This window comes from Pezoporus wallicus, unplaced genomic scaffold (assembly GCF_028554395.1).
Source record: "Pezoporus wallicus isolate ANWC-B61680 ecotype Strahan unplaced genomic scaffold, APGP_CSIRO_Pwel_v1 contig_7073, whole genome shotgun sequence".
Taxonomy (NCBI): Eukaryota; Metazoa; Chordata; class Aves; order Psittaciformes; family Psittacidae; genus Pezoporus; species Pezoporus wallicus.
The window spans coordinates 3,908,697-4,197,054 of record NW_026641326.1 but is presented as its reverse complement, the minus strand read 5'-3'; the positions used below and the strand labels follow the sequence as shown (position 1 = coordinate 4,197,054).

The 288,358-nt window shown below is 39.8% G+C and overlaps 1 protein-coding gene and 1 long non-coding RNA gene across 3 annotated transcripts; one reads left to right on the top strand and one right to left on the bottom strand.

Annotated features, from left to right (window-relative positions):
- Nucleotides 1-136,622: 136,622 nt before the first annotated feature.
- On the top strand, nucleotides 136,623-238,825 carry LOC130606504 (contactin-3-like). Its single transcript, XM_057422914.1, has 21 exons — nucleotides 136,623-136,743; nucleotides 162,006-162,140; nucleotides 190,874-190,969; nucleotides 202,779-202,982; nucleotides 203,290-203,392; nucleotides 204,358-204,542; nucleotides 212,621-212,757; nucleotides 214,941-215,070; nucleotides 216,329-216,479; nucleotides 222,486-222,613; nucleotides 224,042-224,217; nucleotides 228,295-228,412; nucleotides 229,465-229,623; nucleotides 229,723-229,872; nucleotides 230,603-230,673; nucleotides 231,545-231,779; nucleotides 231,960-232,075; nucleotides 232,666-232,852; nucleotides 236,181-236,293; nucleotides 237,894-238,062; nucleotides 238,660-238,825. The coding sequence occupies exons 2-21, from the start codon at nucleotides 162,086-162,088 to the stop codon at nucleotides 238,758-238,760; spliced, it is 2,784 nt and encodes a 927-aa protein (XP_057278897.1). The 5' UTR covers nucleotides 136,623-136,743; nucleotides 162,006-162,085; the 3' UTR covers nucleotides 238,761-238,825.
- LOC130606505 (uncharacterized) lies at nucleotides 225,732-246,112 on the bottom strand. Of its 2 annotated transcripts, none has more exons than XR_008973990.1 (5): nucleotides 245,603-246,112; nucleotides 245,058-245,190; nucleotides 244,268-244,388; nucleotides 238,642-238,777; nucleotides 225,732-225,939 (listed from the first exon to the last, which is right to left on the bottom strand). It is a non-coding gene; the product is annotated as an uncharacterized LOC130606505 (long non-coding RNA). The 2 variants fall into 2 exon arrangements; XR_008973989.1 differs by lacking the exon at nucleotides 225,732-225,939 and adding an exon at nucleotides 237,908-238,248 and having other exon boundaries at nucleotides 245,603-246,109.
- Nucleotides 246,113-288,358: the final 42,246 nt, after the last annotated feature.

The following is a 288,358-nucleotide window of genomic DNA, read 5'->3' as shown; positions in this document are numbered from 1 at the left end:
AGGGATGGAGCATTCACAACCTCCCTGGGCAACCCATTCCAGTGCCTCACCACCCTTACAGGACAGAACTTCCTCCTTATATCCAATCTAAACTTCCCCTGTTGAAGTTTTAACCCATTACCCCTTGTCCTATCACTACAGTCTCTAATGAAGAGTCCCTCCCCAGTATCCCTATAGGCCCCCTTCAGATACTGGAAGGCTGCTATGAGGTCTCCACGCAGCCTTCTCTTCTCCAGGCTGAACAGCCCCAACTTCCTCAGCCTGTCTTCACACGGGAGGTGCTCCAGCCCCTGATCATCCTCGTGGCCTCCTCTGGACTTGTTCCAACAGTTCCATGCTCTTTTTATGTTGAGGACACCAGAACTGCACACAATACTCCATGTGAGGTCTCACAAGAGCAGAGTAGAGGGGCAGGATCACCTCCTTGGACCTGCTGGTCACGCTCCTTTTGATGCAGCCCAGGATACGGTTGGCTTTCTGGGCTGCAAGCACACACTGAAGCCAGCTCATGTTCATTTTCTCATTGACCAACACCCCCAAGTCCTTCTCCACAGGGCTGCTCTGAATCTCTTCTCTGCCCAACCTGTAGCTGTGCCTGGGATTGCTCCGACCCAGGTGTAGGACCTTGCACTTGGCATGGTTAAACTTCATGAGGTGGGCATCAGCCCACCTCACAAGCATGTCAAGGTTCCTCTGGATGGCATTCCTTCCCTCCAGTCTTTTTTATGTTGAGGACACCAGAACTATAGAAGTTTATTATGGTGACTAGCTTTGGCAAAAAAGTTTTCAATTACTGTGAAGAAAATCATCTAGGGAGAGCCCTATGTGCCATGTTCCACGCCAGAGCAGATTTTTGCAGCTAAGTAGATCTAACTTACAAATAAATCTATTAAAGATAGAATTTGTATTGGAAACAGTGACAAGCTCATCAGCTATAAGTGAGCTAGTGTTCACAGCTGTTACAATGTGATGACGTTAATTTAGAAAGAGGATATTGCCTCAGATCTAAAGCGTGATGAATAGTGTCCTCTGTAATGCAGCATCTCCTTATGATGCCAGTGCTGAGCATGTATTCAGCACTTAGAATGTTTTTTTTTCCTAGAAGATATTATTTTATTAACTTTGGTTAGTTGAAATTGTAATAATGTTATTCCAGCATGACAGCTGCATTTGATGCTTGCATATTACATACTCTGAGTGTTTCAGACCCCAACTTTAATATCCGTTAGGCAGAAACCTGGCATTCAGACCCTGCCCCTTCTTCTCCCCATTCTCTTATGGTGAGCATGCAGCTTATCTCCTCTGACCTTCTCCCTCCAGACCCACGCTTTCTTCTCTGTGAACCAACAATAAAAAACCACTTGTCATTTCCACCCAGCTTAGCTCCTCTATTTATTTCTGGAAATCTCCTTCCATGTAAGTCTAGGTCCATGTAAGTCTGAGAACTGCCATCACTGGTAGAAAATACAGACCTAAATTTTTTGCCTCATTTGGCAATTCTTGAACTCTAAAATTCAAACAGATTTTGAGATTACTCTTTGGTATAACTGCCCCTCATCAGAAAAAGCATATGCAAGACCATGTGCCCCTTTCTGGTGGGACTGAAAATCAGTTTCAGTTTAGCTGGAAAATATCCATGTTATTATCTATCCTCATTAAGGTTTATTTGAAAAGTTCTCACTCAGCCATTTATAAAGCTTTTTTTACTTTAATATGCATATGTTTCCTTTCATCCATTTAAGAATGTAGCAAACAAGTTATGCTTCTCACTGATGAAGAACTGAACACTGGTTTGGAACATCAGTTATTTGAAATTCATAAATTACCTTTACCATAACTTATTCTTCCCTTCCAACCTCACTCCTACCTCCCCTGTCAGTCAGAAAGCGGCAACCAGCCAGCAGTGTACCAAGTGGCACTTTGTGCTCATTCATGTATTGGCCCATAAAAGTTTTCATAGCTGACTTTTGTTAGTCAAAATAGCTTCTCCCAATAATGGAGGATGTTAGACATGCAGATCAAGCTTCATATTTAGTATAACTGCTAATTTCTTATTTAATAATTGACAATCTGAACACGAGCGTGTTCTCAAAGTATGTAATAAACTTGTTTCCTGATTCTATTGCATATGTTTAAAAGAACGATGATTCTTCACCTCTATGTTTATACGTAAAGGGGAACAGGAACAAGACAAGGAACTGTGCCTTTCTCTATCACCAAAACAGTTACATCAGTTATATAACATTTGGATTCATTTCACATTAAGCAGACTAGTATTTTTGAGACTCTAGCCCCCAGATCCATATCACATTTCAAATCCAGGTCCTCTGCCTAGACCAGGCAGACACACAATGGGTCCAGTGCACCTCTGACTCCTTTCCTTCATCCATCTAGATAGTTTTGTGGTTCAGTTTTCCATGGCATAAATCTTGACAATAACATGCACATACAGACTTGGCAGCAAAGCCAGTATCTAATCCTACATCAAACCAAATGTTATCAGAAAAATCTTACACTAAGCCACATGTATCACTAACCTGGAGCTTTTGGCTCGAGGATCTCATGGTGCTTATTCCAGACAAACACTTCCAGTTCCTGAAGTTTGCTCTAGTTCAGACAATACGAAACATGTTCAGCTTCTCCTGACTATCTACTTAAAAGAAGTAGCACACTTACTTGCATAGAACACAATTAAAGCCAATGTTCCCAGGTCACTTTCCATATGCCAGCTAGCAGTACACTGCTGCTGTGGAGACATCTTGCTGTTTGTAGCCTCTGACACAGAACTAATCATTTCACCTACAGATGAAGCCACAGCTTGGCTGGGAGCAGAACAATGCTCAGAAGACAAATCTCATATAAAATAGATCTAAAACAAAACAGCTGCAGCTGATCCAGACAAAATCCTTCAGAGTCCTTTATACGTGCACAGTACAGCTTTTAACTTCAACATGTACTTTCATGGAAAAGCTTTCAGACCCATTTCTAAAGCAGACCTGGAATCATGACAGCAATCAAAACTGAATTACAATAAATTCATCATTTACAGACTGAATAACAACATGTGACGTATTTGGCATCAGTCTATCTTTTTCCACCCTAACTTTTTCCCCAATCCACTCATAATCCAAATACAAGGAAGAATTAACTTATTTCACGCTAACATGAAGCAGATTGTCTCAGTCAATGTTGCTTTGGGAAGTCTGTCTCAAAGTTCTGCATTTATTTCCATATACAGAAGGTTTTCTGAGGCACCATGCTTCTCCCACAAGCCTTCAAAATAAAAACCAAAACCATACCCCCACCCAAACCAGAATAAGTACAACTAAGACACTATTTCTCTATCTGGTCTCCTATTTATTCTGGTCAATCCATTAAATAGTTTTAAGTGACTCCTTCATGGCTACTCCCAAAGGAGTCAACCACAATACTATCCCTAACCTTAACCCTTTCTACGCAGAGAAGCCATGAAATAGATGCAGATACGTCAAGACAATGCTTGTAAACACACATACCTCCTTGTGTAATGCACTCTTGAAAATACTCATCACTTCTATTGCTAGAAAAGCTCCTGCTGTACAACCAAGAGTCTGACATCAGATTTTGATCTGCTTTATGCTGGGGCCTTCTGGGCACTAATAGGGCTTAATTACCCTGACCAGATTCACCTGGGACCTCCATCATCACGTTTCATCTCAGGTCTGGGTCCTTGGCTTGAGTTATACCACAGGAGCACCCACCTGTGCCTGGCCATGGACCTTGTTGGTCTAGACTTCAATGCAGGGCCCTGATTTCCCAACCTGAACATCCTTTTGTTATTATAGACCTGCTAGGTGATCTGGCCCTTATTTGAATCCCTTCTGATCTGCCCCATAGCTATGGACCTGCTTAACCATCAGTCTTTTGATTGCCTTGTACTGCTGCCCTGCATGAGTGCCATGGGGCTGAGCCATGGTACCACAGATCTCAGCGTGCAGCTCCTGCTGCCTCAGGAGCAGCCAGCCCTCCCTGCTCCCTCATGCTTCAGCTATAAATTTTCATTTGCTTTCAAGCTACCAGAAATAAGAACAAACACAAACCTTGGAGGAGCTGTACAAAAATACATGTCTAGATGCACATCTCCTTTTCAATGCTTCTACCTGCTGTGGCAGTGTAATATATGGCTCTCACTGACTTCTTTGCTGTATCACCATGTACAAGTAAATGAATTCTCTGCTAGTCTTATGTCAATGTTTCCTAATGAGAGCTTTGTTTGAGTTTCTCTCTTCAAGTATGTGTAGAATAATGGATAGACAACAGTGAAATATGTCCCTTGTGCTCTTTGATGGAAATCATAAACTCTTGACTACATAGCTCCAATGATTTACAGCTCTTCCAAAATGCAAAGCAGAATTCATTCTGTGCAAGTCTGTTGCAGCTCTCATTTGTTTTTTCCTTTAAAATGCAATATATAGATTCATGCACATTTTATATAAATGAAATATATATATAAACATTTCACTTGGCCATGAAATTATGCAAAAGGCAATGTTAATAATTTATCTGTGGCATTCATACTAGCTTAACGAAAGCTCTATTCCCTTAAGTAGGAGAATTAATAATTTTGGATCTGAAAAGCAGATTGCTTTAAGTCTTTTACAGGATTTATTTCTTATAACGTAATGAAAGTTTGTTCATCTAAACTAACCATGGACAAAAGCTAAGCTTCATGAATAATGTTTATGTTTTTTGACAAACATCTAATGAACATACATAAATTAGTTTCCCCAAGTTACTGAGTAGGATCATGATTTGCGGTGAAGTAGACACAGAAAACTACTGTAGAAGGATTCACATTATTACAACTGGACACTCTAGAACAGAAGATACTCAAAAGAGATATTAGCAACTGAAAGTTTAGGAGTTTTTCAATACTGTCAGCATACCCAAACTTCCTAAGTTCACATTTCATATAAAAATTGGTTCCTAGGTAATTGTTGTATAATTTATCTTGCAAAACAACCAGGACAGGTGTAGGCATCAGGTGTCTGTGACAGCATACCATCAAAAATCAAGCCTGTATAATGTGTTCTTACATTTACTTATGCTTATTTATCTTGCTCTATCAAGCACACTCTATGGAATTTACAGACAGATGAGGGCACCTCTCATCCCTAAATATTTTTTATTCTAATTTCACACTAGGTTCAAGAGGCAGGGAGCTGAATAATTAAGAGGGGTAGGTGGAGAAGCCAAAGAGCATATAGGGAAACAGAAGGAGGAAGTAATAAGCTCACTAAATGAAACAAATTTGAAGACACGTCAACTCTGGAAATCAAGGATAGATTTCTGATTTTGGTAAGTCTGTGAGCAGGCTCTTACTCACCAAATGTGCACTAATGTGCAGGTTTCATCAGAACACAGTCTTTTGCTGACATTTTAGTAGCTAAGACAACTAGATATTATTTGGAAGTATTGTATGCTTTCAACAAGAAAAGGCCTTACACAGGATATGAATCAGAAACAGTGATACTGAGAAACACTTTTACATCAATACATATAACATTAACAAATTGCTTTTCAGACTTAAACAATATTTAGGCAATAATAAAGTCCAAGCACACTATAAAGTGGGAAGTCATGCAATGTCATGCTTGACCTCTAAATACACCATTTTATGCTAAATATGCAGTGTGAAGTCACATTTTACACAGTGACTTTAAGCCTATGCGCCATACCCAGACTCAGGTTTGTGTATATAAATATGTAACTATGCAAGAAAAAATATCAGGTGTGAAAGTAATGGAAATTAAATAAACCAAATGAGATAAAATTGTATTCCTAATCTCTTCACTCTCAGTTTGTTATTGCATTTGATAAAGTGTCTCTGCATTTATTTACCTAAAGCCCTAATAACGTGGGTTTGAGACATTCAGTGCCTCAAATTTATTATAGTGCTATACGTGTACATGCAGAGAAGATGAATCTTAATTGCCACCCTTTTTTAACTATAAAAGGGAATGGAAAACTTGGATAGTTATATTTTATTCCAAGCGTTCTTGGAAGCTTACATCAACCATATGTCCAATGTCATTAGGAGGATAGAAAACATCAAGAAACACATTGGTATTCAAACATAAAAATACAAATTCAAACATATACTTCCTCTAAAAAGATGTTTATTAAACGTAGAAGAGAGAGCTCAGTGGTTTATCCTTTACTACAGAACAATTTTTCTCCCTATCCAAACACTTCTAAAGAAATCTTCCAAGCAGTTTATCACATCCCCTTACTAGTTACACTCTACTCTGCTGTTATGCAGATCTAACACAGTGTTTTCCTGAAACCTATAGCTGTCAAAGACTGCAGAGAAACACCCTTACTTTTGCTTCCTCTCTGACAATTTATATCTCAATTCAAAGTTTACGACTCACAAAGTTTGTCAACCTTCTTTTATTCTTGACACGTCATACAGTATTTTGTCTTCATGCATAGATCACCCAGTGACCTGCTTGTGCTGTGGTAATTGATAACTGTCATACAAATAATAATAAATATGTAGAAAATAGGGGTTTCTGCTTTAAATTCAGCAAGTCAGTTCTTAGGATCAATGCTACTCTACTTACTTGCTCTACTTTTTATTTCTTTTTATAAATAAAATAAATATTTACTGGGTTCACAGTATTTTACACACATCTCCCCAAAATTATATGGCAGGACTTTTAAATATTAGATGCTACAAATATTCGGAGTATATTTTGTTTTATGTATGGTATTTTTGACTGTGAAACAGCAGGATTTGATAGAAAGTGACTTATGACTCAGATATGATTCCTCTATTTGTATTTCTTCTTGGTTTTCTCCAAAAGAAACAGATCATTTATGTCTATTAACAAAGGGTGGATAATACAGTCAACCATATTTGAGCCTTCAGGCTTTTTAGAATTGTTTAGTTTTACAGTTGGAATGCAGACAGCTGCTTTTGTTGATCTGTTGAGAAACCATAGGAGCTGAAAAAAAATGAGACCCAACACTGAAAATGAGATCCGATTTTGGTTATCGTTTTACTAAATTAATGTTGCTTGTGGCATTTCTGTCTCTTCTACACTTTATAGATTTATGAAATCTTGTTTCTTATGGCAACCACAGCTGATGACTGTTGAATCATTATTCACACTTCAGTGGAATCCAATGGGGGCTTTAGTTTATTTTTAAATGGATTATAATATACTTGATTTTATGCAGAACAACGGTTCAGACAGCATGGGGTAAATTTTCAAGGTGGTGAGTAGGAGGTACAGTGCAAGCACAAATCCAGTTATTTATTAATAGGATTTGTCTGCATCCCTCTGTTTGTTGCTTTGAAAATGCATCACTGTGGCTCATTTACAGAGTAATCCTATTGGCAACGCCATTGACTCCAAACAGACCTAGTCATATGTATGGCTCCATTTATGGCACCATGATGTAAAAGCTCCTGAGCGGGATATGACCTCGGGATTAAAGTTCCAAGCAATTAGCAGATTCCCTGACTCCCTTTTCACTCTGATCACCCTACTCTTATTGCTTTTTAACAGTGGATTTATTAGTATTAGTGGCAAAGAGATGGCTAAAAAGCCCCCTCTAGAGGATAGTTTTCTACTATTATTATTCTAATCATGTTCTTACTTGTTTGGGTGTATGTGAAACTATGTTAAATGCTACAGTAATACAAATATTTTCCACAGTAGATCATCTAACCAAATGACAAAGAAAACACCTCAAAACATACATATAGAAAGAGCATACATAAACTGCCCTTTTCTCCCACTATCTGCATTTCCATTGACCACGACACCTCAGTAAGTTCTTTTTTTTACCATATTCATCCCCATCAACAGTTCTTACAGATGCTGAACTGGAAGGAAATATCAATGTTCTGGATGAGGTTAAGTAGTACTCTACCATGAAACAAGTGTCCTAGAAATAATAAGGGATTAGGTACCTGGAAGCTCTTTTATTTTTGCTATTGATTAATTTTTGAACCAGTTAGGAATGGAAAAGTAAGGAAAACAAGAAGAGATTTTTAATATTTTCTAATATAATCTTTAGTCGCTTGTCAGCTTGGCTAAACTCACTTTGCTATAGCAGCAATGGAAGTAGTGTTGCACAGAGGAGTATACGATACCCTAAGAATCAAGACTGTCACTTTACCAGTTTCCTTCAAATAATCTTGGATATATCTGCATAAAAGTGTTCATACACCTACAAAGTAGAGTAGAGCCCTGGAGATCTGTGTGCGCTAATGTGAAGGACCTGATGTCTTGTCTGCAAACACCAATTACTTCTTTTTTTTTCTCTTTCAACAATGTGATCTTATTTTTCCTAAGACCACCACAGTCCTTAAATCAAGATGGTAGTTCTGTAAATTGGAGATGTCTGTGGTGTGGTCTGTGAGAGGGAACCATGCAGTATTATTTCTTTTTGGCTAGCTCTGAATTCTTCAGATTCAGAGTAAATGACCTTTCTTCTGTCTTTCTTATATTTTCCTATAACTAAATATTATAGAACAAGAGCAAGTCCTTTCTCCTCAAAAGTCATAAAAAAGAGTGAATTTATGTTAAACTAAGATTCCCAGACCTATGTTTTCTGATGTTTTTTTTTCTGACCAGTAGGGCATTGAGAATTTTTCTAATTAAATATATATATATCTTTTCAAGGTTTAGTTCTGATTCTGCTCATCTTGCTGCAGTTGTGAAAAAAGGAAATCATATCAGACCTTCGTGCCTTACTCCAAAAGAGAAAAAAATCAGATTTAAATCAAGCTAATGACTCATTCTTCTCATTTCATGCATTTTCTTCCATTACTCTTGGTCCATTGGTTCATCCATTTTTAAAAGGTTTAATTTCCTGTTGGATCATTGACTGAATTTGTAACAGGTTCTCTTTCCATTGTGAGCTTATGAGGCAAATAGCATTATGTTTGGAAGCACAGATGAGTGTGTTCACTAAAGGCAAGCATTTTTTTGTTGAATATTTGCTAGTAAACCATTTTTACATAAAAGTAAAATAAAATAACTATTACTCTGCATGTTGAAGTTATATCAAAGTTTTTCATAACACCTCTCCTCCCTCCTGATATATTGATGCTGTGGTACCACAGTATTTCTGATGGAGCATGTAATACAGAAAGTAAGGCTAATTTAATATGTAAAGTCCTGGAAGTGTTTCTTGTAATGTATCATGCCTCATACTACTTTTTAGTGACTAATTTAAGACTGCTACCACGGTATGAATCTGGCCTTCAAGGGAAATTGGTGTAAATTTCTCCTTTCAATTCTATGTTGTCACAGACTTTCCCTCTATTTCATCTCAAGTTGAATTATGTATTTCAGAGATGATGTTATAGCTAAGCTTTTTTGGTTTGAAACACAGATTAAAAACTTCAATATTCTGGGGGACAAGATCTGATTTTCAAGGCCACTGAAATAAAAGTCAGAAGAGATTATGAGACATTCTTTATAATGCCTATTGATAGCAGAGTATCAAGTAACTCAGAAAGCAACATGGCAACTGAAGAAAAGGTAATGAAGAATTGCTCTAGTCCACAGATATAATCTGAACCATGATTCTTACTTATGGGAAATAAGGCCAGAGCTTCTGCTGAGGATGTGTGAAGACTTACCAACTGCATTTTAGAAGCAGGTCTAAGCCTGCAATGGACTGCCATTTCTCTGCACGGACTGGTGCAAGTTAAGCAGGATTCATGTAAAGTATCCATACCACATCTTGCAAAGATCACTGTGGAACTTACTACAACAGCATATTCTACCTGTTTTATAGTGACTTACTTGAGACAACAAATTGGAAATGATCTAAGGACTCTTTTTACTAAAAGCACAAGCAAATGATGGAACATCCTTTGCTAAAAGAAGACAAGGGCTTCTAGTAGAAAAAGGACATTTTCATGGCAGTGTTTCCAGGTGCTGAATTTTGAAAAGAGAGCAATCATGAGAAGGTGAGGTAGGCACGTCAGAGTTTTAAATGCATATTACTGGTTCGCTACTTTTGGAAGGCAGTGGGAACTACTTTCACAAGAGCATTGGCAGAAAGCTCACAAGAGAGTTAAGAATCACACATTATACCCCAATAAAGGGGTATATAGAAATATATAAACTAGGTTAACACACCACCAGTATCTGTGGGGTTTATACACATTAAAAAGTCTAGATCTTTTAGGCAGCTCACAGGCTGTTCTTGGCCAATGTAACTCTGGAAAGCAGGAAATCCAGATGACATTATCTGCAATGTTCCAGATCATCATTTAATGCAAGAATATACACACAGAAAGATTTATAAAATACTTCTTTCTTCAACAATAATCAGAAATATGATTTTGGTAATAACAACAATCACCACAGAATTGCAGCACGTGTCAGACACTGTTTTTTGGCTTTGAGAAGAATGAGGTAAATGACACGTGGATGCTTAATAACATCTCACAGAAGTCACATTCACAGTCACATTCAGCAGATTAACACTTTCACAAGAAGCTGTTCCCAGTGGGATCACCTCCTCCTGATGACTGAGAAAGCACTTTAATCTGTGACAAGGAGGAGGAAAATGAAGAACAGAAAAGTTTGTATCACAGAGCTTTTAACATCGAAGTCCATTGGACTTTATCTGTCAGTGGCATGGAAAAGATGCAACCCCCGCAGAAGTGTAAGGTTTACATAAGCACAAAAACAAATCCTGCTACCATTTGGCTCTTTGGGATAACCTCTTGGAAACCTATGGATTTGAAGCCCATTAGCACGTGTCTTCTGCAAGAGCTCAGATATGACTATTTCACACAGCTCTTATGCTATTCAGAAGGATAAAGCAGCTGAGGCTGCTGAACATTCAGAATCCTTATGTGGCAGAAGACAAGCCAACTAAATGCTGCTGCTAACATTAACAGGTTGACCTGAAAGCCACCTCTAGACCCTGCTGATTTCATAACACTGACAGAATAATGCTGTCATTTCTCACAGCCTGTCCTGAGCTCCCTTCCTGGTAGCCCAATAAGTGTCTCCTGGCTCCATCACTATGAAGGTTTAGGATTTTGGAAAAGGAGATTGTGTACCTCAACAGCATTCAGAGTATTCCAGGCACCACTGCCTGCATCTAGTCCCCTGAGCAAAGGCCTCTGCCTTCCATAGCAGAAGTAGCAATCTAACAGGAATGTCTGCATTTCTGCATTGACAACTGCCCTTATTTTAAGGCCAAACTGAATCATGCAAAATGATAATAATTATTTGTAATTCAGATGCAAAAAGTAAGAAGAAGAGGTAGGTTCTACTGTTGGATCACTTTATCATAGTGGGATTTAAAATGAAGAAGACACCAGGATTACAGGCAGGCTGTATTTCTTTCCTCAATGGCTAAAATCACAAGCATCAGAACTGCAAGCACTAAAAAAGATTCATATTTATGCATGTATTTGCATAATATTTTCCATACTCTTATTCCTGATAGGATAAGCTCTCTTGAAATCTGAATTATTTCCATTGCAATTGGGAAAAGAAAGGGAATTCATTACAAAGACTCTTACAAATATTTTTTTAATTTAACATTGGATCAAATATCCATTCATTTAGCTGAACAGTGACCACAAAATGGTGATAAAGGCATTTGTTTAAAGTCTAATATCCCTACAGTGCAAGAATCTTGACTCCATGCTCTTTACTAGATGACTTTAAATAAATCACTGAGCAATTGCAGAGAAAAGATACTTTGAGGAAAAGCAGGGTACAACATAGAACACATTCTGAAAACATACTTTTAACATATATCTTTTACACTGGGGATAAAAAAAGTGACAGGTACTCCCTGTATTAATCACAAATTCTTAAGGCTACTCAGAGTTATGCGCACAAAAGGCAAAAATCATATGAGTGTGACTGATGTATATGAAAAATGAAAGTGCAGAGACTAATATTTTTTTTAAAAACTGACAATATTTTAAGGATTCTGATAATTTAACATACTAATGCCAAAGTCCAGCTACAAACACATCATTTTAATGTAAAATCCCTTCTGCTCTAGAATTATAAATTATCTGCTTTCTCTCATAAGTCATGTTTGGCTTTCAAAGAGCTGGAATCAGCATTCGCATGGGGTCTTCCTTCTGGCTTCTAAAGTATTAGTTTAAAATCTGACTAGTTTTAAAAATGCTTTTGCCACCAACAGGTTCTTTTATCATGTTACGAACACAAAAGCTGATTTAAGAATTGCTTCGATTGTTCTTTTGCACTCTATGTCAGATTTCTTTTAGGGTTTGTTTGGATTTGACTTACATCCACCATAATTTCCTTGAAATTGGAATTCAATATATGCAACCATAATGAGCATCTTGACAAAGATCTGGGGGTTTATCCAACTTTAGTCAGCAAATATATGGGAAATTTACTGCTTTTTAAGAAAATATTAAGATTTGCTCTGCTGTCACTATGCACTCTATGTTGAATTTTGTTGTTACATACAATTAACATCAGCCTCCGTCCTTATTTGAAGCTTCAAGGCATGAGCTGTACAATGTTCAAAATGTTAGTTAACATTTGCAATATACATGCACTGCAATTAGAGTAAGTTATGCATTTACCTGTTATGCTCCAGAGAGGGTTGTCAGTGGAGTATGAGCTCAATCAAGGAGAACCAGGACCACCTATGCCCTCTTTCCATCAGCTGCCACATTCTTGAGACCTGCAAAGCATGAGGATCGCCATCAAATGCCAGTAGCGTTTCACCCTCTCTTTTCTGTCAATTCTGCATTTCCTCCCTCTCCCTCAGGCTGACCTCCTGCCTACCCTGTGTTCAGCTTTGGGAAGCTTTTCCCCCACACTGCAGCCTACCTGGCAGTGTGGGATTCCGCAGGCCTGGAATGAGGGTCTCCACAGCTCTCTCCTGGCTCCTAATCCACCAGGGCAAATCACATACACCTACAGCACCTAGACACTACACAGCGATAAGCTGTTTTTTTAAACACTGCAAACATTAATATTGCTCCAGCTGTTGGTGGTGGCTGTCTTTAGAGGATAGCCCCACCACAAGGCTCGGCTCTGTCCTTGTGTTGTGGCTGGGTTAAAACCACCCACCCTCTAGGTACCTGTCCTTTTTTTTGTTGTGGTGTCCCCAAAACCAGGACATTTTTCTTGGCTGATGGTGAACCGACCATTCATTCATCTCATCGTTTTTCTCAGGCAGCATTGCTCTTCAGGGTTTATACTAAATCCTTCTCCACACTGATAGTTATAGTTGAGAAACGTAGGTTCCCACAGCTGGTGAAATTCACTTTTCTTTAGGAGCTGTATAAACTTTATGTGTCAAGTCCCACTATACCTACATTCAGAGGACTTTAAATGGATTGAAGACAGGGGATATTTCTTGCACTTCTTTACATAGGCTTGAATTTAACCTTAGGTGCATACTTAATCTTTTTTATCCTTATTTTCAGAACTCTGAGAGTTCCTAAACTAGGAGTTCTGCAGACAGAGCATATGGTGCTGTCTTTCCCCTCAAGGACAAAAAAAAAATATTGCAGTCAAATCTGAGCTCTTTAAGTTAAATGAAATGTGTGGGGCCTCCCTTTACAATAGCACACCAGAACTGCTCACTGACTAGCTGTCGGATATGCATTTGGTTTTGAATTCTGATGATAATGAAGAATTATAGTGCTTACTCTTGCAGCTCACTGGAAGTAAAAAAAACCTGAGCATATTAGAGAAAAAACATTATATCACCTTCAGTACAAAGAAGGGGAAGACAGGTGCAAAAAAGATTTCTGAAAGGGAAGGAAAGGCATGAAATTCTTAATTTGCAGACAAGTTAAAACTGGTGTGCAAAACCCATAGTAGTCTAAAAATAGAAGGAAATGTATACTAAAAATGGATTAAATAAACATAACTCAGTAGATTTACCTGCATGTATGAATGGGTGCCTATTGAGATTAATACGGGAATCAGGGCTCGTGTATTATTAGACTGCTGCAGTGAAGTTATGTGATTGATAGCTGTCTTTTTGGTTTCCAGAAATCAAAGACAAGGGGTTTTAACAATAGATATTTTTCTAAAGTTCTAAGCAGTTTTGGCACAAAGGATTGCATTTAAATCCAACTGGTCATCATAAATTTGGCCCCAATACCATTATATGGAATAAGGATTACAGAATTGGTAACTTTCCATTATCAGCATTCATGTTAGTGGATATTTAGAGGAATGGATATCTTAATAAATAACTCAGTCTGAGTTAATATGTCTTTAGGCAGCATTAAACCCCTGATGATTCACTGTATGCACTTGTCTCATTGATTTGTGCTTACTATGCCTCAATGAAAAGCATACAACTTTGGGGGAAAAAAATACAGAGCTACACACTTATGTAAAGAGAGGAAAAATATTTACTTCAAGATCTTAAAATAAATTATCTTTTTTGCTTGAAAAATAAAATACTATAAATATAAATAAGCATTCAAGAAATTAAAGGGATTTTTTTCAGATATAAGATTGTGTCAAAAGTTTTGTAATTGCCCACCTGCAAAAATTACAGACAAGTTACAGGAAGCAGATCTTTCATAATTGATAAGATTTTAATGAGAAATCAGATTTAAACACATTGTACCATTATGTGCCTCAATTTGAAACATTTACTGTAGATTTTGAGCTTTGTAAAAATAGTAGAAATTATAGGAATGGCCTGGAAAAATTAAATCTAAGCCCAGCTCTGGATATTTTTATGATTCATTCATTCATCTCATCCTCAGAAAAGGACTACTTGAACAGTTTTCAGTTCTTTGTTATTGAATCGCAAAATACTAATAATAGCGTAGAAGTAAAGCTCTACAAGCTTAATCCAAATTTTAAATAAATCAAAGATCTCTACAGACTTTTAACTAACAGTGAAGCAAAAGAAATTTGAAGATATTTGCTAGATTTTCCAGATTAAGTTCAAAAACTTCATGGGATTTCTCATGAATAATAAATTATGCTCCTAATGAAGTAATTAAATTTTTGCTGCTTGTATCAGTGAGTGCAGAATACAACTCCACTGCTGGAAAAGTTAACCAATGAAGATGAACATTCTAACAAATGCAAGTTAAAAATATACAGAATGCACTTCAGTATGTTTCAGTTTGTTTCAGTGATAACTATTTCACATGATCTGACCTGTGACATTACTGAAGGAGACTCAGTTTCATTCCAACAATTAAGAAAAGAAGATAGCGTAGGATGTAACCCTTTTTGTAGATGTGTCTCTGCACATATCTGCTCGAAGGCTCAGAAAGCTTTCAAGTATCACAAAGTATGCCGAGGCTGGCTGATATGTTTCTTAAATTTGAAAGGAAGAATAATATCTGCTTTCATGAGGAAAGAGCAAGTGCTTTTTTTTTTTTTTACCCTGAGTCTTGTTGAAATCATAGGAAAAGGGGAAGCACTTTTTGAAGTATGTGCTGTCTTGAAGAGAAGTTTGCCTAGTTTTCCTTCTTGTTAGGAGAGCCTATTGAATCACATTGTCAGCAGTGTCTGAGCTGGGCATTGAGAGATGAGATACAAATTTAGAAAAGGAAGAATTCCTGCTCTAATCCTTTCAAATTGTTAGTGGTAGAATGAAAAGTGTGCAGCACAGTTCAAATGAAAGCCTAGAAGAATGAACAAGAGCATTGAGCGTAATAAATAAAAAGCCTTTATTCAGGAGTCAAGAATGAGAATATCTTTCAGCCCAAAACTTTCATAACATTTTATCTAAAGGATTTTTGTAAGATTAAATACTGATGCACTATTTTACCAATGCTACCTGATCAAATTAGTTTACATTGCAATCTTTTAAAAGTTTTGTTTCCTATATTATCATAAACCATTCAGCATGATCCATGTTATGTACTCTAAATTAGAGGATATTCTGTTCCTTTCAGAAACTCACAGACTGGGTCAAGAGTTTCCCAGGTGAGCAATAATTCTCTTTTTCGTCTAATATCAGCCAAAATCTCTGCAGATGCCAAACATGACAGAGCTGCTGATGGTTTCCCTTTGCATAATTCCTGAGTCCTGCATAATTTCCCCAAAATTACCTTTTGCTGGGGACCAACAACTCTTGAAAGGAAACCAGGTGAGTGAAAGTGGGAGCAGTAATCTAAGAAGTTTGTGACAGGCAATTGAGAAAAACACATCTATTGTCTGTAGGTTTACATTCTCTCTACAGAAATGTCTGCATCAATTTGAAAACTAGTAAGTAATTGTAACATTTTAATGGCTTAGATGAAAGATGGATTTTTTTTTCAGAATAACATTTACACCAGACTTAAAATCATCAGTGGAGAAGAATGCCAGAGATTTGGGCCCATATATTTTCACCCTCTGGTTAGGACTGTGTCCGATTCCTGTGAAGTCAGCATCTGCCAAACTACACAAGAAACTCCAGAGTTATAAATAATCCCACTGAGATTCTTGACATGTGTACAGTTCCTTATAGTTGTGCAGTACCCATGACAGGGGGACTGTGGTTTTGATTAAGGCTGCTGATGCTGCTGTAATACAAAACTGAACTACAACTGTATGCACTTTTTGTGCATGTATTCACAAATGACAGATTATCACGTAGAGCTTTCCAAGACATTAGAGCTCTATGAATATCTCACAAATTGACAATATTAAGTCAGCTTCCTGAAACTTGGTAACCGACCTTTCCTCCAGCTCTGCTTTTGACTTTTTGGTGGGCTTGGAGGGTTTTTTGTTTCTTTGTAATGCAAAATTTTGAATTTGAAATTTAATTTTAAAATAGGAGTTATCTCCAACTATTTTTTTAATTGAAAACTATATCTCTGCAATTAAATATTCGAACCATACTAAAAAAAAACCACCTTTCAGTTCTGCATCAGATTTATATTTGCTTTCAATCTACCTCTTTGCTTAGCGTGTGAGCTGTTCAGCTGTTCACCAGCAGTCACATTCCTCAGCATCAGTTTAGCCCTTGGATGTTTCACAGTATCAGCTGAGTTTCCCCTTTCAGCCTCCTCCCTAAAGACACAGAAAGGCTTCAGATCCCAAATGACAAGAGTCCCTTGAGGTCCAAGGGGGCCTTGCAGTATCTGCAGAAGGTCTTCTTCTTCTGTGACTTTTCCTTACAGGTGGGGAGCTTGCCTGGACGACAGGGGCTGCAATGGTGCTTTCACCTGAATTTCATCATCAGGAATGGCAGGAAAGAGCCGAGCTATGCAAGGCACAAGGTCCCTAGGAGCTTATTGATTCTACCTCTTCCTAATAGCTTCCTGAGTTTGAGTGTCTTCCATACCACCCAACACTGATCTGTGCCGGTTTTCACCTTCCCTCCTTGCTAAATTTGAGGACAGCAGATGGGCTATGTTTATTTTAGGGATAACCTCATCTGCTGTTTATACTGGGGGAAGAAAAAAAGTGCTCACTGATGACTTCCTCCTGACACCTCCAGCTGAGGCTGACATTTGTTTTCTAGCTCTTATTGGTTTCTAATTATGCCCGGATATTCAGAGGATCAGCTAATTTGCTCCATAATTTTTGGAGGTAATTTTTAATTCCCTTTCCTCCCTTTTAAACTCTATGCTAATTTCATGGAATTATTAAATATGCAAATATGGTGGGACTAAAGACTTTGGGACTCCCTGGTGATGCAGCTCAGGCACCTCTGTGGAACTGCCCCCCCATGCATCACAAATACAGACTACCAAGCATGCAGGGAGTTAGGTGGCATGTTCAGGAAACACAAGGAGCTTTTGCTTCCTTTGTGTTGTCTCACTCACTGCAGTGAATATCAGCATGGGTTCATTCTTGCTCGTGGGCAAAGGCAGAGCAGTGTGGAGCCTTGAGCAGAATGTAGACATTGTAAACTGGAACATGTGGAGAAATGGAGACTCTTTAGAACTAATGAGATCATGTGAAACACTGATGTTATCAGCATGGAAGGAATAGGGGTACAAAGCTCCAAATTGTTTTATCTTCCTTTGCATTCTATTCCAAGAGCTTAGCCTAGAGCGGAAGTCTTATCATTAAAACCCAAAATTTATTGGTGTATCAGGTATGATTTCAAAAGAGCAGAGAAAAAGTGATTTTGCATTGCTTTCTGAAAGCACCTCCAAAGTTGTTTCCAGAATATTTGAAATAAACACGTTCAGAAGTATCCCACAGGGGTATCACTGCATTGAAACATTCCAGTTATAGATTTTCAGTTGTTATTGCATGCACCAGCAAGAATTCCGGAACATTTCAAGTTCTTTGTAGCATTTAATCTTCTATATATTCCTGGTGTGTAAAGCTGTCCCATTTTAAACATTCAGACATGTCTGAAATTATTGAGGCTCTTGAACAAAGTGGAGTTAAGACCTATGAACATTAACTAAGGCACTATCATCTGCTTTGAAACTTTCCTTACAGCAACGTAAAATATGTACACATATTCAAGTAACACAGAAATCACTTGATTCACAGTTTCAGACCATGTGTATTGCATTCATTCATCTCTCTCTCCCTAACATGTTTAAAGGGTGGTATTATCTTTCATTGTTTGCAACAAAAGACAGTCTTTTCCTGACCACCCTCATCATCACAAGAGCCTGCAGTGAAAAATAAGTCAAAATAGATTGTTTACTGTTAAGAAAAAGAAGAAAATAACTTTTTGACATTCATGGAATTTAAACCAAATGACTGCAACTGAGACTCTGAATCCATCACCCCAATTATTTCCTCTGTTTCCTCCAACCCTTCACTAACAATCTACCCTCATTAGATAGGTTGGCTTTATATGGAGATTTTCACTTTTCATTCACATTTGGTGCAATATCATTTGCATTTGGATCAGAAATATTTGCTTTAAGGAGTATGGAATGTCATATCAGAACATTGAAAAAAAAATTGAAATAAAAGCCAACCTGGTTCCAGCTGAGCTTCCCCCTCCCTCTTTTCAAATCACAATGTTATTCTGACTCTAGCCCACATTTAGGAGTTAACATATCCTTCTGCCTGGCCTTGTGGTGAGTATATTCCAGACTGCTAAGGTAACTGTTAGGTTTGCATTACACAAATATTTGCATTTTAATCCTCTTGTCATTGCTGCAGTCATAGAACTTCAAAAGCACCAGAAGCTTCTACAGAAATATATCCACAGTCCCAAATTAAAAAATAACCAGTTAAAATGAAGCTGAGTTGTCCATGAGTGACAACATCAGTCTAAGTATAAAGAAATGTCAGACATTTGACAAGAATAATTTGAATAATTATTTGGGTAAAATACAAAAGTGGAATAGGACCTTTCCACTTGGGTTATACCTGTGAGAAGTTACCTGTACTCTCACAAAACCCATGAGATCATTACCTAAACCTTAAAAACTTACGGATATACTAGGGAAGTCACTAGTAAATATGTATAACACAACCTCGTCTGAACCATAGGCAACAGAAAACTCTTTAAGATTCACCAGCTTAGGTGCGTAGAAATTCATCATTTTAGATCTGTGGTGGCTAGCAGCCCTTTGAAACCCCAGCTGCACCAGGTGGTCTGCACAAAAGCAGTGGCTACAGGCTGTTCTAAGACTTTAGAGTTTACACTGAAAAAGCAAAGTACAGGAGTTGCAGAAGTCTGACAGCCTTGCTGAGACTTAGAAGAAATAATCATTGAAGTTTTTGTAATGCAGATTCTTTTCTGGAGCTGTAGCAATAAAGTTTGTTTCTCCCCCATCCTAAGCTCCGTCATTGGTGCTCAGCTCTTAATGTATACACAGAATCATAGAATCATAGAATACTTAGGGTTGGAAAGGACCTTAAGATCATCTAGTTCCAACCCCCCTGCCTTGGGCAGAGACACCTTACGCTAAATCATATCACCCAAGGCCTCATCCAACCTAGCCTTGAACACTGCCAGGGATGGAGCATTCACAACCTCCCTGGGCAACCCATTCCAGTGCCTCACCACCCTTACAGGAAAGAATTTCCTCCTTATATCCAATCTAAACTTCCCCTGCTGAAGTTTTAACCTGTTACCCCTCGTCCTATCACTACAGTCCCTAATGAAGAGTCCCTCCCCAGCATCCCTATAGGCCCCCTTCAGATACTGGAAGGCTGCTAGGAGGTCTCCACGCAGCCTTCTCTTCTCCAGGCTGAACAGCCCCGACTTCCTCAGCCTGTCTTCATACCGGAGGTGCTCCAGTCCCCTGATCATCCTCGTGGCCCTTCTCTGGACTTGTTCCAACAGTTCCATGTTCTTTTTATGTTGAGGACACCAGAATTGCACACAATGCTCCAGGTGAGGTCTCACGAGAGCAGAGGAGAGGGCAGGATCACCTCCTTCAACCTGCTGGTCATGCTCTTTTTGATGCAGCCCAGGATACGGTTGGCTTTCTGGGCTGTGAGCACACACTGAAGCTGGCTCATGTTCATTTTCTCATCAACCAACACCCCCAAGTCCTTCTCCTCAGGGCTGCTGTGAATCTCTTCTCTGCCCAACCTGTAGCTGTGCCTGGGATTGCTCCGACCCAGGTGTAGGACCTTGCACTTGGCATGGTTAAACTTCATAGGGTTGGCATCAGCCCACCTCACAAGCGTGTCGAGGTCCCTCTGGATGGCATTCCTTCCCTCCAGGGTATCAACCGAACCACACAGCTTGGTGTCATCGGCAAACTTGCTGAGGGCGCACTCAATCCCACTGTCCATGTCAGCGACAAAGATGTTGAACAAGACCGGTCCCAACACCGATCCCTGAGGAACACCACTCGTTACTGGTCTCCAGCCGGACATTGAGCCATTGACCACAACTCTGTGTGTGGCCATCCAGCCAGTTCTTTATCCACCGGGTGGTCCATCCATCAAATTGATGTCTCTCCAATTTAGAGACAAGGATGTCGTGTGGGACAGTGTCAAATGCTTTGCACAAGCCCAGGTAGATGACATCAACTGCTCTACCCCTGTCCATCAGTTCTGTAGCCCCATCATAGAAGGCCAAAAGCCCCATCATAGAAGGCCAAATGATACTTGTTTTTAGCAGATTGCTGTGAGAATGCCTCAATTTAACTTACAGCATCCCTCCCATAGCTGATAATTATTTGTAAAGCAGGCAGGATATGATAGCGATACAGGATATGGCTGTTTCCACCTCCCTTCAAGAAAACAGAAACCCTAGATTTTATTTTTTTTCTTATTCCCATTTACCAAATGATGAAGACAGACACAGAAAGTAACTTGCCCCAGATCAAGTCTCTACAGCCTGAAGTGATCTGAAATGTTGGGGCTTTAGGTGAAATTAAGTATGCTTTAGAAAGAATTTGCTGGATTATAGCTGTAGCTAAAGTCAAACAAACAAAGCCCCTACGCCCAAAACCAGCAAGTTGTTTAATTGTGAATATCTATCTCTTGTTGGCTTACTAAAGAAAAGGCTCCAGGGTCTCTTAAGATTTTGAACCTGTCACTTTAAAGTATACCTAGCTCCCATAAGAGAAAATACTTTTTTTTTCCCTCCTCCACAGGGACAGCTCAGGAGAGTCTCAGTATCACAACGATGATAGGTGATACCAGAGCACTCAGAAGTCAGATTTCATTTCAAGTCAAAAACTTCCCTCTCTGGCAATGCTGGAATGCACATAATGGATACCAGACAGCAGGTGTGATTGAAGTAATAGTATAATTAAAAAGATCTAGATGTGAGCATAAGAAGTGATAACTTTTTCAGACTGGTTTGACTCACTCATGAACAGCTTGCTGCAGATCCTCTTTTGCTGCTTCCGTGACAGAGTCATTTCTGTTTTCTTCAGCTGTCTTTTTTTTTTAAGGGGATTTTCATCATGAAAGAGAAAATTTTATTGTCATTGACAACACAGGAGATATTCAGCAGGTAACAGAACTCTGTCCTGTGTCCCTACGACATGTGGAGAATGAGTGTTAGTCTTTGAAACCAGAGGAGTGAAGCCAGACCCGGCTGACTTCAGAAACTGTTTCCACTTACCTTTAAGCACTGTAAGAATAATACATGACCTGTTCTGCAGGACTTCAATACTTGAAATACAGACAGAAAAATGGGTTAAGCCTCTGCATTAAATTTGTTGAGAAATGTTTTCAAATTATACATTTTTAACTATTAAATGAACCACTGATAATGACAAGTTTTAAAGTCATAGACTACTTCATGAGATTTCTACCATAAACAGTATTTTACAACCATAATCTGATTTCTAAGAAGTGTGCCTGAATAGGCATAAACCTCCTTCTGAGATCCAATACCAAGTCCATGCAAGGAATTTACTGTAGAATATTTTTATTTCCTTCTTCTTATTACTTTTTTGCAAGTATTCTGATTTTGGACATTGCCTTAATGCATTCCTTTATGCCTAGCAGAGGGGCTATCTCTTTGTGCCTAGATGGTGCATTTTGTTCAAGTAATGGCAGTAGCTATTTTTATGTGGGGACTTTTTGTTGATAAACAGTACATTAGATGGTTTTCTTGTGAGATCCCCCCTCCTGCCCCTTTGAGAATCTCGATATTAATCTTACAGTTTAAGGCTAGTTATATCTTTGCCTACCAGCTCCTTGTTTTTAAATGGATTGCTTTAGATGTCATGCCTTGCGGCCAGACTACTCCACATCTACTCCAGCACACTGCTAATCTCTGCATGTGGTGCCTTTATAGGTAGGTCTGACAGAAATCAATAACTGATGTATTCCTCTTTTGAGTCTGTGACCACTGGGAAATATAATAGCTAAAATATCACCTTTAAAACCAGCGTTACTTGTTTCTACAAGGGGAATAAAGCATTTAAATGACAATTATTTTAAAACTAAAGGACGTCTACCTGCATTACTGTCTCAATTTATACCCTTCCATTCTGCGATGGCTTCCTAAGCAGGGACAGTATTCTCAGATACCCCAACATGCAGAAGCTGCTCAACTGTCATTTCATTTAGAAATATTAAAAAAAAGCAGGCATAAAGATATTTCTGCAGTGCCCTACCTTGAATGATGCATTTTTCTTTTTCATCGCTGTTAACTTTGTGATTTAAAAAACCACCCAGTATGCTCATACAGGAAGCATTCACATCGTCAGATCACTGTACATCACCATAAATTGCCCCTTATATTGACAAAGAGACTGCATTCTGTCACATGCAGCTTAACTGAAGAAAACTAAACTCATTCCTGAGTACAATATGACATGATTGAAGATCTACGCCTCTGATAACCATGTGTAACAGCCACAGCATCCTCAGCAAGCTTCTTGAAAGATCAGAATTGTCTTTCTTTTTGAGCTTAAAGGCTATTTAGAAAGAAACAATGGAGATTATCTTGCTTCCTGTACCAAGTTGTAATGATATTTTACAAATTTATAAGTTAAAAACCTTTACTAGAAATAGAAAAATCATAAAAGGAAAGGACAGAAGCAAACAGCAATTGGAGGAGCATGAGACCCAGTGCTGCACAAAATCAAACAAACAATTGGTGGGGGACACCAGTAACACTGCAGATAGATATGTGCACTAAAATGAACCCAGCATTATCTTTCCTATAGTTCTGATTTCCCTTCCACGCCCCCAGACAAAAGTAGTTCTGTTCAGAAAGTCAGTTTGTTGAGATAATTAGGTTACTTGCAAAGAAAGATCATTAGAATGGTATCACCATTTTCTACTGACAGAAAACAAACACTAAATAGAAATACCTCACATTGGTTCAGTGTCTTTGAATCTTCCTGCTTAATGCATAGAGACTATTTGCTGTTAAATATTTATGTAACCAGAGTATTATTGCAAGTGATACAAATGATGGTGTATGTAGAATAACAAGGAAAGCATATATCTCAGTAGTTACATTCTCTAGTACGTCATTCTCTAGTACATCAAATTTGGTGTGCAAAATACAACCAAAATATTTACATCCAGTCAGAAGAGCAGAAACTGGAAGCCATATTCAAACGTAAATTCTACTGGACTTAATTCCAGAACTCATCGCTCCAACAGTCAATGCAAGGAGATGGCACTTCCTCACAGTTTTAATTTGAAAATCTAAACCAACACAAGCTCCCTCCCTTTCCTAGTGTTGGTGGGGAATCGCATCCCTGAGTTTGCACATTTAACTGGGCTGAAGAGAGAATGGCAGTGCTGCAGTGATATTCTTTCCCAGCTTCAGAAAAGCTCATTGCCAAGCAACTCACAGCCAAAGCCAAAAGCAAACCGGGAAGCTGATATATTTTTTTGCTTCATTGTTTGCTTTCAGCAAACTCATTTTTTTCCAGAATCTGGGTATCATTGTAAACTTTTGCAATCACTGCACTGAATAGGAACACACTGTTTGTAACAACACTGTACAAAGCACCAGACAAACCTGGAAGCATGCAGCAGGACTGAGGAACAAATAGAATTACCTCCCATTCTCACATTCAAGAGCATTACAGAGAAAAACCCAGCAATGAAAAACAAACTTGGAAGCTTGTTGCAGAGCTGATGAGCAAGTAGTACATAATCTTCCCATACAGAAGGCCTATAGAACCTTGCCAGTCTTTCAGGATGGCGAACAGATGGCAAGAAGAATGCAGTGACAGCTTGAGAAGGCTGTTCAGCTATCTATAGATAGAGTTCTGGTGTTAACATTAACCCAAAGGTTGCTCGGAAGACAAGCAACAGTGATCTCTTTTGCAGACTCTGAAAAACATCAGAAAAGCAAAATGCACACATATGTGTATGATTTGAAAGAGGCAGTGTTACTTCTTACCTACTAAGGGCAGATTTGATTCTATTCTGCAGAAGATACTAGAAGAAATGTGATACAAAAAACCCTCAGACTTTGCCTAGGAACTTCATTATTTGCTCTTTTATTTTACTTAAGCTGTTGTAAATTGGACCAAAGGAAAGTAATTACTTTTGCCTTATCCAGTGTATTTCTCCATTACTAATAGTTTTGACAGATGGTACTGTTAAACTCAAAGATAGAAAGGAAAGCAAATATTGTAGTAAATACTGTATTAAGTACAATAAAGTACCATTTGCAGGATCTCTAACCACTTTTCCAAAATAAAAGAATTTAGATACCTTTATTGATAAAGCCTTTGGAAAATACCCTATTCATTCAGTTTCTTTTCTCTTTCACCTTGCAAAAAGTCACTGCATAACTACATGCATGGAGGTGAACTGCTGCAAATTTAGGGCTTAGTCTTTCCCCTCCTTCCTCCCACCCCCCCCCAGACAACCAGGAACTTTATTAGAGTTCCTCAGGAGTAGGATATTGCCTAACTCAGAAAAAGTAAGGGTTACTGTTTCAGTGTGGATCCCTTGGTCTTCACGTAGAAAAGGGATTTTTAAGCATGAGTTGACAATATTACAAAGCCTGCATTTCAGCAGGATATAAGCTAAGTCATAGCAACTTGAATATGTTTAATCTCAGCAAAAGAGCAGTCTAGAGCCTGTTTAGGTCTCAAATAGGAAACCTGGTACCTGAGTGATAAAGACTAGAAAAATGATAGACCTTGAATATCAACCGTGCCAAGAGACTGTATTTTCTTAGTTTTGATGGGCGGCAGAAGAGCCCTACTATTATGGCATTATATTCTCGCAGGCAATGGTGTTGGTTCTTGCATTACTGCTAAGCGTAGGGAGAAATTTGCTACAATCCATCCAGTGTTCCCTCGAAGTCACATTGACAAAGGTAACCATGTTTTCCATGGGCAAATGTGGCTTGAATGTATTTTGTTTATTTGGAGAGTAAAGATAAGAGGATCGCTAAGAGTTCAGAGCACGTGTATTTCCCTCTGTGCAAACAACAGGGAAGAAAGATGAAATGAAAGTGAGACCGAAAAGAAACATCAAGGATCGAGTCTTGAATACAAGACGGAGCAAAGGACACTGCTTTTAGCCATTTCATATAGGAGGGAAGGCAAAAGATGTAACACACCTTTTTCTAGGCAGGTAGGTAGGAGCTGACAGTGGGGCATAGCTCAGAAATATAATTACAGTAATGAAGATATGATCAGAAGAGAGAGAAAAGATTTAGATGCTTTTCACTGCGGCTGTAAGCCACGTGGTTAATGCAGCTTTCAGGGCTAAGCTGAAGCTGCCACAGAAGGTGATGAGGAATCTACACCAAAAATTCTGCAGAACTTTGCTTATTACCATACAGAGCTCTAACACACATCTTGCAACAAAAGTGGAATCATAGGCAAATAGAGTTAACTTGGTGCCAGCTCAACTCTGGGCTACTTTGCTAGCCAGCATAAACTCAGTGGAAACCTGCATGGAAATATCGACCTAAAACAATCAGAAAGCAGGCTGCCTGCGGCCTCAATGCCAGTTCTAATGCCATTTGTACCTAATATTTGAAGACAAACAAAAAGGATGCAATACTGGGTTTGAACGGCCCAATTAAGGTGCGGGATACACCACTCCATATACAAACGTGCAGCGCTCCAGGAGCGTCTGCCTCTTGTTTCTCTTTACATAAAACAGACTGATGAAAGCTGCTATGAGATTGTTTGCCCCAGTCAACATTTCCTGCTGCATACACTTTATTAGTTTTCCTTACCCTTAACTGCCTAGGGCTCCTCATATGCTTTCATTGCTTTCTACCCTCAACTCAAGTTTTAACATAAGTTGTTGGAGTCAAAACACCGATAGGAGCCTATGATCAAGTCAGGGAGGTATAAGTAGACTGTGAGGTTATGGGATGTCAGAGATGTTCCTATGCCTGCATGCCGCACTTACGGATATAGCCATCTTATTATCCATGATGCAAAATAACTATATTATTTCACCTCTGAATTTAGACTCGCAGCTACAAGTAGCCTAGCACTGGGTTGGACATAATGTCCAAACACTAGCCTTGGACATTACTATTTCCAAACACCTCACTGATGAGCTGAGGAAGTACAAGAACCTTGGACAACAGATAAGATGAACAGAAATTCAGGAATACATAACAGGATAATTAATCACCTGGAATGACTGATATTAAATAATTTCCTATGAAAACCATTTTCATAAAAAGGTATCTATTGAAGAAGTAACCTGTTACTTAAATGAAAACCCATCTCAGCAGCAGAAGGTTCTTTGTCAGAACAGACAAGGAAACCCCACTCTTCCTGAAAACAAGCTTTGGGATAAGAAAAAAATATTTTGAATATAGTCCATTCAAGGCAACATCTTTACAGTGTTCATGGGTTCCTTATTAGATTTGCCTTAGTTCAATTCTTTAGTTGCAAGAAGGAGAATTAAAACTACCTGCTTGTTTGGACATACTCTTCCCAACTGTATTAGCTCTTTTTTAACTAACACATAATCAGAAATTAAGATCTCACTTCCAGCTGTAGAAATGCAGCTCAGGGAAAATTGAAAAGTTTTAATTTCCCAGTGCCCCATTATGCTGCAGCTGTAACAGCTCCGTGTTTTTGTCAGGATCCACAGTTTTCTTGTACTTTCTTTTCACATTCGATTCCAGGATGTTGTCACAGCAGTGTATCCAGGAGAACTCAGAGACAACCACTGCAAGGAATACTTATTCTTCTGGGTCTTCTAAAATCTTTGCAAAGGAAAAGAAAAACATATATACTTATTTATATGTATATGGGCTTCTCTTTATGCTAATATCATGTGTTACTCAAATTACAAAAAAAATAACAAAACCCATTTTATGTACACTCAAAATAGTTTCAATAAACATAAAAAATAAAGCCATTTAAAATGACAGCAGTTTTAAAAATCCATAATTTATGAAGGTATCTTTATAATTTTCATATCGGCAGGAAAAGCTGTTTGGGCAGTTTTAAAAGCTCACTGTTACTGCAATTGTAAACATCCAGTTGAAAAGCATAAAGATAAGTTGTTCATTTGCATTTTTATCTGTGTTGTCTTACAACCATTAATTGTGGAAATGAAAGAGAAATGTGTATTAAACCCCAGGCTATTGGAAATTAATATACATGGAGAATAGAAATATCTGGAAGTTAGAGATGACCTCTACATTTCAGAGGAAGATTAATCAAAGCACAAGTTATGGTTTCCAATTTACTGCAAAACAACAGATCCTATTTCATAATAACTATAGAAAACAATATAGAATCATAGAATAGTTAGGGTTGGAAAGGACCTTAAGATCATCTAGTTCCAACCCCCCTGCCATGGGCAGGGACACCTCACACTAAACCATATCACCCAAGGCCTCATCCAACCTAGCCTTGAACACTGCCAGGGATGGAGCATTCACAACCTCCCTGGGCAACCCATTCCAGTGCCTCACCACCCTTACAGGAAAGAATTTCCTCCTTATATCCAATCTAAACTTCCCCTGCTGAAGTTTTAACCCATTACCCCTCGTCCTATCACTACAGTCCCTAATGAAGAGTTCGTCTCCAGCATCCCTATAGGCCCCCTTCAGATACTGGAAGGCTGCTATGAGGTCTCCACGCAGCCTTCTCTTCTCCAGGCTGAACAGCCCCGACTTTCTCAGCCTGTCTTCATACGGGAGGTGCTCCAGTCCCCTGATCATCCTCGTGGCCCTTCTCTGGACTTGTTCCAACAGTTCCATGTTCTTTTTATGTTGAGGACACCAGAACTGCACACAATGCTCCAGGTGAGGTCTCACAAGAGCAGAGTAGAGGGGCAGGATCACCTCCTTCAACCTGCTGGTCACGCTCCTTTTGATGCGGCCCAGGATATGGTTGGCTTTCAAGCTGTGAGCGCACACTGAAGCCGGCTCATGTTCATTTTCTCATCAACCAACACCCCCAAGTCCTTCTCCTCAGGGCTGCTCTGAATCTCTTCTCTGCCCAGCCTGCAGCTGTGCTTGGGATTGCTCCGACCCAGGTGTAGGACCTTGCACTTGGCATGGTTAAACTTCATGAGGTTGGCATCAGCCCACCTCACAAGTGTGTCGAGGCCCCTCTGGATGGCATTCCTTCCCTCCAGGGTATCAACCGAACCACACAGCTTGGTGTCATCGGCAAACTTGCTGAGGGCGCACTCAATCCCACTGTCCATGTCAGCGACAAAGATGTTGAACAAGACTGGTCCCAACACCAATCCCTGAGGGACACCACTCTTTACTGGTCTCCAGCCGGACATGGAGCCATTGACCACAACTCTTTGCGTGCGGCCAGCCAGCCAGTTCTTTATCCACCGAGTGGTCCATCCATCAAATTGATGTCTCTCCAATTTAGAGACAAGGATGTCGTGTGGGACAGTGTCAAACACTTTGCACAATTCCAGGTAGATGACATCAACTGCTCTACCCCGTCCATCAGTTCTGTAGCCCCGTCATAGAAGGCCACCACATTGGTCAGGCAGGATTTCCCCTTAGTGAAGCCATGCTGGCTGTCACCAAGCACCTTGTTGATTTTCATGTGCCTTAGCATGCCTTCCAGGAGAATCTGCTCCAAGATTTTGCCAGGCACAGAGGTGAGACTGACTGCTCTGTAATTCCCCGGGTCACCGATTTTCCCCTTCTTGAAAATGGGGGTTATATTTCCCTTTTTCCAGTCATCAGGAACTTCACCTGACTGCCGTGATTTCTCAAATATGATGGCCAGTGGCTTCGCAACTTCATTCGCCAGCTCCTTCAGGACCCGCAGATGGACTTCATCAGGTCCCATGGACTTGTGCACGTTCAGATTTTTAAGATGGTCTCGAACCAGTTCCTCTCCTACAGTGGGCGCAAGGTCTTCATTCTCACAGTCCCTGCATCTGCCTTCCAGGACTTGGATGGTGTGGACAGAGCCGTGGCCAGTGAAGACCGAGGCAAAGAAGTCATTCAGAACCTCAGCCTTCTCCAAATCCAGGGTAGCCAGTTCTCCTGAGGGGGCCTACATTTTCACTTGTCTGTTTTTTATTTGCTATGTACCTGTAGAATCCCTTCCTGTTATCTTTAATACCTCTAGCCAAGTTTAATTCTAACTGGGCCTTAGCTTTCCTAACCTGGTCCCTAGCTTCCTGGACAACATCCCTGTACTCTTCCGAGGCCACCTGTTCTTGCTTCCGCTTATTATAAGCCTCTTTTTTCAATTGCATTTTCCTCAGGAGCTCCTTATCCATCCAAGGAGGTCTCCTGGCCCTCCTGCTGCACTTCCTTCTGGTTGGGATGCAACACTCCTGATCTTGCAGCAGGTGATCCTTGAATATCAACCCACAGTCTTGGGCCCCTCTGCCCTCTAGGGCTGTATCCCATGGAACCTTCTGAAGCAGGTTCCTGAAGAGGCCAAAGTCTGCTCTTTTGAAGTCCAGGGCAGTGAGCTTGCTGCATGCTCTTCTCACTGTCCTGAGGACCTCAAATTCGACCATCTCATGATCGCTGCATCCAAGGCTGCCCTGGAGTGTCACATTTCCAACGAGCCCTTCCCTGTTGGTGAGCACAAGGTCAAGCATGGCACCTCTCCTTGTCGGCTCCTCTATTACTTGCAGAAGGAAGTTGTCTTCTACACAATTGAGGAACCTCCTGGATTGCTTGTGCTGGGCCATACCATCCTTCCAACAGATGTCAGGGTGGTTGAAGTCCCCCATGAGAACAAGGGCCTGTGAGCGTGAGGCTGTTCCTATCTGTCTATGGAGTGCTTCATCTGCAGGTTCTCCTTGATCAGGCGGTCTGTAACAGATCCCCACAGCAATGTCTCCCATAGCTATATTCCCTTTAACCCTGACCCACAAACTCTCTGTTTTAAGAAGAACTCTTAGATTATCTGATGGTAAGAAGTAACTAACAGCCAGTTCTCCAGTTTTGGGGACATGAATCACTGCATGTGAACCTAGGAGTATGTATGTTTAATTGCAATGAGTTTTAATCATAGGGTATTGAGCGGCATGTATACGTTTAAATACCCACCTTCAGCAAAGCTGTCATTTGCATTCATTTTCAATCCATTCAGGACTCAATGGGGCAGATCCAAACTGAAGTAAATTGTCATAGCAGCATGAAAGGCAATGAGGCCAATGCAAATTCACACCAGCTGAGGATGGGTCTGAGTCTCTGGCTATTTAAAGAACCAGCCATAGAAAGCTTTCTCAGGCAATTTCTCTCGTTTACAGCCAATGAGGGTTAGATATGTTTGCAAGGGCTAGGAAGAACTCTGAGGAGCCATGTCAGAGCATAATTTGACTCCTTATTTTGTCACACAGTGGTACTCTGCAAAGAATGTGCTAACTGTAAATGTAATCAGCTTAAACTCAATGAATAAGCGAGTCAATTCTCCCAAGTCATTCAAAGCTACAATCCCCATGGAACATAATTTTAATTTAATGTTCTTATGTTAATACCTAGGAAATGTCATGGCATTTAAACTGCAGAATTGCATTGTAGCCAACTTCTTTATCAAATTTAAGGCTGCTCCCTATCACCATCTGAGTGAAGTACCTCAGGTGGAGCAAGCAGAAGGTAGAGGGCCAGATGTTCTTTACAATTAAATTTACAGGGTACACTTCTGTGCTAACATGGGAACCCAGGGCAACGCTTTGACTGTGGGCAGCCGTCACATTGGAAAAACTAACAATTGGAAAAAATATACAACATGCAGAATACCTATCTAGATTAATGTGATGAAGTCTTATATAAATCAAAACAGTCTTCAAGTGAAGAGCTAGGGTATCTTTTAACAGACCTGACATTTTACCTATCAATTTTGAGTGCAAAAATGCTTCCCCATCTCCCACACAGCAGTCCAACAACTGCCAAAATGCAGAATTAGGAGCACAGTGATCTGTAAGCAAATAGAGCTGCTCATTTGAGCGTCCTCATCACTTGTTAACTCCACTGAGGACTCATCAACAATTTTTGTATTAGTCATGCAATTACTGTTATACTACTTATACTTGTGTAGCAGGTGTGTTCTGCCTTCTGCATTTCAGGACATAGGAAAGTTTCCATTACAGCAAATTTACATTCATTAAGAATGTGTAGAAGAAAGGGCAAAATAATCTCCTTTTTGCTACTCAAGAGGCAGACCAAGGAAATTAACAAATTTGCCCAGTAAACCCATTTCCAGTAATTTCTCAATCCCCTCCAGATTACATCTCTTCAATCTAGTCTCACAGGTGGCCTGACTGGGCTGTATATGTGAAGGCACAAAGTCAATGAAATAGTCAAAACCCAAGCTTTACAGATCAGTCTTCCCTTTGAATTTCATTCATACATTTTGAGAGCAGAGGGCTTCACCTCCTTTTTTTGCTTCTAATCAGACTAACTGAGATAAATTGATAACCAAATTCCTAATTTCCATCAACTTTCAGTGAGGTTTATCTTTCACATTCCTAATACAGTTTATTAGAAGTTTTCTTGCATCTCCATTTTCATCTCTGTCCTCTCTAAAAATATTGATTACCAGCTTCCTGCAGATAATTCAAAGCCTCTCACATGGTAAGGTCACTTGCAATGACTTCTTCTGCCCTAGATTTCAATTTCAGAATGGTCAAAACTGTTCAACATGGTTTTAATTAAATTTATCCATTCTAAAACATAAAGCACTACTACAGTTGCAGTGAAACTTTGCAAGTGTTAAAAAGAAATAATTTGTTCACGTTTCATTACCTGACCAGCTGTAATTTCTCTATTCCTTTTTCCATCAGGACTGGAGTTCCCAAGTCACCTGGACATATCTGAAAGAACTGCCCTCCTCTGCATATGTTACCATATAAGCAAAAATCAGTGAACTGTGCTCTCCAGCACAAGTTAACCAAGTCTTCACATAGGGGCATACCATGGCTGGAAACAAAACACACATGCTTTTCTTTATATGAAAGACCTAGGGCTACATGCCAGTTTAACTTGCATAGTATTTCACACAGATGTTGAACAAGGTGAAGACGACAGCTTTGTGAGAATGTGCAGTATGGTCCTTTCCTGAGGCTAACTGCCCTTTCTGTGGAAGCTTCTGGAAAGGAAAGATCAGAGCCTTGTGAGGGGGTTGTATTTAGTGAGCACTTTTCCTGCATTAAAAAGCATTTAGTTCAGTGCATGTTCAAAGCCTAGCACAGCATCTATTTAGTCTAAAACTGGAACACCTGTGTGATACTGCAGAGGAAAGTAGTAATAAACATATTAATGACACCATCTTTAACCAATTAATTAGTTCCTGCATTCTGCAATTGAGTCCCTGCACTTCCCTTGTGTAAAGAGCAAAATAGTCAAAATACTACTTCTGCCCCTGCTCATAGCACAGATCAATGTTTAGCTTTATTTGTCAGCAAGGTGCTCTTTGTTTGGAAATCCTTTTGATCAGATACTTGGTTTTATCTGTTGGCTCTTCTAGACTTTTTCCCCCTGTTTTTTTCCCTTCAGAGGAACACTTAAAGCAAAACACTGGTCAGATTGAGCTGTGTGCATCTCTGAGCCTGCCTTCCATATAAATACAGTCCTCCTTTCCACTCCTATAGATTGCTCACAACAGAGATGAAATGTACAAAAAGGACTATGTCATGATTGATGACATGCACAGATGAATGGCGTGTTCTTTTCATGTAATTGTAACTCTCAAAGCAGTAGCATTAGGACAGAATCTGCCTTCAGAAACAAACTGTCAACTGTAGGATGCCACATTAGCAACATCATTAGCCAATTCACTGTTGGATAAAAACCTTCTCATCTTAAACACTTCTACTTATATTGAACTTCACCCACCCATGTTAGTCATTTAATTTTAATGTTTCATTTCACACGATGTATTTATCTAACTCTTTTTTTACTTCAGAATTTTAATCTAAGTCTCATTTTCCTTTTCAGTGCAAAAGCCAAGTTTAACATTGCTGTACTTCTGCTCCTTGACACAATACAACAGTTAAAGCCATTTTCTGTTGAGCTTCAGAAACATGAAAAAAATATAATGTTGATGAGGACTGTACTGAATAGCTGACACCTCATTATACCAGAGAAGTTTCATTATAATAGAGTACAGAGATTACTTTTCAGCTAATAAGAGGAATGAAAAAGGATCTAAAGCTGGACTCTTGTTCGCATTATAAAGATTACATTTACTTTACATTTACTGCATGTTTCACCTCAGGCTCTCTGCTCTTGTTTACCAAAATTTAAATATTATAAGCCCCCACGAGAAGACTAAGGCACAAGGAAATTAAATAACATTTAACTTTTTAAACATTTAATAACATTGTTTAGAAATACCAGTTTCCTGATCAAACAGATGTTTCTCTAAGCCAAGCCTGGAAGAAGGAACTGGAATTTTACACACTGTCACTTCACAGGACAAGGCTGTAAAGTTGCACTTTTCCCTTTTTCTACCTCCTTCCATCTTAGATCAGACCTGCATTCGCTATCATCGTCCCCTCCTACAGCATCAGAATTTTCTAACCAAAATTCTCAGACAAGAATGCAGGCGAAAGCATGGACTGTGTTATCATCAGTGTCCCTCAGCAAATATTTGCTGTTAATGCGTATTACCTACATTGGGATAAACAAGCTAACCCCAGCCAAAAGCCAGAATCCTATTGTGCTGGACACATTAAAGGCATAGGATGATAAAAGTCACCTCTCTGAAGATGTGATATTCTTGGTTCCAGTAGAATTTCCTGCACAAAGCACCGTAGTGAATTTTGTGGTGCTTCAGCAGTAACTTGTCATCACTGTGCTTTTGACAATTTGGGATAAAAGCTCCTCTTAAGTCTGTAATTTCTATAGCTCCATATAAAAAGTGGAGCTAAAGGAACAATGTTGCCACCTGAAAAAATAAGCACTGCAAGGCCTGGTGCCTTACATCCTTCTCTTTCAGTGACCTCTAAGATATGAAGGAAAAGGTAAAGATCCAGGACTAGGAGTAAGAAACCAATGTGACCTTTTTGCTAAGCCAGACAATAAACAGTAAAGGGTATTGTTAATGCAGTGCACAGGCATTTAGCCACATGTCTCATTAACTTTAATGGGAGTCTCACCTAAATATCTGAACATCACTCTGAAACTATACCCTAAAGCGTGATGTCTGGGGGAAAAAAAACATTGCCCAGAGAAAACCTAGGAAAAAAGAGAAATATGAAAGAGCAAGGCAGATACAAAAGTACATGTGTGGGTGGGAATACATAAGGGTCATTTGCTGTGAAAAGAGGTAGCTAACCTCGCAACCAGACAGGAAGCTTCGAAGGAGCCAATAGAGAGGTAGAATGTAAGTAGAAGGGAAAAGGTATCAAAAGACTGATTCCATTAGCAGCAGCAGGGATAGCTATAGAAAAACATAAGGGGAATCCATAGGGAATATCAATTTACAAACCCCAGTGTGACAGTTTTATGTTCACCATAATTTAATATAATAGAGAGATGTAGGCACTAAAGCATTCAGGTTAAAGTATTCATGAATAATAAAATCATATTCATTTTATCTGGTCACATTCTATTCAAAATTATTTTACAACCTTCCAAAGGGTAAATCTGGCAAGGTTTCTGAACATGTTAAGATAATTTAAAAAGTTGTTTAAACCTTTAATGGCTTCTTCCATTTCAGTCTTTGTGAAAGCTATGAATTGAAGAGGGAGGACAGGAAAAATATAATGTGGGTATAGAACAGAAGGGGACAGGTTTTACACAACAGGACTTGAAAAATAAATTTGCCTGCAAAGAACTTCACATGTAAACACTGAAGTGCTTTGTTCAAAATTAGCTTTGAAGCTAAAAATGGCACTGTCAATAAGGCCGATCTTTCACATGTACAAAGTTATCACAGCTGGTTTTACCCATGAAAGTGCTCAGTAATCCCTACTGATAAAGGCATTTAGAATAATGGTCCCAAACATTTTATTGTTCTTTCTGAACCTTTTCAGTAAACCAGCAGTATGCTGATGGCACGGTCCTGCCATTTGAACACATTCTCCTCTCTCCACTGGGACTGCTGCTCCAGGTAACTCAGAGACGCTGTTACTTCTTTATCCCATCACAAGGCCTCTGCTGCTCCATCCCACTGCCCTAGCTGCTGGCTTTGATGCTATTAACTCTGCAGCCCCACTGACGAAGGCAGCAGCCAGGACAGCACAGCATCATGCCCTTCAACACCTCCAGTTCTCAGTACACAGAGCAGAAACACTTGCTCTCAGGCTGGTACAGGTTTGCAAAAAAAGAACTTGCAAGTTCATTTAGAGGTGCAAGTCACAGCACTAAGCACAGCACAGAGACTGCATTTCAATCTCCAGAGATTGCTGACATCCAGCAGTGGCAGAGGCTCCATCAGCCTGGAAGGAGCAGCAGTCCTGCGTCCACAACCTAGCACCAGCTTGTGTCACGGCCATGCACCCTAGCTGCTTTTAATCTTTTGAGCCCTGTAAATCAGCTAATATGAATAAGAGATGTTTTTGTTCCTAATTTTCATGAGCTTTATTCCCCTGCAAGCTTCAGGCGTGATCCAGAAGAGCTTTTGGGCACATGCTGAAAACACATGAATAAACCAAGGACTTCAAGCTGCTTGGTTACTCCCTTTCACCCTGGGATTTGGCATGCTTTTCCTAGAGCCAGGCAGAGGAAACTGCAAATCATTAACTAAATAATCTTTGTGCATGACAAAGACATTAATCAAAATGTCGGTATTCATGTTCCAGAGGGGCATTTAAAACATCATCTATTCATTCGCTCCAGTATAACCAAATGTCACTTCTACTGAGCAGCATTCAGATTTCCTTCCAAAAGTATGACACTATCTAAACTAATTTTAGCTTTATGCAACAACTTCCATTAAAAAAAAAAACATGCAGTATTTATGGAATAAAGCAAAAGGAAAAAAATCAGTTGTGAAAGTCAGCATTGTGTCAAGCGAGCAGAAGGAAATATTCAGCATTTGAACACACGAGCCTGCCGACTGGACCTTTGTAATAAAAAAACAGCCAGTCTTTACTTCTCAACAGTGCAAACCCGACTGTTAAAATTCCATGTGCCCTCCTACCCCCCTCCCTCATTTCTCAACAATTCAAATACCTCAATTTCCAATCCTTCAAGAGCAAATCTTCAACTGTGCACAAAATGTAAATTTAGCAAGCAGAAAAAGCCCCCAAACAGCCCGCATCCCTTTCAAGTCTCTATCACTATGCATTTATTTCTCCTCACAACAAAATGGTTTTTGTCATGAGCTAAACAAAACGCAAGATGATAAATCTAGAAATCCTGTTACATTACACAAATTATCCCACAACTGGAAACAAGGCTGGTTTGCATCTCCAGAGAAAAATAAATGCTAAAAAATACCTTTCCAGGAAATATTTGATTTCCTGGTGGTTTTCTTGTTTATTGGGAAACTAAGGAGAAGCAAATAGAGGTGATGCTTTAATGTGAACCCCTGCTACAGAGCATAATTGTGGTACTGAACATGCCTTTCTTATTAGAAAAGATAATAATCAGTAATTCTGAAGAGACAGTACAAGATCTTGGAAAAGTACAGCAGTAAAAGTAGTTTACGTAGTAAATGATCTAATTACCATAGTTTTTCATGCAAGTCCTATTGGCTTTGGACGAAGCTTTTCATCATCTTGAAGTATGCCTGCAGAAAGTAAAATGACAGCAGGTCCTGACAGGGACTTGTGAGCAGCATATGTCAAACCATCTTAATACAGTGATTCAGCCAACAAGAAAAGGCTTCCTGAAAGAAAAAGTCACAAATCCATATGTAACAATTCTCCTCCTTTAAGTAAAAGCCTTATAATTATGCCACAAATCTAATGTAATATAACCAACTTTGTTTTCTGTCACTCAGGATAGGAACCTGGAGGTGCTGTGAGCAAGGACACAGACCTGCTTGTCTCCAGTGGATCAGCTTCTTGTACTGCAAGTCTTCTGCAATCTTCCTATTACTTATGTAGGTGATAAATTCTAATGGTTTTGTGTCTTCATTAGCAAGAATACTGTGTGTGTGGGGGGGAGTATTTACATAAATGGTGGTATCATGTAAATATAAAGAATTTTAAATACCTTTTTAGTTAAAAAATTGCTGCATTGCTATCATATGAAATACATCCAGGCAATTTATTCTCATCCAAGTTTCTTCACTCCTAATAAAGACTTTTGCTTACCTAGCTGTTAATTACACAACACTCATAATAGAGGGTAATCAAGGCTTTTGTGTTTTACAGAAGCAAATCAGCAAAACAAGCAAAGTACTTTGTTCTTCATTTATGGGCTAATGGAAGATAAAAAAATATAGAGAAGAAAACCTTCTAGATATCCAGGCTGACATTTAGACTGCATGCTACATCATAAAGCCTCTGAAAACTCCCAGGTCTATGCAAGCTCTCCCAAAATTGAGAGAAATTAACCTGCTTCTCAGAAAAGGTCATTGGCCTGGACCCTGCACTACCCTCCCATGGCTACATTGACTGCTTCCTGGTCCAGAGCTCATTTCTGGATCTGGAATTAGCATATGAAGCTGTTTGTATTCCCACATGTCATCATTCATAACCTAAAGCCCCTGACTCCTGCACCAATGCTTCTTCTCCAGCCCAATCCACATCCTGCATCAACCAGATGGAATAAATGCAGCTAGGTAGGTGCATGAGAAAATGAATTTCTGGAGACCCCAGTTTGGGGGTGCTGTAAAATGAAGCGCAGAAGCAGTGAGCATGGGAAGAGCAGCTCCCTAACTCTTGTGAAAGTAGGCACAGAGGGAACGTCCAAGAGGGTCGATACATTTCTTTCCATACACTGCTGTCAGCTTGACTAAAATCACCTGTCACCAGCTATGGTTTTTTCTCGCAACAGGTTCATGCACTCCACCAGGGGTCTGGTCTGTTGTCTGGTCCAGGGACCAGAACAGAACATGGATCATCCTTAGGGCCTGAAGACCCAATTCTGTAAGTGATTTAAATCTTCTATGCCATGTACTATAGTCACAATAGCAGATTGCAGAAGTTTAGCTAGCATCTGCCTTACAAATTACTTTTACTGTTTATTTCACCCACTAGCTCCCACATACAGATATACTCAGAGCCTGAACATCTACACCATGTAGGGCACCCAGTTTCTGTGCTGCTCTCCATATGAATCCAAACTTCAGCAAAAAAAAAAAATCCAAAAATCCTTGAAAAGACCAGATGGTAAGTAACATCTTTTCATACCACTCTGTTTTCTTAGTGACTTAACCTTTGTCACTTGAATTAATGTGATAAAGTGCTGATTGCAGACTTTGATAGTTAACATCTGTGCACAGTTCCTTGTTTTAGAATAGAATTCTGTAATTTGAAGTACAAAAAGAATGCAGATATACTATAGAGTTCTGTACCAGGTAACTGCAGTCTCAACCATGCTCAATAAATAGAGAGTGAAATACAACAGTGAGAGGGAAGATGGAAAACGAGGAACAAAAAGAGATGTTAACCTTTTTTATTTCACCAATGAGGTTTGAAGTGCAGTGTTGTGAACGGACCAGAACAATTGACAATGCAGTGAACAGTACAAGTAGGAGGGAAAAGCCAGACAGTAATGGGATCTCTCAGACTGATTAGTTGACTGGTACAAGGTACATGAATCTCCACCCTGAAGACTAAGAAATGTTAGTTCTTTTTCACACAGAGTTAGGTGCTACAGTTTCAGACATGGAGAAGGCTGTGGGATTTTGGAGTGTTTTGTGGTTTGGGGGGTTTTCTTAGCTGAAGAGCTCAAGTACTGAAAAACACGGTTTGGGGGAACAAAACCTTGAAGTATTTGTCAGGTGGGTCATGTCTGACTAACACTCATTTAACAAAAATGGAAAAGAACATGAAAGTTTTATCCTGAGTTTCTTAGTTTGTGATATTCCCAGAACTCTTACTGCGGAGTTTTGAAAGATGTTAGAAGCTGGAAAATGAAGTGCTCATGTTGACAAAAAAAATGTCTTCACTGTGGGCAGAAAACCAATAAATCATTACTGCATTCAATTCTAATTTCTCTGTCAACTTCTCTTTGGTTATACATGCAGAAGCATGATGAGGGCTAAGCTTATAGGCTACCTCAGCTGCAGTGCATGGTAATTCTCTGCCAGAGATGTTCATTATGTTTACAGGCACTAGTCCAGTGGAACAAGTCCACTAGATATCTACTGATAGGTTTTAAACAAAAACATTCATATATATTCACAGTGATCATAGCCACCTAAGCTCTACCATAACAGCGACAAGAATAATGAGGTCTGTCTGGGTGAGGGCAGCCTGGCTGGGTCACTGCTGGTGAGGGTGCAAAGCCAGGGGTTTGTAAATTGAGCTCAGAGTTCAGGGAATTTTCTGGATGCTCTGTTGGCAGCAAAACCAGAGAGAAGGCTTTCGTACGTGTTTGCTGGGCCAGGCAGTTTTGGATGAGAAACATGGTATAATTCCTCCTCTAACTGCCACTTCAGAATACGCAGCAAGCCGCATTCAAGGCTGCCCTTGGAGGCCATTTGGAAGGCAAGACAGTGGCCACCTGCCTGGTAGGCAGAACTTTTTGTTCTGAGCGTGTCCCATTGCTGCTCAGCCAGATGATCTGGCTGCCTTTGCACTTTGGGGTGGAACTCACACTGTTGTTGACCTTTGAAGCTTTTCATGGTAGACTTCATTCTTGCCAGAGAGACTATTTGCTTTCATCCCTCCTGCCACCCTGCAGCAGTTAATACCAAAGAAATTCAGCTGTGAAGTCCCCGAGTGCACATGGCTGAAGTGAGGGCACAACAAGGACCTTGGAATGAGCACACCCAGATGCAGACATGGTAGAGAATAGAGAAGAGGGGTAAAAAGTCAGGTCCTCAACCTCACTGTGCTGTGGAGCAACCTTCCAACTGCTTCACCATATCCCCAGTAAGTTTTTTTCTGGAATGTGTACCTTTGCTACCACCTATTTTTACTTGTCATAATGTGAGAACATCACTGACATTACTGCAGAATAAACTGGGATCCCAACTATTGGATCTTAAATTCTTACTTTCAGACCTCTTTGACTTTTATGGGAAGGTTACATATGCTTCTCTTTTAGCTTCCTTCCCACCCCCACAACCTCCCAGCCCCAGATCAGGTTCGTCATGCACAGTACTGGGAAAAATGAAGTTGGGTTTATGTTAGGACAAGGGTGTTCTACTTCAGTTATTTATTGCAGTAATCACCCCATGGAACTGTGCTTTCCTCAAATTGCACATATAAATTATCAGCTATCACTCCCTCCTGCAAAGGTTAATGCAACCTCTTGTATTACAGGTATAGTGAAATTTAGAGGTTAAAACATGCTTATGACTTGATTTTTCTCCCTGCTTCACCAGCTGCAAGGGAACAGCAAAGGAAGCCACATATTACCATATGAGCAGCTTATATGCTAACTGGAATTACATATGAGCTTTGTGAAGCATTTTGAAACACTATACATGAGCTTTGAGAGATCTAGCTTCTCACTGCTGTTCGTTTTTTAATTTTCAGCTTCAAAGATCTTGGACATTCTCCTCTAGACTCATCTACAAGCAGGAATCCAAGGTCTAGTCATACTGGGTGATTTCTCAAACACAGGATTTGTTGCAGCAGTTTTGAGACAAGCCAACAGGAGAAAAAAGGAAGTTTATGCAATATTAAGAGTTGCTTTGATTTTCCCCATATGCCATGACAGTCCTATTGTCCTTCAGAGATTAAAGCAAATTTACCTTGTGGAACACAACTAAGATTTTTATGGGTTTTGTACTTGATAATCTGCTTTTCACCAAGTCTTTTGTGCACTTTCATGCAAAACTGTGTTTGACATGGTTCCATGTTAGCTATTGTTGGAGATACAAAAGCCCCACTGACTGCTAACAAAAAAAGCACTAATAGACTGAGGTTACATACCAAGAAGGGATTTAGTGAGACAAGCACAGGAGATGCCATGTCACCCAGAAAAGCCGTTCACAGGTCGAATAAGGAAACACCAGGGAAAGCTAATGTCAAATGCTGTCTCTCAAGAGAAAAAGGCTTTCAGAGATGATGAGGAAGACAAATAGCAGATAGCCATGATCTGAGCAACCTTCAGGTATTAGAGAGTCTCTAAAAGCTCTGATGTACTAGTGAAGAAAGGTATGAACAATCAGTAGTGCCCATGTTATTATCTTTTAAGATATAGATACAAGACTTATAAAATAAAATGTAGGTACCCCAGGGAGTTGGGCACTTGGCCATGGGCTGCAAACACTGTTCTGTAAAAAATGGTCCCTATTTCTTTCCATTGCTCAGAGCAGTGCTTCTCAAGCTTTCTTTTCTCTCCATAGGATACATAATGTGTCCTCTGAAGTTGGTGTTTCTCGGGCTTGCAATGAGCCTTTTCCTTACAGTCCTAAAAGCAATGTACATATACATCAGCAAGAAAGAAGGGCTGTCAAACCTGCCAGTAGCCAAGATCTCATTTTTCCCAAGTTCCACCTCACCTTTTCTTTTTCAATGAATGCTGATCTATGTATGTCCCCTTCCTCCACTCAGTACTCACAGGGATTTTACTCAAGCCTGTGCTACAGCTAGTGTGGCCTCCAGTAGTCCACAGGGTGGGATGGACAGAAGGGACACAAGCTTTCCCTACTAAAGATATTTCTGTCTCAGAGCAAGTCTCTTCACCCTGCAAGAGGCCATTCAGAGTCTATTGATGCATAGCTCCTTCACAAAATCCCATAAACCTTAAGAGGACTTTCTAATGCACCTCTGGCTTTTTCCCCACACAGTGGTTGTGGGAACACCTGCCAGGGAACCCAGTACAGGCTGGTGGCCAGCACCCAGAATGCAGCCCCACCATACCTGAGCACAATGAGCAGAGCAGGTCCAGGAGCAGCTACAGCTTCAACCAAGAGCACGGATAATAAAAAAGATAAATGTAGTGACAATGAGTGTCCAGTTTGCAATCAGGAAGGCCAACCTCACGTCAGGGTCCTGATGAATGAGAACTGCAGCCAAACTAGAGACAAAGACTCTTTCAGCACAGATCAAACCAGATTAAGGACCCAGGTCTGAGTTTAAATAGAGACCCATGGATGGGGTAAATGGAAGCCTCAGGTGAAGCTGGTCAAGGCCATCAATGCATCTGAGTGCCCTTGGGGCCTCATCACTTCCTTACTATCTCCTGTTTCCTATTCATTGTATTCAGACTCAATAACCAATATTTAAAAATCATTTAGTAAGGACACACTATTGAGATATAAAGGTATTTTTTCATACCTTTGTATTCAATTCAGAAAGGCTGTGGGGCCAGGCCCTCAGCCGCTGTGTATCACCAGGAGCTGTATCAGTTAACAACAGTGGAGGATTTAGCACATGATTTTGTTCATGTAGCCCATCACATTGACCAGTTCTTTTATTAATCTGAGCATTTAAATGAGAGGAAAAAAAAAGTAACTAGAGCTGCAAAAAAGGAAGAAGGTAAGGCAAGGACAAATACATAATTATCTTGAATGTGAAAAAAACCTGGTGTAGCAGAAGTTCATGTTCCTTTGTGTGGAACACAGCCCCGTTAATGTACAATTTAGATGCAATAGTTTTCTCTCACTGGGAAAACACTTTGATTTTTTTTCTTTCCTTCAGCTTATGCTTTTAACGTTTTCTTGGAAAATAGAGTAACGATAGAACTGAACTGCTGCAGCAGGCTGTACAGATTCATTAATGACATTAGCAAAATAATGATTTCAAACGTGTGTCAACACAGGCAGCAGCATTACACTTTTATTGAGGGTCTTCCAGCATTCCACTTCTGCCAAAATATGAACACAGGCTTTGTCATCCCCACTGCAAGAAGTATAAGGTCCTAAAAAAGCTATATTTGCCATGCTCCTGCAAATCTCTCCTCATAATTTCAGGTCAAGGTCTGAGTTCACAATCTACCAATTTCCATTGCCCTCTAGATCAAGTTTTAAACAGGAACAATCTTCTCTGGTTACTTATTAGTCCTTCTTTCAGAAATTGGCTATGGAGATGAGCAAGTCAGATGTTCTTTTCTCCCCAGCTAATTATGTACCCTGAGTCAGACCCACAGCTCCTCCAAAGCACAGTGTAGGGTGACAGAAGAAAGCCTCTGTGCCACTTGTGCTTCCCTGCTGGTATCTGGTGTGTCTGCTGCACAGTGTGGTCCAGCACATGCTGCTGCCTTCCTCCTTACTGTCCGGGAGACCTGCTGGCCTGTCCGAAGCGTTACCATGACTCTTCTGGAGCCCTAAAGCAGCAAAATGGGTGTTTCTGAGCACATAACTCTTGCCCTGCATGTGGAATTTGAATAGGAAATGCTGTCTGGGTCTAAAATTGAATGTTTATTGCCCACCGACAGCCTACCATTTGGAACATCTTTAAAAAGATGAGGAAAGGAACTGCTAAATTGAATCAGGAGAAGGCAAACTAAAACAGTGAAGGGTGTCAGTGTAGCTGGGTGGGCAAGCAGTATCAGGAAGCAATTTAAAGCAATGCTGCTGCCCTTGGGGCATGAGTTATTTATCAAATTGGACCTATCTAAAAATCTGTGCAGCCTTTAGATTGAATATTTTTTCACCCAAGCTGGCTGACTGCTTGCAACAATCCTCCTCTCCTTTGTTCATTTAGCATTGCAAGTGGTTAAATCCTGCTTGAGTAATGCCCTGCTACCCACTGAAAGGACTGAAATGACAAACAAAACACCAGGAATAAGGGGTTGTCTGCAGGATCACACGGCTCCCTCCGTATGTCTTTCCCTGTCCCACCCTTGACATGGTCTGTCTGGTTCATATTTAGACCTTTCTGCCACCACTTCTTCTTGGCATGTTGCTCTTTTTCACAGCTTTACAGTCCCTAACACAACCAGTTCTATTCTCAGCCAGCACTACTATTATATACATGATTTATTTGTTATAATGAAGTTAGTGATGCAGGATTACACTGGAGGAGGTATCGGGAGAGTCCAGCGAAGGAACCAAACCGTATGATGATATCAACCTGCCCACTAACCTTTCAGACAAGACCTTGAAATGAGACTTCCAGGGTGGTGGAGCTAACAGAATAACAGATAACACCAAACCACTGGATATATAAATAACAATAATAATAATGAATAAACCTTTGGGGTTTAGAGCTTTCATCACAAGTTCTGCTGATGCATTTAGAAAGTTTACAAAGCTCAATGGGAAATTTTAATAGCAGGTAATAACAGCAGCCTCATCTACTAAAAGAACCTGGTTCTGACCTATTTTATAATAGGGTTATTCAAAACAAATCCACTGACATCACAACATAATGGGGCAAGAAAAAATAGAATCAGTCCCCTGGTATTCATAAAATAACCTGCCTGGGTAGCACAAAAGCATCATGAGGGGAAACCTGAATAAGTATCCATATAATTGAAAAAAATGCTGGAGAAAGGTTTGTTTATTTTTAACTGGAGCTGTTTTGATAACATACAAAAAGTTCATAATTGAAAGATCTGCAGCAGCTAAAATGCAGCTGTAGACTGAAGATGCAACAACAATCTCCATGTTTGATTGTAAAATTTATTGCCTAAATAGAGGAAGAAATAGTGGTGATAATAAACAGCCCTATTTTCTCTTGTGGAAGTACATGTTCCCATAGGCTTGAGGGATTAGCCAGGACTGTTGCTATTTGGGACAAAAGCATCCAGAAACTGGGCACAGCTGTTATCAGCTGAAAGCAGGATTTTTGTTACAGGGTCATACTGTCACAAGTCACACCATGGTAAAGGATTTAAGGATGGAAGGAAAGAATTCGTAAGTAGAAGATGGGATGTAGTGGGAGGTTTACTTCTGTTCTACAAGATCACCTTATCAGGGCTTCACTAGTTTGCTGACTTTAGGTTTTGGGTGTCCCCATTTAAGTAGTGTAAGAGCTATCAGGTTGCTGTAGCTAAGCACAACTGAAAAATGCTGAGGGAGACCATGGGATGCTTCATAGATATGAAGAAGTGGGTACTGGGCTTGGATGTTATCTATCTCATGTATTACTTACAGAGTTAAAGCTCCTTTTTCTTCTATTGAACACATAGGCTCTGCTCACTCTACATACATCAGAGTCCCAAGGGGGAAAAAAAAACCCAACCCTGTTTTCTCTGTTCTCTGAAAAATAACTAGGTACAAAAAGGGGAAATAAAACTGCTGTCTTGTGGCAAGGCAACTACATCCTTTGGGTGGGTGAGAAAAAAGAGATGAATGAGGCCTGCAGGCTACCAGGGCATTGGCAATACAAAGCCATAAAACAGTTGAGAATGTTTGCACTTAATTCACTTCATCTTTTCTGGGTACTTGTGCTTACAGGAGGATGGGAGCAGAGGCATAGACATCTAATACTGCTGTTGAGGAATCTTAAATTAGACCTGAGATTAAAGGTGGAACAGCTGATATATAGGTACCTCTGAGCTAAGTTTAGCCAAAACACGTGAAAACGAAGGGCAAAGGCATTAAATCCTTTCTTTTCTATGTCCTGTCTTTGCTGCTGTTGGCTGTAGATAGACAAGCCTTGCTGTGGTAGACTTGTATCTTCTGCTTGTAGCAGGGTACTGTGCAGAGGTTAACTTTAAAGTACCAAAATGAGGTGAATCATTAGCTAGAAATTCAGTCTTCTATGGAGAAACGGGTTTGAGGCGGTTGTGTTATTGCCTCTCAGGAGGCAAGTCCTAATACTAAGAATCTCTCTCGTCTTTCTTCTTCACACGTACCACTACACATTACTATGGTGAGGTGGCTGACACCTCTTTTCCTTCAAACCTTTCTTCTCCCTTGGAGCTGTCAAAGTGCTTTTGTCAACAAACATGAATAGATCCATCCATTGCTTTCTTTTAAAAAGCAAAACAAAAATTCACTTCAAGCTTATATGAAAGGAAAGGAAGGGAAAAAAAACATCTTTTAAAATAAAAGTCTTACTTTTTTATTACTGCTTGAATTACCTTAACTCTCTTTGATGCATTAATCTTCTGACTTTCTTAATTTGTGAGTCCCACTTAATGTAAAAGTCTTTAAATCCTTAGTTATTAAAGTTGTTGTCTTTTCTTTTGTTATTTTAAGAAGAATTCTTCTTATATGTTCCCTGTTCTGGCTATAGCAATTTCATGAAAAGAAGAGAAGAATGATCCTACTTCTGATGCTTATACCAAACAATTGTATTAGCTGATCTAAAAATAAAATATAAAAAAAACCTAAAAAAATAAAACCACCCTTTAAGGCATGTTTCAGCAGGTGCTCGGGCACAGACTGATCTAATAAAGGTTTAAATTGAGGTTTGAAGTTGTAAGAGGTGGTAAAAATGAATGACCTGTCTACAAGGATTTACCTCTGCTCTGTCCTCTGGAAGGAATTTGCTTAAAATTCCCCTCTTGCAACTGTGTCTGTGAGGATCCCACTCCCTGACCTCTGCATTATTAGTTATCCACCTTTTTTGCTGTTTCAGTGCCTTCAACCTTTTCAACCCCTCTCCTTTCTGACGCATCTTAGAGGTTGTGGGGTCTTTATTCTCCTCTTCGCACCACTATTCTTCTCTCTTTATATGCAAATGTGCTGGATGATTTCCCCAAACACTACAGGCAAATCTTCCTGTGGGTTGACCTCCCAGTTTGGGGAGTAAAGCTGTAATATGTCTTTGTCAGCTCATACCTGAGCATATGGTGGTATTTTAGTTGTGAATAATTTCCCCAGTCTCTGTAAGGAGGTAGGGAAGGTATGCATAGAGTGCTTTATTTATCCTTGGTACACAATCCAAAGCTCCTTGGAGTTGTTTGGTGTTTCATAAATGACTACGAGTGAAGCATCTTCAAGAAGACACATCTGTACTCCTCATTCATTGCAGACATCTTTTGCTGCATGTCATGTTGTGGGTTTTTTCCCGTCTTGGTGTAGAAGCTGAGGGTCCAGATACCCTCTTGCCAATCTGCGTGGCCCTGTGACTCCTGGTTTGTGTGTCTTTCACTATGCAATAGAGATCTGCTTTGCAAAACCAGTGCTATAAGTCACTGCATTTTCCATGTTTTCTCCAGACCACTTTTTCAGTGGAACTGCAGTCATCTACAGTTATGCAGGTATGATCCAATGGAGGGGAAAGAGAGAAGGTGCAATAATGCAGGGGAATTCCTTTATGCTTAAGACTTGCATAGACTTATGCTTAATATGTATGGATGTTTTTAGTATTTAAAATTGATTTTTTTTTTGAGAATGGAAAGAACACACAATCATTCCATTATGCATCTCTTTTGCATCATGCTATTTCATGTCCTTTATTAAAGAAAGTTATACAGAAACTAGATGCAACCTAGGAAAACCTATAGAATAGGGTTTCCCTATAAAATCATAAAAAATGCCATAAAACCCATAAAACCATAAAAAATGGTTTTTGTCAAATAAAGAGAAATCTCAAAGTGTTTCCTGTTCTGCTTTACAGTTGTAAAGTAGAAGTTACAAGAAGGACATTAAGTTTCTCTGGTATAAAGGGAATGAAAACCAAATCAGAAACATTTTCTTCCACTGTTTTTGTGTCATTTAATGCTTGTTCTAAGAAAACAGCCCCCAAAAGAACTCCTGCAGAAGGTAACAGATGTTTTCCTCTGATTAACCTGGAATGGAGTGGGTTTTACGTGTGACAAATCCCAAAGTCCTTACGCAGGCAAAACTGCCAGAACCTACATTAATAAAGCCAGAAGGATATGATATAAGTATAAAAATGCAAAATAAAATCCATTCAGTAGTATAGTGTAAAACAACTCAAGCTTAAAAAGGTGTGTTGGCTTCAGAACTGATGTGTTTTACCAAAGCGGTGGTCTGCTCCAAAAGAGGAGACGATAAGGGAGGGTAGGGCATGGGCTCTGAAGTACTGGATGAATGATAGGAAAAGAAAGAATCCTAGTCCTCAGAGCATCTCTGTTTCATCCTAAGCAAATTAGACATCAGGAAATACACTGAATGAAAACTTTCTTTCCAATAAACACTTCAAAAATATATCTGAAAAGATGATTTAAGAGGACAATGGCACAGAAGTGTATAATGAATCTGGACCTGTGCTGCTGCATTTATAGAGGCTTTCCTGCAATAAAGTAGGTTAAAAGACAAATTAATTGTATGCTTCCTCTTCAAGAGAAAGAGACCAATGGTAGTTACTATGGCAACTACTTGCAATTCATCCTATTAACTTTCTTATTGCAGGAACAATCAATAATGATACACATCGCTTTAGGATAAAATATACATGAAGGCTTTAAAAAAAATATATTGTTTGCTCTACTTTCAAATAAAACCTGATATGCTCTTGAAAAAGCAGAGACAGTGTTAGACAGAAGCAAAATGTGGATTTGCCAGAAGGGGAAAAAAATGTGAGTCAAATTGTACCAAAATACATCTTCTCTTAGCAACTTAGCAAAATGTTCAGATTAATTTCTTCTGAAATGTTTTGACACTTGTGTTCACTCTGATTGTAAAGGTTATACCTTATTTAAAGGCATAATACTGTGCGCTGAGATCTCTGCACAAGCTAGTCAGATGTACTCACACTCCTTAGAAGGGCTAAGTTACTCCTTCAAAAACCTTTTGGAAATGCTGTACTATCAACAAGTCTGATGCCTCACTTTCTCAAAGAGCTACCACAGATCTTGTAATCTCTATTTCAAGTTAATTTTCAGACATGGAACAGAAAGAGGGACCCAGACAGATATCTCCTGATTCCTGTGACCCAGGCAGTTATGACAGCCAGTCTTAGTCTCCCTACTACTGACTTTGTACTTCTCAGTGTGGTCTTCAGAATACTGTAAATTCTCAATCTTCCCCTATTTGATTTGAGAAATGGTGATTTCTCAACTCAGCTGAGACATTCCTGTGAGGTTTCACATAACAACTTACCTTGTGTCTTTTTCTTTATTTCACATGTGGATGATCCTGTGCTCCCTTGCAAATATTGAGAAAATGGAGTAGTGACTTCTAAGGTCAGATTGATGCAGCCACATAACCTGAAAGTTTTGCTTTCTCAAAGATATCACAGAGCATTGCAAATATCAGCCTCTGATTGCTTTAAGCATTTTTTCTCTAAGTTTGGGAAGCTTTTCCATTTCTTTCAGTGCTATTTGCATCAGACTAACTGCCTGCAAACTGTATGAACACAGAAGATCTATGCCAGATGCCAATACTTTTGCATCCAAGTAACTGTTCCAAGTCTCTTATTATTGAATATGGCCCTGCTATATCAATTCATGACTCAAGCTCTGTTTATGTGCATATGATTGTAAATATGTAAGACACTAACATTTTCCAGTTTACACCACTTGAAAAGCCAGGTATGGTTTACTGCTATTTCACTTACAGGTGTGAATTGTAATATATTATAGCAAATTTAATGCAGTATCACTGTGTAGAATGTGGAGGCCATTGTCTCATGAATGTGTCAGTCTTCTAACACTGCAGGATTTTCTGAAGATGCATTTTGCTAGACCGAGTGTTTAAATCTGAACTCCCTGGGAAAGGGAAATGTTGGAACAGGAACATTTCTCTGTGTTAGAGAGAAGTTTGCACATCCTAACTTTACACATCTGTTGACATTTCGCAAGCCATAATTCTCTGTGTTTCTTCTATCTTACAGAAGTTGGTCCTTTCTATAGAAATTCTAAATTCAGATCATCTTCAAAGGAAGATTGCAAAATACTTTTAAATAGAAAAGTGGAAGATATTGCACAAGTTAATTTACCTCAAACTGAAGCTTTTGATCTGCTGTTCTTAGATCACTTAATTAACATAAACTTGACCGAAACAGTAACATCTTAAACTTCTTTTCCAAATCAGCCCTACTAGTAATTTAATTTTTTCCATGTCACTTGAATTCTTGATCTACAAATCACCTTTACCTCTTCTCTCTATTGCCTCAAACTATGCATATATTACACACTTCTCTCTTACCAAAACTCCTGAAACACCTTTCCCTTGCAGATGCCCATGTAGCCATAACAAAACAAAACTAAATCTCTCCCCATCTCTCATGCATACTTTTTTCTTGCCTTTCTGTATTCTTTCTGCAGGCCATACGAAAGGTATTTCTGGGTCACGGAGCTTCTCAAAGCGTCATCTCATTTGAGGCTGCAGATATAAAGATGTCTCACCATACTTGCTGTATATCTTTGCTGTATATTCTTTTGCTTATTGCTCTTTATCAGGCCCAGAAAAGTTAAGATCTACATAAACGTATCTATTTTCCCCTCTGCTCCACCCCTTGTTTTGTAAATGTATAAAATCACCAAATATCAGTGTCATTAACCAGCTTCAAATTTTGCCTCCATTTAAATAAAGTGTTAGGGAGAAGAGAGTGTGGCTTACTATCCTTACCAAAAAAATGCAAAAAGTTACTTCTGGCTGTTCTTGTATCAGCCCAATAAAAGGAAACCTGACAATCAATCTGTCACTTTGGAGCTTTTATAGAAAAAAATGAGCAGCAATTCCCAGAGAATGCATTTAGAAGCTCTACACAAACAATATCTATTTGGAGACTCAGTTTCTCCTGCCCTTTTAGTTTTCTTCCCTACACTTAACTTCTAAGAATCTTAAGAGGAAATTGTCACAGTGTATTTCTAAAGTGAAATATGAGGGCTCTTCCAATGCCAATAATGCTGTGCGTACTGGGAGTCTTAATCCAAACAGTTCAGTTGTATAATGCACCAGATCAAGATGTTGTGAATCAAAATAGTATCACAATAAATTGGATGTAGGGACTGCTTGGAGTCTGAAAGCAATAACTGAGACTTCAGAAGGAGGATTTCTCTGTTGTTAGAGAAACCTGTACCATATAACTGGGAAACGGTTCAGTGGGGATCCTTGTAGCTGGCAGCATTCAGAATTGAGAATGCAGTGCCAGCAGAGATTAAAAAAGAAAACAAGACCTGGTAAGAAAAGCCAAAGGAACATGATAGGGATGTTGGGGAGGGACTCTTCATTAGGGGCTATAGTGACAGGATGAGGGTTAACAGGTTAAAACTTAAACAGGGGAAGTTTAGATTGGATATAAGGAGGAAATTCTTTCCTGTTAGGGTGGTGAGGCACTGGAATGGGTTGCCCAGGGAGGTTGTGAATGCTCCATCCCTGGCGGTGTTCAGAACCAGGTCGGACGAAGCTTTGGGTGAGATGTTTTAGTGTGTGGTGTCCCTGCCCATGGCAGGGGGGTTGGAACTAGATGATCTTAAGGTCCTTTCCAACCCTAACTATTCTATGATTCTATGATTCTATGATGACATCAATTTAGGTTCTTGCTGCCTCAGCTGCCATAGCCTGGGCTCCTGGCTGAGAATTGTGACAGAATGACATGAAAGAAAGGAGAGGAGATTGACCAGTCACTTGGAAAATAACTGAACATGCTTCAATATTTGTTGCAAATAGATTTATTTTTTTTAAGAACTTAGTCTTGAACTCCTAAATGTCTGAGGAACAGCGCAAGGTTTGATAAACTTGTGCTATTTAAGATCACTAACAGAGAGAATTTCACTTAAAATACATGCGTAGATATTTTACCTGGCAAGAATCACTGTTTGCATTTGTTATCTTTGTATGAAATAGTATGAATTAGTGCAACACAAGCAGCGCATATTCATGAGAAAGGCTTTTGCAATGCAGGAGTTAGAGCTATTAGTCTGTCCCTCTGCGGCACTCCCTGGTGCTGGCAGCTCTTCCCTGAGCATGCTGGCTCTTGGAGATATTATCTGCGAACATGCAATTCTCACCATGCTGTAAAGGTGAGGTGCTGAATTTAAGATTATCTGTTCCTTTTTGGGAGCCAGGACCCTGAAATCTAGAGTTTACATGTGGAGGGACAAATCCATAGTCCCAGTGTTGCTCTTCAGCATTTCAGCATCCTAAACATATTCCTTGTCTGTACCATTCGCATGAGATAAGAAACCACATGAATATAGAGAAGAGAAAATACTTTTAATGCATGGTTATTCACCTTCCAGTAATCAGTGAATATCAAAATCGGAGATATCTAAAGCCAATACTTAATTGTAATATCCTGTTACTACAACACATGCAGTAAAGATTTCAAATGACTGTGCTAATTTAGGGCACTTAGAAGGCTTTCTCTTCAGTGATCACTGTGCAAATACTCTATAGTTTCTAAAGTCTGGATAAATGAGAAGGTTTTCACCTGTATTCTTTTGCATATGTATTTCCATAACTTTATTAAGATTAAAAAAAATCAAAACTAAGTGCAGCTGAAAGCTGCATACATACATTGATCATATTTTGTAACAGGGTTCCATTAATCAATAGGCCTGAGATAAATAAAAGTTAACAGAAGCTTCTAGAAAGAAGTTTGCCTACTTACTATGAGCTGTAACTGGACCCACTAGTTAGACTTCTTATAGGTAGTTAGAGGTTCTGAATGATAGGGCATAAAGCTAGCTTTAACAATTTCAAATTTGAATAGTATATATTACTCAGTAAGCATTTCTTACGGCTTAGAAAAGTTACTATTCAGTATTAGTAGGAACCTGGCACTTGTAATGATGGCAAAGGGGTCAAAGCTGGGATAGTAAAAGATGCATCACTTGAGACCAGTTGTATGGGATTTCTCATTATAAGATATACACACACATGGTGAAGGATGATGGAGTGAAACCAGGCTTAAAGAACAAAACTATAACAGCAAGCAGAAAATAATATACCTTCTCCCTTCTATTTGAGTTTCGGATTTTTTTCCCTCTTGAAGTATGGCTGCTATCTCTCTGTAAGTCTGATGACCTCTGACCATAAGAAATGAAGTTCAACAATTTTCTAATATCTTGTGGGTATTAGACTCATAGGGAATAGAATGTCATATAAGGCTGCAATATTTTGAATAATCAGTTTCACCTTCTCAAAACAGGTGGATCTCCACATGAACATGTCTTAAACTATTTTTGTAAAAGCATTATACAGCCAACAAATTAAATGAGAGTTCAAACTTTTACTGAAGTTCCTTTTACTGAACTTCAGCAAATGCCTTGCCTGTTATTTATTCCGCTGGCATATTTATTTTGCCTTTAGATCAATAGTTGCTGTACAAATCCCCCTGTTATCTTGAATTCTGTGTCAGCATTTTTTTCAGTAAAAACTGTGAAGAATGTTAAAAAATGTCAAATTGGATATCCATGTGCTGATTCAAGCTCTGCAATGTCAGTGAAAATACAGCTCATGATTTCAGTAGGCACTGAGTTAGACCCACACTTTGTTACAGTATCTGTTTCAGTATTATGCATCTTCTATTTTTTGCTTCATCTGAATTGAGGTCTGATGCCCTTCTTGCTTCTCCTACAGAAAATTTCCGTGGCCACTGATATCTGAGATGACCTCAATCTCTCCTTTATTTCCTTGAAGTTCCGTGTTTAAATAATGTCAGCTTTAATTGTGTTTGAGATGAAGGTAGAGGAAAACTGAGAGATTGACTCTCTGGTCTCATGGTTAATGTACTCTGATTTGGGATGAGGAGAGGTGCCAAGTTCAATTCTCTGCTTCAAATAAGGAAGATGGATTTGAACCTAAATCTCTAGTATTCCTGTGATTAATCCTGGGAGCCTGAACACAGGGCTTTATTTCTCCCTTCTCCCTTCTCCCTTCTGGTTCTGCTTTGATCTGGTCAGGAAAACCTTCAGATCTGTATGTTATGAATGGCATAAGGACCCCTTCTGTCAGGGGATAAGCACATCAGCCCCAGAGAGGAAGACTGAGGCCATAATGTATTCTTCAGTGTTTCCTTCTGGCAGATGTAGATAGCGTCATTTTAAGCAGGCTTGCTTTTATTTGGGACTGCATGCTCACTGTATCCACTAAGGGCATGGTGGACCTTAGTCCACCAAGTATAGCAACAAAAGGCTGGTTCCAGAGCTGCAAAAGCAGAGTCAAGCTGGCATCCATTTTGTGGATCTAAACCGATATCCCTTAGCTGAGTTACCTGAGATGGGAATTATTTCATTCCCTATTACACTGCAGACATATGTCTCCATTGGAGTGTTAGATGTAAAGCATACCAAAAACTTCAAAGGAACACGATATTAAAAGTCTGTAGTTTTCTCTTTCTTGGTGATAACAAGAGCAGGACTCCCACCGATATCAGTTAGTAGCATCCAGCCTGCTGCCAACGCAATAAGTGTGCCTTTTTAAGTGCCTGACAACTGTGTAGGAAGGTTGGAGGGTACCTCACTATGAGAGCAGTCAGCATCCGCCAAGAGCACGCCACAGATTCTGCAGGTGGTGTAGCTTGCATGCTCAAGTACTAGCCAGTGTCTGTTCCAGAAACATGTGGCCTTAATTTGCTATGACTTATTTTCTAGGGGAGCTTGACTACATTCCAGCTAAACATTGTGTCAAGAGGAAGAAAACAAAACACACAAGGGTTAAAAATGAGGTGGGATAAATAAAGTATGTTTGGTAAGATAATGATCTTGGATGAGCTGTTGCTGAGCAAACATTTACTATTATGAATCATCAGAGGCTTAATAAAATCGAGACTTGCCAGAACAATACCAAACGCTTATGTGATAATTAAATATGCAAAATTCACAGCTTCCTGAAAAATTCATTCTTTCAGGGACAGGTCCAATGCTATTTTATTTGCATGCAAATCACTCACAGACAGCACTGCATAAAATCCTATGTCTTTGCTAAGGTTTATTTAATAATTTAAAGCATGAATTGTGTTGAGACAATGAAGACATAATTGTAAAATACCCCTGGTTATAGCATAGCAATGGTAGAGGATTCCAAATAAATACTCATGTTCTGGACTTCTTTCTACCAGGGGAAAAAGTGGGACATATTAAAAATGCTAGACATGACAAGCTGTACTAACAGATCCTTGCATAAACATAAGAGTTCCTTCCATGATTTTTTTCTACCAGTTAATATGTCAGTACTGCTGGAATCGAGCACAAAATAGCCAAATTTGGAAGAAGACAAGAACCTACACAGAAGGAACAACTCTGGCTAGGAAGCTGGGCAATAAGGAAAGGGCAGATGCTGTTAAATATCTTCCATATTGAAGTGTGTGAACATGTGTGCTCATGTGCGGTATCAGAGAAGAGCTGAGTTCTGTTTTTTGCAGAGCTATAACCAGAGTGTGTTAGCTCTCCTGGTGTGAGATCCTAAGACTGTAAGCCATAAACAGGTCTTGCAATGTTAAATAATATCAATGCATTCAAACAAAAAAAAAGAGCAAAACCAAACGCACAGATGAAAGCAATCTTTAGGTGGTGACAACAGTTGAAGAAGCTGAGAGTGATGGTGAAATCACTAACACTTCAGCCTTCCCAGAACAGACACCTGAGCTTTCCCACTGAAAGTTCATTTGTTGCAATGCAAATGGCAGCATTTCACTTTTTCAGCTCCCAGTTATTCTAAATGAAACAGAAGCTGCTTTGACCTCATTCTTTTAAACCCGAGCCTGAATGAAATAGCAAATATTTAAAGACACTGAAAGCTGAAGGGCAACAGAGTTGTGAGCAGTAAAACAGTGCTGGTGTGGCTCAGGGAGTGGGAATGTTTGCTTGTACATGTTACACACCATCACTTGTATTTACATTATCTTCCATCTCTTTCCTTGAAATCTCTCCTGAGTGCCTGCACAGATAAGACTGCCTGAGCACTCTCAGCCTGTCAACACTCTGTGGCACTGCAGTGCCACTCCCCAAAGGGATGCTTTTCCAAGACATGACTTTTGACAATGGCATCCAAAATGACAACCCCGGTTCTGCTTGGGAGTTTTAGCAGCCTTTTGGTATCTCTTCCTGGCACTTTGTGTACTCACCATCTGTGTTGGATGGAAAGCAGTGAATGCTGTCGAGATGCAGAGTAAAATAGTAATTTCCCTTTATTTGGTGACAAGATCTTCAACTGGCATGGGGTTAAGCTGAGCAGGTAATGAGTGGCTTTAGAAAAGGAGTTGAAGATACCACAGATTCACAAAATGACATTTAATCAAGACTTGAGCAATTTGCTAATTATGTTCAACTGCTCTTAAAGGAAAAAACAGGAGTTGTCAAGATTCTGTGGAGACAAGCAGAAAATTGGTTTGGGTACATCACTGATTATGAATACCTCAGTGTCATATTATCCAGGAAAGACTCAGTGGCAAATCCTAGCAGAAGTCACATTTGCAATTTTCTTTCCAACTTCACTTTGGGGTAAATTTGACCACCGGTTTATTCTTTATTTTTTTTCCTTGCAGTATGTCTTTTCTATATTTAAGTATGTATAATAGATTTGCTACAAACATCAGAGACCATTAAGCCAGAGAAGCATGAAATCAAGTAGAAATTATTATTTTAATTCTGTGCACTTGGGCATAACAGTATGAACATGATGCCAAATAAACATTCATCAGAACTCCAGCTAGTACTCAAGACAGTAATCTGGTTTTCAGTTCGGAAGCAGGAAATACATGCCTGAACACATTTCAAGAGAAATTAAGCTGCAAAAAAAAGAGCTTGTATATATTCTGACAGGCAAAAGAAAATGTCAATTACTCATTAGTAATTTTATTGTTAAAAAGCTCTTCAAATGGCAGCACTGGGGCTTGACAGAGAAGTACCAATCTGCATAAACTTTGTTAATCATTTGTGCAATATAGAAATGTAAGATCAGTGTTCATTAACTTTGCATGATCCTGCCACGTCATGAGTAGGTTTAGAGTCTCAATCTCATGTAATTTCTAATGGGAATCTCCCATCTGACGTGCTCTAATTTATGGCAGTGTGCTACTGGTTCAGGAAAATAAATGCCCTGATACGCACGGTGTTCTGCCTTGCATTGAACCTGCAGGCATGGCAAAGGTAGGATAGAGTACAAGACAGTTTGAAAGTCTATTTAACCAGTGATGGACAACTGTCCAAAGAGGAAGATTCTTTTGCGCTGCTGCAATCAAAACTTGGTATTTATGGGTTGAGATAACACACATGTTAAGAGACATGGATGTTACCTAACTAGGACCTACAATGCTTTTCCTCTGTACCAGAACTAATTCTAAACTGCTGTATTAAACTTGCTCTAAATGCATGTTGTTGCAGAGTTTAGTCAAAAATTTTGAATAACTTTTGTAATCACAGTTCTGAATTGTTATCCTCTGATTTCCCTGTTAATTTAAGTATCATGCTCAGGGCTTAGGCACAAAATGAAGTGAGCCTGTATCATCTACCTTTCCAGCAGTGCTGGTGGGCAGGCTGTAAGCCCTGACACAGTGCAAAGTAATACAAGTTCATGTAACCTTTCTGTAGAAAAGGCTAAGCTAATTTGCAATACCTCATTTGCCAGAAGCTAAGAGAAAATGTAGATACGTGCTGCAGGTCAGCTGTGCTTTCTTATTTGTGCATTTTGATCTTAAGAAAGGTGTTTCTCTGATATGTCCACACTTCTGAAGAATTCACAATTTGGATTCACTTGCTTTATAATGTAGCCAGTGAAGCCATTGGCTGCTGTAAATCACACAAACACCAGATAGCCCTATTTTGTGAGCAATATGTAGACACACTATCAGGGCACATCCTGCCTATAGGCTTTGTAGTCTGCCAACATAGTAACAGGCACTGATATGTTGAAGATTCAGAAATATATCTAACCTTGCACAATGTGCATCCAGTTCAACCCCAGTGATTTTGTTCTGTGTGTAAAGTGAAGTGTGTTCATAAATATGGAGAGACCGATGTTTATAGCAGTGATTATATGATGGGGTAGAAGCAAAACGTGCTTGACTCTATAATGATGTAAAGACTTGAGGTGTTGTCTTCAGTGTCATAGGGAGACAGGAATTGAAACCTGTTAAATATTCTCCCAGTTCCTTAACCATAAAACTGGTCTCCTAACTTGGCAATACTGAGCAACTTCTCAGCCAATACTCATGAAACTTATACCAAAGTAAGAAGTGAAGTGTTTTCTCCTTTCTGCTTCACAAAGTACCCAGGAATAGCAGTTTGCTTACAGTAAGAACATTCAAGTGATTTTCAAGCTACAGCAGTTTTTTACCAGCAGCTGCCTCAATTATTCTAAAAAATGTTCAAATGTAAACGAGTCCTTGCCTCCAAACAGAAACTTTTTGTGCACTGAGCTAAGAATAGGTGAATGTGCCTGTATGCTTTCTTAGCCCTGTCACATTGTGTTTGCAAGACATTTTCACGAATAATAATTCTCACAGTAGAAATGGAATATATTAATCACAATTAGTCTTTTTTAAGTACTGCGTCCTTGTCTCCAAGACCCACTCTGCCACTCTCGCTTTGCTTTATGGAATAGCTTACAGAGCAAGATAAGTTTCATTGGGAAAACTCCTGGACTGTAAACGCAGCTGCTTTTAGCACTTGGGTTGCACTGAGGCTGAAGTGCTGATGAGGCTGGATGTGCCAGGCTGTGACTGTATGGCTCATGCTGCTTCATATGGCTACCCAGAAAAGGAATTCCCTCTGAAAGTTTTAAGGGAGATGACCTCCAGTATTAATGGATGCAGGGATGGTGCTATGTAGCTTATTGTCAATTAATTCATTTTAAAGAAAAACCTCTTTTACAGGAAGAGAACTGGTACTTTTAGAAAGATATGTAATGCGTTATTACAAGCTAATACAGCTATTTTCTATATGTTAGAGCGTTTGAATACCATCACTGCAATGCAGCTGAGAGAGAAATAAAGGGGCCCAAGTTGCTGCATAGGGATTGAAATCCATGGGAACAGGGCATTCCCAAGGGTCTTGAGGTAACCTTCTGAGGAGGGTCTATTCTGGCCTCCTTGAATTCTAGCTTGGTATTTGAGGCCCTTAACAATCTTTCTTCACTAATCTTACTGCATATTAAAAGGGTTCTGAGCACATGGGTATTTTCTGGATATATCAGGAACCCACTTGCAGATATTAATAAATTCAGAAGACATAAGTTGGGGGAAGGTGGCAAAACAGTAGGCCATCAAAACTCTGCTTTATAGAATAAGAAAATAAATAGTGGAAGCAATTGAAAAAGAGAAAGTCCTCTCAAGTATTTTATGTCTCTTAAGTATGATCTTGATGAGCACCTACTAAGAGCAGAAACTCATCTTATAGGGGAAAAACGGCAGCCCCTTCTTTCCCAAATAAATAATATGATGTAGTAGGTGACACATTATATTTGAAAGCTGACTATTTAAACAGCTCTTCTCCACACTTTCCAGTGGTATATTGGTTTAATGGCCATGATTTAATACCACCAGACTAGAACTGCACTGGGCTGTTCCCCTTCAGTGATAAGTGGTGAACAGTTCCTGTAGTTTCAGTGTAAAACACAAAGTAAAGCATCTCAGCCCACATGCTGCCTTTCAGCATGGAAATAAGTGGCTGTAAGAATAGGATGAAACAATATTTCTATGCTTTCCTTGCTTTTCTGGCTTCTTGATGTTTTCTGTGCTGCCCTTTGCTCTGTCATCTCTCTCCCTGGCTCTCAGGAGGGTACTGTGGCATACTAAAGAGCTGAAGGCAGTTAATGAATAACAAAACGGAGAGTGCACTTTCACAGACTGTAATTGCAAAAAATGCCTTACAGAAGGGTAAGACAGATGAAATCCCCCAAAACTGCTGGGGAGAAAAGAGGCATACCTCTTGTCAGTTTGCAGTGTGAGAGGGAGCTGTGAAATCAGGAAGGTCTCTTGCTGGCCTTATAGTGGTGATGTGCTCCGTAGCCCTCAGAGTAACAGCTTTCACCCCTGCTCTTTCACCTTTTAGGGCGCTTGAGTCCTCTGGGACAGTTCCAGCCTTGACCCTGCAATCATTATAATTTGGGTTCCTGACTCTGAGAGGGAGGCATAGCCCAGACATCTGCATCCAAACTCTTCACACGAAACATGGGAAGGCCAAAATATCTCAGCAAAGTAAGCCAGAATATCACATCTGCGTGGAAAATCACCTGGAGTGGCTTCCTAGAGCTTCAAATCCCAAAATCACTCAGGCCCTTCCTGTGTCTCAATTCCTGATGCCTGCTCTGCTGTGACTGCTAATGCCAATAGAGCAGCCAACCTCCCACCTCACCTCCTGCTAGATTAGCTGACATACAAGAACCCTGGTCTCTAAACTAATAAACAGGAACATTATAAATATATCCTATCCTGTTGCCTTCGCTGCACAGATTTGCTGATCCTGTATCTGTTTAGGTGATTGCCATCAATCAAATTTGCTTCAGAACAGTTAATCTGCAAAATACACAACCCAAACTCATAGTCTAAGTTAAATGCAAGTCATACAAGATTTAATCCTCTATGTGACTGTCATCCAAAACACTGTTAGGAAATTGAATAGGGACTGCTAGTGATATCTTTAAAAATGCTGCATAATTTAAAGGATAATAAGGAAGAACTAAGTAGAAAGCTTATTTAGAACAAGATAAGAAATGTACAATATTGCCTTATATTCATTTCTGGTAAGACTGGATCTTTTTGCTGTGCCATTCTCCTAAATAACAGGTTATATCACTCATTTGATGTTTATTGTACTTTCAGTGCTGTGTTGAAATCTTTTCACTAAGACAGACAAGGCTTGATGCTGCAGATGCTCTTTAAGATCCCCTTGTCCCTGTTCATGGACTGTGGTGTTTTTGCTCACCAGTAGCTCAACCTAATAGAGGCACATTCTAACAGAAGGAGCATTTAACTGATCAGGTGAGACCACAAAAATATCAAAAGGACCGTACGCAAGCCAGAGCAGCACATTTCCAAAGATAAACCTGAAAGACAGAAGAAAGCAACTGTATGGATTCATTTAATATCTTTTATGTGGGAGAAGACATCTCCCTGTGGCTTTGGTTGACAGCTCTCCAGTTAAACCACCTGCAAGTTAATCCTCGCAGAGGACATGCAGCAAGACTATAGCCCCCATGGTGTTGCTTTAATATGGAAGTGAAAAAGAATATTCTGCAGTTGTGTAAGCCTCTTCACTAGCAGAGGTACAGCTGGGGAGCCCACCACTCTCAGCTTCACTGTTTCTTCTCTTGCAACATATTAGCCACTCAAATACCCTGCAATAGATACCTTGGCCTGCATACCTCACACACGTGCACCCCTTGCACCTCTGCATACCTTGCCCATCTGCGCACGTTACAGAATTTTCACTTTATCTACTAGATGCGGAGCTTTGGGTTGATCATAGGACAGAAAAGCAGCTAACCATTCTGTCCTTTAACACCAGCAGCTTTTTCCATGCAATATTAGCACAGGTTTAGAAATCAACTGACTGTGCAAGAATTAGTGTCTCTGTATTCATGTGCCTGGAATGTATTATCCTCCCAGCATGGTTTGCTGCCTCTTACAGAAGAGGACAGCAGAGAAGAGGGGAAAAGTAAAGCAATTGAGAATTTCAAAGTGTCTAATTTACTTGGAGCATTTCTGACAGTTTCAAACAATAGCAAGTAGCCTCTAGTTTCTCTCAGGTTGTCATGAATTACAAGTGTTATAGGGCTACCTCCTTTACCCTGGTACATATTAACACCTAGCTGGCCAGGGAAAAAACAATGGAAGAGATGTTTCTGGGGCATGTAAATGCAATACTAGGCAGGCTGGAAAACCCAGTTTCAAGGTAAATCTCTGACTATTTTTCACAGCAAACAAGACATTCCTGACAGCATGCTGCCTCCTGTCAAAGAGCTGGTGACATACCCAACCTCTGCTGCAGAAACCTTGTGGGCTGGCAGCAGTGGGAGAACTGATGGCAGCCAGGGGCTTGGCTGCATGCTGTCTGTGGAGTGTTATCAGCTTAATTACCGTAAATGTTTGTGATTATGAGACTTTTTTTGCTTTCTTCTGCTTTTCTCTTCCACATCACTGGCACCACCTCACTTCTAAATGTCTTTCCCCTGGATAATTCAGATTGCAAACTCTTTTACCAGTTGTTCTTGTTGTGACCTCTTAATTTCCTGAATTTCTACACATTATTTTTTCTTGTTGACATGCTGGAGGGAATAAAGTAACAGAGAAAACAACAGAGAATGACACTGAGACTACATTTTCTGTTGGTTTTCCTTTTCAGTCCCTAGTGCTCTTTGCAAAGGAGAACAGTATTATTCCCACTTGATGTCTTTCCCACACCCCAGTTTCTTTATTTGTATTTTCTTCTGTAACCTTGGAATTACTCAGCAGGCAGTACTGAGAACAATAGCTAGAGTAACAAAACCCTCTTCTGCCTAACAATCTATTAGAAGAAGGCAAAAAAACCTCTGCAAAATAACATTGTCTCTTTGAGGGATTTAACAGGCTTTAACAGTTTTTTTAATCGTTCATTTTATATTGAAATGCAGGGGCGGGGGAGCAGAGAGGTCATGAAGTTTTCCTTCAGGAAAAAAGAAGGAATCTTCAATTTCTTCTTTCTTGAACAAAAGCTAGTTTTATTTTTTCTAAGCACAGAAGGAGTAATTTGTGTGACTCTCCAGTGGGGAGTCAGGCGCTGAAGTGATGAATTCCACCGTGGTCCTTTGAAAACCCCAGCTGTGGTGCTCAGCTCAGCACTGTGTGATTTGTCTTCACTAGGGCTTTTGAATAGATATACTCTTAAGACATATGAGTAGATAAGAAGGATGATTGATTGCAGTGTTATTGCTAATAATAATTTATGTTGAATTGAACTTTTTTTCTTTTTATCTGCCCCATGTCATTGTATGCTCCTGTTCATAAATTTTAAATCCATCTTTACGTTTCATGGAGAATTTTGAATAGTTTGGTCCAGTAGTAAAATCTATTGAACAAAATTTAATCTATTTTGATCTTTCAGGTATAACACACTAAAAAATTGTTTAATATGATAACAAAACTGTGCTGCAGGAAAACTTCTTTAGAATATACAGAAACAGCACAATCTCTGTGAATACTGGCTACTTTAATATCTAATTAAATTAGTTCATTTCAAATTTAAACATATTTCTCTCTTTACTTTCTTCCTTACTGATGTTATAAACACACCACTCTTATCTTACCTAGTTTTTCTAATTTAATATGGATTTATTCTTAAGCAGTTTTAACATGATAACTGATCAACAAATTTCAAATTCTACTCGAGAAAGGCACATAAACAGACATTGAAAACCACAGATAACATTGTGAGATGACAGTGAGAATTCTAATGGTGGAAACATAAATTCAGCCTAATATGATTGTAATTCTACAGGAATACTTCTTTCAAAACATTGCATCAATTTCCAAATCCATTTGTTATTCATTATATCAGAGGGTAATGAAACCATTTCATACACTACAGCCTGTCATATGTACTTCTCTTGGTGTTTCATTTTAATTTAGCTGTACTTAGTAGACACATAACTGATTGTCATTCTTAAACTTAATAGGCAAAAATCTATTTTTATCTTGTTCTTTTCTATAGATTAACATTAATCTTATTCTAAGATAAATTTCTACCATTAAAACAAAAGGATTTCTTGAAAAAAAATCTTGTTTAGCAGAATTATCTAGACTAAGTCCTTGCTTGTTGGAAGAAGGTTGAAAATTTAATAAATCTTCCAGCTTTCTGGAATGGCATAGCTTTTTAGAAGACAAAATGAGATGGACAGAATTAACCCAAAGAAATGTAGCTATCCAGACCACCCTAAGACTGAATTGAGAGAATAACTGATGGAAAAGAGTCGGAAAAGGGTCAGAAAAGAGTCAGAAAAGAGAAAAGGGTCAGAAAAGAGAAAAGGGTCAGAGAAGGATGGAATAAAATTGGTGGGTTGGGCACCAGAACTCGTTAGATGACAATATTGATGTTTCCACTCATTGTTTCCTTGGAGCTTCGTTAGCAGTAGGGCTTTGGCTGAGTGTTAGCAAGGTGAACTGAAAGAAAAAAAGATGCATTTAAGAGGAGACTTGGAGATCACTAAGTTCTGGGCTTGCTGTCAAACATCAAGGGGGTCCAGAGGCTGACTTCTGCAGCTCATGGGAGGTGCAGGGCCCTGAGCAGCCACAGCTGGCCACGAGGACACACCGGCTGCAGAACTGTACTTTAAAACCAGTTTCCTGTCTGGGTTGTTTCTGTTCATACAGAGTTTGTAGGCCCTTTACTCTGGGTCCCAATTTGTTTTAACTAGCGAAAAGCAGCTTCATGTTTAGGAGCCTGGTATTAATCGCTCAATATCAGAGAGAGAGCTTTGGCCAGAGGATAATGTGCAAACAGGGAAAAGGCCACCATTGCTGCTGCCCTATCTCACCTCTTTACTATGGAAGAGGAGCCATCCAGAACTACATTTTGAAGACATCAGCATCTTCAAGGTATTTTTAAAAGCTTCAAGGAAGTCAACTGAAGATTTGCATAGAACAAGGTGCTTCCAGCCTCTGAGGTGAGAGGAGAGGCGGCCCTGAGGTGTGAGGGGAGGGGAGGGGCGGCCATGAGGTGTGAGGGGAGGGGCGGGGAGGGGAGAGGCGGCCATGAGGTGTGAGGGGAGGGGAGGGGAGAGGCGGCCATGAGGTGTGAGGGGAGGGGAGGGGCGGCCATGAGGTGTGAGGGGAGGGGCGGGGAGGGGAGGGGCGGCCAGGAGGTGTGAGGGGAGGGGAGGGGCGGCCATGAGGTGTGAGGGGAGGGGCGGGGAGGGGAGAGGCGGCCATGAGGTGTGAGGGGAGGGGAGGGGCGGCCATGAGGTGTGAGGGGAGGGGAGAGGTGGCCATGAGGTGTGAGGGGAGGGGAGGGGAGGGGAGAGGCGGCCATGAGGTGTGAGGGGAGGGGAGGGGAGGGGCGGCCATGAGGTGTGAGGGGAGGGGTGAGGCGGCCATGAGGTGTGAGGGGAGGGGCGGCCATGAGGTGGGAGGGGAGGGGAGGGGCGGCCATGAGGTGTGAGGGGAGGGGAGGGGAGGGGGGAGGTAGCCATAAAGGGAGATCTTGAGGGGAGATCATTTTACCATCGGTGACATGGTTTAGTGGTGGGCTTGGCAGTGCTGGGGAACATTTGGGCGTGATGATCTGAAAGGCTTTTCCAATTCTATGATTCTGTGATTGTCGAGATTAAAGCAGGGCAAGAGCTGAGGTGAAACTCTCGACCCTTCTTCAGCAAGATTTGGGGATGGCAGGACAGAAACCAGGAATGAGAGGGTTGTCCCCAGGCCTTGGCGTAGCCATATTGTTCCTCACCTGGGCTGGAAAGGGGACCTTCAGAGGCATCTCAAACACCTTCTGCAGGGCACGCACTGTGAAACGTGGGGTTTGCTGTCAATCCCGCTTCTTTGCCTTATTTCTCCTTTCTCCTTTCTTATTTCTTTCTCTTCACCATCTGTTTATCAAGAGTCTGGCTTAATAACTCAAACTGCATCTTCTGCAGCACTGCTGTGAGCCTGTGGCCAATAAGACAGCTAAAAGCAATGCCCTGAAGAGCCTGGTGCTACCTCAAGTTTGCCACTTCTTGCAGTGGTTGATAAGAGTGTTGTGCTGAGCTTGAGTGCCTCCAGCTGCTATTGTGGATCTCTAAATGAGCTTAGGAATGGTGGGGGAGTTCCAGGAGGCTGGGAAAAGCAAATGTTGTTCCAGTATTTAAAAGAGTAAAATGAGCTGACCCTGGTAATTATAGGTTTGTCAGATTGATACTGGTTCTGGAATGGCTGATGTAGAATTTGATTAATAAAGGATTAACGGTGGAAACCTAATTAATGCCAATCAACATGGGCTTAGGGAAAGTAGATCCTGTCAAAATTACTTTTTTGTGAATGAGATTACCAATTTTGTTGATAACCATAATAACGTTCGTGTAATAGCCTTCTATAAAACATTTGACTTGGTACTGCGTGACACTGATTAAAAAATAGGGAGATCCAAAATAAACAGTTCATATAAAATGGATTAGAAATTGGCTGACAGAGCTTAAAGTAACTCTAAGAAGTTATATTTACTAGCCATGTATTTCTTTTTCTGATGGAATCCATGATTTTCTTATTTTTTTGTTATTTCAGGTATTTCATTTATGATTTAAAAGGAAATATAGTTGCTACCAAACAAGTCTGCAGGTGACTCTGGAAGAGTGCTTAAAAAGAGAAGGACAAATCAATGATTCAAAACTATATGGACCATCTGTTTGCATCCAGATTGAAATGCAGGCATTTTAGAACAACAATATAAAATCATACCTAGGAACAATGAATCTTCACTAATGTGGTGCTTGGCTCTGGAAAAAAGGTATTCTAAGAAAACCCCTAGAGGTCATGGTAGCTAACCATGCTGAACATAAGCTTCTAACACAGTAATGGGGAAGATTATGCTCTATGCATTTCTTTTTTTAAGATAATATAGATGGTCACACAATGTTACTAACATAAATTACATTAATATATTAGCAAATCCCATCAGCATTGCATTCCACACTCGCTTATAAATGTCAGACCTCTGACAAGGCTCCAGCTTGGGTTACACTTTATAGTACTCTTGTTCTGATCTAACCTGGGGCTCTGTCTCCATCTCTGAACCATTCACATGGTTCTGTTAAATCCCTTGTATCAGAAGTAATGATTGCTCAACCACTGGGAAAGTGGTATGAGATAATATTCTGGGGAGAAGAGACAATTTGTGCTATGAGGTTAGTAATGTATGAACCAGGAAAACTGAAATGGGAATTAGGGGATAGTCTGTCCTAAGGGGCACTAAAGCAGCTAATAGTATCATGTGTAGTTCTTGAGTTCACAGATAGAAAGGATGGGAGTAGTGAAAGGACCTCAAGGATGACTTTTTTAAAAAGATTTGGGATAACTTCTATTAATTATATTGATCTCCTACAATCTCAGAATAGAAGAGGTTAAGATGTTAGCTGAATTCCAGCATGTCCATCAGTCCCATCTTGTCTATGATTTATTGTGGCTGTAAATCCCTTTGTCTATTCTGCCAGTTGATGCCGTCTGTTATAGAAGAGTAGGTTTTGAGCATTTTGACTTCATATTTGACCAGTGAAAGCTCCATTAAAAGAAATATGTAGTCTTTAAAATGGAAAAGATTAGGCCATCATGCAAGAAATCATTAAAGTTTCCATCACTCACTGTGAGCAGGGAATGCAGATATAAGAAGTACATTTTTCTAGTTTAGTAGTGGTTAGGAGTTTAAATCACTCTAGAAATATCATCAGTGCTTGTAGTTAAGGTGATTAACTGTTGGAAAATAAGACGTGGCTGATTCTCTGTCAAACTTGAGACTGCAAGTTTTGCCATGATCTGCTCTAGTTCTCTCAAGAATTAATTCAGGAGTCTCATGCTTTGTTTTAGGCAAAGCACTGCAAATGCCCTCCAGCCTTTCAATCTGGGTCTGAAGTCAGGTTGCAGAAGAAAATCTATATCAGTTAGAGAAGATATATTCGTGATGTGTCTTGTTTATTGGCTTCAGTAGGACTTTTAAGATATGGGGATTGTATTTGCTATGTTTATATTTACTGTTCTCATCTGTAGCCTTGAATTCTTTTATCTCCAAGATTTAAGTTCAGTAGCAAACAGTTCCAGATCATCTTAACTATCTTCTTATTTCCTCAAAAAATAATGAATTATTGGCTTTTATTAATTGGAAAAGAAAAGAAAAGAAAAGAAAAGAAAAGAAAAGAAAAGAAAAGAAAAGAAAAGAAAAGAAAAGAAAAGAAAAGAAAAGAAAAGAAAAGAAAAGAAAAGAAAAGAAAAGAAAAGAAAAGAAAAGAAAAGAAAAGAAAAGAAAAGAAAAAAGAAAAGAAAAGAAAAAGGCACCACACAGAGAACTGTATCTATAAATATCTCTTGAGCCTGAGATAAAGGAAATAAGGTTGTTAGGACACCTGATGTGTAGATCCATTAACAAATACTTTTATGTTCATATGTTCTAATACAACATTTCTTCAGGATTTTAACAATCCTTAGGCATATGTTTGAGGTCATTATTGCAATGAGATTAAGGCTGAGGTACTTGAAACCCCCAATGATCTTTTATTTTTTATTAGTCAGTATTGTGTTCTAATAATGTTAAAACTTTTTAATTCAGTGAAATAAATTTACTCAGAAATTAATACAGCAGAACTGTCACTTATCCTTTACCTGCAAGAGAGGAAATTAAAGCTGAATTTCCAGAGGAACTTAGAGTAATGCAGGAGCAATTTTGAAACTTTTGTCAAGAATATCATAGAGGCAGCTTAAATTTCTCTCAAGATTTTAAATCTCAGATTGTATTGGATTATTCCCTAGCAAAATATAAATAATTGAACATATAGGATGAAAATCTGCCCTTGTTACCATAAACCTGTTCAGATGTATTTTACTGTCCATCTAGCTGGGGAGCATTTATGAGGTGCACTTAAAAAGCCTTGAAGCTTGCAGAGGTGTTAAATGTCTAGTTTTTGCAGAAATCCTACAGCTGCTGATTTCCTTCAACAATGTCTCACGGCTACATAACATTTAGCTCTCAAGCAGGACTCTTCATTAACAGGTGGGCCTAAGGATTCTTGATAAAAGAATTGATTACAAAGTACTTTATATTAAAATCCCAATTAAAATGTAGCAGAGCAGAAGTATTACACTAAAAAGGCAACTTTTTGTTTATTTAGGAGTTTGAAGGATCAAGTAGAAAAGCTCTAGTATAAGGTCAGAGAGACATTATATAGGAAATGGAAGTTTGGGCATGGCACAATGACTTTGGAAACATTGTATCTCTCCTGAGAGTGGCTGATATTGAAGGAAAAGAATTTTAAAGATAGCAGTTCAAGTGATAAAATCCACATACCAAACTACAAATTATTGCCTGTTTTTATTATTCACATTATGATTCCCAAAACACTATTTTTCTTGGTGCTTTAATTATTTTCTCCATGAACTCTTCTAAAGGTTCATTTGAGGCTTGTGAACCTAAGAAACATTTTTAATAAAAAAAAGTAATCAGAGAGCAAGATTGTTTTGCAGGACAGATTCTCTCAGGTATTTCAAATCCAGTGATAAACTCCACAAGTCCATCTGCAGTAAATGTGAATTTCGCCTGAGTCCAGGATAAGCACTAAGCCCATCTGGAATTTGCCATAAAAAAAGAGAGTTGACTGAAACTAAGGTTCAACTCACCTTTCTAAATCTCCTGTGTGATAATCCACATATATCCCATCCACCTTCGAATGGGGGTGTTGGATGGGAGACAAACCATGCTTCCTACTGCAAGAGCTGTGTTTGGAACTTGACAACACTTCTATAGCTGCATATGAGAGAAGTGGCCATCATCCTTTCCTGTGAATACATTAAGATTGCATTGGAGCAGAGTTGTGCAATGCCCCTTGATTTCAATACAAGTTGTGTGTCTGAAATTAATGTCAATAGGGAATATGCACAAGCACCAAGGGGAGAATAGACTTCATAGTGTGCTAATTAAAAAATATTCCCCTCTTGTACCTTTTCCTAGAACCCCACTTTTATAACCAATTTACTCTGCAGAACTGATTACCATACTAATAGCATTCCCACCAGTTCACAAATAGGACTCCAGTTGAGAATATCCATTAAATGTAAAGTTATATAACCTGTAAGGAGCAACACGGGAAGTAAAACTTGTTAAAGGCTTCCTTTATTATGAGTTTACTTTGTTACATCTTTCTGGTTTTCAGTTTTAATTTTGAATGCTCACATAATACCAACTTCCAGCTTTAGAGTGCTCAATTCAGTGACTGAGGAGGCGTGCCAAAGCTGTCTTCCATCCTGCACTTCCTTCCTAAATTAACTTTTAAGATTCTTTTCAACTTCTTTTCTTGCTTTTGTTTTCAAGTCTTCCCCTTCCCTTCTCTCTATGTTGTTATTTTTCCGATTATCTCAAGATGTAGAAGGGTCCTCACTTTCAAGCAGCCATGCTCTTTTGATCCAGTGTGTTTCAGCACAGACTCAGTCCTGAACATAAATATGAGTAGGGCTATGGGAAATTCACTCTCAATGCTGCTTCACAAGAACTGTGTTTTCTAATTGTTTTACAAACAAAACAAGTATCCTTCATGAGACATAAACTTCCATTTAAAAGAAACCAAACAAAAAAAAAAAAAAAAAAAAAAAGAGAAATGCCATTAACAGAACTGTGACATAATTTGGTTACAAACAATAGATATTTTGATATAGATGTTCCTCAATAACTTTCAATCTACAGTCTTGAGGAAACATCATAATATCTGAGAGCAAAACAGAATGAGACCATGTGAATAATGTCTTTTTGTTATAAGCTTCTAAAAGCCTTGCTGGAGAACTATCTGATCTTGTTTCATTATCTACTGTGGTAGCTCTCCCTAGGAAAGCCACAGATGTGAAAGTGGTTAAAGGGGAGCTGCACGCGAGGTGGTAAGGCTCATCAAGAAAGCCACTTTGTTTTTTCACATATAAGCTACCTAGATAAGATAGGACTGTCCCAGGAAGCATAACATGTGAAGGGATTATTTTCAGGCCAAGTCATGAAAAATAAATCAGGGTTGTTAAAAAGCCTAAAGTTCGGAAAGTAAGACATTTCCTTCCTTTAGGCATAAAGGTAAAGGAAATCTATATTTAAAAATAGTTATGTAAAAAGATATTTTGATTAAATGGGTTTAAATTGTTCTAACTGATGTAAGGGCCACAGCTTCCTTTGTCAAGGACAGGGGAGACATGTCAGACTAAGGCAGAAATGTTCATAGGGACCATCTAATAACCAGCTCACTCATGTGATGGCAGTGTCTTATTAATTGTAGTGGGGAACACTACAAAATACCTGCTTGCTGAGTAACACAAATAGCATGGACTTAAAAAATTCAAAACAGATTCAAGTTTGAAAATCCCTTTTTACTGCCAAGGTCCAAACCCTTATAATCCCTTTCTCTTGGTGCAGCACTGCTTTGCAAAACCTATGTGGCATTGTCTTTTGCCATGGGGGCTAATAAAGAAGTAATCTACCTGTAATTAAAAAAGATAGATATCTTCCAGCTCAAAGATTACAGCTCATTACTTTCCTCAGTCTCCTGTGAAAAGTGGTCTCATCTATCTTGTCAAAAATGTAATCCAGGAGTCTTGCCCATTTGAAAAGCATAAGGGTTTTACAGAAGGACGCTCAATAGAAAAAAGAGCTTGTGTTTGATACAGAGAGAGGAAGAGAAAGCCCTGGCCTTCAATACATGGTAACATTATGAGCAACTGACCATGGTTCACGGTGATTTACAATCAGATGTAAGCAGATGACTATGATTGCTTTGTCATTAGTTCAATCCAAGTTGCTCTCCAGAATATTTTAATAGCTGTTATGATTTGTTATGAAAAGCAAGAACAGCCACTGAACAGAGTAAAGGATTATGTGTTTGAAAGTCTGCTGTGTCCTTTGCTATCCTAACTCCTTGATCGAAGAAGCCATGTTGAAAGCAAGGGACAGGGAAGATATTTCTCCACAGAAAATGGGTGGCACAACAGCACTTTTTTAATATGCTGTAAATGGAGAGTAGCAACAACATGTTGTCTTGCCGAGATAGCCTGGAAAAGCTTACTATGTTCATTTTGCATTTAACAGATGTTATGGTGAGTAACCCAAATTGCTATATTATCTCATGAAATTGCATCTTGTTGCAATTGCTCGCAAGAAATGCAGACAGTTTGTTCTGAAAGTTACCTAATGCTTCCAGTTAGTTACCTAATACTTCCCAAAAGTGTATAACTGTCATTGATGGATTATTCAGAAGTCCAAAACATGAAATTCCAAGCCAGAGATGACTAATGAACATTTCAGTGCACACTATATTTTACGATCTTGTGGGTTAACTGTGGTTTCTAAACCAAACATCCACAAACTATTTGACATAGGCTTCAACCGTTGTGCATAGCCCCACTTAAGAAAAAACAACGAACCACACACATGAAATGCTAGATAAAAAAGCAGTCACAGGGGGAAAACTCATCTTCATCTGGCCCTTATGAAACAGTTCATATACTGGCAGTCTATAATAAGTATACACACACTGAAAGTTACTATAGAGCAGGGCAATAAAGGCAAATCTTATGACATCTAAGGACTGGAATCAAGTCCTCAAAATAGTGATGATAAAGTAAATGAGTCAAATAAAATAACAGTCAGACCTCTGCTGATCAGTTGATGGGAAAGACATGTCCCTGAGGAAATCTGGGGAGTGGAAATAAGAGTCTGTTACAAGAATACAACAGGAGAGAGTGAAAAAATTAAGAAAACTTGTCTATTCTTTTATACATTGAAGCAACTGTACATTTTTCTTTTGTTAGCTTGTAAAACTCTGACCTGTTACTCATATGTGCCAGTCTTCCGCTTGCCCTTGCTGTGCTATACTGACATGTCACATTGTGCTTTGCATAATTGGAGCTATTTTAGCCTATTTTGAGCATCTTTAGCAAAGCAGAATATATGGTAAAATAAAGCAAGTAGTACTGAGGGGAGAACAGTTTCACAAGGGATGCTCAAAAATTATATCTCTGTTAAGGTCTTGTGTAAGCTAGGGCAAAAGGTTGCAGTAGAATATGTGAAGCAAACCTAGTGGAAACGTCTCCTGGGCACAAGGTACTTCAATATGAGCAACTTAACACACATAAAAAGCTGTGTGCTCCTTAAACTGTTACCAGTCTTTAAATCTTGGGCTAGATAGTGCCCGAGTGATCAATTCTTCAGCATATGGCTTGCTAGGCTCTAATGTGGGAGCACAAAATATGTGTTAAAATGCAGATCCCCCCGCTTTCAGTGAAGGCTGTGGCAAGGTGTCTTTTAACTTCCTATGTCAGCAGCATCTGTTCTCCATTTGACAGAACACTTAGGGATGTTATTTAGAAGAAATTATAAAAAATGAAAGACTTATTAGGGAAACAGACTTGTTATTAAGTAATTAATATTAAGTAATGAAAAAGGATAAAATAACCAGACACTGAATGAGCAGCATAGCTAAACTAAGGATCTTAAACAGATTTCCACAAAAATCTTGGTGAATCCCCTTGAAACACACCATATTTAAGTGTATTTCACTTACATAAGTAACTGTTACTTATTAAACTTACAAAGAAAAGTTCTAAAAGAAGAAATAAAAAAGTAATTTATTTAAATCTCCCAAATTTTAGCCCATTTGCTTGCATCTACCACAATTATGGTATTTTTACTTGGCTTTCCTACTATGATGAAGTTGCAAACATGTCAAAAACATTATTTGTGGTAGAAAATATGAACACAAACTGTATAATTAAAGGCAACATACAAAATGTGGGTAAAATCATAAAAACTGAAGCTGGTACATGATGGCAAACGAGAGTATGAACTCTTACTGTCGTTTCAGCTAATGATAAAATCCTTGCTGTGAAGCTGTAAAGTCATATTGAGATCAGTGTTTTGAACATCTTAATTCTTAACCAACTACCTGATCCAAAATATTTTAATTCAGTAAAAGGATTTCTATTTGTATCAACTTTCAATCTAGAATGAAAAGACCCAAGATGCAAATTTACAATGCAGACAGTTAGACTTCCTAATTTGTTCTCATGCCAAGTTGAGACTTCTTTTAGGGGAGAAAAAAAGCTCAAATGCTGTTTTCAAATCCATTTTACCCTTTATAATTCAAAAAGTTCAATTACATGCCCATTATGGGAACAAACAATGCACCATTTTATCTTTTGAGAAGCTGACATATGTTAACTTCTGACAATAATAAAAAAAATCCTATGTATTTATCGGTTACTTAATTTTATTTTTTTTTAATTACCATAAAATAATTAGTACTGCTCCTTCATACCAAGTAAAACATTTTATGTGCCAAGGTATATTAATTTGTACTTTAATTAGGGAAATTTTAACTTGAACTAGAAGATAAGCAATCAATGTACTAAGTAGAGGAGCAGCTGTTATCAGTATCCTGTTTTAAAATAAATGGGGAAGCAGAAACTACCAGTGAGGTGATTACAGTAAATGGTTGCAAAAGTGCATAATCTTTTGAGTTTGTTTGGTAGTGTAGTGAAAGGTGAACTTTCTGCAAGATTCAATGCAATTTTGTGGGTATTTATACACAGATCCTTTCAGACTTGACAAAGATCCCTGGAGAGGATATGTGATGTTGGCTGGGAAACACAGTGCCTTGGCAACTGCTCATTTCCCTAGTCCTTGTTTATGAATTAGCAGTGGAGTCTTTTGGGGGGAAGAAGGATTGTGAAGTAATGATTCAAAATAATGTGAAAGAACCCTTACTGTTGCATAAAACGTTTGTATTAAGTTTGGAATATGTGTGACTTGCTTGGCAGCAAGCACAGCAATGCAGGACGTGGTTCTTTCCAGCTCTGTTGGTTACTCTCAGCTGTGGGTAGGATATTAAATGATGTCTTAAAGTATTCTAAGTAAAAGCAATTTTTTTCTACTTATTACAAATATACTGCCTTAAAGCATATGTTATGAATCTTGTGTAGCGGTACACGTAAATTCTTTAAACGTTGGTAGTCGTGAATCTATGGAAATAATGAATAATTTTGCAGAGATTCTTGCCTACTTTCCATAAAAGCAGGGATAGCTGTGCTCTGGAAGATACTGTGGCTGAGCAAAGCTTGTTCATAGACAGTGTCTTCTAAGCCAGGGTTTACCCAGTAAAAAATGGTAAATAATTTAAAATAAACTAATTTGCTAATTCACACTAAGAGTTTCTACACCTCTCATAACAGTCAAACAAACCAAAGGAGAACTTAAATTGTCCTAATTATGTCTTTGAAGATATTTAAAGTTTTTGATTAAGCACAAAATGAAATAACTCAGCCAGACTGCTACATTCGTGAAGGTTACTTCTTGCTCCCACAGAGTATAGTCACTTGTCTGCCCTATGACAAACTCTCTTCCTTATTTTCTTTTTCTAGTGATACTTTTTCACCATTCAGAATCCCAGCCAGTTAATTTGCTTTCTCACCTTAACATTGGAAAATAGGATTTATGCGTATTTGAATGAACTAATTTTTAGTTTCCTTAGTGTATCCCATCTTCCCTCTGTCTTCTTCTAGTGTAAATTTGATTATAACTGATCAGATAGGTACAACACAGATGGAGAAATAAGGGTTTGGTTTTGTTTTTTTTTTTTCTTATCGAGTATGCCTTTAGAAAGATTACAGTATTTGAAATGTATTTGTTACTTTTAAGGGGAAAAAGGAGTTATCTGTGTGTCTGGTATCAATGTGTCTTGTTTCTATTTTTTTCTACTTTTAGAACGAGCTAACTATTTCTGAAATATATGAAAGTGAGAGGAAGTGGTGATTATTTCAGTAGTGCACTGAATCCACACTTTATTAAATAATAAAATTTATTATATAGTCACACCCATGACTATAATCACACAGATCTGAACTTTTGCAAGGAAATACTCCATGTAGTCTATTCTGTTGATCATATTTTCAGATTATATTCAAGTTGGACAAGTTAGTGTATTAACCTGTTTAAATACATAAACTAGCCTGTACTAATGCATACTTTTACATAATTGTAGATAAAAAGAATTATTTTTGTCCTAAAAGATCACTAGAGTATGCTAGCACAGGTACATGGCACTCCTTGCAGGATATTAGGTATGAAAGACAAAATTTCACCAACTGAAAAATGTAAAAATTCTATTAACATCTGACATCAATATGATTGATGCCATCATCTCTAGTAGACCAGATGGCATTATTTTTCAAGATGCAATTAATATTTCCCTATTTGTTTTGTATAGGCATAAAAGAGAAGGCTGTATTCTCTCTGTAAGATTTACTCAATTTCATTTTTCTCCTGTGTCTGCTTTTCTTGGATTTGGCTGCTTTCATATTTCAGTGCACAATTTTGAGGCAAACAAAGTTTATAACCTGCATATGGAAGTAGTGATAAAAAATAAGCATGCTGTTTGCAGAGAATAATTCCTGCTGAATTATCACTCTATACCTTTGATTAGAAAAGCAGGCTCTGCTGAGATGAAATATGTGGAAAGCACTGTGATGTTGTATAGAGAGATGGGGATACGTGTGACACTTTTCAGACTTCTCTCCCAGTTAAATATGCTTATGTGCAAGATTATATCACTGCACCTGAAAATAGCAAGTCTTTATATGAAGAACATAAAGTCAGCAATTACTGATTATTTTGGACCATGCTGCTGATGGGTGAAAAAGCAGCAACGACTTAAGCACTTTCTGCTCCTCCCTACACCCTCCTCCTCCCACTCCTGACTCCTGTTTGATTCTATTCCTAACTGTCAATAAGAATAATTAACAACTCCTGTACTTTTTAAACTAGTCAAGCAATTTGCAAGGTGTTTGTTTGGGGTTGGCTTGATTCTTTTTCGGTATGGCAGCCAAAATGGAGGGAGGGAAGAAGGAAGGGAAGGTCACTCTGCTTACTGGCAGTTGGAGAGTTGAGTCAAACCCAGGCACCACTTCATAAAAGGCGAGAAGGATTATATATACACATATATGTGTGTGTTTATATTTAATTCATGAATCTTCTCTCCCACTGCATAAACACTGAATACAAATTTGTTTTATTGGCCATTTTACAGCTGTTGATTAAAATAGTTCGTTACAAAACTGCAAACATGCTTATTTGGAGGAGCTGCATTCAAAAGAACAGTCCAGTTCTCCCCTAAGTGAAATCCTGACAATAAATAGGGAATTAAATGACTCAGTGGTCAATTAAAATAATACATATGCAAAGTTTTTTCCATGTAAAGATGGGTAAAGGAAGCAAATGAAAAGAGTGAAAAGGTTAATCAAAGGTCAAGTCATGTCTCGTAAAACATCAGACACACAAAAAAAAAGCAACAAAAATCTTACAGAATGAAATAAGAGATGATGAAAAGTAGAAAAAGAAAGCAAGCTTGCAGTAGATATTAATATGAATAATAAAACATGTTTCAAATACATGTGAAAAAAGAATCTCATAAAGTAGAAAGCCAGACCTCCAGGAGACAGCAAAACAAATTTATTGACTGAGGAAGCAGCCCTTGATAAATAATTAAAGAAATTATTTGCTTCATTGTTCTCTGGGGAGCTCAAGGGACAGATGCTGGCAGCTGCTATATATCTTCATGGATGCTGAAGGCAGTGTGTCACAGAGGGCTTACAGTATCCGTAGGGTGGAAGGGACAGACTTGCAGCCAGGCATAACTCTTTTCACTACTTGTGCAGGAATGGAAAGACATAGACAGAGAAAAAAAGGGAATGGGAGATAGATATGTACATAAACTGAGGACATTTTTCCAGACTTTTGCTGCGGCGCTCAAACATGGACATCTTCTAAGTAATACAGTCCAAGCCATTAAGTTAGACAAGTCAATTGAAACTTACGTCTTGGAGAAAAAAATTCCTTTCTTCATTTGTGTGAGCTAACAAGCAGAAAAATGGAAAATAAAATCCTTGAGGACTGAAGCAGCTAGTAGTTTTTATCTGAATTAATAGCTTGGGGTAAATGTGAGGAGACTTCATAGCCCTTCTTGACCTGCTAACTTTGAATTAAACTACATTTTGCTGTCACTGTGATTTAACTTTCTGTTCATTGCCTCATGATTTAAGAATACACCTTTTCCCTGCTGAAAATACATCTCATTGGGTTTTAGCTCAGTTTCTTAACATGTTGATAGCAAAGTCTACACTATACTGACTTTTCTTACTTTATGGGGAGTACTTGTTAAAAGATAATCTATTATATCCTAGTCTAAAAAGCCTTTGAAAGACAGGAAATAATGTACTGCTCGCAGACCTGGGTTTTCGAGATGTATTGAATTTGCTGTGTAAATGCACAGCCTTATTAGCTTCAAAAGAGAACTAGGAGAGAGATTTTCATTGACAAATGATATCTTGGGTCATGAGTCAAGGATGCCTTTAAGAACATATCTAACTTGAAGCACATGAGTCGTTTTGGGGAAGAAATATTATACTTTCCTGAGAAGAAACCTCATTATTGTCTGCATGTCAGTCTGCAGAGAGACACAGAACTGGCACAGGAGGAAGAGATAAATGTAAGAAATGGTAAAGATTTTATTCTGCACTTGTATGAAAATGTTAGACTCTCCCTTTGCTATTCAACCCTGTCTCCTCCTGGATCTCATTTCTCTCAAAATCCATTTGCATTACTGTGGTTATGCCTGACGGGGAAAACTGTGGTATTAGATCAGATAGTCAAGATTAGCCATGCTAAAACATTACTGAGAGGACATATGATGGTTTGTGTGTCTTCTAGTATCTCACCTTGTCTGTCCAGGCTTGTACACAGGTGGAATGCATATACTATATGTGGACCAAATAGCTTTCACTACTGAAGGGTGAGCATGCAACTCATGAGTGGTGGAGCAAGGCACTGAGTCAGGCATGTGTGATCATCTTCAGCAGTGGAAAATAAATTGATTCTGAACCTTTCACTGTGTCTGCTGTATTTTCTGCTTTGTCTATTTGACTGTTTCTATTTCACCTAACAATGGGGACACTCACCTCTCTGGGACCATGCAACAGGTCTCGAGCTCTGGGTCATGTAAAAATAAAGTCTCCCATAAGCAAACTCATCTGCTGCCTCAGATATTCCCATTAAATCCCCCAGAGGCTTTTGTTTTCCACTTCACCTGCAAAGTCTGCACTTTGTGTTAAGTCTTCTGGCTTGTGTCACAGTCACCAGTCTAAGGGGGAAGCTGGTGATCCAGGGCTGGGAAGCATGAGTGAAAAAGGGAGCTAGCATCATCCAAAGTGTGATGAGCTAACATGGGAGATGTTAATGGCTAGTAACATAATTTGCAACCCTGGCAGTCTACTGGGTTAGGTCACCAGTTATACTGGGAGTAGAATATGTAAAAGGGCCTTCTTGGACTGTCCTCTAATCTCAGTGATACTGAAAATACACTGTAAATCTCGCTGAAGACCAACTAAAACACAAGCTATTGTTTCATTTTTCAAAGATGCGATGTTTCACTGTTCACTTTCATTTCTTTCAGAGGTGAAAGACAAATTCTGTTTCCTTGGAAATGCCCTTTGTCACGGGAAGCTGAAGATGCCAGAGGGGAGAGTCAAGTCCTGGATGTTTCGCCTCAAGCAAACAAGATTGAACAGGACAAGACTCCATCAGGGACACGCAAACAAAATGGCTTGAGATGATAAATAAATGAAATAAACCCAGTGTTTTTCTTTTGGGTGAAATAGCAACCTGTGAGGCAGAAAAGCTCCCATTCCACTTCCACATCTTGCTTAACAACCCCCTGTAATCGAGGGAACAGGAATCATCCAGGAGCCTAATGATCCCTGAGGAGCCTTTCTCCTTCTCACTGACTTCTTGCCAATGAGGCCGGGTGAGTTAAACATCCCTCCTCCCTATGCCGTTCCATTTCATTTTCTTCTCTCTCACGCCTAATCCAACTCAATATCTACTATTTAATGTTAACAAGATTATATATAAAGTTTCCTTTCAAAAAATGTCAGTTTCTTCCATAGCATTTCATTATGAGATCTGAATTGCTCAATCCTTTCCTTTTGTCTCTTTTGCTTGTTTCAGCCTCTTCTCTCCTCTCCTCTGCTATGTTGATTCTGGACAATAAAAACCATAAAAACATACAAATACTTAAAAAAAAACCTAAACAAACAAAAAACCACTTTTCCCATTTGTGCCTCACCCAGGTACTGAAGATTTTCACTTCTACTCCTTTGAAGTGTCCAGACGTCACCTGAAGAATTTGTACAGCTATGTTTGAGGCATGTTAAAACTGATGAGCTGTGGGCCCAGAAAAGCTAAACATTCTGTACTGAAATTTGTAATTCTGCTATTGCTGTCTTTGCTTTCAAAAATTTAGAGTGGAGGATTTTTTCCCTTTTTTTTTCCCCCATGTACATATTTGGGAGAAATTTCTACTCTGTCACTGAGCTATTCAGCTCCTCCAGTGACAAAGCTCAGTAGGGAAAAAGCTTTGCAGCTAGATAGATGAGATGGAAATGTTGGCATCATTGCACTGTATTAAACAAGATCTATGATTACACTTGCTACAGTTCTTCTTTGAATTTAATGGAAAACTTTATATTGATGGAATGCTTGATTAATGGGGATTTATAAGAGAAGCTCTGTTAATGTGAATGCATATAAATCTCATTTATCTGTATCTATTTCCTGTCTTTACTAGATTATTTTCACTTGCTTCAGAATTTAACTCTAGTAGAAAACAACTTCTGTGAACAAAAATGTCCAATGGCCATACCAAGATTGCAGCACTACAATTCACAACTTTGTTAAAGTCACTTAAACAGCCCTTCAGATTAATTGCAGCTGCATGAAAAAAAAAATATCAGAATAAAACACATGCTTATTCTCAGCTTTGTAAGGCTTCAGATTTACCTGCTTTTCTGCTAGGTTATGGTGATAAAGGGTTTCTTCCTGACATTAATGCAGTATCCTGTCTCAATCCGAGTCTCTAAAGCCAGCTCACGATGTGACACAGTGTAAGTTGTTTGAATTTGTCTTTTTCACACTTGCTTTTTCCCCCAGAGATTTTACTATTGTAGAGCCATCCACAGGTTTACACGGGCATAAAACTGCTGCAAGAGGGTAGAGAAAATCAGGCTGCTGTTTTGTCTGGACTCCTCCAGTTTTTGCTTTTCCTTGGCTCCTTCTGGCTCTGTGAGCAGTGCTGGGACAGACCTGGAAGCAGTTTGGATGGCTCCTGCTGTGGGGAGACCTCATGAGGTCTCATAACTTCCAAGGAAGTCATGGTTATATGGTACCATCACTTTTCTACTTGGAATAGATGGTTGTTATAGGCTCCAATTTAATTAACAGGCTAACTTAGTACTTGCACAGACGCAGTTGGTATATATAAAGTAAATTCACCAGCCGGTATACATGAGCTATTTCATTTTCCAGCCATTTCTGCCTTCTGGATCTTAGATTCAATCTGATTTTATAAGACTTACTAGAGCTTCCCTGCTTCATGCTAGATGAGGGCCAGATCCATGCATAACTGAAAATATGGCTGATTGATAGAATTTGAATGAAAAAAAAAAATCAAACCAAATTAATAAAGTTTTCAAATTTCAATTAATTACATATTTTATTGATAGAAACAGAAGGAATCCACATTTCTATTAAAGCTTTTTGGTCTGGCATATTGGGGTATCGATCAAAGTTGCTAAGAGAAATGTTTGCCTTTGTGGGAGATTGCCCGAATAAAGATTTCAGTACTGGGCTCTCCAGCACTTAAAATGTTTCATTACTCAAGATCCTGGAGTATGAAGATTCTTGCAGTGGATGTGTTTTGCACTGAAATGTAATTGAAACATATATCCTGGGCTAGAGATGCCTTAGACTATGCTGAAATAAATACATTACATGGTAGATAGAGTTCGTATTGAAATAGGTAAATGGCTTGCCTATTAAAACATGACATATTAAATCAGGTACATCACTGTGAAGCCTGAGTTCTAGGCAGTGGATTGCCATAAATTTCTTTTTAAAAGACAATTTTGCACTGCAAAAGTTAAAGCTTAAGTCTTACTTACATCAGACATGACATTTGAGGCATAGTAAGACAGCTTTGCCAAAGTAGAACTTTTCTAAATGAACATATTCCTTGATTAGGCTTTGGTTCTATGTCACTTGTTTAGTCAGACTGTGTAAAGCACATAAACACTGTTGCAGCATAAGAGGAAAAATGTGTGACATGGAAAAGAATGAGAGAAGGAAACTAATTTTTGGCTGTGAACTTTATGAACTGCATTTTGGCATTTAGGTAATTCTTAGAAACTTGTTTCTTCTACAATTATTTTTTTTTCCCTGCAGGTTTATGTATAGCAGAAAAGAAAAACCTCTGGGGCAATTATTCCAAATAAAAAATGCTTTTGCAATTAGTGTAGGCACAAAAGAGAAGGTCCTATTTTAAATTTTCATGTCTCAAAGTTATCTCAAAAGCTGATGTCTCAAATTCCAGTAGAAATCCACAGTCACTTTGCTTGCTCTGGTTTTAAAGAGTATATGTATGTGTCTAAATTAATACCCGTTATTTTTGGAGTTCTACTTAAGCAAGGCTGAGGGCAGTCTGAAGAAAACATGAGTAAAATTGGTGTCTCCATGTCACTCAAAGTTAGTGTTTAGCAAAGAGATGAAGCAGCATGCTGATTTATTCATATATATATCACAGCAATCTTTTTTCTTCTTTTCTTTTTCTATTACTAGATAGTGGCACAGTACAATATTTTGTGTGTCAAAAGACGAAAATGTTCTATCCACATTCCCTTCCCATGGGTTCGAGTGCGCCTGTCAACCAACCACAAGACAGAGAGGATAATGGTAAAGATGTTACAAAATTCCCTTCCCTGAAAATAACTGCATATGCATTCTTCATAGGAATATCCCTCAAAATACCAACAGGCTGGGGCGCCCCAGTCCAGCACAGTAGTGTGACTTTGTCCAGCATGTTTGACTTAAAGTTCCACCTTCATTTCACTAGTCTCACCCATTTAAAAGAACAAGAAGTAGTATTCTTTCCTTTCTAAAATGCATTGAAATGCAGCTTCTGAAATTTCAAGCACAGATGATTTTTATCTGTGCTGCTAGAGAAAAAAAAAAAGGTGTTGTTTTTCTTCATAGCATTTCTTTTTTCCCCTCCTCTTTGGCTTTGGAACACAAATGATGTCCCAGCTGGATGAACAAGCCAGCAGGGTCAGTTGGGCCACTGATCCCTGCTCACCCTGGCTGAGACTTCTGCATCACCACCTCGGTTTCTTCCTTTCATGCCTTCTTCACAGTAAGACTTTTTGCCACAGCACTAGTATTACTGCTCTGCAAACACACACAAGAACATTTTGTTTTAATTTAAGACTTTATTTGAAATAGAGTATTAAAGATTCCTTGGCTTGAACAATAGCAAAACCACCATAAATCCTGAGACAGATGGTAGACCAATGTAAAGTGTTTGGAGACCATCACCAGGAAAGATAGCACAACACTTTTCTATAGCTTCCCTTATGACCAATGAATCACAGCAAATGGGATCTGGATTTGTGAGCAAAACATTGCATGTTTGACCCAAAGTTTCATGATTGGCTTCCCCCAGCTGTTTGCTTGCATCCGGCGTGATAAGACAGATGCCACTTGTTATGGAAATTCATGGTACTTGAAGAAAGAATATGAATCATGAAAGGCAGCTTTTGGATCTGTTAAATATGTCCCCCTATGGGAGCTATTTCCCAAAGAGCTTTGCCAGTGGGTCTCAACAGCAAGGTGAATTTGGGATGATGTGACAAGAGGAGCACCTTCTGTCACCTCTCATGCATTTGGATAGCCCTTGTTTACTGCATAAAGAAGTACACTACTGGAGTTAAATGGCAAGGGGAATTAAATGTGGAGAGACAGGCTGCTGATAGCAGCCCTGCAACAGATACAATGACTAAGGGCTGCAGACTCTATCAGAATAATTGCAGAGCTCCCAAAGAGCTGTAATTAATAAAGACGATGAGTCAACATGGATTCTTTATATTTTGTCTTTCTTTCCACATGTCCACAAGAATGGCATAATGAACCATTAAATAATATCCATATCCCAGGACAGATTTGCTATTGGGGCATATTATCATAGCTCCACCATAAATATTGGTTCTGTGTCAGCAGGAGCCTCTTATGCTATCTTACAAGCTCAATTTCTCACACCTGTCTAAGAGCAGGCTCTATTTCAGTGATGGATGAGGAAATTGTGGTGGTAAACAAGTCTTTGATTTAGCAGAAAAAAAAAGATATTAAAAAGATTTTGCTGAAGTGAGGCTAATTCAAATTTGAAGTGAACATTTCTAGCCATTAAAATAACTTTTCTTGAAATTAAAGGGACTTTCTGCTCTGTAATACCCTTGAACCAAAAGGAGTCAACTTAAAGTACAACCAAAAAGTATGGGCTTGATTAACAAATTATGGAGTAAAGCTGTTCAGCCCACGTTATCCAATGTGACAGTGATTGCTGCGGTTTGATCTAAAAATCAGGAGGGGTATTATTTTCAGGTATATTCTATAGTTTAGATATTAGTTTTAAAGATGTTCAAATGTGATGTTCTGATTAATCAGTAACTGGTTATTCCTATGCTGAAAACGTTAAGGAGAGACTAAGAACTGCTTTTATTCTATCAGTATCTAGAGAGAATATGTACAACAGTTAAGAAAGTGGCGATCTAAGTAAAAGAAATGATGGAAGCTTTCTTCTGGGAAGGAGAGTGGAAGAAAAATACAAAAGGAAAAGAAACGATAATAGCTTGCCCAGTAACATGAGAGAATACTTTGCTGGCTTTAATGATTTTAAATTTTACTGTCGTTTCATGCCTGAAAAGTCTTGAATGTTTTGTTGCTGAATTCAGTTTTGCATTTCACCGTTAATGCTGAAGGATAATTCCACTGCCTTTATTTTGTAAAGAGGATGAAGAAAAACTCTCCTGCTGGCTGGAAATCAATGACAGTTTTACCAATGATTTCACTGGAAGCAGGATCAAAGTTTATATTTTTTTTTCTTTAATGGTTAATAAATATTATTTATTGCTGCAGCAAGATCCCTTAAATAACTTGTAAGACAGGAAAGGTAACACTGTCCTGCCTGCCCAAGAAGTTGTAATAACAAGAGACAGGAGAGACAAGAAAGCAAGATTTTGATGCAAGTTACCATAAAGATGATGATTATGAACAAAAAACCACAAAAACAAAGACAGCTCTCACTTGCTTGTTGCTGCCAGTGCCTAATACCTCAGAGATATCATATGAAAAGAACAGCCCACCAGTATAAAACATATAGACATTGCAGTATATTGTCGGACTAAGTAACCTGCTGTCTGTCTGATTCTAGTCCCAAAGTTAAAACTTATGGTCTGCTTTAACTTGCACATTGAATTTTGAGGGTTTTTTTAGACTTGCTGGAAGCATTATACATGCAACTCATGTCACTGGTCTGGCTCTGGGGTTTCTTTTCCTTCTGCTGTATCATCTCTCATATTCTAGGGAAGATTATTTTGAGGTCCAAAACACATGACAGAAATCATTTTAAGTTTCCCCCAGTCAGAATAAGTGCCAGCCTCTAACACAGTGTTAAAGCTTCTGTTTTTTACTCTACAAACTAGTGGAAATACCTGGGGGAGGTAAAGCAGTTCTGCAATAATCAAGGTTGCTTGGAGGCATAGTGGTTGACCAGCCAATCTCCCTTCTGGGATCCATCTCTACTGCTTCTGCATTCCCAGACAGAAACATCGCTTTCCATCTCTTTTGGTTATTCAGTGGTCATTCTTTCAGGCACAAAGTGCAAACAGAATGAAGTATTAGGATATAACTCATTTTCAGACCCAAATACTTCTTTTTAACCACATATCTGCAAGATCTGTACACTTCAGTGTGTCTATGTTATGCAGATGTTAGGCATTTTACTGTCTGTAGTGCATATTTAAAGTCCTGTACTGTCTGTAGCCAGGGCAGGCTGTCAACAGTTGAACTAATGCAACTTTCAGCTTTCACTGAAATTTCTTTGAAGTTTGGGTGACCTTCATTTTAGATCAGGATTTCACAGTTCTTTCCTACCCTCTATATAGCTCTGTTTAATTGCAAGTCATGGCTGTTTGAACTAGTTGGAAATTATTTATGCCTGATAGCTAGGATTTTCTAAGAAGCCTAAGAAAGTTCAGCATTAAAATCTAATCAGACTTTAACAGAAACCAGGTGCTTCAACACAATGAATAGTACAAACTTAAAGAAAATCCTACGGACTACAAACTAGGCTAACAGATACAAAATGTGTGCACGAAGAGTTCTGTGTCTTTCTGCAGATGCCATTGAAAAGATTGAGGTTGTTTTCCAAAATACACAGTGGAGGAAAAGAAGCATATAAACATAATAATGGCAGTCTATGAAAAATATAGCAAGAGAAATTTCTTTCCACTTTATTCCCAGCAAACGGAGAAAGCGACAGTAGCTTTTTCCTCAACCCTCTAAGATTTAATTTTGCAGGGCTTTTACAAAATGTTCTCTTCTTTGGTCCTAAAGGAATTCTTAAGCAAGCAAAAATGACACCTGGATTTACAGTGTCTCCCCTCACCCACCTCCCCCCCACTTGCTCTTCTTGTTCTTTATGGATAATGCTGAATTTATTCTGGGAAGCCTCAGAGAAAGAACTATGTCTGGGATGGGGATTTTTGTGCTTTTCATACAGCATCCATTTTCTGAGAGTGGTAAGGAAGTACTGATAAGTTTTCTGGCATCCACAGGCAAGACATACATAAAAATTACTCAAAATGGATATTGTGATGTTGATGGCAATTATTTTATAGAAAAACTAAGGTCAGTGAAATCACTCAGCAGAAAGGCTGTAATTTTTTGTTACCCTTACAGTAAAATATAATAACTTCAAATGTGAAAGAACAGATAGCAGCTAATGGAAAGGCTCTAATTCTTGCTCCATTAGTTTTATCACAGTGAGCTAACAGAAATCAGCTGATAATTTGCCTTTTGATTCAGAGGGAGATATTCCTGATCTATATTAATATAAATAGGAAGAGTATCAGGCTAAAAGTCTGTGGAGGTTTTTTTCAATATATTGTTTCTACAACTATTATATACATTTTCATTAATTATGCTTGGAAGAAGAGCTTGTGTGATAAAACATTCCTAGGGAGCCTCACTTACCTGTTCATCTTCTCAGAGTCTGAAAAATAGTCCCCTTCTATTTTCAAACAATATGCAGTATTTCATTGTCACAGACAAATGTATGCTGCAATACTTAGACTTAAATTATAAGACCCTGTAGTCCTAAATGGGGGGGAACATGCAGGGTGTTTCTGATTCAATTGAGGTATGATCTGAGTGCATCTATGCTGAATTTCTGATGAGTCCATACCCCTTCCAGGATACATGTTTTTACAGAAGGTTGGATTAAGACTTCAAATAAATTTTGCCTTAATCTTTATATGGGTATTTTTACATCCGCTTAGGTGCTTCTGAAGAGAGAGTTGATGCTTTGCAGTAATGTAATTTGAAACCAAAGAGAATGTACAGTACCAAATCTCCATCTGGTATAAAACAGTCAGACCCTACGTAGTTATTGGGATTTGTGCCAGCTTGAGACCTGGCATTTGAGTTTCAAATACGAAGAACAAGAGCCTGTTGTGGTCACAGGCCTGCAGACCCTAACTGCATAAATACACAGAGCAGTTTGACATCCATGGCTTGTGGCATCTCATACGCTGAGCCTGCAATACTGAATCCTCAGTACTGTGTTATTGCCACTGGGCTGGCAGAGAGTGCTCTACATCAGGAACTGGGAGCTGGGAGCTGTGCTCTTGGTGCTTCTGCCCCTGATTCACTGGTTGTCTAAGCTGCTCCTTTTGTACCTCTGCCACTGTCTTGTCTGCTATGACGACCCTCCCATGCACCATTCTCAAATCTCTTGTTCCTTGGTGTCTTTTTTTACTTTTAAATTGATGGCTCACTTTTACTTGCTTCCCAAGAATGGGAAAAATATCCTTTTCCTTACATACAAAATACCACATACTCTGTGAAATTCCTTTCTAGAGCATAGTCTTAAAGTCTTCTGAATGCAGCATGGGATGGCAAAAGAAGGAAAAAGTGTGGAGGAAAAAAATGAAAATAAATAGTCTGCATTTGCATAGATCTTGCAGGTACACAACCTTGTTCCTTCCCCTCTATTATTGTTTCCTTTCCCCCTACTATAGCGAGTCTAATGTTGCTGTTGTTGAATGTAACTAACTTGGCATCTACTAATTACTCTCCAAAATAACCAACAATTTTCATTAAAGACAACAGCAATTTTAGACTTTGCAACCACTAAACCTGAATGTACCAACTCATCAAAAATATGGAATATATATTTTTATTACAGAATCTTTAAATGCCTATTTCCAGTTTAACTTCAAATGTGCATCTTCAAGTGCTATACTCAGCTTACATAGTACAAATATACAATATCACAAAATTATGTTTATTTCCATAGTCCCCAGTCTGCAAACACTTACAAATGTGTTCAAGTTCAGATCTATGACTACTCCCACTGGTTTGTAAAATTAAGCACATGCATAAATGCTACCAACATCAGAGCCTTAGTTTGTGTTCCTTTGAACTGGCAAGGGGCCCATCTTCTACGTAGCTTTAATTCCACTAGACAGCTTCCCTGCTCAGAGAAACACATTTTAAAAATGGAGTGTCTGTATTAACAAGCATTTCCACGAGCAATGAAACTAATGAAGCTTGCTTTCGTATGGACTTGTCTCTTGTAGTTGGATTCTCTGGTGCCTAATAAAGTGAACTCCATCAGAAGTTTTTCACACAAAGGAGGCATTCATAACATCTCCTTCCTGTATAGGAGGAAAGGGACAGACAAATGAAGGTATTTTCCTCTTTTTTTTTTCCCCTGTTTTCAATACAAAAGCAGTGTGTGTTCCTAGTGCAGACATTTCATATCTTTTTTTTGTAGAACTTGGAGAAATAACTTATTTTTGAGATGGATACACAGTCACTAAAAATTGGTTAAAATCAGTCACGGAGCTCAAAAGCTATATAAGGGAGGAGAAGATAGCAAGATGAAGTACATCAAATAAGTTTTGGGGTGTTTTAGGCAAACGAAATTATAGTTTTTAAAACCTTGTCCAATTTTGAAGTATATTAGGATCACAAAGGGACACATGAAGAACAATTTCCATTACAGTATCAGTGGTTTACACTTCTCTCCCAAGGCAGGTGAGAATTTAAACTTACTCCTAAGACAATTAAATAATTAACAGCCCCCAGTATTGTATGCAGCCATTATATAGTTAGCAAGTATTCTTTGGGTCATACAAAACTAAACTCTGATATCCATTTTGCAGGCAACCTGAAATCCTCAGTTCCCTTTTCTGGTTAATGTTATGGGGAGAGCCATGTATTATCAAAATCCATAATTACAGAAAGCTAGGGAAGTGTTTTCTAATGCAGAATGCCCATATCATTTGAGATTTCTGTTTCAAAATGCTCAGCAATGAGCCAGGACTCTTTGAGTTTGAAAAATGCTATTAGGCATATTCAATATTAACATCTTGTGCTCCAGCAGGAAACCTACAATTGATAAATAGACACTTCATTTGAACTTGGCACAACCTTCAGTCAGCTTTGCATAACTCTGGATGGTATTACAGATTGCAAACAGAGGAGAATACATCAAAGATGGAGCAGGTGATATCAACTCAGAACTTTCTAATTTCAGCATAAAATATGTCCCCACATATATTGGAGTATGTTTACTACAGGGGTAAGTACAACACTTGGAGGTTCGGAGGGGCAATTGAAATGTAACCAAAAATCTCCCAGAAAAAAACTTGGAGCTTGTTTCTCCCCTTCCTGTAATATATATTAATAACATGTTTCAAAATCTTCCACCATTTCTTAGCTACTTCTTTACTTGCAAGGATTCAGATGTCCCAGAAAAGTCCTCTTCTTGTATGATTTAAAAGATATTAAGTATTTTACTGGTATAAATCAATTGGGGCTTAACCCAAAGGCCACAGAAATCTTTCAGGATGTATTTTAAAATTTATATTCTTACTTAATATGCATATTTTAATACCAGTGTATCTGAGAGAAACTAATAGGAATTAATAGCTTAGATACAATTTCAAAAGCCTGGATTGAGACACTCTTAAATCAGATTCTTAATACTAAACTATAATTTTCTATCAAACCCAAGGCTGGTGGCTACAGTGTACCACACCCAGTGTTCTTTCTGTAGTGTGAAAGCATCAGTCTCAGCCCAGCAATTTTTCTGCTTTTTGAAAAATGCTCATATCTGGATCTCACCAGTCTATTATTAAGATATTACCCATTTGCAAAACTAGATTCATATCAAGATATAGCATATGAAATAGTGAAAGGAAAGGAAAGGAATACATATGCCAGTTAATAGATGCAGAGAAGAGAGGTTCTAAAGGTGATGTTGTCTATTAGAAGAACAAAAAGGAGTGATATCCCTGAAAAGGCTGATGGAAAATCAATTCCATAACATGTCATTAGTCTGTAAACATCAGAAGACTTAAGCCTGGAATCCTTGCTGTAGACATAATCCAATGTTCAACCTTTGCAATATGCCCTATAGAGAAAGTAAATCAACTGACTTTCTGTCTTTTCCTTCTTTTACCACCCCACCCCCCCCCCCCAAGAGAATACCTATAGGAATTAGGTACTTTTGAGTCCACACAATCCACATTTCAAATAAGGAAGAAAGTGGCAAAGGGAGGATTTCATAGCAGAAAGATCTGTTGATCTATCAACAGATATTCAAATAAAGCTGGGAGTAGACTTTTTCCTGCTACGCAGGATTGTAAATCTTTGAATGTTAGTGAAAAAATTTTCTGGGTGGAAGAAATAAATCCTTCCAGACCTCCATAAACCATGCAAAAAGAGGCTTGTACTGCTACACACTTGCTGTTAAATTTACAGTTTTAACAGGTCTTAATATAATCTATGGATGATGGTGGGTACAAACACAAAGTAATTCAGCACTTGTAGCAGACGGGTGCTGCTGTGCCTTGGCTGCACAGAAAAGGGACCCTTTCACCCTCCTGTGCACCAGGCAGGCAGTGATGCGGAAGACCCCAAACCACCACCACAGAGTCACATCTGCTGTTACAAAGTGACCCCTGAACCCCAAAATCAGAAACTGCATGTAAGTTCGAGTCTGAATCATACTGCCTATTTACAGCAATATCCTGACAGACCAGATGAAAGACCTGGCTTCCTCCTGATGGTCTTTCCAGTAAGCACATTTTTAACACAACCTGTGGCTTTCAAACCCAGGACGCCTTGATTTCATCTCTCACTGCCAGCCCCACATCTCTCTGTGCATTGCACTAACTTTCATTTTTCCATCCTGCCTGGCGTCTCTCTGGAAAGGCAATTCATTTCCTAAGGACAAGTAATGGCTTTCTGAGTCCCAGCGCACACCAGCTGCTTGCAAAAATAGTCAAAATCTTGACAGGTGCTCACCAAAAAGGATGAAAAGGTGATGCATCTTCTTTAGGACAGAGATTAATGTTCAATGTAAGCCACATAACCGTATTTCCAAAAAGTTGAATGTGTGCAGTAGCTCTACATGACCCTTCCAAATGCTTTTGCATGGAGCTGGACAGTATGCATGGTTTTTCCTTGAGGTAAGCAAATTCTATGGATTTCCCACTAGAGCAGCAAATTCTTCTTAACATATCTTGCTGAGTCTCTCGAAAAAAAGTAGGTAGTTTAAGGTCCTCATATTTTAGCTAGAATTGTGAGTTCTTCATCCAGCTGTTACACTATCAGATAGGGCCTTACCTGCAAGTTTCTCTTTTTTCTTTTTTTTTTTCCTGGGAGGAAGGGAAAAGTAATTATGTTTTAATGGCTGAAAAGAATATTTTTTTCATACCTATTATGAGTTCATGGAGGCTTTCTGACAGAAGCAGGGATAGAGTGCATGGGAAAGGTCCGCCACGATTCCAAGGGGAGTCCATCAGGGTCTGTTTTTATTAAGTTTAACACCAACTATATTTCTTATGGAGTTATTTTCCTCTCCAAGGATAATTTGTCAGAATCAGACAGGCTATTCATTTCTCTCAGCTTGTAAATACCCGACGTGTGCTCCATCACCAGCACACTTTTCTGAAGTACAGGGGGACTCATAAAAGCAAGCAAAGGTCTCATTAATAACTAAAGAATATTGGACTTTTCTTGTTTGACACTTATGTTTAGAAATAAAATTATTGGATTCCTCTTTATTTTCATGCAAAGTATTTTAATGCTAAGTCATCCACTTTGTATGACTTAATACCTTAGTTCTGATTACAGAAATAGAATATTAGGCACTATACGCTCTTTAGGGCAACCTTCTTTAGCTTCTGGATCCTCAGAGATACTCTGAAAAAGCCTAGCACTTGGCTTTTGTTTTCTGTATCTGCATGAGTTTTACTTCACAAGGAGTTCAGGCAACAGATTCTGGGGATGCCAAACGTTTCCTGCTCTCTAAGCAGGAATTAATTCACTCTTTAATTAAACAGATAAATAACAGACACATCTACTGCTGTGGCATTTTACCTCTCATAGTTGTGGCTGTCAGCTTTCTGTCAGCATCTCATGTGCAAAAACAATGTGCTTTCTCTGCTGACATGAGACCACTGAGCTACTCTCTTTTAATAGTCTTCCACCAACTTACATTAGTCCAGACTGCAGCTGAACAAATTAAAAGGTCCTTAGTTTGATGCAATACATGAGGTGAATTGCTGGTCTTGGATGAGTAAGGAACAACATTAGTGAATGGGAAATTTTTTTATCATTCAGTATAAGCTGTTTTCACTATTAATAAAAGGATAGGTTACTCGTCTTTGACAGAAGGCAAAGCTTAACAAAATTCCTTTCCTTCAGAATTCACTGAAACACACAACTCTACAATCCAGCTTTCAATATAGAGCAACATTTTCCAAGGCTTCAATCTTGCAAAATAATTGCCCTTTCCTATTTTTTTATAATTATTTTTTTTCCACCAGGTATGAACTGCTTGTTTCCATCAAAAGGAAAAATTCCCTTCATTTTCATTTCACCCTTAGCCACAAAGGGATGGTAAAAGCACGCGTGTGTGTGCATGTGTACACATCTCCAAGATATCAGCCTGAATCAAGTGAACACAAGATGTAGATCTGAACATCACTGCTTTTATGATTAAAACTCTTTATGACTACGGTAATTGTTCATTTGGACTATATCTATATGAACATAAGCTTAAACAGATGGGGTCAAATAGGACATTTTTTTATCCAAGAGTTACTTTTAATTTTCCACTATCTTAATCCAGACAACTATGGACATTGCAGTGGTAGCACTTACCCAGCCGCTCTGTCCCCATGGGAAATGAGGAACAAGTTTTCCAGACAATGTCAAAAAATAATTTAAAATCCTCTTTATAGAATATATCCTTCAAAAATACTGCTGAGTACAGAAGTGTAAAACAGTTCGGAAGCCAGGAGGTTAATCTGGTTTGTAGACATAGTCATTTGCTGGAATGGTAGGAATATAGCTGATTAGAGAACCTTAATTGGCTACTATTTTAATTACAGGAGAGATCTGCCATTGACTTGAGTGTCCTTTGAATATCACCCTAAATTTATGATACAACGCTGACTATAAATAATACAAAACTAAAATGTCAGAATGTAAGTTTGATTTAAATACTCTGATCTTTTGTTTGCATATAAGGCTCTGGGTAAACTGTAGCACTGAGGAAATAAATAATAAATTATGACAATTAATAATTTATTATATTTCTTGATCTTACAATTTCACATTAGGTGACCTACCTGGCCTCCTCTAAGACTACAAAGATTACCCACCAGCAAATGTCTTTTAATGGTTGCTCTTACTTCTTGTTTACTAGTATTGTTGACCCCATTCACATCCTATAATGTAATTTTAATGGTGACTTTGTAACCAAGGAGTAGGACAGGGGTAATTATAGACCGGTCAGCCTTACCTCCAACCCTGGAAAGGTGATAGAACAACTTATTCTTGTCACCATCTCTAGACATATCAAGGATGAGTGGGTCATTAAGAGCAGCCAACATGGCTTTACCAGGGGAAGTCATGTTTGCCCAACCTTATAACCTTCTATGAGCAAGTAACTAGGTGGATGGATGATGGTAGAGCGGTAGATGTGGTTTTTCTTGATTTCAGTAAGGCATTTGATACTGTCTCCCACAGCATCCTCATAGATAAGCTAAGGAAGTGTGGGCTTGATGATCAGGTAGTGAGGTGGATCAAGAACTGGTTGGAAGGAAGAAGGCAGAGAGTTGTGGTCAATGGGGCAGAATCTAGCTGGAGGTCTGTGACTAGTGGAGTCCCTCAGGGGTCGGTGCTGGGACCAGTGCTGTTTAATATTTTCATCAACGACCTGGATGAGGGAACTGAATGTACCCTCAGCAAGTTTGCTGATGGTGCTAAACTGGGAGGAGTGGCTGACACACCAGAGGGCAGTGTTGCCATTCAGCGAGACCTGGACAGGTTGGAGAGTTGGGCGGAGAGGAACTTGATGAAATTCAACAAGGGCAAGTGTAGAGTCTTGCATCTGGGGAAGAACAACCCCATGTACCAGTACAGGTTGGGGGCTGACCTGTTGAACAGTAGTGAAGGGGAAAGGGGCCTGGGGGTCCTGGTGGACAGGAGTATGATCATGAGCCAGCAATGTGCCCCTGTGGCCAAGAAGGCCAATGGCATCCAGGGGTGTATTAGAAGGGGGGTGGTTAGTAGGTCAAGAGAGGTTCTCCTCGCCCTCTACTCTGCCTTGGTGAGACTGCATCTGGAATATTGTGTCCAGTTCTGGGCCCCACAGTTCAAGAAGGACAGGGAATTGCTTGAAAGAGTCCAGTGCAGAGCTACAAAGATGATTATGGGAATGGAACGTCTCTCTTATGAGGAGAGGCTGAGGGAGCTGGGACTCTAGCTTGGAGAAGAGGAGACTGAGGGGTGACCTCGTCAATGTTTACAAATATGTAAAGGGTGAGTGTCAGGATGATGGAGCTATATTTTTTTCAGTGATGTCCAGTGATAGGACAAGGGGCAATGGGTGTAAACTGGAGCACAGGAGGTTCCATGTGAACATCAGGAACATTTCTTTACTGTGAGAGTGACAGAGCACTGGAACAGGTTGCCCAGGGGGGTTGTGGAGTCTCCTACATTGAAGATATCCAAGGCCCGCCTGGACAAGTTCCTGTGTGAGGTACTCTAGGTTACCCTGCTCTTGGAGAAGGGTTGGACTAGGTGATCTTTTGAGGTCCCTTCCAACCCTTAGGATTCTGTGATTCTGTAGCTACTCCAAAGCCTACAAAGCAGGCTTGCCTTAATACATCTCTGTTCACTTATGTGCAGGGTACAAGCAGATTTAATATCAGCTAAAGCAGTAAACATGTTAAGCATCCAGGGTCTACTGATTACAGTGGAATTCACAGAGGTTCAATATCACTCTGAAAACTTTACCCATATGTGCCCAAAAAGTGGTTTTATAGGAACAGGCTTACTATGCTGGTGTGATGAGCATGAGGACCATAATAGAACAGACACCTGGGGTTTGCAGCTGCTGAGTCTGAATCTGCCCATAGGATGTGGCTGAATCACACGGACCAAATAACCATGGTACAAGGGATTGAGTTGATGGTGCTTTTCCGAGGCTGGCCAGATACAGATAATACCTGATGTCACCACACAGCTCTTTGCTGTGAGGTCAGCCCTGAACACTTCCTAAGCAAACCTGAAGCAACAGGCTGTACTATACACCGTCAGTACTTGGTATTATCCAGCCTTGGGGATTCTCATCTGAACATAGAAGTCTTCCTTGCTTTGAACTATGTGTATTCAATTAAAGTTACACTTTCAAAGCACAGGTAGAAAGGCTATTGCTTGGATAATTCCCCCTTCTCCTCACTATGCACATATTCTTCATAATTGCTATTACTTACTGTAGTGGAAAACACTGCCTGTAATGAAAGACATTACTTACATTACCACTACCTACAGTAGTGAAAAACAAAGAAATATTAGGACTCTGAGTACTACTCTGAACATTGGGGTTTCTGTCATTCACAAATTGATAAGAACAGGAATAATAGTCTCAAATGTAAATTTAATTCTTTCCGTTCTATCAATAGTTACTGTTATGTACACCTAGGGCAGGCAATGTTATCTATATAGGAATTTCAGGAAGAAAGTTGATATGAACAAGAAAGCCTGACATCCATTTTCTTTTAAATAGTTTACTCCAAAGTCAACGCAGAGCAGCAATAAGCTATTCTGAAATTAAATGATAGTCACTAAGAGAGAAATCTGGAATAAACACTACCAGAAAAAAATTTATTCAGTATTTGAAAGGAAATTACAGTTGTGAATTTATTTTTGCTGATAAAAACTATTATGCTTGACAACGTGCTGTGGCTCTTACAAAATACAGTTAAGGGAAAAATTATGAGAATATAAGTGGTGTACACATTAGCAAACTGAAGCAAACTTTCCTTTGAAACGCCATGTGTATTCACATATATGTGTGTGTGCATACATTGCTCATGTGACCCATATGTATCCATGGATATCTAGTTATAATTTCTTATACATATATATCCTGACGTTCTGCAGAGTTGTCACAGTCCTCTGCAAATGTGAAAGCCCATAGATTTTAGCAACTTTCAGTACTACTTATTGGATTTCTCTGGTCAGAGAAAATGAGAAATCAGGAGAAGGAGGCACCAGGGAAAAATTACCCAAAGCCATGCAGCAGCATTGGGAAAGACATTAACAAAGCTGGCAAAAATTAACAGAATCGATTTCTGAATCCAAGTGGCACCACAGGCCTTGCAGAGTGAGGCTCAAGTTGATGTACACTAGTGTTTCCATATTATCATCTCAGTATAACCTTCATCAATGTCCATTTCAACAGCTATCTGGGAAACAGTATTGGTATCTTGGGAAGTGAAAAACTATCCCTGTTATTTAAGGCCAGGGAAGGAGCACTAGTGATGAAATAGAAGGATGCCAAAATCAGGAAGCTCAGTCTTCTCTTAGCACAGGAATGTGTGAAATATAGTCATAGCTCCCTGGACATCCTGATAGCAGCATCCACTTCTGCAATGCTGCGGCAATGCCTTGTAGGCTTTGCTGCAGAACTTCTAATGTGAACTTTCATGATTTAAGCTATTGAACAATTAAAGTGAGTCAAAGTGAAAATGGTAATTTCCTTCTGCTACTTATCATGCTGACCATTACTGTCTCACGCTTCCTTGGTAAATTTGTCTGAATCCATTGCTGTGTCTGCCTGTGTTGAATGGTCTTCCATTTTCTAGCACAGTGCGAATGAACAGTAACAAACTGAGCAATGAGAGCATCACCATCTCTAGTAATCAGGGATCAAGGAACCTTCCCCTTTAACAACCTGCTCAGCAGTTAGCAGGGTAAAATTGCCTTGTTCTCTCGGCAGTTCAGCTACCAGTAACTTCTACAACTTCCTAGCTCAGCTTGCTCAAACCAGATAAAATAAGCAGGTTTTCCTCTCAGGATGGCCTATAATTCTCAAGGACCATAGTCTGCTTTTGGAGACCTCCTCTGGTCCTTCAGCAATGTGATCTAGCGTACTGTGACAAGCAGTTGGGAATGCTGTGCATACGATCTCAGCAATTTAATTACAATTAAATTGGTTATTTAATCAGGATATCAGCTTGAGACAAAAAAAAAAAAAGAACTGTTTTTTCCTCTTCCTCCCCACACCTCAAAAATCAACTGATGAACATACAAAGCAGCGAGGTGATAATAGCTGTTAGTTCCTGCTGTGCAAAAGCTTCATTAAGCTTTTGCTAAACTCTGTTGGTATATCCCTTCATGCCATTCATCAACAGATAGCTTGAGTCTGGTCTAGCTATAGATCCACCTGTTATACTGATAGCTAAGCTACTCAAAATCCCATGTATTCCTTCTCACCATACCCCAGCAAAGGAAAGAAGTGATTTTCTACCTTTTACAAAGACTTCTGAATCTAAACTAGACTTAGCTTCTTAATCTAAACTAGTTACCTAGATAACATTGAAGATGCAAGTGAAAACAAATTTCAAAAGTCACATGGGATGTTAATGACGGGAAGGGAGAAAACCCAAGATCTTTCTGGTCCCAGACCTGCATCCTAGCCAATAGCTTATTCTTCCCTCTGACTCAGGACAGAGTTTTAACAGGAAGACAAAGCAATTCTTTTTTTTCAGTCTCAGGGTCATAAATCACTGAAGCATTTGGGAACGAACCACTAACCCAAACAAAATTCAACATTGTATTTTTGATAACTTTATGGCTAAAAGAAGCTAAGCTGCAACTCAGATATAGAACAACCTCACCCTGACTCACACTGTTCAGCTAATGCCTGTCCTCTACTTGCCTTCAGAGTCCCCAAAGGAAAGCCTTCTTCCCTTTTTTGCTAATTGTCTCTGACATGTAGTTGGCCAAGTGATCTGTACAGCCATGTCAAGGGTATTCTGAATTAGCCTCTTCACACACAGAGGAAAACAGATGGAAAAGCAAATACCTTCCTGCCCTGAGCAGTGAGTTGTCATTTGTGCCTGTGCTCAGTACATACAAAACGCTGCCCTTCTGGGGCACGTGTATTATTAAACACAGTTTTCACAGGTGCAAATGACTATACAAGGTAGAAAGCAGTGGCTGCATGAGCAGCTGAATCCGCTCCTGCTTGCTGTAGCACAGAGGGAGTCAAGCACTTGTTTTCTGCTTGACTTTATTACCTAAATTGCTTCATAAGGTGAGCTAAAACACAAAGGACAGGGGAAAAAATGAACAGGTCGAACAGTTTTATTTCTTTTTCTTCACCAAAGTGAAGAATTCAGTTGTATGACATGCTTTGGGGGGATAACATTCCTGCTCCAGGAAGACTTAACTGTTCTTCTGTCCTCTCGTGTCTCTACCTAAGCAAGAGTTCAGCAGTTGTTTATGCACAATAAAGAGAAACATATTTTCAATTTCTTTTCCTCTCTGAAGAAATTTAAATCTGATCTCATCTCTGAGAATATTGCCCTAATCACCATCATCTGTCTGTCTCAAGTGCTCCCCACTCTGGTCCTCCTCTTCACGATGAGGTAAATGTAGATAACGATGGCAATAAGAACCATGTGTTTCACTCTTGGTGGGGAAACCAGTTGTACTTTGAAAGATGAAGTGAGAGTGGCCTGACAACTAGCCTGCTAGGCACCTCTACCTGGCCACTGCTTTATATCTTGAAAAGAGTGCTTTTGTGGGGTTTTGTGCCTTTTTTTTTAAATTATTATTATTTATATGTAACACTTAAGTGGGCTACTGCTCCAACTCCATCTTCTTCAATGGCAATATTCACAATTTTGCTTTCTTACTGATGTTAATCATGGCTCATTTTCCTCATCCTGCTCATGTACTCTCTACCCTTACCTCTTAAAGTAATGCATTGGCTCAACATAGAGGGTGTATGTTAAGACTGCAGGTAGCAGGAGCTGATTTGGGCTTGCCCAAATGTCCTAGGATTAAGAACTGAGAAATTATAAGGTGGCAATTAGATAAAGAATTGTACTGAAGGCTAGAGACAGCTGGTTTTGAGGTGAGTGACTGCACTGCTGAACCAAGTGGTAGATGAAGAGAGAGTCCTTCAGCTTCTTGATGTGTAAGTCAATGGCACTGGAAAAGAAACTGGGATAAAAAGCCTGATCTACCTGTTCTGCCTTTGAGGAAGTGGCCACAAGTGCACCTGCGTAAGCTTATGTGTCTGGCAAAACATGGAGCTGCTTTTGAAACTGTGAGTCTGGCTGCAGCAGTCCAGCTCTCGGGTTTTTTGCAGTTTTGGCCTTGTTTCAACAGCTAACTGCATTGTGTGCTCCATTGATCCTGGGAATGATTTGCAACCAGATTAAATCTCTGCTAATGTGATTGTTGTAAATGCAAGCTTGGCCTGGTATGTGCTGAAGGAAGCGTGCTGGGCAGTGCTGCGTGTGGGCTGTTTGGAAGCACCCAGAGAAAGAAACAACTGTGCAGCTATGAGTCACCTGTGGGGCAAGAGGAGGTGGGAGCTTATGGCACCATGTCTGGTGTTATTCACCCACAGGAATGTGGAGCATTCTCTGTATGTTTCTTTTGGCGTTTTGGGGTTGTTTGTTTGTTGTTTGGTTTGGTTTGTTTTGTTTCGTTTTTTTATGCTATTACACTTTTTTCCTTTCACTCTGTGTCCCTTTTATGCCTGCCTTGAACACAATGAAAGTTATTGAGCAGTGATAGCACATGGGTAGATGATTTCTGCTGACCTAAGGGGAATTTCATTACCGTTTCTTTTGCTATTACTGGTACTGTCTATGTAAACTTCTGTCAAATCACACTGAGATCTCTATGGCGACAATGATCTTACAAACACGAGATGTAAATAGACACAGCAAAGCAGAAACCAGTTGTTTAGGATCATAGATTTTTCCCAGCTCTCCGGTAAGAAACAGATAAGCACTGTTTAGCTATGTCATGGTGGGGTAGGAAGGAGTGCTCACAGGAAGCAGAAGCATCAGTGTAGTTTCTGTCTAGCAGGAATGCTCTCCATGTGTCCCCTAGAAGGGACCACTGGCGACAGAGCTAAACATGTCCTGAAAAATAAGTTGCATTATCTGATTTTTACCTTTTGTTTTTAATATATATATTTTTTTAAGTCTAGTTCTTTTGTGCACAGCCGCTCAGTAAATTCTGTTGTCTTCTGTATCATGTAGGCTTAACAAAGAAAACTTATTACACTGCTACTTACAGCCATTGCAGGCAGCATGGCAGCAGAAAGCATGCAAGTTCTTTGGGTTGCAATACTTTGAGGACGTGACGCATCTACGCATGCAGAGCTACGCCATTCCCTTTCTCCTTTTCCTCCCTCTCTTCACCTTCTGTTCAATTCTGAGCTCCCTTTTGCTTGAGCAGAAGGCCTCCTCCAGTAATTTCCAAATTCAGCAGCAGGGGTGGTGACTGTGTGTTCATGTGAGGAGCTGCAAAGCCCCAGGATGCACCCTTTCTCAGGGCTGTTCATGGTGTCTGCGTTTGTTTCTAACTACAAATCCAGGAGTTCTCTACTGTGATCCTCTGGGGTTTTAACCTGCTTTCTTTTAAAACGTGACTCTCAGCCTTCAGCTCATATTTTTTGCTTATTGCTAACATAATTATGGCTGTTTCCTCCTTTTATTTAATCTATTTCTGTCCCCTTGAGTAGTCTTTTGGCGTAGTTCGCAATGAAGAAGACAAAAAGCTTTGTTCACATCCTAATCTCCTGTAGGAATAACACATTTTTCAGTGCAGGGATGTCCAACCCAGCTCTCCAGCTCAGTGGCCCTGTGAACTGTCCAAGGAGTTGCTATGAAATATCAACATCTGGTTTAATTGACAAGATTAATCCCTTGCTTCAATCTAGCATTTCAAAAGCATTGTCTGATTTCCACGATATGCAAAAAACCTCCACTTGCAGAAAGTAGATTGTATCTATGTATATTTTTCTAGTTATGCTATTTTGTATAAAGTACTAGTAACTCATCAGGTAATTGTTCTGTGATAATCCATAGCATAGGTTGAGTAGCAATGTGAGGAAGTGCAATGATATATAAAATGAAAATATTACTAATCATTTATGAGGTTATCTGGAAAACCTTTGTTGTGGGATAGGACAATGAGGACAGGTGTCTGTATTATATATGTCACACCATGAGGCCCTTCAGGATGGGACTCTGTGTGCTGGTTCAAGGCAAATAACAGTTATCAGATTGAGAATTCAAAGCTAGTTGACTCAATATTACTGGATCTGTATGGGACCTAATTCAGTGCAGGTCTTCTCCCTTGTACTCATTTCAAAGGCACTGATAGAACTTCTTTTTATCCAAAATCAGTAAACATTACCCAGGAGCTGAAGACAGTTACAGGTTATAATACCTGATAATACCTCCACATGCAAAAATCTTTCATAGCAGATTGTTCAAGGAATGTAGATGTCCATGTCGGTCACTTGCAGAGCAGCAGCCATACCCAGGCCACCTTCTTGTTCGTTACCTTACATGGTACATTAAATATTTGCTGCTGTTTGTCTTTTTTTTTTTATCTTTTTTTTGCAAGTTTTCCCATATATCTTAGAATTCAACATTTCCATTGGCTGGATGTTCAGTGTAAACACATTAATCATCCTGAATTCTTCCTGGATCCAGTTGCCGGATATACACTATTCTGTAGAATTAATGTGGATTCAGCTACAGAAGTGAAAAAAAGTAAGAACATTTAACTTTGATTAATTAAACTGTATTAATTTAACAGATGGTGTGTTCTGACACCCACCAGGCTTAGGTTTAGATTTGTGATATTTTAAAGAGGCATCAGTGCCTCTTTTTTGATATAAATTTTGAATCTCTATACAGTCCACAGATGTTCAACTCCGCTTTCCCCCCTACTTGTTTTGTTTTGTCTTCCAACTCATGATTGGTAAGGACTGATTCAGTCCTGGGACTTGCAGAGGTTTGACACTATTGTCTTATAAATCTGAATCCTCAATAAGGAACCACTGTCTCATTGTATGCAAACAAATCTTGATCTTTAAGTATCAAGACGGAAGGATTTAGTGGTGAATCTCCTTCCTACTAATAAAGTATTAATTAGTGTAGGGAACTCTGCTGTATTTTAGTTATTTTGAGATGAACTTTCTGAGAATTCAAATAGCTTTATTATAAAATTAATTTAGAAAGAAGTAAGACCTTGTCTTTACAGTCTTTCTAGAGAGACTCTCATCACAGATGTTCTCTTCCTGCTGCTCACTTTGATCGACACCTATGCTCTTAAATTGGAATACTGTGGGGTAAATCATATCTTACATTTAGGTAGCTACTTTCGGTTATGTCTGATACAGACACAGGTAGTGTTGGACTTCTCAGGGGTGCACTAATGCATTGATACCCTTTATTTCTGATGACCTGTGCAACACTGTCAGAAGTGAGCAGATTGTATTTATTTAAGCCTCTCTCTCCTACTTTTCCCAATGTTGCAGCATCTTCCAGTAACTGCCCTTAATAATAGGTTATTAGGACTATGCTTATGCAGCCTGAAACCTGCCAAAACCCTTATGATCTCCAGGAAGCACAGTTTGCTCTTTGTTGTTATTCCTGATTGTAATGACCTGCATGGAGTAGATTTCATTGGTGAGATTTTGGGTTTTCCCCCTGCTTCATACTCTACTGGAGATTTCTAGGGGATCTTCAGTATTTCTGTTTCAGGTCAGAATGAGGACTAGCTTGTGAGCATGTGTATTAGGTTACCTTGTGAGTCATCCAGCCTCACACTCCTTCACCAAAAGTTTTCTGCTTGTCAAAAAAAGATGTCTCCAAAATCAGCAATTTGTTACACATCTATAATTGCTATTATCTTTAGTACTGTGAGTGACAGAGCACTGGAACAGGTTGCCCAGGGGGCTTGTGGAGTCTCCTACATTGGAGATATTCGAGGCCCGCCTGGACAAGTTCCTGTGTGATGTACTCTAGGTTACCCTGCTCTTGCAGGGGGGTTGGACTAGATGATCTTTTGAGGTCCCTTCCAACCCTTGGGATTCTGTGATTCTGTGAATTTGAGTCTCACAAGATGGCAGGTTCCTTGCACATTTACTATGCACCTTTGAAAAACAGTTTCATTAAGTACTTGTGTATATTTGATAGATTTGCTGTATTTGCTTAAAACCATGGATGGATTTGTAGTAAAGAACAGTGTTATACAAAGCAAAAATGCATTGGGGACCCTCTTGAGCTAGTACTCGTAAGCCTGTAAAACTTGCCTTTGCTTGCTGTGCCTGATCTTGTAGCTCCTTCTGCCCTCCTGCTCAAGGCGCTGGTGTGACTTGCACCTCATTGCCCAGGGTGGCACATCTTAGCCTGTTTCACTTGCTCTCTGCTCTTACAGTGCTCATCCCATCTGACTGGGGCTGCTCTTGACAGTCTGTGAACACCCTCTGCTCATGGAGAAACATCTATCATCCCCTTTAATGAGTCCACTTCTGGGTTTAGGATCCAGGCTGTTTCTCTTTTCAGCCTCTTAAAACTCAGTGACACTACTCAATACCTCTCATGGTGCATAAGTTATAAGCATTACTGGCTTCTTCCAAGATTTATGACATTCAGTTTGCTTTGAGTTCTTCACAGAATTTACAAATGACATATAAACATAACAAAACCGCTGATTTATGAGCTAGGTTGTGCGATGCTCTGCACATCCTGTTATTTTTAGGACAACACTTCAGGGCCCACTTCTGTATGCTGGTCTTACAGGGTTGCATAGATTCTGCAGGCAGGAAAGCTGCTGAAATTTCAACTAACCCTGGCCCCTGGAGTAGCTTAGTAATTATGAATGGTTTCCCAGGCACAGCTCCCAGTACCAACCTCTAAGTCAAGAACAGCCAAACTGTACCTCTAAAGCAGCACATAGATTGCAAGTTGCTTCGGCTCAGCATCATGCAATAAACTAGCAAGTGTCACTTCTGGATTACAACCAATATTTATTTTGCAATTTATCTCCTAAAATGAATGCATATATCCAACAGACAGGGTGCTAACTTGTTTTAGCTGATGTTACTTTGGAAGGCTTGCTGTGAAAACAAAAACATTACCCATATAAGCTGGAATTACAGTGGGGGAATGGGACTTAAATATGTTAACCTTGGCTTAATTCATAGAGTAGGATAGAAAAAGAAAATCTAAGTATTCACTTCAGAATTTGGTGATTTCTTCTGGGTACCTTCAAAGGTTATTATCTTGAGATTTCAGCCTGTCCAGTACTTCTGTACTTAAACCCCATTCAGGAAGAATGGAAAAAAAAACCCATGTGGCAACACTGGTGGGAACACAGGAAAAAGGTACAGTGGAGGAAAGGCAGAAGAAAAAAGCTATGGCATTTAGCTTCTGTCAGAACTGGAATTAGCATCCGAGGCAGCTCTTACATGAGAAGAGGATCTCTCCACAGGATTACTTAAAATTCTTATGATTAATTACTTGAAATGAGTAAGAAATTGCATAATGAGAATTCAGTTATGCACTTAGTGGCTTAAAACTTTAGGCGGGTGAGGCAACAACACTGCTGAAGGTAGTTAGGAAGAACATAATAGAAATTACTTCTATTTTGTTGTGCTTTTTTCTGTAAATAAAGACAGGAAACAGGAGCTAATAATTTAGACAACTATTGGATAAGCTTGGGAATTGTGTCATTTCTTAACTAAATTCCTCCCCTGCAGACAGCTAAATCATTCTGTATCTGTGCCAAATCTGACAGCACTACTGGGATGCTATGAAGGCAGTGCAAGGGGGAGAAATGAAACTATAAAGGCAAAATGTACCTCTTTAAATATGCTATCTTGCATTATATTCTTGTTTGAACTAAAAGAATAAAGTATGCTTGAAACACATCAGTGTCCTATTCTTTTATGAGGAGAGCTCTAAGGAATTTTTCCTTAATTTTTTGTAAGCAACAAATGGGTGATTCAGTAGGCATTCCTTGTGCCAAAAGTGAACATTCAACACCAAGTAATTCAGGACCAAGTAAGGCAGCCTTAGTCACATGCAAGTATTTCTCTTGTCAGCATTCTCCAGTGACCCTGCTCAAAGCAGCACCAGAGAAAACCAGGAGTTTCCCAAGGCAGCTGAACCTCAAGTCTCTGCAGGAAGTGGTGATACAGTACTATAGCTTGTTAGGTTGCTTTGGATTTATAAATGGCACTTGTTCCCCCAGATGCGCGCACTGAGCTTTAACAGGGACTGCACTAGGAGTCTAGAGTTATATATCAGATTTACAATTTAGTTAGATACCTCATATCTTTATGGATGGGAACTGTCTGCATACAATTGTTAGGTTGGGGTTTGTTGTTTTGGTTTTGTTTCTTTGTTAAATCAGCAAAAAAGCAAGTTGAATGCTTCAGTCTCTGTGCTATGGCAGCACAGTTTTAAAGTAGGGAGATTTCACTGTATCACTACATAAAAGCACAGTCTGAACAGCTCTCTTAGTACAGCTATTATTTTGTTTCTGCTATTTACATGGCATGGCTGTGTAAGCCCATAAAACTTCCAAAATACAGATATAAAACCCTCTATTGCTTGGAGCCTAAGCCAAGTTCCTATTTGGGTGATTGCATTCTGTCCATTTAAAATTCACATGTCAATTTTCAGTTTGATATTGATAGGACTCTTCTTCATTTTCTTGTACTAAACCATCTGTGTGTTTTAGACAGTAACTGCAGTTTATCTTGCAGGTAGTTGCATTCCAGTCCCTGACACAGGGGCTGGATGAGAGGTGTCCAGATGCTCCAGTGTCATCAGTGGTTAAAGTGGCTCCTCAACTGCCTGATGAAGATTGCCTCCAGCCAGCTCTGCCCCTGCTGCTGCCCTGTCCGGGTACTGCCAGCTGCCCCTCTTCCTCAGCCAGAGCGGTCACCTCTGCTTCTGCACCAACATGAAATCTGCCAGTCCCAGCACAGGAAATAGCTGAGATTTTATTATTATTATTACTGTTAACTGGGGGGAGCATCAAGTCTCTTTAGAAACATGGCCTGGAAGGAACCCTGTGTTAAACTCAGTGCCCTGCTAGGTTGGCAACCATAGCTTATAAAATTATACTGTCCCATCCTAAGCTGTGGTAGGCTGTATTGCTCCCATTACTCCTATTGAAAAGCTGTCCTGGACTCTTACTGTTTTAGCAGTGCAGTCTGACCTCAGAAGATCTGAAATGGCAATCAGCTTGTTTGCTTTTAGACTGCCTCCATCTCTGTATTTTAATATTCCAAGAGAATACGCTAACACGATGTGAACTTTCCTGCAAAAGCAATGCATAGCTGAAGGGTCCCAGACAGACCAGTAGAAAGATCCACTAATACTCACTGGGGAGGGAAGATATTTTTTCCCTTTTATCCTGAACTTTCCATAAAGCAGTCCAGCAAATGCTTTCCACTAGCTACAGATAATTCACTATGTGTAGGAGAAAAGTGAGATAATATCTATTTCTTGCTGAATATATTGCTGATGAGCAGCTGCTGAAAAGCTCCAATGCACAATTACAGGGAGAGAGTCCTGGAGCCAACTGTAATTAAAGTTCTTTTGACATTACAGTAAATCCTTAGTAATAGTGTTTTATTCCACCTTTCTTTCACTTGCATGCTTGTAATGCCCACTAGGTATGGGGGAGGAAACCTCCCATGAAAACTCTCATGTATACTCTTCCTTTTTATAGTTAGCATGAGTCAACAATACTTGCAAGAATCTGCTGCAGCCACTAGATGCAAGCTTATCTTTGTGCTGTTGTCACTTGGAGTCCTTTTTAAACAGAAGATAATTATCAAGAAAATAAATACAGCTACATATCAGCATGCTGCTCCCCTGTTTACATGTGACTATCAGTCTTCCTAGCCATTGAGATTTCTGCTGTAAAATGTGGTCCTCTCCCTGTTCTGCCTCTCCAGCATCTTTCCTTATGTTAGATGAGTTGCCCTCAATAGAGGTCTTTGTCCTTTAGCTACAAAGATAACCAGGCCCATAATCTTTGATTAAAGCTAGCTAAGAGTTAACTGTATAACAATATAGTTATAAGGATACAATTCATTATATGCAAGCCTCATTTATGTTTAAAATTTGCTTCAAATCTTCTCTATTAGTAGACTGTGTCTAACAATACAAGCACTGTAGTGTTCCAAGCTTTTGATGCATGTCATTTACTAGGTTTTAAGCTGCCTTATTTTTTTTTTTCAGGTGTAAACCAAAAAGAGAAAACCAGGCATCCTATTCAATGAGAAATTGAGAAATGTCCAAAAAGACCACATAGATTCTCTTAATAATAACAGGTATGAAAATTTCAGTGTTCCTTTTATATCTGGTACCTATTTATGTTGCAATAAATCTTGATTCTTCAGTATTTACACCCACTGTTAATATTTAAGGTTTGAAGGCAGTCAAATACCTTGAAAAGTGAACTATCTAGTGACATCCAGAACAAATTTTCAACTCCCCTTTCCAGGCCAGATAGTTGCTTCCCACTTTTATAGCACTTGTAAAAATAAACTAGTAAATATATATAAAAGATACACGTAGTAAGATGCAGAAAAAGAAAGATAATTTAAAAGCAGAAAGGGACAAAGAAATGGGAAGCAGCTCAAATAAAACTGCTGGTAACAGATTTAGCAACCTGTTTGCTTCTGAAGGAAGTTTTTAACATGAGCTCTCACCAGCAGAGTTCAAAATAGGCATCATGCCTCAGGACATACGGCAAAGCAGTTCAGTGTGAGGACTTAAGGTCAATTGTCTCTTTTCAAGTAATCAATATAGTATTTATTTGTATTTCTTTGATTCTTGGATTACCCCGATATAAGCAACATACTAATGCTTCTATGCAATTAAAAATATATTTGTAAGTTGCCTGTAATGTCTTGAAGTAATGGCCTTGATAAAACAGCTACCCTGTGCTGGAATGTGCTCTGTCCTGTTGTGAATAAACTAGAACTGAACACAAAAATGTCACTCTTTTTTTCCTGGAAGAAAATAAAATGAAATACATGAAATTGTTCCTGAACTTCCAGTTGGTGTAGTTAAATCTATTAGAAAAAAAAGACAGACAGACTCAATAAATGGCTACAGAATAGCTCATTTAAGCCCAGGCAAACCAAGAAATGTACTGATGAAGAGAAAATAAAGATTTGATTATCATATGAGCATTGCTTTGCAGCAAGGTGAAAGTGTAGTTAACAATGCCATTGCTAACTGTCTGAAGGCTCTTCTGTGCCTTTTGCTGTGAACAAAACCCTCAAAAGGCAATTCAGAAGCCTGATATAGGAGACAATCATATCATAATTTCATCTATAGGGTCAGTTAATGTCTTGTGATTATGATATGTATTTCCACAATGATGAGGATGTTTGTGTAGTGTATACAGCCATCATAAACCCCAGGCTGCAAGGGGATTGCCTTCCAGTTCCAAAACAGTAACTTTTATTTGCTGAGTTGGCAATTGAAATACCATTTACAAAAACTGATCTGTCTTCAAAAGTAGTCTTATGGCTGATGGGAGACTGAGTACAGCTCAGGAATAAAGAAAAGGAAGCATTTGGTGTCACTGGCACATTGTATGAAACTATGTAAGATTTAAAGGCTGTTACCACTTTTTAATGAGAATATTTTTCAAGAGAAACATAAATAGAGGACAATCTGAAATATTATGCCAAGGAGCTAGGAAAAAGACGAATAACTTATTAAATAGCTAATTTTGTTCATTTCTGAGTATTCTAAAAGCATGCCAAAAAATCTTCAAAATTAAAGCATCAAGACATTGAAATCATATGTTTTAAATATGCTATATCTAAAAACTCTTCAGAGACTGGATGCTTTTAGGTAGTTTAAAATACTGTGGAAGATAATTATTCTGAGCTCTCCCACAAAACAAAGACCACTGAAATGGAGCTCTACCATAAAACAAAGACCACTGAAATGGAAACAGACCACCAGCAGCAAACAGTGATTTTTCCAGGTAGATTTGGATTGGAGCAAAAATGGTACAAATATTTAAACTACACCAGATGTTTCTGGGTAACCCTCACCTAATAAGCATGAATAACTGCACTGATAAGTAAGCACATAATACGTTGAAAAACTTCACTATAATTTGCTTATTTTGGCAAGTAAAATACAGTAATGAAAAAGCGTGTGTTCATCCCTTACTTAAAAGTTAGCATTTCTTTTATTAAAATGTGGCATCATCTTCACACAGCAGTCAGCTATTTCCCTCCCACTCCTTTTTTATAAAGCTATTCTTTCATATATAGCTTTGAATTATTCCCTCTTTCACCATCAGAGTGGAGGCAGTGAAATGTGTCACAAAGATGACTGCAGCCCAACATCTCATAAGTTCTTCTGCTCTGTTACAGCAATATAATTTAAATACTGAAGAAACTTTCTTTTTTAAAGAAAATCTTTATTTTATTAAGAGGAGGAGTGGAGGATCAGAAATCTCTTGATATTGTCAGCGCTCAATCCCATTGAATGGACCCTACAGACTTCTCTAATTATTCACAAAACATTTTGAGCAGATGTCCACAAAATGAATTATCTGCTCTCTGCCAAAAACTACTTCTGGCAGACAATGTATCAGGTAAATAAAATGAGAGGTTGAAAACATGAATAAAACATGAAAAGAACAGCTTAGGGCATTTTGATCCTCATAAATTCATAAGCACCAATTGGATCTTTAGAGGTGCAGAAGGTAGGGTAGGGCTACCATATGAAAAGATGCTGAAGGGAGTCAGCTTTGGAGGAAACACTCTTAAAGAGCATTTCCTTACATTAGTGGCAGTATCACTGTGCCAAGTAACAGAGAACACTTTAGAGCATGGGATGGCAGCAGTTTTCAGGATCTACCATGGGAGACAGAGAATCTGGACTTTCAGCAGTCTGAGCCCTGTGAGTCATACAGGCCAGCACCCTGGGTTCTTAAATTTACTAGAAGCTGCAAATGCCCATAAATCTTGCTATTCTGCCATTGGCAAAGACATCTGTATATAATTTAGCCTTAATTTGAGAATCCAATGAAAAATATTTAGTTTCTTGCCTTTCCCAGCAGGAATGTGCAAGATCATGAAAACATAGGCCCTACAAAAAGGCTGGACATTGCAATTAGTAAATTTCAAATAGAAATTATATTCAAGAAGCAAATTTTACATTTTATAACAATCAGCCTTATGTTGGCATATAGAGTTCTGAGATCACATTTCAAAAAAACCCATCCTTATGGCATCTTTTCAGACAGCTTGATATAGAATCAAACAAAACATGAATTATTCAAGAGGAAGAGGGTTCCCAAAGATTTTTTATCAAGTTTAAGTGTTCTGTGTGCTTTAGGAACAGGTACTGTCCTACATCCATACCATAATTTCATCACATTGGATAAAATGCACTAGTTTGCTGTTTCCCGTAAAGTGGGAACGTTAGCAAGGATGGTAAATCTAAACATCAAGAAATATGAATGGTTTTGGAGAAGGTTGCCACAGAAGTGGTAGAAGAAATCATGAGAGGACAAAATGATTTGAAAATTGTAATTAAAGGAAATGAATGAGTAAGTAGGTAACTTCATAAATAATGGACTAGATTTATTCATGGTGGTTTCATTAAAAGCAGTGATAAATCAATGCCAAGCAGAAGTCTGTTTCTTTGCAATAGTTTTGACCTATTCAGTAGAATTATTATAGTTACTAATTCATAAAGGATTATACATAATTCTGGTGCCCAGTTCTAACAGATGAGTTTCAGAAATGACAAAGTTCTCTTTTCTTCAAGGATCTGTAATTTATTCCATTACTTTGAACTTGTGTTAACGTAATATGCCAAAATAAAATTTGCAAATCACAGAATAATAGAGTGGTTTGGGTTGGAAGGGACCTTAAAGATCACCTACAACCCCCGCTGCCATGGGCAGGGACACTTTCTACTAGACCAAATGTTTGGTTGCTCAAAGTTCTGTCGAACATGGTCTTGATCATTTGTTTTCTTAAATCCTGCTATCTTTGGTTCACACTGTATATGTGAAGGAAACACATTGAGAGGATTAAAAATATGGGAACGAATTACCATTTTAATACATTTGACTTGTTCACGAACAGACAATAGAAAGTTTTCAGCCTCAGTAAATCCACTTTAGTATAGAAAAAAAAATTCTATCCCATTGTCTTTATGGAAGCAATAGCAGCATCGCCACTGCTAGAAAGGCCAAGATTAGTTTGTTTACCAAAGAAATCTGATGATTTATTTTGCAGGGACAGCTTTACTTAGTGTGTTTTATGCCACAAAAATATTTCCTTACTACATTAATTCACGTGAAGTCTTAAGTATAAACTGCTAGCAGAAATACCCACACTTTCAAAAGTGTGGCTGATACCATGCTCCCCTGCACTTTGAAATTTCCAGCATAGAAGCCAATCTTAAATTTGGTGAATAGTTTTTAAGTGTTGACTCTTAAAGATCCTGAGATATTAGAATAATAAGTAATTGAAGAAAAGCATAATCTATTTATACAGAATCAATTAGGCATTGCTATGGGATGCCTGGAGCTCTCAAATGAGGTTTCCTAGAATAGAGGAATTTCCAGGGGAGAGAATGGCTCATATACATTTGGGTCTTTCTGACTGTTGCTGTCTCATTACCTTCGTTCATGTGATGCTCAACCCTGTCTGCTTCAAGGGAGAAATTCCCCTCATGTAGATCATCGCAGAAGCTGGAAAAATTACCTGATAAAATGTCCTGTAAATGTTACAGGGATTGGATGAAAGATTGGTGTGTGAGCAGCAATGCAACAATCCAATTTAAGGGTCAAGTTCTGTAGAGGGGTTGCCTTTGGAGGACCTTCGTGTATGCTGGAGATTTTTTAAGGGGGTATGCTAGCTATTGGGTTCCACAGCTAACTTTGTTTTCAGTATAACATTGCACAAATTGTTTCATTTGTGCTTGGATGGTCTTAGCTACAGAATGTGCATGAAAGTACATTTCTACATTTTTCCAGGGCTTGGGGAGGATATTAATATCTGTAGTATGTGACACTATTGTCTTCTGTTGCTACAGTGAACAGTTCTCCAACAGCCTCTAAAAAATGACTGATGATAAATTGGAGCGCTTTCCTGTTGAATCATGCAGGATTTTTCATGTGGGGTTAGCAAGCCTGTAGGCACCTAAATGATACAATAAGGACTTGTTCTAACCCTTTCTGCCTTCCTACAAAGGCAACATAGCTAGATTGTAAGCCCAATGCAAGGACATGTTTTGTGCTACTGTGCATTTTGTGTAATATGAACTGAAGGTGTCAGTCTCAATGTTGTTGGCTTGCTGCTCTTGCTGTCCTGAATTCAGTTTACAATGAAATTAATTAGAACAAAGCCTAAGATAACCCTGAATGTCAGAAATGGTATCTTTAAAGTGATTCTGGATGCATATGCAGCCAAAGAAGTTCCTTTTCAAAGTCATGATGCAAGTATTGTAATGCAGATTACATTGATTTGCTACCAGTTACTGACAGCTAGCAGGAATCTTTTTAAAGATTCACCATAGTACCCATAGAATAAAAAACTCTGCATGAAAAGGAAGCTGTATTTTCATGCAGATGATCCATCATAAAAATAGTATCAATGTTATCATATATGTAAGGCAAAATTCAATTTTGTACAATATATTTTATGACTATGGCAAGATTCAGCTTAAAACACAAATAGTACTTACATTTAAGCACATAAGTAATGCCGCTGACTCTCGCTGGTTATTTTTTAGTCATTAATTTATTGCAGAGAAGCAATAAATGCTGACTTGAAATATACCAACAGCAAGTTTGCTGTGGTCCTAAACTATCCTTGTGCAGGACTGGTGTGCAGGTGTATGATGAATGAGAGTTGACAAGATTCTACAATAAATACTTGAAATACCAAAGCAATGACTACTGAAGCATAAAAGTAGTGCTGTACCAGGCCATAATTCAAAGCAGCATTCCATTTACAAATGTAATAAGAGAAATAGAAAAGATTAACTTTCAGAGGAAATTACAGTTTGTGTGCCTAAGTGCATGTTTTTATGAAGTTCAGCTTCCTACAGGCTTCATGTTTCTGCATCAAAGTTACCAGAACCATTTTTGAGTGTAGCTCCGTAACAGTCATGGTATGGCACTCTACACAGTGCTCACAAGGACTGCTTCCCACCAGGGACTCAGTTTTTGCAAAGATGTCTGTGTGTTTCAGGCTTCACCATAATATGAGCACTGTAAACTGCAGTGTGTGCTCATAGCTTTTATTTACATGTAAAGGCACCCGCAAGCCTTTGGAACTACACCTGAACAATGGCTGTAGCCTTACACGCAGATGTGCATACAGGAGGGATGTTCTCCAAAATCTGCTCTTGTATGGAGGAGACAGAAGTGATTAGACACAATCTATTCATCCAGTGCCACTAAATATGCTCTGTCCTCTCCACCTCCTCATTATATTAGGACTAAGTGAAGCAATGTACAAAATACAAATAGTGCAATTCACTGCTGGAAGGAATTGTCTGAGTGGCAAAAGATACTTGACTTTCTGAAGCTACAGATAAGAGTTCAGTGACTGCTCATCACTTGGATCTGTTTCTTCCCTGTTACAGTGGATACAAATGGATATGAGTTTCAAGAGATTTGCCAGCATTCATGACAGAGACTAAAGTGTGTGTCTTCTCAGTCTCTGGACAGTACTGCAGCCCTTGAGGTTTTCTTCCTGATGAAACCTCCCAGCCTAATAAGCCTATCTCAAAAAAAAGCAAAACAAAGCAACAAAATATCTCTGAAACCAAAACAAAAACAGTAAAGAAATTACATTATTCAAGTGACCTTTAATCCAAAACAAAATATAAAATGTGATTATGAAGGGAAAAGAAAGAAAACTGAATCATTGTTCTGATTCTTCCTTCCTTCTTCTGCTCAGTGTCTGAGTTTCACAGAGTTGTTTAAAATAGCCATCATTAAAAAGTTGCTATTACATCTTTGACAGCTTTAATTTTTTGTGTGTGCTCATAGCCTGTCAAAGCTAGATCAAAACACTGTGAAACCTCTTTTGTTTCCAGTTGCAGATCCAGGAGTAGAAAGTATAGCTTGCTACAGCAATAATTGATGCCTTGGATTTCAACTGGCCACCCTCTAGCATTATTCACAAGACAGCTTTATTGCATTTTGAGATCTGATTATTAACTGTCATGAAAGCCTTGGTACCAAGATGGAGGAGTGACATCCCCACTGCTAAACATGGAGAAGCTGTCATCTAGAAGATGACATAGTCCTCATGCTCAAATATCACAGCTATTTATAATGCCACTGTGGTGGTCCCTGGTCACAGTAATGCTAAGAGATGTTGACTGGTGCTGAAATGGAGTGTGGCACCAAGGTGCACGTACTGGCAAGGTGAAAGCATGTGTTTTCTCTGAGTAGGTTTAACTAGCTATCGGCAGAAGAAATGTTATGGTTGCATTTTACCTCCAATTCACCTTATCCTGTTTTCAGTTTGGACAGCGTTAATTTTCCTCCTAGAAGCTGGTGCAGTGCTGTGTTTTGGCTTTAGTCTGAGAACAGTGCTGATAACACATCAATGTTTTATTTGTAGCTCAGTAGTGCTTCCCCTAATCAAGTACTTTTCAGTCTCTCATGCTCTGCCAGTGAGGAGGGGCACAAGAAGCCAGGAGGAAGCAGAGACAGGACACCTGACCCAAACTAGCCACAGGGATATTCCATAAAACAGAACATCATGCCCAATATAGAAACTAGGGGGAGTCAGCTGGAAGGAACTGCCTGCTGCTCTGGGATGGGATGGGCTACGCATCGGTCAACGGTGGTGAGCAATTGTGTTGTGCATCTCTTGTGTTTTATTTCTCTCTTTTTTATTTCCTATTGTTGTTTTTATTATATTTTACTTAATTTCAGTTGTTAAACTGTTCTCATCTCAACCTATGGATGTCACCTTTTTTTCCCGATTCTCCTCCCCATCCCACTTGGAGGGAAGTGAGTGAGCAGCTGCCTGGTACTTAGTTGCCAACTAGGGTTAAAGCATGACACAAGTGCATGGAACAAAAATAAGCCACAGAGGGATAAAAATTACTAATGCTATCTGTTGAAACAGCTTCACATTTCCACACATTTTCAAATTATTTGGTACAAATCTTTCATTTTTTTCCCTGTATTATAAGAAGAAGCCTTTGACTATTCAGTGTTGTTTATTTTTTGTTAAATAACATCAAATGATGTTTTCTAAACACATCTACTTTTTTTAAATTGCACATAAAGCTGATAATTGAGATTTGGCTTTACTCCATTCAAAACAGTGGGCACAAAAAAAAATAATTAATGAGATCAACTTAAGGCTCTCTATTCCATATGGAAGGCTTTCTTCAATGTTTGTTCCTTTTACCATTTATAATAGGCATTCCTTCCCACCCCTAAATACCTACTGACTAGGAGAGCGATTTTCAACTTTCTGAGTGACAAAGACTTTACAACAGGTTGAGTTCTCTAGCCTAAATGAAAGAAAGAATTCATTTTCCTCTATATTTTGCTGTTATTTTGTAAATTATTCCATGTACTCCAGGTAAACTCCATATAGTTAATCTGGTTTTCAAAATACATAGTTCTGAGTCTGTAAGCCTTCTTGTTGTGGAACACTGTAGACTTCAGATATTCTGCATCCTAAGCACCTGCACAGCTTAAAAACCAGACTGGAGGCCATTGAGGTGATGGACCACATCTACAATTCTAATAGAACTGTTCACTGTAATAGATTGGGGGAAATGAGGTAAAACATTATAATTAATCTTTGTGCTAACTGCATTAACTCTCAGAATATATTTATAAAGGCAGGGGAGGATATTACCAATAAGATTTATCCAACAGTGAAGGGCTTTTTTCCCCATTAACCAACTTCAGAGTTTCAAAGTTCTTGCAGTTTAATGGGGGATAGTGGGATCTAGGAGAAATAATTATAAACATGACTACACAGGCAATATGCTACTATTAACACAAAATAAAGCAACTGTTTTGGGCTAGTAATTTAACCAACACAAAGAGAGAAAATTCAAACTTAACTTTCACTGGCAAATGTGAGAAAGATAATAAGGGAATTTTGAACAAGCTATCAAAGATTTAAACTGAATGCTATTGAGAAAAGCATAAATAAATGAAGCAAGAACAGATTGCCAGCTAAAACCAAGTAGCCTTACAGAAGGTTAGGGGTTGTTTTTTGCAAGGAAAGAAAGAGTTTAATGTCTGAAGTCAAAGTTAGATTCAATCAATACATTCAGGGCTCTTGAGAAATTTTGAAAATAGTTTCCTACTTGTAGTGATTTAGGGCAGTCAGGCATGTAAAAAGATTGAATCTGTTGTGAGAAATCAATGACCTTCCCCCCACCCCCAGGATTCCCACTGAAATGAAAACTTGCCAATTACAACAGGAGTTTTGATAAGGCCAGCAGGAGAGGGACGTTCCAGACTCAGAAACAGCATGTGAAATGTAATATCTATTATTTTTTTTGTGCCATCAGGGTGCGAGATAGAGGCCTGCTAAATATCTTATCTTAAAACTACAGAATACCTCTCCGCTGGCAGATTAGCAGTGGTGATACAGTAGGTAAATGCAATGCTGCTTCTTTGCATCCTTTCAAACCTCTTCATTGCAGCCTTCCAAACCTCTTGTCAAATCTCCCTTTGGATGTAATGCAGCAAATCATATGGCAATGGATAAGTTTATGTTCTGAAACTACCATTCAACATGAGGATTGCTGTTTTCTTACTCATTCACCATGATGGTCTGTCTCTTGTCATGCTAAGCACTACACATTCTGTTGCATGGGGCTAGGTCTTCACCAGCAGCTTGGGCTAATCAGTAGCTGGTGGGGGGGACCTGACGTTTGCTCTGTGCCATCCTGGGGCTTTTTACTGCAAAACAGAGCTAGTCTCATCCCATGGGCTGAATGGCTCTTTCTTGAAGGTGTGCATTGGGTGTGCTCCTGCGGGAATATTTTTCCAGTTTATTTTCATCTGGGAAGAACCAATTAATACAATGTGAGAGTGCTCTGCAATGTGAGACAAGGTGTGATATGGGGGCCAAGAGTAGGATTCACTTCTGTCACCACATGACGTAGGTTCTGCCTTACAGGGTGGAAAGCACTGGGGCAGTCAGGACAAAGCAAGGAATGCAGGTTACTGTAACATGGCACAGCCCTTTCCCAACCCTCTCCTCCTCTTCTGCTCCCACCTCCTTTCCAATTTAGAAATTTCAATTTGAGCCAGCATCCTTTCTTGTCTTGCTATGAGCCACTTGCCAAAACATCTCTTGTAGAGATTTAAAAAGCAACCAAGTTGTTGCAAGGCTCGGGACAAAGCTATGGCACCCCAAAATAACCAGAGACAAGGTGGACCCCCCCAGAAAAAACCCTGATTGCTATGGCTTTGTGCAAGCATTCAATGATTCCTCCTAAAGGGTATGCACATTCCCTCTTTCTCTTGCCTTCCAAGAGCAGTGTTTCAGAGAAAAGCCAAACAGCTGTGCTTACAGGATCTCACAGAGATTCCTAAAAGCTGATAATAAGGTTTGACAGTCATGTCATAATTGTTAACAATGGTACTGGAGATGTGCCAACAACCTCACACTCTCACTGTTTCTCTGAGTGAGAGGAATTTCTCTATGACTGTAAGTCTGCAAACCAAATTTGACATAAAGGGACATTTTGTACAAGAGGAAACATAAAGCAATGTATTGTATTGTGCCAGATTATGCAATAGCCTTGAAGGAGGAAGTAATAAAAGAAATTACAGTGACACCACATTAATATTTGCTATTTCTGCTCTCTGTGCATTCAAACTTATTATGTAGTTAAAGCTTTTAGGAGCCCAATGAAACAGCCTGGTGTAAAGGGTGCCTGGTGTAAAGATTTGGCAGTGGGGGTTTGGTATGGTCCACCTATTTACAGCTGGTAAAGCCAGGAGTGATTGATGCAAGTTTGCTGATGAAATTTTACCCTATGAAAAGCCATTGCCTGTTCTCTGTTACCAGCATACCATACAGAGAAAAGTTTCTAAAAGTGTAATTTGCAGCTCCTTGTACTCCTCTCCTGTACAGCTATTTGTCCTGGTTAACATGCACCCAATAATGTAACTGTCAGAATAAATCACTGCAAATGATACTTTTCCATATGGGTGTCATGAATTTCAAAGCTCAAGGGTCTGAGATTTTTTTCAGGCCGATGGAGAGGGCTAGTTCCTTCTGAAATTTGTTGACCCTCAGACAGCCATAACTCTTAGCAACCTTCACAGCAAAAGGAATCAAAATACAAATCAACTCTATAAAAAGTGACATATGAGAACTATATCCTTTTTGCCTGTATTTGTAATTCCTTTTCAATGGCTCTGTTAGAACACATATAAGCAAACCCATGCATATTTCTGCACGATCTGTTAATGATTATAGACTGTTTACCTTATCATGGAAGCTGTCAATAGACAGTTAATGAAATTTTTTTTCTTGTCTTGCGAATTTTAATTAACACTTTATTAACTCACAAGCCAATTCCCTGGAGGTCTCAGCAGAATTCAGGAAGGTACATTATGCATATGCTCAAGCTTTCTCCTAAATTTAGATAATTTCTGGTCCAGAATTACTACATCAATTTCACAGCACTGCAGATACAACTCTGACCACTCCAATTATCCATCTACTCCAGCATATAGCAGCTATAACTTCAAGCCATACTAAAAAAGTTTATTAATTTAGCTCCACTGAGTGCCAACCATTTTACTGCAGTGCAACAGAAAGCGATCTGCCATGTAAGAAACCTTCAGCTATTTTCCTTTCAGCTTGGCTTTCTAAAAGGACTGTAAAAAATCTGCAAGGATGAATAGTAGGTCCAATTCAGAATCTGCATGGAAGCTTCCCTAAATCCCTGTGAGAACAAACAAGTATTTAAGGCAAGAAGCTGCTATTTTCTCAACTTCAGGAAAGCAAGGCTTGGCTAGGGACTGCAGCAGCACTATATCTCTCTTTTTCTCCTAATTTCTATGGGCTGACAGTTTGTTTACACACTTACTGGTACGTGCTGTTTCCTCTTGAGCAAGTTTTTGCTGGTAACTCTGGGTGCAATAGCAGAATATAGACTCCTCGGTTTGCTCTTATGTTCTTCCCACAGTCTTCACGTCTTGAACATTGGATACACCTGACTTTTAGACAAAATTTGGTTAAAATTCAACTGACCATTGTGCTCTGGGATCATACAGTCACCTGGGATGCTGGACAGCCTGGCAGGCAGGATTAGAGGTGCAGGAAAAAGAGATGCCACAGAATAGATAAACACTAGTATCTAATGGCCAGTGTATCAGAAAGACCTCCTCTTCAGATGAGCTGGGGAGCACAAAGCTGAGCTGCTGTAGGTCCAAGCCTGAGTAGGGGGAAGGAAGGGGAGAGGAAGCCACTCACCTAGACAAAGCAAGGTTCCTATCCAGGAAAGCAAGCACCAGCCTGGGACTGTAACATCTGGTTGCAAGCAACCGGATCTATGTGCCTCCATCATGGTTCTTATTCAGTATCATTCATACAACAGAAAATCTCACAGGGATCTCCTCCAGCAGAAAGGCTTGTGTTTAGAATGCAAACATCCCCTTTCAATGGGATTGCTTTGTCTGCAGCAAGAATGTTATTTTTCTGTGTTTGGGACAGATCCTATAGTTACTGAAGCACTGAAGTAAAACAAAATTCCCTGAGATCACAGTAAGTCTGGCTGCTGCAGCAAAACCAGCTATTAAAAGTAAGCACGCTTTGCAACTCTGATTCAGGTCTTACAGATGTAAAGGTTCTGATGTGCTCTTTGAAAATGTTAGTTGTCATGAGTATTATGCAATTATACCAATCACTTGTCATTTTATATTACTGCTGGTCAAATATCTGAACCCCCAAATTCAAAGTCTTTGAATTACAGAACACAGCTGCCAAAACTGGCAGCTTAAATATCATAACTTCATCAGCTCTGCATCAGCCAACAGCAGATGCCAAGACTGGAGGAAGCACTCCCGCAGAGTCTGGCAGGAACACTACAGCCAGAATAGCGCTTTGGGGATCTGGGGATGTCCCAAATACATCCTGTGGAGGATGCAGAGCCCTGTATAGTGAATGTTGACTAAATGGGAGCAGGTCTGGTTTGCTTTACTGCTTTGAGAAGTCATGTGCAGACTCCCAACAGTCAGTGGAACAGATGATGAAAATCACTGACCTAGATTATCTGCTGAATGGGTGGAAAAGAAAAAAGGCAAATCCTGAGCATTGCTTGCAACGCAGCCCAAACTGACTTTAGAGACACGTACAGTTCCCAGGGTAAAGGCCACACTCCATTTCATAGGAATATCAAACGTATTTTATGAAGTTAGAAGGTCTTTGAGCTGAAATGAACTGTTGCAGTTCATAGGCTGTTGTTAGTGTAGATGGTGGAGGTTATGAGAGTGCAAAGTTAGATTCCTGATCTTTAGGCAAAATACTGGTGACAAGGCAAAATGGAAACCGAGGAAAAAAAACATCTTTTCTCAAGTGTAATAAGGAACCAATGTGAAGTAACTGCTTCAAAGCCACTTAAGTCAATGAGAGTTTTCATTTTTCTCTCATTTCGGTAGCTTTTAATCAGGCCAATAAAGGAGAAACAAAATTGACATTAGAGAGGTGTAATCAAAATGGACTTTTTCACTTTACACAATGGGCAATGTTTGTAATTTGAAGATACTTATTTAGAGCAATAAGACTTTCATTGGCAGAGAACACAAAAATCTAATGGGTTTTGCAGATTCCCACAGAATGCTAACTATAAAATACATCACCTATAAATTAAGGTTCAAAAGGTGACACAGAATCAGAATATTAAATAACACCATCTTTCCCTAAGCTGAATTAACTGTTACAGCAAAATTTATTGCCAATCTGGCTACAACATCTGCACAACTAAAGGACTTGTTAAAGAAAAATGAAACTTGTCTTTCTGCCAAAGTTTGGAGAGACTTAAACAGAAATTAATATCCATAAGAAATCCTGGAACATTTTTGAAAAATTATCTGGCTGGCAATACCTGCTGCTTTTCAGAGGGGAAAGAAAAAAAAAGGCTTTTAAAAAGGCATATTTCACAGCGCAGCTAAAACTTGCTCCACAAAAATGATGGTGCTTGGATGCAATTACTTTCAAATTTTGTTACTGTTGTTAAGGTCAATTTATGCTAATCGCACTTATTTCTAACAAAACAAATCTGATATGTTCTCTACAGAACAGACCATAGGCTCTGGTATTCACACAAAACATCGCACATGTTGATGTTGAATATAATAATATGGATGATAATGCAAAACCCCTTTCTTATGTGCAAGTTCAAGGTGTCAGTTCGAGATAGCTTTCTCCTTTCTCTCTTGAGTATGTGTTCTGGAGGAATACTGCCAGAGTAGAGGTACTGCAGTTGAGATGGTATGCAAATGCACACGTGGCTCCTGAACACTAATAATTCCAAAAATCAAGCATGAAAATGTAGCAAGCAATAATGACTTCCTGTACGCGCTCTTCTCTCTTGCTGTCCATGAGGAAAAAATGTGTTTGTGTGTGTGTACATGGCAAATTTGTCTTAGCAATTTCTGTGTACCTATTTGTTTTTCACAGTGTCATTTTCTCTATTCCATCTAAAGACAACAAACTTTGCAGCAAGTCTTAAAGGCATAGACTTTATGGAACCTTCTGGGTTTTCATTTTGAAGACTGACATAGAGGAAAAGTCTAAATAGCACATTATTCACAGTGGAAGCTACAGCAACAAGGCAAACTAATTGTCCTTCATCCTCAGTCCACTGTGAATTCATTTATTTCCCCATTTTAAAATTGAAAAATAAAAATAAAACACCCAATTTTTCAGATTTAGAGACTGATGTTGACTGCACAAAGTGAACAGCCAAATCCAGAAGTCATTCAAGCAGTGAAAAGATTAAGTTGGCTAAAAATCTGTGTATATATGATATCTTAATTTGCACTTCCTAAATTTTAAATGAAATTACAAAGAAATTGTTCTTGAAGCAGGCTGGTACCTGTTCAAGAAGACACCTGGAATAGATATGCTTAAAAGTATTTAAAGTCCCATCTGACATTTAACCAATTGCCCGCTTTTTGCAACAAAATATCCAGCTGCTTATAGTTAAACATGCTAATGGCTGCTCTTTTCAAATCCTAGGATCCTCCTGTTCCTTTTAATTGCTAGCTTGTAAGGGATTAACAGTACCAAGGCACTTAGTCACTTGATGCCATGCTGCTTCTCTTTTTATCACTGAAATTTGATGCCCACAGCTCCTACTCTTTGTCATAAGAGACCACGGAAAAGAAAATACTCTGTGCTGTTAAATTTTTAAATCTGAATTCACTATTCTTCACTGAAGGCACCTCGTGGAGAACTGGGGTTTCTGGGCTGTTCTTCATTAGCCAGCAGGAAGCATGCATTTGATTACCAAGCAACATTAGACTTGCTAAGGGAGATGCCAGAATTCCTGGCTCAGGGTACAATGGCAGCGCTGCATACAGTTTGAAAACTTTGGCTTAAAATTACAAGGCACAGAGAAGAGAACACCAGTTATAAGGGAGCAGTCAACAGTCCAAACTCAGACCTGAGCTGACAGTGCTGGGGGTGGTTAGGTGCTGAGATGCTGAATTCATGACCTAGACAAATAAACTTTGATTAGCCAGTAGCTGATGGAGATCCAGAAACCAGAAAGCTAAGCATCCTTTTATTCAATGAAATAATTTCATGGATTGTAAAAGATACAGCAAAGAGATGGCATGAGCTTCAACAATGTACAGAGCACTCTTCATTCCTGTTCAATCAAACTGCAAGAAATTAATTCATAGCATTTAAGGATCATCAGGACTGTGAATAATAATTTCTGTTCATAATTCTTTGGTTGTTATGACACCTTCTGGCTGTGGATTTCAGCTAATTAACAGTAATGATTTTATCCAGGGCATCTTTAGCTCAAGAGTGACTTCGATGCCAGTCGGTTCAATAGTGAAACTACCACCCCCCTATTATTCCCTAAGCACTTCAGCATATGCAAGATCCAGTTCCACTGTGCTCACAGGGACTGACATCTCCCAATGTACTAACATGGACAGAACTGAGGAGACATGATTCTGGGATTTCAAACTTGCACAGTTCTCAAAGTGTAATGTAAGTCCCTCTTGCATATTTGATTGCTGCCTTGGGTGGTAATATCCCTGCCTTTAACGTATGTGCACATTGTGCAGTTGCTGTGGGAACTGTAACTTTGATGTTTCATGATTCAAAAAAAAAGAGAGAATGTATTTATAGGCTTTATTTATTTTACTTATGAATCAACATGTTAATATTGATGCAATGGAAGAAGAAAGGAAAACAAACTTCTAAACAGAAAGCACAGCATCAAACACTGATCTGTTTATTTTTCTCTTCTGCGAAGTTCCCATAACAGCCAAAATCATTGCAACAGAAAGGGAAAAAATTATAAAACAAGAACCAGACAAAAGAGGAAGAAAGCAAGCTGCAGATAGCTGAGTACTTGAATTAAGTTATTGAGAGATCAAGGTTTATCAGTCATAGATTATAACGAGCTAGAAGTTGCTATGGCATACTGCAGGCTCTTGCCATTGGGTCCAAAGTGCCATTGGGCACTTTGAAGCTCACCTAAGGCACCAGGTCAGTGCAGCAGGCTGCTCAGGTAATCGCAGCAGTGGTTTCTAGGTTCATCTGTTGTTTTTTTGAGTGGTCTCAAAATGGGGATCTAGGTTTTCTTCTAGGTTTTAGGTTCATCTGAGCTTCCTTGAGAGGTGTATGCTCTAAGGAGCTGACCCAGCGCCTCTGTCACAGCCTAGCACTGGCCTCGCTGACCATGTGAGTGTGGCTGACATTTGAGGTGGTGCAATTCCAGCTTCATCACAGTGCAAGATAAAAATCACAAATATACTATTAAGGAGCTAAGAGAAGTCATCTCATAGGTGGCCCAGTGGAGTGAGTCTGTTACTGGAAGTGAGATGCTTCTGCTCGTCAAGCCATCTGAGGAAATCACGGTGGTTAATTTAGTGAGCCGGGTATCTTCAGAGAAGGATCCAGCATGGTCTCTCTTTATCTCTTAGGGCATGAGCAAGGTTTGGCTAGGCCAGTTTAGCACTTGCTCTCAGATGTGCTTTTCTGCATTTCCACTGCATGAATTACAGCCACAGCAAATGCTTGATTTCAATGGGAAGTGAAAGGAAAGGAAACTTATTTCCCCCATGGTTCACAGTGTGCTGGGTGTGTGTCAGAAAGTAGGAGCCAGACAGAGAGCTGAGGAAGCAGCTCTTGGCTGGATGAAATGTCATGAATATATATAAGACTTAAATCAGCTCATGCACATAACCAAGATGCCTAAAGACCTAGGTGTTCTGGCTAATTATTGTCACCAATTAATAAGTTGGAGTCCACTAGTGAAGTTCATATTGCCCCATGCAGCTCAAGAGCAAGAACTGAACTTGTCTGCAAAAGCTGCCTTGAGACAGGGAGTGCTTGGGGTTCCAGGCTAGGGGCAGAGAAGGTCACAGCCAGGCTGATACCATCCCCGGCTCTCCTTGCTATAGGAGGTACCCATTCTGGGGCAGGTAGGGCTCTCCTGGTGCCTGGGGTTGGCTGGCATTGCTCTTAGTCCTGAGCATTTTATGCAGCAGTCTGAGCAATGATGGACCCTGGTTTTCAGAGTCCAATTCTCTTTTCTTGTGCTTAATGCATATGTCATGGCAGTATTCACCTTGAGTGCCCAGGAGGTGACTGGTGATCCAGGCTGCCACTTCATGAGCAGCACAGAGCACATTAGACCTGGCAGTTGGCAATTATTTGTGCCATTTGAACAGACATCCCTTTCTACCACCTTTCTTCTCCACCTTTTCTGTACATGGGCTCCCTGGATTCTTAGCTGCACAAATACAGCTGTTTTCTGTATCTCCTCTTCCAGTTTTATCCTCATCGCTTTTTTTTTTTGACTTCAATTAAAACCTTTCCTATAGTTTCATACAAAACGTATTAAAATTGTGCATCTGCAGCATTCCTACATTAATTTTGTGGCAGTGTTTGTGGGTACCAGTAGCATAGTGTAGTTTTTATTTTGTGCCCCTACCATTTAAAATCCCTTTATCTGCCTCTTTGACTGTTTCTTTCTGCCTAGCCCTCCTGCTTACTCCTCTGAGCCTTTATCCTTTGTTTTACCCACCCATACTGCTGCATCTTTAGCTTTAAGCACACAATGGAAACACATAGCAATTCAAAGCAATAGTCATGCCTCAGAAACTAATATTTGCTTTTATTATACCACAGCGCTGCAGAGAAGCTGGCAGAAAGAATTGTGTTGTAAGAACAGGAGTCTATCCTCTGTTTCCATGTATGATTACAGCTCATTTTGGTAGTGTAGTTTTCTCTGGCAATGAAGCACTTAATAGTGGATTGAGATTTCTGAAAGGCTGACCCCATGCTATTTGTACCTACCTCATTTCCAGATGCAGTTACTTACGAATAAAGCCAGTTATAGGGTATGTTATAATTTAATTCTGTGATTAATGATTTTGCTTCCTGTGGTAAATAAACTCCCTTTCCGCTGCAGAAGGACAATGCTGGAGCCAAAGGAAGGGCTAAGAGTATGTTGGCCTCTTCATCTGTTAATTATCAAGTTTTCTGGAAGGAAATTATTTTTCTTCTTTTCCCTTCTCTGATCAGTGGAGTCTGGTATCCATTTAATCCATAGTCCCTAGCTACCACATTTTATAAAAGGTGAAAAATGAGGAACCTGAAATGTTCCTATTAGGATAAAAGATAAGTGTGGAGCTGACTTTCAGTCTCTCACTGTTCTACACGTGGATGCTACAGCTGTTCTAGATAAGAACATTTTGGCACTGTGTTGAATGGATTTTATATGATGGTATAAATATGTCAATTAGTATTTCAATTAGCGTCAGTGACTGATCCTGCCCACGCTGGGAAGGTGCAGTATGCAGGTTTCTTACCAAAGGGTACGTTTTTGTTTCTTTGTTATTCAAGTGTAATGCCAGTTGACAACTTCAATAGTGGGGCATAGGACAGAAAATTATAAGCTTTCTTTTTCATGGAAGAGGAAGGATTGGCTAGAAGCATTTCAGCAGAGGTGAAGTCTTAATGCCCCTGTATTATATGAAATTCTATATTCTACTTCACATTATGCATCAACTCCTACAGACTTTCTTTTAAATAGTTGAAAGCTCCAAAGTTTTGCTGAACTTTGTAAGGGATTTTGTCATATGGCTTTGTTCTCATACTCACTAGCTGACTTAAAAGTCTCATAAAAATGAAGCTATTCTTAACTGTGTCAACAGATCATTCACACCACCGTGTCCATCTATGGCAAGGCCATCTTATACTGCCTTAATGGTGTAAATGGTTCTTTTTATTAAAAAGTATATAAAAAATAATAAAATCTCTGAGCAATGAATGTGCTGAGATTTAATGTTGAAAATAATTAATGTGCTAAGATTTAATACTCAAAATAATCCAGCCTTCAAACATGAGTAACGCTTAATGCAAAAAAAAAACCACAAAACACAAGCCCAACCACAAAAAGTTGATTTTGACACTGTGGTTTGATACTTCTGGAAATAAGGTATTTCTTCCTCTTTTTTTTTTTTCATTATTTCCTTTATGCCAGTAGAGGGCACAACTGTTTAAATCACATTTATTCCCTCCACAGCATGACATAATAGAAGTGATTTAAAAATTCATAGGAAAAAAAAAGCAATATACCTCTATTTCCAATAACGAACTTTTCTTGTGGAGATTGACTGCAGAAACTGCTAATAGCAAAGAGAAGGCTATTTGAATAATTTTGCATTCCAGAACTGCAAGAGTGTTTGAGAGTTTCTGAAGTATTCACAATCAGAAAGCAGTATTTTGGGCAACGGGATCAAGGGAACAAAAGATAAAGAAATGGTCATGTGTGATTAATATAAAACCTGTACTGATATAAACCTAAACCCCATTGATTAGCTGCTTTTAAATAATAGGGATTGGAGGTTTGGGATTTTTTAATTCAAATTTTATATACAAACTTGGTAAGCTTTACAAAAAAAAAAACATCTCTGCAATAGGAAACCAAATCTCTAGGTAATTTTTCATTGTATTATTCCATCTGACATCCATGTGATGGGAATGAGAGAAAACTTTGTATAAACCATGGGCTTGAAAATGGCAAAACAACAATTCTGCTTTTCATGCATATCTTACGACACTTTCATTCCAGCGCTTATTTCTGGAAAAGCTTTGAAACATCCTCAATTCAACAGAATAATAGCTTACCTGAATTTGTAAAAGAAAAATTAATTAACAGGAAAAGTATCCAATAGAACACAGTTTAAAAAAATACAGAAAAAACAGTAACTTCTTTTCTTCCACTTTCTGATATTTGTAAATTTCTGAAGATAGCTATGTGCAAGGTTTCAGTGTGTACAAAACCTAATATTTGATTTATTCTAACCCTGAAGTTAAAGATGTTACCTTCTGCTCAGCCGGCACATTGCTGTCAAAAAAACTTCGACAAAATTATTGAAGAATGTGGGAAAGTGCCAGCTGTGGAGAGAATTATTGTTTGTGATAAGGTCACAAGAAAGATCAACATAGCTAAAAGTATCAAGACCCCACCAAAACATCCTAAGGAAGGCTGAATCATCCAGCAGGATGCCAGGAAATGAGCCAGAGACCCTTGGCTCTGTGGTGAGCTTAGTAGGGATAATAATAATATATAGATGGAGAGTGAGTAATGCATGTGCTAGAAAAGAGCTAGCATTAGCAGGGACTGTGCAAACTTTTCTAAGTAATTTTTGAGTTGCGAACCTTTTCTCTTCACAATTTAAAAACTATTTCTTTTGTCTCATCACTTATTTTTGTTTGTGTGCTGCAGATGAAGAGCAGATTTCTCTGAGTGCATGCAGTTGCTCTTACAATATTCAATGTAGCTAAGTGAGCAGCAGGGTAAGTTAGAGTTAGCAATAGCATCCTTAATGAGTTCCAAGATCTCCAAATTCCCTCAGTTTTAGAATTGTAGAATCATAGATGACATCTAGAAAGAGATCTTCAGATGCCCTTACTAGATAGAGCTATAATGACTTTCCAAATGTTAGCTTGAAAACAATTAAGAAACAACTGTCTGCATTTCTTCCCTCCTGGAAATGCTTTTTATCAGTATAGTAACTGGCAAAAGAAGCAGGCTTAAGAAGTCAGAGCCCCCAGCCCCTCAGGATCAGCTTTATCCAGAGTCATGAACTATGGGAATGGTCTTTCTGTATCTGAAAGAAGCTCTCTCCTCACAAAGAGGATCTTATCCAATTTCATAAGAATCATCCTTTTTGATTCAGGCCATAAATTCCTACATGATCTGCAGGAGTGCTAACACCTTCTTCTTAAACATAATGGCCTACATCCAAGCTACTGCCTTTTTTACCATTCGTTAACATTCATATTATAGAAAGTTTTATGTGAAACTAATAGAATTGTAAAGCACTGAAGGTAAAGCAACTGGCAGCTTTAAAAAGAAAATAACTGTGTGCTGATTCAAGAGTCTGACTTATATGTGTATTTGGAGGTGTGTTAGTTGGATGGCAATACCACTCTTAAGAATTTCCAGCCATTTAGTGTGAGGAGCATTGGTAATCAACAATATTGGCAACTTGAATGTTCTCGGACTCTTCCTTTTTATTTTAGAATTCTCTAAAGAGTCTTAAATTTGCTTTCAGTATGTTAAGGTCCACAATTGCCCTCATGTTGAGATGCAATAACGTTTTGGTGGGAGGCCACTGACATACTGTTTTCTTTATTCTTTCTCCTCAAAGTGCCTTTGCATGGGGTCATTTGTATTCATTACAGATGCAGAGTTTTCCCATCAGGGTATTTATAGATCTGTAGAATTATTAGTACTGGATTTAGGATAGTATTCTTAACCTAGGAAGGAATTAAAGCATATATTTATACAGAGACAAACATAAATACTGGCTGAAATACTTCATCAAATTGAAGCTCTTGGGGGACTTTTTTGTCTTGTTCATCTTTTGAGTATGCTGGTTTTCATTTTGTTTCTTCATAAGCCAGTGTTATTTACGCTCATTGTTTTATCTGGCTGCATCTGATACTGCTGACAAAGTTTATGATTAAGTGCACTTACCTTTTTTTACTCCTGGACATGTTTGGGATGTCTGAGCTAGCTCGAAAATGAAACTGCATGATATTAAACCTACTTCATCATATTAAAATTTTAAATGTCAGATGATTTTTACAGTTCTACATACTGAACTAAGTTGCTGGAGCACCTCATGACTACCATGAATTTCACAGCTTTGGAGATGACTAAAATCCAGCATTGCATTTAGAACCAAATATTGAACCATTACACAAATAACTTTTAAAATATGCATTCTTTAGTGTTTTTTTAATTAGAATGAAAAATCACTCTAATGCTAAGAAGAAGGGAAGGAGGAGTACCATGCTGTTTCCTCCACTCCCCCTTAGCATGACAGTGAGAGTGATCACATTTCAGAGTACTTTTAAGGAGTATGTCTTTGCTGATCAAAAACTCTAACCACATCTTTATTGGCCTGTGTTTTGGTCTCTGTCTTCTAACTCTTAACAGCAAACTCAAAGTCGCCGTTTGGATACACTTATCCTCTGGGTGTCCACCTCTTCAAAAGTCAGTTTGAGCCCAGAAGAGGAATCATTTCTCATTCTGAGAGAGCCCTCATGCTGTGTCAGAGCTCCTCAGTACTCTAAACAAGGTATCTCATTTCTCTAATAAACTAAGCTGAGTTTTTGGTAGAATTAAAACCTCCAATCTACAAAATGTTCTATAAACTGTTGAACAGTACATCAGGCAATTTGTTTGAACAAAGTGTGGCAGGGGTGGTGGGAATATAATTTTGTATTTAATTCTATTTGATTAGGAAAGTTACACACCCTGTCAATTTAACTTTCAGGACAGACTTAAAATGTCTTTGCCTTCACTGAACTGCTAGCCAGGCCTCCAGGCATCAGGCTTGTTTCTGCTTAACACTTCAGCTCAAGGTTGCCAGTTAACAGGTAATGATAAGAACTGATCCATTGCATTTTAATAGTTATGACAAAATCAGGCAGAAGTACTGCAAAAATAACTTGAAATATAGGGAAGTCAGTAATTGTATTTTAATGTCTACTAGCTGCAGATGTTCAGATTACTGTAATGCTATTAAAATGAGTACCTATTAAAACACAAATATTTCAATGACACATAAAAGCAGAGCAAAAAAAAAACCTTAAATGAAAACAAAACCAAAATTGTTTGTTTATTGGAATTAGCCTTCAATCACTTATTAATGTCTAATAGGCAAAAGCTGTTCACCTGAAAAAAATCCTGTTCTTACTCTGTCCTCCCTCCCATAGTTCATAGATTGCTTTTATGCCTCCATCTACCTATATGTGACATCATTTCACCATTCTCATTTTCTCTCTCTGTGATTTTAAGATATTGTATATCAGTTTGCACTCACTGGGCACTTAACCTTCCTATTACCATTTTCTGTCTGTATCATGCTCTCCAGTACAATTGCATATAATTCAGTTTCTTTTATTGGTTTTGTATTAGTCACTGTGGTCTGATCTAAGTCCTGCTTGCATTAAGGAAATTTGCATCCATATAACAACACCTCTGTAGCTATTACAGCAGTGTAAACCTTTAATGCACATAGTCCATGTCAGGGCAAAGTGAGGCTTTCAGTGCAGCAGTTTAATTCAGTCACATAATTAATTCCTTATTACAGAGAGGGCCTCCCATTAGCCTTCCCCTCCTGGTTCTTTCCTTCTGCTGCACCAGACACCAGTTATACCCTCATTTGTTAGCATGAACAGGAGCTCATGGAGACTGAAATGGAGAGTTTAAGATGCTGGCAATCTAACTGATTTTATTTGATGCTAAAAGAAGTGTTACCATTGAACTTTGCTGAAATTTAGCTATTGCAGGATGCTTCTAAAACCACTACCTTTTTTAACATAATGTCTCATAGGCTTACAGAAAGCAGGATTATCATAGAAACATAGAATGGTTTGGGTTGGAAGGGACCTTACAGATCATCTAGTTCCAACCTCCCTGCCATGGTGTCGTGGTTTAAACCCAGTCAGGTAATTTGTTCACTCACCCCCCCCCCCCCTTCTTTCCCTCCCCCTACTCCCGGAGGGACGGAGAGGAGAATCGAAAAGAATGCAACTCCCACGGGTTGAGATAAGAACAGTTTAGTAACTAAGATAACACAAATCGCTACTGCTACCACCAGTGATAATAATGATAAAGGAAATAACAAGGGAAGAGAATACAACACCTCAGCACCAGCCGACCGATAACTTGCCCCCCTCAGCCCAACCAAGCTCCGACCCATACCTCCTCCAACCCTGCAGTCTCCCAGCCCTTCCGGCTAACTCCCAGTTACATCCTGGACATGACGTGCTGTGGTATGGAATACCTCTTTGGTCAGTTTGGGTCAGGTGTCCTGTCTCTGCTTCCTCCTGGCTTCCCCTCCTCCCTGGCAGAGCATGAGGCTCACAAAGTCCTTGGCCAAACCAAAACATCTTGTTATCAGCTCTGTTCCCGAGCTGAAAGTCAAAACACTGCACTGCACCAGCTACCAAGAAGGAGAAAAAATGACTGCTACTGCTGAACCCAGGACACATGGGCATATATTTAGTACCACAGAATGGTTTGGGTTGGAAGGGACTTAAGTCTCATCCAGTTCCAACCCCCTGCCACGGGCAGGGACACCTTCACTAGATCAGGTTGCTGGACCAGGCATAACAGTGAATGAGGCTTATTCCCTGATCCCACTACAACAAGGAATCTCCCTCTGCTTTAAAGAACTGGCATGCTATCTTGCGATATACATATTAAAATATCATCTAGTTACTACAGTTGATCTTGGTCTTGAAAGAAATGCATAATCTGTTAAATGTGTCTGCAGATCAAGGCCTCAGATAAGTTGATATCAATAACGGGTTAAGGAGAGAAGCTTAAAATATTAAAAATTAGAAAGATGAAATTTACATTAAAGACTTCAAATAAAATTCCCGTAACTAGGAAAAGTAATTTTTCTACTCATTTAACTGCATCCAATGCATCATGTATTTTGTCCATGCATTTTCATCATTGACATTATTATGCCTGAATGTGTGATTGTAAAAGGAGGGCTACTACAACCCTTACACATAGTAAGACAGAAAACTGAATTTCCAACTCTTTTCTATTTATTTTATTTTTAATATTCTATTGTCTAGTGGCTGTGTCAGATTAAATTATTTGATTTACCAAACTCAAAAGAAACTGATTGCAGTGATTTACAGTAGTAAGACTAGACTAATGGTCCATCAAGTCCAATTGACTACATTCCCTTTTGACAACGTCCTAGAGGTCTTTTGCAAAACAAGTCCAGTTTTAGATCGAGGCGAGATGGTTTGTATTTCTGCTGGTGGTAAGAGAAAGCATTTGAAAGCAAAAGTATTCAGGAAACAGGTGATTGATTTTTGTGGAGGAAATTATCATGGATCTGAGTCTTAGTTGATAGTTTATGTCTACACCAGCTGGCACCAGAATGGACAGGGTTAAATTGGGTCTTCCAAACAAATTATTTCTTGAGAACTTTAAATATCATATTTATTTACCTGCTTACACCTGCTCATGAATTAAGGTGGGTTTTTTCCCACTTTAATCCTTAGGAAGCATCAATTAGACAACATCAGAGTCAAATCATCCCTGTTCTCATATAATTTCTGAGGCATGTTGACACTGATGTTTGAATGACAAGTGGAAATGAAAAAAAATCATTAGCTGGAAGTAGCATGAGAATTGCAATTAAGTTGTTATTATTGAACATGTGTATTACAGTTGGTCCAGCAGCCACAGAAGGCAGAGGGCATCAGCAGTACCAGGCACTGTGTAAAAAAATACCACCTAGCCTCAGAGAATGTACTGTCTACAAATTGATTATCTTCAGTAAGTACATGGTGAAACTGCATGTTTGCTGTGTTTTCTGGAATGAATACAGGAAGAGCACTTACAAAACCACTATTTCTATGTGCCAGGGTTGCTATAAAATAGGTGAGGGGAAGAGTGCTTTTTGTCCCTTTTTACTTGTCATCACAAAGATTAGAGTCATCTGTTTGACCTCACAATCTCATAAAGTCCTTGCTGACAAACTAAGAAAACAAACAAACAAACAAACAAGCATCTTTTAGTTGGTGTAATGTGATACCTACGATAGGAATCTGAAGACCTTGACTTAACTGAAACTGAAGAAACATATCACTTGGCCAATGTAGACAAAATGGGGGCTGGGCTGGAGGTGACAGAGGACAGCAGGGAGGGCAAACTGCAAAATGCATTTTCAAAATTTTAACAGCTCCTGCGGCCGGTCAAGCATAAAAATACAGGCTATCCTTCTCATGCGGTCTTGCACAGCTAAAGCTTGTATTTCCAAGTGCAGAGCTATGCCACAGGTCCATGACCTTGTCAGCTCTCATAAGGCCAAGTGAATCGGGTACAGTGAATATGTGAACTGCAGTCCTCTGAGGAAGCCAAATCTGCATTTTGGGCTTTGCTCCTGGGTTCATGCTCAGTCTGTGCCCTGCAGAGGTGTCCACAGCCACTGTACTCCTACCTGTGCTTGAGTCTGCTGTAAAACTAAGGTTCAGCCCTAGTCCTACCATAAGACTCTGTGTAATAATAACAAAAAGTTAATATTATCTTCTGGGCAAAAGCCCAAAGTGGAGTTTTAGAGATGTGATGGAGTTACTATACTGTAATACACCAGCTGAGCTACAGTAACAGGCTGAGTGCACCCTCCTGCTCAGTGCCAAAGCTGAGCTGAACCAAATTAGTGCGAATCTCATCACCCAGCTCATGTACAGTAACTTGCTAAATCATGGTTATTCTATCAACTCTATGAGTCCTGTGTGATCACACTCTGGTAATTAAAAATGTATCTTGTTTTTTCTGAGCTAATTTATTCTTTGACATCCCTTCATCAGACCACTGCCTAAGTTTATTACAGAAGTGGCTACATTTCAGTAATGGACAGTCCTTAATTATAGACTTGCACATGCATAGAAAAGCAAAGATGTCTCTTCAGGTCAGGGCTCCTACACCAAGTCTGGGTCAACCCATGCTGTGTTTATCTCTACTAGTCCCCAGCACATCTCCATAATTCACCACAAAAACAGAAAGGGAAACAGAGGTGGCAGCAACTTAACCTGTACTCGTTGCAGGAGACTTATTTTCCTCTTGCCCTCCCCCCCATGTCCGGAGAACACCACCCCTGCCTGAGTCCTCTGTGCAGCCGGGCAGAGACTCCAAGCTCTTCCCTTCTCTTACATCAAATAGCTTCACTGTGGCAGCAAAGCCAAATCTGTCCTGGGTGTAATTCGCGGCTTCCACCAAGGCAGAGCAGACTAATGTGCACTTGATTATAATGTAATACTTCCACTGTGCTTTTGGATCCTGAAAGATAACAGAGGCTTCGGGAAACTTATTACTATTTGTTATGTAACCTGCTAAAAAAAATAAAAAGGGACTTGGAGGAATTCTGCTCAGCCCTAATTACAGCACCGCAGCTATAATGCTGTGATCCGCTGGAGCCAGATTCAATAAAACCTCCATCCGGCTTCTGCACAGAGACCTACGTGAACCTAATTCTTTCCCTGGGCTTCCAGCCCAGAAATTAGATGGAGTTTTTATTTAAGCTCTCCTCTGTCAGTTTCCTCCGCCAGCCACAAACTCGCTCAGCCCGGGCAGGAAGGGGCAGCCCGACCCGGGCTGCAGGACTCGTGTCACCCGCTCTTCCCCTCAGGGCCCAGGTACGTTGTGGTAGAGCTTCCCCGGGCTCTCAGGAAAGCCGCCGCGGTCCCCCCCGGTCCTGCCGGTACAGCGGCTGGGCCGGGTCAGGCTGGGCTGAGCCGGGCCGGGCTCTGCGCGACGCCCGGGCCAGCAGGGGAGCGAGTGGGCGGGAGGCCGTGCCGTGCCTGCCCCGCCCCGCCGCCTGAAGCGCGGCGCTCGCCGCTCCAGACTAGGCTGGGAGTGCGTCGGGAGCCGCAGGATTACGGCGGGTGGCTCCGCGGGAAGGGCTCCCCTCCCCTCGGCTCGGCTCGGCTCGAGGTGGGCAACTTCGGGGAACAAAGTTGGGCTGCGCGCCCGGCGGGGCCGGCCCGGGGTCGCGGCTGAGGGGAGCGGTGTGGCGGAGGCTGCCCCCCGCGGCTGCCCTCAGCCCTCCCGCCCCGAGAAGCGGGGGGACGGAGGGAGGGAACCGCGGCCATCGCCGCGCGTGGGGCCGCCTCGTGGGCAACCAAGTTGCTGTCGCTGTGGGGGGGCAGCGGGGCCTCTGTCCGGGCAGTGCCGGCGGCCGGCTTTGGGAGAGCGGCCCCGGCTGCGATCGCCACAGGCGTCATCCGGCGGTGTGCAGAGCCGGCGGGCGCTACTTGCACCGTCTGGCTTGGGGGAACGGCGGCGGTCAGCGCGCTGCCTCGCTGGCCGCATCTACAGTCCGGTGTAGGAAATGAGGCTCTTCCAGGTGAGGCGCGGTGCTGCTGCAGCACCGGTGCGAGCGCACCGCCTGATTTCCGCTAATCGCACTAGCGAGGCAGCTCTCCCAGCCTGCGTCGCTTTCCCTTCCTTGAGTGTTCCCCCCCGGGTGCAGACCTCCCAGACTCCGCAGCCGTTCGGGTCGGATCGCTGCGGGGCCGGGAGTCTGCCGCTGCTCCGCAAGACCCGGCTGCCTGAAACCGCGGAACATTCTCTCGTCTGCATGCTCGTTCTTCCCCGAGCATCGCTTTAAGTGGGTCTGGAGTTAGTCAAGTTCTAAGCTGTGCTTCTCGAGCGTTGCTTTTCATTAAGCACTCGTAATTGTCTCAAATTCAGAAACGTGAGTATACGAGGTTTTCCTCCTCTCTCTGCGAGTCGGTGGGAGTGCTAGTATGTTGGTTTAATAAACCCAAACAACCCCACAGCACTCTGGTAAAGGCTTTTGAAAGCGTTTGTTCTCTTGGATAATAACGTTGCTCTCTCTGTGCATCATTCGGGGCCCTTCAGTTTTGACTGTATTCTGACTAAACCAGAACTTTCCCGTCAGACACGCGGGAAGGACGGAGCCAGACACGAAGTTTCCGGGGGGGGGGGCCTCTCGGTAGTGGCGGCGGTAAGGTGATGTGAACAGCTGAGGGCTCTGCTCTCCTTCCGAAGCCTCTGCTTCTGCAATAGCCTCTCAGCCGGTTTCGTTTGCTGTGGTGTGCTCGTTCTTTAACTAGTGACTTGCATTCTCGTTTGGAACTTTTGGGGTTTTATTTGATTCGTGCCTTACCTACTGGGTATGAGCTGCTTATGTCCCCAGTATCACTTTGTGACCTTGTTGCCAGTTAAGCGTGGTGCCTGGCTGTGATTAACCTAAATCCGAACACCATTTTGTTGCATGCATCGGAGAGAGATCGGTCCATTTCGGATGTGAAATGAGCCAGCTATGGCCTTGGGTGCTAACTGGTTAGTCGTGATTACCTTACTGATGACATTGAGGAAATCAGTATGCTGGTGATTGTGTGTGTGTCAAAGTGGTGGTTTTACAGAAGGGGAAATAATGTCAGTATCTTTATTATTAGTGCAAAAATATAAAAATCAAGACCTTATGAAGTACAAGCAAACTCTACAAAGTATTCACTGCAGTATTTTGTGAGAGAAGCTTGAACTAGAGCTGAAGCTGCATTCCAGGTTAGTTCAGTGATGTAGTTTTTAATGTATATGGAAAGTTATGAACAAATAATTAAAATTATAACGGAAATGCTGAACTTTTAAGCATTGCAAGTGTATTGCTACTCCATGTAGAATTATTCTAGGGAGTTATTTATAATGAGAGAGACTTTCCATACTAATGTGGCAAATGAATTTATGAAAGCATGTGAGGAAAATGGTTTAGTGCAGGTGTATAATTCTCAGTAAAGAAAGCTGCTGACTTGATTTCGGGTCTGCAGCTTAGAGGCATGTTGATGCGCTTCCCTGTGCTGTGAGCTCTCTGTCGTGCTATTCAGGCTCTTCTCTTGCTCACCAGGGCGCCTGCAGGCTTTATAGTGTATTTACTTCTCTGAATTACTCCTGGCGTTGCCTTGCTGTGGGAATGAACGACAGGCTTTGAGCTGAAGGCGTGTGTAAAGCAGTAGGAGGTGCCACTCGGGTCCGTGTTGTCAGAGCAGAGGAGCTGTGAGTTGGCACTGGGGTTTGCTGCTGGATTTTTCCAAAGTTGGTTTTGTGTCTTGTTGCTTAATGAATAGGAAGCACATCAGGTAGGGGTTGTCTGATTAACGTGCAACTTGGTACGTTTTATGTTAAGGGCAGTAAAAATAATAGGTTTTTTTAAGAGAGCCTGTGGGGTTTGGAGCCGTTGCAGTAAGCTCTGCCTCTGCACATAGCTCCTGTAGCCCTGGCAGTAGTTCAGTTCTGATACTGGTGACCTTCTGTGCAAGTTGGGGTCTTGCACAGAACTGTGTGTGTTGGCTGCGTGCTTTGCAGATCAGTGTGCTTGCGGACTAATGAATGTGTGAGTTATGAAGCACAGAAAAAAACTGTTTCTTAATTCCTGGAGAGCAAGTCACTGCAGTTACGTAGTGATGCCACGTTTTCATGTTACTTTTCTATAATTTTTTTATTGGCGTTTCCTCCCCTCATAAATGAGTTTCCAACCCCTTGTGCAGGGGGGGATGAGTTTGGTGGTTTGAGGGTTGGGGTTATTTTTGGTTTGGGGTTTCACTTTTTGAGTAAGGTTCACTGTCTTTCATGTAGTGTCGCATCTCTTTGTTCTTGTGGTATTCTAATGGGGAATTTTTGCAGATAGGTTCAATCTTGTACTCTTATTCCTGGAAGAGGCGGCTTCTTACAAGTGGCATAAGGCAGTGATTTTATGTGAGCGTAAGTAATTATCAGGTCTTACTTTGATACCAGAAGACACAGATTAACTGCAATCGGCAGACAAGATTTTCATGCATTTGAAATTATGAAAGGCATGGTTTTGTGGTGCTGCTGTATAAGGAGCCAGCAAGCCTATAGAGAGAGGGAAGAAGTTACTAGTTATGAGGAATGACTATGGCTGGTGGTGAGTATCTCTTCTGAGTATAAAGAAGACTTTGGATGACTTGAGAAATAATTACAGATGGGGCTTGATTTACTGGAAAGTGCAAGGAAAATGGGAGGTTTGTTCATCTGTATAGTCGTTACTTTTTGTGTGTCTTAGTTTTCATCCTTGATGTGCTGACCTTAGCAGCTAGGTCTGTCTTGTTCTGATATTGAAGATGTAACCTTCTAGTTTGTATTAGCTTGTATTTGGAAACAAGCAAACACTAGATTATAGTCATGTGCATGTGTTGAAGTGGAACACTACTAGAGTTACAAGTGATGGGAAAGGACTCACTCAAGATGCTTTTGTGATGAATGCATTCCTTAAGTTCCTGTTTGTACAGGAGTGATGTCAAGATGGATTAAACAGCAAGGTACTTCAAAATCAACTTTTGTTTAAAGAAGTTTAGAAATTTATTGTTTTAATTCTTCAAAATGGGATGTGCCACAGTAACTGTCTCTGGAAATGGTGGAGCAGAAGATTTACCTTGATGCTCATGCTCTGAAATGGTCACTCTGTTGCTACTCTCCTTAACAAAACACATCTGCAATGACAGTAAGTCCTTCCCCAGGTCTTTTTTTGTTTGTTTTGCTTTGCAGTTCTACAGCTTAAGTTTCCCTCAGAGGCAACTTTTTTCAGCCCAACCAGGGAAAGATCAGTCAGTGATTATCCCAATTAAAAACAACTGAAATGCAGAAACATGAAGTTGACAGAGCTGCAGTCTTCCCTTATGCTAAGATCTCTACCTTTGATTTGGTGAAACTATTTAGAGTCATAGCTAATAGTCTCAATGTAGATATGTGGTGTAGGGGAATGCGTTAGAGGAAAAAAAAAAAATAAAGAATCATCATAATGTGCTTTAGCATAGGAAAGGATTAGGTAAAGGCTGCAGGTTTGCACAAACTGAGAAGTACTTTCTTGCTTACAGGTACTGATTCAGTGCTCAAATGGCCACACTGTTCTTGTGTCCATTGAGACAGATGAAAACCAGATCAAAGTTGAAGGCCTTTTAAATGAAAGTGTATCCAGGGAGACTACTGTTTGGATAACAAAAATGGGAGGGGGAGTGGGAGAGCTCTTTGACTGCAGTCAGATTAAATTTACTATACATCAGGTTTGGGTTTAGTGTGTTCTTTAATATAAAGAAGAGAGGAGCTAATGCAGAATAAAGGGAAGTGGCAAGAGTTCCAAAAATCTCAGTGGATTCTCAGTCTTGTACTTGGTTGAATGAAGAGAGAAGGTGGTGGACAGCTGGTAAAATAATGCAGATAATAGGGGTTTAATTTGCGTCAAACTAAAATGTGCATATTGAAATCTGGTGTAAGAAAAGAGCACTTAAAGTACAACTCAATGTCTATAGCACTGGCTTTATTTGAAAGAACAGTTTTATACTTTTAAAGTGTAATAAAGTATATTATTCCTTAAAAAAATCAATGACACTTTCATTTTTTTTGTAGCAGATGTGGGATTTTTTTTTTTCCCCTAAACTATAACTTTTAAGTATTTTTCTCTTGAAAAATGTATCTGCTGATCAATGTAAACAATAATTAACTGGCAAAATTGCTGCATTTCCAGCTGAGCCAGACTGCAGTTATATTGAAGCTGTGCTCAGCCCTGAACAGTCACATCTGAAGCCTACATGTGCTTACCTGGAGGAACTTCTTGAGAACAGACAGTATTTGAAACTAGATATGTCTTTTAGTGTGGTGTTAATCCTGTTTGCACACAGGAGATACCTTGTCTGTGTTTGACTGTAAATCATGGAGCATTTAAAACAGGTACTGCAGAGCAATCAATATTGTGGGCCCTCAAAAAATCAGCCAGCAGCATGGGTTGTAAAGGGCTTTTAAGCAAGTGCTTCAGATAATAGGAAGAGAAGACAAGAGGTGACAGGACTTGTCTGGGAGCGTCTTATTGATTGGTCAGTTACTGGGTGCTGGAAAATACAAGGATAATTATTGGGTGCTGGAAAATACAAGGATAAACCTCAAGGGTTTTCCTTGAGAATTACACTGCTACCTCATACCCCCTGCACCAAACTCAGACCAGTATTTCTTCTGACTGGTACTTTCACAGCAATAGGTTAACTTTTCCTTTTTTCTTTAAATACTGGAAATAAGCAAGTTGTTGTCAGAGAGACTAATTCCAGACTTAAAGGCTGACATTTATGGTTATGAAGAGCATGCTATTGAAATTTAACAGTTGACTGAATTGACTTTTTTATTTTTTTCATTCCCCTGAGCTGTTACCTGCTTTATTTCTTGTGTCTGGAAGCCTTGTAGCTGAACCCAAATGCTGGGGAAAAACAACCAAGCAAATCCCCCCAAAACCCCAAGACAAGCAAACAAAAACCAATCTGCGAACTAAATGGGGGGGGGGATGGACACGACAACCCCCCAAAAACCCCAAAAGAACCCACAACCAAACAAAACCCCTAAACCAACCCCAAACCAAACCCAAATATGCCTCCACCCACAAAAAAAAAGGTCTCCCAACATCAGATCACGTGCTGTGCAGTGCTAATATGACTTTAGGTGTATCTATAGGTATACAGGGGCTGAAACAACAATGTGAAGACACAGTGGAAAAGGCTTGTTGCTTCTTGTGTGCTGCTGTGATGGGCAGAGGGCAGGCATGAGGGTCTCAGTAATACAATGCATATTGTTTAAATGTCTGACTTGCTGTTTGAGGAGGAAGTGCACATTATAATGAAAAGGGGTTAATAAATGTGAGCATGAAGGAGCTTATGAAATCTTTGCGCAACTTAACCCTGACTTACAAGCAGCTGCCACCAACCTCCTTATGCTGGGGCTTGTGCTAGAACATTCTAACGCATTGCAGCTGAGGATGGAGCAAGGCCCCCTGTGCTGCGCATCCACCCAGGTGTGTCTGATTGTGGCAGGTGTGTCTCAGCTCCTCTGATTGCAGCTTATTTGCAGCAGAAGTCTTTTTTACCCTGTTAAGTCACTTGCATATTGTGGTGCCAGAGGAGTTGTGGAGTCGAGATATGTTTTGCTTCAGTGAGGTGGATACAGCACAAGAAGCACCAGAGGCATCAGATATGGGCAGGTTTTGTATCTATTGCTATAGGTATATTCCTATATGCTGTTTCTTTGGGTTTGAGATGCATAGTTGGGGAAAGATACTTGTACGTTCAGTTATAATGAAGAGAGAAATCTTGAATTTTGCTGTAACTTTAGAACCGTAGTTTGGGCTTCATTGAAGGTTTATGGTTAAATCCAGATTACTTTGCCGTCTATATCTTCATCCAAGCAGTAGATGGCCCACCCTGGCATTACTTTTTTTAATGCTCTTCTCCTTGTTCCTATTTTTTGTGTACTAATTTAAAAAATAAATGTTATTTCTCTAGCACTGCTGAAATCATAGTGCCATGTTCATAATTTAGGAGTATGCTTGAGCTCAATAGGCCTTGACTGTTCTGAAGAGTATTACTGCTCAACATGTTTAGGTCTTTTATGAAATTTAAAACCTAATAAATTACAGCTGTTTGTAGATGTAAACCTCTCTTTGGAGTAAAGTGGTGGGGAAAATCAACTGGTTTTCCACAATCTGACTTAATATAAAGCGTGGCCAGCATGCCTTTTGCCTGTGCTGTGGTCAGGGCAACAATAATTTTCAGTGTATTGTGCTACTTGACTGTGTAAGAAGCAATCCCATCTAATCCAATCCAGAGCGGGTCAGTAAATGATGAATTTTGGTTAGCTTACAAGCATACTGATTTTCATAGTTCATTTACAGAAGAATCAGGCAGCTCTGCATTTAAAGACACTCCGTTTGTTGAAGTCGGAGTCTCTTAGCGTTTCCAGTAAAACGTGCGAGATGAAAAATACTGTTTTAATGGCATATTGCTGTGGAGATATTTTACATGGAGAAACTGGGAAATTGGACTCGCATGGTTGATGCAGAAACCATAATTTAATTTTCCTGAGTATAATAATGTTTTGATTTCATCCTGGCTTCTTAAGCCTTATCGTAGTCACCTGAATGTGCGTGTGTCCTGCTGGTTGAGGACAGTCTGTTGCTAAAATCATGAAAACTGGGTCTCTCTTTGCTACATCCCAAACACTTGCTGGTGCTCTCACTTGAGGGGGGGGCAAGCATCAGGGTGGGCTTGATGCTTATTAGATGCTGAAACAGATAGTAACCCTGGGTGGTCCTGAACTTGTAGGTGCAAGACAGTAGCACTCCTGGGTGTTGGGACTGTGTGTTGGTAGAACATACAAGTGCAGGACCTTGTGAAGTTTTCACATCAAAAGCTCATGACAAAAATGTCACTGTTTGCTGTGGGGACTTTATTTAAATGGTAACATCTTGGTGCTTTTTGCTACAAGTCTGGTGCAGGTTCTGTGTCAGAAGCTGAGGTTACCAGTGGGAGGAAAGCTCTCATCAGGAACGTGGGTTATTTAACACCTCAGGCAAGTGTGGTGATGTAGATTGCACATAACAAAATGGCTGTATATTTGTGTATGCTTTATCAGGGTAATTTTTAAGCAGAGCATAGGTTGACTGCATTTCTGCTAGGTCACTCTTTGACACCCGTACCGGTTTCCCACTAACCATGTTATGCTGTGGGAACATGGTGGACAATTAAGTAATAACAGTAAAATATTTGTCGTGCTTTTTAAAAACAAATGCTCTCAAGAAACCTAGCACAGTGATCAAGAGCTGTTAGCATATACACTGTCATGTATGTGCATGCACTTTTGAGTCTTCCTTCCATTATTAACACCAGAAGTCCCTAAGTTCCTAAGGTTTGTAGTACTTCCTGCGAGATCTTCAACTGTGCAGTCCCCAGCATCTGTTTGAGCATTTAACCGTATGTTTTCAGCACTGTGCACCTCCTCCAGATAAAGATTTATTGCTTCTACAGAGATGTTTTAGGTGCTCATTAGGTTTGTGTGCATGTCATTAGAAAAGCCTCTGTTTGTATACCAGACTTTTTGCCCCGGAGAAAAATGTATGTCTTGTTGCTGTAGGCTATTGATCTCATGGTTCATACCAAAAGAAGAAAGATATATATATATTTACTTGACCAAGCATCTCCCTGTTAAAACTGGTAGAAGGTGGCTGTCTAAATTAATGCTGACAACCTTTTTCTAGTGTTAGGATTGGGTTGGGTAATAGTTTACCTGGACCTGTACTTGGAGTGGTGCTGAAGCCTGCAGAAGCTGCTGGAGCTCAGCGCCACTGCATGCAGCCCTGGTGGGCCCTGTTGCTTTCGTTGTCCATATGCAATGGCAGTGCACTGAAATGTCTCTTTCTTGACAACATAAAGGGCAGCAGCTGCTCATGTGTAACACTTCTTCCATTATTGAACGTTTGCTTGTTGTCCATTTTCTGCTCTTGACTAAGCAAGAGTTAGCTTTTGTCCCAGAAGTCGCTAAATTAATGTAAATAGGAGTTACTTTCCTCTTCTGCTTTTGAGGGTCTGCCTCTCATATAGCGCTATTCCTCTTGTAGCTACTCTTGCATCTTTCCTTTCCTAAAAACTCTGCAAACTGCAGGCACAAAAAGCTGTGAAGACTTACAGAGAACTGGTAAACGATTCGTAGAATCAAATACAATTACTGAAGTAGTTGCATATATGTGCTAGTTTTCCTTTTATATGTTTAGCTTAATCTGTGTATAGATCTTGCAGTTTATCAATTTCTCACTGTAATTGTTGTACCTATTGGATTTTGAATCTTATGTTGACTGTCTTTGCTGTTGTATTGCTAAGGAAAATTAAAATTTGTATGGCTGTGTATGAAGAGCTGGTGCTTTGAATGCTTTAAAAGCTGTTTAGCTTAGTCTACTTGAGCATCCTTTTTCCTTGATAAGCTCAAAAAGTGAACAGAGGTGTATTAGATCTAACCATGCTATTCTTCTGTGACTGTTACATGAAGAACAAGTAGGGTTTCCTCCTCTTTTCTCCTTTGGACAATAACAAAGGATTGTGGGTCTTGCTTGTCATTTTGTTTTGTATCAAGTTCTTCCCTGCCATGTAACTGTGGTTGGCACCCCAAAATCCAGGTACTAGAAAGCTCCATGATGTGTGCTTGCAGACTGGAAAGCCATTCTGCAGATCTGTCCTACAAAACAGCTGAAATAAAGGAATTTTCGTCAAGAAACACACTATCTTGTTAAAAAACACAGCCCCAGGAGCCCCTGGTTAGAGAGGCAAGTGGTCCTAGTCTTTCTGGGACCTGTGTATCTGCCGTGGTTTGTGGTGTGCCCTGACCTGGTGTTGGACACCACTGTTGTGATTCCTCTGGGAGTGGTGATGGCATTTGGCACTTTTCCATAAGGCGCTGGGTTCCAGAAGAGGATCATGGACTTTACTCAGCTTTTTCTATGTTTTCTTCAACAGCTTCCAAGACCAATGTAGCATCTCTTTCATGGTCATTATTTATTCAAGTCTCAGCTTTGAGGCAACTTAATCAAGACCATTGTAAGATGTTAATATTTTGACCTTGTCCCTATCCCATCCCAAGAATATTGTTGAGTAGGTCCATTGTGGGTAGATTGGTTTATTTTCAGATGAAGAATTCTTAACAACTTATTGTAAGTCTGCTTTCTGACTAGAATAACTGCCCTATTTATACTCATTTCTACAAGTATTTCCAGATGACTGTAAAGCAGCCTCTTTGTAGTCAGGGTTCACTTAGAAACCGTGAAACACTCTTGCTCGTATGCCAAAGCTCAGAAGCTGGGCTCCTGTGCAGAAGTACTATGTCAGGCAAAGGAAATAACAAGGAAAACAAGTATGGTATTTACCTCCTCTAATAAACGTTGCCTAGCTTTTACTGAGTATTTCTTGGGTTTTTTTTGGGGGGGAGGTGTTCATATTTTTGACTGCTTTCATTGGTAAGAGGGCAGAATGACACAGTGCTCAAGAGGCATCTGTTCCAAGTGTAACTTAACTTGAAAACTATTTTGATATCACTTGCTGAATGTACTCCAGAGTTAAAGTTGCATAAGCTCCTTATCTGAAGCTAAGCAGCTTAAGGAAGTTGCAAAGCTCCATCACTTTGTGCTTCCTACTGTTGAGCTATTTTAACACACAATCTTCTCTTCCCCAGCATCTAAACATCCTAATGTTACAGATTTTGCTAACTTGCATAGTTAGCTGCTTATGCTTATATGTTATCCTGAAAGAGAAAAAAGCTCCCAGACTTCCCATGTAGTTGTGATTTAAAAAAACAAGTATATTGGTAAAGTGAGTGAAACTGATAGAAAACTGTAGTAAAGTTTGGTGAGGTTCCACCCGAAGTTTTCTCCAGTCTGCCTTCAATCTTAGATGGATTCTTGATTGCTTAATGCATATTAAGCATGAGTTCTTGTCTGGGTCATTTGTTCCCCTCCTCATTAGGTATCTGCTGCCTTTCTGGTAACCTCGAATACTGTCATGGTAGAAGTTTCCAGCTGTTCCCTGAAGCTTTTTTTTTATGCTATAGAGTGAAAAGAGTTGTATAAAAGGCTCACATGCATAAGTCGCTATTAACTTAGACATACTTATCCTTGTGTGTCCAGGGATGCTCTCTTTCCAGCAGATAGCAGTCCACATTGACATTTTTTGAGAGAACCAGGTTTGTAATTTGTAGTTGATGTATGCAACATCATCTGGAAGGGGAAAATCCTGTTTTCTCTGCAGGTATCTTGGCAAAATAAGCAGAAGAAAATAATCTCCTCTTATCCTTATGACCCTTTACAATACTGTAACTAAGGCGGTCTTCTCCCAGGCCTTGGTTCTGTGCAGCAGGGAGGGAAGGACCAGCATTTCCACCATGTTTTCAGGAAAGCTTAAAGTCTGGGGAGTAAGCACTGCAGACAAGTCACTGTCTGCAATTCTAATTTGATTTCCTCACATCCTGAACTCATAAGGATCCACATTTTTCATTTCTGAAAGACTCGGCAACTCAGTCCAATAAGCTTAATTAAGGTGCTAATGGATTAATTTATCCCTATACTTCCTGGGCAGTAGTATTATTTAGTCATTTGGACCAGCTAAATGGCACATGTCAAAGGTATTTGAACAGGTATTGCAGCAGAGAGCTGATTCTATTTATTTATTTTGTAATTTGCACAGAAGAAGCAGTGTTGTGATGCAGCAGATTTTTACGCTTTACGTAACATAGAACGGTTTTGATGGACCTTCAGATCATCCAGTTCCAACACCTCTGCCATCGGCAGGGACACCTCACACTAGACTATGTCACTCAAGGCTCTGTCCAACGTGGCTTTGAACTCTGCCAGGGATTGATCATTTATCACTTCTTTGGGCAACCCATTCCAGTGCCTCACCACCCTGACAGTAAAGAACTTCTTCCTTATATTTAACCTATTAAGTATAACCCATAATGGGCTTATGGAAATGCACTGTGTTACTTGAACTGGGGGTAGAGAAGTTTATTTTTTATTTTGTCCCTAACCAGGTTAAATTTTGCTTTGTCAACAAAAATAGCAGTGACTTTTTTTCCTTGTCATCTTAGAATTGCCTTTTGCCACCACTTGCTGTCAGAGTTACGCAAAGTCACACCCAGTATTTGGGTGGGTGTTCTGTGCCAAAAGCCAACCCCAGTCACCTAGAGGAAGGTCCAACATTCCCCATGAGGGTCTCTGGGTCTGCAGCTACTGCTCTACATAGCTGGTTCTTCCCTCTGCCTCTGGCATCTACCAGGTGCTGGCACCAGCCCCTGTTTACTTAACAGGCAAGCGCAGAATTTAGTTGCCTGCATTTGTGATTTGTGTTACTTGCCTAGTTCCTTTGTGGATCCTCCTGGGTGATGTATTATTCTGATAAATTCCACAAATTTTCTCTGCATTGTGTGGAGGAATTCTAAAAAATACATTTCTTTGTTTCACTGGGATATATTTTACATATCTTAGACTTGTCTGTCTAAAAAATGCTGGTACTTCTAGAAACAAAATCCCAGAAAGGCTTCTCATCAATTGTCGAAGTTTTATTATGGTGTTGTTCCTCTCTTCTATGTCAAATATATGCAGATCCAATTAGTATTATAGGAATGTGAAAGAAGTCTTGAAAGCCCCCTTTAATGTTAGGCTTTGAAAAATCCTGCTTTCTGAATTCGTTGTTTGTGGTCAGGTGAATTTTAATGGTATATTAGTCAAAAAGGCTCCAAAAGCCTTTGTAAAGTTAAAATTACTTTTCATGACTTAAACATATGCATTGTAGGCACAACTTCAAGTACTCTTGTACAAAGCTTCTCACAGATAAGTGTACTTTTTCTTGCTTTAATGATAGCAATTAAGCCAGACATAGTATGTTCTTTAAGGCTCTGTTTCAGCATAAATTCCAATTTTCACCTTTTCTCTGCTGTAAAATGAAGGATGCAGAGATGTCCTAAATGTTTTAGTAATTTCATGCCATACATCATAGATCTGACCATTCAGATTTCATATTCAGCTTAGAATCACTTCTCCCTGCAAGGCATAGTGAGAGCTGCTTTTATATATATATATCTGTATGTAGATATGTATAAATATATATACATATATAAAATGTGTTGAGACACACACATACCCATTCCTCATAGAGGAGCTTTCCTTTTTATGAGGATAACTCCAGAAAAATGTCATGCTGAAGATACTGATTATCTGTTGGAATGTTTGGAAAGTGCTAAGGGATGCTTCCCTATGTCCTGGAGGATTAAAAAAAAACATTAGGTAGGACTGTCCAGGAGCTTCTGCTTCTTTGGCTGTAGCACAGGAAAATACGAATCTGGTGACAGATCAAAGTTACGTAGCGTGTTTGTAGTGTAGCTGTGCATAAAGCATTTCAGTTGCCTGTGGCCTCTTCCGTCCTTTTCTGGCTCAAAACACAGGTATGTTGTTAAACTATATAGGCAGTTTCCACTCAGTGCTTTAAATGAAAGGTGGTAGTGAATCTTGCTGTAGGGAGTAAAGCAGTTTGGCTGCTTGTAGCCCACTGCAGAAGGGCTGAACTTTCTGGTTCAGTGGGTTTATTGGTTCTTAATTATAAATTTAGTCTGAGATCATTTCTGGAAAAGTGCCATCTCATAGTCTGCAGTACACGATTAATAGAACAGTTCCAAGTGCATTAATATATGAGGTGAACCTTGGGGATCAGAAAGAAAACCAGCATCTTCTGGGGTCTGGGTCTTGTTGCTACTTTCCCGTTAGACTCAGCAGAAAAGAATTTTTCTTGTCTGAAGAAAAGGTAGTGACATTTGGGAAGTGGAGCTTTTTGGTGAGCAAAGCTCCAAGTGTAGGCTTGCTGAAGCTGGTATTTCAAACTTGCTTTGGTGCCATGGATTATGTCAGTGCAGTAGTAGTATTATGATGGTGAAATAAAATTTCTGAACCTCAAATTTAAATTTGGGGTTGTTTCTGCATCCCCCTCCCTGATGCGAACTCCACATGCTCTCTGTGGATGACTTTTCTGCAGGTTTGTTTTCCTGCCAGGGCATCATGTATCAAGGTGCTTTTAATACTTTACAAGCCAATTAATCTCCTCCTATCTTCTTTTCCTTTAGTGGTTTTCAAACCTCTGTTGGACAGAGATTTCCTTACTTGAATTTAGTCCCTCATTTAAGAAATTGATTTTTCAGTACTTCAGATATTCTTGGGTTCATCACCTGAATGCTATCTCAGTGTAGCGCTCTGCCCCTTCCAGTTTTCTTTGGGCTCTTTTTAAACCAAAGCTATCACACTTACCCAGCAAAGCCAGTGTAGCCTTTATCAAATATAACCTTGCACTGACATTTAACGAAATCTTGCTAAGTAATTTAAACTGCCTTTTGTAAGGGCTTTTTTTTTTTTTTTAAGTGAGGCCACGTTATGTGAGAAGGCTAAAAGGTGTTTCACAGTTGTTTGGCTAACAAGTCTAGTAGGTCCTTTACTGCTTCTTGTGGCCATAGAGAAACTGTGGTTGCATGCATTAATCTTGGGATGGACCCTAACGTTCCTCTTTAACTTTTAGTATTCTGCTTTTTTCCATTTTATGGTCTTATGGTGAGGTTTGGTTTTCTGCCTGGAGACACAAGTAATTATGCAAAACTGAGATTACCTCCTGTCGCTTTAGTTTTCATCGTGTTTTTCCCTTCTGTTTTACTTTCCATCGTAGTGGTCCTCTTAGTGGTGAGTTAACAAAGCAAGCGTGTATCTAAGCTAATACTGAGGGGTCTTTTGCCGTAAATGAAGGGGAGCATGGCATGAGGAGTGGGAAGAAGTGGAGAAGTGTTCTATTAAAATAAAAAATATAATTGAAAATATCATATTCTGTGGTCTTAACAATAATCAGAAAATGGCTTGGTTCTGTTAAACAGTGCATTGTGGTGTGCAAGCTGATCAGCCCTGCTAATCAACAGAGCATCTGTAATGGCTTTATCGTATTCTCCAGTGGCTGTTATTCTGCCTGCTGGTCAGTTTAAGTGGTTAATTTCTGTTAAAATCTCATGTGGGGGTAATATCTCTGCTACTAGTTTGAAATTTGGGTGAAGTGCCATATTTAAGTTTTCAGGCAATATCTCATAGGTTTTTATTTTATTTTTTAGAGCTTTGCATAAAAATATTTGAGCATTTTATTTCTAATCATAAGAGGAAAGTCTCTCAGGCTGAATAACTTTTAAAGTGAAACTTCATAGACATCAATGCAGATTAAGCTGCCTTGGTCTCAAGTAAGAAGTAGAAGGGGAAAAAACCTGCTGAAATGGGTTCAGCCGTAACCATTCAGCTGTGACTTTGAGCTTTTCTTTCCTTTCACATCAGTGCTCTATGCTGCAGGGGATTATTTTCTTGCATGTGACTTCAAGTGAGATAGTCACAGACAGGCTAGATTAAGGGTACCTGTGGCTGTATCTCCGGAAGCTCAGTTCCTTGCTAAAATTGGTGAATCCTGTCTAGCTCCTTCATTTCCAAGTTATAGATATTTTAAAAGAATAAGAAAAGGTTGATAAAACTGTATATAAAATGTAAATTTTCCATTTTTAAACCTTTGTTTATCTATATACCTGAAGCATTTATGCTGTTTTGCCCTTGTTTGGAATTGATTTTTCTTTTGCAAGTAAGCAGAGACAGTACATCTCCTTATCCACTGTATGTCAGTTGCCAGAATGTAAACAAATGTTATGGTTGGAGCTTGTGGGTTGTGGGGCTGGTCCTTCAGCTTGCGGGGTGAGGTCTCGGCTTGAGGGAGTGCATTGGTGCATCACCCAGCGCTGATTTTGGCCATGTAAGAAGGCTTGATGTGAGTTACTCCCTGTATTTGCCTTGACATAGAGTGCTGTGCCCAGGGTTATGCTTATCTTCTCCATCACTAGAGGTAGTTTGAAGAATGCATTGAGGTCTGGAGCAGAAGACTGTCCAGAGGATCCTGTTGCTGTTGGCTTCCCCACCCAGACTCTCCATGCTCAACACTGAGTGCCATTTTCAATAAAATCTGTCCAGCACTTGTAGACTCTTACAGTCAGAGATGTCTGCTGACCTTAAAATCGAGGGTCTACTGCTGGTTTTGTGATGTATATACACCTCATCCTTGTACAAGCCTGTGGGGTCTGTCTCAGATCAGCTTGCCTATAGGTCATCTCTTCCTCTTGGCTTGTGTCTGCTCAGACGAAGAAAAAAGAGACCTTTGTGTGTTGTGTACGGAAAGAAGAGAAACTTTTCCATCACTGTTCATAAGGAGCAGCGTGTCTAACCAAGAAGTTTACATCAGTTTTATGTCGGTTTTGGTCTAGGGAGTTTCTCTTCTTCATATTAGTCAAGAAGAAACAAATGTATAGTAAATACAAATAGTAAAATGTTAAATTCACACCTATGTACAAGTGTTCAAAGGTGCCAGAGGACCATGTAGGGGACAATCATCTGCCTTAGAGGCCTCTAATACAATTGTTTGTTTAGGTTTTTGACATTACCCTCTAATGTCTCCCTGCCAAGTTACATAAAAAGATGAATTAGTGGTTCAAAAAAACAAAACCAAAAGTAAGCAAACAACCCAAACACTGCAGAAAACCTTACTGTACGACTGCTGAAATGTAGTGTGGGAAAGGCTGTTCTTTTTTACTGAGTAAATTGGCCATAAAAGCCTATATTAAAATGTATTATTAAAGACTTTAAAGTAGGAAATCTTGGAGACTTTTTCCATTTATAAGCAAAGTTGAGTCCAAGCCTTTGTGGGAAGCCACAAGGCCTGTGGTTGGTGATATTCCGATGGGAGAGGTACAGGTGGTGCCCAGGCACATAGAGGCTCTTGTCCTCAAATCTCAATTAGGATTTTTTGTTTCCTTTTCTAATGGAAACAGAAGTAACTGCATTGGTTTTTCTGGGAGATGCCTGCTTAATGCTGTGCACAGGTCATGGGTTTAAGATTTGATTCAGTGTTTTGAGTAATTATAGAAGTGGTCGTGCATTGAGGATTTCTTGCCTGTATTGTTATGCATATATCAAAAATGCCATTAAAATTGAGGAAATTTCTCCCAGTTATTTGAATTTTAATGAAGGAGGGAAGAGGGTGAGAAGGAAGGATTTTTTCTACAGTTCTGTTTAGTGTATATTATTAGATCGTTACATATTTTTTATATATATATAGTTAGCTGTAAGTATATATGTATACATATACACAGCTAGCAACAGGTTTTACTGTTTAACCTAGAAATCTCTTCAGATTTTTCAAGCCTAGTGTGCACTGAGTGTTGAGTTTGTCAGCTCTGAAGTTACTGGGCACAGAAGGGTTTTTCTCCCATGTTGCTGTTGAAATTCTCAGTTTAAAGGCAACTTTAACAGGACAGAAATGTTGAGTTTCCTAAAGGTCTCCTGTAGTGAGGGAGACCGGTAAGGCTAAAGCACACATTTTAATGAGTATTTTGGGGGTCTAAAAGCAGCAGTATTTGTTGCAGAAAGCTTTGTAGATCAGAGTAACTTCCTGGGAAAAGTTAGGTAAACACTGGGTCCTGTTGGTAGTGCTTTTGGTGCAGTCTGGTGTTGAGAGTATGTGCGTTGAATTTTATAAGCTTTTGTACTGTCAGTGTCCTGACAATAATGTCAACACCTTTTATAAATGGATTGACTACATTACTATTTCATCTGGTGGCATTTATTGGTCTGTCTATGGCTTTGTTTTGTAATCTTTTGTGTTGGGACAGTGATTAGGAAATGCTTGGGGACTGTATTGGATTTTGTTTTTGCAGCTGGTTGAAGACAGTCTATTATTACTCTGTGGCACTTTTTTGCTTCCTAGATGCCTCAGTTCAGGTAAATGGAAGTGGGATTTGAAGCCCACCTCAAGGGTAGGGTGAGCATTGTTTGTCCTATATGCTCATTTTATGTAGATCCTGCACTTGTGTGGGAGAAATGTGAGGGGAAACGAGACGGTATTGCTGTGGCCAGTAGGATTATTGAAATGCAGCAGTCTTTAAATTTTTGATGAAGAGGGAACTGCTGACAAATTGCTGTAGGTAACCCTTGGAGCCAGGTCAGCAAGCCCTGGTGAGCATTTGTGGTGCTCTGCAGCTAGGCGAGGTGTTGCCCTGCAGCAGGATCAACTTTGCTCTGGCTGAGGAATATCAAAGTGAAATTATACATGCAATGGAAAGTGATGAGTTATATGTGGGCAAGCATGCAGCGTACAAGAAGCTTTTGAAGTTACGATTTGTAGGAGGTGGAACCAAAGGTGTTTTGAAAGAAATACTGTATTATTTGTACCTTTCCAGAGACTGCTATGCATACGTTAATGCCAAGGCTCCTTATGTGAGAATGAGCAACAACTAATAAAAGTAACCCTGACTGCCAAAGGTCAGTGTTATTCTAGGACGCTAACTAATGCTCATCAGCAACATCTGCCATCCTAAGGCTTGCCATGGTAAAGGTCAGCATGTACTCCAGGAACCTTAGAGCAGCAGTAATGCAAATGCAGACATAGTTGTCCAAATTATGGAAATAGAAATCACATGGAAATGGCAGTAGAAATCGGTTAAACCATGACAGGTAGTTAGTTTCCCCCCACTTCAGGTACACAAGGCATAGTTCATCTCACTTCATATTTGATTCTCCCCCTCCCCCCCAATAGCTTTGATATATTTATCGTAATTCTAGAGCCTTGGATTATTTTGAAGTGATTTGTGACATTTTGTGATGTGGCTTCAAAGAATTTCTGACCTCTGAAAGTACCTGTCTTGGAATGCCTGCTTGAAGGTGATGACCAAAGTGTATTATCAAAAGGGTGTCTGAAATTGGTGAGTTACAGGGGGAAAGCCTCAGGCATACAAATTATAGGCATGGGGGTCTGAAAGTAATGGAGGAAATACTTTATTTGTGATAGGTCGCTCTTGTGGAGGAAAAAAGAAAAAGGCTTTTTGAAGTTGGTTATTGGATTGAAATACTGTTATTCCAAGAAAGGAAGAATTAATGGGCAGAACGCGGGTCATGTCATCAGGGCTGCATTGCAATTTTAAACCTTGTGGTACGTTAATCATAGGGTTTTGAAATGCAAGAGGTTATTGCACAGACATTGTGTAGCCTGGGTTGGGAAGGTATTTAATAACCTGCTGAAGTATAGAGGAATGTGTCTATATAAGGGTAATAAATGGAGGTATTTAAAGTAGCAGCAGAAGTTAGCTTTTGGCAATGACTGAATATAAATATATGTATTTAGATTTTAATAACACTTGTAGGGAATTTCCAGCTTTTCTTTGTGCTAAACAGACAAGATTCCTGATGACTGTAGGTAAAGAATTTGATCAAGAAGTTGCAGCCTGAATGTTTTGGTACACTGTAAAACACCCTTTCCTCCTATATGGTTTGGAAGTACAGTTTTGGCACTGAAAGTAAGATTTTGCTTGGAAACTAGAAGTGAGCTTGATCATAACTAATAACTAAGGCACATCAGGTCTGTATTCAGATGAGCACTGTAGCAAACCCATAAGTCTGCTCCTTGGGGCACGAGAGCCATAGGACAGAATCTGCACTTCCATCCATATGGGGACCATGTTCTTGCATTTGAAATCAAATGTCTTGACTGATGTCTGTGCAGTTAATGTCATAGAAAGTGTTTTGTCTAAAAGGTGTCTTTAATTCAGTTTCTTCTGTGAGGAGAGGTCTCGTTTGTTTGTTAATAGTGGCAGCTAATGTAGCTAAAACTCCTCAAAGTATTATGGGTAGAAAATACCTAATATTTTTGTCTTTTAAGTTGGTTAATCACAAGCTGACTGGCAGGATAGACAAAGCAAATAGTGTCGGTAAGATTTTAAGGTCTCAAAAGTGATTGTTTCTGCCAGTCTGCTTTGTCTCATCAACTTTCACATTTACCAATGTGTGGAAGTTTCATGAAGTAATGTGGAACAGAACAATGTAATTGGGTTTTAATACCTATGTTTTGATTTTGCAAAATTCATCTACCCTATCAGCTTAATGCCTTCACTATATCAACACCAAAAATAAGTGTAATTTAGTTTTTAATGGCAGTAACTAAACGTGTCATCAAACTTGATTCACTGCGTTTAGAATGGATCCTCCATGTATGTTGGGCCTGCTGTTGCTTAAAAGACTTTCTAATTTTAAGTTGTATCACGTAATTGGCTTAATTGAAAAAGTTAAGAGATTCTGATAAACATTCCCCTGTAATCTTAAGGGAAAATGCAAAGCTGGTTCTTCTGTGAAGTGTTCCCATGGGGGTCCCAACAGTGATTGAGGCGGACTGTCTCTGCAGGTGTTGGGAAGTAAAGACCTCTGGCTAGATTTAAAGAGCCTCTCAAATTGTTGATACAGAGACGTGGCAGGTCTCAAAATAAATGAGGATTCCTGAGGAATTTAAGATAAATGCCATTCCTTAATTATTTTCTTTTTGCAACTTTGCTGCTTTTGTCAATGTTAAATAACTCCCTGTGGAAAGAGACTCAGCTGAGTTAAAGCTTCCTGCAGTGGTTCTATCTCTTAAATGGAAGATCTGCAGATACTGAGTTCAGTAAACTCTGGTGTATTCAGAGAGGGTTGTAACAAATAAAGAGGTATAAAGCAGACATGCCTCATGACCCTGTAGAACGATTAGTATACAGCGAGAGTGGGCATTCAGTTACTATGAACATTCATTGTTCAAGTGAGCAAAGGAGGGATTAAAATAAGTATAGGGCTAGGGAAGATGCTCTGTAAACCAGAACCACCAGTGTGGTCCATGTACTGGAGAGATTTAGATAAAATGCCAGGGTTGGATGGGCAGGTGAAGAAGGGGACTGTGGCTGAAAAGGTCGATAAATGCAGTGAAACAAGAGAAGCTGTATTACAACTCTCAGCAGAACAGTTCATGCTGCTTCTGTTTTAGACTTTTGTAAATTAATTTTGTTTAAAATAATGCTTTTAATGAAATCTCTTCTAGTGACACACTGGAGATGAATTTAATCCTACTTAGTGCTTGATAATGGTGGAGTTTCTCTAAAACTTTGTTCTTCCTTTTGCACTTAAAGTCCAGCTTCTTCAGAATCATTTGTCTATTTTTGATGCCCCTGTAGGGATGGGAAGGCTGTGGAAGAGCCACAGGCAGCCTCACAACTGCTACCTGCAAAGGCTGCTTCCTAATGAGTGGTGCTACCATGCAGCTATGGAATAAGAATTTAATGAGACCCCAAAGGAGTCAGAGCAACCACAGTTTTCCTTGGAGCACCATTTTAAACTTTTCTTTGGAACAAGCCATGGTATTGCTTAGCAGTTTCTTTTTTTAACTATTGTTTGTCATTCTGCTTTTAGGTTTTAACAAGTCAATTCTTACTTATTAACAGTCTTTCAGGTAAATTAGATGTGTTTGCATTTCTTTCAGAAATATGCTGGCAGTGCTGGCTCCATAATATTCAATATTTCCTTTGTATTTTGTTTTTCCAAAGCCTTTCCAATCTCTGACATCAAATTACTTGGATAACTTGCCGTCTAGATTTGCCTGTTGGATGATGTCAGAGTTGAATTAACTATTTCTTTCAAGTGACAAAAATCTCTTCTGAGCTCTTCTCTTGAGCTGCCACCATGTCTGCATCAATGGAACAAATAACAGGTACTGGTTTGAATAAAAAAATAACTAAAAATAATACATTTTGTCGTCTGCTCTAGCATTGGATAAATCTGCCCTTGACTTGATGCTTCCATATATGTTTAGCACTCTTAACTTGTACTTAGCAGAGATGAGTCTAAGTGAACTGGGGTCTCTTAGTATCAAAACAGACTAGAGGTTAGCTATTAGAGAAAGACTAACTTGATAAATTATGTGGAGATGTAATTCTTCTGTAGTTGGTTTTTTTTTGATTTTCAGAAGCCTACAATTGTGGCATTTTTTACTTATTTATTTTTAAGTAAGCATAGAGAAGTGTGTTGTTACCATACATAGCTAGAATATTTTCATAATGGCACTTGGTTCATTTTAGTCTTAGAGTGGGGACTGTGAGAGGCAGAGGCTTGATTCAGTAATGTGAAAGGTAACAGCCCACCATGTAGGTATTCTTCATTGAAACAAAATATATTGGGTAATTTTTCACAGCCAGTAATTTCTTTTTGAGGGAAACAAGAAATGTATATTCCCCCCAAAAAGCAGAAATGAGACGCTTGAGGTTGCTGAGAGGTGTTACACAGTAATCAGTACATCTCATTTTTATGATGCCCTATGGAGATGGCTTTAACATTAACTAGAGTGTTAATCTCATAATTCATCAAGATGAGTTTCTATTAATTCCCTTTGCAAAGATAGGCTGACCTCTAGTGTCAGTACATCAGTTTTTCTGTGATGTGGTTTGTGATCAATACAGAGAAGTAAGTTCTACATCTCTGTAGCTCTCCAGAGTTCCAGGGATTTCTGATAAATTTAGACTTGGTGATGTACAAATGCCTCTAGCTCAAACTCAAACTATGACTTGAACTTGGCAGCTAGATCTGACGAGTTCCATTACTGTATATAGAGATAAAAGTTCCACCTGTAGGGAACTACTGCTTTTTACACTTGGCTCTGGGTAGTACAAATTAAGGTCACTGAATAAAATTATTGACTCTTGAACCTTTCCCAATCTTTCTATTTCTTTCAGACATTCCTCTCCATCACTTGTTATATTGTATGATCTGACAGTGCATAGGTTTGGGACAGCTAGTTTTATGTGGTTTTTATGTGTGTGTGTTCATTGTATGTAATTTGTCTGATCGTTTATTTGGGTTTTTGAGTTTTTCTTCTTATTCGGTACCCTGCAGTGGTTGTCTTCAACAGACAGCTCAGAGAAACTCATGAGAATTTACTTACCTCTGAAAGTCAAAGAAATGTATAATTAATTAAATCTGTTATTTTTTCCTGCTGTGTTCTCACCACTTTGCAGTTTTGCTTTCTTACTTTTTTGAAATATCTTTGGCTTTTCTTGAAACCAGAGCACTTTCTAATACTAGGAATCTTTCTAATTTTAAAAATATATTTCCTTTTATGTATTCTGTGGTTGTTCCTCTCTTTGTTTCTTTACCATCTTTTCCAACCACAGTAGGTGCTGCTTGCCTTTTCTGTTCTTTTTCGCCTTTACATACAAAGTGCTGAATTTTTGTGGAGGTAACTTTTAAGTCCAGTTATTTCCAAACTACCAAAGGGATGATGTGGATCTACCCCTTTGGTTCTGCAAAATGAGGGGAAGGTGAAATTATTCTTTGGTATTGATACTACATTAATCTCAGTTTGTAAGATTTGATATATTTGAAACATAAGAGTCAAGAGGAAAGGAGCTGGGACCTCTTTTTTTGTACTCTTCCTCACCACTTTCTGAATGTGGATGACTTGAAATATAACCAGGGTTGTCTAAGGAGCTTTGAAGGTGACAGAGATGCTCAACGTTGTCATCTGATTTTGAATCCCTGCCTTGGCAGTGAATAACTTTGATGCAGATTACTTTCACGTGCCGGAAAATTGGAATACATATATTATGAACAGTAACTCACTGCAGCCTTTGTAATATAATGGATTATCCTCTGTTACTTCTGATGGGTGTCTAATTTTTAAATTAACACAGTAACTTTTCTTAATTTTTATTCTGAAGTGGGTATAGTAAAGCTGAGGTGCAGTGCTACGCATGATTTTTTTTTGGAGTACTTTCAAAGCAGTGAGCTTACTCCAGTTACAAACAGTCTCTGAGGGTCTGTAAACAGCCAAATACCATCCTCCAGCTTGTGTCAGAGGTGACCTCGGTGCCAAGGAGAGGGCAGGGAGCCCATGGTGGGTCTTAGGTACTTGAAGGGCTGCAAAGCAAATCAGCAGCAGTGGGATGGTGTCAGCAGAGAAAATCACCTTTTGGATTCCATTCTTCAATGGGAAAGCTGTTGCTCAGCAATAAACTGAGGATAAACATCAAGACTTTTTATCCTTTGGTGTCTGGTTGGTGTTACATGGCTGTGCATGTGAATTTGTATCTTCCTTTGTAAAGAACTGATGTGTTATTAAACATAAGGATATGTTTATCTGGCTTAAAGCTATAAATCTATCTGAATGTTACTAAGTGTCATGGTTTAAAAATGAAATTTTTGTATTAGGGCATAGATCCTAGATTAGCAAAATCTTTCAGAATGGAGCGAAAATAAAGCATTTTAAGTAACTTAAATCTTACAATGTTTGCTAGCTGGTAACTAGCATGGTCTATTTTAGATACTAAAATTTCTTAACATATAATGGAGGCGGAGGTTGGGATGTATTTTTATGATTTTTATACCCACATATAAAACTTCTCAATTCTTGTAGCTTCTACCAAAGCACTTCCCACCCCCATCCCCCTTCCCCCAGTCTGAATTGAATCTATCACTTTCTGCTTTGCCCGGAGCACTAAAAGTACAAAATTAAATTAATTTGAGCTTTTCCATGGTTTTGGTTTTTTTCGTTAATTCCCTGTAAGACTGCAAGAAAGCTGACATAGGAGAGTGACCTACTTTGTTTAGTATTCCTACTTTAGTATTACTTCTTCCCCTCTCCTCTTCCTAGCCCTTCTGGCTATCCTCACTGCTCAAGGCAATCACTGCAGCTCCTAAAATCAGTGGTTTCCATGGGCTAGCATCACAGTGCTTGGGCAGGATTTAATGTTGCAGCCTAAACCTGGGGGTATCCTGAGATGTCCCTGCACCAGGCTGGTGTGGCACTGGCATGGATGGCTATGGGAGTATCTGGGGCTGTGTCTTGGACTGGTGCTTAGTTGTCCAGCTGCTGCTCTGTGGCTGCCCTGAAAACGCAAGGCAGGGAATGCCCAAACCCAAGTTTTTAGTTTCAGCCAAAAGTCTTTTTTTCATTTTCTGTTTGTTTGGGGGTTTATTGCTTTGTTGGTCATTTGGATTTTTTCCTTAAAAAAAAAAAAAAAAAAAAGAAAATAAGTTCAAATCTGACACAAACCAAGTTTCTACTTCCCTGTATGTGTTCTCTTCCAGTATGTGCATCCGACCTCCAGGGAGGTTTTGGCTCCAGGCAAAGATGAATTATAATGTTGCGAAAGCACTGCTGTGGTGTTTTTAACATGCAAACTTGACTGAATTGATTGTAGTTGCATGACTTCCTTTGGAAACCAATAACGTTAGTTGCATATGGTAAAACTTGTGCAGAGATTAAATCTGAGAACTGCGTGCGATTGCTCAAACTGTCTGATCCTGAGAGCTGCCTGGGGGTGGGCTGTTCCCTCCTTTTTTAGGTACTTGGGAATTGCTGTACCCCTACAGTAAGCTTTCCTCTTTGCTGGCATCAGCTACCTGCTGAGTGATCAATACCTATTACTTGATAAAAATGTGAGGGTTTGGTTTTGCTTATTTTCTGGTGTAGAAACACATGAGAAAATAAGAAAGCAACACCCTGATATTACAGGGGAGAGGATGCTGCTGCCGGTGCCGTGTCTCTTGCTGTGGAAGCTGACAGTGCCCCTAGGTGAGCCAGGGATGAGAAAAAGTAGGGTTCTTGTGGCAAAGTGCCCTGCAATGGTTTTTTGGGGGGAGATTAAATTCTGCTGGTGAATCATGGAGTGGCAATGTATCAGAGGAGACCCTCTCTGTGATCTCTTTCTGGGGTACTTAGCTTGAAATTCAGACACTCGATTTACAGAATTGTTGAACACTTGTAACTGTAATGTGAAATACAGTTCACGTGGAAAAATCAAGTTCAGGCATCTCAGATTTGGTTCCTTAGAATCTGCTTTCTTGACCGTAATATTTCTGTGCATTGTCTGCAGGCCAGTTTCAGAAGGAACTACTTGGTCTGGTTTATGTACTGCAGAACCTCGCATTTTGCCTGGCTGTTCTTTCTCTGTAGAAAGAGGATGCTGTGTGAGCAACACACACAAAATATAAAGGCTGCAGTTGTCATAAAACTTCCGAAAACTTACCGTAAAGCTTTTTTAGGAAAAAATAAAGGTAAAATGATGTCCCACCCAGGCTGGTAGACCTTGGCAAACAGTTTATCATCTAGCCGGTAACAAAGGTAGAAATGGAAGCTGGTAAATTAGTTCATAGCATGTTGTTATACCTGATGCACTAGAGTGTGACATGTTCACTGGTGGTGGCATCAGTCTTTCTTCCTCTTCAGATTTATGCAATGCCATTCTGCATATCAAGTGCAGATTCAGTATTGAAAATAAAAGGAATGGGTTAGACATGGCTTTAAGTAAATCAGTTATGGCCTTGGATACGCTATGCTAGCTACAACATGAACGTGTGCGAGTGCAATGCAAGCTGCTCCTGTAACAAATCTGTTAAGCTTTTTGTATGATTGCACTTCATGTACTCCGTGTTCCTTTAAAGCTAGTGTATTTTACAAAGAAATAAAAGCTGGAGATTGGTGGGAGGGAGGAACTGTAAAATCCACTTATCCATCAGCTCTGCTTCTGCTGGGCGATGTAATGTCTGCCATCTCATACATTTGCCTAAAGGTGATTCATACACCTACCTTTCTGCTGAGGGTTAAGTCACAGGAAAAAAGAGGAACATCAGGTGATCTGTCTGTCAACTTTGTATTTATTGAAAACGTCATTAACAAGCAAGTTCTTGGGGATCATCAAGGGATTCATTTTTATGTTTGGGTTTTTTAACAGGTTAAACCTTGCCCCCTGAAAGACTGCACATATGGTTTACCTGAGACTGGACCAGAACTACTGAATTCGGCTCACTGAAGATGCTGCTGCTGTGGAAACAGTTGTTCCTGGTATCATTTGTTGGATGTCTTGGAGGTAACAATGTATAATAATCTCTAACTTCAGTTTAGAGCCATGCATATGTCCTCCACATGAAAAGGACATGGAACTGTTGGAAAAAGCCAGAGGAGGGCCACGAGGATGATCAGGGGACTGGAGCACCTCCCATCTGAAGATAGGCTGAGAAAGTTTGGGCTGGTCACCCTGGAGAAGAGAAGGCTGTGTGGAGACCTCATAGCAGCCTTCAAGTATCTGAAGGGGGCCTATAGGGATGCTGGGGAGGTACTCTTCATTAGGGACTGTAGTGACAGGACAAGGGGCAGTGGGTTCAAACTTAAACAGGGGAAGTTTAGATTGGATATAAGGAGGAAATTCTTTCCTGTAATGGTGGTGAGGCCCTGGAATGGGTTGCCCAAGGAAGTTGTGAATGCTCCATCTCTGGTGGTGTTCAAGGCCAGGTTGGACAGAGCCTTGGGTGGCATGGTTTAGTGCGAGGTGTCCCTGCCCATGGCAGGGGGGTTGGAACTAGACGATCTTAAGGTCCTTTCCAACCCTAACTATTCTATGATTCTGTAAGTCTCCAGATTCCAGATTTGAGCTGCTCTTGAGGAATAAAATCATTGAGGCTTTGAAATGCAAATGTTACATAGAGTTTAGAAACGAAGTGTGCAATAGATAATCTTACTACAAAATGTTAACATTGAATGAATTAACAGTTTTTTTCCAAAGTAACTACGTAGGGATATGCTTTCAAAGCAAGTGAAAGATATTTGAATACATTAAGTATGTTATTTATAATGCATGCATTGTAGGTATGCTGATTTAATAGCTGTGATACGTCGCTAGAACTTGGAAGGATTGCTGCAGCTTTTGTCAAAACTTTGTTTACTTAAAAATGGGTTTATTCGCAAGGAGGAGCACTGTGTCATCGCTGCACCATTTCAGCAGTTCAAAGGTTTGCTTGTTCTACTATGCAGGCAATTCTGTGTTTGGAACTTGCGCTGCTTTTCAGGTCTTCCCTTTCCTGCTGCATTAGCTCTTCTGAGTAATTCTCTTTACCTTATTGAGGTCAATGCTTAAAGCAGCAGCAGAAGCCCCTTGCTTTCCTTGGTGATCCCTTCGTTCAGCATGTGTTCTCTTTTGAGCATCCCTAGTAATGCCGAAGTGTGTGTGAGGGGGAAAGGAGAGGCCCCTGTTCTGCTCTCGAAGGCTGGCTCTGTTATTCAGTACGCATTGGCATTACCAGGGTTGCAAAGAGCACGTATAATTGGTAGTGCCCAAATTACCTACATGCATCTCCTCAGAAGGTCCAGCACTACTTTGGGAAAGAGGGTAGTACATGTGCATGTACTTAAATTGAAACATGTAAATCAAATGGTTTGTAGCTTGAGTCTGTTGTGAATAGATGCATTTTCCTTGCAACAACTCTTAACGCAGGGATGGATAGAGAGATGCTGGCCTGTGGATAGAGATGGATAGAGAGATGGATAGAGAGATGGTTGGCCTGTGAAGTCACCTGGCTGCGATTACTGCTACTGCAGCCTATGCTGTGCCAGCCTCTTCTTTCCCTTCCTCCTGTAACCAGTGCTTGTGTTCTGGCTGCCCTCAGGAGGATTGAATTCCTGCATGACATGCTCAGAAACACAGTTCTGACTGATATGTGGGTTTAGCTTTATATGAAGATTCAGAAGGCCAGGATTTGCTTTTGCCTTAGTAAAAAACTTTGAGGAAAGGGTAGTCACATCGTTAAACCAATCTGTAAAGCGAAAGGCACTAAAATTGTCTCTGTTTCTATAGAAAAAGAAAATCCTGAGAGACTCAAAAATATAAATTATTTTTCCTGCAGGACTACTTTATAGATTGCTCTCTGAAAGATGTCTTGGCCATTTGTGGTACCAAAACAATCATACAGACTTGCACAGAATTATTGGTTGAAATAGAAGGGCTTAGCTTTTCTCTCCTTTAAACTGCTGGGAGAAAAGCTGCCTTTTTAGTACTACTTCTGCATAGATCCTGCCTTGCTGCAGGGTCCATGCTTTGCCTGTGTCAGTCTGGCCCATCCTGCTGCTGTGGCAAAAGCCACGCAGTAAGTTGTTACTTCCTTTGAGCCTGCAAAAATTCCAAAACGGCAAGGGAGAATGTGACAGGGAGCTGTTTCCCTATGGGAGGATGAGAGGTAGTGTTATATTGCACTTCTCGATCCCACTTGTACTTCCAGCTCTTATCTTGTAGCAGCAAATGTGTGTAGAAGCAAACGTCCCAGTCAGGGCTCTGCCTCTCTTTTGGGCTGTATCTGGAAATACTTGAAGCTGAAAATGTGGTTTTAGTCTTCAGATGAAGTCTTGGAGGAAATAAGTCCGGTCTCTGTAAAGTCTACCACTATAGCTCTGTTACTGGTGAGTTACTTACAAGGCCAGTTAGCCATTCCACGTCTGAATTGGCAAAATTCAACATTATAAATGTCAGCAAAATGATTTGTTATTGCAGAATGTATGTATGTGCTTCTGAGTCCCTCGTGTAACTGGATTTCTGCTGACTGTTCAGTAGAGCTGTCATTCAAAGGAGATACATTATTTTTAATTTAAATCTAGACTAAGCCAAACTTTTTTCAAGTGCTTATTTGATGTAATGAAGGATACTGTAGGGAAAAAGAACCAACAGGTAAGACTGAAACATTAAAAATCATTAGCTACCTAAAGCTTTTCCTCAGAGTGTAGCCTTGCTGGTGTTGATCTGCTGGGTATGGTTTTTGTTATATTTTAGTTAAGTATTGCAATGTAAATTATGAATAATTTTCATGTGATATTGGTAATGGGCATTATGCATGTTATTTGTAGTAGAGTGAATGATTTCCGTATGTTTTGTGGTTATGTTAGTGTCAGATGAGTATTGATGCTAAAAAAAGGCTCAGTTTTTAATTGGTTAAAAATTTCTTTTAAGTTTTTTGGTTAGTAAAAGGAAAGGAAGATAAGGACTAACAATTTTATCTTGCTGAAGCTTTTAGTGACATTCATACAATTTAATAGTTATTATCCTTTGAATTTTAGAATACGTCTGAGATACAGGTAGTATGAGAAGGAAGTCTGAAAGGCCCAATATTCCATTCGTAGATAACGTACAGCAAGATGTTCTTTTGAAAAACATCACTTTACTGAGGTTGTATCTTTTTAAATTGCAAAGCATGCAAATCTTCTGGCTTGATGTGTTGAATTTCAATATGCTTCTTTTCAAAATGGAATAGAATTCTTTGGGATTTACATGAGACTTACATCCAGACCCAGCAGGGGAGGCTAACTTTAAAGCACAGGGTCCTCCTCGTCCCCCAGGCACTGCTGATCTGTTATGAGGAGTAATATGGAGAAGTCTGTAAACATCAGTGTTTGGAGAGTTGTAAACAAGTATTTGGAGTGTGAGCTGCAACATGTGCAGAACCACCCTCAAAGCTTTGCTCAGATTGCTCGGGCCATAGTTTGTGTGGAGAAGTACATAACCTCCTCCTACAAGGATGAAAGATTTTCACCCATCTCTTGAAGGGGTTTTTTTATCCTTTAATCTCTTAGATTTTTATGTCATCTCGGTTCTTTTGGGTCAGATTTAAAAGCAACTTAGATGAAAGCAAGTTTTGTTTTTGCTGCCTATGAAGAAGGGAGCTCTTAAGGATCTGGGATGAACAGGAAGACTTCTTATGTTCAGATGTATTAAACCAAGTGTACCAAATGATTTCCTGAAAAAAAAGTCTAGTCATAAGCAAGTGGTTCTCTGCAAATTCCTGGCAGTGTTTAAGGTCAGGTTGGACGGAATCTTGGGTGACATGGTTTAGTGTGTGGTGTCCCTGCCCGTGGCGCAGGGGTTGGAACTAGGTGACCTTAAGGTCCTTTCCAGCCCTAACTATTCTATGATTTTATGAAATGTAACTGTACAAAGAGACATGGAATGAAACGGATGATGTTAACTGCAAATTCAGCAATTGGCATCTCTCAAAGTAGCGAAGTCAGCTGCCTTAGTCAAGGTTTACCTCGACTACCGTAGTGTTTGCTAATACAGAAATGTTTGCTGATTAGCTCATTATTAGTAGAACACTTAATTTCCAATGACCCCTTCAGTAACAAGGAAGATGTTGCTGATATGTTGAAGTGCAAATGCATCTTTCAATGTTCATCCTGCTAGCTCTTTCTTTGCACCTATTTCACGTCATCTTCCTTCAGGTGGGTACTTCCTAAATGTCAGTTTAGTAACTATGGGGAGTTAGACTGGAGGACCACCAAGAAGTCAAGGAAGTTATTTTTCTCATTGCCAAAAGCCAGATGGCTTGAGCAGAGCAGGGCTGCTTGGAAGCCTTGAGTGCCCATAATTGATATATATCCCTGACTTAATATTGTTATATTGACTTCACTGAGAATGCTGCTTGGAGTTACAGTCAGTACTTGCAGAGACAAGAGTTTGAGCCAGGTGTAATTTGCTGAACAGCCTGAACTGAGCATTTCCAGCTGCCTAACACATCTCACTTGAAGCTCCATGGAAGCTCTCAATCCTGACATACAGATCTTCTGCTATTTGGAGACTGGGCAGGTAGTTAATGCTAATACTACCTGTTTGTTTCAATTGCTTGAATATTATTAGTGGACCTTTGAAACAGTATGCTTTAAAATTCACTTGGGAATGTGGTAGTTGAATTTATTTCAAGACATTTTAGTAAAAGCACATTGTAAATATAAAAGGGGTTAAAGAGTTTTGAGCATATTCTTATCATTAAGATAGATCAGCAGGTATTATGGCACTCTCTGTAGAAAACAATTTGTCTTATACTCTGCTTATAAGAAAAAAGTTCTTTTCAAGACCTGTCTGAAGTTCAGTGTTATGAAATAATGTCATAGCTACAGAAATGGAGATGCTGCTGATCTTGGCTTATAAACCTTGACATTCTCTGTCCTTGCAGATAATATATTTCAAACTAGTTCCCTTATTGCAGTAGCCTATATTGAATTGTTTTCTGTTTATCTAATGTGCATCTTCATAGCTCATCAAAGTTGGGATGTGAGAATACCTAATGGAAAAAAAAAAAAGGCCCTTGGGTTTTTGTTTATTGATGTATGCTTAGATCTGTATTACTAATGATCCTGCAGTCTTTTTGTCCATTTACCTTGGGGAGCAAAAAGGTGATTACTTAGCATTAAATATATATGTATGTATGGAGTTTCAAAATGTCTACCTTGTTAGGAAAGGAATTTCAAAACACATACTTCAGTAATACTGTGTTTAAATTACTCTGTTGAACAACTTCAAAGGTAGAAATGAATAAAACATGCAGAACACTACGAACAGTTGAAGTGCAAAACTAAGCCATGATCTTTGGTGAAGTCATGAATTGATTCTGGGTGTGGTACTTCTGGTGCTTGTACGGACTTTCATCCCTCCCGACCTGATTTCATTTACTGGCTGAAGGAGAGAAGCCAGAGAGTTGTAGTCTATGGGGCTGAGTCTAGTTGGAGGCCTGTAACTAGTGGAGTGCCTCAAGGGTCAGTACTGGGACCGGTATTATTTAATATATTCATCAATGATTTAGATGAGGGAATTGAGTGTGCTATCAGCAAGTTTGCTGATGACACTAAGCTGGGAGGAGTGGCTGATATGCCAGAAGGCTGTGCTGCCATCCAGCGAGACCTGGATAGGCTGGAGAGTTGGGCAGGGAGTAACTTGATGAAATATAACAAGGGAAAGTGTAGAGTCCTGCATCTGGGCAGGAACAACCCCAGGTTCCAGTATAGGTTGGGGAACGACCTGTTAGAGAGCAGTGTAGGGGAGAGGGACCTGGGGGTACTAGTGGACGACAGGATGACCATGAGCCAACACTGTGCCCTTGTGGCTAAGAAGGCCAATGGCATCCTGGGGTGTATTAGAAGGGCGGTGGTTAGTAGGTCGAGAGAGGTCCTCCTTCCCCTCTACTCTGCCCTGGTGAGACCGCATCTGGAGTATTGTGTCCAGTTCTGGGCCCCTCAGTTCAAGAAGGACAGGGAGCTGCTGGAGAGAGTCCAGCGCAGGGCAACAAAGATGATTAAGGGAGTGGAACATCTCCCTTATGAGGAAAGACTGAGGGAGCTGGGTCTCTATAGTTTGGAGAAGAGGAGACTGAGGGGTGACCTTATCAGTGTCTATAAATATATAAAGGGGGAGTGTCACGAGGACGGAGCCAGGCTCTACTCAGTGGCAAACAATGATAGGACAAGGGGTAATGGGTACAAACTGGAACACAAGAGGTTCCACTTAAACTTGAGAAGAAACTTCTTCTCAGTGAGGGTGACGGAACACTGGAACAGGCTGCCCAGGGAGGTTGTGGAGTCTCCTTCCCTGGAGACATTCAAAACCCGCCTGGATGCATTCCTGTGTAACATTATCTAGGTGTTCCTGCTCCGGCAGGGGGATTGGACTAGATGATCTTTCGAGGTCCCTTCCAATCTCTAACATACTGTGATACTGTGATACTGTGATACTCTTTTGGTGAACTGGGTAGCATTGCCTGCATTTCCAGAATGCAGGAGGATAAGTGTACTGCAGACTGGGATGTGCTGCTGTTGCAGAGACTGGTGAATATGGTGAGCATTGAAGATAATTACAGTAAATGCCTATCGCATAAGTGTGTGAACTGCTTCTCTGCAGTCTGCACAACAGCTGGCTTTTCTTATCACTCTTGCTAATTTTGGCTTAATTTTTTCTGCTACGGCTTATTGCACTGCTCAGCTTGAGGGAAGCGGGAAGCTCCATGGGGAGTGCTGCCTCCAGAAGCCCGGGATGGCAGGAGGGCTCTGCATTTGCTCACCCAGCCTTTCACAGCAGCACCTCATGCCTGCACTAGTTTCTTCTGCTTTCTCCTAATTTTGCCATTTTCAGCTGGTTTATATTGCTAAAACTGACTATTCTTGTTCTCCCTGGAAAGGTATCTTTTTTAAGTTTCTCCCGAGAATTAAGAGGAAAAACAACTTTTGAAGGATGTTAGAAGGGAAAGAGAGCTGTGAATAAAGAGAAAGTTCAAAGAAATGAAACAAGGAGAACTATGTGTGCAAATGCATGAAAATTTTGCTATCCAGGAGATGAAAGGGCACATCTCAGGCAGTGTGACCAGGGTGAGATCTGTAGAATCCCTTTTGACTTTTCCTATGGTAAACTTCTAACTTGTTGCCACCACAAGCACTGTGTCCTAACTCTGTCTTGACTGTGCTTTTATCCAAACAGAACAAAAAACCCCAAACAAACAAACTTCTTCCCCCAGCCATTACAAGCCTTGGCAAAACAAAAGCCCTCAAACAAAATGAGAGAAATGTGCCCAAAAATCCACCATGTAAAAGACTATTGTAGCATACAGAAAGTATTTTGGACATTGAAGCCCAGTTCCTATTCTGGCCCTTTACTCCAACATTCGCCAGCAGGGAGGTTTTCCTTCTAATTCCTTATTTAATAGTCTATTTGAGTTTAAAACTAGACTTAATGTAAATTCAGGTGTTTTCACTGTTTTCATTTTCATTTTTTCTTCTGTTGGTTTTCTCTGCCTAATACAGACACAGCTCTGTTAAACCCTCAGGCTCAGCAATCTCATGTTTCCGATCCACAGCTCTTCTTAGTATTAAATTTAGGAGACTTATGAAATGGGAAAGCCTTAATTCTTACTCTTTATTTTCCAAAGTGAATGAAAAGAAACCTTCCATGTTTTTACTGATATATTGTTGCTATTAAATCATGCCATTAGGTATCCTTTTCAGAGGAAAAGCTTGGCTTTCCACACCTGGAATACCCTTTTATAAAGTGGTGGGTGATTTGCTTGAACACATGCAAAAGATTTTGGTCAGGTTAGTGTTTTGACCCTGCTTCTTCTGTCCTGTATTGATTTGGAGAGTAAAAAGGGAGTCCTACAGAAAAACAGTGTGATATGGGTCCTCTTTTCTGTGCTACCTTGCATTTATGTGTGCTGTCTGTTTAAGAGAGTCTTCCACCTGATACACATGAATGCATCTGTTACCTTCCTCTTGGTATGCGCTCACATAGTGAGATGCTGTTTCCTAGTGGCTAAGCATCTTTTGAAGGTACAAGAGTGCTTTTTATTTATTTATTTATTTATTTATGGCTTTATTATTTCTTAAAACCAAGGGGTGTACTGAATATCAACATTTTGTTGATTTAATGTAGATAAGGAAATAACTCCTGCATTTCTGGCGAATTCTTGTATTGAAAATAATCCCATGTAGGAGTCATATTTGCAGTCATAAACGTAATTCCTAGTGTAGGCTTGTTGGACGTTGGCAGAATGTCAACGTCTTCCCTTGTGCAAAACAGATATAGGTCTTAGAAACTTGCAGTAATTTTGATTTAGTTTTTGGTGAGGAGTTTCTGTATGGGTGAGATCCCATTTGTAGGAAAAATAAATAGCTATCATCACTTACCACTATGACACTGCTCTTGTTAAAATTCTGTTTTCATTACGAGTTACAGCATTCAGACAGAGCTAGTCTGTATCTTAATGCATAATGATTTTGCATATTAATAGTAATATGCTTTTTGTACTTACAGATGCATAGTCATAATGTTAAAATGCATCTGTGCCAATAGTGACTGTCAGAATTGTTTAGCTTGAATTGCTTGTATATTGCTGACAAGATTCATTACACTGAGAAAATTCTGTTTGCTTATTGAATTAGTTACAAAATGAGGAACTGACCCTAGAGTTCTGGTTTTCTATAAGTTGTTTAACATCATGGGTGCTTCATACAGACCTGGTAACAAAATTGCTGCTGTAAATCTGAAAAGGCATCCATTGTAGCTAACCCTTTGTACCTAAACCCAGCATTCTTTGATTCTATACTGTCAAGCCTAACTACTCCTCTATTATGGTGAAGAAAAGATATAGCAAAAAGCCTGGTATGTAGGCTTTGGGAGGCAAGAAGTTTGCCCTGCTGCAGGCATCTTTGCCTGTAAACTGACGAATGGTGGTAGCTTACTGGAGAGACTCAGTTCTACCTTTTGTTATGAACCAGTGTAAATCTTTCCTCTGCCTTTCTGCAGCTTGTGTAGTAGTTGTAGTTCCTACCACTTGTTTAGTAGTCTTGTACATTGTGTGTGTGCCTTAGCATTGCAAGCTTTCTGTTTTCAGCCTACCAATGGAGCATATTTGTTTTGAGAAAGGCTTTTTCTTTGTTTGGTTGTTGGTTTTCTTTTTTTTTGGGGGGGGGGGGGGGGGGGGGGCTTGTTTTCATTCCTTGTCAGTATGGCAGTAAGGTGAGTAGTGGAGAACAATGCTAATCTGTCCACTTGAAATTAAGTGAGGGAATAAATGTGTCTTCTTCATAGGATCATAAAATGGGTTGGGATGGGGGGACATTAAAGCTCATCTTTTTCCAACCCTCCCTGCCACAGGCAGGGACACCTTCCACCAGACCACCTGTGGTCATGATCTGAAGGTTTTTTTGTTGTTTAGCTATACATAAACTCAGCACAGTCCAAGTCAGTGAAAATGGTGTCATTGATGTAATGGACTCTTTCCAAGTTTGGTGGATTTACAGGAGTCTGTATTTTTATGGTGGGTATGCTCCCATCAGTAAAAATATTTAATTCTGTAAGTGTGGAACTTGCTGTGATATTAAAACTCTTTTAGAAGACACCTTAGGTACCTCTGAAGAGTCTCCTCAGTTTCTCCTTTGTCTTCCAAACGGAAGAAAACCTTCTCTTGAAAAGCAGCTACTTCTTGCTGCAGATACTGTTTAACCTTAAGCTGAATCCTCACCTCCAGACAACTAATGCTTCATTGCTACAGACAAATGCTGTCTTTATCTTCATTAATTAAACTTAATGGAAATTTTATGACATTTGAATGGAGACATTTGGGATAGTGACAGTTCTGATTTTTATGTAAATCACAGAGAATAAATTTTGAAGTGCTTTGTCTTGCAATAAAATTTTGTTACTGCAAATATTACTAAGCATGAAGGCTGTACATCTGTACTTCTACAGTGCTTCTGCCTAGTGCAGTTTAAAGGGCAATACGATATAGCAAGTAATTCCAATATATTTCTTGGAAAAGCTTATAGAGCTTGGTTGCACTGAATAGTAACCCCTACCAGAATACTTACATCTATACCCTAAATATATATTAAATAACACTGGTGATAATTCCAGTGCCTTAGGAATTATATTTGCTGAATATCTTGTTGGATTATTGCCTGGTATTTAGTGTATGGCTACTTACTTGTAAGGCTTCAGTTTACTGTTCCAGAGGCCTTAGCAATGTAGCATACCACATGTGGTGAAGGTAGGACAGGAGCTTCTTTACAGATGCTGTTTGGGTTAGCATGGTCCAACACTGGCAACTCTTGAGCTTCAGAACAAGTGAGGTCTTGGAAGTTGTTGCTGGCTTCCCCCCAAACTGCCTGTCTTGTGCTGGTTTGTGTAATGAAATGAAGATGGAGCTTTCACATGTTACCTGAGTAGGCATCCTATTGCTTCTTCTACCTTTTGATGACAAACTAGACAGAAGTATCCCAGGCTTCCTTATCTGCCATCTTAATTGATTAAACGAATAATTTGGCAGATGTTCAGGAAAACAACAGAACTGAGAATAAACAGTGTATTTTAAAAAGCCTTCCAGAAGAAACTGAACTGATTTTGTTGTTCTTAATGTTCAAAACGAATGCTTTAGATTTTTATTTTTTTGGTAATTTTAAATGAGCAGCTGGTAGTCTCTTGGACAAAAGCTTTATTTTTGCCATAATTAACCTTTGAGTTTCTTGTCCAATAACAAATGGAATAATATTAGCCTTTAACATTTCTAGTACAGAGTGTACATATCAGTGATGAGATTTCAGGGACTAGAACACAATTTTCACACTGGGTTTTCAGTAAAAAAACACAAGGTTGTAAAGCAAAACCTGAAGCTCAACCATGTTAGTATACACATTCAAAAAGCTAAGCAAATAAAAGCTCATTTATATTCTTGTCTGATTAGCACAATCAGAACCATTGATGCTAAAATGAGCCAAATTTCCATAACTATAAACAGAATATTAAAATATAGCTGTCTAATGTAGCATGATTTATATTTTTTTTTATGTTGTGAATGGAAAAAAAAATAGTTACAACTTTCTTGTTGACTTTTTAGGAGTCTTAAAGTCAAAAGCATTTCATGTCTTTTGGCTGGAAAGTAAATCCTTTTCTAGATAAGTGCTGCTGGCTCTCTTGGAAGAGAAGATGACATAGAGGTAAATGCGTTTGTGCTTGACTACCCTTTCCTTTTTTATAGTCGAGGGTCAGGCGTTTAGGAACTGAGAAGCCTGTGGAGGAACATTTGAACATAGAAACCACTTTATTTGAACCAGCCACTACAAGCATTTGTAGTGTTCTAATCCAGCTGAGGGGAAGAGAAAGTGTTAGTGAAGTAGGGGAGGTGTGGGGTAACTTTATGCATGATACATGAAGTAAGGAACTCACTATACTGAAGCCTACTAGATATTACCCTGTGGTGTAAAATGTGAAACCTGGAACAGCTTCATGCACCGGGTGTGGGTTTTAAGGAGACCTTGTGCCGGGTAGCTTGTTTCCATTCAGATTCAGGAATAAGCATATTGCCACTTAACAAGTTTTTGTGGAGTCACAAGGGTCTATGTGAAGAGTCACAAAACTGAGACTTACTGTGGTGGCCTAAATATGCATCAAGGTTTGCTCCTGTCTCTAAAGTGACATTTTGTTAAGAGGTACGAAGTGCGAAGAATCGGTGGATCAACATCACTTTTGTTTAGGAGAGGCAGTGGGCTATGTCAGGAGCTTATTTTAGGAAAGCAGAGCACTTTATGACTCCTGTGCCACTCCTCCACCATTATAGACTGGAGAGGCTTGAAATGCCTCCTTGTCCCCAGCGCACTGTGAATCTTGCCTTACACATAGGGCACTTTGTAAAATAATACTGCATCTTGGGGTGCTCTGCAGCAAGTGGCAAAGGACTGCAAAGAAATTGTGGTGTCAATTTGCCTTTGGTGGTGATTGTGCAAAGAGAACTTCATGATGTTTTAAACATGAATTAAAAGCATCATTATTTGCATAGTCCAGGGTAATTAGTGTATATTTTATCCTGGTTCCTTACACGACTATTTATAACTCTGAAAGCTGTATAGAAAATCCCCAAGGAGTTCAGTGTTAGGTACAGGTAAGGATTCTCCCATATTTCAGAGGTGGCAGACAAAGATGTTGCTATTGGTAAACAACTGAATGGAAAAATTTATTATATTGAAGATAACAGGCAAATTATGACACTATCAGCCTTAGTACCAAACATAGGATTTGATTCACAGTGATGGGAATATACCCCAACATAAATCTCGCAGTGGCATCTGAAATCTGCCCCTTGATCATTTTTAGGAGACCTTCACGTAGCTTGGAAGAGCTGAAGTGCAACTGAGTTTGAGGTCCCTTCCAACCCTTGGGATTCTGTGAAAACTGATCTTTTAAAGCTCTGCTGTATGAGACATTTTTTTAGCTAGTTCATTGGAGATTATTTCCTGGTCTTTATGTTGCCAGAGATCATCCATCGGTAGAGACTTTATAAATTGGGTCTTTGAAGTTTTCATCACATTTCTAAGTTTCACTGTGTAGGGAGATCATATGTTATTTAATGAGTCAAGGCAGCTATGGGGATGTGCAATGGAAGGAAATACATTTTCCCTACGCTTTTCAAAATGCCAAGAAACATCCTGTATCAACAGCTTAAAAATGAGACAAATTCATTTCTTCCTGCAATGTTCTGTGCTAGCTGGGAAGTGAATCCAGCAACCTCTGATAAGAGACGGTGGGTTTTGAGATAAACTACTGACATAAATGGTGCCTTGATTTTTTTTTTGGGGGGGAGGGGGATGCGGGCGAATGTGACAGCTCTTTATGCCCTCAGAATTTATAAGAATTGCCTCTGATTACGGCTGTGGGGGCGAATATCTGAATTTACTTACTAGCCCGTATAAAATTTCAGACCATACACTAAAAGGAAATTACATGGCTTAAATCTATTTTTAATGTATATTTTATATATAAAATCAAAAGATTAATCCCAAATTCTGGATCTACATCCATAGCGTTGATGCGGGGTGGGCATATTTCAGCTTTTTAAAGTTTGAGTGGGTGCCAGTAGTGGACAACATCCTGGAAACTAGTACTTCTGATTTGTAAAGTTTCTTGAGTCTTAACTGATTTATGGTATTCTGTAAATTAGTATGTGAGGAGAAAATGAAATTACATAAAAGCAAAGAGTAAATGAGGGAGAACAACCTGATGTTTCATAACCTCACTGTTTGGCTTGAAGGTTTCAGTTCCATTAGAGTTCGCTCCAGGTCTCATCCTTTTATGTTGGATTAAGTAACAGTTTTTGTCTTATTCCCATAGCAACCTTATCTCTCTCTCTCTTTATTTTTTTATTTCATTTTTTCATTTTTGATGTAAATCTGCTTGTCTTACTATCTTTCAAAGCTTGTGCATGAATAGCTTGTGAAGGAGGGGAGTGTGTGGTGAGGAGGGAGCAGAGACTTTCTGGCACAGGAAATAAGGGAAAGAATATTTTGGAGAGAGAGAGGTCTCTCTACACAAATCTTTTTAACTTGGAGATTTTTATTACATCATTTTTCATTGTAGTTTTTCATGAAGACTGAAACCTAACTCAGTTTTAGTAGGTTGTCTGGGCAAAATTCTGTCAGGAAGTCAAAGGCCAATCTACAAGCCCAGCCAAAAATACAGATTTAATGACCTGCAGCTTTATGGCTTCTGTAACAAAAGAAAACTGCCACTTTCAGTGATGAAAAGTCTTAACATGCTGTGATTTTGCTCTTCATGTAACATAGAAGACATTTGGGTGCAAGCAGAGGTGGGTGTTGTGTTGATCCCAGCTTTGTGCCCAGCCCTTCTGCCTATTGGTCCATAACTGGCAGTCCAAAGCTTCATAGCTGGGAATATATGGCCTGGGACAGGTCTTTGAATCCTCCTTATCACACCAGGTGAGAGTGTAAAACCAGCGTGTACAAAAGTGTTCACATCCTCTGTTAGCTGCATCCACTTGCCATTGTAAGGCAGTGAGGCTGAAAAAAAGCAGCTTTTGCTTCATCTATGTACATCTCTTTCTCATATTACATATTTCACTTGATTGGACTTGCTTAATGTAAGCGTCTGAACTGAAGTGCAATAGAAGATAGTTATGTAAATTGATCTGAATCAAAATGTCATCTTCTATAACTGTAATGGAAATACTTTTAACTCTGCTACCTCAGTTCTAGCAGTGACAGCTTACTGTGAACCAGAGGTGCAGCCCAGTTGCATCAGCATTAGTGAGGACACAAAGAAAGAAGGGTCTTCTGGAGCTCCAGTTTTGCATGCAGCTTGATATTTGCCTGATTTTGCTTGTCCATCACCTTTTATTGATTACTGCCAGAGTCCTGCTGAGAGCCGCTTTGCTACCAAACTTCCTGTATGCATTCAAAACTGCCAGTGGGTGGGGAATGGGCTGTTTATTACTCCATTCATGTTTCATCCTTGTAATCCATCTTGTTCATTTCTCTAAAAGTATCTACATTTTGGCAATAATTATTTGTGACTTAATAATTCTGCTAACTTAGATTTTCTTCAGAGAGATACTTTTAAAACCTAAAAGCTTTTTTTCAGTCACGCAGTATACATAAAGATTAAACCAGTATGGTCCATTCTGGTTTTAGATATTTAGACTTTATGCCTGAATTCTGAAATCTTTTTAATGGGAGCCTTTTGAAGTGCTTAGAATTTCTATAAGTAACTAATAATTTTGGCATTTCTTGCATGCCCCCATGCCCAGTAAAGTTCTAAACAAAAATGCTTTTCTTTTAATTCAGGCCTTATTTTATTTGTCATAATTGGCCTAATGGGGTCTTATTAGCCCATTTAGCATTCTACAGGTAATGCTAAGATAATGCTTAAACACATGTATATTACCTTAACCCTCCATTGAGGGCCTGATCTGAAGCCCATTGCCACTGATAGGAATGTTCGGTAGGAATTTGATGCTTTGATCTTTCAGCTGTAGCTTTGCAACTTAGAAAATCCGACATAAACATTTCAGTTAACATAAACACATCTGTGTTATCTGCATCATACTTTACTCTTCATGGTTAAAACTATTGGATTGGGGCCTCCTCAAACTGGATAAATATTTAAAACGGTAATTCTGAATGTATATTATAGCAACAAGGTCTGATATAGAAAGAATAGTGTTGATAAAAGATGTGTAACAGGCGCAGTTGTCTTGTGATGTAATGAATAATATTAACACTCGATGAATATGTAAATATATAGCAAACTTTGAGTGTAAGTAATCTATGGCTGCAATACAATAAATGTCAGACTTAGGAGGGATTGAGAATAGCTATTTAAATGTCTTTACTGTGTATCTTATTACTTTAAATATACTCTTTCAGGGCTCCAGTTTGCTCCCAGCTGCCTACCTTGCTCCTGATGTTTACTGTTGAAATAACTACTTGTTAAGCAAAGCAGGTATCTTAATACCAAAGCAATGGAACTAGCAGAACTCCTATTAGACTGCATTGCTTCTGTCTTTATCTTTGTATTGATAATATATTTATGTAATTGCTCTAGTGGAACGTGGTAGCAAGCGGTGACAGAGAGCACAGGCTGTGAATTGTGAGGAGTCTCATTTAATAACCAGGGAAATTCTTGTTGCTTGCAAGAAGAGGTGCAGTACCTGTTCTTTATTTTCCTGTTATTACCTCTCAGCCCTGTGCAGTGAGAGATCTTCTGTCTTATTTCTTTTTTTAATGAAACTGTATTTTTTCAGCCCATGGCTGCTTATTAAATTGTAGTTCATGATACACTTTTGAGGTTTACATCACCCTATGTGGAGCAACTTGGCTTAGGCTGGAGATCAATCTGCACAGGGCATCTGTCACGTAATGATTCTGCTTAGTTACCAACAACACAATTTGGGGTCCCACTGTGTTTTGGGGGTTTTCTCCTTATGTACGTGCGTCAATACTTGTTCTTACAAACGGCATAGCAGAACAGATAGGTGTTTCTGGGTGGTTGTTTTCCTCCACTCCTGCAGTTTCTGTTGTTGAGTGGTCTGATGCTGAGTGTATTAATCTGTGCAGTTGCTTGCTCAGGTGTAATTCCTTGTTCAGCCACGTTTACTCATCCATTGAAGGATGTGCACATTGGTACATCATGGCATATTAAAGGTTTACTGCCGCCTGCCACAGCTGTCATCATTTTGACCCTTCAGTAAACTAACAGTCTTCTACATAATTTTGCTTTCATTCAAGTGTAATGCCATTACTGTGGAGGCAGACAGAAAGCAATTCTCTAAAGAACTTGTCCCATTCCCTCCTCTTCCAAGGAGGTTAATGTGCTCAAATGATCCCTACATTTTCTTTTTTTCACTCTCGTGCTGCAAGAAGAGTGAAGGATAGTCTGTGCTCGCTTTAGGGGGATGGAGTAAACTAAAAGGTTGCACTCAACAGTTAAGTAGAAGCCCTCTTTACCACTTGAATTTCAAATGGTTTCATTTGTTTGTTTCTTTTTCCCTCCCCCCATTTGTTTTCCACTTTTATTTTTGTAGCTTTTTACTAAAAGGTTATGCAAATTTCTGTCTAATACCACTTACCATGGAAATAAGCGAGTGAAAATCTCTTTACTGAAAACCAGCTAAACCACTTTTAAATATTAATGGTGTATGAGAATAACTGAAGACTTACTTCAGTATAATCAGTGTTTTGTTCATAAACATTTGTCATTTACAGGTGGTACCATTTCAAAAAGCAAACACATATCCTCTCAGCTTTATATTAATGTTTGCATTATATTAGCACTTTGCAGGCAGTGTGGGTTTCCTTGTGATCTTGCAGAGCTGATAGAAAGAGCTTGTAGATGATGGGCTGTCTAGGGACATCTATTCAAAGCCTGGCATGTCAGGCAGCAGCTGTCATGTCAGTGAGTGCAGTTTCTCTTTATGAACTTATGGTCGTAACGTCAAATGATTTGTATTTTCCTCATGCTTTTATATTGATTGCTTCTTCTGTATGTACTGCTATTTTACCCAGTAATGAAGTTAAACAATCAAATGGGTCGGTGATTTTTATTGGGTTTCTTGGTTTAGAGACTGGATCTACACTGTCACAGCTTCTCATCAGCTCTCCGAACTCTGGTTTGTGATTTGCTAGTAGGCTTCTTCACTGCTCCCCCAAGTACCAAAGAGGTATGATGCTTTTAATTATTAATGATTTGATACTAGCTGCTGTGTTTTGCATTTCCTTATCAATTGCTCACGCTCCTTTAAGTGCAGCTATTTTTGAACCTCCGATTTCTTTCTAGTTTTATTTCCTATTGCTTTCAGAAGAATTTTTTTTAACATTCAGTTTTTTTGGTTAGCAGAATCTAGCAATTTTCTCCTTAGGATTTCATAACTTCAGCTCTTAATAATATATGCTATGCTCTTATTTACCCTTTCTGTATAACTGTTTTTCACTTCCATTTAAAAGTAACTGTAGCTTCTGTTTAAGCCATTGCTGCCTTATCCATTTTGTACTTTCTCTTAGCTTTTCCGATTGAATTACTATCTAGTTTCTTTTAAAACCCTGTTTGCCTGATAATAAATCCTCTTTTACTGAAAAAATTGTCTAGAGATTCCAATTTTGAGCTTTATGTCTAAACTGGGACCTAAACATACTTCCAGACTCCAATATTTACTGACTATGGCAAGGGTAAAATCGATTTCTCTCATCCCAGTGTCTGTGAGAAGATGATCTTGGTCTAGGAGGCTGGAAAAAGGCTTCTATGCATCCCAACTGTTTTCAGCTGAAAGCCAGACACTTAGCCATACTGTGGTACGTGTCTGCTACACACCCTGAATTGCATTGATTTGTCACTATACAAGGTATCCAAGTGATCGTTAGAGTGAGTTCCTACCAAAAATCATTGCTTTATGTAATGAATTTAATTTATTCCCAGTCAGGCTTGCAAGGGTCTCCAGTTCTACCTTCAGACAACACAGTATCAGAAACAGTTCATTCTGAGCAAGATCGAATGTGATTTTATCATACACTCACCCTCTGCTTAATCGCATAACAATTGTTTTCTTTGCTTTTATAAACCAAAGCATGGGATTATTTATCTGCATGGGAATTATACTGCATTGGGTTGATTGGTTTGTTTGCTTGCTGCCTTTTTTTTTCCTTTAATGAGTGTCTCTATTATATCTGGGTTGAAACAATGATTAATATTGGAAGAGAGGTTTTGTACCTGGCATATGTACTGAAAAGGCCATTCTGATTTTACAGAGGATATGAGGGGCCAAAGTAAATGTGTGACAGAGCCAATGAAATTTTGTCTTAATTGCAGACTTTGTCTGTAGTTCAGGTTAGTCTGAAGGTTGTGTTTGTGTAGCTGGGTAAGAGTGGTTCTTCACTAGGATAGAAGGTAGTGCTTACAGTACTTCAGGTTTGAGCAAATAAGCTATGCTATAGGTATTCATGTCTTGGTGAGGTGAAAGATCAGAAAAAACTATTGGACTATCTGTTTTGACCTCCTGCATATTGCGGTACAGTTTTACTCCATAACCCTTGTATGAGGACCTTATCCAGTATGCACTAACTTACAGCTTCTTTTGAATTGTCTGGATTTTTAATGCTAACTTATCTGGCTCCAGCCTTTGGGTTTGTCTTACTTAAGAAATGATACCAAGAGAAACTCCTATGAATATGCAGTAGGTAGGTGAAGAGGCAGCGTGCTGCTGGTGGCCTCTGCAAAGCCAGCACTGGCATGCAGGTCTTGGTGGTGTTTACTCCTCCAGGGTGCCTTCACTTTAAATGATTTCTTTTATTGACTGCTGCGAGTCTGTTGATGGGAAGGTACAAGTGTAAGCAGGTTGCTTACAGTGAAGTCATATTTCAGCATCTGTAAGTAGGGATGCTGCAGTGAGTCTTGCTGTGCGTGTTGGAGCAACTGCTAGTTGCAGCTGCTCACTGTTCCTTTAAACATCCTACCAGGAGCACATAGCCAGTCCTTAGAAAGAGCTGCCATGCACTCTGCCTGCTGTAGCTTGCCATACGTGCAGAATAGTTTGACACCTTCCGCTGAATATCCAGACTTGAAAACTAATTAAATATACTCAGAAGCTCTTGAGGAAAGGGGAGGTTTCCAGATAAGAAACTGTCTGCTCTAATAGCAGGAAACTCTAGTACAAATCATCAACCCCCTGTTCTGAGCAGCTCCAAGATGAGACCAGATGGCCTTTAGGCTATTTTGGTTGAATGGACTTTTAGTATTTGCTATTTAAGAAACACATTCATCAGATTCAGCTTCCTGAAGCTTCCCAGCTTCACTGCAGCATCTTTTTCCCTCCATACCTTATATACAGGTAAGAAAATCCCTTTATAGATCTTCCTCTCCATTTGAAGTCTTATCATGGGGTTATGTCCAAACTCTGGATTGCTCCCCTTCCAACAAGTTGTTGCTATTTCTCTGTAACATTCACCTAATGGAATCTGGCATTGCTGCTGAGATCGGAAGGTCTGTCTTGTGTTCAGATACCCAGCAGCAAAACCTATGAAATCCATCTGGATGAGAAGTAAAAGGAGTAGATAGAAGAGTTTAGTTGATTGTAATTAATATCATGATCACAAATGAGGGATGGGTGGAGTGAGCTTTACAAGATTGGGCATAAAAGGATTTTAAGAAAGATTGAGGAATGTGCTGAGCCTAAGTTTTGGTAGGAGTTGAGGAGACTGGAACTGGTGGGGAGCAGGGATTGAAGGGAAGCTATTGGGGAGAGGATGGAGGTGTTGTGGTTCCTATGTGTTTCTGCCATTCCTCACATCTCAAGTGAAAGCATTCCAGACCCTGTGAGAAACCATGGCATTAGGACTGGAGCTCCCTGGACCAGGTGGATTTAGGGTTCTGGGTGGCTGCTTCATGGAGACCTATGTTGAAACATTCTTGGTGGCTGCAGCATGTCCCCAGCCAAGAGGGACCAACCCATGTTCCCATCTTAGCCATCAGCACTGAAATCTTACCGCTTGGGGGTATTTGGATAGGGGTTTTTTGGTTGATATTTATGAGCTGAGGCAACCTTAATTCTGGCATTTTCTAGTGGTAAATAATTGAGTTTGCAACCTCGCTATGTTCTTTTAACTTTATTAGGGACTATAGAGCAATATGTTTGCACAAGACAACCGAATTAGATTATGCAGTGGTTTTTGGCTTTTCATTAAGTTTTTTAAAAGCTTGTGTTTGTGCATGAAGTGGAGATATGGCTTCACTGAAAACTTAGTCATTTGGCTTTCATCTTCAGCATTCAAGAAATTATTCTGCCTCTTGGACTGGACAGTGTTCTGTCTCCTGAAGGGAATTTTATCTTTCATTTTTGCATTTTTATGTGAACCTGGCAAATTTTTATTGTTTTAAATATCTCTGCTGTCAGCATCACAATGGTGTGGGGTTTGTTTAATTTTTTCCTGCCTTATCTGCAGCAGAAAATACCAGTTTTGCTGCTCAGCTGTAAATGACATTGTGGTAAGAAATGCATTTCACTGCATCCCTGTCCCCTGGAGTCTGTAAGGAAAGCAACTTCAGACCATCTGCTTTAGCCACTTCTGGCTACTGTAAAGGAAATGAACAGAATATATTCTGGTTTGCTTTGATGTGCTCCTGAACATCCATTAAGCTACAACTTTAGTGCAGCTGTACGGTGCCTGGATAAGAAATAGATCATTTTTCTTATCTATCCTGTCCTCCTGAGCCTGTTAATGTAGTCTAATCCTAGCTAGTAACCCAAGAGATTTATAGTCATAAATGTTTGCAGCAATTTTCCAGGATCTGTTTTATGCTGTGGCAATGTCTTTGTTACATACTACTGCAGTTGTAGTGGAGCACTCAAGGAAGAGTGTATTATATCCCTGTGCAGAAATATTAGATTTGAACATCACAGAAGCAATTAATGTCAGTATTATGTGCTCTATTCAGGATACTAAGGCTAAATTATTTTATTTGTCAAATGTGAAAATTCACTTACCTCTTTTGTAAAATTGTGATGCGAACAGTTAATACAGTAAAATAACTGTTCTTCCTGTATGTGAACCAGGCAGATGTGCTCCCATGAAAATGTATTACTTTTACTTCTGCCTCTGCATTGTTCATCTACCAGGAACTTGGATAATAAAGTTAAAAGTTCTAATTTGCTCAGAGTTCCTTTGTAAATATCATTCTTGATACAGTATTAATTTCTGTCCTTGCGCTCTATCCTCTCCATGGCTTACTTCAAGGAGGTTATTGAAATCACCTATGCAGATCTAGTTGTCTTCTCTAAGATCCCTTGTATTTGTTTTATTAAACTAAAGGGGTGTGATGTACCTGAGAAACCCCCCAGATTTTAGTGTGAGAAACAATATACTGGACAACTATTAACATAAACCCAGATCTTTGGTGTTAGCTTTTCAGGAATTCCAACTCGCCAAGTTAAAAATAGCTGGAGCAAGAAATAAAATCCAGCAGATTCTGGAAAAGAAGATGGCACAGGTGAATTTAGTAGGACAGGTCATGCATGGGTTAAGGTTTGCTCTCTAGGCAAATGACTCCGGTATTGGACATGCCTGGTGGCTGAAAGCTTTGGAGAGGCTGGTCCTCAAAGAGGTGGTCCACTTCCAGGTTGTGAAAACTGGAAGCTCGCTGTAGAGAGCTGGAGCAGCTCCGTAAAGGTTGTATAGTTTCCTCCAGGGATTGTTTATAATTAGCTGTGTTAGAGGTAAGGGCACTCATTATGTTTGCAGCTGTATATAAACTTGTGCATTTCATATTACTTTGCTTAACAATAAATAATTTTGATGGGAATTACAAACATTGTGAAGGTCTGTGCATATTGGGGTTTTATGCTGACTAACAAGCTAGTGTCTTTTTAGGTGTGAAGTAGCAGCTGTGGTAAGACATCTGCTGATAGGACACTTAGTCATCTGCTGTATCTGTTATTTGTCATCATTACATCTGTTATAGTCCACATGGCCCTAATCAAAGCAGTGGGGCACTTTGCCAGGTGCTCCATATAAAGTGAGATGGGGAAAATGACAGATTTTGGTTACCCATATTCTGGCAATACTTTCTGGTGACAACCCAGCGATATTCTATAATACCTGTGGGAGAATCCATCCATTCCTTTAAGGAAGGTGGCTGTCTTTGGAAAGGTAAAGGAGTGAAGTAAACAGCAGGAAAAAAACTCCTGTTGTTGTCAGCATGTTCCCAGTGCTTCAAAACTGAACTGTTACAGGATGGATTTCATTGATTTATTTATTTATAGAGAGGTCTTCTTGGAAGCACTGCCACTTACTTAATAACTAAACAAACCTTTAGGTAATTAGACCTAAATCTGGCAAAGCATTTAGCCATCAGTTTACCTATTAAAACGTGAATAACCTGGTGTTCTTCAGCAGTGAAACTGCTTTGTGGTCAAGAGTGGTTACTAATGGAGGTGCTTTGTAGCTTGTCAGGGTATTTTTAGGGTTTGTTTTGGGCAAGTGTTAGAGGGGAAGGAATCCGTGTTGCATTTGTGAACTTGGCTATGGTATAATTTCCTTGAGCAAACATCCTTCCCTCCCGAGACATTTCTCAAATTGCTTGAATTGCTTTGTTCAATGCTGTGTTTGCCTGGAGTTGAGTGGCGATTCCCAGATAGTATGAATTTATGGAAGGCATACTTTTGGGAATACCTGCTGGAGAATGTTTTTCTTTCAAAACACGCATTTCCTGTGTAACACTCTTTTTTGTCCTGGTCAGGTCATTTTTGCCAGTGCAAAGCAGGTTTAAAAAATTCCCTGCTCATCAGATGTTGACTCAACTTTCATGCAATTCATGTTCCTTTACTGCTTTTTTTTTTTTTTTCCTCTGCTGTCTCTGGTCTCTTCCTTCCGTTCCACACAGCCCACAAAAGCACTCTGATACATCCGTGCCAGTTTCCTGTTAGCTTTTCCTATTTGTTTTTATACAGCACAGGCTTTGCTGTGTGACTTTCAAATGATTCCTGTTTAACTGGTATAAGACTGTTTATTTCTTTCCTGGTTTTCTTTTCTTGCTGAACCCCAAGTGATTTAAGGGGAGGGGAAGAGTTTAAAAGTGTTGCAAGTTCTTGGTGCTGTTCCCTGGAACGGGCTCCGGCAGACCCTTAAGCCCAGAGTGATTCACTTGTTCGATTTCTGCTTTTCACGCAACGGAAACAACCTGCAGGGTCTCTTCCTTCACCTGTATTCTCTATGTGGAAGTTTATTGCATTTTATTGACAATATTTCTATGGATGTGAGAACACAGTCTTGGATGGGCTTTGCTGAATGAGATTAGTGTCATGTGAGCAGAGACAGGAGCAGTATTTCAAACTAAAAACTCAGTTGTCTAAGTAATAGGTTGTGAATAAAACATGCCTTCAGGGTGGGAGGTTGTTTCTGCTTGTCCTTTCCTGGAGCTTTTGGGGCTTAGAATGCCTCTGACATCCTTGGCTGCAGGCACAGGGCTGCAGAAGTATGTTCCCCTTTCCACAGTGGGATTTTAAAAATACACTGCACTGTGTGGTGTAACCTGCTGTACTGTTGCCTTCGTACAGATAAATGTCATACCATAAAATGGAAGTTCAGCAGTGTGTCACAGCATTAAGAGATTTTGTAGAGGTTGCTGTGAAATGATATGATTTCACTGCAACACCAACCTGACAAAAATGAAACTGTGGAGATGGTTCCCCAGTAGCCAGTGAATCTCTTCTCGAGTGACAAATCACCCTCATTCCTTGTGTGCTTTAAGTAATGTTCACTTTTGCACTGTTAATATTTTTCTCCTCTCTAACTCCAGCAATTGATGCTTACAGAGATAATTTTTGGTCTTATCCCCCCCTCCCACCCCAGCACGATTCCCCTGGGCTTGATCTGAAGCTCAGGGAAAGCAGCAGAAAGTCTCACTTGCTTCATGTGAGCTCTGTGCTTTCTCCAAGTTCTCTATGTCTGCAGGCAATCTGTTGGGGTTAACAGGCCATGTATTCCGACTATTCTGTTAAGGGGACACATGTATTTTTAGGAAACTTATAATTATGCCAAGTATGCATTCAGTTTCTGGTATTTCTCTAAAGTAGTATAAAAATCAATAGCCATGGAATTGCTTCTGTATAGCTAATTTGGGGAGGTAGAACCGTGGGGAAGATGAGTTCTTATATTGCATATATGCAATTTAGGTGGTGGTGAAGAAACAAATTTGTCTTACTCTGTTTTCTCCAGAAGGTGTCATTACCAAGGTAGCTATTACAGCACACTGAGGCTGTTATGTTTCCTTAAGAGCTGAGAGACTGGTATTTAATTTCTTTTTAATAATGTGACTTCTACCAGGGTGAGCGGGTTGCGAATTAGTGCTTCATTATGTGCTGACATCAAGCTAAGTCCCTACATCGGAATTGCCTATTCAGGAAAACAGTTAAGAATTGGTTGTCTGACTCATTTAGGTACTTGAACATGCTACCAGTGCGGAATTATACATAAAGCATGTTTAACAAGTTTGGCTGCTTTTAATAATAATGAGTCTAATGAAGTAATGAAATAAATATTTTAGTGGCTCTTGGGATGATTATGTTTGTAGAGCATGAACCCTTGTTCTGCAATTATCAATACACGGTCAGATTGTTAATAAACTATGTTGACAATACATATCAATTGATGTAAGTGTAGTAAGATACTTCGATGTCGCTGGGCTTGGAGTTGGAGACCTACCGAGTCCCCTTTCTCTCCAGGGAGTGAATGTGTCATGTGCAGTACTTAAACAACAACCAAATAATTAGAAGTTGGTATATTTTTAGTAGCTTCTACTAATCCTTTGGAGACCCTGTGTAGAGATATGTGTAACTAGGGGTCGAACATCGCATAGGTTACTTGGGAAATGTGATACAATTCAGTGCTGCCACAAGCTGTGAGTCATGTGTCTGGAGCAGCTTTGCAGTCAAAACTTCTCTGGATTTTTTGTAACAGGGTATTCTGTGCCTTTTCAAAGCATAGGCATAGCATTTGATCTGATCTTCTGTGATCCATTTGCTTACCTTCCTTGATTATGCAAGGTTACAGAAGCCAGAAATGTTCTAGAAGGTACTTGCAGTGAACTGCAGTGATTGCAGTCAGCAGGCATGCGTTGTGCAGATGAAGTTGTTTTTAATTCTTTCTCGCATGTTGATGTCAGACAAGAACAAGGTCTGTTTTACCTTGTACGGATGCTCTATGTAATGTATTCTTTTCCCCTCCAAAGTTCACAAACCCGCATCTCTTAATTGTCATAAATATCACATGAACTTTTAAATGCTTCTGTTCCAAATACATAAAATGGGTATTACAGGGTATGATGCTAATGTTACTGTTACTCTGTGTTTCGAAATGCTTCTTAGTATTGTGCTTGAGACTTAATTTACGAAGTGGAAGGGAAGAACCTACTGGAATATGTGGTTTTCATATCCTTGCTGTTTGTGTGTGCAAGAACATGTTTATTGTTCTCCTTCTTGGCCAAAATAAAAGACTTTTCAATAAAGCTGAGTTACGTTTTCTTGCTCCCATTTTACTGCAATGGCATGTGTAGTTCAGTGAATTTAACTTTATGTACTTGGTACTAAAGAAATGAGGCAAATATGCAGGGGAAGGGAGAAGAAAATGCTTTTTCAGGAGTCAGGAAAGTCTAAGTTGCGAATTTTAAACTTTCTTCTATATAGCAAACTATAACCAGGCAATAAAACCCACTTAATTTACACAGTTCTGGACTGGTTTTAAGTTGGATGTTTTGTTTTTTTCTTTTCCTCTTCCTCCTTGTGAAGTCAGATATTTGTAACATTTTTACCAAAATAATTTCAGTGTTATGATTACAGGCAATCATGTAGGCAAGAGAAACTAATGAAAAAGCTTTATTTAGGTGACCAGTTTGAGAAAGTAGATGGAATTTTAAACATCTGATTAGACAACCCGTGTGTGTGTGTATATATATGTATATATGTGTGTGTATATATATGTATATACATGTATATATATGGTTTTGCCCTTTTCTTTCAAACCAATGGGATATTGCTATCCCTTGGGGTGCTGGAAAAGAAGTCCTGTTGTCACTCATCACTTCTCAAAACTATCTTCTGTTCCTATCCTCATCCTTTGTTTCCAGTTTTATTTTATCTATTAAGACATTTCAGCAGAGTAAGAGCCTTTAGATTCAGAGATATAAATCCATCTCTGAAATGTAAACAGTCATTTCCATTGTTTGCCCACCTTTTGTGACATTTTATTTACCCTGTCAGTTTTCCGAGAACTTAATGTTCCTTCCCAATGATTTCATGCAATACCAAGTTTTGTTAGAAGATACAGCACTACTCCCTGGTGTTACTGCAGTTAGAACACTGGCTTTATTAGTGAAAAAAAAATACAAGAAAAAAAAAACAGAACCAAATAATCTCTGCTGCTATTCTACCAAACACAACTGGCTTTGACCTTTAATACTTGAGTATGCTACAAAGATGCCTGAAAATCAGACTAGAATCTTGCATGTAAGCAGCAAGTACTTTCCAAGGTCAGAGGTTCGGACTTTGTTGTATAGTGCTAGTAGCGAATTAACTCATATTATTTTGCATGGTGAGTGTTAGTTATTTTCAGAGTGGTGCCAGGCAATGTGTCAAGAGAATATACAAGTATATAAATGAATTAAGTGATGATATTTCTGCAGCTGCATGATTAGTCTGGTACTTGCGCCGCTCTAGAAGGTAGGATGGAGAGCTTCCTGATAATTAGTGACAAATTACTCTTTCATTGTAGCATAGTTCATATCCTTCATTTTCTGATGGATTTTGCATTGCTGCTTGTTTCCCAAAAAAACTATTCCCCTGTGACAGCAGTCTTCATCTGCAATCAGTGATTAATAACTTCTGCAGTACAACATTGCAACAGATCAGACTGCAGAGCTGTGGTTGGTCCCACTGAGTACCTGCGGGATGATAAGGATATGCCTTTCTGAATGCCTCGGCATGTTCCCAGGTCACATCCCTTCCAGGGGTGCTCCCAGCCCAATCCCATCCTGCTCGTATGGTGTGTCGGGCAGCACAAAGATATCAGAGTTTCTGAAGGTCTGTATTTGCAGTAAAAGAACACGTGTGGTTAGAAAGCAGTGATATGAATAATTCCATTTTAATTACAGAGATTATGTGTATTATGCAAGATTTATGGCCCACAGTGCTTGTGAGGTGAGGGGGTAAAATTTGGGCGCAATTCCTTGTGTATGTAAATGGATTTTTTTTTCTTTTTGTAGATCTTAAAGTCCAAACTGCATAGCTCTTTTCATCCCAATATAGAACAGCGTGTGTCCTCTGGGACACCGTCAGCTCTTGGCTCTTCCTTTCCTGACTCAGGGGAATTGTGTTGGGGTGGGTAATCAATCTGTATTGTTACGGAGGGCAGAGAAAAAGATGCTTAAGGGCCTGAAACAAATTGCAGGGCATGCTATTTCGATCTGGTGAAATCAGTTTGGCTGTGGTTGTATGTGACCTCCACAACATGTCCAGCAGAAGGTTCACAATTTATTCTGTGCATGAAAAGGTAGGCCTTTGATACCTACCTGCAAAGAAATTTAGTTGAAAAGCTGAAAATAGGCTTTTTAAGAAACCCTCTTATGAGCTTTATGTGCAGTAACAAAGACTAATACAGCAATATCTTATTGCAGCATTAAATGTATTTTTTTTAAATGAAGCATTGAAATTCTAATTGTTCTTCAGTTTTCTGACTGTAACAGCTGTTGCTTTTCAATATTAAAAGATACTCTATTTTGGGAAATAGCTACTGTTGGTCAATTCACTACTTCTCTTATGCTTGGCTATAAAAACAGCCTTATTTTGAAGCTGTGTGTTAGTGTCCTGTAAAAGGTTATAAACAGACAGTTTTTCGATTTTTCTCCTCTTTGGTTTTATTATGAAAAGAAGTTGTTTATTCATGGAAAAAGCGTAGAGTCTTGATCTCTGTATTGCATGTCACATCTAGCTTAATTCAGGGCTATAACGGGGCCATACTTTCTTGGATCTTGAGTCACCAGTTAAAGGGAAAGTTAGTATAGATTTGTGATAAAATATTTGCCTATTTACACATGGTAGCATTTGTTTCCCTTCTTATACAGCTTAAAGTGATCACAGAAGACCTAGAGCCAGACAGAGCAGATCACTGTTTAGTACACTGATGTGCAAAGTCCATGCCTTCACAGAGTTTAGCAATGTTACGGGGATTAGGCTGCAGGGAGATGGTCGAGGGTTTTCTGTTTTAAAAGACAGATATCCGGTTCCTGAATAGCTGTGCTATTAGTGTTATTTTACGGTTGGCTATGGGAGCTCATTTGGCTTGTGATGCTATTTCCATCAGAGCCTTCATTTTGGAAGAAACAGTGGCTTATGGACCTATTATTAAGTTACACTTATGGCTCCTTTTTCATGATCAAAATTACAGTCGCATAAGCCTAGTGTAAGAATAAAATTCTCCATGCTATCTGTTAAGTCATGTTCTCATAAATTAGTTGACTTCAATCCTAATTCTGGCATCCTTCCTTGTGTTGATCAGTGATTTCTTTTGCAACCAGTCCGCTGAAATTGCTGAAGTTAGTGGTATACAAAGAGATGTGATTCCGGGATTTGAGAACTTGAAGCTCCTGTATGTTTAAGTCTTTTCTGCTTCCTAATATCCACTTCACCTTCCTTTCAAAAACAGATCTTGAAAACTCCAGGACGAAAATAAGAAGTGCCGTGTCAGTTCGAGAGGGGCAGGGAGTCGTGCTGCTCTGCGGACCACCCCCCCGGGCAGGAGGTAAGGACCTTCCAGGCTTTGTGCTTCAACCAGAGCGGATTGACTGTAAAGTGGAATATCTCCCTGGAAATGCAGAAGGGAGATCTTTCAGAGAGAGCAAGATAAAATCTGGTTTGTGAAGTAAATACAGAGAAGAAGAATAAAACCAGAAGAGGGGGAGGGAAATACTTAAGAGGATTTACTTATATCTTGAAATGCCTTTCTAGTTCCTAGTAATTCTTGTGCACTTAACGTGTCTGATTTTTATGATATTTCTAGTAATTAATTGAGTTTTTTTCTGGAATTAAATTCTGCCCAATCACAGTTACCAAGCCTCAGTGAATCTAGCTTTTTCTACGTGTAGACAATTGCAAAGAGTAGATTGTTTTCTTTAATTATGCTGGTATCTGCCTATGTTCTTGCAATCAAGACGTTTCTTAGTGTAATGTAATGATGCGGGCATAATTTAAAACACTGCTGTCTTGAGAGGGGTGACAAAACTGCCTGTGTGGATACTTGCTGGACCAGAAATTGCCCGTACACTTTATCATTCATTCTTCGTCTCCAGTCTTTGACTAATTGCTATTGAACCTCAAGCAATATTTGAAAGGAACTAGGTTTATTTGTTTTTAATTGATGTGGAGTCTCATTACGGAAGGGCTGTGATGTTAAAACATTAGATTTGATTGCAAAGACAAGGTAATACAAGCTAAACATTGACTAGAATAATATAGGTATTGTGGCCTCTTAAATTTGGCGGAGTCCAAGCAGACACAGCTATAAAGTGGCAATTTTACAACTGTCTGAGCTTGCAGAATTTTTCTTTCTCTAAACTGATACGTACTCTTAAATCATCTTTGTAGCCTTGCAACAGCTTTGTCTTTTCAGTTGCTGAGAAAATGGGTTATTCTCCCAGCTATCTATAAGAATTAGAATGATTGAAATTTGCTTCTCTGTGCAGTCTAAAGACCATATTACCCCAGCCTTTCGTATACTCACATCTCTTGCATGGGTATACACCCAGAGGTGACTGCCAAACTGACTACAACTTTGCCTGACTCTGGCAATGTTCAAGTTTGAAGTGTTGAACAGGAGGTGATATAAAACATGCTCACATTGCGAAGAACAGTGGTTTAAATCAACACGTGGAAGAGGTGAGAATTTATTTTGCAGTCAGCAGATGGTGTATGATTGACACCCCCACGCTGTGTTATTTGTGCAAAAAAAGGAGAGAGCTGAGGGCTCCCTGAGTTATCAAGTGGAATTGGGGGTTGGTACCAGAATTATGTAAGGTCCTTGGATTCGTCTGAGGGATGGAGGATTAACCAGTAAAGTTTTCAGGCAACATGGGGCCAAGTGGAAGAATTCCTTCCTCTTCTTTCTTTACTAAAATATACCTACAGCAGTGACATCAAACATAGAGTGCCTTTAGATCTGGTGTGGTAGAATGCAGGTTGGTAAGCCTTAGATAAAATATCTATCCATTAAGCAAAGCTAGTTTATTATGAATAGCAGGAATGGTTTAGGAACAGCTGACCTGGCCTGAGGGCTGTTCAGCCCTTTCCAGACCCTTTTTTCTTTGATTCTGTATTTGTTGAATGGAGTTATTGAATAATTTCAGAAAATACTAATTGTAAAAACCTTCTCAAATACTTTTTCTCTTAACCTCCAAAATATTGTTCTTTAATATTCTGTCATGTTCGTGTAATTTCTAAGTTCTTGCTAGCTTAATTGCGCTTATGTTTTATATTCTTAGTAAGAAGTCTTCAAGAAGAGATGGATTAAATGGGGATTATTCCTCCATATACAGCATCCCAGTTACAATAGTGACCGATGTTCATCCCAAAAGAAATAACCAGTTCATAGTATGGATAAATAGGAAACTCCTTCCCCTCTGCAATATGGCATATTTTTTTGTTGTTGTTGGCTTATCTTAGCCACGTGTATTTACATAAGTGATAAGGAATATCCTCCTTCAGTGGGGAGCAAATTATTCACGTGGTTAGCCATACTTCGTTCCTTTGGAGGTTGCAGTTCCAGTTCCATCAGGGTATGGGCGTGTATCATTTAAACCAAAATTAAACTTTATTTAAGCTTGTACACATTAACTCCTATCCTGAGCTTGTATTTTAGCTTTGTTTCTGTGTTGGCTGTTTGTGTGCGATGGGAGGAAGATGGTGCTCAGTATTTCCAGTTGAGGGTGCTCCGATCAGTTTTACATTTCTGCCATTAAACATGAGCTATGTGGCAAACCACAAGAATATTTTCTTTAGAGTTAGTGCATTTCATCTTTTTTAACAGTCTTGTTGGAAATTTGCTGTATGGGAGATGGAATAAATGGCTGCCTCTGTGTTTAGACTTCCCCCTAAATATCTTACTAATTCAACTGAGTTTTGTGTTGGATAATGTATGTTGTATTATAATTAAGCAGTGAGTTTTGGATAATTAAGATGGTCATCTGTCATCGTTCTGCATGACCATACTTCTGTATATAATTTTAATTTTGTTACAGAGAGCCTGTTAAAATACCCTGTGTTCTCCGCAGATCAGTAAGTCCTCTCACCCACATACTGGAGATAATCTGACATCTAAAATTGACTTATGTAGAACTCCTGCCATCTTCTTCAGTTGTTATAACCACTAAATTTGACTGAAGTCTCTACAGCTATTTTCACTTTTTACTGGGTTACTGTTACGTCTTGATGGTTTTAAAGGACTGTTGCTATAACAAACATCTCAACATACAAAACTTAATATTGGGCACACTTAACATGCAGCCAGCTATAAAGCATTCATGCGATGCTAATTTTTTCCATCCTGCCAGGAACAGAGAAGGCTAGGCATATGGAGAGCTAAAAATGATTTTTCTCTGGTATTGATTTTGTTCCAAAATTGGTATCTAAGGAGTGGCAAAGCCCAAAGTAAAGCAAATCTGCGAGTTCCTTTAGTGTTTTACCTACTGTTACTACTGTGTGTGTACCTTGATTATCATGTAGCTTGTCTTCAGTTATTTCTGTTTGTTATATATTGTGATTTGTATTTGTTTAATAGAGTCAGTTTTACTGCTCTGGCATTAATTTTGGACTAAGAGGTATATTCTGCTTTTTAGGAGGGGAGGAAGCAATGAGCCATAGTCCTTTTCTGTTGTCTGTGGTGGGTCAAGAGCTGCTTTATACACAGAGGAAAAGACGGGTTGTTTTTTTTTAATGGTAGAAGTGAAGATTTGCTTGATAGTTATTCAGTTATTTCAAAGAATTAAGGCTTGCTTGGAGAAAACGGGCATTAGACTTATGTTGGTGGATATACTCCCTGTTACCTTGTTACTACGTGGAATATGACCGTAACCCGCAAGAACTTCAGTAAATGGCAAGAACAGTGGGGAGCTGACAAGCTGTTGCTTGAAAGTTGCAAGGAAATTCTATTTAACTTATAGTCATGATTAGCCTCAGTGTTCCTATTTCATGCAACATGGCCAGGATATTTCTACATATAAAGCAGAAATGTGTGCTCCATCTTACTACCATGCCCTGATAAATGTGGACCTAATTAATAAACGAGGCCATATTTGAAGGATAGGGATCAATTTAGCTTATAGCATATCTTTTTAAAGTTGTGACATGCTAACAGGAAATATTAGATCATGAAAACCTAGGACCCAATTTATTGCTCACTGTTTGGTATGACAAGTCATTCCATGAATAATGTCATGTCTCTTGCAAATTAGTATTTAGACTTGCAAATTTTTGCTAATGTCTCTTGTATCACCATTTGGAGACCTACATGTTCCAGCAAGTCTATGCTATTCATGAATAACATGGTGTGGAAAGTATCTCGTGCCAGAAATATTTTGATGCTTTGATTATTTTTCTGCAACTCCTGAATATCAAAATACTGGGTTTGTTTGTTTTTTTTTTCCTGTAAATGGAATTAATTTTACTTAATTTGGCTTTGGAAGCAGTTCATACCCTTAAAGCAAAGCAAAACCAAACTGATAGGATTCCAAAAATTCCAGTTTCAGAAGGTTGAAAACACCCTGGTTTTCCACTTATACTTTTTGTTTTGTTGTAGATTGTGGATGACACCTATCTGGGCAAGAGCAATAAATCATACTTTCAGTAGGCATATTATGAGGTCTTTGCACAAAAATGGATTCTAAAGAGGCTAGTACGCTGAATATTGTAAAAGCAATGGCCATAAAACTGGTTCCGTAGTGTTGTCGAGCTGTTCTCAATCTGCCAGGGAGAAATGGTATTTTTATTTAAAAATATATTTTGCAATAGTCCTGCTGGTGTTGTCATCCTCATCTGCACAAATTTCAGCTGACAGTTTGAAATCAAATGGTACCCAAGAGGCACTTACATTTGTCCGTATGAGGGACAGTAATACCCATTCACAGCTGGGTTTTACAGTGATTTCTATCTGTCAGAGCATTATTTTTACCACTGGTAACAAACCAATCCTACAGAGATTCTCTGTCTGTTCTGCACTTTATCAAATACAGTCTTTCCAAAACACTTTCTTTTGATAAACCTGTGCTCCAGTTTCACCGATAGCCCAGGGAGGAGTTTTGCATAAGATTGGATCAGCTTTTCCTGTCTGCAGTGCATTTGGTTTCCACTAAAGATGCACCAAGAGTTAAGTACATACAGTAGCAGCATGTATAATGTAGCTGCTGTCAGAGTGAGCAAAGAGTAGCACAGGCTTTTGTGGGAATAATACTGCACAATTTTTATCAACCAAATGTTCGTGGGCACTCCAGAAGACCTCAAAAGACTTTGGGGTGTGCACTTTATTGCTGAGGCTGGCTCTCATTAGCCCTCTTTCCTGAACAAACTGAAAGAGGCATTGGTATGGGATTAGAGCATTTTAATGGGAAGCTGTGCCTCTTGCTGTTGGGGTGTTTGTTGGAAGAAGGGGTTGGGGATGGAAAGAAAGAGGGACGGGTAGATTAGGATGAACTAAATTGCAAGAAAAAAATTCTGTTCAAGCTTTTTCACTTGGCTCATCCCAGGTATCTGAAGTATGCCTTGGGGAAAAGAAGAGAAACTTGTAGAAAATAACTGCGTTTGGCCCTCTACCAAGATTATTTTTATCCTAAACTGTTCCTGAGGGGGGTTTCTCCCCCGGCTCTTTATTTTCTCTACTAAAATATTAGAGTTTTTCTTTGGAAGCAGAGTAATTGATTAGGAAGAGGCAGAAGGGAGATGGCTGTGGTCCCAGCACACAGCTGGAGCTGATCATTACACTCCTTAAGAGTACTGAAAGTGATTTTTGGTTTTTGCAGGGTTTACCAAGTACCTTCTCCTATATCAGTGCAAGACAACCAAATAAAAATTGTCACTAATTACCACTTCCACCTACCAACATTAGTGCATTCCTTGGAAAATTTACACTGGGGGATTTCCATTAGTTTCCTTTAGTTTATCTTCTTAATATTTAGCATTCAGAAGAAATCAGTTGAGCAATAAACTAAACTGTGATCTTTTTAGCCTCAAAATTATTACAGGCAGGAAGCAATTTTAAAATACTTTCAACTACTGAAAAAGCACAACAGAGTTGTTAGAAATGCTCTGAGCAATTAAATATAAAGTTATAGGGAGGTGATTAAAAGAACAATTTGTCATTTGAAATGGATATGGCTAATGGGTATGTATTTAAATATTGCTTCCTAAAGCAGTTTCTTACTCTGCTGCATACTTCCAAAGTAGAGGCGATTTGGTCGGAGCCTGTATACATTGAGTGACACAGCTAGTCTGAAACAGTTCAGAGGTGTCATAAAGAGAATCTAATCCATCATCATCCAGCACAACCACAGGGGAAGCCAAACTGAGTTTTTACTCAGCACCAAAAACTAAATGTAGAAAAGCATTTTCTTTGACTTTCCCATTAGCATCTGGATTTCCTTTGGAGCACTAAGGAACATTTAACCTGCCAGTTAAGGGGCACTTTGATGTTAGAAGGTCAAGTTCAGTTTGAAGCAGCACTGACTAATGGTCAAATCCCCTGTGTGACAGGAGAGCAGGAGTGAAAAGGCAGACAGCAGGCAGAGCTGTGTCACTGAGCTGCTTTTCCAGTGGATGTGCTGTTTGGAAATCTATTTACTGTGAGGGTTTTTCTGGTATTAACAAAACAACACTTGCCAGGCTGGCACATCTGTGTTTCACAAGGATGAGCTTAGAAATGTTTGTTTTAATTAGAATGCTGTGCTTTGCTTTCAATGCTGCTTTGAAAGACTTAGTAAAAACTTGAGTGTAGAGAAGGCAGACCTTCAGTGGGCTGTTCTACATCACCAGAGCTTTGCCACCAGTGGCAGCCAGTGACAGATCACAGAGCAGTGTGTGCAATTCCTCCTGGGCCTGTTCTGTGGTTGTGGTATGGGTAGGAGGCAGTAAAGATAAATACATTTTATGCTGTAACTATGTGTAAAGAATCACATATTTTATTTACATCACACCAGCTCATTTCTAAACGAGAGAATGAGTGGACTCTGACCACATTCCATTTAAAAATGAAAATTAGGTATTAGCCTGAAGTAGGAACCTTTTGATTTCAGCTAAAACATTTTAATATTCTCATTAAATGTGTAGACTGAAATTGCAGGATATTACATAGGTATCTTGCACTGCTCTCGTTGGTTTGGGTTATTCCATACACAGAAGTTAATGCCTGATTACCTGCAGAGCATGCTGAATATTGATCTGTTTTATTTTATCTATAAAATAATTCACCTTTTATGCCAAAATGGTTAATGGCCTATTTCCAGTCAGTGTTTCCATTGCACTCTGGAATACAGTGAATTTCTCAGGATATATTCGTCACTTTTTGTAGCTGGGCTTGGATTCCCATCATGGAATTTGCATTTTGCATGAACAAAAACATCTTCAGCCAAAAGAAGGGAATTGTTCTAAAGGGTTTGGGGGTGAATTTCAGAAGCATGCATAAATCTCCAAATCATTTTCCCCACACTGGGAGGACATTACACCTATTTTAACCTTGTCTTTTGCCTGAGGTAGATAAGATTTTTATTTGAAAACATCCTTCAATGTTTGCAAAAAAGCCCAAAGATGTGATTTATTTTATGGCAGAAATAAAGTATTACCTATTTTCTTGGCTAAAGTCCAGTTGCAGCTGGTTGTGCTGGCTTGCCAAAGGAAGGATAGGCTACTTGAGGCAGAAAACTAAGTGGAATAAAACAGCTAGAGTTTGCCCAAGTAGGAAAAGTAGTTAATGATATGTTTGAAGGTAGTATATGTAAGATAGAACATAGTGTAATCGTATTGAGGGTTAGGCTACAGTGCACTAAGGCTGGTTTGCATCAAGGTTAAGAGCGTCCCCTGGGAGCCTGATGCACTTTCACCTCATGCAGATTAATTTCCTACTTTTAAATACTTTGTTGGCACTTTCCTAGGGGTTCCTTTGCAGGCAGGCATGCAGAGCTGTCCTCAGCAGTGATGACTGCGTGTGGCTGCCCACAGAACCACACACGATTGCTTCCTGTCTGTGCCTCGAGAGCTTATGCCTTCCTGGGTGATGTTCATCCACAAAGCAAGAGGCTTTTCTCTATTTTCTGACATTTCGTCACAGTTTGAGCTGAAACTGGGCCAAATGATGAGCTAATTGGTTTCTTCCTTAATTATGAAATCTGTCAATTATCCCCTCAAAATCAGTGTTACTTTTCCATTACTTTTAACTCTAAGGTAGGTAATTCAGAATTCAAAGTAGCTGGTTGTTACCAATTTCAATGTCCTTAATTACAGTTTCTGTCATTGCTAAATTTTGTCTGATTGCTTTTTTGCACACAGTTTTTTAGAAGCCATATAACATCCTGCAAGTTAGGCAGAGTGCCAGTTGAAGACAGAAAATACTAGGGTATTTCAGCTTGTCCCTATATCTCAATTACAGAATATAGTAAAATCTGAATAAGAGAACTGTATGAAATAACATAGATTTGGATATCAGTGACTGACAGGAAACTTCTTTAAAACATAAAACCTCTACTTCAGTGAGTCTGCTGCATTCAAAATCAAGTGATTTAATTTCTTCTCAGGACTGTTTATGAAGACTGTTTCAGAAGAACATTGTTCGCAGCATTTACTTTTGGTTATTTTAGAAGTCTAATTTAGATGTGAATTATGGGGCTAGCAGATACTATTAAGCAGGTACGTAGGAGTGATGGTCTGGAACAAAAGGAGCAAGGGATGACCTGTAAAATTTGTGTATTTGGTGGATAAAACTTCATCCTTCTCCTTCTGGTCATATGTCCGTATGCCTTCCCCTCACACCCAAACTTTTGCTTTGCTGAATTCATTTATAGTTTTGGATTTTCACAGAATCACAGAATAGTTAGGGTTGGAAAGGACCTTAAGATCATCAACTTCCAACCCCCTGCTGTGGCCAGGGACACCGCACACTAAACCATGTCACCCAAGGCTCTGTCCAACCCGGCCTTGAACACCACCAGAGATGGAGCATTCACAACTTCCTTGGGCAACCCATTCCAGTGCCTCACCACCCTCACAGTAAAGAACTTCCTCCTTATATCCAATCTAAACTTCCCCTGTTGAAGTTTGAACCCGTTACCCCTTGTCCTGTCACTACAGTCCCTAATGAAGAGTTCCTCCTCAGCATCCTTCTGTTTACAGTAATGAAATTGCCCTGGTTCCATCAGCAGTCTCCTCCTGATGTGTTGCAGCCTTTCGGAGAAAATGTGTAATACAATTAAAAGCAATCTTTTCAAAAGCATGGAGATGAGCTTAAGGCCTAACTTTGAACCCAGTTAAAAACTGCATGTGTGGGGCTTACCCCCTTATGTTGCTTTAACAACATAGGAAATAAAAGTATGTGTTGGGTTATTTTTTTATGGCTCGTAGATGGCAGACAGTGACCATGGTGGACCTCAAAGGCCTTGCTGATTTAAGTGTTGAGTTCTGTAAAAATTAAGTTAAAAAATGACAGGTGATTTTCTAAGCGGTTTTTAATTGAACACTTAGGGGAACAGCTTGCCTGGAACACCGTGAAGCTGCTGCGTTGTGGCTTGTAGACTGCACAGTAAATAATAATCAAATAATGCAAAATAAAGAGGAAAAGCCAACCAAGATATAGTAAGCAAATAAAAATTGAGTAATAACTGTAATTTCCAATACCTTATCCACGTATGGTCACCAAATAAGGAAAAAATGTATTGGAAAGCGAAGGCTTAGATCTTTGAGGAAGCCCAGGAGAGACATATTGCTTCCATTTATAACAGGAAATCAACTGAAAAGTTGTAATTGACAGAAAGGGAGGGAGTTTATGTCCCTTGAGGTGCGCTAGGATCAGCAACAGGCAAATGGTGTAAACACAATAAATCACGGAACAAGTCGTTTAATATGAATTTTTTTTTAGAAAATAAGAATACAATTTTGTAAAGTACAATAAATATAAAACACGAGCGTGGCTGTGGGGCACTGGTAAGGAAACACCCTGCTCCTTTTTTGAGAGAGTTGATGAAAATATATTTTGAATGGGAAATTAGGTTTCCAGGAGTGCTTATTCATAGGCTATTGAAGGATCCAATTAAACTGGAATACACTTTGCATGGCTTTCATAATCATAATGATTGATTTCGGTGAGTTTACTCTTGACTTAACCCAATATAATATGAATTAAATCAAGCTGCTTATTTTCCTGCTGTGTACCCAGATATGTCTGTCCCCTTTGAATGCTTTGAATTATGTCTTCTGTTTTATTTTTGTTTTTTTTTTTAAGAATAAAATAATAGTTTGTGCTAAGGAAAACAAGTAGGTCAATAAATAGCAGAACCAATAAAGCCTGGCTTCCCACACGTTTGTGTCTTGTGGATGTCTGAGCTTGATGTAGAGCTGAAAATGTAAATTTGTTTTTTAATTACAGTTCTTGAATTGATACCTAACTTGGTCTACAGCCTCTCCTGCAGCCTCGTGCTCACCCTCTTCATCCAGCTGCTCTGTAGAAATGGAATTATGCTTTATTTTCTGGTCTTTCCCATTTAGCAAGACCATATAATCTTTGCTGTTGAAGAGGTCGCAGTCCCCTTCAAACTCGCCATGTGTACTCTATTACTATTATTATTACTATTATGTATAATTTATTATTTAATTAATTTGAACTGGCCAGTAGATATAGGATAATGCCAGACCACAGCCAGAGCAATGTCCAGATGCCACCTCCCCACTGCACAGCACTAACTCAGCATGCCCTCTTCCTTCAACAGCAAACCATTGAGAGCTACATCTTGGTGTTTGTGTTGTAGGATGGAAGAACAGATGTACGTTTTTTCTTGGTGGTAATGACTGTATGAATATTCTTTGACTTGTTATGGGACTCTTGTGGCACTTGTCAAAAGTCTGACTGAAGTCAAGCTAAATCCCAGGGTTTTACTGCCCACTGTGCTACTTACCCTTTCTTTACTTGGCAGATCCTTGTTAGCCTTCCTTACCATAAATTAATTATAATTCTCTTGTCATGTAGGAAGGAACTTTCAGTAAAAGCCATAGTTTCAACTGAGGAGACACGCTGCAAGTCTGGAAGGGTAGATAGCTGGTCTTTAACAGTAAATACTTCCCAACATGACAGAAGTTAAACTCTTGAGAAAAGTCCTGACCCTGTTAATTGTTCATACACACTGCCCCTGTGAAACTATGTTAATGGAAGGAGTTTAAATATTGATAGCATTAAATCCAATTATGATAAGCCTTTTTATTTAGTGCCGTTTCTGCATTAGCCAGTCCATAAATATTTTAATAATTTCATTTATTGTATGTTTTTTTCATCCACACAATCCTACCTTGTGTTAAGTTGCCCTGTTAGCACTTTCCTGAGTGTTGCATTCGTACTCAATACTGACAGTTAGGAAGATGCCTGTTCTCCATTTCATGGCCGTACCCAAATTTATGCGCTTTCAAATTAAACCTGTGCAAAAAGGGATGATCTCCATTTTGTAGGGGCAGTGCAAATGCTACAGGATATTTTAACATGACAGCAGGTCGATCAAGCTATAACGGTCTCCAATTAGCACTTGCAGAAGCTGTGAGCTTTTTATAAACTTGGGTGAAAGATTATGTCTTGCCTGGAAAACCATTAAAAATTGATTTCCTTTGATAATGTAGGATAGGAATGAGACAAACACATGGCCTCACACAGGAAGGAGCTTTTGCAATTAAAATTGGACACACAGAGCTCAGAGTTCTAACACAGTTTTTGCCAAATGTTAGTTTATTTTTTTTTGAAGTGTGGTTTTTCCTTTCTAATGACCATAATGAAGGGTAGTGAGGGCTGCTTTGCCACGATATACAGAGATTTCTAAAATGTAATTTTAATGGATTTTTGTTTTAAAAATACAGATTTGTTGCGTGTTGAGCCCCACTGGAAATTTATGCTTCTTTTGATATTCCTTTCACTTGCATACACCTACACTGTTCTATCTGCTAAGCATCTAGCTAAGTTGTTAAGTAGCTACTGAATCACAGAATAGTTAAGGTTGGAAAGGACCTTAAGATCATCTAGTTTCAACCCTCAAATGAATGATGCTTCCATTTTAGCCAAGTGTGGTCTCATTGTTGCTGCCTGCTTTTATTTCCATGTACATCAAATAGTAGATAAAAAAAAATTATCTGTGCGTAAATCACTGAATTCCTTTTACCTTTTTCTTCTGCCGGAGGAGATCCAGATTTTACAGTCATTAGCTGTCTGGTCCTGTTCGTTACACAGTACAGTATTGTAAAATATGGTAATGAAAAACCTAATCTTTGAAGGAAAAAAAATGTGAAAAACTTTACCGAACATCTTTACTTCTTGTTTTATTGCCAACTAGAACTGTCATTTGCTTGGATCTTCAATGAATATCCATCATTTGTGCAAGAGGACAGTCGGCGATTTGTATCTCAAGAGACCGGTCACCTCTACATAGCCAAAGTGGAGCCGTCAGATGTGGGAAATTACACCTGCGTTGTAACCAGCACTGTGACCAACAGCCAAGTTCTGGGGTCACCAACGCCTCTAGTGCTGCGCACTGATGGTATGACTTCCCTTCTGCGCTGTGACTAATACATCTAGTTGTCATCTGTGAATGTTTTTGTCTCTTGCAGTGTAACTTTTCATGCATTCTCAGAATATTGATTGCTTTATAAGAAGATAAAGTATTTTGTGTTGCATGCTTCTCTTTCTCTGTGAAGCCTGGCACTGAGTTCACTTGCAGGTCCCTATGATTCTCTCTGTAAATGGAGTGTGAGAGAAGTAAACTTGATTTTTAATGTGATGCAATACTAAAGTGAGAAAAAAGTCTTTTAAAACTAAAAAATACCTTTTTCAATTGTCTTCTATAGGTGTGATGGGGGAATACGAACCCAAAATAGAAGTTCAGTTTCCTGAGACACTTCCTGCAGCTAAAGGCTCAACTGTGAAGCTAGAATGCTTTGCACTAGGAAAGTAAGTTTTCAACTTCATCCATACTGAAAGTTGAAGCAACATAAGGGTTCACCTACACAAGAGATACGGAGTTCTGGCAGTCATACGTGGTCTGAAGATCATATTTTGGTCATCATAATGATGGCCTTGGGATAAGAGGGCAGATTTTTGGAGTAATTCTTGATTTTGTTTAGAACTAAAATGCGTATGTTGCCAATGCAGGAATTTACGTTTAATTTCAAATTATTTTGAAATTTAATATCAGTGCAGTTTTGCATATCTCCTTAGACCTAACTCAGCTTTCTCTGTGTAGAAGGAGATGAAGTCTGTGAGTGAGAAGTCTCTGTTTTACTGTTAAATGTACTTGATGCTGTCATAATATTGTTCTTCCTTTATACCTGAAGTAAAGATTAAAATGCATTTCACTTCTGAATGATATTTCACACACAGTTGATATCTTTTCTACTTCACAAATGATCTGAGAACGCATTTATGTTACGGTAAATGTATTTACGTACCACTTTGCGGTTTATTTGCAGACAGCTTTGTCAGATGTTCGTAATTGTAAGTGCCAGATTGATAACTTGATCCCATGCTATTGCTTTGGCTCCTCAGCTAGGTGAGTGAAGGTTTTAAAATCAGAGAATGACTGTTGTAGGATAGGAATTTCAAAAGACTTGCCTTGATTCTCCTTCCATGGCAGTCACTGGTAAATCTCACCTGTCTTAGGGGGAGCCAGTGAAGAGTTACAAGAAATTGCCGGACATTCACACAGATATTCTTGAAAAATTCAGTATCACAAATGACAGCAAATGAAACAGAACCGGTGTATGCAAATCTGTTGCCATAGTGTCTGCCCATCTGTCATATACAGTACGAATACCACTTTTAACACAAGCTTTTAGTCACTTCTGAGTTAAGTATCTAATTTTGACAATCACATACTTTATGCAAAGCTGTTTAAAATCCCATTATTCTCCCTTTAGCCCTGTGCCTCAGATTAACTGGAGAAGAACTGATGGTCTGCCATTTCCAAGTAAAATAAAACTGAGGAAATCCAATGGCATGATTGAAATCCCTAATTTCCAGCAGGAGGATGCAGGACTATATGAATGTATTACTGAAAACTCAAGAGGAAAAAATATTGCAAGAGGGCGTCTCACTTACTATGGTAGGAAACTTTCTTTCTCCCTGTCTCCCACTCTTCTTTGCACATGAAATGCAAACTACCCTAGGGTACTTTGGGATTTACAGCTTCTGCAATACTACCAAGCATTTGTGCTTAAAAATCCATCCATGGCATCTTAACTGTTCGCAAAGAATGAAAACTTCTGCACAGGTTTTTTATAACATTTCTAATAAATGCCCAGGCTCAACAGGGTTGCCAAGTGTAGTGCATTTATTTGCACTGCAAGTGTAGTGGATTTATTTCAGGGATCATTTAGGCCTTACATTTACAGGAAATGCAAATTTTTCTTGCTTTAGGAAAAGGTTACTGATAGATATTCTCAATTCTTTGCTTTCAAAATGCCAATTTTATTTTAAAATTAGTAAATAAAGAGATAATACAATCCAGCATAGAAAATTAAATAATAAGAGATTTAGTAACTTGGAAAAAGACAGGGTCTCTTGTGCATTTAAGGCTATAAAGTGAAATGAGTATCAGCAAAGCACACTGGTAGTGTTTTACAGCTAGAGTGATTTGCAGCAAAGTGGTAATTGACAATTTTTGTTAAAGCCAGATCTCAGCAAATACAATTTTCTTTAGGTAAATGGTAATTTTAAGAGTGTTTCAGACTGTGCTTTATAATGTTACCCTCATGTAGGAATATTTGAGGAAGGAGATGGTTTTTATGTTGTGTAAAAAAGCACAGAGCATATCTACTCTGCAGCTTTGAGCAAATGTGCTTTCTGTTTACTACTTGTGTATGGGAAGCTGCTGTTTCCTAGAACACAGAGACTGCTGCAATGTAGATATTACCAATGAAGGTTTTAGTTCAAGACACAGCAGGTTTTATAAGGTTTATAAGGTTATAAGACTTCCAGCTTCTCAATATTTAGACTGAATCAATGCCCCATCATGGAGTTGGACCAGGGGACTTTGAGTAGCCTGAATTTTTAATATACTAATTGCAATTACTGCTTTTTGAGAAATCCTATTAATAACACAGAGCAAATAGACCGAAGATGCTTCATCTGCCACTGTCATCTGTCATTCCAAACTTGGCACTATGCATTTGATTCTATAAAATGACTTTTATTAACTACTGGAAAGTTTTCGAACAAGTTGTGGTTTATATCTGGCTCAGTATTTCTACCCAAGTTTTAAATCAGGGCAGTTGTAAGACACAGTGTTAACTACATGCAAAATTGAGTAGGTTTGTTCATTAGTCCTTGGGGTATAATTACGATAGTGCAGAAGCTTGATATATTTGGTCTGCTTCCCAAGTTCTGTTTGCTCAATAAAGGAGCTGAAATAAAGGATGTTGCTAATCACTAAAAGCAGCAAGTTGCAGTTTTGTGACAATGTGAACATTTTCATTACAAATCCAGAAAGGGAACTGAACCCTTGAATAGAGTTCATATTCCAGTATAAATGTCTGCCCATCTTAGATTCATCCCTTATATGGATGTTTATACTGAAAAGAATAATGAGACCTGTAATGGCATTAATGGCACTCCAACTGTTTCGTTTCATTTGTTCTGCTTAATGAAACCCATTCTGCAGAATTAAGTAGATTTAAGTAATCTTTCTTATTTTGTTACTTGCTTTGTTGTTGCAGATAAAATGCGAATAAGTCAGTATTCAGGATGGGATCATTCTAACACTTTTTGATTTGGAGGATTTTAATTCTGTCTATAGCTTAATAACGTATAGCTGAAGTTAGTATTTTCTGATGGCTTGTCACTGCACCTCTTACCAAACCTCAGAAATCTGTCTGGTAAAGAAATTTAACCATATGCCACTCAGTCTTCCAATAAAAGATCAATGTTTAAGGAAGTTGTTCTAAAAGCAGATGAGGATTTGGGGAAACTAATGCAATATACTGAAGACTCAGACTAAAAAATATCCATCTGCCAGAAAGTGGGTACCAGTACTGGAAAGATGACACAAATCTGTGTGGTAATGTTAGTGGTTGTTGGCTGCTGTTAAAACACTTTATTGGTAGAAGTGCAAGACTAATGTCTGCTAATCATATACAGAAAAATACAAGCATTGCAAATGGACAAATGCCATTTTATTTCAACAGTGACATCTTTTATTTTCCTGTCCTCAGTAGAACAAAGCATGTTTCTGGCTTACCCAAAAAAGAGTCAAGAATTGGGGTTAACATTTTCCAACGTTATGTCGTAGTGAAATAATGTGGAAAGTAAATTAGTGGGAGAGGAAAAAGACAATAATTTTCCATGTGACTGAAAACCAGAATGTTTTTCTTTCTTTACAGATTTGAAAGATTCTTTGTAAGGGAAATACAAGCTAATCCTAAACAAAAGCTTGAAACATTTCATTGCTTTGCTGTGAAGCAAAGCATTCTTATTTTCCTGATTAGTTTCATGAGCTGAACCTGTAAAATTTGAAATCTGAAAATTGAGTTTTTCAGGCCATAAATTCTTTTGATTAAAAAAAAAAACACAAAACCAACCCACTTATGTTTGCCATGCTGTCCTGCCGCTTCTTCCAATCATGAATTATGGTCTTCAAACCACAAATCACTTGAATGTAGGCTCAGCTTTATTCATGACCATAGCAATTTTCTCAAGAATACGTATAAATATGTTTGGTTTAGAAGTTCTGTGCACATCTGTAACTCTCGTCATCAAAATGAGTTGTGGGGTTGTTTTTTGTTTTAATTTATTGTGGGTTTTAAATATAACTCTCAACCCCTAGTTGAAGGCTATCATTAAAACAGATACTCTAAAACAGATATTCTGAGTTCTTTCATACCATAACTAATAGGCTATTAATCTTTCATTTTTTCTTATGAAGCATTTTAACAAGAAAAGCCCAGCATCAAATGTTCAGGTTTTTGTCCTTTGTACAGTTCCAGCATTTGTTTAATGCCAGTTTTCCCCTCCAGGGAGTTCAGAATGTGCTAAAAATTGGACGAATTATCTAACTTTGATTTAATATAAAACCTGAATATGTAAATTATTTGGTTTCACTTTATTAGTATATTCCATTATTATTGCTATTAGCCCTTTCCATAAAGAGATAACAGAGGAAGAAAGACTCCATGTTTCATGGCATGGAAAAATGAGAAGAGATAAAACAATTACATTTTTGTATTTTAAGATGCAGTTAAACATAGAATCATAGAATCACAGAATAGTTAGGGCTGGAAGGGACCTTAAGATCATCAAGTTCCAACCCCCCTGCCGTGGGCAGGGACACCTCACACTAAACCGTGTCACCCAAGGCCTCGTCCAGCCTGGCCTTGAACACTGCCAGGGATGGAGCATTCACAGCTTCCTTGGGCAACCCATTCCAGTGCCTCACCACCCTAACAGGAAAGAATTTCCTTCTTATATCCAACCTAAACTTCCCCTGGTTAAGTTTGAGCCCGTTACCCCTTGTCCTGTCACTACAGTCCCTAATGAAGAGTCCCTCTCCAGCATCCCTATAGGCCCCCTTCAGATACTGGAAGGCTGCTGTGTGCCTAGAGATATATGAGGCAATTAATTTAAAGCATAATTGAAGAGAAGACATTCTTAATTAGTATGTGCTGTTTTAATGGAACTCATTCTTGACACTGCCAAGGCAAAATGTTTAACGGGGAGAAAAAAGTTCTGCTGCTGTGGTCTGTGATAGCAGAGGCAGACAGCCCAGTAATATGTAATTTTTGTTGTTCATGGAGATGTCCTCAAAACATTAACTACAAGGGTTGAATGACTAAATAATATTAAGGAATTGCTGTGTTTGATCAATATAGATTTTAATTGTTGATTCTGTCTAATAATTTAATTGCCTTGCTACAGAGACAAAACTTACATCTCTTTTTACATACTAAAACTTTCCTCAGTGATGTAGCAATTACCTGTAACTTGAGACCTTCTTATTTTTGAGTTGAATACACGTAACAGACATCTTCAGGGATGTTTTAGATGCTTCTCTAGGCACAGTTTTAGTAGAAAAGTGTAATTCATGCTTAAGATCATTTGAAGATAAATTTCATCACTGTGGTAGGCACTGGAATGAGTGTCATAGCCTGACTTTCAGATATGCTGCACAGAAAAAGGAAGGTTAAATTTTCTGGTTGTTTTGGGGTTTTTTTCCCAGTATGCTTCATAGCTGCTTTCTCTTGAACTATGGAAAGTTCCTTTTGACTCTGATTTATTGCCCAACTGCTGAGCTGTCCAAAGGTATTTTCAAAGGAGATTTCCAGTCCAGTTTTCATACTGTATATTTCAAAGTAAAGGTATGTGCATAAGCAGACTGCATCTTATGTGCAAGCCCCAGTTAGGGACTGTTCTGGAAAGGCTTCCCCTAGTCCTCTGCCTCCAAGCAAAGGCGTGGCAGACCTCAGTACTCTCTGGGAGAGCACAGTGCCTAGACTAAATCAGGGGCCTGAAGCTCTACCTTTTCTTCATGCTGTTCTGTGGCTTACAGAATTAAAAGGAGATTTGACTTGGACCTTCCTACTTTGAAGGCAGTCCTGTATAAAACCACGTGTTGACGTTCACTGTGCGTGGTACCTCACAAGCTACTTGCAAATTAAATCTTGACATCAGCTCCTTCAGCTGCTTCCAAGAGCTTCGTCGTAGTCACTTATAGCAGTTGGTCTTTGTTCACATCAACCTCCTCAAACAGTCATTGCAAAGGGTTTCTTAAAGTATGAAAAAATGGTGCTTCCTTATGGCCTACAGGGATGGCCTAGAGCATAATGGAACAACATTTGTTTTCTTCAGGAAGACCTGCCAGCTCTAATTAGCTGGAAGAAAAGGGTGATCATAGCCACCAAAAACAAGATGACTGAATCTTCTCACTGGGATAAATTGTACGAAGTTACGTACCTGTATCACTTCTTGCCAGTGGGACCACAAGTATTGCAAGGAATATATTAGGCAAAAGCAGCTGAAGCACAGTACAGGTTGGTGCTTTTCCAAGTGACTGACCATGAGGATGACAGATAACCTCCTTTAGAAAATCAGTTACCTACAAGTGTCTCATCCTGAGGGAACTCTATATGAATCTTTTATGAAGATCATACAGCAGGTTCCTAAGAATTCTTAATATTATCATACAATATGGATTCCTGTCACAGTCTTAGATCCTGCACTACAAACTCCATTAACTTCCAACCTCTTGACTTACAGGATATCATCTTTTTTTCATCTCAATGAAAATATGTTACCTGCTTGCATATTACTTGCTTAAGGAGGAAGAATGGAGTCTCCTCAAAAAGATCTAACTTACAAGCCAACACAGTAGCTCCATGAGAGAATGAGGTCTTGTTACCAAGTCATTAGTCTCCCTTCAGGAGCACGGATGTGGCAGTGGTGGTGGAACCAGATGTTCTAAGCAAATGTGCCTGACGGTGACTAGACCTCAAGAGGATTAAAGCTTTATATTCAGAATCATTTAGGTGCAGTCAGACAGAGCTCAAGAAAAAGAACATTGCTGGGCATGGAATGTCATGCTTATGCTTTGAGAGGGTGGACAGGTCTACTGATAGATGACCTGTGCACTTCTCAGCTGCTGCCACGTGGACCATCTTTATTTTGGCCAAGATTCAGAGCATTCAGTGCAATATTCCCAGCTGGAATTGCCCCTGTTTAGCTGCCTTTTCAATTTTGAACTGATTAGTTGAATTGTTCTTTTTCAAAGAGTTTCTAATACTTTCACAGCCTTTTTTAAAGACTTTTGAGATGTGGCAGATTGAAAAGGGTACTTTTCGTTCTGCTGAATTCCTTCATCAGTAATTTAAAGAGAAAAAGAGCCTTCCTCAAGAAAATCACTGAAGTCTACATCAACACTCTTGCCAATGAACAAGCACCATAAATTTCTCACACTGTGGCTTAGATAGCTCTGTTCTGTTCATTTCTGCTTTGAGCGGTTGTCTTTCCCACTCTTTCCATTTATCATATGTACCATGGAGACTTCAGAAGCCCTCCTATAGAGACTGACATGAAGAGTTCTAAGATGAAGATTTATGGTGTAGGCAATGTTTTTCTTATTAATGGAATTGAATCCAAGATCTGGAACTTGAAAGTAGGTTATAGTTAACCTACTTCCAAGTGAAGACAGGCAGCAGATGTGAAATACTGCACATGTATGGATTCATCAATAATTCAAGCACTGTTGCTTGTTGCATAATACTTAGGTATGCAAAGTGCAGGAAGCATGCCGACGTGGAGTCCTGAGCTTATCTCACCTTGACACATATGGGGTAAATGACACAAGATAAAGCAATGGCTCTTTCTTGAACTCCAGTGTTGTTAACAGTAACTTTCAAGACTGAACCAGAATTAACATCAGTAAGATACTACATTTGTCTGGGTCAGGTTATCCAGTCTTTTAGACCAGACCTTGATAAAGAGATAAAGATCAGTGAAATGTGTTAACCCACATTGGGGTATAAGAGATGTACAGAGCAAAGGAACAGAAGGTTTCACTATCAGCAAATACCGGTTGAGTTCCAAAACCTCCTAAATTGGTATCTCAGTGAATACATTTTAGTAAGTTCTTTTATGAGAAGATAATCCTAAGTATGTATACGTAAATCACAAATAGCATTAATCCTTGATACTATAAAAGCATGATACTGTATATGATGATGTTGAGATCCTATCGCTGCATTGCAGAATATATAACAGAGAGAAAATTCATATACTAGAAAAGAATGAATCTTTTTTTGATGAAGTTAATACCAACTCCCATCCAGCTGTTGGTCTGCTGGTTTTGCACCTATGGCAATGGGACAGGTTCAGCTCTCAACTGTACTGTAGACATCCCTCATGTCTATAAGCAAGTCATTAATTTCCCTGGTCTGAAATAATTGCTGGTATAGCTCCATTGTAGTAGGAAGTTCAACAGGAATTGATCTGACCTTCTGTGCTTCCAAAACTCACCTATAAAATAATATTTTTTCCTAATGTATCACCAGTTATTCCCCACATGCACACACACATATGTGTGTGTGTATATATTGATGGTATATATTGATATATATGTTATATAGATGTATATGTGTTATATACATAGATATGAGTGTTAGGAGATTCTCCTAAATTACCAGTTTAGGAAAATCTTTAATCAGATCGACTCTGGAACATTCTTCTCCCCTTAGCTATATATTTTCAACCAAATTTCATCATACTTGTTATCTATTTTCTCCATATGCAACGGCCATTTTCTTGGAGAAATAGCATATATAGGTATTACATATCTCCATATGATACATGTAATTCTTGGTAAATGAGTAAGTTCAAAGGAAATTCACACGAATTAGCTGTAAAACAGTATTGTGCCGTTGTGTGAAATAGCACTAAAGGAATATTCTTGTATTTCATGCAGCGATATCTGTTTGCCAAATGACTTTTTTCCCCTCTACCTTATGAAAGCTGTAACAGATGTTTTAAACTTTATCTTTATAGTTGTATTTTAGGTAGTTCTGAAGGCTGTATGCTATTAATAGATCAAGATTTCATATAAAAATTAGCTGTTTTAATGGACTTTTTAAAGGTCATATTCTGGTTTGCATCACTGAAATGCTGTGATAAAACTAATGCTTTCTAGAACAGTCTCATATATCCACGTATTCATCCAGTTAAGTACCGACTAGAATTAGAAAACAATTTAAATGGTATTTAGACCTGAGGCTGACATGCCATTAATTTTTTTTTTAGGGCTTAAAGGATTCTCTTCAGCATTAATTTGATGATTTAGCTACATGAATTTTTTAATTCGAGTATCACCACTCATTTCTCCATCTTACATTTACCTCAATTTCAAAGTTGTGTTGTTTAATCATGACTGATTTCAGTACTGGTTTCAATACTAGTTCAGCTTTAGTGATCTGTAATCTCAGTTTTCTTTGGGTTTATTGCTTGTAATAAAAATGTATAAAAGGAACAGGGAGCAATTTGTTTCTTTAGGTGACTTGAAGCCGAACCAGTGAGAATGTCTGTTGGTATAAACCAGTCTACACAGCAAACTGATGAGTGCCATGCAGATTAAACCTTTGATTTTCATATGGAACAATAGCTTTTTAGGGTCTTTGTTGATGAGGATGTATATTTCATCTGCAGCAAAACCTCACTGGGTCCAGACAATAAAAGATACTGAAGTTGCTGTAGAAGACACCTTATACTGGGACTGCAGAGCAAGTGGGAAGCCCAAACCATCGTATAGGTGGCTGAAGAATGGAGAACAACTGTCAATAGAGGTAACACTGTGTTTTGAAAACATGATGCTATGTAAAATTAACAATGCTTTATGTGAGAATTTGCAGAGGTCCACGTAATTAGTTGAATTACTGGTTTCTGTATGTTTGTTAAGAGCATCCAGATTGAAACATCAAAAATTGCAGTACCAGATGCACAAAGACAAATGGACAAATATATTCCAGCTAAAAGCAGATTCAAAAACAATGATAGAAGCATCAGAATAAGTATGTAGGGAAAGATTGGAGAGGGAAGTTTAACTGAAGTTATACCTTAAGAACCATGAATAATCAATAGAGAACTTAAATTATTTTACTATACTTGCTGTTGGTGTTTTGCTAAAGGTAATGAGAAAACATATTCAAACTTCCTGATGAAAAAAGCAAATATCCTAAAAATTCACAAGGTCACAATCACTTGATGCAAAAATGAAATCTAAACTTCAGTGTGACACAGATTTTTTTTTTAATACAATTATTAAAATAAATTAATGGAGAGTAAGGCATTTGGTGACAGGAAAAGATGCTGTACTTGGAAGATAAGGTACTTGGTCTCCCAAATCAGAAATGCAGAAAAGCATCTGATACCCATATTGATTTTAAATCTGCCCAGTTCAGGTTATCAGGAATATAAACTATGAGCAGTAGCCCATCACAGGAAGGCATTTTGCCTTTGGCCAGTGCATTGTCCTCAATATTGGCACTCAGAGGTGAAGAAGAAAGAGCGACTGTTCCAGTAAATTTAGTGGATGGTTATGACATTTGATCTAAGCACTGAAAAACATTTCCTGTCAGAATGTTATACTTAGATGCTCACTCAAAGGAATGGTAGTGTTCTGTGGACAGGTTAAATACAAAATCTCATCTCAGTGACGAGTATTAAGTGCATTGTTATGGTATCACTTAGGTAATGTTCTTTTTTTACCTTGGTAAGTACAAAAATATCTTCTCTTGTTCAGTCTTCCCATTTTTCCACTTTTGAGTATTGCTGTTCAGCTTTTTGGCATGATGTCAGGGCATTAGCATGGCTTACTCTGGAAATATTTAAGGACTGTAAACTGTAGAACTAAGTCTTTGAAAGCTGGCATTGAGGAGACGTCAGAGAGGAGTACTCTGTGTACAGTGATCAGTTTTCTTCAGCTCGAGTGCAATAATTCTTCATGCTGGGTCTCCACCACCAAAATCTGCTGAGGTTGTTCTGCTTAGCTCCCCTTCTCCATCTTTGGTAAGGAAGAAAAAGAGGAGCAGCATGGGATGCTAGAGAGAGGATCAGGACATGGAGACTCAGGCTTGTTCCTCTTTGGGATTGTTTTGTATGTGGTCTAACTGGCTGAGCACCTTGCACTAAACTGGGAGGGGACCTGTCAGGGAAGGAGCTGAGCTAAGTTGTTCTGTCTACCCAGCTGTGGAGCCAGCTCTAGGTACATGCCCTTAGGAAAAGGCAGAAAGTGAGTACCATTGCATTAGGCCTGGTAAGCCATGTCCAGATCCACAGAAAAAAGAAATAATGGGAAAATGTTTTTTTTTTTGAGCAAATAATTTGTTGTTTTGTCAGTTATTGTTTCCCAGTTTTTCCTCAAAGGAGAAGCTCCTTTGGTTTTGTCTTTGTCATTGGTTCCTTTTCTAACCATTTCCTTTCACTCCATCCTCAGATTAGTCACTTCTTACCATAATTCATACAGCTTCCAAGAATAAACAAGGTCAGAAGTTCCCTGTTCTTCAGTTGCTTTGTCGGCTCTAAAGCACTCAAATACGTGTTTAATGACTTGGAATTTTTTCTGCATAGTATTACAGAGAGCTCATTAGCAAATGGCATGTGTGAAATCTCTAAATAGTACAAAATGCCAGTGCCATCTGTGTAGTTTGGATGCTCTGGTCTGTCATGAGGAGCCTCGTCTAGTTTTTATCCATATTTCTGGGGAAATACAAGGCTATTTGCAATTGCGAAGCCTCTGTGAAACTGAGCAAGTTCGAAGAATCGATTTCATACTGTGTTGCCAAGTCTCCGTATTTGATCACCATTTCCATACCATGATGCAGTCGTGTCACTTACTTTGGAGCTGTTGTTATGATTAGGCTGTTACATTTACCCCATTTTTTTGTGTTTATGCTGTCCTATTTCTTACTTATTTTAAATTTTCCACAGGGAATATATCATCAATAAAGATATTTTTCTTAATATTCAGGGAAGGATCCAAATTGAAAATGGTGCACTTACAATATCAAATCTAAATCTGACAGATTCTGGCAGATACCAGTGCATAGCTGAAAATAAACATGGTCTCATCTATTCAAGTGCAGAGCTCAGGGTTGTAGGTAAGATTTTCCTTTTTCACTAACGCACAAGCTTCATTCTCCCACTCCACGCCCCCTCCGCCTGCCTCATGTTCTACCGCATCATGATCTCAAATTTAACTCACTCAGCTGTTATCACTGAAATAAACATTTTTGTCAACCTAATATCTTTATCTGCAGTGCCCAGGAATTGTCTCATCTGCTTCCAGAGGATTTGCAGTCCAATCATTCATTGCTTTAAAACGGAACACAGCTAAATTATTCATTAGGGGGAGAGCAGAGATGGGAGCTTGGACACGGGCCTGAAGATTAAAACCGCTTGCATGGTCTGGAGGCAGCCCTGACTCCACACATCAGTCAGCAGCACTAACCTCCTGCACTGCGGTTCCAGTGCTCGCTCCCAGGGCAGCTACATCATTTTAACAGCAATAGGTTGCTCTTGTGTGCAGCCTTTCTCAGTTGAGGGGACAAGGGGTTGTTGCTCTGTCATTCAAAGAGTGCGTGCTTCAGTCTAAACGAGTGACAGTCATTTGAGGGAAACACTGAATTTGGGACTGCCTTACATGCTCATATGCTCGTGCAATTTCTACCTCCAATGTAGACTGATTTCAAAACAGAGGCCTGTAAGAGCAGTGTGTTTTGGGGACATGAGTTCTTTCTTTCCTATCATTGCGGTTACAGTCAATCAGCAGACTGCTCCCTCAGTCGTGTTCCCCTAGAATACTGAATTTCCTTTAGAAGTTCATTGTTAATATAGGTAGAAGCCAGGTGACTTTTCCTGACTGTCAGTTAATGAAAACAATACACACTCAGGATGCGCTGCGCTGTCATTTTATGTCATTAAATCTACCTGGTCTGGCATGCACTTTCACACAAAACTAGAAGCCAACCAGTACCCTGAGTTTTGATGGGACTGCTGGTGTTGACTGCCCTCCCTGAGCTTACTCAAATCAAGTATGCTCACGTTCAGCAAAGCGCAGTGTTAGGCACGTGGTTAATACTTGTTGGGTTCACTGAGCTTCACTTCAGCTGAAGTTCCTGTGATCTCATGTGCAGGCTTCATTAGGTGATGTACTTTGCATAACTGAGACCTTTATTTAGTACCAGTATGAGGAGGAGATATGCATAATTCTCCAATAGAAAGGTCTGTTTGAACTGACGAATTCAAGTTTTTAATTATGTTTGGAATCTGAGAAGTGTCATGTAAGCTCTGAATAGTAGTAGCATTAATATTATTAAAGATGCTTTATTTCACTGTTACTGTACCTTCTCTTTGTAGCTTCTGCTCCAGATTTTTCCAAGAATCCAATGAAGAAACTGATTCAGGTTCAAATAGGCAGCACGGTTGATTTTGAATGCAAACCCAGAGCTTTCCCAAAGGCCAAAAGTTCCTGGAAGAAGGGAGGAGAGCAGCTACACGAAAACGAAAGGTATCAAGTTACATTGGTTTATTTGTTTTAATCTTACAAAAAGCTTGTTTCTGTCTTTTAGTGCATTAGTGTTGTCTATAGATTGAAATAGTTGTAAAGTCTTTCTGAAGACTGTCTAGCTGGTGGAGTTGTTTGGTTGGTTTTTAATCGTCATTGTACCTGAGCACTGAGAGTGCATGCGTATTGCTTTCTTTAAGGTATAGGACAGGTTTTATTTTCAGGGTGTTTTTAGAATATCATGAATAAAGAGAACTAGACAGTGAAGAGCAGTGGAATACAGGGAGAAGTGAAAGCATAGGAGTCACTGTAGAACATGCAGAAGGAAAGACAGAAAATGGTAATTAAATTGCCTACTGAAAGAAGAAATGCTTCCCACCAGGATGCAGCTTTGCACCTCTGAAATAAATAATTTGGGGTGATGTAATAAGCAGAATTAGCAAGAATTCTCTCCTCTGACCTGGCAGAGGTCAATTATTGCCCCGTATTATGGTTATAGTGTGTATACTTGAAGCATCTTGTACTTACTCAGGCTGTTCATTGCCAAGCATCTTGTATTATAAAACCTTTACAAGTTTTCTCTGAAGTACCTCTTATCTGCAGTCATTACGCCACAACTCGGCTTTGTTCATTCCAAATTAATCTGGAGTAGCTTCTACTCATAGCAGACCATAGTCCCCCAGGTCTCCAGGTAGAGAGAACAAAGGATGCAAACCGTAGTTGCCTTCCTGTATGTTCCTCTGTGATGAAAAGCTGGCCTAAGTCATGTATATCTCTTGATGGATGAACTTCTGTTTTATTCTTATCCTCCAGAAAAGGAGGATTAGACAATTAACCAAGGTTGAATGCACTTGATGCTCATTTAACTCATCAAAACCAGAAGACATATCAAAATGTGATGCAACCTAGATAACCCCCTGAAAGATTTATTTGTTTTATATACGTATATGATTGTTAACTGATCTGTAATACTGGACAGTTGCTGTGTGTTGGCTGTAATGGGTTCTGTGCTCCTGGCTCTAATACCTGTCTGGACACAGATTAATACAAGGGATTTTGAGATCATGTGGAGGAGCACTGATTCAGCTGTAAACAAATCCACCTTTATCCCCAAATGTTTCTAGATTTACCAAGACCAGAAAAAGACAGGAAGATGCTGAAAACTTTAACTTCTCTGAAAGGCATTCCAGTGTAATTCTCTTAAAAAAAAAAACCACAAGTTTTAGCATCTTTATTTGGGGCGAAATGATGTCAAATTGGGGGGGGGAGAGGAGAAATAATTCATAAAATCCTGTGTGATTCTTAGAAGTATCAGTTACTGGATTTGTCTTCCCTACAGTCTGAATTAAGTATTTTCATTTCATTTTGTGTTGGAGTTTAAAATGCTGTATTGTGGGAATTAATGCATTTACTTACCAGGACTTCAATGGGAGCTTTTTTTTTTTCCTCTCCCCTGGCTTTCTTGTTACTTAATCTGGTTTAATTTAGTTTGAATTTGATTGATACATAAAAGGCAGTTTCGCCCCACTTTTCCACTGCTCCTTTGTACAGAAGTGCTATGAACTGGAAAGCAATATGTTTGTCCTTATTATCATATCAGTAAGGATCTAAAATATTTGGCTTTTCTGCTGAATAATCTGTCAAATAAAAAAGGCAGTGATTACATAGTTTGTTTATTTTTAGTAATAACTTGTTCCCATTGACAATGCCTTTTCAATGCCTTTTCATTCATTAACAGTTTAATTAATGACACCAAGTTTCAAGTGACAGTCTTGTGGTCTTGGACCTTGAGACATATTCCAGTCCTTGGCAGTGTATGTGGTTACACTGCACTAACAATTCAATTTAACAGGATTTTGGTAAGGTAGTACTATATAAACCTATAGATAGGTCCCCGCTCTGTAAACCAGCGGATATGGGACAGCAAATGCAGAGTAGCTTGAATACTCGTACATCACAGATACTAAAGTTGATAAATCTTGGATTGGCATCTTGGAGCACCACTTGCTGTCTAGTACCAGATAATAGTTGTTTTGATAGCTGGAAATATGAAAATTTGGGACAGGTTGTGACAATAGTAAAAATTTATCAGTATGAGAAGTACATGCACTCATTTCACAGATGGATTTCTCCATGGTCAGTTATGACTAAGGTAACTAATAACAAATTACAGTGCCACGAATAAAACCTGACAGACTGGGCAGAATTAATGGAGAGTGTAACCCTATGGAAGTCCCTCAGCTGTCTGGAAGATCTGTAATACAAAGTATGTTCTCCCAGTTTGGGTGGGAAAGGAAGACTTTGATAATTACACCACCATGGGCCTCTCAGGTCAGGAACCCTGAAGTTGGTTAATCCTTCTTCCCATTCTCAAAGAGCATGGGCATGAGTTGAGACATTTGGCACTTGTAGGTTTTAGCTGGGGGGTGGTTGGGTTTATGCCATCCCTTTGACTATGGAGAAAAAGAAAATTTTCTCAAAGATTATTTTGCTCCAGAGTTAGGAAGAGATGATTTTGTTAATAGTTTGATCTGATGACTGAACAGGTCCTAAATCGGTCTCCAGTGGTGCAAATGGGCATGTGCCGAAGCATTACTCCATCATTTATCTCTGGTTTACAGGGCTGAAAGTTTCTGCCATTTGCCAGTGCATCAAAAATGTGCAGGTTTTGGAAATGGAATTCAGTTTGAGAGTTGCTGGCCTTCAGCAAAATGTATTGGAAAAACGACTGCAGATACAGGGAACACTGAAGGATGCATTAGTTTCTTTAAGAGATGTAGATCACTTCGTGGCAGCGGGCCAGCCACAGTACATCTGTTTTATCACAGTGTGTGAATATCTAATAATTTTAAGTATACTAAAAGCTTTGGTTTGCCTAATGTTTGAGCAGGAGGGGTAGGCCTGTTTCTGGGTTTAGGGTTTTCATAGGCTGTGTGCTGCATTTACTGTTTTGTAACTGAAAAAGTGAAGTATTTCTCTTTGGAATTTACCAGCAAAGATTTTATTTTGACAATATTTTTGTCTTGGATTGGTTTGGTGGTTGGTCTGGGGGGGGGGGGGGGGGGTGTTTGTTTGTTTGGGTTCTTTTTTGTTGGTTTTAATTTGGGGAAAACTTGAATCTTAATTATATTTTGGTTTTAATAAGCCTGTTGCTTAATTATTTCAGGCAAGCTACACTTGCAGATAGCTCAGAGCACTCTAAATGTGATTTGGTTTAATTAAACAATAGACATCTTCTGGTCTATACCCTGATGCTGGTGTTTCCTTTGTTTGATCTCAGGCTTTCTCAACACTGTTGGGGTTTTATTTGGTTTTGCATTTTTCCTACTGGAAACTGCTTCAAACTAGATGTTGCAATACAAGGCTTCCCAAACATACAGATAGCTAGAATGTCCAACAACTCAGTAGCTTGCTTGCAACAGTAATTGATATATCTTAACACCTTTTATGGATGTCATTATAATTACCTGTACCGTGTATTAATCATGTCTCCAACACATTTAAAATACTCATAAACCATATGGTAAGATTTAATTAATTTAAAATGTTCCATCTAATATAAAGTGCAGCCAAATATTACATATTTTCTAAAGTAAGTTAATGAGCCTGTGAGAGGTCGGCTGTGCCGAGACTGGTGAAGCACATCACACATATGCTTCCAACACCACCATGTTGGCTCAGGTACCTCAGTACTCTGGAAGACTCAAGGATGGTTACTTTCAAATGCAAATGATTAAACCATGTATTTATAACTCTTTCTCCCTCAAATAAGATGCTTTTGTCTGTTGCTCTAACAGGCGACTTGTTATATCTTCTAATTTGCATCTGTTAATGTCATTATTGCATCATCTTTGCCCAGAGGAAGTGGATCTCAGCTACAGCATGAAGTGTTGCAACACCTTTTTTTAAGAGAATACAAAATTCAATTCAAAATAGTTAAGAAAAGCAACTAAAAGTTGCATTTATACCTAGAGGATCTTTAACTGTAAAGAGCAGTGCAGCTGTGGAAGGAATCCATGTAAAATGCACTCTCCATGTGGCTGTAAGGGTTAGGTGAATTTGCTGTTAGGGCAGGGAGCACCATAACTACAGAGCCATGATAGACTCCCACTGCTGGGGTCTGCAGTTAGTGAACATGGGTTTGGAGGATCGGAGAAGTTAAGGGTGAAAGATAAGATCACCGAACCCATCAAACTTGAGTCATGTGCTGCTGCCCTTGTTTACCAGCTTAATCATTCTCTGAAATACAGATTCAGCTGTATTGCTATTAAAAAAAAAAACATAGCCTTGCAACACTGTATTATTTATAATCTACCAGTATAAATAATTAATGGCAATGCAGCTTACTGAAGCATATACCTTTTATGGGCCAACTTTCATTTTGGGAATGCAATTAACTTTTAAGATGGCGCATTCACCAGGGCTGTCCTAGCCGTGCTACTTGCACATCTTCACAGGCCTGCCCTGCAGCAGTTTCGAGCTGTTACCCTTCATCAGCTACCACAGCACATGTGGAGCTTCGCATGAAGAATTACTTACACTGGACTGTTAGTTACAGTGCATGAAGATCAGACGGAATCTGTTGTTTTCAAGTGAGCTTTCTGCTTTTCCCAGGCTTGGGACAAGCCTTGAGAAGAAAGGCAGTGATCCGAGCTCCCACCTAACACAGCAGGCTTCCCTGCCTACTTTTTGTAGTACATATTTAACTATAGAGAACTGAATCTCAACTGGGACGAATGATGGAGCTCCATTAATACTCATCTGCCTCAAGTATGTAACAGAAAGCAGCAGGGGTGTGTGTTTAATTAATTTTGCTCTGAATACAGAAGCAGGTTAACAGTGAAGTACATGTAAGTGAGAAGGTGAAATCTTCCTGACTTTTCTGAGAAAGGGACGATAGCAATGTTAAGTTCTGTGGTATTTGCTGCCTTCTCAGCTGATAGTTACTCTGACACCTGTGTAAGACTGCAAGTGATGTGGTTAGAGGTTTGCCTGGAGTGTTAATGGTGTTTGCTGTTCTGCTGATTCTGTGTGTGGGTGTCTGGGGCATTTCCAACATACCTTTTAGCTAAGATGCTTAGGGAACTAACATAATAGCCTCACTGGGATTCGTTTGGTGCCTTTGAAATGGAGTGATGGGTTCTGAGAGAGAAGCTCTGAGGCTTTTTTGACTTAGGTGTATCAGGAAAAAGTTTACTTTTTTTTGTTAATTAATCTGGATGTTTTTATATACAGTTAGTTATATAGCTGCTTCGGGTTATCTTAGGGAAGACTTGGTAGAAAGCTCTGCATCTAAGGATATGACAGATGGGAGGTCTGGAAACAGGGAAGGAGGGATTCACATTAGCCTTACCTTTGCATTCCTTCAGTGCTGTTGTCTAGGATGTCATCTGCTGTTGGGATGTCATGCTCTCCTGTGTCTTTACTGTGGGTCGTATTTTGTCCACATTTAAACATGTCTCTGGTTTGTTCCATGCTATCTGTCTGTTAGGCATGACTCTCACTTGCAGAGTCCATGTGGGGTGGAGGGAATTCTCTTTCCTTCCAGGCCTTCCACAAAGCATACCTCTGTGATGTCTGCAGGTCACTCCTGCTCAGCATAGCTGGTAAACTGAGACAGAAGTCTGCAGCAGTGTGAAGCCTCGGTTTCCTTTCTAAACAAGTATGGAGTTTGTACTTGCTTGGGCAGAATCCTAGTCTAGAGAGTCAGTTGTGCAGATGAGCTATTGATACCAGTGCAGTCAGAGCTGGGCTTTATCTATGAATCCTGAGAAGTGAAAATGTGGATTGTTTGTGAACAGTTCTACTGTATATCATACTAATGGCAAATGGTTATTTCAAAGTTACTGGGCAAGGCATGCAGTCCAGTCTAGTCAGATGGATTTTAGATTGCCAGCCATCAGGTTGGTGATTGATGCAGTTGTAGATACCTGTGTAGCAGTGTGTGGAATAAAGTATTTGTCTACAAACCAATGCTGAATCTGTTAAAATCTCTTCATAATTTTGTAGAATCAAGTTATTGAAGGATGGAGGACTAAGAATAGCCAACGTGACCAAAGTTGATGCTGGAAGCTACACGTGCCTGGCAACAAACCAGTTTGGAACAGCCAGCGGCTCAACAAACTTAATAGTTACTGGTAGGTGAGCTGGAACGGAGGGTCATCTGTGAGTTGTAAACTGAACTGCAAACTCTGCAGCAGAATTGTGTGTGTAGAGTCTGAGTTTCCTTATTGGAAAAATAATACTAAATGTGGTGGAAAGTAAAGACTGAGAAGTTGCGAATTTAACAATATAAAAAGATAAAAAGATCTTTGTTAGAAATCTTTTATTAGTTGAGAGGAGACTGAGGGGTTTTCCTTGAAAGAAGTATGTCTCAGATGCGAGGGAGTTCTGAAGGCTTTTCCTCCCTTCTCTCGCTTATCTAAGTACTAAATAGTGCAATTGTGCTTTTTAACATTGGGGGATTTTTAATTTGCTGGGGAAAAGAAATATGGGAATATAAAAAATATTTGAGGTAATTCTGTATTCCAGTCCAAAATCTGTTTAGGCCAAAGGAACTGTATGCTGTTTGCTTATGGAAACAGATGTGGTAGAAACTCTAGCTGCAAGGAGCATTCAGGGACTCCATTGGCAGTAAAATAGAAAGTCTTTCAAAAGCAAATTGTATACATAATTTTCAAAGGGGTTCTTGTCCCTTCCTATGAATCATCCATTACTTGCTGCTGTCTGAGACACTGGACTGAAAGGACCAGTAGACTGTGAAGTTTATCTGAAGAATTTTTTTCTCATTATCTTCTTTTTAAAGACTGGAGTATCTGAAAGATTTTCCAAACTCGGAATGATCTAATATCCTACTGCATTACATATCCTATTTATCACATAGATCCAAACAGAGTTATTTTGTTCAGTGAATTAACAGCTTCACATTTTCAGACTGTGCTCCTAAATGATTCATGTCCCATTTTATACAAATAATAGAATTATGTACAAAGGAGCTCTAGAATTAAATTTTATTTACACTATTTACAGTCCTTGACATCTTTCTTCATTAAGGTGATTCTGGAATAACAAGCAGCTTTTCTTAATGACTCTACTTACATTCTATGCAATATATAGACCCAGATATCTAATGTGTTGTACCCTATGTGGATTTCCTCTAGTTTCCAGATTTTATTAACTCCTTTGCTCGCTCCCACTTCTTAATCTTCCCAGTGGCTGCTGCTACAGCTTCCTGCCCCAAAATGTAGGTGTTACTGCTGAGAACCACACATGCTCTTGAATAGCAGTTTCATTGCTGTGGGTTACAGTGCATTTAGCTTTCTAAAGTATATTGGCCTGTACATCGCAGGTAAAAATTTGCCTTTTCAATGTCAAGGAGCTCCTGCTGATAAACGTGCAAGGACACAATGCTCCAACAAGAGGGGTCCGGCAGCAGCATTTATATCCCAGCTGCATAATTTGAAGTGCCTGTCATTAATCAGATTTGAAGTACTTGGTAGGATATTAGTAGCAATCAAAGCTCAGCAGTACAGGAATCCAGTAACTGATACTTCTGCTCTCAACAGAGCCAACAAGGATTATTTTGGCACCTTCCAACATGGATGTCACTGTCGGAGAAAGTGTCGTCTTGCCTTGCCAGGTTCAGCATGATCCTCTACTGGACATCAGCTTCACCTGGTATTTCAATGGAACACTCACTGATTTCAAGAAGGATGCTTCCCATTTTGAGAAGGTTGGAGGGGTGAGTTGCAAGCACCTTCTCTTCATTTGCCTTACGGATGTATTCAGTATAGCAAGGCTTGATTCTTTTCTTTTGTCAACACAGTAGAAATAGGACTTGGAGTATTGTGTGCAATTGTGGTGTCCTCAACATAAAAAGGACATGGAACTGTTGGAACAAGTCCAGAGAAGGGCCACGAGGATGATCAGGGGGCTGGAGCAGCTCCTGTATGAAGACAGGCTGAGAAAACCGGGGCTGTTCAGCCTGGAGAAGGCTGCATGGAGACCTCATAGCAGCCTTCCAGTATCTGAAGAGGCCTACAAGCATGCTGAAGAGGGACTCTTCGTTAGGGACTGTAGTGATAGGACAAGGGGCAATGGGTTAAAACTTAAACAGGGGAAGTTTAGACTGGATATAAGGAAGAAGCTCTTTATTGTGAGGGTGGTGAGGCACTGGAATGGGTTGCCCAGGGAAGCTGTGAATGCTCCATCCCTGGCAGTGTTCAAGGCCAGGTTGGACAGAGCCTTGGGTGACATGGTTTAGTGTGAGGTGTCCCCTGCCCATGGCAGGGGGTTGGAGCTTGATGATCTTAAGCTCCTTTCCAACCCTAACTATTCTATGATTCTATGATGTTTCTCCTCTCCTGGGCCTGTAGAATTTTCTTTTGTATTGAAGGGAAATCATTCACTGAGCTCACTTGCTGCCCATAACCCATCGTTCAGAAACCTGGTATTATAGACCTGATGTATTTTAAGTTCCTACCTCTGTTTCTGCATCTGACCCCACATGATTTTACTTAAGATCACATAAAACACAGCACTGAGAAGTTAAGGGGCTTGACACAGACTTTGTGAACTTCAACCTAAACCTGAACAAAACCATCCCATCTTTCCTTATTTTTCCTGCACTTGCATTGCTATTATATCCCTCAGTATTGTGCCTGAGCCTCCTCAGGTGAGAAGCTGCGTATTTCATTAAATATTTCCAGCGCAGAGATGCTGTGACGGGTAGGGTGACGTTGATAGTTTTTAGAATTTAGCCTTCTAATCAAAACATGAAAAGATGAAAAGTAAACCATTAAGACAGATGAAGGATCTATCAAGAGAATGAAATTAATTACAACAAAAGATCTTGCAGAGCAAAAGCCATGGCCAAGTGAAAACAAAACAAGCACGAAACTGGCCATTATAAGCCTTCATAAAGTTTCCTTTCACATGTTCTTGCCGGACCTCTCCTGCTATAGAGGAATAGCAGTGGGTTAGACACTGCTGCCATTGAAACCGACATTTCAGCACCTAACTCTTTTTGCCTGTAAAACCTTGAAAGATTTAGCATTTAATCAGCAGACACCAAAAGCACAGAGCATTCTGCGGTTTGCAATTGATTATATATAAGTGCATGTGGAGATGATGAGATTTCCTTGTAGGAGCCATGAGATACTCGTATATCATGTACGTTCTCACAGAAATGTTTTGGGAATTAGGAGCTGACCATCTGTCATGTTGTAATGGGAATGCTCCGATTTCATAGCCCGTTACCTCCCAGGATTGCTACATGGGCTTTATTTATTTAGTAATATTTCCCCCCGCTGTACTCTGATTGTGTACACAAATAGTAATATTGGATAGGGAAGGTTAAAACCATACCAAACCCTGGCTGTGACAGTTCTACTGGCTCAGTTGAGGCTTCAAAAGCTGATTGGAAAATGCAGTGCTTTTTCTCACTATAAGTTCCATCTTTTTCCTAAAACCAAACACAGACATAATTCCAAATTATGTCTTGTTTAGGTGTGGGTTTTTTTTCACATTTCCCCCACATACACACACAAAATCCTCAGTCAGTGCTGAATTGAAATCCAGGATGAGTATTGCCTGACTCAGAACTCTGAATCTACAACTTCTTATTTGGAAGTTTGTCTTAAGGGACATACAGAAATGGAATATAGACATTATAGGGTGCTTTTTTAAACTCATATTTGAGTAAAGAGGGATTGAAGCTTATTAGCAGAAAACTTCATAGGTAACCAAGAGATCCACAAAAACATTTTATGGGCTTTGTATCACACTGGGGTCAGTGGAATGATTTCACCTGGAGTTATATGTGGGTCATGGTAAGTAAATACGTATAAATATGTTCTAACTCTTCCAATAGTTGCTGTGTGTATTTGTTAAATGAGAATCTCTCTGCAAAAGTAACTCCAGATTTCTTGGTTGTAAACATGGCTAAAGGAAAACAGTTTTTCAGTGGATAGATTTCTGTGTAGTGATGTCTTGGAAGTCCCTGTCACGCATGCCTGAGGTCTCCAACATGTAGTAGTTAGCAGGAATGTTATGGGACCACCACCTGGTCTTCCAGATGGTCAGAAAAATACAGGATGTAACACTGTCTTACTGCTCTTTTTTGGGTTGTTTCTTGTTTTGTCAGACACATGATTTACACACAGAGTATGGCAAGCCAAGCAGATGCCAAATTTTGAACAGGCTGCCTCTAAACTGTTTCAGGTTATCACCTGCACATGGAGCCCAGCAATGGCTGAGCTGGTTACGCAGTGGGGAGGAGCAAAAGCAATTTCAGCAGCTGTTCATACTGCGTGGGCTTCTCTGTATTTGTATTCTGTGTAGTGTGGAGAAAGGAAGGTGATCTTACTGTCACCTGGACTTGTCCATGCTGACAGAGATTCAGTCTGGCCAGGCAGGAGTGCAGATATCACTGATAGTCTGCAGAGCCATGGGAGGTGAGGGTGGTGGCTACACTGGAGCATATTTGGGTGGGGGGGGGGTATTTCCAGTAAAATTACTCTATTTGACAGTCACCTTTGTCAAGATGTTTTAGATTTGGTTTCCTAAAGTAAGTTTGTGTGGAACATGATTTGCTTGTGAGTATGCATTGCTGCTGTTGGTCATTGTCTGAATATCCACTTAGATGGATTTTTAGATTGCCTTCAACCCAACTTCTAATGTGTTGTACACAATCACTGCTCAATTATCCTGCAGATGCTTACATCTGCTTTCACAGACCAGCCATTGTGTTTATACACACATGGAAGGGGATCAGGCAGAATTGTTTTCAGCTTGTGTTGAATAGTGAGGCATTGTACTGTTGAAATAATGGGTGTTTAAACAAAGGAAGATAATCAAATGGTTGGAAAGGTGGTTATTTTTTTTCCAAGACTAAAATAAACTCCAGATTTGTGTCTTCCCCTTTCTCCCAGACTACTCTGCACCCCAGAATCTGTCATGTGGCTGGAGTAGCTTAAAATACCCACAAAAGAGGGTTCTGTCCTCAGGTGAAATGCTGCTTCTCCAGAAAATTAAAAAAATCCCAAAACAACAAAACAACCACACTTTTTAACATTCAGACCTGAGAGATTTTCCTCTGAAAGGAAACAAATAGTACACAGTAGCCTTAACATGATAGGAAGCTACAGTTATCACTCAAGTTTTATGGATGTTTCCCTTGATTCAGGAGATCAACCATATGCCATGACATAAGTAAGTCAGTGGGAAAAAATGACCAAAGATTAACTATTCATGAAGAACAAAGAATAGAAATTTAGATTTATAAAATGGGGAATTTAGCCTGAAATGTACAACCTGTAAATGAAGATGTGCTTGCCATAGCCTGTGGGAATGGACCAAATTCAGCTTTGCCGTTCACATATTTGAACTCCTTAAAAATCTGTGATAACCAGACATGCAGATTCTGTCTAGAAGTAAAAACTGGTTAATGGTCACAGAAACCAGGTTTTTCTCTTCCTTAGGGTTTTGAGGGAAACGGCTGGTCCCAGGGCACTAACTTTCTTCATGGTTCCTAATAACAGTCAGGAGGTGCATTCCCAGTATGAGCTAACCGTGATGTAGCTTGCCTCTCGCCTAAAAGAGGAATACTATGTCATGTTTATAAGGAAAATGCTTACAGGCAACTACCATGGAGCAGCTGATAATAACCTGCTATCCTGCAGGCTGTCTGCCAGTGCAATTTTGGAGCAACTTTATCTTCCACATCTTTGGTTGATTTCTTTTCTGTTTACAAACACGATGTTAATATTAGATTACAAGGTAGTACATTTACGTTAATCAGAACTGTGGTTTTCAACAGAGTGCATCGGGAGATTTAATGATTAGAAACATCCAGCTGAAACATAGTGGAAAATATGTTTGTATGGTGAAGACAGAAGTGGATAGCGTAGCATCTGCAGCGGACCTTATCGTACGAGGTAAATTTCAGCTTCAGTTACCATGAATCATATTCTCTAACTTTTTTATACGGTAGATTACAGAAACAACTGATGCAGATTGCAAACCCAATTCAAGGATTACTGATGAATGACTGTGAATTATGTCATTCTGCCTTGCAGTTAGGGAGAATTGTAGCTCAGTTTTAATTGGAAGCCTAATTTTTCCCAGAGAAACTAAGAGCTGGAGGATATAATTTTGACTACACATCCTTCCTCACTGACAGTCCTGCGGATCACTGACGGGAGGGAACTCTGTGCTGGCAGCTGTGAGCAAGTTGTGAGTTGCTGCCTCTGCAGACTGAACCTGCAGAATCCTGCCTGGAATTGGGCAACGGCTACCACAGCCTTGGAGAGGCTTTGTCCTAGGGACCCGCTGTAGTTTATAATGCAGGCTTTTTCCTTGTCATTCCGAGCTGGAACGCTCACATTTAAGCCAGAACTGTAAATTTCTTTGCTGATGATACAGCTGCATTGCAAGAGAAAAGCTCTGGTCTTTGAAAAAGCACATTGTATGGTTGACACTCAGTATATTTAAAGTATGCCAGATATTTTTAATTGCTGATGTGCTGTTAATTATTTCAGTCTTTGCTGGAGACATTTTTGCTAGGCTGCCCAGAAGTGGCATTTTCCAGAAGGCAGTAGAAAGCTTGCCTGACGAATTGCTGCTCAGGGTGCTGATCAGATGTTGTGCTGAAAAATTGCTCCAGTGCATTGTACAGTAAAGCAGCCGTAGATAACAAATTGGCAGGCCGCAGAGATGCCTTAGTAGATTAAAGGGAACATAGAGGGATCAAAAGTTCTTGTAAAAAACAAAACTCTGCCGCCTGTGCTGCAGTTCAGAGTATTTCAGAATTAGATTATCAGAGTTAAGTTTAGTAAATGTAAAACAATAATTACAAATGTTCTTATTCCAAGCTGAATTGTTTTTTTCCTCCCACGGCGCTGATAAAATGGCAATCCATACTGCTCTGTTAGTGATTTCCAGGGTACTGGCTTTACAAAAGACCATGTGTTTCTCAATCTGATTCTAGGCTTACCTGGGCCCCCTGAACACGTGAAAGTGGATGAAATAACTGATACCACAGCTCAGATCTCCTGGCAAGAAGGCACAGATAATCACAGTCCAGTAACCACTTACACCATACAAGCAAGGACGCCCTTTTCAGTTGGCTGGCAGCGAGTTACAACAGGTAAAACACAATCCTTGTCACAGGCTCTGTTGCAATGTTTTTGACCAAGGACACTATATGCTTAGTTTCCTTTTTCTTCTTTCTTCTTGTTTTTAATAGTTCCAGATGTGATTGATGGGAAAACATTCACAACCACAGTAGTGGATTTAAATCCTTGGGTTGAATATGAATTTCGTGTAGTTGCCAGTAACAAAATAGGAGGTGGAGAACCTAGTTTACCCTCAGAAAAAGTAAGAACTGAAGAGGCAGGTTAGTGGGTTCTTTTATTTGCTTTTAATTCAAGAATCTTGAATATTAACAAAATAAAGCATTCATATCCTTGCCTCTTTGCAGACAAGCTTGGAAATGACATTGAACATAAAAGCCTGTAACTAGCTTGTTCGTGATTTTTCCATTTAGCTGCGGGACAGTTTGTGTTGCATTAGTGAACATCACAGAAGCATAACATCTAAATACATTTAAACTGTATTTAGTATGCCAAAGCCTTGTCAGTTCAGTCAGAGCTGCAGAGTCTGAGGGTATAAATAGGTGGAAAGAGGTTAATTTTGATTGATAGGGTTTTTCATTCCTAGTGTTTGATCAGTGTACACCTTCCCTGTAATAAGCAGGTGGCTCAGAAGAACACATGAATTAAAACCCCAGGAGTTTACTTGGAATAAGGCCATTGCCCAATACCTCTGCATAAGTTAACTCTATTATAAAAAATGAAGCAGGCTACAGTTTCTAGAAGTTCATAAGCATTAGTGGAATAGTCTGTGAGCTAGTGAGGTTCTTTGAGGGCTCATTAAAGCACTGGCCTGCCTGGTGGTGGAGAGCAGCAAGGGGAATGCAGGACAGGGCTGGAGTGTTCCACGACTGCCCACCCTGCCTACATTTGCAGAAGCAATACGAGTACCACCGGGTTAACATTTTATGATATCATATCATATCACGTCTTGTACTGCCACTCTGTAGACAGCTATATGTTTCCTTTTCACAGTTCCTGAAATTCCCCCCTCGGAAGTCAGTGGGGGAGGAGGCAGCAGGTCTGAACTGGTCATAACATGGGATGTAAGTTTTCTGGCAAGCAAGTTCCTTCAGAGAATAATTGTTTTCATTTGAACTCTTAAATGATGAATTTCCCTGGCTACAGCAGCATCCCAGCTAGGATGTATATGTGCTCAGTAACATTCTGTACTGTGAGCTATGTGCATTTGCCTTCCCTCTAGTCATGTGTTAGTGTGCTAGGTGGCAATTAGTAGGGAATTCAGTTAGTTTGAGATTGTTTCTGTTCTCAAACAAACGTTAATGCTAAAAGGGGGCAGGAGGGTGGGAAGAAGAAGGGGTATTACTCAAAGGCTGAGCTAAAGAATTATGCTTTTCAATGCAAATGTGCAGTTCTTGCTTTCCTACCATTAACTCTGGATGTATGTGTTAGCCAGTGCAATCAGATAGTACTTTATATTATGTATCCCTGTCTTAATGAGTTAAAAATATGTTAGCATTCTTACTGACATTGACTGCTCTGTGTGGCTATCTATCTAGTCTTTATCACATCAGAGGAAATCATAAGCCACTATATAAAGGATTCTGTAAGAGTTGACTCAGTAATTAATTATTCATTTTTTAAGAACTATGGATTGTGAAACTGAAAAAAAACCCAAACTGTAGTTACTGAAGAGCGTCTTAAACCAGGCTGCTTAGTGGAAAACAAGGAATATACCTGAAAGTCGTTCTCTTACTGAAATGCAAACCTTAAACTAGGTTCAAAGGAATACATTTTGCTCTGCAGCTAATTTGCTGATGGGCAAGATCCCAAATGCAGTACCAGAATCTGGTTACTATCATGTATGTTTGTCTGTCAGCACTTTCTTTCTGCCAAACACGTTCGGTGCTGGATGTTGTATCGCAGATTTAAAGTCCTCTGCTGCTTTTCTCACAGCCCATCCCTGAAGAGTTACAAAATGGAGAAGGATTTGGCTATGTTGTTGCCTTCCGCCCCTTTGGCACCACAACGTGGATACAGACTGTGGTCACCTCTCCTGACACACCAAGATACGTCTTTAGGAATGAAAGCATCCTGCCCTTTTCACCATATGAAGTCAAAGTTGGTGTCTATAACAATAAAGGAGAAGGGCCATTTAGTTCAGTGACCACTGTTTTTTCAGCTGAAGAAGGTATGTGGCTCGAGTTATCTCCACACTAATTGAGTTACTTCCAGATATTTAATCTGAGATGTTTCATCAGAGAATCCAGCAACAGTTAATAGAAATGAGATCAGTTTGAATACAGATATGTTTATTTCCACAGTCACCAGTGCTGCTGATCACCTCTCATTTATTGATTTCTGAATACAGAGCCTAGCATAGCACCCTCCGGTGTATCTGCGATCAGTCTGTCATCCTCAGTCATTGAGGTTTCCTGGACGGCCATTCCTTGGAAGATGAGTAGTGGAAGGTTACTTGGCTATGAGGTAAGCTCATTTAAAAAACACTCCCATTTCTAAAGGAGCCAGAAGGGTCATGCAGGCTGCAGGACAGCAGCACAAATGTACAATACATTAACAGATACCATGCTTCCTTGCTGCTCCACCTACACCCAGAATGAAGATACAGTATCTTTGAAACCAAAGAACACAGAATGAAATTGTGTTTTGCTTTCTGTGCCGATACCCATGCATCTGTCTAACAGTATTTTCAAACTGACATTCTTTCAGCATTACTTCCAGAGAAACTATATTGTCAGGTACAGGTTTCTGTTTCAAAACAGTTTTAACATGTTTACTTTTTAAGATAAAGTAATGGTTTTCCTCCTGTCACTGTTTAATTCAAGCAGCATCTAATATATGTTTCCTTTTTCCTACTGTCACACTGAAAGAGCAGCAAGTGTGAGAAGCAGATGGATAAGTTTATTTTTTTACACAGTAAACATTTCTGAACTTTGAATGTATTTCTGCCTTTTTCAGCTGAGAAAAAAATGCACTTAAAGGAGTCAAATGCAGTGCTGTGGATGAGTGGTCCATTTGATGCAAGATTTCACATGGTTTTGGTTTATATCTACTAGGTTAGGTACTGGAATAATGGTGAAAAAGAAGACTCTTCAAACAGGGTAAAAGCTGCAGGGAATGAGACATCGGTAAGAATAACAGGTTTGAAGAGCAACTTAGCATACTACACAGCTGTCCGTGCTTACAACAGTGCTGGAGCAGGTCCCTTCAGTGCCACAGTAAATGCTACCACAAAAAAGACACGTAAGTATCTTAAATTTCAAGTGCAGAGAGAAATAAAGGTGTGTTAGCACTTGCTGGGAAATGAAAAATAATATGAATCACAACATGTGTAAGTGGCATAAATTTTCCTACAGACAAGAGGAGGTAGTTACAAAATTGAATCAAGTGTAGGGCTTCTATTTTCTACCCTCTGTGACTTAAGCAGGATGAGTAAGTAAAACTCAACAATGCCATTTGAGCTGGAAGCTGAAGTAAGATCCAGAATCTCTGCATTGACCCTTGTAGTGACTAAAAGAATTTTAAAAGAAAAATTTATGTTACACGGAAGGAAAAAAAACCAAGAGACTTCCTGAATTTTTCAGGGTTTTGTAACATATTCGTAAGTTCTCTAGCACATGGCCTTTGAAATGCAATCCTTTATGTCCACTGTGTCCTCTTGAAGAATCAAAACTTTACTGTTAAAGAGAAATTCAGCTAAAGAACAGATTGTCAAAGGCTACACTAATTTTTCTACAAATGGAAATATTTTCAGTATGCTGTTGTATTGTAATACAGCTCAGAATCAGGGTCATCAATCTTGAAGTATTTCTGTCAGGCTCACAAGAGCCTACAATTAAATCTGTCTGAAAGGTCAAATTCCTTGGAATAGTCATTAAAATCCGTCTACCAAAGTAGTTACATCCTCAGTATTATGAAATAAGCTATTTGATCAGAATTATATGCAAAACCAAGTATTCTGTCACAAAGGACTAAACAAACTCAGATGAACTTATATTATCTAGAGTTTTTATATATATATATATATATATATAAAAAATATAGAGAGCTATATAGATATTTAGGTATATATAGATATATCTAGACATATGTATAGAGAATTTATATATGGATATAAAATGTATATATAAACTTTAGATCATGTAAATCTGAGTTAAATCTAGAATTTATATATATAGAGGGAGTTTATATATGTATAAACCCTCTATATATATATTTAGAGCTTACATATGGTAACATACATGTTTCTAGATGACAACAAGTATTCTAAGGACTAAACAAACAGATTAATTTACATTATCTAGAGTTTATATATAAAAACTCATCTCTATATATAAAAACTCATATCTATATATAAAAACTCATATCTATATATAGATATAGATATAAATAGATACAGATATATATGAGTTTATAAAAATATAAATATACATATATAAACTTTAGAGTTTATGTGTGATAAAAAGTATCATTCTGTCACTAAGGACTAAAATAACCAATTATTTTAAATTTTCTAGAGTTTATATATATATATATGCTCATCTATATATCTAGATATAGATATGCTCCATGTATATTTATATATAAACTCTAGATTTAACTCAGATTAATTTACATTATCTAGAATTTATATATATAAGAACTCTAGATATATCCAGATATCTAGATATACAGAGATATCTTTATATACATAGAGATATACAGATAGATATCTAGAGTTTATCTATTTAGATATAAATATATATATAGATATATATAAACTCTAGATAATGTAAATTAATCTGAGTTAAATCTAGAGTTTACGTGTAGATATGTGATCTCTAGATATATGCATTCTAGAGTTTATATGTGATAACATATATATGCTTATATATGATAACAAGTATGGGTCTGTCACTAAGGACTAAACCAACTCAGATTAATTTATATTCTTTAGAATATAGATAGATATTTATATGTATAAAACTATATATATAAACTCTAGATATAGATATGTAAACTCTGGATTTAACTCAGGTAAATTTACATTATCTAGGGTTTTTTTATATATATATATATATATGAACTCTACATATATCTAGATTTCTGTATCTATATAAACTAGATATCTATAGATACATGTATATAAACTCTAGATAATGCAAGTTAATCTGAGTTAAATCTCGAGTTTATATATATGTGTGTGTGTATATATATGTGTGTGTGTGTATATATATAAAAATTCTAGATAATGTAAGTTAACCTGAGTTGGTTTAGTCCTTAGTGACAGAATGATACTTGTTATCATTCGTTACAGGCACTGAGTTACCATATTAATATTTGGGGGATTTAAAAGAATGACTCATTTCTTTTGAAATTCAGCTTTAATATCTCAGTGTGAAAACTATTCATATATGCTGTAATACTTAGTGCTCAGGTGTAAAGTAAAAAACAAATTAGATTTACAAAAAGTGGCTATTAGTGCATCAAGTTAAATTCTATTTTGTATATAGAACAACTCAAATGCTGCAAGAAAATAATACCCATGAGTGGTCGTTTGACTTTAGAATAATTCTTTTGAGTTTCACTCTTAAAAGTTTTGTGTTTTATAAAATATAATCAGGTGGGTTTTGATCTGACTACTCGAGGAAAGAAGGCAGGGAACTACCTGTGGGAAAATAAGCAACATAAGAACATGCACAGGGTGTTTAAAACCAGTGTTAAATGCTGGAACTTTCAGCATCAAAGTGTAGCACAGTCCACCTAAGCAGCAGTTGCCTCCACTAGGTGACAGCAACAGTAAATTGTTTTCCTTAATGCATTTAGAAAAGATTTTAATCATTGATTGTGTCACTGAAATGACCTGTTTTCTGGGAAACCAATTTGAGGCATCTTAAGAGGTTCATATTAGCCAAGCTTTCAGAAGGCAAAGGTAACTTCAAGGTATTTTAAAGTGTACAGCCAAAGGCATGCTACTTCCTTTGAAAATTACAGTCTCAGATAGATCGTTAATGAACAAAAACACCCAAATAGATGTACTTGGACAAAGCCACTATTGTCCAAACTGCAGGTACAGAAATGGTACAAACCGCATTTCAAAATCATGCCTCAAGTTAAAAGAGCAAAAAAAAACTGTCAGATATTTTTTACACTAGAGACATGTTACAGTAAATCAGCCCTGTGTAGATTTGAATACTCACTAAGACTACATTTGTCTAACAATTTATTGTGAAGTATTTGCATATTCTTGGCAATATATTGAAGGTACAAATTGTTTTTTACCATCGTTGAGTTTCATCAGAGTTTGTTCTAATTGATCAGCCATGTCTTAAGATACATGCTTTTATCTGGCTGTATTTAATGAAGGATCATAAATGGATAATGCAACTTCAGAAATAACATCTATGTGCCATTCTGGTTTTCTTTCCTTCTGTTTTGTTTTTCAATGTAGTCTTCTGAATCAGGACGTTTACAAAGGCTTTTGTTGCTTTTGTATCTGACATGCAGTAACAGTCAATTACCTCAACTATTATTTACTAATAAATCACTGCTACCAATTAAAGTCATGCTTTTATTCTGTATTTATTTGAAGCACCCAGTCAACCGCCAGGAAACGTTGTGTGGAATGTCACCGACTCCAGAGTAATCCTCAGCTGGGAAGAAGTGAGAGCTATGGAGAATGAGTCTGAAGTGATTGGGTATAAGGTAAGTGAAAACAGACTCAGAAACTATCTGAAAGTTCTTGTCTCTTTTCAAGGCAGCAAGTTCAGTGGATGCACAATACCACATCTAAACCACTTCAGTAGTGTCTCCTTTTTATAGATTTTACATCATGTTCTAACAATTCACAAGCAGCGGCTCTTTTACCATTAGTGGTACACTTAATACCTTCTCCTTACACAAACAAAACTGGGAGCTGCAGGTATAGTTGCCAGTTCTTGAGATTCCACTTATCCAGATATATAACACTTGACTGTCACAACATATATAACAATACTTATCACATATAACATGTATGTATCCAAGTGTATAATATTTTGAAAGAAACCAAGTAAATCCAAAATTTAGGTGATAGGTATAATTCCCATTGCTGGCCAAGTATATTTATTAGTACCACATTTAACAAACTGATATTCTAAACTCTTTTCTTCTTACCTACTGTGGGACATTCTCATTGTCTTGATACATTGCTCCATCTATTGTAGATCTGACTGGTGCACAAACATGCAAGTAATTAAATGCCATATATAAGAGAATAGCAAGGATGTTCTTCAAGACCTGCATACAGTTGGAGCCTACATGATACATTCCTGCATAAAAAAGTTGTGCTGAAGATCTGAATACACAGTATTCTGAGTAGTATGGACAAGAACGACATGTTTACAGCTCAGATGAGCCATCTAGTTTCATAGATGGTAGCTGACCCAAAAAACACACCATCAAGAGTCTCAAACTGCATACTCTGCCTCCCAAAACAATTTCAGGTTCCTTTGCGTAACAAACATTGCTAAGTACACAAGGATAAGCAGAATTTTGATAAAGCTGGTTAATTTTACTGAATGAATTTACATAGTCCACTTACATAGGACATAGAATGCAGTGAAGTTTCATGACAGAGTAGTCATTAAGCAGTTGGGGAGCATCGTCCAACATAGTCTGTAACACTGATTAGTTCCCTCCTTCCCAAACTACATAGTGGTGATATGAAGCTGATCTAGATAATGACAGACTGCAAACAGTGGGATAATTTATAGAGCAACACATTAGGGTACTCAACAGAATATATTATTTGTAGTCAGTAGAATCATAGAATGGTTTGGGTTTGAAGAGACCTTAAAGCTCATCCATTTCCAACTCCTCTGCTATAAGCAGGGACACCTTCCTCTAGACCAGGTTGCTCTAAGCCCCATCCAACCTGGCCTTGAGCACTATCAAGGATAGGGCACAGCCCCTGCTTCTCTGGGCAACCTGGGCTAGTGACTCACCACCTCTTATATTACTTTATTTAATAATAACAATAATAATTATAATAACAAAACAAATTATATAAAATGTATAATGAAATAATATGTTGTCATTATAAATTGTGCCATTTTTTATTAAAGTTAGAATAAAAGCACTTGATTGATGTTACCTTCTTTCTTTAAATGCAGTTCTGCCGTAGTATATATGTTAACCAAAAATCAGGTCTTTTCTCTCACCCCATCTTTTTAAAGACTGAAACCTTGTTCTAAGAAATAAATATAAATTGCAGGGCAGGTCCTACGGGAAGATGTCACACTACAGCTCTTTGCTTGTATTGCAGGTTCTGTACAGGACCATCAGTCAGAGCAATATGAACGTGCTGAACACAGACAAGACAACAGCTGAACTTGTGCTCCAGTTTAATGAAGATTACATTATAGAAGTAAAAGCAACAACAGAAGGTGGAGATGGCACTAGCAGTGATCAGATCCTGATTCCCAGGCTAGCTAGTAGGTTAAAACTGAATCTCTATTATTTTGTTGCTGCTTATATAGGCTCCCCAGCCAATGACAGAACCCTCTCTATACTGGCCATAGTACAGATGCATCTCTGCCTTAGTGTAGTGAATCATTACTAAATGTGCAGTTGACACCCAGCAGCTGTCACAGCTTGTCTTTGCAGGAATTCAGTACTTACTGATGGGGAGAAAAAAAGAATACTTGTATGTTGCATGGTAATAAGGTAATAAGAAGAAAGGCAGTTAACGGTTTTTCATGCACTTTATGCATGACAAACTTCCTTCTATTGGCCTGGTAAATTATAATGTAGATTGGTATTAAAAACATTAGATTTTGATTTTTTTACCTTTTTTTTCTTAGTATTACCTTGAAAGTAAGGATCATTTGTACAGTTTCAGTGTTTTGCAAGGCATTTCTATAGTTTTACAATATTTACTGTAGTTTTGGTAAATCTATTCTAAATTTTCATTGCTTGTCAGAAATAAAAATATACAATAAAATTTTTGCTTAGTATCTAGAAAGAATACTAATTTGGCATAGACAAAACTCATGCTTTCATTTAACCCATACCTTTTTCCTTTGTCACAGGTATGGATGCAAGAGGTTCTGGTCCATCCGTCTTGAGTATCTTCAGTGTATCCAGCTTCTTTCTAATGCTATTTTCCCTGACTCTTAATTCAGTGTTGTGATGATACATTTTCATTTGCTGGGAAAAAAAAAAAAGGAATTGGTTACTACAGAAAAGTGCTTTTTTTTAAAAGAAACCTGCAGTGTTTAATGCATGTTTTTCTTCTATCCTGACGTATTTTTAAATTCTTTGTATTTCACTGTAGGTTGAATTAAAAATACCATGTAAAGTTTAGCAAATCCTTTAAAGAGGACTCTAAAATGCCTTAATACTTGAACCAAAGCAGTTTACATATTACATACTTCAGATACAATGTGAGGGAGAGCAATGGCACTGTGGTCAGAGTTTCAGGGGAGAGCTTAGCTCAGTGAGAAACTCCATTTCTGCAGTGATGGTGTTTTGGGTATGTTCTGCATTGTTAGGATAACATCATTCTACATACAAAAGATAAAATCGGAGACACAGTGCTTCTATCAGATAGATAGTAACAAACACATGCACCAAGTAGCTGTTCTTAAGCCAGTGTCAGAATCCAGTAGGTTTGGATCAGTTTTCCTACTGCCCATTCTATAAGTAATTCTAAATACAGCAAGAAATCAAAGCTGGAAGATAGAGAAAAATCACAGTATGGATGTTAGTTCTGCACAGTCCACATTGGGATGTCTGAGAGGTAGGGCTTCCACTACTGCTCTTAAGAAATGATTTCACAGCTCTCTGCTTTATCACAGCATGTATTTATGTACCTTTTCAAACACCTAACCTTCCTCTCCATCAATAGATTTTGAAGTTAGTTATTTATATCCCCACATTGTATTTCTTAACCAGGTTCTTTATTCATAACCAAATTCCCCCAACTTCAGAATCATTTTTATTGCCCTTTTCTGAACTCCTGCCAGTGTGTTTCACTAACAAAAGTGCCCAGTTGTAAGCATTACTTAAAATGCAGTTGCACCATGGCCTTACGAAAAGGAATTACTACCACCTCCCTACTTTGTCATGTGGTGCTTCCAAATATATGCAGCCCTGAATTATTTTGCTCTTTTGTCTATTGCACCACACTGTAAATGCATCCTTAATTCAGTGTCTCATTCATAACTCCCCTTCCTGATGCTTTTTAACTAATTCACAATATTTCACCTGGTCTGGCACTCTGATTCACCCCATTAATGTCATACAGTTTAGTAAGTTTGTGGCAATATTGTAGGTTATAATAAAAAATAACACAAGGACACTTCAGGCTTGCTGTTATGGAGAAATCTATGCTTTCTTTCATAGCAATACATTAATGATACATTAAACCTGGTCCATTTGACTTCCATAGTTGTGAATTTAGTCAAATCAGCCTTTGAGACACGTTTTAGAGAGCTGCCTACATACATGGCAGAGCACAAGTGTTCATGACATAAAACCATATCCTTTTAATGACTTATCTTTCTTTAAAGTCTCACAGTACTATATTACAACACACAGAACTATAAAAGGAGAGAACCAGGATTAATGAAATTACAGTAGCACTGTAGAAAAAATATACCTTATATGCAGTCAAATAGCAAATTACCTTATTAGTATCACATCCAGATGGAGATACGTGCTAACTGTTGAAGCAAGCAAGATCTGTATATACTGTACATACATAGTTATAAATGGCTAGTTGCTTTTCAATGTGGCTAACCAGTGATGTTTTCAGACACTTGCAAATGGGGTGGGGGGGAGTGGGGGGGGAGATGGAAAAACAGGTGTTACTAGTAAGTATATAGTTATGTTTCATGCAACAAAGGGTGACTCTTTCTATTGTTTCACAAAATTCTAGTCCAGGTTCCTGTATTGCCATTTTCACGCAGTTTACATTGTATTAGTTAATTTCTAGTTATATATCTCCATGAGATATGTACCAAGTACCTTGTTTCATATTGAAAAGTTTGAAATTTATCCTTAAACTTCCAGTTGTGTGTGTATCCTATGGTTATCTGTATGCATTTTTTCTATTACTCTAATAAAATATTTATTACATTGAGGGATACTAAAATATTTCAAAGTATTATTGCTTGTTTGGATTCTGTGTTTCCACACATGGGATTTACTGCATCTAAAAATGATACTTACAGCATCTTCATGATATTTCTGCTAACTGGTTCTTCTTGGCAGCATAGGATCTTCTGTTCTGGTAGTTCTGCTGCAAAGAGACTAAAATCCCAACCCATATACCCAGGCTTACCTGTACAGAAAGCAGGGCAGGAGGGAGAAGGAAAGAGTGAGGATGTAAATACATCCCAGTCTTGTCCCGGAGGCAGACACATGGCAGAGACCAAAGGCTGTGTGTGAACTTATGAGGTTTTCCTCTGCCTGCAGGCTTGCAGCCCTGGAGAAAAAGCCGCTTCTTTCCCATCTATCCAATTAGGCTGTTTACAATGAAAAAAAAGTATGTAATTATATTGAAGAATTAGTCCTTTATAATAATTTATTTAGTGCCTCAACTCTCTGGTATTAAATTGTATGGCCTGTTTTCCCCTGCAAATTGCCTATTCCTTACATATTGCAGCTTCCCATTTTAAAGCCCAAGACTTCCTAGCATTAAAACCTTCTCACTGAGAACACAGACAAATCTGAACTATGTATTTCAAGCTTTTAGAGCATTGCTTCTACCTACCTAATAGGGAGCTGATCCAAATGCTGCAGTAAGAGTTAGTTAATAGCAATCTCAACACGTTTACAAATGTATATGCAAGACTGAAGTAATTTTTCTCGAGTAAAGAGGGTTTTAGTGGACACCAGCCTTGCCCTGTGTTTAGATTAGTCTTCCATTAAGCTGACCTCTCTCTGTTCCATCACCTTATGTTGATTTGGTCAATGTTTAGTTGTGGTAATAGCACAGACTTGATTCTGTAAGTCAAAGTAAGTTGTCACTGGGAAAGGATAGAGGAAAAGGTGAAGAGCTGGTAAAGGATGAGGGGAGAGGTTTCTGAGCATACCATGTGCAAACTTTTCCAGAGCAGCTTCTGTAACTAACCAAGGTTTGCAATTCAGTCCTGGGGAGGAGAAAGAAAAAGAATCACTAATGAAAATGTGAGTAACATCAATCACTTGTGTGACTGGAACTGCGGATGGTGGGAGGGTATTTCTGCCATTCTTCTTGTACTTGCACCAAAAATAGCCAACATTTTATCACTTACAATTGCTATTATGCAAAATCGAGTAAGAAAGAACAGTTGGACTGAGTCATAGTTTTTAGGGAAACAAACGCTATTGTCAAGTACATTCTTTTCAATACCTAGAAGTGTAGCTGTATTCCTCCATGCTGGACAGTAACACCAGAGGCTCCCAAAGCACGAAGCCAGAAGCTGGGGGGAGTGGGACAGGCAAGCCCCAGGACAGATGAGCCAAGCCTTTCTCTGGCTCCTGTAGGGTGAGAGGTGCGTGCTGCACCCCCACAGCAGCATCACCACAGAGGCATCCACAGTGCAACGCAACACTGGGCAACCCGCTGGATGTTTTCTGGACAATGAATCAAACCGTCCTTGTGGAAAGGAGAAAAGATACAGGAATCCTGCCACCAGCTGGATACACGCTCCAAAGAAAAAGGAATTGAAACTGCTTAAAAAAATATCTATGTTTGCAACTGGGTGTGCCTCCTCTAGAAGCAAGAACGGCTTCTGTGGGAAGCCAGTACCAGAGGCTATAGGTGTGCAGTGCTTTAAGACTGGGAGGTCTGGAGGGCAAGCGCTGTTTGTGAGGTTATTTTAAGTTCAAAGTTTCTCACCCTGCACCCCTATTCTCCCAAGATTTGTTTTCTAAAGGGTTTATTGTGCTTCAAATGTGATTTTTCCATTCTTACCTGACAACTGTTCATAAGCAGGGTCTCAATGACACCTCCTTGTGCTTCCAAAGTCTGACTTCCTCAGAGATAGCTGGTATAAGAATTAAAACACCCACACTTTTTATTTGCACAGTTTACTCTATCAGATGTGTTGTGAACACACATAGGATCCTCTATGAATACAAAATGAGTTAAAAACTAGTATTACTTTAGCCCTAAGAAATACTGGAGATTTACATTTTTTACTTAATTTGCCTTCCACTGGTGGAATGCAGACATGGGCAGTGCCTGTCAGGTTATATATGTTATGAGGGAGTGCATTAATCTGACAGCTTTCTGACTGAAATAAGTAACAATGGAAAATTGTGAAAATAAAATGAGTTTGTAAACAGGCACTTACTCTCTTAGGAAAAACAACCTCCTCGATTGTTTTATGCTAATGCTTTGAACTCCTGAAAAGCAATAAAAAAGGATATGTTTAGCAGAGATATAACTGAATCTGTGTTAATTCTGTTTTATCAAGCCTGTTTTATAAGACGAGGCACTGCTTTCAATCTGATGCATACATATGCAAGCTGCAACATGACTGGGGGGGGGGGGGGGGGAGTACAGCACTTCAGTGTATCTCTAGATACCAGTCTTACCCTCTCAGAGAAGAGTTTTTCTGCAAAGACTTCTCAGAGTTCATAGCTGCCTCCCTGGTGTGCATACAGCCTTGGTCTCACCAGGAAGCAAGATGTGAATCCTATAGAAAGGGACAGGTATTTATCTTTTTCCAAATTCAACAGCTATTTCAACTGCCAGAGCAAGCAGAGCCTGCCTGCACTCTGTGCACGTAGGAGCTGTTTCTCAGAGGTGCTAGTAATGTCTCACCTTTGGCTTGGAAGTGTTTCCCAAGGTCAGCTAAGGATGTAGACACCTTGATAGTAGTGCCAGTGGGACTGGTCACTGCTGCACCAGCTGGCTGCAGGATGAAGAGCTGCAGCTGACACTTCCTTGGTGGCATCCTCTCTTTCATTCCTCCCACACAGCCGCTGTCTTGCCTCTGCTGCTCGCTTCTTCTGACACTCACAGTAGGTCTGATCAGCAGGTAGCATCTCATCTTTCCAAGAGGAATACATGTATCTCTAGGAGGTAGTCTCAGAGTAGATGCATCTGTCTGGGCATACACCTGCCACAAAAGCAGACTGGCAGTAAAACATAGCCCCAGGCTGTCACCAATTTTGAGTCTATTTTCATATTTTCCTGTTGCTGACAGTGGTTGTATGTTGCCAGACTACTGACTCTGTCCTGCCTCTTGTTAGGTGCATCAAAAAGCTCCCCTCCTCAAGAGTCTGGCATTTTGATAGACAGACACTCACTTTTCCTTCCATAGGTCCTCTACACCAGCTTTAACTGCCACATTGCAGTGTCTGCAGCGGTACTTGCTGTAATACACACCACGCTCTTCATTTGCTTTGGTTTTGAACACTTTGGTTTGAGACTTTCCAGTTTGTGAATGAGTTTTCGTAATAGAATTTCACAAGACCTCATGTGCATTTTTCTTTTGTCTTTTTCCCACCCTTAGGGGTCAAGAAAACTTGATAAACTCATTTGGTATTAAATTTCTTTTTCTGAACTGCTCGCTGATCTTCTTGAGATCAGGAAGTATCTTTGAAAGTCTCTTAATGCACAAATACATGAGACATGCCAGTAACCCTATGTAGTGTTACTAAGACACTTTCTTCCCAATGTACCTAAGATTATGTTCTTACCCTTCAAAAGCATAGTAAGTCTTGTGAGATCTGGACTGTGCTGTTCTCCGCGCTGTGCTCTTCATTCCATCTTGGCGATTAATTCCCCTTGGGCAGGAGAACATCAAGGCATCGGCAAATGCTGAAAAAGGAAGAACCAAAAGCATCCCATTAGGCACCAACAGAAAGGATGTAACTTCCAAGATGTTCATTAAATCAGCTCATGATAATTTAAACTCAAAGCATCTCCTAGGGCAGGGAGACATCCCAGAACCATCCATCAGGAAAGAGTAACTGCCGAAACATTCCAGCTCCTGGCTGCCCACTTAGCTTCCAGCCTCCCATACCCCATTCCCCTCAGGGTTCAGAATGACCCAGCTGCAAGTGGAGAAGGAACACTGAATTGCTTCCCCTGCTCCATTACCAGCTGAAGGTGCAGGATGGGAATCCTCCAGCTGCACACAGGGAGGGTTCGCATGCCCTTGGTCAGAGGTGGGACTGGAAGCCAGCTACCAAACCATCTGGCCATTAATGAAAATGCAAACATAAAAACACTGCCTTTGAATGAAAGCAACTGGCAGCTGTGCTCCGGAGTGACAGCATGCAGCATCCTCCTGCTCCGAGACTGGAGCGGCCTTGGACACAGAGTTACAGTACACCAGGGCACTTCAGAGCACACACAGGGACCTGTTTGTAGGCACTCTGAACTCACTGCTCTGCAGCCAAAAATAGGAGGGCAGATTGATTTCTTTTGTCACCTCAGGGAAGGTACCGTGAGTGCTCCTGAGGTTTGAGCATATAAATACATTACCCATGCCCATTAATTTAGATAGAATATTGACAGGAAGGAAAGGCATTCATTGGGATTAATCTCCTGGGGGATTTCATTTTTAGAGGATCTTTCAGTTTTATGCTGGAACACAAGCAATGACCTGTTCCATCAGCTAAAGACATAAAAGGAAAACAGCGAAAATAAGGGAAATCCCTCTCTTTCATTCCCTCTATGATACAAATAATATATCACTTTTCCCAACTGAAGCCCTGTAAAAGGAGCCTATCAAAAGGGACGTGTGTTTAACAAGAGTTGCTCTCATTAGCAATCCGAGGAGGGTCATGGTTAAAGCAGGCACATAATTTAATTGTAGTCACAATTCCTAACATTGCCACCAAACTGAGGCAGTTAAAGTTACACTTGTCACAACACTAATTATCTGTTTGAACAGCAGAGCTCTCAGCTGATGGAATGAGCTGTTCTGCAGTGAGAACAGATCATTTCATCAGCTGCATCTGACTGTCATTACTTTTTGGATGTAGGATGTAAATTGACTATAATGACAGAAAATATGGCTTTGGTACCTTTACAGCAGCTTCATACGAGACAGAGGGGAACTCTTCTGCTGCAGCCAAAAGATTCTGGTCATGTACTGGAAAACAGTGTCTCAGTGCTGCCTTGGAAACATGAAAAATAAAGCACTATTAATTACCTATTTTCAAGCAACCAGAGTATCCAGTGCTGAGGGCCTGATCCAAGGCTAATGAAACCCTTACCCCAGCTTCAGCAAGCTTTGATCGGTCAGCCCTTCAAAACAAAAGGACCAAGGCAGAACTTCTGCTATATAGTTCTTTCTGCCCAAAATACTGCCAAATAACAAAGTCCCTACAATTATATCCTCTGTATAATCATTTTTACTGTTATTTAAATGTTTTTTAACTACACACTGCTTGCTTCTTTTCCTCCCATCTCTACAAAACAGATGAAGACTAGAATCAACCTCTTCTTGAGGGAGTTTGAAGTTATCCTAAAATTTTCTTTTGGAAAGACTGTTCACTCCCCTGCCAGCAGAGCCCACAGCCATCAGCTAAAACTCCAGCCACAAAGGTAAGGAAAGATAAAAGTAATTCCATAAAATCTTCCTAATTTTACCAGGAATCCTTCTCAGTTATGAATTATGCAAAGTGTCCCTTCTCTTTCATTTCCAGTGAATACTAATCTTTGTCTACCAACCCAAGCATTAGAGTATTCTAATTTTATTCTAATAGAGTAATTCTAATTGGAGAACCTAATTTTAGAGTATTCTCCACTCATTCACATTCACAAGGTTGACCATCTTTGCTAAAAGACTTTGATTATCTGCTTTCAGATTTGGGCCAGGTTTAGCACAGCAGTACTTGACACCACTACATGTATTTCATCAAATAGATGCTGAATTGGGCTGAAATCCCATTCAAAGATGGGCACCCACATGGATAAACAGCAGAGCCAGAGGCTCCACTATTTGCAGCTGGGTGGAATGGCTGCATGTGCAATGGGCAGAGAAGGAGCACGCAGCACAGCCTGGGCAAGTGCAAGCATGTGGGACCTTGCAGCACTGCTGACTGCTCCTTCTAGGTCTAGCAGGGGGGCACAGTAAAGCCATATCAGCACACAGCTCCCTGCTGCTCTGTGATGGGCACACTCATCCACACCAACCCCTCCTTGTCTCCACAGGCATGGCCTAGCTCCAGCCTCACCTTCACATCAGCTGGCACTGAAAAGGGCACAGTTCAGCCAGAAACCCAAAGATGACTTCACCTCTTAACCCTAGGCATCTGACTCATCTAATTCCAGCCATACCTACAGCTTTTCCATCATATATACACACTGTCATAGAACCACAGAATCATCAAGGTTAGAAAAGACCTTTCAGATTACCGAGTCCATCTGTCAACCTAACACAGCCAAGCCCACCACTAAAGTCCACCACCGAACCATGTCTCTGTAAGGTACTCTGCCCCACGAGCATTGGCATTTAGATATACATGAAGTGGAAGCCCAATTTCAGGGCTTGTAGGCAAAATGTGCCAGCAGCATTTCAAACTGCTTCCTCCACTTCGGAGCTTAATGAGCAAAACACACTGGAGGCTGTGACTTCTCCCAAGTCTCTTGCAGCTTCTTCCCCTCCTGAGCTGCTCCACTGCATACTTCTGAAGAAGCATAATTAACATTTTAAGCAAAGTTATCCACCAGGAACGCACACTTGTGGAGAAAATCATCTACAACCAGACTCAGACTGTCCCTTTCCTCTGCTGACACTGTTCAACAGCTACAGCTGAAAGGGGTCATATAGGACACTGGTGATGGTCCCCACAGGTCAGTGTGTGTGTGTGTGTGTGTGTGTGTGCGCGCACGCTGGGGAAAGCTGCAGATCCAGCCCTACAGACATCCAACATCTGGCCATACCCTGTACCACCACCACAGCCCAGGGGACAGAATCTGGAGATCCTGCCCACAGCACAGGGATGAGGCACAGCCATGTCCCAGGCTGCTGGAAAAGCACCGCTTTCATCATTTAACACTATGCAAATGTGGAAAACACTATTTTTACATTTGGCCACAGCTATTTTAAGCAAAAAACTGCTTATAAAGTCTCCACAAGATGTTTTCCTTTCGTTAGCCACCCATTTCTAAATGGGCTATATTGGCAATTCTGAGTTTTCTTTTCTCTCTCCAATTTCCTCAAGAATACTGCCACTGGCAATCTCCATAAATCTCTTTTGACTCTTTCTTAAGGTTAAACTGACTGCAAGAAAGCTGGATCAAAGGAAAAGAAACATTTCATTCTAGAAGCACAGAAATATTTACATAACACAAGATAAGTTAGAACTCCTCATTTCTGCCACACAGACTTGCTTGTAGAAAGATTATAGAAATAGAGCATTTTTAGTGCAGTTGGGGAGGGGAGGAAAAGAGGTACGTTATAGCTCATTTAAGAGAACAGAGACAAGGCTAGCAATTAGCATAGTTTGTAATGCGTCTAACTGAAAAGATAGAGTTTTCAGGGTTTCCTGCCTGAAGGAGAAGAATCTCTTGGAGCCATTTTGATGCTCAAGAGGAAAAGAGAATAAAGCATCTCACTGCAGGCTGGGGCTGACACGTTCTACAAGCAGCAAACCAAGGACCACAAGGAGCCTGGCTAAATAAGCCAAAGGTGCAAATATCAAATGATAAAGCTATCAACTGGGAAATGACTGCCAGAACAATTGGATTTGAGCAGGCAGCCCTCAGAAAGCAAGACAAGAGCCTCATTTCAATATCCTCTTCTGAGCTGCTCTCTGAGCTCCACAGCTGTGGCCACAGATTTTGGCAGCAGTCTACTAATAGGACTGATGAGAGAGAACACAAATTGACTTAGGGTTAGTCATTGCAGAGCAATAATAAAAATGAGATGAGAGACCTTTTTTTATAACATATTTCTCAAGAATTGTCCTCTTTTTTGGCCAGCTCTAGTAAATTCAGAATACTGGGAAGTTCAATACACTTACCAATATTTATTCTAACGAGTTCATCATCTCATGGATGCACAAGAACCAAACCCATCAACGTTTCAATATCAAACACCCACTTTTGGCTGCCCTGCCCGCAGAGGAGCAGAGCTATCTGTTCTGCTATTAATTAGCTATCCTCCAGGAAGAAATGAGAAAGGCCGTGTTTTAAATTGGACCCATCTGGTAAAGACTTTCTTGAAAAGATGAGACTTACGTCATGTTTTGGAGCTTTCACAGGCAGAGGTTTCCCAGCAGAGGCCATCTGTCCTTGATAACTGCTGCCAGGCCTCAGGATTATCAATTAGTCCATAATGATTGCTTATATGAAAAAAGTGTCAGCAAGGCCAGGAGGCTGACCCCCGAATAGAAACATCATGGGGGAGTCTAACAAAACCTGAGGTACTGAGACAAGGAGCAGCTCATCACTTCCCAGCATCTCCTTTTCCTTCAGGGAAATAGCAGGTCTCTTCCTTGAGTTCAAGAACTGAGATGCTGCCGATTGTGGCCACTTTCCTACTTCACTGGAGTATGTGCTAAAAAGTGTGCAGTAGGTTCAGGTCCCTCCCCTGTCCAAGGGGTTTTCACCCAGTATCTCAGCCTCATGGATGAGAGCCCTCCCTTACACCTACCTACAACTTACACTTACCCTACAACTCCCAGCTGCACATTCGGGATAAAAGCCCAGCTTTTAGAGATAAAGGTACCATGATCTCTACACCCAGATAATGTGCTAACTGGGCTCTGTTACTTACAGCCCATAGCATGGGCACAGCCTTAGCTTCAAGAGTAAATTGCCACAAACTGCACTTCCCAAATTGCAGAGAAGTCTCAGACCACAGCCAGGCTTGGATCTGGTTTTAACCCCTATTCTATGTAGTTTCAATTCATTTCCAGCATGCCATGTTCTCTAGTCTCTGTTCACAGCACAGCTGAAACGCAGCTGACAAGTCCTGCCGTTACTAAAGCTGCTTCTCTCTCACGGCTCTTATCAAGGCAGCACAGGGCTGGGACCAGCTTGTAAGGGGAGAACTTGCTTACACAATTTACGGTGTCTCTTGTTGCCAAAATAACCACACAAGCTTAAAAAAATATAACTAGACATAGTGAGGAACAATACGCTTAAAATGTTGAATTATATGGTAGCGGCATAGAATGGGAAATACTCAAAAACAGAAGAGAATAAAAATGTAAGGGATTAGAGAAGTGTCAAACATCGGCTGTATTTCACAGCTCAATAGTGCATCAGATATTGCTTTAAAGACAGAAGATGATGATGTCGAGGTGGCTCAGGGAATACATTTGAAGTGCCAAATAGGCATTACAGCAGCAAGCAGACTCCACTGGTGGTGTGCCACACCTGGAACCTCTAGGGAGAGGACCTGCCTGACAGCTGCTGTATATGGGCTTCACCAGCATTAGCAATAAGAAAACAAAGTGTTGGACATCTATTTCTCTCTGTGTGCAGAACACTTAAGTTATGTGAGCACCGTAACTTATAGGCAGAGAACGAAAGTGAATGTTGGAACTAGGTGATCTTAAGGTCCTCTCCAACTCTAATTATTCTATGATTCTATGTGTCAAAGGTCACTAGAGCATCAGTGTTCACAGAGTGAAAATCTTCATCTGCACACCTATGGCAGGACAGGAGCTCTGGCTCCTGACTTCAAGATTTACTCGCTTAAACAGATGAGGACAAATAAAGTATAGACACAGAAAACTGAGGGAGCAGGGGGCTGTTTTCTAAACACCAGGAGCAGAGAAGCTGCTGACTGCCAGGTTGCGGATGGACACACACATTTTAGAAATTACATTCCAAGTTGTAGGGATGGGGGTTTTACCACGTCATTTGGATTTCTGTGGGAAACTTTTCCTCAGAGAGCCTCTTTTCACAGAAACAGCAGGGCATGCAGCTGTAACAGCGTGAAATGAGAGATCCTGAAAAGCAGCGCCGTTCCACAGGAAGCCCTGCATTTGCATGTTAAGCTACATCTATTCCCTGAATGCTCAGACACATGAAAGCAACCCCAGATTTTCGTTAGCATCAGATCTTTCAGCCTCAGCCTGAATTTAAAGCTCATGCGTGTTTAGAGCTTTTTCTGCACTTAGCTGGAGCAACATTACACAGATCTCCATAGGAAGAGCAGTGAGGGAAGCGCCAGCTTAGCCATGCTGGGATGTCAGGGTCACAATCCCGTCCGTAGCCAACAGTGTCTGACATCAGCCCCCGTTCCCAGTGACGATGGCCCCGATACTGGGATGTTGTATGAGAGACACTTCTCTGATATCAGTGACCTTAACAAGACCTTTTTAGCACTTGTCAGGGCTATGACAGCTAAACCTTTTTAGGCATGTAAATGCAGTGCAAGCAGAAAGCAACCGCATGAAACCCCATGTCCTTTTCACTAAACACAGCCCTGATGGCAGTTCAAGACATTTAACATCTTCAGAAATCAAATTTATTTTTTATTAGGCTGTAGGTTTCCTACCTGATGTGGCAATTCTGCTCCTCAGCTTTGTGCCATGTGGCTAGAGGGGCAAGCAGGGCTAACACCTCCCATCTCCCTCCCACCACCATAAGCAGTACCATCTCACCAGGGCATGGATACTCAGCTGAGCTCCTTGCTCTTCCTCATCCTCCCATCATGCCCTAACAAACAGTTGAGTATTGCAAGGTTGTCATCAACACCACCCATCTCCCCAGTACAGTTTCCTCCCTTCCTTCAGCATTCAGGAACAGGTGAAACAGGACATAAAGACTAAAATTATGACCCTTGTCATCATCTTCCAAATGAGAAGCACTGATATAGCCACATATCTGAATATTCAGGAATGGGGCAGGCATACATACTGGATTTATTGATACAAAAATTGTCCTCGGCTACTGAATTCCTGGTGCTGATGAAGGTTGCAGAAAAACTGTATGTATGCAGAATGAATAATAGGTGAGGGCTTGCTTTTGCCTGCTAACAAATAAAGGACTTGATTAATCGTTGGTTTGTTTGGGTTTGTGATTAGATTGATATGGTTTATGCCTAAGTATACTGCTCATATAGATGAGCAATTAAATAGCACTTGAAGCTAAGATATCTGGATTCACCCGAAATGCACCAGGGAGCCAGTAGGGAAGGACCCATGGAGAGACTGCTTTAACCCCAGAAAGGAGTGGATACCCTCCAGAGGGTTATTATTCCAGTTCTTCTAGACTATCATTTTTCTCACACACACTGGTCTCATCTCCTCTGAGGTGGAGCACAACTTCTGAAGCCACAAGGTAGGGAGGTGGGGACCGCTCATCTCACACAGTCACATCAGCGACACACAGTCACATCAGTGACCCACAGCCCCGAGACCTGTGCCAACCCGCCCCCGAGACTTCCCAGCACAACTGCATGTAGAAGGACTTAAAAAGACCTGTTTCAAGATGCCTTGCTTCCCCTCCTACATCTTCCTTTTATGGTACTGAGAGGCAATTTCTCACATAACTGGTTAAAAGCACCTAACCTCAAAAGAATATAATTGCAAAGATGAGCATGTGTTACTCAGAAATCCTCAATATATTTGTTCAGCGCTTCACTGAAGGGTGAGTTCAGAGAGTTGCTGACAGCAGCTACTCTCAGGGGTACCACCAGTGTTAGAGGGGCGGTGGTAGGTACAGCTGGCATCAGCAAGCAAGGAAGTTTGCTTAGCAAGGCGGAACACCCCCCTGGGGCTATGGAACACTCAGTTTCTGGCCCTCTAGTTCCTTTGCACGAATGCATTTACGCTTTGCTCTGGTGCCTCCACAAGCACTGACGGTGCTGAAGTACCTGCTATGCTGAGACCACTACTTACCCTAATGACGTACATGACAAAACTGCTTGGGGTTTTCAGGGGTTTATAGCTGTTTGCTGTATCTAGGCAAGTCCTTGTCTTACACTTGGAGTATGCTTCCTGCTACTTTCTGCCTGCAAACCTCCTAGCCAAAGGCATTTTCTTCCATTACTGCAGTCCCTGGAGCATCTGTTCATGGTAATATTAGACTCTGTGAGGTCTTGGTGGTTTGCTCTGTCTGAAGAGATTTTCCTTTTCACTCTCTTCCTTCAACAAATCCACACCTAGTCAATCATGCTGGCTTATGGCATCTGATGCTGCTTTGCACCCTTTGCATTCACCTCCTACCTCATCTGGTCCTTGGGTATGTTATAAACCTGTTACCATTTCTGGGACTCAAATCATACCAGCATGCCACTGAACTTCCCCATCACTCTTTTCCTTTTCTACTATACCCTCTTTGTTCATGTTGCATTAAGTTACCCCAAGCTTCACCGATACATTTAGTGTACAAAGCAGAAGTTACATAGCACAGCAGCATCCCTGTAAGGCAAAACTGATCTTATGTACAGGATGGAAACATTCGTAGCTCACAATGGGCACCTGAAATAGGGATATATAAAATTGTAGATAGTACTAAAAAATTTCAAAATAGAGAAGGAATTCTGACAGACCTATGAAATGGAAATATTGCCTATTAATTTTAAACACATTACCCTATAAGAAATGTGGTCATTCTGCATTTAAATGTGTGACTACCTCAGGATTTAGTGCATCACTTTAAAAATGTTCATGGTCAAGATAAAAAATAAAAATTAAAAAGCTCTGAATCAGAGTTGATCACCTTCAGCATGCTCATCTGGGGTCTGTTCAGGCTCTCGGCACAAACAGCTCCATGCCTTTCAACGTGTGAACAGCGCGGTCAGGGAAGATCGCCTTTGGGAAGAGTTGAGAGAAAAGAAGCTGAATCACTGCAGAGACTCAGTAGTGTCTGGGGAACACTGAGGAGTCACTGCCTAAGGCAGGCTCTAAGGTGGGCAACACAAGCAGGTACAAAGGCTGCAAAGTATGTAGCCAGTGTTTGCACCTTCATATAAAATATAAGGGAATTTTTTACAATTTATGGTCTGCTTCGATGCAGCCTAACTGAGGAGACATGGAGTAAAGAAGCCTGCTGTCTGCTGGATATATAATCTAGGGCGAGTCCTCTTCTCCTTCATGTTTCCCAGCCAGTATTACCCTGCTTTACCCTCATGGACTACTGCAAAGTGGATCATACTATTTTTAATAACACTCTACAGATTCAACCTTACTGTTAATCCCTTTCCATGTAGTCTCACATGAGCGGCATGCAATTCTGAATGATCTCTTGCGTTCACAAAGAAGCAGAAAAGTCATCAGTGGGTCTACACAAACAGGAATTTATCCATTTATCAATTTCAACAGAAAGATGCAAATTAATTAAAATAGAATTTTTTAGAAGCAAAAGTGCTTCTGGGTTACAAGAGGATGAGAGAGAACTGACAGAAATGTTTAATTCTGGTTTTCACTATGGAAAACCTGTAATTAAGTTCCTGCCCCACCTCTCATTTAAAAAAAGTTTGATTTAGCATTCTGCAGGGGGATAACAGGCACTGCCACCAAACCGTTTTTCCTCTCAGTCTGGCACTCTTTTTGCTACCTGTGTTGTTGCTTTACCCCTGGTGATCTGGTGCCCATGGAACAAACATGCTTCTATCTGTTGGTAGAGCAATACCAGATATACTGCAGCAGCACTGAATGCTGGATAACCAGCAAACCAAACTTCACCAGGAGTCATTAATCTGTCACAGAAGCTTAAAAAAATAAATATAATCACAAATTGAAACAGTGCTTTTACACATCAGCCTGAGACCACCAAAATATCTGCACATCCTTGATTTTCTATGGCAATTTTTATATCATCAGTTTAAAACATCATTTATTATTTGGAATAAAGCCACCAAAATTTAATAGACTTTAACAAAGGCTCAGCCTTAGGTTGAAACCAGCTGCATATATGCTGTCCTGCTGTTTGAAAGGCAGGGATCATGCAAACCTCAGCCAACATGCTCCAGCCTAAACAAATAAAGATGTCCCATGTAAACATTTACTGATTTGCTATCCTTAGATTCTTATGAACAAGTTACTGACAATATCTAGTTCCTTTAGTGCAAATTCAAAGCCCACAAGTGAAGCCTTTGCCCATCACAGAAACATGGGAACTGCTTTTCTAATTGGTATTTTTTATTATTCTCATTACAGACTATTAGGCTGAGGGTCTGCATTTATAATTCATGTTTATAATTCAATTATTTACATAATGGGCAAAAATGTAAAAGCAAATAGGGTATAGAGTAGAAATATTTGTGGTTTCTTATTACAGTAAAAGAAGACTACTTCAAAGCATAGCTTCCAAAATGAAGGCCAATATTATTTCTAGATGCACAGCTTTTAACAGTCTTTGAAAAGACACACTCAAAACTAATGATGAGCAAATGTTGGAGATACAATACATAACATTCTGGATTAATATGCATGCAAGACCACAGTCCAAATTAGAACTCTTGTCTTGAAAACATGCTGCCTTTGTCAAGTCCCAAAGAAGTTAGGAAACAATGTATCTTGACTCTTTTCCCTATACCTGCAGTGGGCAACAGAGAGCCCAGATCATGAAATGACTTTCCATGTTTTCTTTTTCTTAAAACACACGTAAAGCTCCCCCCCCAGAGATGCTGTAGGACAATTTGGAAGGACCCAGTTCCTATCTTCCCATGCCTGTGCAGACTGGATACCTGCACAAGAGAAATACCAAGGTATCCCTAAAATAAGACGCTCCCTTTTACATCTCAGAAACGAGGGTTGATATGTACTGTGCTTCATATTTCGGTCTTAACTCTGTCTTCTCATCATGCGTGCATTGCTAAATGGAGTAACGCATGGGGCTGAAAACTACCAAGCAGGTGTTTAAAAGACATCCCGTAAGCAGTTTTGCTATAGTCTAATTAGTGTTCTAATACATATTACAGTGCAGAGTCATCATTATTTCCTCTTCATTAGCTGCTGATATACAATGCATCTTCAAAAAAAGTCTAACCCATTTTCTTTTTTTATATAAAAAAAGAAAGCTTATTTCTCCCATTAACATAACAAAGACAATAGGAATATGATTAATGCATCCAATCTAAACTATGTGCATTAAACATTAAAAACCAATGCACCATCTCAGCCTAATGTGCTTTTGCAAATTATAAAATACACTTGTCAATATTAATGCTTGCACCAAATGAGATGTTGTTTAGAAAGAAAACAACAGAAAATATAAACCTTGTCTTCTAGCTATCTTTCTGTCACTGCTGACCTCTACTCCTATTATTTGGAAAGAGACCACTGAGTCCACCAGAATGCATCCTAATTATTCAAAGCGTGTTCTGACCTGGTGGGTAGAGAGCTACAGGATGTATCTATCTTGTAGTCACTCCCATGAGAGCACTCTCTGTCAGCTCCACAAAGTTTTAGGTTAGTTTTGGCTAGCGACAGCACACTCTGCCTGAGCACAGAGCTGTAGGATGAAGAAATTGCCAAAGCATTGCCATTCCTCTGAGGTTCTTGGATGGACTTCGCAAGTGCACCGAGCTCAGCCCTGCTGCAGCTGAACTGCTACAGGATCCCAGACAGCTACTGCAAAGCTAACCCATACCTAAACTACAATCACAGCAACACCATCAGAGCTTGGATCTGCCAAATGTTGACATGTGCCATTAGGAACACCTCCATTCATTAGACGTACATCTCCTCATTGGGATAACCTGTGCCAAGGACAAGGTCATCTCCAAGCTTGTGGTCCAAGTTTCCTTTAGTGGTACTTTATATTTGGTTGTTCAAAGTCCAGCTACCGAGGGTACAGTCACTTACCCAGCCTGCTGTCAGCACATCCCCTAGAGAGCCCATAACATAATGTGGAAGGACCCAGCTCCTTTCCTCCCATGCCTGCACAGACGGGATACCCACACAAGAGCACGAAGAGATACCGAAGTATTGCTAAAATAAGATATTCCTTTTTCCATCTCAAAATACAATTCTCCATCAAATGCTGAAAATTAAGATGAACTCACCAGAGGGGACAGCAGCAGAGGAAGGTACATTTTTATGCCTGCTTAGCCTTTGACAGCAGCCCTTTAATTACAGCACATGGCAAGTCTTCAGCAACTTGCTAATTACGTCTGATCCCCCAAACTCAACTTAAAGCTTCTCTGCCGTTCTGCTCTCCACCTTCTCCGACAGAGCAATAACAGATGCTTCACAAACTGATCCCTTATGAAATGTAACACCAAGTCTATAATGAGGTTTTATTGCAACAGCAACAGATTTTGCTCTCCCTCTAGAGATCTACAGAAATCTGGTCAATTTTCAGATTTCAAGCTTTGGGGAGTAAAAAACCACCAAAGTTGACACCAGTCATGAAAATGATACAAGCAGCAGAGACATCAGGGCTGTGGGACCATGCCCTCTTGCCTGCTCTGCATCCAGGAACCATGCAGACAGGAATTTTGACCTTGAACTAAAAAACAGTGGGTGAATTCTCATCCTGCTGAAGTTTGCTGATGCTTCATCACAGACGTGGCACTGCGGTACCACTCTATCCTCATAGAGCATAAGCCACGTCCATACCAACACCATCAAGCAGCTGGAAATAATCCCAGGATTTGCTAGGGATGTTTCTGTCCATCTCACAAGGAGATATTTTCCCTTGGGTTACCCAAGGACATCAACTTCAGCCAAGACAATAGGAGATGCTCACCTGGGGCTGTTGCCTCACTGAGGGATACGGCAGCACACATCACACCGTGTGACTGCAAGCACACACCAATGGGGCACCCAAATCCCTTGTTCTCATGATAGGGTGAGAAGAGGGATTTGCCACCAAGATCTGCAAAGCCACACCAGGACCAATTCCCTGCTGTGTGCTCTCATGTCTTAGCAGATCCACATACTTCATTGCAACATTACAGAGCACTGTGTTTTAAAAACATCTCACAAATACAAGTCAACAAGTACTGTGACTGATGCTACACATAGGCAAGACTTAATATGTCTTCACTTTAAAGGCAGGATATCAGCAGCAAATACGCTCAACAATTTAGCATAGGTTGTTCAATAAATCAGTCACAGACCCTGGGTTGGAATCCAGAGATCTCCTGTTACTGTCTTGATTTAACTTTGCTAGAATCACCTTAATTATTTTGTTTTGTTGTTACAGGCAAAAAAAAATGAGCATAGGAAATAGTATAAAGCCCTGTGCAATACTGAAAAGAAGGTTAATGGGATTTTGTGTCTGATGAGAATACCCAGGACAAAGAGCAGAAGGTTGAAAACGGATGAGCCAAGAACACTGAAGTTTCCCAAGGAAAAGGGTAATAGTGTCAAGAAAATTTAACATGTATTTGGGATGAGTTCCATACAGCTCTATTAGTGTTAGGTCACCTATTTTTTGTTTTTTTTTTCTTGTTTTAAAGACACATTTACATCTCATCTTAGAAACTACTGAACCACACAGAACTGGTGTGTTATACCTCTAACCATATTAAAGTAGCCAAGAAGAACAGTAGTTTGGTAACATCTTAATGAAGCATGGATATGGCATTTGATTTCATATATTGATCACTTTATGCAATTAGTTGAGTATGTGCAAGTTAACAGTCAGTGCTGCTCCTTACTCTTGTCTTCTGTAGTGAGTAAAACTGACTGAAGCATAACAATAAGCAAGCAGTCATGTTTCCTATATTTGACAAGTAAAAACTGAAAATATGTTTAATATACTTGAGGGGAATAAAGTTTTTCTTCCTCTTTTGTCTGATTAAAGGTTGCAGATATTTATTTTGTATTCTAATTGTTGATTACTCAACAGATACGGATGAATGTCTTTCATCCTGAGACTTTTGACACATCCACTCAGACCAACACCCACTTAGCACATGAGGAAGTAACTGTAAAAATCAATTAATTTAACAGCTATTTCTGCAGTCTGAAGTGTAATCACCCACAAAATGTTTTTCAGGATAGCAGGAATTCACCAGTTATGCTTAACCTGGACTATCTTTTCCCTCTGCACATCCAAGAAGCAGTGCCTGGATGTGCAGACAGAAAATGGCAGATGCAGGCGAGCTGGTTCTCACCTACTCTGGATCAGTTTTAACACCTAGGAAGGTGTGGTGGAACATGGGCAGATCTTGCAGATACAAACTGAAATGAAATCCAGATCCCTATTAGTGAAGACGCTTGTCCCCTACACAATGCCTTCCTTTTTCCCCTCTTCCACCTTTTCTCTGCTTCTCGTCCCACTACCAGAAAATGTGTCTGTAGATTAGGAGGTTTCAGAGTAATTTCTGTGAACATCTGTAGGGAGCTATCTCCTGCCTTGATGAACACATGCTTTCACAGCATCACCTTCATGACAGCAACAGCAAGTTACCACCTGCCAGTCTTCAAGGGCGTGCAATGAGGCAGTATCTCCAAAAGCGCTCTATGTCCACTACATCAAGAAGTTTGCTCCAGTTACGAATGCTGGATATTAACAACTCCAAATGTAATAATTAGTTCATCTAACTCAGACTTACAGTAGCCTTCGTGTAAAAGTATTTTACAGTTGAATAACTTTGATTTTTTTTAGCTCTATGTAAACCAGGCAACATCAGTATAATCCTTAGAACCTAATAATGATTCCATCAGTATAAATCATTATCCTTAGGCAAGAAGGATATCAATTCAATTATGATGTTGGTTGAAAAATCAAGGGTGAAAAGTTGTAGTACATATTAAACTTGAGGCTGGAAAAGTTGTAGTACATATTAAAATGGTTACTACAAAATTTGTGCATCCAGGCTAACAAATGTTAATACGTTCTTTTGTTACCTTCTAATTTATATGATTCATATAAGCCTGCAGCAAGAGAAACTTGTTTTAAAATTCATCCACATTAAAAAAAAAGCAATGCAATGAATTGTAAAGTTATTAGCATTCATATCTGGTTGTGTTATTAAGCTGTACACATCAAATCTGGTAGTACAAGTACAGAAATGTCGTAATGAAGTAGAACAGCATTTAATCAGAGGAATTTCTAAAGGTCGTCAGAGCGTCATATAAATTCAACCATGCATGACAGCAATATGAAATAAATAACTCAAAGAACACAGTAAGAATAAACTTCAATCTTTGAGCTTTGTTTCCAGCAGAAGAATTAGCCAAATTTCATGCTGAGAGAACAGCTAACAAAAACTACAGAATTCTGTAGCTTTAATTAATGAAAGACTAATAAGACTCAGATAAGGAATTTTACACAAGGGAGCTAACGAGGTATGTACACTGATAGCTTCCAGTGAACAGCTGATCTCGCATGTCTCTAAAACTGAAAAGAAGTGTTCAGTTTTTAATTCCTCATTAGCCAGATGAGCCCTAAATGATTCCATTTAAATAACCAATGATTTGTTAGTATTTCTGCATTCATAACAACAGTTCAACTGCTTTAGGATATGTGTTATAGGCCTGATACTTGGCAGCTCCAAACACTGGAGCCATTTTAATAATTCATGCTTATGTAGCGACAGTTCCTGCTTTCCTGTGATGCTCTGGTATGGTCAGAGCAGATGCAGCGGTCACCCAGAGCCAGGCTCTGGTACTCATAGTCCTGCTCAGCATCCCCTTCCTCTGCGCAAAACCTAATTGATTTCACTGGGATACAACCCAGAAAAAAGTTCACTGCGATTAAAGGCACTAGGATCTGGCTTGGAAGGTGCATTCACATGATCTGGGAAGGTGATACAGCACAGTGGCACACAAATGCACACAGGCTAAATAACTAATTCATCAAAGACTGTTTCTGAAGCCCTACATGCACCCATGGCTTTCACCTAATTAGTTGTGTTGGACAGAAAAAGGAATAGGCCCTTTGGTCCGATCTAGTCTCCAGCCATGAACACCACCAGCACAGGGGCTGGAAGGGCATGGCGGGTGATGAGCCCTGTTTCTCTTCTCCAAGTAGCCACTTTGGGGCACGATCAGGAGCACTGCACTGGGGACCTCATCCTTTATTCTGTTTGAACAGGACCACTGGAATGTTTTAATGAGAAAGACTTTTTTCTTTTTGTAATGGCAGTTCGTTGTCAGAATTCAAGCAAGCAAAGTCCTGGTGCTGCAATAACAGCATCTGTGCTGGTGAAGAGAAAGCAGATTAAATGCTTTACTACTTCCATATATTTCAGCTGGCCAAACCTCCAAGCATGGAGAAGCCTTTTACCTTGGACCTCTGAGCTTTCTGACCCTAATCACAAATAGGAATTTCACAAAGCAACTGCTTCTCTCCTAACGGACCTCTAAACTCTCTGAGTTCCTGTGAGTGCCTGTTTTTGCATTGGCCCTTTCCCCGTGAAAGGGGCACTGATAGTCACGGAGGACACTCAGGATTTAGCACTATAGCAGAGACAAAATACAGATGCTATGTACTTCTACGGTGACAAGCCAGCCGGATTATCTGTGTGACTGTGCATCACCAAGATGAAAAAAGAACATGCTATTCTACATTTCAAACTAATTTAGAAAATCCACCACTGTCAGCCTGGAGAAGTGCTTGCTCGTTTCTAAGATTATAGAGAATTAGGTTTTTCAGCTTGGCTTCCAGCATCCTCTTCTCTCCATTCTCTTCCCTCATACCCATGCTGGTGCCCTCCAGCACAGGGCAGTAATGACTGGACCTTAGACTTCAGTTCCCTTCACCAGAGCAATTCCTACACTGGGTAACATGACACACTGCATCAAAACACTCTAATCTTAATCTGTACATCACCCATCTACTAAGGCAGGACATGACACACGTGAAGACTTTTCCATCTCCTTGTATGTCCCCTTTAGGCATCATCAAGAAAATAATTCTTTTTTATTTTAATTCTAATAAATGACTGCAAAAATCAGCAGACAACTCCAGAGGCTGAGAATGGCCTCATGCGTCATTTTCATTTGTTTTAATACATTAGTGTCTGCACTGAATGAAAGAATTTATAACCACACTCAGGTTTCCTGAGAAATCATCCTAGCAGCATGTTTACTGAATCAGCAGGAAAAGTGAATAAACAAAATGAAATCAGAAAAGAAAAAGCAATATCTCAATGGAAGCTGGAGGAGCTGAAAAGAGCCATGAGATTATAATCTTAAATTAAAACCGCAGTGAGGATAATATAGAAGATATTCTAATCACTATATCCAATTAAATGAAGTAAATCACTAAAGCATGTTAAGTGCCTTAACTATTATAATAATTAAGAATCAAACAGAAATCAAGCATCTTTGAAAGACTGATGATGCACATTAGTGAACAGGAAATACTGTTTCCCATTCCAATGCAGAGACAGAAAACACAGATTTCCCAGTGCCTAATGCCAGCAAGAGTGCGAAAGTGAGCATCCTGTGTGGAAATCCCCACTGGGAACCAGCATGGCCTCACCCTCACAGTGCCAACCATGTCCTGCTCCCGAGGTGAACGGCTTCTTATTCTTGGTACATTTTATGGTCTCACTGTCTGAAGCTCCAAAGCAAATGCATGAATTAGAATCATAGACTGGTTTGAGTTGGAAGGGAACTTAGAGATCATCTAGTTCCAAACCCTGCCACAGGCAGGGACACCTTCCACTAGACCAGGTTGCTGCAAGCCCTGTCCAACCTGGCCTTGAACACTGTCAGGGATGGTGCAGCCACAGCTTCTCTGGACAACCTGTGCCAGTGCCTCAGCACCTTTATCATAAAAAAAAAAATCTCTTTCTTATAACCAGTCTGAATCTACCCTTTTTCAATAAACAACCATTACCCCTGGCCCTATTGAAACAGGTTCCTCCAAAGTAGAATGGCACCCAGTGACTCAGTGACAGAATTACCAAACCCGAGGTAATGCTGTCAGCACGTGTGTTATTGTCCAAATTCACTCAGTACACATTTAACATCTCTCGAGCACCGGGAATGTCGCGCCCGTAACACAGTGATAAATTACAGCACAGGCATTCAGATAAGAATCTGCGGTTCATGTACAACTCCTCATTAAATTAAAGACAGTCATCTTCCTATTCTAAATCAGTCTGAGGCCGTGTGTGGATGATAGATATTTTAATTAGTAAAATTACCAACCAAGAAGTACAATTTACACACAAGATTTATCTACAAATGATAATTCCCCAACTTTTCTGCAACAGCTGGAGCTAAGCTTTCTGAATACAAAACATTGCTATTGTGCTAAGCTATGGCATGTACATGGACCTCATTGATGACTCCTCTATTTCCAGAGAGGTTTACAATAAATCTTTTTTTGTTTCTAAGTTCCAAGCATCCCTGCTTATACAGGACCCATTTTTACCAATTCCACACAGCTGGGGTTTCCTTGCATTCAGAAAGCTCTGCTAAATATCAGCGGATAGTTAAAAATAGGTGAACTCTCCAACTGGAGTCAGAAGTGTGCTTTATCTCCACAAAATGTATTTGGAAAGAATAGCTACAGACAGAACCAAAGGTGGGAAACTTGTCCTGCTGGAGTCCTCAGCTGCATGAAGACACCCTGAAATGAAGTATGATGTTTTCATGAGAAGCAATCAGCACAGCAAAAGAGGGATCATTTGCACTGTGTTTTCTCCTTGTTTTGCTAATGCCATGGCTCTGATGATTATAAATAATCCAGAAAGTTTATTTAGCCACATTGCCCTGCACTTCAGGGAGGAGGAACTGTATTCGATAGACTAACATACTGGATTTTAAGGGTTCTTCCTCCATTTTCACTTCACACATCCCTTCTGCTTGGCAAAAGTTTGTACATGAAAAACACACTAAGAAAAAAACAAAACTGAACAAAAGCAACAGTGAATTTTGTTTCCATTCTTTTTCATATTTGTTTTCCTTGTACAAAAAATGCATTGAAGTGCTCAGTGTGGGATTTCATATGTTGCAATTTTATCTCAGGAAAGTAATCTCTCCCACACCACATTGTATGAAAAGGGAGAGAATACAGCAGTAATGTGGGCTTTTTTCATTCCTACAACTTCTTTATTGCCAGCGGGTAAATACAATTACACATTGTGCAGAATGCATGCTAAAACTATAAAATACCTGGAGTACATCTAAGTCTATTTGAGATATGTCAAGCCTCTATTCATGTAAAGAAGAAAAGAGAAAAATATTACAGAAGGATGGGCTCCCGTGCTGTTTTGGCAGCAGGAAAGCTTGGATAGGAGTGTGAGCGATCTGCAACCTGCAAAGCCATTGCACCACTCAGCCAGTACCGAAAGTTTTCTTACAGGCTGTAACACTGCTATCGCATTTGCAATATTACTTTTAAGAAGCTCATTTTCACTAAGCCTGGCTCATAATCACTTTTGTGTCTTGAACCATACAACATTAGACTTAGAATAAGTATTTCATTGGCAACACTCACCTTTGCATTCTTCCTTTAGTACATTCCCAAAGCATAGCATCCCAGTGCTGAGAGGTCCTGGCAGCCTTCAGCTCTCTCAGAAATAAATAAGATTTCCCTCCAAAACAGTACTTATGTCCTGACTACAACCTGCTGGCACTCTTACCCACTGCCCACAAGCAAATGCTCCCTATCCCTCCAGCGATGGTGAGCCCCATTCCCATCACTACAGGTTGTAATTTCTTGGTCTTTGCACAAATACCAGGTTAAATGAAAAAGGCTGTTCAATGCATTCAAGAACACAGCCTTGCAAAACTCAGGTTGAGTACTAATGTGACCTGATCTGAACCACTAGAGAGGATAAACCCACTAAGAAGGTATGAAAAATCAGCACTAGCTTCAAATACACACCATGGTGAAGGGATTTAACTACAGCCTGCCAACTAAACCTGGTGAGCATGAGGCTCATTTCCCAACAGAGATGGATGCATTGACTCATTATCAAACCATGTGCTGGCCTCAGATGTGGTAGCTTTCAGATCAGGCTCACACCAAAATATAGTCCCACTGAGGGGGTTTGCAATGTGATGCTGCATTAAGAAAAAGGGCAAGTTAAAGACAAAAAGCAACAATAAGTAATGTTAATCCAAAAAGACGCAGTAGAGGAACCCCTTCAAAATAGATGCTTTTATCCACAGTCCAGTTCAAACCTGCTCGATTTTACCACAAAATATTGCAAACTATTGGAAAAAAAATCCCAGAGCCCCAGAGACAGCCTCATCCATCAGTGCCACGCCATGACCAAATCTCTACTTTAACAGAAGGCTCTGTCCTGGGCTCAACCTAATTTTTTAGGGTTACTCTTGGAGAGCTCCCCAATTACCTGCAGCTCCTCCACTTGGCCAAGCAATAGTTTGGTCCCTCCTGCCATTTCAGACCCCACAACCACTGCAGCAGGGTGGTATGGCTTCAGACCTGCTCCTGCAGCTGATTTTCACCTCCAATGGGCCTCTTCTCCCAACCTGCCTCTTCCATTATCTGTATTATCTAAGTCTTCAAACTCTCATCCCCAAAGATTTAACCAGCCTCCCAGGTCTTTCAAGCAGTTCCTCACTCAAAAGCCTCCAATTATCTGCCAAAACATTTTTACCTTTCACCATATAAAGCTTAGTTTTTCCTGTGTTTGAACTTTAGTCTGCTCTATTTTATCTTCTAGCAATCTCAGTGCCTTCTACATTTCCTGGTTATGTTATTATGCATTTGAGCAGGTCTCCCATAAGGAATGACCTTATCTATAGGTATGAAACCTGACAGCTTTCAGCTGTTCTTTTACTGCTGGATTTGTTCTTTGGGCTGGGAAAGGGGAAGGCCAGGTTCAGTTGGATAACCAGTAAATATCAACTGAGACCTCCCTGCCCAGATTCAACCCTTTTCACAGGCTCTGTCTAGAAAATCTTGGATAATGGCTCTGTCTTTTCTTACCCCAAATTATCCCAAGAAAGATAAATTTGCATTTCTTGCAATATTTTGGAGGTCTGCCATTTCAGAAATGAGGATTGCTTCCCCAAATACAGAACAGGAGGATTTGAATATAGCAGTGGTCTGCATGCACGTCTGACACACCGACCAACCGCTTCAAAGAAAGATGCCAGCAACACAGAAGGCAGTAACTGGCTCCCTAAATGTGCTTCCATTAAGAGGTAACATACAAAATGTTACTTTCAATGTAGTTCTTCAGCTCATCAAAAATATATCCTTATTAATGGAATTCTAGGTGTTCTCATTATATATGCTGCTTTTTAAGCACAGTAAATAGTGAACCTAAATGGTACCTAGTTCTTTAAGTAAGTTCTTTAGTGTTCTTGTGTATAGTACTGCCCTTCCCATTACATTTCCAATAAATTATTTCCATTTTTATATCTGAAATCTCAGAAATGGCACTAGAGAAACCTAGCATTTAACTCTTACATTTAAGACAAACTATTTCACTCAGCATGAAAGCATTTTAAAATGCAGACTGTGGTTCACTGTTGTACTTGGTAAGCTTAGTATGTCCATGGCAACTGATGAATATTACTGCTGCTACTGCTATAAATAACAAACCTATTTGGCAAAGTCTGAGATGTAAATATTAAATCCAGCACAAAGACAATTTTCCATCCCTTCTTTTGCTCCCTTCTGAATTAGAAACCTGTACTTGCATGTCAGTAGATTATTTCCAAAAAGAGCTGCAGGTGTCACAGTACTGCAGAAACTAGCAATTCTGACTGACGTTGTCAATAAGAATCACACGTTTGGGGTCAGGATGCTGTGTAACACCAAGCTGGCTGTAGCAGCCAGCTACATTTGAACCAATGAGCCCTCCCAGTCCCAGCACTGAGATGGTACAAACAGAGCACATCTTTTGGAGAACCATCAAAATTTGTGGCCATTTGTAGCTTCATCTGGAAAAAGTCAAAGGTAGAGTCTCACCTGCGTGCAACTGGGTCACTATTCTGCATCTGCAAATTAGGCACAAGGGCACGCAAATGGAGCTAATGACCTTTCCAACAGATGGTACAATTGACTGAGCCCCTGTTTTGCAATACAGTTTTTTGGAGGGAGTGCCAGAAACAATACACATGATGGGAGAACTGAGCACAGTTACATTGCCCGGTGCAGTTGGGATGTCGCATACTGTCAAATCTCTACATATTTCTCTGCTCCTCTTGGTCACTTTCCCATTCCTGGCAAGGGAGAGGGGGACATCCCTGCTACCTGCCCGTGTTATAATGCTGGGATCAAGCACAGCAGCAGCACTCCATAATTGGGCTCTGATCAGCTGGGGACAGTGAGCCATGGCTCCTCCTCATGAGCCTGGTGATCACTTGGTGGAGCACGGATGGAGAGCAGATCTGTCACTTCCCCAGCAGTGCCCTCCACAGTGCTACAGCCAAGCTCTGGCAGGGATGCTAATTGCTTTTGAACTGCCACTGTGTATGAAGAATTCAGATGAACTGTTAGAAGCACTTTGTCTCAGTGCCTTCCTTGGCTCTGCCACAAAAGCCGCTGGCTGCTGCTGCTATCACTTCCCTCCAGGAGTTAGACCATTGCCCCAACCCCAAAGCGGCAGCTCTACTAAAGGCTGATCAGAAGCAGCATCTCACAGTTGCCATTCTGCTCCTGCTGCCCATCAGGCTGGCTTGCCTTCCACTGCTGGGATCTGGAGGCTCTAGAGAGATGGTCTACAGACCTGCCTGTGTTTAATGGACATGACAAGTGAGGAGTTGGTGAGCAAGCCTGTGCCTAGATCCAGGTCAGACACGAGTAGCAACTGCAGCAAATGCAACATTTTTCTTCCTGACCCCACTCTTTCTATGCAGCCACTCTCAACAGCACTCAAAAGAGGATCAGTATGTTGTGTCCTACCCAGATCTCAACTTCCTGCCATTCTACCAAACCACCACCAATTCACTGGGACACTGCAGCTTCACAGCTCTGCCACACTGTTACTCCAGGGTCTACACTGAGACACCAGCCAGCTACACCTTACTCAAAGTCATGCTGAAATATCCTCTGAAACACCATCAGATAAATCAGTCATAAAACCAGTCGATTCAAAAGAAAAGTAGTAGCATCAGCACAGACCTCACTTCAACCCAGGAATTTGCTTTTTGTTGTATTAGCTGAATCTCATCTTGTTAGGCACAGTGGCCTGAGCTGAAGTGTGCAGCTCCTGACATTTCAGGATGTGGGAAAACAAGGTAAACATGAGTGTGGGAGAAATAAATGGGTACGTTAGAGAACTGCTGCTCAGACACAGTGCTAAAGCCTCCGGCACTAAATGCTACATACAATTCTTTGTCATAAACATGTCAACTACAGTGTTTATATCAAAGTTCTCAATAGATTATACTATTAATATAAAAATGACAGCTGTCATGCAACACATACAGCAATGTCACAGTTTCGGAGCCTCCAACAAAAATATGGGGTTTGATTCTGCAAAACTCAAGTTTGAGCTCAAGCAAACAGCTGATTATATTCAAGCAAACTACTTGGCTATGTAAAAAAAAAAACAAACCTCAGAATCAGTGCCAAAACAACGCTTGTAATGCAATTTAAGTACATTATTCTCAAGCAACGTAACTAATTTTTAACATAACAAGTAATTAAGTTGTAAATGTGAGCAACTATGGGGGTTTTAGTGTAGGCAATATAACATTTACAACAGCAGAATCACTGTGAAGTTTTCTGGACTCATCTGTAACCTTGACTGCTTCAATTGCTTTCAATGTAGGGATCAAAACCCCTTCGACTTCCAGCTAGGCACTCAGTGAAGTGAGGTCTCTTCCTCTTGAAAGCAAAGACTTTTGTACCTGCTTGTAGGTGAAGAATGCTCTTAAGGAAATCTCAGATACGTGATGTGCTGGTTGGAGGCCACAGTGATAACCACAGCCATGACCTTACAGAAACGCACCTTGAACCAAAGTCAAGCATGCAATAATTAACATACTTGCCACATGCTCAGAGGCTCATGCAGTGCACTCATAGAGGTCCTCTTTAAGCATGCTGCTGTTTGGACATGTTGAGGGTGAGGCTTGAGGAGTCTCGAAAGAGAATCCAGGCAGTAGCTGGAATTCAGAGAAAGGCTGGATTTAGAGCTAATGCTCTGTAATATGTTGCCAACCACACGTAAACATGTTAAAGTGGATGAGGCAAAAAGAGGATCAACCTTGCTTGCCCAGCACCCACGAGCAGTCAGCTCATGCTGCAAGCACCTACAGAAATACATGGCAAACCCTCATAAGGTCTCCCCTGATGTGACTGCAATATACATATGTTTGTGCATCCATGCAAATAAACAATTGAGACATTAAACACTGTATTTACTGCATACAGCCAGGCAGCGAGACCGTTTCCACAATTACTTGGAGAATAATTCATTATGGGCCGTAACTGCTGGCTTGTCCCTGGGACAATTTGTTGGGAAAGAATAAGCTCTAGGTTTCTTTACAAATCTTAGAGCTGACAGCTTTAAAACAATCAAAACCCAACCAAAGTATTACCTAATTCATTTCCAAAAGTTTAGGGGAAAAAAAAACCAAACAATTTCTCCGCAAAGGCAATTGGATGGACAGGGAAAACATAGACTTTTTGTGCAGCAATTCCTTTACAAACTGCCTCAGTGGAATAGATGGGACAGTTCAGGAATTCAGACTCTGCTCTGCATGATGGAGGGTAGCAAGGTCTGGGATATGGCTTGGGCAACCGGCCCTGAGTAATCAGATAGAAATGCAGATACTAGGATAAAGAAGAGGTGAAAACATTCATCTAAAAAAGCAACTAAAGCCCACCATGAAATATACACATGAAAAGCATTTTAATTTTCACATTCAGGCAGTAGCTTTTTCCTTATGTAAACAGGGGTTAATAAAAAACCCCTCAAACAACAGTTCATCCACATTTAACACCAACTTGATTTCTTGTGGATTTTTTTACTAGAATAATTTATTCCCGTTCAAAAATCTCCACATGGGAACCTATTTACTGCCAGAAGTTGGAAGAAGCTGTTCTTCAGCTTCTTCTCCAATGTAAATCCTTGGAGTAATGGAGCACTCTGAGAAAAGAAAACTCTGAGCTGAGATTTCACTCGGGAAAGGCTCCTGCCAGGCTGGCTGTCACCTACAGGTGCTGTGTTGAAAAGGAGATAAAGCTGAACAATAAACGCAGTACTTCCATGTTTCCAGACTCTCTTCTACTGAGGGTGGAAGACTGGAGGTGGCCTATAGCACAGCAATGGAAAACTTGAGATATTTTCATTCCTTTAATTACAATTAAATCTAATAAATCTCAGGAAAACTCACCCACCACATACAGCAGGCAGTTATAGGCTCAAAATACGGATGTGATTTCTACAAAGGCTTGAATTCTGTTACACTCAGCTAAGCTGCAACACTTAATATTCTCCTCTGAATCTTGCTCTGGGCCATTTTAGATATGCAAACAGATGCAGAATGAGTCTTTCCACAGTTGAAATACCTCTCAAGAGCCTAACCACCTTCCAAAGAGCTTTGCATTTTGTTTACTGAGTTTTATCGTCCCTGTTTCCCAAGTGCCTGCTTTTAAAATCTCTGCTGCTTCCTCTACTGTTGCTAATTTTACCAGTTTGGGCTATTTTAAGTTTCTTTCTGCCACCGTCTTTGAATTCTCCACTAATACCAAAACGTTCACATCATAAACCCACAGACATTCCCAAATCAGTAATTCCTTACATCTTTTCCATTCTGCCATGTACATACCACTGGTTTCACCCTTTCTCCTCACCTGACCAGGACCCATTCCCATCTGCTGGGGTCTGAGGTGCAAGAAGAAGTTCACTAAGTTATTCTTTATCTCCAGGTTTCTGAGCGTGTAAGCAAGTCTTCCAGAGGAAAGAGGTTTTTCTGCCACAGACACTAAGGAAAATCAATTTATCTTTGTTCTTATCTACAGCCTTATCTACAAGGAAATACAAGCCAAATATTTCCATATACTGCTGTCAGTTCTCACTGTCTGAATTAAACACTCCCATTTTTCTAGTAATTGCCGGACTTCAAATATTTTATTGCCAAATGGAAAGCTCCACTGTTTAAGAGAGGACTGGCCATGCAGTACTAGAGGGAATCATTGCTTTATCAACTGAACAAAAACAAGTGGAGAAAGAAATTCCCACTGTCAGGAGCACCAGCAGCAAAGACCTCATCCCCCAAAGGCCAAACTCAAACCATCTTCCTTAGTTTATAATTATTTTTCTCCCCTAAATTACAAGGACAGGAACAGGAAACAATCTGAAAAAGCACAAGGTGACAGAATGGGAGTTATAACCAGACCTGGCAACCAGGATTTGACCCTGACACAGGGCATGTTGGTGTCCTAGCCTCAGCCCCACCAGCACACCTTGCTCCCAGGATCCCTCAGTTCCCCTCTAAGGGCAGCCCCATCCCTATCATCCAAATGAGCAGTAGCATGGAGGACACAGTCAGGCTCTCCAAGGGCTGCAAACTCCACGCTATTCCAGCATTTGCCTCCAGAACAGGTCCACGTGTGTCTAAGGGAGGAGCACTAACCTCAACACTGGCTTCACAAGAAGGAGAAGTTGACGGAGAAGGACAACCTAGGAGCAGACTCAACTTCCATCAGCCACCATAGCTGCTAGTACCGTAACCCATCAGATGTGCAAACCCCCCAAGTCGGGTATGAACTCACTAATCCAGAGCTCAGGCAATCAGTTGTACTGATGTAAATATGATTTCATCATAGCTGCTACTACTACCTTTGATTACTGGAGTTTCTGTTTTCATGATATTTACATAACTGTATTGGCCTGTTAAGCATTTGCACCCAAGCTGAATCATTCACTGGATAATCCACAGGCATTGACCAAGCTGCTCCACTTGGAGCTGACAGAGCACCGGGACTATCACTGTTTGCTGCAACAGCTCTGCTTTCCCTCACAGCTGGGGTAGGAGCCAATAGCACCTCTCCCAGTGCGACACACACATTGCTTTGCGTTTCCAAATGCACAAGTGTTTTCTGATCTCTGCGCTGTCGATTCTGAAATTGTTTTACACCCCAAAAATTCCATAATGTGCCAGAGTAAAGATCTGCAAACCGGCATCATTTAGGATGATACACATTTAATTTCATCAATAAAGCTGCTAGCACTTACTACAGCACCTTTCCTAGAAAACAATTTGGTGTCGTCTAAACTGCATGTCTCCTGCCTGCAGCTTTCATACAGCACAGAGCTGGGGGAGATGGGGTCAAATCTGATCATAGGAAAGCTTAAACTCTGTCAAGGCAGTAGAGCTGCAGCTGCTCATGCTGAGCCTGAGCCAGCACAGGCGGTGCTGGATCCATGCAGCTCCAGACAGGCTGCCCTGCGGAATAGAGCGAAGTCAGAAAGGTCTGAGGCAAATATCCAAGCCAGGAAGTTTTTTTGTCTGAGTGAATTAACATGCTGACAGCTCACGGGGCCTTCTGAGCTCACACTGTCAGCCTGCTCGCTGCCCTGTCTGAAGCTCATAGTAAAGCTTGGGTACAAGCCCTATTCAGACCTTTCATCTTTAAAACCTATCAGGTGCTCTCGCTTTCCATTTTCTCTAGATGCCTTGTTATCATTTCTAGCTGCTGTCCTCACAATAGGTGGTCTCCACATGGTGACAACATCAGGTTTCTGTTCCAGCTGATGATGTGGAGACTGCAAAACCTCATGCTCTGGGCTTGACATGGCAGCACAGACTTGGGCTGCAAAAAAGCCAGATACACACGCTCCAGCCCTGTGGAATCAACAGACCCTAAAAATCTCCTGCATCCAGGACCTACAAAGGAGACAGATCCTCTGTCAGCATCGTGTCCGGGTCCCAGGCTTGCCACATAAACAACACAGCAGGAAGACAGTAGGTCCACAGGACATGCAAACATACTTCAGCCTACTCGTACAGACATTAGGAGCTGTGAAGAGCTGAACTGCCTGGGCTACCAGTCCAACAGCAAATACTGCTACAGCTGATACAAAGCAGGGGAGAGGGTGAGGGGAAGCCCAGACCCTGATGTATGAATGAATAGCACTCAATGTACAAATGCATAATGAAATAGACCACAAAATCCATGCCACATATCCTCATGCCCTGCTAACTTACCCTCTTCCTTCTCTGGAGTAGTCATTTTACGCAGTTTTCCTCTGGTGAACCCCTCCTTCCAGCATGATTTCATACCTTTCAGGCCCAGCTTGCGGTTAAATTTCTTTCCATAAATTCATTGGACTGCAGATTATTTTACAGTAAAACATTTCCTTTGCTAGTTAATGTCTCCCATGTGTTTGAGTATTTAAAGCAACTTTCAAGCATGCTTTGCTATCTCTCCCTAGCATGCACACCGAAGTCCCTACACAGGGTTTTCAGTGTGGAAAAGTCTAGCACGGAAAGAAGCTAAACAAAGAAATACTGTCAACAAAGAGGAGAAAAAAAGACAGAAGAGAAAAGCTGACAACAAGAAAAACTGACACTGGAAAATTGCCAGCCCTGTACAGTCAATCTTCGGGTTGGCAGGAGAAATGCCGTTAAGTGCAAAAAAGAAGAGGATCTCTGATGACAGATGTATGCACAGGCTTAACACAGGGTTGATTAAAAAATAAACAACAATAAAAAAGCCACATTTCTCTCTACTTAGCGTTAGGAGCAATCTATTGCAATTCACAGACACAACTCTGCAGAAGTTTATAGCATGCCATTAAAGAGAGCTCTCTCCCAACCCCACGGATCAGAAGAAACACGTAAAACCACCCAGCCCAAAACACTTCATTTTCTTCAACTTAATCTTTTTTCCCTGCTCTCTGGGGTAAATCCTCCTCATGGCACCAAACGCAAAGGAAACTTTCTGCAACACTGGGTCAAGCCTTGGCAATTTCAGCAGCTCTGGGCTGTGCCAGGGTGCAGCGATGCTCCTCTACCATAAACGTCCCATGGGGTGAATCACCTTCATCCTAGTTCTGTCCATATGGCAACTTTCCAGGGATGGATCCACTGGAACTGAAGAGTCCTAAGAGAGTACTCAAGCTCCTGCATCTCTGCCCAAGCAGACCAGGGGAAAAGCAGACCTTGTTCATTCTGCAACATAGCTGGTGGAAAAGTTCTTTATTTATCAAGCATCAGTCCAGGAAGCTGTACTGTTAAAAACTTCCCTGCTGCAGAAAGGGGAACTGTTTTCCAACAGCTCATTCAAATATATTCCATTTCAGGGCCTTTTCTGAATGATTATGAAACTTAACCTTTTTTCCAGAATTACCTGTATTAACCAAGATCTTTAGCTGTTAAAAGCAATATGGACTTGTTTAATTATTTCAAGCAAATGGGACAGGAAAATTAAGCATTTAAATGCTAGTTACATGAAAGTAGAAGTTGAAGGATGCAAATAGTCACCTCGTCAGATTTTTATTCTGAGTGCATCTGTCAGTATTCAAATATTGATGAAAACTGGCCCACTGCCACATTTTAGAAACAGGAATATGCAGCGAGATCTTTAAATGAGTTTAGATACTCAACTCCCATACATTTTGTCCACAGCTCCTAAGTCACTGTGTGGTTTTGAAATGTTTATCATCCAGCTGAACAGTATCAGTTGTCTGAAAATCATAAACACAACTACCTGCCACAGTAAATTACCCATCCAGCACAGCTGGCTGGTAACAGGGTAACCCAGACACATGATTAAGTTGCCATGGATTAACAAGCAACTACATTTCACTAAGCTGACTGTACCAACGCTTTCAGCTCAATGCAAATTAAGAAAAACGCGTTAGCATAAACCTATTGCACTGGGGTACAGATATGTATTTGTCACAGGCAGAGGACACAAGCAATCGGTTATTGCGGCTCAGCAGAGCCACAGTAACTCTCCAGGACTTTACTTGGGAGCTCTGACAACTACATCGGTAGGGTCCAGAAACCAGAAATCTATACCTGAGAGCGGGAAAACTCTTCCAGGAGATCAAGGAAAAGACACCACTGGTGCCTAGTGGTGAAGGACAGAGGAGAGATCAGTGATGCTCTTGCCATTTCGCAGCAGCTGAGAGCAGGAAGCTACTTCCCATCAAAACCCCTCAAACCCAGCCTGCATGGCAGTCAGTGGGAGCAGCTTCACAGCTGGATAGGGAAGGAGTCAATATCATACATTAAATAAACCAAAGCAGCCTGGTAATGATGTGCTAAAAAAAACTGATTAAGCACATTGCTTATGAAATGCTGAAGTCCTTGCCAAGTCTTACCGGAGTAGGATGCACATTCCTCCCCCTTCCCAGGCATCTAAATAGATACTGCAGATGACTTAAAATAAATAAATAATATGCAACATAAATGTTCATGTGGGAGGGAAAAAAAATAGCCCTACCGATTTCCCTGGTTTTCTCAAAAGTAGCTGGTGCTGGCCACTATGAGGGAAAGAAGGTCTTACACGGCATTGTAATGTTTTTGTTCTTCATCCACTATGTCAATATTACATCTTCGATTCATTTATTGCAGTTGGTATAACAGCCTAGCTTCTGACCTCAGCAGAAAAAGGTGGTCACATCATTCTCACATCATTTTCTGCACAGACCTTTAGAAATGAGGGACACAAGCCTTTCTAGAGACAACTCCCTGTCTTGCTTTGTTTTTCTCTTCATCTAAACCAAAAGACGTTCTTGACAAAACGTGCAGTTTTTGTCAACACAGAACTATAGTTAGAATTGGCTGAGTGACAAAAAATTGGGTTCCTCAAAAACTACACATATTTTAATGACTGCTCTGATTCTGCACAAGGATAGGAAGAGGCTGAAGGAGCCCAGTGCCCATCAGGGTGGGGAAGGTTACATGTGTGTCCCTAGCCTGAAAAGGAGGCACATACAGAGCTCCACAAAACCGTTTCTCCTAACAGGACATGGATTCAGAATTCAGTCCTATGCTTGGGTCACAACAACCCCATGCAATGCTACAGGCTTGGGGAAAAGTGGTTGGTCCAGTGGAAAAGGACCTGGAGATGTTGGCTGACAGCAGTTGAGCATGAGCCAGCTCATGCCCTGGTGGCCAAGAAGGTCAGTGGTGTTCTGGCCTGTACAGGGGTACAATCACTTGCCTGGCCCTGCTGGCCACACTACTGCTGATATATGCCAGGATGCCATTGACTTTCTTGGCCATTTGAATCCCTGGACCTCCTTTTACCTCCCTCTTTTCCCTACAAGTCTCAAAATGTTTTCGAGCAGCTGTGACTGCACTAGTAATTCCAAAAGACAAAAGAAACGGCCAACTCAGTGCATTGGTAGAAGAGCCAACAACACATGTCCCAAGGGGGAAGCAAATCCCATTGCGTGTTGTTCAAGCGGTGCAGAGGCAAAGCCGAAGTTTTTATGTCAAACATCAGCTTGGAAGTAACTCCAAGTACAGTCCAGACAACACAGAATTAAAGAGAAAACAAAAGCCAACTAAACAAACAAAAAGCAGTGACAACAACAACAAAAAAAAAAACACAACAGAAGAAAGCTCTTGTTTGGGGAAAGAGAGGGATTTTAAACCAAGAGGCAGGCAGTGTCCATAGTGGAAACATTCAAAACTGCCCAGAGACAAAACAAACAAAACCAATTCTTTGCTAGCATTTGGGACACTTTGATGCTACTTCCCCATGGTACTTAATTTAATATAAAACAAATCACCCCAGAGTAAGAAACAGAAAATTTGCTAGTAAACAAGACAGCTCTAATTATTTAGCAGTGGAATCGAGAATAATTAAGTCACAGCAACCAGAGAAGCTAAAAGCTAATTATACAAGTGAGCATCCAAAATATTTCAGTTATCTTTTGAAAAAGAGAAAAACCAGGCTGTTTCATTTCAAGAACAGAAAGTAGCCAGCACCTCTAAAGACAAGCCTTTGGGATCATGCATCTTTGCCTTTCCCAGCGGCTGTCTGGGATTTGGACTCCTTCCCTGGAGATGCTGGCAGGCCACTGCCTATCAGAGCAGCTGGTCTCCCTCCAGCCACATTGCTGGCAGCTGTGAGGGCTCTGCTCCCAATTCCCTGTCCCCCCTTTCTCCCTGGGATACTGCCAGGTCTGTCCCTCCACACCAGCAATTCTTTTTCCTGCCCAAATGCCCGCCCCACCACTCATATTTGGTCTAGGTTCAGATACCGAGTGCTCAGCATGCACAAGCTTCCCCAGCACAGGGCTTGATGAAGCAACAAGGGTTTTGGACTTCAGGGGCACAGGATGGAGTTGTTGGCACCACAGTACAGCCTTTAGGCAGGCACCTGGGAGGCTGGCAACTCATCTGCTTGGCAAAGAGCTTGGAGGCAGCATCATGTCATCATGCAATTTTAGCAGCTCAAGGGAGAGATTTGAAAGATGCCAGGAACATGTTAGATGCCAGGAAAGGTCGAGGCTGCTGCCTGTGGTCCAGGATAAAGCAGCCATTTCTCTTGATGCAGGGGAGTGTGGCACTCAGGAACATAAAAGCTCTCAAAGATATCAGAATCAAGGGCTGGCTTGAGGTTCAGCTTCATCTGGTACTTTTGTGTCTCATTACCCTGACACATGGCTAACGCTAAGCACCATGTGATCATGACACAACTGCAGGCAGAGCATCTAGGGTAATGCTTTGCTCTCACAGTGGAGCTGGGACCTACCTGTAAATCACTTGGGGTTAGGTGCCTGAACCTCAAGGATTTGGGACTCAGTTCCTAGACTTCCTACTGTAACACAACACACATACACTGCCTCCTATTTCAATTTCTGCAGTAATCTCAACCCAATCAGCTAATGACATGAGTTTTGTCTTAACGTCACTCCTTGGACACGCTCAGAGCCATAGGTGGGAACAGGGGGGCTCTCAAACACAGGCACTCAGGGGCAAAGCTGCTGGTAACGAGCACATCTGGCTCCAGATCTCCACCTCTTCCTGCATCCTGCTGATGAGCAAAGATCACAGCAGCTTTGCAGATGTTTTTGGGCATATAGGCCCTGTGCCAAATCCACATACTGACCTTTGAACAACAGCTGGTTTTCCATGACTGTGCTTAGAGCATCAGCCTCTGCTGAAACCATCAATCTCAGAAGTAATGATTCAGTCTCTGTTTCCCTTCAGACTCCATCATTACAAGGTCATCAAGCACAGCATGTTTTAAAACGCACATAAAGCAGCCACCAGAGTTCTTACGAATATCAAACAGTTTCAGTATCTTTCTGCAATACTTCAATCTGGCTGCTGATTAACTCTCACTTTATATTTAAAATCCCCCTTGCCAAAAGAATGCATGGGGGTGTATGAAAGCTGAACGACATGACTATAATTATAGCCAAATGGATGTCGCATGGGTAAAGCAGGATGGCTGCAGAATCACCAAGGGGTGAAATTAAATACTTGAGACAAGTATTAAAAAGCAAATAAAGAATTAAGCCCCCAAATTATGAGGATTTTAGTTAAATGCTTTTCCAGTTCTTTAAATTTGCCTTTAGACTACCCTGTTCAGGTTTTTGCCAGTTACGAGAGTTGGAAACATGCTTAAAAATAATACCAAGTCCCTCACCCAATCCCATGAGTCAGAGAACATAGGCATTAAGAAAGGGCAAGGTATCGTATGTTTCAAACTCACATATGGAAGTTAACAGCACAACTGTTTCACAGGGTCCCTGCACTGAAGGAAAGTCACCAAAGGTTATCACCATCTCCCCTCTGCTCCCTTCCACCAGTATCCACATATTGACCAAATGCGCCGACTTTCTGCCAAAAACCATCCTTAATTCCCTCTCCTCTTTTTAAACTCTTGCTCTTCCTGTTTGTTTGATTGAATGATTGATTTTACACAGTTGTCTTTTTCCTGCACTCCTAAGTACTTTCATTTGTGATTAACAAACCTCACCATTTTGCTATTCCACTTCACAGCTCCCGGGCTCATTTCAAGCTTCTCTTTTTCACATGTTCTTTAGGGAGCAAAGATCCTGCTTAGCCATCTCTAAATAAAAAGCCAAAAGAAAAGAAGAAAAAAAGTAGCAATCCAAAAGACATCAAACTGTGCACACACTTTTAGGAGTTGAAGATGCAGGCTCTGACAGACCCTTTTTTTATCAAACTAAGAAGAGGTGGGGACAGTAACCACTGCTCCAGCTTCATCCCTTATCAGTCTGGAGTTTTGTATTTTTGTGCAGTATAAGCCAGGAGCAAATGAAGAAACAAACCACAAACCAAACCATCCTTGAGATACAACATCCAAAACTGTTGGCTTCATTTTTAGTAAGGAGGCCATTTACTTTGGCAAATACTGCAAAATTGTTACTATGGAGCACCCAATATCCTAAGATATATATATTACCATATATGATTTCAAGTATCTTGCTAAAACTCAATTCAACTAGGAGACAAGGTTCAAGAACAAACAAAAAAGTCATGGGTTTTGCTGACATATTGTTGCTGGAAACAAAAGATGAAGTAAAGTAAAACATACATGTCATTAGTAAAGTGTTTTTCAGAAATAAATATCCAAAAGCTTTTCTCATTCCATGAGAATTTGACATTTTGGATTCTGTCTTCCTGAAACGGGACAAAAAAAATCATAACCTTGACATTCAGCATAACTCACTGCAATGTTCCATCTCCACTATTGCTTGGATTATTATTTCTAAATTCTCTCAATAGAAATAAAACAAATTCAATACCTACTGCATTTTTAAAGCAAAGTTACTTTGATCCAAAACAGGTATTGCACAAAACCAAGGCATGCCAAGTCCTGAGCCTGAGGCAGACAGAAGAGGCAGCGAGCTTTTGGCAAGATGAAAGTACAGCAGAGAAGGAGCACTTGCTTTTAAAGATCCTTAAAATAGAAGAGACACAAAGATAATATCCCATAAAGAAGTGGATGATTGGAGGGCTGCATAAACGCTTGTTTGGAGAGCGCAGAAAGCAATCAGAAGTTTTAGGTAAGTTAGAAAACTTTATACTGCTCACCCAAAAAATGGAGTATTGTTGAGAAAATTTGCCCTCAAGTCCTCAAAGAATTAAAGGGCACAAGGAGCTGTTGCTCTTGGACTAAGACACATAAGACAGTTTATATTGCTTTACAGTTATTTTAGGTGGAGGATAACAATGCGGGGAAAGGGAAAACATTAAGCAGAAAGAAAAGCACAGGATGGCAGAAGTGGATTTTCAAAATGCTGTGTGTGGCACCAGCCTAAGTGGCCAAACCCCACAGCTGAAACCTTCCTTATCCCCTTGCAGATGTAAAGTAGTTACCGGGTTTGGTCCCAGGAGGGAAAACGGACACTAGGCAAAGATCCCACAGCTATAGACGTGAGGCTGGGTTTGTGGGGAGAGGTAGTATTGCCAGTGCTGAGCAGACGATACAGCTGCAGACAAGAAAGCCTCTGGGTGTCCAGCCCTACACTGGTTCCTTGGGATTAAGAGCCAGAAGCTAAAACCCACCCAGCCAGTTGGCTGGACCAACATCAGTGTAATGGAAGAAACACTGTAATTTGCACCCATGAGACTCACATAGTATTTATTAAGCCTCCCCTGAATCCAGAACACAAACTTGGCACAGCACTCGGAGGGACAGCAAGGCATTGCACAACACACATTTCAGCCACCTGGGTACTCCCTGGGGCTTTGCAGCCCTCAGTTAATCACTAGGGGGATATACAGGTCATGTACAGGGGCAGCTAAGAATCAAAAACATGACCTGCAGGAGCTGCCTGCTTAGCCAGGAGGGAATATTGAGCAGGGAAAAGGATTCAGGCATTTGTGGAGCGCACGGAGCCAACTGCTTCATTTGGGATATGCAGATCTGAGCCAACTTCTTGTATAATGGAGCAAACACGTTTCTTTAAAACATGGGGAGAGGGATCAGTGGTGTGTTACAGCAGAGGAGAGAGAGGAGCAGATCTGCCTTCATCTAATAGCTCAGCAATTTGGGTTCCATTTTCTCTTCTCCACTGCTGGACTCAAATACCTTTCATTTCCCAAAAGACAGCCCTAGCTGCCAGCCTGTAGGATGTGCTGAAGCTATTCCACTTTGTACAGGATAACTAAAGATTTGTTGTGCCATTCAGAGAGAATTTATCATCATCATCATCATCTGGCCCCTCTTCAGAGCATTCACCCAGGAAAAGGAAGCCATGGGGTCCCAATCCATGCTTCAGTGATTATTTAAGTACACCAAACCTCATTAGATAAGGTAAAAATCAACAAATATTCACCAGGGGATGGACTAGAGAGGAGTAAGGAAATCAAACTATTAATTCAATGGGCAAGAGGAGGATTTCCGAGCAAAGTATGAAGTCTTCTAGGGAAGAAAAAGCAGCAACACTGATGAAGAGGAAGAAAAGAGAGGCAGGAGATGTGATAGATTCTAAGATTCAAATAGGAAAGAGTTTTGAAGATAAATAAAAGGAAGAATAAGGAGTCTGAGTGTGTTGGCGTGGAAAATATAAGTAGAGACGTGACAAGGTGAGCCAGAGTGAAAAGCCTCTTGGCAGCTCCACTGAGCAGGACAGGGAGGTTGACATACTGTGTGTTTCTGAGAAGGGGTCGCTGTCATCCAGACATAAAGGAAGAGCAGGATGCACAGATATGGGCAGAAAAAACAGAAGTTTTGGAAAACAGTACCTTTTGCATGGACAAACATGAAATGGAAACAGAAAGAACACAAAGTTACAAAGCACAGATAAAGGAGAAATTCCCAGACACTCTGGACACTGCAGTGGGATGGTGGGATGCTATCACCTCCTCCCTCATCCAGCATCAAGCCCAAAATGCACAGCGACACCACTGTGTATCTTCTGACCCAGAACAGCTTCAGAAACAGTTAAATGTTTGTTAATTTTATGACAGTGTTAAGACAGCAAACAACAGGCTATAGATGGGATTAGGCTGATCCAGTTTATCCAGGTCCTCACACCTGATGTTTTGAAGGCAAGCTTGCTTTCCTGGTAAACCGTTTTAAAACCTCTTTTTGTCTGATTCTGACAGAATCCTCTTCTCCTATCTTCTAATTATACTCCTTACCCCAGAAAGACACCGCACAAGTACAGTCCTACTAGTAAGGCGTAATATTATACATAATAATATACAGTATTGAACTGCTCCATCACAGTAATTACCACAACAATAGTGCTTGATCTGGTTGAACAAAATCTATGTACATTCACCAGGAACAGAAGTTACAGCTGCTAGAAGTCAGAAGCATAAAAGCAGCATTAGAGAAAAAAAAAATGCAGATTTGTGAAGGAGGGAGGAAAATAAATCTATTGTTGCAGATTTACCCATGTACCAATCTATTTTATCCTCTAAGCAGAAACAGGTTCTTGTTTGGTGACTGACACATATTTGAGTCACAGCTGAGGGAATAGAATAATACCCTCCTGCTGTCATATTGTTCTCCAGCTGATTGTCCTCTTGATCTGTAGTGCTCACAAGCGCAACAGGGAGTACACAAAGAAAGAAAAAGGAAGAGGGGGTTGGACAAACAGGAGAAACATGTTAGATAGAACAGTAAAAAAATGCACAGAATGGCCTAATCAGCAGAGTGTAAATCAGGGTGTTTGCAGGAAGGGAAAAAAAAAAGAAGAAGAAGAAAAGATTATTGGGTGAGACCCTTCTTATACAAAACCAGTATGAAATTAAACCTTATATATAATATAGCTAAACAGCTAAACAGCTCTGACAATCTTGGTCTCTAAGGGTGCTGTTCTCTACCACAAGCCAGCAATTCTGTTGACATTTTTAAGCATTAGTCCACCTTTATAACGCTTCTAAGTGGACCTGTAAAGATCATCACACACAGGCACTCTCCCAATAGCCCCATGCATGTGAACACGAGATCAAGCAGTTCTCACTCAAAACAAGTAGGTTTGGGGTTGGCTTTTTCCTTCCTCTATCAAGTATTTCTACAGACTTGCTCAGGCTGACCTTCCCATTACGTGCATACAGAAATATTCATACAACTGACAGTTGAAAGACATGTCCATGCAGGTCCTGTGGAAGGAGAGCTCCAGCTCAGCCCAGAGCAGGAGATGCTCGGAACTCCCTGTGTGTCCTGCAACTGTCACTGCAAGACAGTGAAGGGATGAGGGTGCAGCATGTTCCTAGAGCTACACTCTGATGACATTTTGAACCTTCCTGTAGCCGCTGTAAATCAAGAGCCCTAATACCACCACAGCCCTTCTGGCAGTCACATGATATCATCTTAACATGAGAAAGCACCTAAATGCTCACAGACTAGTTGAGAACCACGGGCCTGCTAGAGGCTGAGTATCAAAATGAGAGTGTATCTACTGAAGTGAGACAGCTCCTACACTGAAGAGCTCTCCGTTTAAATTTGTACAATAAATCAAAGTGTGACAAATGCAAAAACAAAAACCAAACCAAACCAAAACAACAAAAAACACAACTTAAGCTAAGTTTTCCAAGTGTGGTCAAGCTCTTAACCCTACTGGATGGACAGTCCTGCCATGCTCCCACCACCAGGAGTTCACAGCTGCCCCAGCACGAGGGTGTGCATTGTAACTGCCTTCATCCTCAAAGCAAGCGATGCCTATAAGCTATGTTTTTGCAGTTTAGTTGTTTGTACAAATGAAAATGGAAATGCCTGGGATCCCTCTGGGATCCCACCTGTGGACCCAGTCACATGGAGCTTTGTCTGAGCCCAAGTTCAGGCTCGTGCTCAAGGCTGCACTGCAGCCCAGTGCCCCGCATCCTCATTGCTGTCGTACCCAGAAACACCCCAAAGTGTCAAAACCAGCTGAGTTAAAAGAAATTAAATGTAAAATTCATGTTATCCATAACAGACTGGGGCTGCTTGGACAAAAGTTCGGCTAAATTACAATGTTTCAGTTCACCCATGTCTCTTTAATGAGGAGGACTCATTAATATATACAGTCAAACTCAGGTTTCCCTACCTTGTAGCACATCTCAATCTTACACTGATCCATTACGTGCTGCACAGACATTCATTAAGTATGACATAGATTTGTTACACTGCTGAGCTGGCTGTAAATTGAACTTGTCATAGTGAAGTGCATGTTTTCCAGTTCTTCATCTCTTTGGCTCCTGTTGCTATAGTGACCATCAGAAATCAGAGCAAAAAAGGCCAAGAGAAAGAAGATCCCTTCTCTGTTTAAATAGTACCTTCCATCTATAACATTAGCAGTATTCTTCTGTTTCAGCTTTACTTGTTAGGATAACTACACAAAAGAACTTAACTCTTCCAGATTTCAGGGTTTCATCCATATCTGCTGAAGTCAAAAGGCAGTCTTTTCAATGGCTTCAAGGAGCTCTAGATCAGGCCTACACTGCCTCAAAGATGAATTCAATACAGATTTGCAGGACTTCACAGTTCATGTTAGCTTAAAATCCCCACTATACATATATGCTGATGTCCTGCTTAGAACAGTGACCGATGTTATGAGCAGAGCGGGACATATATACATACATTCATCAGTCTTGTGAATAAAGCCAGTGCTGAAGCTCACTTGTTAACACATGCCCTTTTCATCTCCTGGCTTTAGGTACCACTTCTTTGCTTAAAATATAGAATAAGTGCTCCTTAATGTTGGGCATTAGTGCTAAAAGACAAAAGCAAGCCAAGCTTTAAATGACAGGCTTTAAGATCTGTCTGACCAGAGACACATGAATACTAAAACATACATTAACCGCCTTAACACAGTATATGCATGAGACTGATGAACTCAACCTACTTAGCACTAGAAGAGTGCCAGGCTCTGGTTCAGGAGTCTGCTGTTACTGTTCAAAATGTGGAAGACACTAGAAACCGTATACTGCTTTCACTGAGAGGTAAACCTGAGGCAGCGTAAGCAAACTCAGTGCCAGTTAACTACAGGTGCACAATTCCTGAACATTTAACAGTGGTAATTGCTCATTAGCAGTAATGCTGTATTAAACTTAAATACTGCTTGTACTCAGACTTCTCCTCTACCCAGTGGGGATCTGCACCAATTACAGACCCACTGCAAGCTACCACACTCAGCTAAGTCTTAGCTTATTTTACATATGCCATTTCCACCTTTAGATACCCTGTCACATGAAAAACATGGCTAAATATGCTGATGAATTGTAACTAGAACTATCTTCAGTGGCACCCAAACAGCAGCATGTACCATTCCTGGTAAATGAGCTTCTTCTAAGCTGCACATGAAGATGGGCTGTTCCTGTGCATGAGCTGGTACAGAACCTGCGCTCCCACTGCTGCTCAATGCGAGGCTGCGGCAAAGGGCAGGGAAGCCTAAATCCGAAAGCAGCGAGGACTGTGGCAAGAGACATCTGTATTGAATAAAAGATAACTATTGTACACATTAAATTAATAGCCTTGACTCCTGCTCCTTCCTGGATCACTGGTACAAAGAAGCAGTTTTGCTCCTCTGTGTAAGAACCAGAGTCAATCCTACAGGCAGGTCAAGATTTTTCAGAGTGCAAACCTTGAAGACAGGAGTTCCAAGGACATAGTTTGCATGCATTCACAGCTATATTTGTATCTCTCCATGAAGACCCACTTTCCTGTAGTAAGAAAAAGCCCCCTGGTGTAATTGCTAGCAAACACAGTGCTGACAGCAGTGCAATCGGTGCCATTAGCAGGAGCACAGCACCCACAGCAGCATGGCAGGGCAGCTGCAATGTCATTCTGAAAACAGTGATTAACAACAGCATTAGACAGAAGAAATTTGGCCAAATGCTGCTAATGCATCATAACTAAACAAAAGAAAAACCCTCCCCACTCAGCAGGCAGCTGCTGGCTGCTGACAAGAAGCTTAACAAGAAAAGCAGTCTCATGGACACTGCTGATGGATGATGACCCACCAGCACAGCTCTCCGCTGGGCAGCCAGGAGCACCAGCCCCAGCCAGGGAGGGAAAACCTTCAGCTTGAGGGATGAAGCACCCCTCAACTCCAGCAAGGGGCCTCACAGGTTGATGGAAATATTTTCAAACAGACATCAAGAAGGCAACTTGCAGGGGACCAAATGCAACTCACATCTATGAGACCTCCAACAGCTCTGGCATGGGATTTGGACAGCACTACTTTTCTGTAACAGCAGTCAGAGAAACAAATTCTGACCAGCTCCAACAGACTGTGCCCCAGTAGTGCTGGACTGTAAGGAAACCCAGGGCTGTGCTTTTCTGCAGATAATTTCAAAGTTATTTATGTGCCTGAGGAACATAGCTTCTATTTTCAAAAATAAGTGAAGCAGGATCCAAGAGTCTTAACTCTGATATAGCTAGACTTGGTCTAGGTTTATAACCACTAACGTCTATCAGTTTTGATTAGAAAGATGTGGCTTGTAATCACATAAAAGTGAAGCTATAGTAGACCTCTAGCATGAACTTCCAACTACATAAAAGCGCTCTCCCTATTATAGCTTGTGCCTGTTCAGAGAACCTGCACCTCTTGGACAAACCTTTATAGCAGCATAACTGGTCAAAGCATAAGTGCTTTGAAAGGTCACCCAGCAAGGCCTCTATAAACAGGCAAAGTCATCAGGATGATGTTTGAAAGTGGAACTCAAAGTTACATTAGCACCCTCTGCAGCTGGGCAACTCGTGTACAGATTCCTCTTCATACTTTAAATAAAAGGTAGTAGAGTTACCCTTTGGCCTATACATCAACCATGTGCTTCTGAAAACTTGACACTACACACTGCTCATTGTAGCTCAGACTTCTACCCCAGAGGTTCCCACACTCACGCTGCTGATGCTCCAGCCCAGAACATAACTGCAGACAGAAACATTTCTGGTCATGTTCGAAGTGCTCTATCTATATTAACATCTGTCTGGTTTAAAGTCCATGTTTAAATGGTTTGGGATGCAAAATCATATACTCAAATTCACTTGCTGATGGGGTTTCTACTTCCCCAAATCCCGCCTACAATAAATGCAAGCCATCACCATAACACCCTGCAATTTACCCACACTTGCATTTTATGGAAATATTAAAAATGAGATGCCAAACAGATGTTCTACAGACCTGTTATGATAAGAAAACAAATTAGAAATACAAGTTAGGAAACGAATGTCTTCTTAAGGGAGAAAATGCAAAGAGCTTGAAGTACGATGGTTTGCATTTGGAAACCAAAAGTTTATGCTTTTTAAGAATAGGCCAGAACCACAATTTTGCTTGTGCCACAAAGAGACACAGCCAATTTCTTGTTTGACAGCAGGTGGCAGCAGGATTCCCACCGTAAATTCCAGATTTAGGATGACATCCCCTACATCACATTTGAATACCCTCATCTGTGCCCTCAGTTTGTGTGATAAGTGGGATGACAGAAACAAAACTGGGTTGAATACATCTTCATTTACACAACTGCAATCCACTTAGCTGCCTATGTAAATTTGTAACACGAGAACTGAAAATACTTGGTATATAACATTTATGAGTAACTTCACTTTTTTCCACTATAAGCCCGGAGTCCGCATCATACATTCAAAACCGTATGTTGCTGCTACATCACAGCTCTCATTGCACACAGTCCTTAGAAACACAGGCTGGGAATCTAGTGATGAAATACTTTGAGGAGGTATCAAGAAAACATTGATAAGCATATCTAAAAAATACATGAAGCTGTGTTCTGTGAACCTCAACCCAAATAATTTCAGTCAATTCAGGAAATCATCTGGAAAAGGGATGGGCAGATGACAACTGAAGTGTGCCCGACATAGAATCACATACTGGTCACACTGGCTCCTGTAGAAGCCTGATTGAATTTAGGACTGATCAGAAAAAGCAGGAAAAGATTATTATTGATGATACAAGGTTTTGAAACCTTTCAAGGAAAGTGTATTACCAATCTTATTCCTATTTATTATAGCATGCTAATCGTTTCACAAAACATAGACATCAAGCTGCTAATTGACTGAGCTGACTACAACAAGGCAGCCTGCTATAAGCTAGTGTGTATGCCCCACAGAGGGTTTTAAAGCTATAGATTTCAAAAGCTCAGAATCTGGACTCAGATCTGCTCCCCCAAAAACCAATGATAACATTTCTCTGCTGTTAACACAGGAAGAAGCAAATGAAAGCTAAAGCAGAGAGTTTCCGAGTCTTGCAGCCTACATGCAGGTATTTCAGATTAGTTTGCTACAACAACCTGAAACGCAGTTAATGAAAAACAAGGCCAAAATGCTTCAAAATATCAGGAGGGGTGGGTTTTGCTTTTCTTTTTCCTTTTTATTTTTGTAGTTGGCTTGTTTCTGGAGCTTGTCCTTCAAAACTGCTTGAAGTAGGAAACAACTGTTGCGTTAATGAGAGTGAATGGGGCCAGCTGGATGGAGCAGGAGAAAGTTAAGGACAATAAACACAGAAAAAGTCACAGCTGGGACAGCTGATCATGGCAGAGCTGACAGAAGCTGTTGGCTGAATGCAAAGGTTGCAAGAGACCCTGAACAATGACCCAAAGCACACCACAGCCAGGAGTAATCACAGGGTATAAAGCTCACAAAGAATAGAAAATCCAGGGAGCCAAAAGCCAGAAGGAACTAGGTCTCACCAGAGGCTCCTCTGCCAAAGGACTCATAAACTCAGCCTTGACAGGCTCTTCACTTTGCTTTTCTCACTGCAGTGTGCAGAGCAAGAAGGGCAATGGCCTCCTGCTCCTCCTTTCCACAAGAACTGTCCCCCCTGCCATGGAAAACGGAGTGCTTTCCACCCAAAACCTGGGTGCCTGCAGAGCCGAGAGTACTGGGTAAGCAAGGCTGAGCACTTTACTCAACTCCTGCTTTTCTTCCTGTGCGGCTCTTCCTTCCTGCCTGTCTGCAATTCAGAACTAGCCACCACAAGACAGACCTTGCTCCAGACAACCAATGGCATCTTGCCACATGGGCACCAGAGCCAAACCAGTACCTTTTTAGAAGCCCAGCTGAGGCTCCACTCTGCAAGTCCGACTCTTGTCATACCCCTGCCCCGAGCAAACAAAAGTCATTTGGAAGAAGCAATTATCCCAGTCTGAGTTATCTTCTGGCTCCAGCAGCTGTAGTGACTCCCATGTTGGGAA

What these genes read in the sequence shown, in the direction of transcription:
- LOC130606504 (XM_057422914.1), top strand. Translation starts at nt 162,086, where the DNA reads ATGCTGCTGCTGTGGAAACAGTTGTTCCTGGTATCATTTGTTGGATGT. An exon ending in GAGAACAACTGTCAATAGAG is followed by an intron (nt 212,758 to 214,940) that starts GTAACACTGTGT and finishes CTTAATATTCAG; the next exon opens with GGAAGGATCCAAATTGAAAA. An exon ending in TGCAGAGCTCAGGGTTGTAG is followed by an intron (nt 215,071 to 216,328) that starts GTAAGATTTTCC and finishes TTCTCTTTGTAG; the next exon opens with CTTCTGCTCCAGATTTTTCC.